Raw genomic sequence first — 288,358 nt, forward strand, 5'->3', positions numbered from 1 at the left:
AAGCAAAGAAGTAAATCTGTGACTATAGTGAATCGCCACAAATATGCAGGGGGTAGTCGCTTAATTGAAATCTTTATTTTCTGTTCATGCATTTCAATCAGTCAAGAAATACTCTGGAAATTTTTGGATTACCAACCAGGAAATGTTTTTTGATACCCAGCAGGCTCCTGATTATTTCCCCAGCTGATAGGTGATTTATTTTTTTTCAACATTTCCAAAGAACTTGTTCCCATTGTTTTCATGCAATTTTTGGCATAAATTAGTCATATGTTTGTGCTTGCAACTACCAAACCCTCAGCTCTCTCGTGTGATATCTTCCCCGACAGTGTGTTTTGTAACTCAATTGTTTGGGTTGGCACAGACGCAGGTTTGTACCAGCAGGCTAATCACTCAGCCAGACCATCAGTGGGCATATCCTGGTATTGTCTCACTGAGGCCGTCTGATGGTGTCGCGCTACACGTACGGACTGATATTCTGGCCTTCTTGACATAACCTGATGTAGGAGGAGGGATCTTAAGGCCACAATAACAGAGTGGGAAGGGCTTTCCTTCATATAAATGAAGAACTTTTGAGTTTGGCTTTTTAAGTTTTTGACCCCATTCTCAGTTGAGCCTGTTATGAGACGCGGAGCGAAACGCCGTTCCACCATGTAAAGCCTGGAAGTGCAGCATTTTTGGGCATTGTAAGAGCCTTTTTTTGCAAGATTTGTGGATTAGCCGAGTCTAGTGCCATGGAGGTACAGTACTTATGTTTTAGGAAGTCAGTTTAAGAGGATCATGGGATTGAAGAATGTTGTGTTTGTGTTTCAGGGCCAGTGTTTGAGAGGCATTTGGCTTCTGCTGCATCTGACAGGTGGGTAGGGAAAAAAAATCCCATTATTAACTCGTTGAACCATTCCAAAATAAGACTTTTAATTGTCCATTAGTATGAATGTGCGTGTGAATTTGTCAGTCCAGAGAGCACTTCATGCCCTGTGTCATGAAAGGCTCCATCTTACTTGCAAACAGAAGGCTACAAAAAGATGGCTGGATGGGTGGTAGTCCAAAAAGATCCGGGATGTGCAATTTACTACAAAATGGAGGGGGCCACAATTTTTCATCAGTGCTACTAGGGGCCCACGTAGGATCATGCGCTTCCTAATCAGATGTATGACAAAAATTCAATTTTAATTATGGACAATATACATACCAAAAAGCTGCGTATTATTGACAAATTTGACGCCCATTGAAATGCATTGGGAAAAGTGGGGACAGGGACTTTTTTTTTTTTTTTTTAAACCCCCCAAAATGTTTCACAAATCGTCCTCCAATTTGGGCTGGGCAATAAATCAAATTAATTCGATACATCATCATTTTAAAAATCGAATAATTGAAAATTTGATAAATCATGAAATTGAGTTATGCTTATGTTACAACTAATTTAGAATCAGTACACAATACTATTGTCTGAACATTTGGCACAGGAATTATTTTTGAATAAATGATTACTTTAAATCATAGGTGTCAAACTGCAGTCCTTGAGGACTGCAGTCCTGCAGGTTTTGGAGGTTTCCCACTTTCAACACAGCTGATTCATATTTAAGCTCATCAGCAAGCTGCAGGAGCCTGATAATTATCCTGATCATTGAATCAGGTGCGTTGGAGTAGAGAAACCTTGAAAACATGCAAGACCCTGGACCTCAAGGACCGGATCTCGACACATGTGCTTAAAATAAATGTTTGTTGGCTTTATTATAGATTAAAATCTTAATCGTCCTGAATGACTGAAAAAAAAAATAGATTTTATTTGTGGGCATATCGCCCAGCCCTACCTCCAATATTCATTGTCTGAACAGAAAACCACCACATAAAAATGTGGGATCTGATTTTTGGTGCTGTCCCTTGAACTATTGACCTATTCTAGGCCAAATGTTCAAGTGAAATCCTTTTCATGCTAAACAACTTTATGATTGCTACTTGTGTTTAAATAGCTTAAGGAAATTAAATGCCAGTGTGTATCCTGACTTGTCACAAAGGGAATCATGTATTTGTTACCAATTAATCATTTTACTTAATTTTGTAACTCTAAGGTGCCAGCTGAAAATACCAGAAATCACATGTTCACTATGGTCAAACTGTTGAAAACTGCTCCTTCACGCTTAAGGGCTAACGAACAAGGGATATCCTGAAAAGCTTACAAGCATGACGGGAAAAAGGTCAGAGCAAGAATCTTAATTACTTTATGACTTCTAGTTGACAATCATAGGAGAAGCTCAGAACAAGGATCTCATTATCTTACAAACTGTCAGATGGCAGTCAAATGACTCAGGACAAGGGTCTCGTTATTGTTAGCTGAGGGACGATGCTTAGGACAAGGCTCTCATTATTTTGGGTGTCTGCAAAAAGGTTAGTTTAGCAAAATTATTAGATTATATAATGTAAATGATAGGTCACCTTATTTTATGAACGAATAAGTTCTTTTGATACCAGTAAAACTTGTTACTACTTCTGGTCTCAAGAGTGGGGGGGGGGGGGAGACGTATGATCTGCGGGCTACTTAATAACAATTGGATACCAGTAGAAGTCACAAAACTAAGCTCGCACTACCCCCTAGTGGTCAAAAGCAGATACCATTAGCATTCAATAATTTGCATCTCATAATAAGTGGGTTTGGCCGAAGCTTTCCCGTGCCAATAAGATCTAAGCGTGAAGTGGGCAGACAAGTTTGATAGCCAATCGAGAAAAGAGGTTGCACCATGGGTGAAGTTTTATAAACTGTTGGATTTCCTGAGAAGATCAGATTTTTTCCATTTGCGCAAATTGAATGGTCTCATTGTGATTTTGCCAATAAAGCCGCTTTTTGTTCAGCTTGGCTTTGGATTCCCGCCTATTCTTTTTCCTGACTCGCATCTGCTTTCAACACACAACGCAAAAGGGGACCTGGTGCACCAGCCTGCCAACAGGTGCTGGAACAGGTGACGCTGCGGCCAGCCTTCCGGCTCCAGGCCTGACCCGAGAGCCGACAAAAACACTTAAAATATTGAATGAAACTATGCACAAATAGATAAATTCATGGGTGCCGAACCAGTCCAGTGTAGTAAAGGATATATAATTTATACAATGGACCGGCCCATTATTTTGGTTTCTTTGACCCAACTTTCTGTGTGTGAAGTACAAAAGCAACAACATAAAAACTCAGTTTAAATTTTCCAGAATGTTGAGGCCTCCCAAAAGGATCAAGTATTGAGCCACCACAGAGACTTCATACAGGATTTTTTTTAATTTTTTTATTTTATTTTTATTTTATTTTATTTTATTTTATTTTATTTTATTTTATTTTATTTTATTTTATTTTATTTTATTTTTGAAGTGGGTCATTTTCAAACATAGCAGGATGTTTTTGTCACATTTGTGCTTTTGTGAATGTGTGTGGGTGTGCAGCATGCGTGGCAGGTATGACGGGGCGATGCAGCCTCTTTGGTCGACACCACGTTCACACCTTTGACGGGGTTTTGTACGAGTTTGCCGGCGACTGCAGCTACCTGCTTGCTGGGGACTGCAAACGTCGCTCTTTTACGCTGCTAGGTGGGTGAGCCAAGTATGGCGAGAAGGCCACATACAACTCATACCAGTCTTTTAATCCCACAAAGTAGTAACATTATCCCCTGTAATATATGTTGATTTAGTTACATGTTAACTTGAAGAGGTAAATAGCTGCAGTGCGGTTCTACATTGCTGCAAACCACAAACACATTGACATCTCATTGACCAAAAGTAAAGAGACGTCGTTTGTGTTAGTGTGACGGAGTTTGGTGCGGCAGAATTCAAACAGTGTGATTCACCTGCAGGAGATTTTGTTGGGGGCAAAAGAACCGGAGTCACGCTATTTCTCGGGGACGTCTTTGAGCTGCATCTGTCTGTCGATGGAAGACTATCACAGGGAGAAAACAGGTAAAACTAAACATAAGAAAAAAAACAAAAAGGACGATCATTTTCAGCCAGGTCAGAGTGTCTTTTCACCCATCAAATGTGAAATTTCACAACCAAGAAAATCTTTCCTGTTGCTGAAAATGTGGCTGTGAATGAGCCCTTCTGCCCCACTTTCAGTCGCTTTCAAGCTAATTTTACTCCCTCACTGAATTTTCCCCACCCATTACATTATCAGCTAAATTGAGTGAGGATGCACAACCACTTTGATGAGATGGCTGAGGTCTTGGTATTTATGATTGGTGATGATTCAGTGCATTTCATGCACACATTATTGTATGAATGCTGTTATTGTTTTTAATTGCACTTGCTTTTTTTCCACACTATTCCATATATATTTCTATCAAGCCAAATGGCTTTAATTTTGTATGTGTGTGGTGTATCTCTGTGCAGAGGCAAATTAGACCCAATGTTTGTAATTTTGCAGACAAGTTCAAACTGTCGGATCTGCGCGCGAGGAAGGGCTGTGCCACTGTGGGTGTGAAAATAGCCAATTTCTGTCATGGCCAATCAAACAGATTCTTTTTATTTCCTTTAAATGAGATGTGATTGTCTGTTAGACATATTTCCAAGTCACTCCTTCTACTGTAGTGGCACACCCAGCTTGGAAAACACTTGTTTGCAAGTTTTGCGCTGATAAGAAAATCAGGAACCACTGTCTTTTTGCGCCAGGAGACAGATGCACTGCTTACAACGGCCTAAATTTGAATTCCACAAAGCCTCTTGTCAAATTCTTTAATCTCCTCCAAGTATACTTTTGTAGACCTTACTCTGCTTTGTGTACTAGACCAATCCTATATTAATTCATTCATTGGTTTATACTAGGGGTGTCAAAATTAGTAAATTCATTTTGAGTTAATTTAAAGTACTGTTAACGCCGTTTTTTTTTTTTTAAGTTTTTTTTTTTTTTTTTTTTTTTTTTAACCTGCTATTAATGATTGCCCCCTTACTTGGAAAGCCTGTACTGTGGGAATTCCATTCGCAACGTAGCAGTAATAAATATAATAATAATAATAATAATAATAATAATAATAATAATAATAATAATAATAATACATATATTTGTGGAGATCAAGTTGTATTTTACAATTTTAAAAAGGTTTAGAATTTAACAAGTTACTTCTTGTTAAAGATAAGATAGCTCTTAATATGAAAAGAAAAATGCACTGAGCTGTCACCAATGTCTTAAAAATGCAATTATGCCATCCAGTGGCAGAGAGTAACCTCAACACAAATCTGTATCTTGTTTTTTACAGTACAGTACATCTTTTTAATTTTAACTCAATTTATTAATTATTACGGAATTACTATCAATGACTAAAAGATGTAGCCATATTTTTATTAGTTTAACTTTTTTTCGACTTTTATGTTAAGAGTATGAAACTTGGAAAAAAAAACATTTTATTGCACATTTTATTGTATGTTGAGAAGAATTATAAAAGTTGTGATTAATTGGGAGTTTATTATTGAAGTCACATTTAATCAACTAACACCGCTAATTTATACATTCCAATACTTTTGTGTTAGAATAAAACTGCAACCAAAGAAGCTCATTTAAGACTCTTTGTGTGTCACCTTGCAGACTTTCTCTGCCGTACGCATCCCACTCCGTGTTTGCTGGCCAGGAGTTGGGCTTCTACAAGATGTGGAGCGAGGAGTTTGGCTTCACGGTGACCATTGACAACGCGGCCAACATCGCGCTGGTACTCAACAAACAACACGCCAATCGCACCTGCGGCCTCTGTGGTAACTTCAATGCAGCGGCGGCTGATGAATACACGGCTCAAGAAGGTACGTGATATTGTAGCTTGTGTGTCAGGCCATCCACGTTGTGTGTTAAGTGTTAAACCGGGTATGCACGTACCAACTTTTTTTTCTGTCAATTTCGGAAATGATTCGAGTCACCAGGGCTCAGAAACAGGAAGAGAAACTATTCCATACAGGAAAAGATAACGGTTTAAAAAAATAAAAAATAAAAATCTCAACAAAACAAAGAGCTGCGGCAGCATGTGATTAACGAGGAAGCTGTCAACGTCTTCATGTGCTGTGCGTCATTTCAGGATTCCTCACAGAGGATAGCTATGATTTTGCAAACTCATGGGCGGTGAAGGGGGCAGGTCAGGCCTGCAGACGGGTTTCTACTCCCAGTCTGTCCTGCAACAGTTCCAAAGACACATCAAAGGTCAGTCGCACACGCACACACGCAGGCACGCACAAAAGGCAGGACGGCGCTTAGGAAAATTTGAACATCCTTGACTGAGAATGAAAAATGACTCACAAAAATGACGCACAAAGAAAATCAAATTATAACTTCTTGCTATCATGAAAATTGTTACGACTGAGGTAGGCTGAAAAGCAGAAAAAAAACATATATACATATATATATATATATATATATATATATATATATATATATACATACATACATACATACATATATATATATATATATATATATATATATATATATATATATATATATATATATATATATATATATATATATATACATACATACATACATACATATATATATATATATATATATATATATATATATATATATATATATATATATATATATATACATACATACATACATACATACATACATACATACATATATATATATATATATATATATATATATATATATATATATATACATACATACATACATACATACATACATATATATATATATATATATATATATATATATATATATACATACATACATACATACATACATACATACATATATATATATATATATATATATATATATATATATATATATATATATATATATATATATATATATACATACATATATATATATATATATATATATATATATATATATATATATATATACTGTATATATATATATATATATATATATATATATATATATATATATATATATATATATATATATATATATATACATACATACATACATACATATATGTATATGAAAAATCCCTCTAGCCCACTCTGACACATTCACATTTCTTGTCTTTTCATGGAGTTCACTAACAAATGGTCACAAAAGGAGGTATATATATATATATATATATATATATATATATATATATATATATATATATATATATATATATATATATATATATATATATAAATTAGACATTTTATATCTTTTCTAAATGTACAATAATATGGCTACATCTTTTAGTCATTGATACAGTAATTTCATAATAATTCATCAAATTTAGTCAAAAAAAAAAAAGAAAAAAAGAGTGATATTGATTTGTGTTGAGGTCATTTTTCTGCCACTTGATGGCATAATTGCATTTGTAAGACGTCGGTGACAGCTAGGGGGTGTTTTTTATTTTCACATTAAGAGTTATCCAAACCTTTAACATGAAGTAACTTGTGAAATTCTGCACATTTTTAAAATTTTAAAATACAACTGGAACCCGGTCTCCACAAATATATGCATTATATTTAAATTTATTACTGCTAAATTTTGACATAGACGTGTCTTCTGCAATGAATTCACCCAGTACAGGATTTCCAAGTAAGGGGTGGTCAGAACGGGTTTTCGTTACCGTGACGACCCAGTGCGGAACTAGGGAGTTGCAACGATGCAAGCAAGCACTTGTTCTGAGGCAACCCTAAGACTGAAAATAGAAGCACGCCCCCATTAAGACTAATATTTTGACCCCTTTCCTGACAAAATAATACACTCAAGTAATTCTCAAGTATGTCCATGCATTACTTTTGCAATTCCCAGACCTTTGCAACCTTACGCAGAGGTAATGATAAGGTGTAAGCAGTTGATAATATATCTTGTTTTTCTAGATTCTGTCCAGCTGCAGCGTGTTGCAAACATCCGCCGTGTTCCTGCACTGCGCCCACTTGGTATCTCCCGAGGCCTTCCTGTCCCTGTGCCAGGAGGCGGCGTGCCACTGCGGCCAGGGCGACAGCGAAGACTGTTACTGTCCAGTCCTTCTTGAGTATGCCCGCACGTGCCATGCCCATGGGATGCTTTTACGTGGGTGGCAGCAGGAAAGTGAATGCTGTAAGTTGGCAGGATTTTGTCAAATTATGTGGAATTAAACAAGTGGCAGAAAAAAATACATTTTGCACTTTGGGAGATGTACAGAAAAAAAAAAACGACTGGTAGAAGTAGGAGTACTGGTCCAATTCCTTTACCTATCTAACTGTAAAAAAGGACAGATTGAAATAAGGTAAATACAAAAGTAAAAATGAATTTTACTAATACTGTGAACCGGGTAGCAAAAAAAGCTAAATTTGCTCATAAGAAACAGATTTGAAAAAAAAAAAAAAACAACATCTTGTGTGTTTTTTTTCCCCCTTTTCCAGACTATGCTGTTAATTATTTGAACGCTGGTGGTTTTTAGGCTGGCACAAGGCAACAAAATTGCCACAATTCATTTTTGAGGGGATAGGTTCACAGTCCTTCAGGTTGCTTCTGTTTTCAACTTCCACGTGTCACAGTTTGTTTGTTTTTTTTGTTTTTGTTTTTTTATCCTTGTCTTGTAAGACCTCAAACAGTCAGACGATCTCTCTACTTACATTTTTTTTTTTTTTTTTTTTTTACATTGCCTCATTATCTGCAGAGGTTGAAACTAAATTAGTAAGTCTTTTTTTTATATATATAAAGTAAAGAGTAGAAAGTACATAAAACATATACGCTTTTTTTCCCCCCAAATGTGTGGGGTCAAAGTTTAACTCATTGACTTCCAGTTATTTGCACTGAAGCGGCCCCCTTCGCTCTTGGCTGTTTTACTGGATTTTGACTGCTTTTGCAAGGCCCACAGAATATTGTGTTCTATTCCTGTGAAAACATGGAACCTACCAAAAGAAAGTTTAGAGTCTTTTTTTTCACTAAGTTTCATCATTATTCACAAATCTGCTTAGAACTGTGGGGAAATCAGCTTGTTTTCGTCGTGGCCCTGGTTGATCTCTTATACTCTGCTGCCTCCCGCTGGCCGTTTTAGTAATTACTACAATTTTTTTCACCGGTTATCTGTAGATGAGAGCTTACATCAAAGCCTTCTGTATGCTTTAGCATAAAAACAAACAAACAAACATAAAAACGTATAACTACGTCTTTGGGACACTGAATACATTTAAAATTAATCGTATTTATACGTTTTTGGGAGCCAATGAGTTAAAATACATACTCAAGTAACAATACTGGAAAAATTAAAAGTAATATAATAAAGCAAAGTAAAAATAATGTTTGTGCTTTTTGAATTCACACCACTAAAAACAATTATGCGTGTACATATATGTGTGTGAGAGCAGTCCCCAAATGTCCCATTGGAATGCACTACAGCGAATGCACCAAATCCTGCTCCACAACCTGCCACAGTCTCAACATCCAGGAGGTCTGCAAGGAAGAATGTGTGGATGGATGCACATGCCCTGGTAACTCCCCCAGCTACTGGTTTCCCACCTCCTCAGCATCGAGTCTTAATGTGTGTGAATGTGCATGTGGATTTCAGTGGGTAAAGTGTTGGATGGAAGCCGCTGTGTGGAGGTGTCCCAGTGTTCCTGCGTGCACATGGGCCGACACTTCCCCCCGGGCTCCACCATCTCTCAGGACTGCAACACCTGGTGAGTGGATGTACACCTATGCACAATTTGTGAACTAATAGCCACATACTTACTTATTTTTTTATTTTTTTTTCGACAGTGTGTGTCGACATGGATCATGGGAATGCACCAATGAAGGCTGCCCTGGTGAATGACATGAATCATAGTCACGTACATTGCATTTACATTTCATGGAAGTGACACTGTTCTGTTTTTATTTTTTTTATTTATTTTTTAAATATATGCATCTGAGGGATGCCCATCATTAAATAAGTGTTTACAGATGTAGCCAGAGGAGTAGTAGGAAGAAAAGTCCACCAAAGCCAACTGAACAATATGTGACCTCAGTATGTGCCATTTGAAATGTTCGTGGAAATAAGCAGTCCCCCAAAAAATCTGATCTTGGCATTACATTGGAATGTGTATTTGGACCTGCAGTGTAAATCTAATAGAGCCACAACATTAGTTACTATTGAGCAATTAAATAAGTTCTATTCATAAAGAATATATTTATTATTGTGGACTGCATCACACTGAGAATTGTTGCTCTCCGCATGGTGCTAAATATGCTAACTAAATGATTAACTCTTTTACTGCCAAACATTATCAAAGAAAAACTTTGATATGACAGAGGCTTTTTTCATTGACAAGAAGAGATACAATGCTTCCATCTGTTGGCCAGAGAGTGTTTTAGATTCCACAACCCATTGACCAGGCAGCGCTGCACTTAGACGTTGCACTGAGAAAAAAAAATAAAACAAAAAAAATTTGTTGACGTTATTTAACATTTATGGCAATATATGTCGTGATTTTACTGATCGTAATTAAACGTTTTTGGCGGTCAAAGAGTTAAAGAAAAAACATTGGTCTGAATGTCTCATTATGTAAATTTGACTAATAATTGGGTTGTCTCCTGTTGCTGCAGGTGAATGCCTGGTGGTGGGTCAATCCCATTTTAAGACCTTTGACAACAAATTCTTCACCTTCACCGGCCCGTGTCAGTACTTGCTGGCCAGAGACTGTGAAGAGCAGGACTTCTCTGTCATTATTGAAAATGTGCAGGTAACGGACACACTGAATCAGGAAATAATGTGTTGTAATGAGCCACAGAATATATCTCACCCTGTTGGTAAATCCTCCAAAAGATCCCTAAGCAGGTCTGGATAACTTTGCAAACATGATATATCATGTTATGTAAGAACTCACATAACAGCTTGGACAGGATAATAACTCAGCATTTTATTTCTGTCACTCTTTGTGTGTGTGTCTGACAGCTTATTATTGGACTGTCTTTCAGTGCGCAGATGATCAGGAGGCTGTGTGTACGCGTTCCGTGACCCTCAGTCTGTCTTCTCTGGACGACATGACAGTGAAGCTGAAGCACGGAGGGATGGTTTCTGTCAACGGCATGGACATCCAGACCCCAATGCACCATGGTACGGCATTTTGATGGGGTGCAGCTGCCTTTTGTGACTCAAAGACTGACAGGCAAGAGTGTAATATGAGCACAGACCTCTGTCAAGGCTTAAGCATTTAAATCAATGCAATGACTGTCACAAACCAATATCCATCTCATTCGGCTTGTGGGTGAGCTGGAGCCTATCCCAGCTGACTTTGGGCGAAAATTGTCACCACTAAATTAACTCTTTCATTGCCGAACGTTATCCAAAAAACAACACGCGACAGTGCCAGCTGATTTCGAGCATTTTAACTCATCTTTCAAGGTAAATATTGTGTGTGCTATGACCACATAAACATGGAAGATCGCATTCCATTCTTTCATGACGGAAAAAAAAGTATGTTTCTACTTTATTCCATTCTTCAGTAATCACTATTTGAAAATAGATACTTTGAGTTCCATCAAGCGAAAATGGAAACAATAAAGAGAAAATAAGCTTTTTGTGAAAGATACATTTTGTGAACAAGTGACTTTGACACCAATATGGGGTATATGCCATGGAAAAGGCGGGACGTGATTTTGCCGGGTTGCGAACGCGCAACCGAGGGGCACAACGTTGGAAGCACACATATTTTTGACGCAGCCCACACGTCGCAAACCAAACTGGAAACAAACTGATGCGCAAAAACAGTCCCACCTCTTCCGTGGCATATACCCCATAGTTTGTTTCTGAATTAGATTTAATGTGACAAAGGCTTTGATCATTCATGTCATCCTCGAAAACGTTCTATTGCATCATATCAGTCATGTTTCATTGTAATTTCCTACACAGGGAGCCCATTGAAAGGAGGTACAGTGCTGCCATCTGCTGGCCATAGTTAGTGGGTGGTTTTTATTTCACAACCCCAATGACAAAGCAGCGCTGCACAAGACGTTGCACTGCCCATAGAAAAAAAGAAAAAGAAAAAAAAAGAAAAGAAAAAAATGTAGTAAACGTCAGTTGACGTTTTTGGCAACATTCATTGTGATTTTAGCATACGTAATTAAACGTTTTTGGCAGTCCAAGAGTTAATGATGAAATCCTTATATTTAATTCTAAAAATGTCAAATGCCGCTGTAATAAAGCAAAATGGACATACCTTAAACATCAATGCTTCTCAATTTCCAGGTCGTTTGCATATCCAGAGATCTATCCAATCATCTGTGCACCTAAAGTATGGCGACAACCTGCGTCTTGACTGGGATGGGAGGGGCCGGGTGCTTTTAAAGGTGCATTCAGTTCCTTATGGAGCGTTTGAGTTGATTCATGTAAATGGCTGGTCGGTTTTAAAATGTTACCCACCTTTTTGCAGCTGGGCCCACGCTGGGCAGGGCGGACTTGCGGCCTGTGCGGTAACTACAACGGTAACCAAGGCGATGACTTCCTGTCCACGTCGGGGTTGGTTGAGGCGGGCCCGCTGGCGTTCGGTCGGTCCTGGAGAATCAACGGTGACTGCAAGTCCGTCCACAAAGCCGCAACAGATCCCTGTGCCGTCAACCCAAAGAGAGGTGAACACACAGACACACGTCAACACGACAGTGAAAAATCACTACTCTCAAGTTTTAGGGACAAAGACCTTTTGTATAATAAACCCTAAATGTACACGTGTTGAAAATTTTTCATAACTTCACCAAACAACCCAGGCTAAACATAGCTTCTCACAAACAAACACTCTAAAAACAGTTGGGTCAAAAATAGCCCAAATTGGATCAAAAAGGGACCGACCCAACTTTTTGGGTTATTCATCGAACTCAAAAGGTTTTGACAAATAAATAATCCATAAAGCAACACAAAATTGGGTTGCATTGTGAGTTATTAATTTAATTTGACCTATCTTTTGGGTAAAATAACTCAAAAAGTTGGGTTATTTTTTTTACCCACACTCTAAAAAGAGAATTGTTGAACCAATTTAAGATTACAAATGTAATTGTTGGCCATCTTAATAAAATTGTTTAATTGGTAACACACGATTGAATAAAGTTCATCCAAAGTGAATACATATTAAGTTTAATGAATTATGAATTCATTAAACTTAACTCATTCACTCCCAGCCATTCCACTGAATGAATTCCACTTTGGATTTTGACTGATTTTGCAAGGTCCACAAAATATTCTGTTCTATTGCTATAAAAACATGGGCCCTACCAAAAGAAAGATAAGAGTCTCTTCTTTCATCGGGAAGCAAAAGTATATTTGTATCTTTTTTTCCGTTTTGCAGCAATAAGCATTATAATATAGCTAAGTTTCATCATTATTCACAAACCTGTTGAAAACACAGTGGCAAAAAGAGCTTGTTGCAACATGGCCCTGGCTGATCTCTTATACTCTTCTGCCACCTGCTGTGGGGTTTTTGTAATAACTACCGTTGCTTAACGAGACCTCTTCATGTCAGAAGCTGGATCAATGCCTTCTGTATGCTCTAGCATTAAAAAAATACATAACAAAAAAAACTTATAATTACATTTTTGGGAGAGCAGGACAAAGTATTAAAAAACATATTTATATGTTTTTGGGTTTGGGTGAGTTCATATATTCACTTGAATTAAATTAATCAAAAATTAATCTCACTTTGGATTAACTGAATTCAATCGTGTGTTACCAATTGAAGCAATTTTAGTTGGTCAACAATTAAGTTTGTAATAATAATATAGGAAAAAATGTGGTTCAACAAATCTCTTTTTAGACTGCAATTCAATGTGTGCAATTCATTTAACCTATCAAATTGGGTCAAATGATTAACCCACAAAATTTTCCCCAAAATTGTGTTGTTTTGTGGGTTTGGTGCAATTTTTTAGGCTAAATAACTCAAAAAGTTGTTTCATTATTTTATGACCCAATGCAATTGACTTAATGAACTACTAACCCACAAATGTGGGTCAAATGAATAACCCACAAAACAACCCAACAAATTGGGTCATTTTGTGTGTTATTAATTTAATTTTGTTGTTAATTTAATTGCGATGAAATCCCTACTTTTTAGACTAAATAAATCAAAAAGTTGTTTCATTATTTTGCAACTGGGTTATTGAACTACGAACCCCAAAATTTAGGTCAAATGAATACCCCCCCGAAAAAAAAAAAAAAAGGAAAATTGGGTCATTGTGTGTGTTATTAATTTAATTTTGTTTTAAATTTAATTTAAGGTCAAATCCCTACTTTATAGACTAAATAACTCAAAAAGTTGGGTCGGTCAATTTTTGACCCAACTGTTATTAGAATGTACCAAGAGTAGTTCTCTATATATCTAATGTCCACGCTACATTGTTTTTTCGTTGTTGTTTTTTTCAGTTCGTTTTGCAGAAGAAGGCTGCTCAATGATGACATCAGACATTTTCGGACCGTGCCACTTCCTGGTCAATCCGGCTCCTTTTCAGCGGTTTTGTCGTTATGACGTGTGTTCATGTGTGGACGGCGAGGAGTGCCTCTGCTCCGCCCTGGCGTCCTACGCCGCTGCCTGCGCCTCCAAAGGGGTGCTGCTCCACTGGCGTTCTCCCTCGCTCTGCCGTAAAAACACTATTCATTTGTATTTACACTGCTCACAAAAAGTCAGTTGAAATTTCTGGATGAACCTAAAATGTACTGTAACCTTTTAAAGTGAACTTTTTTGTAAGTATCTGAAAGCTAACCAGTGATTTCAATCATCAGAGATGGAGTGCACCAGAGGCCAGGTGTACGAGGCCTGCGGGAGCATTTGCGACCGCACCTGTCGCTCCCTGTCCGGAGCCGAGGGTGGATGCGGAGGGGAGAGAGTGTGCGAGGAGGGTTGTTTTTGCCCAGCGGGGAAGTACCTGAGCGACTCTGGAGAGTGTGTGACGGCAGACAAGTGCACGTGCCTGCATGACGGACAGCTGTACCAGCCCAGTGACGTCTACGCCGAGCACAACAGCATCTGGTCCGTGAGAGTGCACTCTGGACATGTCGTTTTCGAATGCACCTCTATTCTGTCAAGGAACATAATAAACTTTAGCAAAATCTAGCCCATGACACACAGTAAAATAGTTTTATAAATGGTAACATGTAAATACTCCAGTTAATTGTGACTTGTGCTCGGGCTGTGTAATTGTTTGAAATTCAATTACAATTTCAATTATTACACTCCACAATTACAAAGTCTACATAATTGTAAAAAAAAAAAAAAAAAAAAAAAAAAAAATTATTAATACTTCTTTTGAGATGCTTGAGTTGTTTAAATTTATACATTTGCACCTTTTTTTAATTTTAAAATGTCTTGTAATAAATTTTGCTTCATCCAAAAGGAACTTGCATAATTAAAGACTTTCAAATAATTTTATTTGTCTTAATGTTTTTTACGTTTACACATTTTCTTGTTTTGTACCAATGAATAAATGATTTAAATTATTACCAAAATAACCGTGTTTAATATTTTCTTCATAATCGAGCAGCCATAACTTGTGCCACCTAGTGGAAGAGTATTAAAGCAATACTTTACATATTTAGCCATTTTTGCCAGTCAAACACTAATATTTTGGCTATAATAAATTTGATATTTTCATTATTTTACATGTACAATTAGTACCTTTAAAAACACATTTAGCAACATGGTGTCGACTGAAAATGATATCACGAGGGCTCAGGTAACCAATCACAACTCAGCTCATGAATGTCACATGACCAAACTTATAAAACAGGTGAGTTGTGATTGGTGATCTGAGCTCTTGTCATTTTCAGTCGACAGCAAGTTGCAAAATGTGGTTTTAAAGGTACTATTTGAACGTGAAAAATAATGAAAGTATCAAATTAATTATAGACAAAATATTAACTTTTTATTGCTATAATAGGCTAAATAGCCCTTTCATTGTTCTGCCTATCACTTTATGTGGCTATACATTATTTGTTATAAACAAAAATAAAAACACTTTAAATATGAAAGATATTTCTTAATTTTTTTTTTTTTTTTATTGAATAAGAGGAAAACTTTTGTCTGCTTTTATTTACAGTTACTGTGAGAATGGATCCATGCGTTGCAGCTCCGCCGAAATGAGCACTTTGCTGTCCGATCTCTTCTACGATGACGACCTGGCGCCCTCCAGAGGTGAAATCTAGAATATATTTTTATAGTGTGTTTGGTGAAACCCCCGATATAGTGACCATATTTAAAAAAAACAACAACAACAAAAAAAAAAGAATAGGTCGTTTTACCTACCTCAACACATACTACTCCAACACACTAACTTATCAAAACATGCTGCGCTAAGTATTCCTTAGGGCCTGTTGTCACTCTTGCTGACAAGAAATAGGAGACGATTATATAGCAAGGGAAGTCGTCATTGTCCCTGGCGAAGTTCTCAAAGCTCAACAACAAGCTACATGTGACACCCTTCCTCATTGCTGTTGGTACTTTCAGAGAGGCGTTCTACAACATGTCAACCTCCGCTGGTCTATGCCAAGTGTGACGCTGGGGGAAAAGGCCTGGAATGCGCCAGAAATTGCCAAAATGCGGACCTACCCTGTGTCTCACTTGCCTGCATCCCCGGCTGCCTCTGTCCACCCGGCACAGTAGGTAGAAGTGGTAGTTGGATGCATGCAATTCATATTCTTTTTATTGTACTTTATAAATTAATTTCTACAACTCAACCAGAAACGAACTGTGAAGTTTAAGTTACTGGCCCTTTTGATGAACAACTTTTTTCAGTTCCATTAGGAAAATTAAACTGAGATGCTACCTTTAATTTGCCATTATTGGATTTTACCAATTCCCTCTGGGGGAAACCATTACCAAGTTATGGCTTGTGACGAAAATAAGTTTGATGTCCCTTTGTATAGTTATGTTTTTCCTTATTTAACCCTATAAATCCCGAACCATGAAATATATGAGAGAAAATTCAGATGCTTTGTAAATAGAGTATTTATTAGTCCTTTTGAACAAACTTTTTTTTTTTTTTTTCCGGGGGGGATAATCAACTTCCGCATATGACTTTTAATTTGTGTCATATGTGATACATCCAGTCACAGTACTTTAAATTTGTACATTTACAACTGTCAAATATATAATAATAAACAGACATATATAATAAATTAGCATTTCCAAAAATCCGAAAGAACTTTTCAGACTATTCATAATAATAAAATAATAAATAAAATAAAACTTGCAAGGTCGCTGGTAAAGTCATCAGTTGGGTGATACTGCCCTCTAATGGATTATCTGTGCAATACGTCAGCGTTTTAATGGGGGAAAAAAAATATTATACTCATGAAATAAAGGGCTAAAAAAAAAATCTTGTATTTAATATGATATATTTAGCTTTACAGGGTTAACCTATTTGGCCCATATGGCTCAAGCAATTGGGGGTCAGAGACTCCGGGCAGCTGGATGGAATTATCCATCCATCCATTTTCCTTACCGCTTACTCCTTACAAGGGTTGCGGGGCTGCTGGAGCCTATCCCAGCTGGTTTCGGGCAGTAGGCAGGGTGCTGGTTGCCAGCCAATTGCAGTGCAATTGTCTGTGTTGCTTTTTGAAGTTTCAAAAGTGTTATACAAATAAAGTTATGACTTGAATTTCTGGGAGCCAAGGATATGAAACCAGACTTGCTTACTGATGTTTCAGGTACGCCATCACGGAGGCTGCATTGTGCCAGAGCAGTGCCCTTGTTACCATAACAACAAGCCTTATGCGTCGGGACAAAGCATACAAGTCGACTGCAACACCTGGTAAACAATTTTTTTTTTTTTTTTACAATCTTCTTCTTGGCGGTTGCATGACCTATTTTTTTTTATTTTGCAGCGTGTGCGAGAACAGGAAGTGGCACTGCACTGACATATTTTGTGATGGCGTGTGCCGCACGGTGGGGGAGGCCCACTACATCACCTTTGATGGACTTAAGTATTCCTTTCCTGGTCTCTGCCAGTATGTCCTGGTCCAGGTAAGACCAGTTCAAAGAAATAACCTCTACTGTATGTATGGACATCTTTGTCCATTATTTTGCTCTTTATTGCACACAGGACATGTGTAATGGAGAAGAGGGGACCTTCAGAGTGCTTGTGGAGAATGAAGCCTGTGGCATTGTGGGACATCGCTGTGCCAAGTCTGTGTCTGTCTATTATCAAGGTGGATTGATTGTAATGCAAAATGGCGAGGTACTTTGGAAATCTTTATTTTTGTTGAAATAAAAAGGTTATATTAATATTAGCTTAGATTATACATAGAACATAGAGCTTCATCAGGTATCACTTAATATTCCCTTTTAGGCGGGGCTTTGGTGCCATCTTGTGGCATCTTATGGCATTACAGAAAAAGCACACAACCCGTCAATAGTTGAGTTTTTCATGGATTTGCTGAGTGAATTGCAAGTGGATTTGTGAATCTCAAACATTAGATGTTAATTGTTATAGTTAATCCATCCATCCATTTTCTGAACCGCTTGTACCTCACAAGGGTCGCGGGGGGTGCTGGACCCTATCTACCATCCACACTCACATGTTATAGTTGAAAGTTGTTGTTGTTTTTTATCGTTAATTAAAAGTAAGCGTACCAATTATCACTGAGTCCAAAACATTAAAAAAAATAAAATAAAATAAAACACACCAGCGTCCTCATTTTTGCTATGTTTTGACTTCATTGACATGTTTTGGTCATTGTTCAGGTGAAAATGAAGGCGCCAATACCACACAGCGCGCAGGTGGAGATCATCCGATCAGGTCAATTCTACACCCTGCTGCTAGGGAAACACATTTCCCTTAGCTGGGACAAGGGAACACACCTCCTGGTCCACATATCGGCAGAATACAGGGTATATATGTACTAGTACACAGTTTTTTTCTTTGTCAATATTGACTTTTTGTTGTAATTTTCCCACATGTAGAGTCGGGTGTGTGGTCTGTGCGGTAACTTTGACGGGAACGTAAATAATGACCTAGTCAGCAGTAACAATCAGCTGGAGGTGGACTCTTTGCACTTTGGGAACTCATGGAAGGTTGCGCCCAGCTGTGCTGATGTCACACAGGTAACGTTTGTGTGTAAAATGGTTTGGAGAAGTAATTTGATGAAATCTATGGAGGGCAGTTTCAGGTTCAAGTGCAAAAAATATATATAAATTATGTTTGGGGCTACTTTTAATATTTACTCCACAAGATTATTGCGCTGCATTTTTTGTTGACAGGTGCTTGCTCCGTGCGCTGAAAACATTGTCAAACTGGTTACAGTTGAGCAGTCATGCCGGGTTCTCACTGGTCCTCTTTTTAAAGAATGCAACAGTCAGGTAAGTGCACCAAAATCTGAGATGAAAGCCAATGCAAATGTTGTAACAAAATTAATTTAGAACTGCATTTTATCACACAAACAGGTGCTAATATGCTGCCTAGCTAGCTATATAACAAAAAAAACAAAAACTACAGTAGCAAAACAAACATTTAAAATAATTAAAGCTCCAATGATACAATGATACTTTTACATGTTGAATCCTCAAAATGATGATCAAAATTTGACACCTTAATCCAACCACATTAAATACCATGGGCAAAAATCATCGCATTTTAATTTTGTCCATCATTCTTGTATATCTGCTTTTGATTGAGGCTGATTTGGGCAAATTCCCAGTCGGAGTTCCTCAAAGTGCCACGGAATTTGCCCAAAATTGCGGCTTCAAACTAAAATGGCTGACTTCCTTTTTCAATTTCAGGCAGGGATTATTGAGAGTTTTTCATACCCGCCCAATTCAATGTCCTTTGGTGAAATGGGTAAGGGAAGTTAATGTTTTTTTTTGTTTTTTGTTTTTTTTCTTTATGCAAATGTTGACGCCGCTAAAAGCATAATTAACAATAATAATAATAATAATGATAATAATAATAATAATAATAATAATAATAATAATAATAATAATAATAATAATAATAATAATAATAATAATAATAATAATAATGATAATAATAATAATAATAAATGGTGATTCCAAAAGGAGTTTTTGCACTACTTGGCATCATTTGGCAGAATTTTTTTTTTTAAATTGTAAAAAAATAATAAATAAATAAATAAATAAATAAATAAATAAATAAATAAATAAATAAATAAATAAATAAATAAGTTATTTGAAATCTGCATATACATAAGTGGTCAGTGTTGTTGCGCATCTCTTTATAGGTGGATGCAGAGCCATATGTGGAGATGTGCGTGGAGGCGGCGTGCACTTGTCCCTCAGTGGGCGACTGTGCATGTTTTTGTGATGTCATTGCAGCCTACGCACAAGCTTGTTCGCAAGCGGGTGTATCCGTCAACTGGAGATCCAATGAGCTTTGCCGTGAGTGTAAAGAATATCTCTGCCGACCTTTTTTTGAACCACAAACCGGTTTCTCATGAAATTTGTATTTTTAGATGGACATGCATTTTTAGAAAGTAGTTGTTATGTAATTAGTTAGAGCCAGTCTAGTAATTTTGTTGTGGTAGCCATTATTTAAAAAATAAATAAATAACATATTCACACAGATAGGATGTTAGAAAAGGAAGCAATCAGTGCCTTTCTTTGGCAGTTTTCTCTGTGCAGTCCTGTGGTTGACGGACCGTTGCTTCATAGGATGTGCATCCATACAAATCATTTAATGCAGCAGCCACAAATGACAGTAAAATATTTGGTCTCCATAGCGATGAGCTGTGAGGAGTTGAACCCGAAGAGTCTGGCTACAGGAGAGGAGCTATGTCACTGGAGGTACAACACTTGTGGCCCTGCCTGTCCCGTCACCTGCCAGCACCCTGATCACCTCCAATGCGCCCTCACATGTGTGGAAGGATGTCATGCTTACTGCCCACCAGGTGCCTATCATTCCCATACAGTAAATTGACCATGCTAAGGGAGACATTTTGAATTTTGACGAATTGTGACAGCACATAACTTCCACACGGTACTGCAGTGGACACATCAGCAAACACAAATTATATCTGAATACTGTAAAATTTTACATGACATATTCTCAGATATAAATAAACTTGACTTGATTTTGTCATTTCACACAATGAAAACTCATTGGCTTCTGTAGAACAGGGTTAGCAATGGATCATTTGAAAGAGTTAAAACCATTCCCCCAAACAAAATAATTTAATCTTGTGAGTGTTATAATTGTATGTTAAGTTATTTTTGGTGGAAAGAATATCTGAGAACTTTTATTGTGTCAGGCGATTAAAATTTTTAATAGTAATTAATCGCATGACTTCAATATTTAACTCACAATTAATCACAAATGTTATATATGTTATAAATGTACAACAAAATGTCCGATAAAATTTTTTTTTTTTTAAGTTTTCATACTCTTGTGAACAATAACATAATGGAAAAAAATGTTAAACTATTACTAAATATGGCTGTATCTTTTAGTCATTGACACAGTAATTTCATAATCCATAAAATTGAGTTAAAATAAAAAAGATTTACTGTATGGTATTTGTGTTGAGGTCATATTTCTGCCACTAGATGGCATAATTGCATTCATAAGATCTTGGTGACAGTTCTGTTAATTTTTTTTCATATTAATATCTACTATCTAATCTATCTAAATTAATTAATTAATATATTAATTAATTAATTAAATCTGATAGACTAGCTACTATCTAATCTTTAAGATGAAGTAACTTGTGAAATTCTTTACATTTTTAAAAATTGTAAAATACAACTTGACCCTAGTCTCCACAAATATATGCATTATTATTAAATTTATTAGTGCTAAATTTTGGCGTGGACGGGTAGAAGTAAGGTGTGGTCATTAATTGTGCACTACAAAAATTAGAGGTGTTAAGGAACTTTAAATTAACTCATAATTAACGCACTAATTTTGACGCCCCTAATTGAGACGTTTCAGAACTGTTTTAAATTGTGTCTCGTTGTTCACAATGTTCTCAGGCCAACTGTTGGATGAGGTGGCCATGAAGTGTGTTGAGCCCACTCAGTGTCAGGTATGCATCCATGAAGGTCAAAGAATTTCCCATGGCAACAAAGTCATCATCAGCCGCCATGACCCCGCCCACTGCAAAATATGGTAAGAGCTACTCGGTGCTCAAAAAAAAAAAAAAAATCCAAATAAGATGAGCGTTCCAATGTAAAGCTCAATGTAGAGCTTTGCTATTAATTCTTTTACACATCATGATTTATATTTTTGCGTTCGTTTATGATTTATCCCCAAGTCACTGCGAAAACAACACGCTAACCTGCGAGGCTTGCACCACTTTGTCCACCGCCGCCCCAACCCTCGCCTCCGTCACCTTTACAACCATCCCCATGACCACCATGATGCCCGAGGGCACGTGCGATCGCGCCATGGATCTGGTTTTCCTGCTGGACGGCTCCACCGCCTTGAGCAAAACCGAGTTTCAGACCACCAAAGAGTTCATACTGGGAGTGGTGGAGCGCTTCCGCTTGGGATCCGCTCACACTCGAGCCGCAGTGCTGCTTTACTACTCCGGAGTCAAAACGTATGATTTACAGGTAGGTAGATGATGGGATTGTATTTTCACTCATGGAGGCAGCACTTCATATACAGTACTACTCTTCATACATGTGTATGTGCTGCTTATCAGAAGCAAAAGCAACAAAACTCAATGCTGCTCTGCTTACCTTTTGATTTTGACCTGATAGTGTTTCAAACGGTGTAGCTGTGGCTTAAAAGTGTCAGATCTTCACACATCTTACATTGTGGACTATGAAACTGCATGTGGGGGCAGTATTATGTAAATTATTAGTCTCAATCCATCAAAATTCAGAACAGCTCCCTCGCAGACACCTTTTTGGGAAATCTAACAAAATATTTATCTGGTTGTTTAATTTCACATATGATAGGTGGGCAGGTACATCAGGGCTTGTTTGTAAACAAGCAATTAAAAAGTCATTTTCCATATGTCATCTTTAAAGGGGAAGTCAACCGTAAACATTTCCTGATAAGAATAAGTTATGTGTCACCTCACTACTCTAAACATGTAGCAAAATCCAGCTGTTTTTATCCATCTCAGGGGGCGGCCATTTTGCCACTTGCTGTCCCCTTAAGATGACATCACAGTCGCTCAGGGATCAGCCAATGACCAATCACAGCTCACCTGTTGTCTGAATCTGAGCTGTGATTGGTTGTTGAGCAACTGTGATGTCATGATCACTCGGCAGCAAGTGGTAAAATGGCCGTCTTCTGATATTGCTAAAAACTGCTGGATTTTGCTGCTTAACTCATATTCCAATAACACAATACTAGCCAGAATAGCATAATTAGACTAGTGGGGCTGCATAGAACACATTATTGTCAAGAATTGTTTTTTATTTTTTATTTAAATTGCTGCCAATTTGTTGCTTATATTTGACATCATTGTAAAATTACAGCTTTACCTCCTTTTAACTTCTCTCATTCCAAACTAAATCCTTAGATGATTCCAGGTGACAAATGTATGCTCCTCCCACTCTTTTATATTGCGTGCAGGTTCAGAAGTGGCTGTTTAAAAAGACCGTGCACGAGCTGCGCTACGCCGGCGGTGACGCCGCCTTCTTGGACGAAGCCATTAAATATCTCTCTTACAACATCTACGACAAGAACAAACGAGAGCACGCCGGCCGCGTCGCCGTCATCCTGACGGCCAGCACCAACCCTCGGCCCATGCGCCCATTCATCAACATGCTCCGGAGGAAGAGCATCACCACGCTGACCGTGGCCCTCGGTCCCGGTGTGAACATGGGGCAGGTTAACGACATCACAAAGGCCAACAAGGATAACAGGGCCTACGTGCTGAGTAGCACGGCCGAGCTGTCCGATCGCCTTTTAGAATTAACCGACTATCTTTGCACTTTGGGGCTAGAGCCAAAGTCCAGCACGACCACCACGACTCGTTCTCCTCGACCAGAACCAATCCCTACCAAACACCTCACCACCACTTCTACCATCCCGTCCGTCCTGTCTCCCACCACCACCACAGCGCCCTCTTCTGTGCCGCCAACCAAGGAAGTGACGTTCATCATTGAAGGCTCTGATTCAGTCGGAGAAGTCAACTTTAACAAGTCCCTCCTGTTCCTGGAGGAAGTTGTGACACAGATGTCTGAGAAGGAGGAGTACATCCGCATCACGGTGATCCAGTACTCAGTCACGGTGACCGTGGAAATCCGTCGCTGGGATCTGAGGTACCAGAGGATGCTCTTGCTGCAACGTCTCAGGCAGATTCGTTGGCAGGGTGGAAGCAAAACAAACACCGGCGCTGCCGTGGCGACTATCTTCCAGGACACTGCCACCGTCCCGCCTTCGCGCGGTCCCGCCACACCCCAGCTGGTCTTCCTGGTGACGGAGAACCCGCCCACAGACACGGTGAGGCGCCCGCCGTCCACGAGTACCCAAACGCACGTGTATCCCATCGGGGTCGGCTCCAAAGTGCGGGAGGTGGACTTGTTCCCCTTCAGCTCGCCGCAGCGTCCGATGATGGTGGAGGACTACACGCATCTCAACAAACTGGTCCATCGCGTTGTCAATATCACACGCGCCACAGTCACGCCGCGCTTCCCCACGCTGGTACCCGTCGTTCATCCAACGCTCGCCAGCCTCCCGCCTACAGGTAAAGACGTCACGCTGCCATCAGTTCACATGTACAGTGAACCCTCGTTACTGTCGAAAAATATAGTAAATAGGGACGTAACGATATCCAAACATCTAGGGGTGTGCTCATAAAATCGATACGGCAATATATCGTTGCTGGCCTCATCACAATACACGTATCGATACGCAGGCGTCAGAATCGATATTGCTCGTTGACTTTAAATAGGCAGTTAATGTTTGCCTTTGGAGCTTGCATTGTACCTAAAAAATAAAAACCAGCAGCATCTTTGAAGTTAATTGCCTTCAATTAATGCAAAAATAGCTCACCAGTGATTGGAGACCGTGTTTTGCTCAGAAAAATTAAAGCAGAGGAAGAATATCAACATTTATCTACTTATAAACTTAACATGGCACGTGTCTTAATGTACCAATTTTCATATATTTTGTTTAAAAAAACAAAATAAAATGTGTTACATGAAAAAAATGCTGTTTTTATTTTCCCAATTATTTCAAAATAAGCACATTTTAGAGCTGTAATTTTAATACTTTGATATTTTTGGTCATATCGGCTCATGCCTATTAATAAATTTTCCCGGTGTGTCTGTGAAAACTGCTCCCTGCTCTGCAGCGTGTGCACATCTAAAGCAGGCACGCTTGGTGGTAAACCAGAAGAGCTTCTAACAAAAAACATTTTTGTCATCCAGCATATAAACATATCTTTTAGGTATACATATGACTGTTATTATAAAATGCAAGTAAGTTCATGTAAAATATCGCGATACGTATCGCCTTGAAGATCATGTATTGGGATACATGTGTATCGCGATACGTATCGTATCATGACGCCTGTATCGTGATACGTATCGTATCGTGAGGTTGGCGGCAATACCCAGCCCTACAAACATCACAATGCTATAATTATCATATTATGAAGAGGTTGGCGATATAAAAAAAAAAAAAAAAAAAAAAAAAAAAAGATCTTGATAATGTGTAAAAACTCATGAAAAAAAAAATAATAAATACAAAATAATGAATAAAAAATTACAATAAATAAATAATCTCATATTAGTGGTGGGGAGCACAATATTGTGTTTTTGTGTATAATAACAGCAGTGACGGAGAAATAGGCTTGGCCATGTCATTGTCATGTGCTCCTATTGACTCAATGGCGCAAAGCATCATGGTCTACGTACTAGTTGGCATGTTGTGTTTGGCAGAAGCGGGCAAAAAAACTATGACTATGACTATGACTGATTTATGGGAGGGATAACCGCCGCAGTGGCCAAAACATTCCTAAATCAAATTAAACTGCACTAATAAACAAACCTCTCGCGGGTGCTAGAACTGCCCTTTAATATGCTGCTTTTAATATCGTGACATGACGACGGTGATATTGCGGAACTTTTAATATTGCAATATCACAATATTGTCATTTTTCGTTACATCCCTAATAATAAATATGAATACTGTGAATAACAAAAAACTGGACTAGACGCCCCTCTAAAAATGTTTATAACTGCCAATAGTTTTAACTATAAAGATACCACAAATTATTAAACTAATATGAAACTAATATACCACAAACTACTAGCAATTACAAGTAGTTGATTGCAAATGGTGATTGTTAAAATAATGTGGGTGCAATGTAAATCACCGGTATTGATGTGAATATACAATTTTCTGTCATGTTCCCACAGTGCCTTGTAAGACACCCGTGGACGTGCTTTTCCTGCTAAAGTCCGGAGAGCAGCTTGACGACATGAAGACTTTTGTGAAAGCCTTCATCAACACAGCGGATGTAGGTAGGTTGACAAAAGACTAGAAGACACATTGTTAAGAGAGTCATCCATCCATTTTCTATCGTGATTGTCCTCAATAGGGTCCCCGGAATCGTTTCCAGCCAATCACAGGGCAAATCTCGAACAATAACCTTTCACTATCAAATTCACACTTATATACAATTGAGAGTCTTGAGAGCATGAGCAATCACGTTTGTGTTTAGGAAATCACACCCTATTAAAGAAATGAAAATGTGCATTAATATTTTCCTGTTTCATTTGCTTGCAGGTCCCAATGGCACTCAGGTGAGTGTGATACAGTACGGCGACACCATCACGATGGAATTCAACTGGGGGGGTCAACAGATCAAGCCGCACCTCCTCAGCTTAGTGGACAACATTCCCAGAAGGAGAACAGGGGCCCCTGCACTCGGTTGGAGATACAAAAACATATAAAGCGCACACATCATTGACTCATTGGAGCTCACGCACGCTCTGTCTCCGTCTCAGGCTCGTTGCTGAGGTACGCCGTTCAAGGGGCCGTTAGAGGAGGGAGAGTTGGCGTGAACAAAGCTGTGGTGATGATAGTAACTGATAAGTCAACTGATCAGGTCCAAGAAGCAGCGAAGGAGGCACTGGCAGCAGGTAAGTAACACAATTGCTTTATAGAGTGGGAATTCTCAAAATCGGCTCATTGGATCTACAGGACTGTCTCAGACCATTTGAATATCATGATAAAGTCTTTTATTTTCTGTAATGCAATTAAAAAAAAAAAAAAAAGTCATACATTCTGGATTCACTTGGAAACACTAGCAGGTGTTTCAAGTTTATTAGACGATTCAATAGCCTACTAGTATACTTTTTCATGATATTCTAATATTTTGAGGTAGGATATTTGATTTTTGTTTAAGCTGTAAGCCATAACAATCAATATTAAAATAATAAAAGGCTTGCATTTCTGCAACTATAACAACTCATGTCTGATTTAAATAATGCTCTTGAACTTTGCTTTGAAACTTTTTTTTTTTTTTATCTCAGCAAATGACTTGCCTTTTTTCAGGTCAGTACCAAAATTATTCCACAAATTAACACTGCTTAGAGAAAAACACCTTTGCTTAATATTTATTCTAGTTTTCAAATAGCTCCTGAGTACTGTGGCAGAATAGTTTGTTGTATTCTTTGTACATTATTTGTCCTATTTTAAACTCAACTAAGTCGTAAAAATTCATATTATGAAGGAGTATTTGGGGGAAAAAAACTGCTCCCTAGCCCCAAAACCTTTGAGAACCCTTTCGTCAACCATCCTTACCTCTCATATACTCCATTGCTTGGCTTGTCTTGTCCCTCAGGTGTGTCGGTGTTCCCCATCGGCGTGGGTCCGGACTACAACCAGAACGAGCTGGCCACGCTGGGCCACAAACAGGACAACGTCCTGTACTTAAAGAGTATGGATCAGTTACGGATGCTGCTGACTTTGGACCGCAGTTACGCAGAAAGAATCTGCAGAGGTGCCCGTCCTCGCATACACTTGGACACAGCTGAAAATAACTCAAGTCGTGGCAGCATTGTTGTCGTTTTTATACTATCAGTGATTATGACGGTAGTTGTTGGCTGTGATTTGCTTTGGCTCTCAGCTGGTCCGCCAGGAGTGTGCGTTGATGACAGTGGCGCAGAGAGAAAAGTGAGTCACAGGCACAGCAAAAAACAGAAAAAACAAAACGGTGCATAACTGTACTATGATAAATGTGACGGGGGTTTTCCAACTTAGCCTGGAGAGTCATGGCTACTGGAGGACGGCTGCCATTCAGTGCTGTGCCATCCCAGCGGGGTCGTAACCATGCAGAACCACAAAGTCAGCTGCGATAGACTGGAGCCGCCAGCGTGCCGGAACAACATGCTGCCCGTCAAAGTCCAAGAGGCTTGCAGCTGCCATTGGGAATGCCCGTGTACGTACACCCACAGGATCATAATTGTTCTGATTTGCACCTCTATATTATGTAAACAATAAGGCTGCATTTAAATGAAATGATGTATGGATGTAATGATAACGACAATATCGTGATATCGCAATATTAAAACTGCCACAATATATCGTCGTCGTCATGTCACGATATTAAAAGCACCACATCAAAAAGTCGGGTTGATTCATTCGTGACGTTCTAGCACCCTCTGGTGGCTAGTTTTTTAGTGCAGTTTAATTTTCACAAGGCATGTTTTGGCCCTTATATGTTTAAAATCCACGCTAATGGTCTGCTTGTGAACAGAGTCAAAATGTATGGAGGAACTCAATGTGTGCTTGTATTAGCAAGTAAATTCCTCAATATTAAGTGTTTATTTAATAGAGATGGAAGGTGTTTATATGTATTGCTGTAATGTAAAAATGCACAATATTGTGTTGTTTTTTTTTAACAATATTGTGACCTTTTTTGTATCGCAAACCTCCCCACAATATCGTGACAATTATCGTATTGTGACCTTCAAATCGTGAATGTTTGTATATTGTTACATCCCTAAAGTTTAGCAGTGATTAATTTAATAATAATACATATCGTGGATATGTATTATGACATAATATTTGTGGAGATAGAGTGAAGTTGTATTTTACAATTTTAAAAATGTGCAGCATTTCATGTTCAAGTTACTTCATGTTAAAGATTAAATAGCTCTTAATATGAAAAGAAAAATGCACTGAGCTGTCACCAATGTCTTACAAATGCAATTATGCCATCTAGTGGCAGAAAAATGACCTAAAAACAAATTCATATCACACTTGTTTTTTTTAGAGTACAGTATATCTTTTTAATTGTAACTCACTTTTATGAATAATTATGAAATTACTGTATCAATGACTAAAAGATTAAGCTATATTTCTACTTAAGTCTTTTTTTCAATTTTATGATAAGAGTATGAACTTTTTTTTGTACATTTTATTGTACATTTAGAACAGATATAAAATGTACGATTAATTGTGAGTTATCTATTGAAGTCATGCGATTAATTTCGATTAAAAATTTTCATCTCCTAACACCCCTAATAACTTCATATTCCTGGCTCTCTCCCTGCTTCCTGTGTATGTGGATTCGGACAGGCATTTGCATGGGCAGCTCCACCAATCACGTGGTGCGATTTGACAGCTTGCCACTCAGGCTGAACGCAGAGGGCCTGTGCTCCTACACCCTCCTCACTGTCAGCGAGGGTTCGGAGGTCACGCTCCACAACGGCCCTTGTCAGGACTCGGCACAGTACAGCCACGTCTGCATGAAAGCCATCGAGGTGACGCACGGGCCCCGTAAACTCCTACTGAAGGATGATATGACGGTAAGTCGATTTTTCTGTATGAGGAAAAGAAGTTTGGACACACCTGGTTAAGACAGTCATTTACTTAATTTATGCAGGCCTTAATTGGACAAGAAGAGCTTTCGCTACCATGGAGGCAAGCGGGTCTGGAGCTGGTGCGATTCGGAGGAGTGATGCTTCAGCTCAAGACTGACCACGGCTACGTTTTGACGTTCACACCGCAGAGCAACGAGTTCACCATAACGTTGCTCAATGCCAGCATCAGCGGCCACACTGCTGGACTCTGCGGTAACGCCCGTATAACTCAACAGTCGAGAGTTGAAATCTCGGACACGACCTGATGTGACGTCATCCTTCGCAGGCGCCTGCGGGGAAGAATCCGTCAACGTTCTGTCCTTGCGTAACGGCAACCCAACCTCCGACCAGATGACCTTCATCTCCGACTGGACGACGGCCGGCGACGGGGGTGTGTGCGTGCCCAGAAGTAAGCTGGGGTGCGCCGCCGTGTCGACCATGGGATGTCAGGCCCTGCGCTCGCAGGCGTTTGAGGCCTGTCACGCGCACATCCCTGTCCTGATGTTCCTCAACAAATGCGAGGAGCAGGCGTGCGACGAGTCGGACGTGTGCGAGCTCGTTTCTGCATACGCGTTCCTGTGTAGGCAGAGGGGGTTGTGTGTAGACTGGAGAAGCCCCCATATATGCCGTAAGTCTGATATGGTCTTTATAATTTTGTCCTTCTAAGACTTTTGTCAACTGATTTCATCCGTTCCAACGTCAAAATATTCTGCTCATCAGAACATTTAGGCATCTATTTTTTTACATTCCCTTTCCTGCAATTTTACATTGTGCCCAAAAATAATACAATAGATCTAAATAATTAATGGTGAAACTTTCCAAATTTTACACATCCTTCCTTCTTTCTCTACACCAATTATTACTTGAACTTCAACTTCCAATCTATTTTTTTAAAGCATTCTCATTTTTTCAATACAGTATTTCTTATATTTTCCATGACAGAATTCCTAAATTAATGCAGAAATTATACAATTATATATATATATATATATATATATTAGGGGTGTGAATTGCCTCGTACCTGACGATTCGATTCGTATCACGATTCACAGGTCACGATTCGATTCGATACCGATTAATCCCGATACGAATTTATAAGTCGATTGTTGCGATTTTTTTTCATTCAAATTTAGAAAATACTAATCAGTAAGCTTGTAGAGTGTAAGATTTATATGAAAATGTATTATTTATTTATCTGAAATTTCAGTCTTATAGAGGTTGTAATTTGTTTCATGTTTGAACAGCATTGAAATAAAATATTACGGCTTAATGTTCCGTTCATATAACATTCTTCCATGCTTAAGGTGTGAATCCTAAAAAAAAAACAAAAAACAAAAAAAAAAAACGATTTTGCCGATTAGTGATTAGTGAATCGATTCGAGAATCGCGCGATGTAGTATCGCGATATATCGCCGAATCGATTTTTTTTTTTAAACGGCCCTAATATATAAATATATATATATATATATATATATATATATATATATATATATATAAAATAAAAAACTATCAGAACCACCCCAAAAACTAATTACAACTAACTAAATAAAAAAATAAAAAACTCAAAACAAAATAAAAACTAAAATGAAAAATTCCAAAACTATAATAACACTGCTGCCATATTACAAATAAATTGGTTTATATACTGTAACATTTTTCTAAATATGCAAAAGCACAAATCAATCATTTGTCCAATTTTTAGGACTAAACACAATTTCACTTCATAACAAGATGTGGCCCTTGCGTCCTTCGGATTTTCTGTATGTGGCCCTCATATGAAAAAGTTTGGACACCCCTGTCATAAAGTATCATTATAGAAGTGCTGCGATTCAGTATTTTAAAAATACCCAAATCTCACATTCCCAACATTTCACTTTATTCTTCAGCATTTCAGTTAAAGTCAGCTCGAATTCACGCACAATTTCAAGAGCAATTCTCTAGTTCCATTTCAAACTTCCACCTTAACTCCGACTCTTGCAGCCCTGCAGTGCCCCGCCACCATGGAATACCACGCGTGCCGCACGGGCTGCGTGGAGGACTGCGACAGCGCGCAGCCGATGCGGGGCGACTGGTCGGTCGCCGCGGGTAACGGGTCGTCATGCACAGACACACCCACTGAGGGCTGCTTCTGTCCGAGTGGGACGGTTCTGCATCAGGGAGCGTGCGTGTCGCCAGAGAAGTGCAAGCAGTGCGTGGACCGTCGTGGACGCGCATATCAGGTGGGCAAACTTCTGGCAAATTCTTTGGCTCTCCAAAACTGTTTTTGATTGCCCGCCAGTGTTTGTAGTTTAACACAAGCGTGCGTGTACTTGCGTGCGCAGTATCTGCAGACGTGGGTACCGGATGACAACCCGTGTTTGATTTGCTTGTGTTTGGACCGACAACACATCAACTGCACCGCTCGACCGTGCAACGATGTGAAAGGCGAGTATGCTCTATTTAACTTTCTGTTTCTTATGACAGCCACTTGCTATAATTGAATATTTGTGTTTTGTGTGTAGCACCGGTGTGCGGAGCCTGTGAGGTGCTGAAGGAGAAGACAGAATCCAAATGCTGCCCAGAGTATGAATGTGGTATGTATAAAATAATGTTAAAGGAGAAGTCAAACCCCAAAATATTTTGCTAATATGTTCTATGCAGCCCCACTAGTCTAAATATTAGGGGTGTTAAAAAAAAAAAAATCGATTCGGCGATATATCGCGATACTACATCGCGCGATTCTCGAATCGATTCAATTAAAAAAAATCGATTTTTATTTTATTTTTTTTTATTTTTTTTTAAAGAGCTCAGAATTGTTCATTCGGTAGTCTTACCGATTCAACGTCTTATCATCATTGCCTTTTTTTGTGTGTGTGTGTGTGAATCGATTTTTAAACTTCCATTTTTAATGGAAAAATATTCAACAAAACGTCTGACTTCGGGTTAGGATTCACACCTTGCGCATGGAAGAATGTTATATGAACGGAACATTAAGCCTTAATATTTTATTTTAATGCTGTTCAAACATGAAACAGATTACAACCTCTATAAGACTGAAATTTCAGATAAATAAATAATACATTTTCATATAAATCTTACACTCTACAAGCTTACTGATTAGTATTTTCTAAATTTGAATGAAAAAAAAATCGCAACAATCGACTTATAAATTCGTATCGGGATTAATCGGTATCGAATCGAATCGTGACCTGTGAATCGTGATACGAATCGAATCGTCAGGTACGAGGCAATTCACACCCCTACTAAATATGTTCTTCTGTTTAATATTGCGTTAGTGGAAAATGAATTCAGCAGCAAAATCCAGCCCTTTTTATCAATATCAGAAGGCGGCCATTTTACCACATGTTGCCAAGTGAAAATAACGTCACAGTTGCTCAACAACCAATCACAGCTCAGCTTCAGAAAACAGGTGAGCTGTGATTGGTGGTTGCCTGAGCCCTGAGCAACTGTGATGTCATCTTCAGTCGACAGCAAGTGGCAAAATGGCCGCCCCCTGAGATGGATTAAAAATGGCACACACAATATATCTATAGCATTTTAACAACAACCACTGCTGTAAAAAATAAGCAACACATATGCTGTAATTCTTGATCCTTGGGGTATTTTGATGGAAAAAAAAATCCACACATTAATAAAATATCTACAACTGGTTAAATTATGAAATGTCTCCTTTAAATAATTTTGGCTTTATACTTGAGACTTCAGTGTCCATGTAGCTCATTTTCCCCCTCTGTGACTTTTCAGTGTGTGATCTGTCGAGCTGCGACGTTCCCAAGGCGCCCCGCTGTGAGGACGGTGAGGCGCTGGTTCTGAAGAACCCCGGAGAGTGTCAAGCCATACACGAGTGCGGTAGGGCGCGATCTCATCCACCGTAACCCGAGATCACACACCTGCCATTACGTACCTGTGAACGCTTTGACTTTGACATGGCTTCATCTCTTTTCCACCACCCAGTTTGCAAGAAGGAAGACTGCGCGCTCAATCCTACCCCAGTGTGCGGCGCCCATCGCCAGCTGACGGTCAAAAAGACAAAATGCTGCGATGTGTTCGAGTGCTCGTGTAGCTGCCAGAACGTCACTCGCACTTGCCCGGCAGGCTTCATCACGGCCTCCAAGACGGACGACTGCGGCTGCACCGAGATAAGCTGCCTGCCGGACAAAGTAAATGTTTCACTGTTCTCCTTTTTTAGACACGAATTTGGAGTCATAAATTTCTTCACTGGTGTATGAACCATTATAGAAACATACATGACTTTGGTAATAATCAATGCTGTTCATTTGCGGCAGCTGTAGAAAAAACTTTACACTAGGTACTAGTCTAATAGATTTGGTGAAGGCGAAGCCAAGCCACATTAGTCTAAACAGTATTCTGATTAATATCGCGTTAAAATATGAATAACACAGCAAAATCCACCCGTTATCCATTTCAAGGGGCCGCCATTTTGTCATTTGTTGTCGACTGAAAATGACATCAGAGTAACTCGGGGCTCAGGTGCCAACCAATCACGGCTCAGCTTGGGAGCGTCACATGACCAAACTCAGAAAACAGGTGAACCATGATGACCTACACCCTGAGCACTTGTGATGTCATTTTCACTCGACAGCAAGTAACAAAATGGCCTCCCCCTGAGATGGATAAAAACTGGTGGATTTTTCTTCTTAATTCATATTCCACTCATAGTGGCCATTTTGTTATTAGTGTCGACTGAAAATGACATCACAGTTGCTCGGGGGTCAGGTGACAACCAATCACGGTTCAGCTTGGGAGCATCACATGACCAAACTCAGAAAACAGGTGAACCATGATGACCTACGCCCTGAGCACTTGTGATGTCATTTTCACTCGACAGCAAGTAACAAAATGGCCGCCCCCTGAGATGGATAAAAACTGGTGGATTTTTCTTCTTAATTCATATTCCACTAATAGTGGCCATTTTGTTGTTAGTGTCGACTGAAAATGACATCACAGTTGCTCGGGGGTCAGGTGACAACCAATCACGGTTCAGCTTGGGAGCGTCACATGACCAAACTCAGAAAACAGGTGAACCATGATGACCTACGCCCTGAGCACTTGTGATGTCATTTTCACTCGACAGCAAGTAACAAAATGGCCGCCCCCTGAGATGGATAAAAACTGGTGGATTTTTCTTCTTAATTCATATTCCACTAATAGTGGCCATTTTGTTATTAGTGTCGACTGAAAATGTGACGTCACAGTTGCTCGGGGCTCAGATAACAACCAATTACGGCTAAGCTTGGGAGCGTCACATGACCGAACTCAGAAAACAGGTGAACCATGATTGGTCATTACCTGAGCCCCGAGTGCTTGTGATGTCATTTTCACTCGACAACAAGTAACAAAATGGCCGCCCCCTGAGATGGCTAAAAATGTGTGGATTTATCTTCTTAATTCATATTCCACAAATGGAATGTTAATCAGAATGCTGTGTTTAGACTAGTAGGGGCGCATGCAACATATTGTAAACAGAAATGTTTTGGGTTGACTTCTCCATAGTCAGTCCAGGGAGTACCCCGCCTCAAATGGCTCTATACTATCAAACTATATCATGTCGTAATGTTTTTGGATTACATTTTTAAATATGCTCATTCAACAGGTGTGTGTTGTGGGGGATGTGGTCCACGCGGTGGGCAGCAAGTGGGATGAGGGATGCGAGAAGTGCAGCTGTAGCCAACTACAGGACAAGGACACGTCACTGCACATTGCGCAGTGCTCTACGCCAGTGTGCCAACGGAACTGCCCGCTGGTGAGACAAACAAAATGATGTATTTTATTGACATTCTGTCTGTTACCAAAATCAATAAACAACCATTTAGATTGATTTAGACTGTTTTCTTTGTAAATGAGCAATTGTACATATGCATCACAGGGTTCAACATATACACTATCCAGCGGAGAATGCTGCGGAAAGTGCAGAACAACTAGTTGTGTGGAGTCAGGTGGTGAAATGCGAGGGGACGCAATCATCGGAGGAACGCTTAGACAGGTTTACACCTCACACCTGCTCTTAATAATTATGATACTAATTCTGCCAAATCAAATGTATTAAATTTGTTCTTGTAGGTTGGGGAGCAGTGGCAATCTTCTCGCGACAAATGTGTCATGTTAACGTGTGTGAGGGTGAACGACGAGGTGTTCATCTCTTCTACCAATATCAGCTGCTCCGGAACGGAAACGCCGTCCTGCCCGCTGGGCTCCGAGTTACGCTGCGATACGCAGGACTGCTGCCCCCGCTGCCAATGTGGTAAACGTCACATACGATGCTACGAGCTAGGCTAATTGTGTAAAAGGCGAACACAGGAAATATTTCATGTGAAAAGCACTTCTAGGCCATATGTAAAGTGAACTCTTGCTATTGGCGGTAGTAAGGGACTAAACCTAGTTGCAAATAGTGAACATTTGTGAGTCATGAACGCTAATGCCACATTTTTAAATGGCCTGTTGTAGTCATTAATCCAGAAATCCCCCGCATATTTGTTTGCATATGCAGTTGCAGTGTGTATCCAGCAGAGGTCGTATTTATACCAGCTCATGTTGGCTTGGCCTGACACCACGGTTGATGATGGCGTATTTCTCTTTCACAGCTCCTTTAGATGTTTGTGTCCTGAACCACACGCTCATAGGAGTAAGCAATATTTTCTTTTTAATGATAACTGAGCTCAGTTTGATGTGTTACATAGCATGTATACAAATTAGAGCTGTCAAACGATTACATTTTTAATCTGATTAATCACATATTAGAATTTTGATTCATCATGATTAATAACTTTAAAAAAAATTGTTTTCAATCAACATTTTTTGCTCGCCAAATTTAAAGACCAACTGTTGTATTCATTTTTTGCCATTGAATTTTATGACGTCTTCAAAATGTTTTATCCACTGCACATGCTCATCCTCCCCAATAGTTTGACATGAGCAAATATTCTGAATGTCATACGCAAACATTTATTAAATGCTTTACTTTAATGCATGTAGATATGTTTATTGCTCAAACACAACCTGTGCTACCTTTAGCGTAACCGTCCGCTGTCAGCTAAAGGATAATCTGTTGTCAAAATTAATAGTGTGATTAATCTCCATTAATATGTGATTAGATATTGTTTTCTGATTAATTAACTTTGGCATCGCTAATACAAATATTGTGATTTCCCCCCCATGTATAGGCAGGGGAAATGTTGATGGCGGACGTGTGCACACGATGCGAGTGCATCGTGGAGGGCGGCCTCATCAAGAAACATCGGCTCTCCTGCAGGAGAACCACCTGTGCCCCTTGTCCCATGGTATTTCTTGCATCTTCTATCTTGTTTGTTAAGTGCAAGGCCTGTTCTGCTGCTATGCGTATGTGCATAAACTAACGTGAAGTGCTCACCACAGGGATACACAGAGCAGAAAGTGGAAGGTGCTTGCTGTGGTCGCTGTGTTGCCACTACATGCGTTTTAAAAATTCCGGACGGGAGACACATGATTCTGCAGGTATTTACACACATATATCACAGTTTTACATATTTTTCATACTTATTTACTTATTTACTTATTTGGAAATAGGAGTTTTCTGCCTGGACGTGACAATACAATACAATACAATACAATACAATACTATACTATACTATACTATACTATACTATACTATACTATACTATACTATACTATACTATACTATACTATACTATATCTCCAGGTGAACACCACAAAGGAAGACGGCTGCAACCAGTACGCTTGTGGCGTCAACAGCGAAGGAGACCTGGCCCTGCAGATCCGAACGACCACCTGCCCGCCTTTCAACCGCCAATCGTGCCTCCAACACGGGGTGCGGGCGCCTCATGCAACCCACCTGCAAATACACATTCACACTCAAGCTTGAGCACTGTTTTTACTGACGGAACTCTTTATTCTCAGGGGACTGTGAGCCAGATTGGAACAACATGCTGTGAGATGTGTGAGTAGTGTTGCTATTCGTTATTTCATTTGTTGTAAGTCTGTGTTTAATTGAAGGAGTGTGTACACGTGTTGGTGAGAAGGTACAGAGTCAGAATGCCGGAGGACGGCAGGAACACTCAACTATGTCAAAGTGGATGACTGCCAATCAGAGCAGGAGATTGATTTGCATTACTGTGAGGTAAGGGGGCACACATTCGCACATTAATTTGATGAGCCAGCAAAAATCCCCAGAACTAACTGTCTCGTCATCGGATCCTCTTTGTCTGTGTGTATGTGTGTGTCAGGGTAAATGTCGCAGCAAGTCCATGTACTCCCTGCAGAGGGACGCGGTGGAGCAGGAGTGTGTGTGTTGCGTCGCCATGGAGACAGAGCCCATCAGCGTTCCCGTCCTGTGTGCCAACGGAACCCGCAGCCACCACACTGTCCTGTCTGTTACCGCGTGCAACTGTCAGACCAAACATTGCACTTAGAATCCAGCAGAAGTTAGTTATTAGAATTTTGTTGACCTTTATATCCATGAAAAATTTACCCGTATTACAACTTACAATAAAACAACACAGTCAAGTGTTTTCATTCTGTTTTGTGAGTCATTCATATGTGCCCAGATGGGTAATTTGGCTTTAGTCACAGGGGTTTCTACTTGACCGATTGGTTAGTAGCTTGTTCACCTGCTGGTTGAGTAGACGCAACTGTGGCTATCGCCAAATTGTGGCAGGGATTTTAGTTTCTGGACCTTGATTACCCACCACTGTATACAAGTTGCACAAGTAAAATGTACTGTACGTTGAGAGTACAACCAGCACATTGCTGAACGAAATACTATCAGAAGCACTAATCGACATTTACATTAAATCTGTTATTGTAAATTTATTTATTTATGTTTTATTTGTTTGTTTTTCTAATCTAATCTGCCTATCCCATGCCCTTCATAATCAGTAGTGCTGCGTGATAAACTACATTATTCAACGGGACTGTTTCTGGAACCAATCAGATTTCATAAGCATTTTTCTGACATCTGATTGGTTGGACAAAAGAGCAAAACTTGTAGTTAAGAGTTAGAGACAACTTCGACGACCAAAAGACCTACACACATTAACACACTCACTAATAAGTTTTTCTGATTATGCATTTATTTTATTTTTTTAAAGATTTGTTTTTTCCACGTTGATAAATGAACTCCAGGTGTACACTTCAACAGTATGAGGTTCGTCCTCTGGGGGGCGCTTGTTCTCACTAAAACGGTTTTTTAAATTTGTAGTCGAAGAAGAAACAATATGGCCGGTAATTTACGTGAAATTTCGGTGAAATTTTCTTTGAGTGATTAAACAAATTATGCCAAAATGTTATGGTATTTATCTTTAGCGTCAGTCTTTTGCAAAGTTGACTGTTTAACTTGATAAATTAATTCATAGGCTTACAAATGTTTGCGTATACTGAACTCCCGAACAGCAATTAGCTATGCCAAACAGGCTGTCAAATGTTGTGTTTTGTTTTTGCCGTTGTTGTTTTATTTTCTCTGACATTTTTTTTTTCTTATGGTGTTTAGTTTTAAAACCAACAAGATGTCCGGTATGTCACTAGGACTCAAGTGGAATTAGCGGGCTGGCGTGCGCGCGCCGAGCTAAGCCCAGTGGGTGTCGGGAGCGCGTGTGGATTGTCCACCATCTCGGGCCCACGCCAATGTGCACCTCGCGCGTCTTATTATCATCATTTTCATTGTCATCCATCTCCACGGGGCAGCCATCTGATCCTCCACGAATACTAGTGAGTATCCAGACTTCTTTTTCGTGTGTTTGTGGAATAACACGACAAAACTGCCTGTTGAGCATGTTTAACGGTTTAGGTTTTGCGTCGTGCGCACTTTTACGCGCCGCTATCTGCTTATGTTGTGGACAAACTACTTACATTACTCGTTTTCTCACTTTTTTTTTTTTTAAATGAATTATGAACAATCATATGATTGTTGTTTTAGCGTGTGTGTCGAGGAGCGAAGCTTCATTCACCCTTATATGATCTGACCATCTGGATGCGCACAACTGACCGAAACACAGTGAAACACATTGACTGTTTCCACATTAGCTTCATAATCTAATTAAATTAAATCAATGTTTATTATCATTATCATTGCTAAAATTATGTAGACCATATTTGCACCGTGCAAGCTCGTATGCAGTGAAAGAAATCCACAAATTTCACAGCCGTTCTATCATGTTTAAATCTCTTCTTCAAACTCACCTTTATCGTACTGGTTTTTAAAATTCATTTTTATTGTGTTTCTTTTTTAATTATCTAATATCTATATAGTCACTTCATTGTTTTGCTTTTGCTCAATAGTTTTATTTTGTTCATTGACTGTTTTAAAGTGACACCTGTTTACTATAATTTGAAACAATATAAATAGACTTTATAGTGTAAAAAAAAAAAAGAAAAAAAAAAGAACAAAGTCTGGTGACCAGTCCAGAGTGTATCCTGCCTCAAGTCAGCTGGGATATGCTCCAGCACACCTGCGACCCAAGTTTAAAATTAGCAGTGTTTAATCTGTTGGATCGTCGTTCATATATTGACCCCTGAGTTACCCGGCCGGTACCCTCTGCCCCTTTGTATGAGGGTGCGTTTGTTGACCTTTCCGCATTCGTGTTGTTGAGCTGTCAGCAGAGCTTACAGGTCGGTAAGCCTGACAGACATGCGCATGTGCCCTACTGCCGGGTTCGTTCCAACGTAACAATGTCTCTATTAGTGCACAGGTTACATGGTAGAACATGTATTATAGGTTGGATGTATTACCATGGGAAACAATGGAAATAGTCTTTTCTGAGCATGTTTTAGCATAACTTCCACCTATAGTGGGTGGGTGTGGATGTGATAAATGGGGGATTCGTTCACATATAAATAGGCACCATACTTTTGGCAGCAATTGACACCATGATTTTGTTTTTTGTCATGGAACACAATATAAAAATGATTCCACTCATACTGTTTGTTTCTTAGCAGGAATTAAAGATGCTTTTGCGGGGAGGGGGTGGACAGTCACTGGAGGGGTTGAAAATGTTGCTAACTTGAAAGCACTGACTTGGCTGCACTTTTGTACAGTAGCTTCACTCTATTCACAGCCTTGTTGTTAGTGCAAAGAGTGTCAGTGTCAGAGTGTCAGTGTACTATAACGATAAAAACATATCAAACACTCTGTATTAAAGCTGTACGAAAACAAAATATGGATACAAACATCTACAGGGATTTATTAATGATAACACCTCGCTGGCAGATATAGATGAACAAATCTGCTGACCCGTGGCGCTATGTAGCACATAATGACAGCCCGACCGCCAACGTCCATTTTTGGACCTAATATACTCAGTTTACATCTCAGTAGTGTGTTTACTAACACGCGGTAAACTGGGATTAGCGCTGCTAATGTCTATACGTTCAAGGAAGTTGACTAGCTTATGTGGAGAGATGTAAATGTAAACACCAATTGAGACAGTGTCTAATTACACTTACTCCGATGTGATAATTGTTCCTTAACACAACAGTTTAATAAACATCAAACTACAGGAAAATAATCAGTGTCCAACATTAATAGTGACACAATGGCCCGGGGTCAGTAAATACCACTATGTCGGGCGACCACCAACCTTCAAACACTGGACCGACCGGGCCGTAGACCTTAAAAAATACATTTTAGCTTTTGGACAGATCGACTTTTATGACTGAAACAAGCCGGCTGAACCGGGCCACTACAACTCGGCTCATGGGGGCTTGGTAGACACAAGCCAGGAACCCATGACGTTATTGTTGCATTATATTTATTTCAACTTAAGACATGATTTTACCATTCTTACATTCATTAGCTTTAGCTCGGAACTTATACTTCTGTTCTGCCACTTTAACACCCTTTGTTCCCCATAGTGAATGTCAAGATTAAAGTGCAAAAAGGTCATAGATAAAAATAAATAAAATCCCAACGAATGAAGCCGGGCGACCAAATTACCCCAGCAGATTGTTGTAAATGACACCCGGTCACTCAGAGCTTAATCCAAGCCTACATCTTCAATTGAGGCAAAAAAAAAAAAAAAAAGTAGAGAGACAGATTTGGCTTTAATTCTTGATCCGTCACTTTAAAAAGTCACATGATACTGGAAAGTCAAATCAACCTCAGAGCTCTTTGCAACAAATACTCTAAGTGGACCTTAATAACTGATGCAGAAAGAGTGTATCGCTAGAAACCAGTTTTGCAGATCAACACAGGATTTGTTGGCCATGTCTAATCATATCAGGATGAGTTAAAAAAAATAAAAAAATAAAAAAAATTTTTTTTTAAAAAGTCCTCCAGGACCCAGGTTGAAAATTGAAATTGAACAGGTAATTGGAAGTTGACAGTAAATTATCAAGCTTTCTTACCAACATCATTTAATGCAACCGGAGCACGGCGTCAGAAATTTGATGGTCATTTTGGCTCATCACCATGAAAAGTAAAACTCAAAAAAGATTATCATCTGACACCAGTTTGGCTGACACAGAATTAGATGGACAGTGGACATTTCCATCAAAACAGGACGCAGCTTATTAGCCTTGCTTGAAATTTAACAGGAGGTCAGACATTTTGGTTGGTTTTGGTAGCAGCCATTTTGTATGAATTTCAATGCTTGTATTGAACAAACTCCTACTAGGGAATTTACCCCAAAATAGCTTGTATACTGTTGTAATTGAATACATGAAATTGCAGGGTTTTTTTTTGTTTTTGTTTTTTTAAGATTATAGAAATTTAGTCTAGGTGTACTATTTTACATTGGGTGCTGGGTTTTTTTTCTTTTTTCTTTTTTGAATTATAATGTCTTGATGGGGATGTCAAATTATGCTTAGTCATTTACATTCTGAGGAAAATACAGACTCATGAATAAAATAAAATAAAAATCTTTTACAGGGATAATAAGGTTAAATTTTGAGTGGCATCATATGAAATATGTATGTCTGTATGATTTCTAACTACATTATACTGACATGTTTTTAAAATTTTGCCGCTGTTGATAACAGTTTCGATTTTTTTTTTAACTGCTGTATTTTCTCCTGCCTTCAGAGGGATGAAACGAAAAAGGCCGCATGTCCGTCGTCAGAGCAATGAGTGAGTCGTCGTCCGTTCACTCTGCAAAGCTCGTCTCATTGGCCCGCTCGCTCTCCGGACTTGGTCTCGACGCCACTAACGGGGGCCCTCCCGCTGTCGGCCTGCCTGACAACAACGAGCCTCCTCCTCCGGTACTGTGTCGGGGTATCAGGGTGGGGAATCATTTTTGCACAAGGGCCGCATTTTATTTATTTATAAGGGACAGATGGACCAAGTCAATTGTAGATGAAATTGAAAAATGGCTTCATGCATTCTTCTTCATACAGGAGTCTGACATCGACCTCGGCCCAGGGCTCTTTTTCGCTGACGGCAAGAGGAAGGTGGATTATGTGCTGTGCTACAAATACAAAAAAAGGCGGGCATCCAAGGGACGCCTCTCCATCGCGTCCAACGGCAGCATTCCCATACCCATACCGGGAATATGGGAAATGGACCCGGACTCCGGCGAGGCGGGAGGAGGGGCTGCTTCGGGAGACACAGAAGAATCAAAACTGTCCGAAGAGGAAAAGGCCATCATGAGGGAGGAGTTTGAAACCGGGCTGCTCGATGCCGGACTTGAGATAGAACGCGATAAAGAGGTGCGTAATGTTCTTATCGGGTTTTCAACGAATTGTAATCGCTGTGTTTATTATTAATTTTTAGTTATTGTATTTTTCGGGCTATATGTCCCACTTTTTTCATAGTTTGGCTGTTCCTGCGATGTGCGACTTGTATACAGCACGTTATAATAAGAGTGCAAACTGACAGAGAAAATCCCTGTTCTCTAATCGTTTTGATGGCAGCGAATGTGTTCTGGTTGGATTCAAAACTTCTGCATGTAACCATGGAATAGCTTTTCTTATTAGTTTAAAATTGCTTACCTTAACTAGAATCCCACATCACATTGTGGCCTGAGGTAGAATCCTGGTCGGTTATTTCGCCCTTTGGTGTTGTGTTGTTGTGTGCCACATGCTAAGCATACATTAGTTGGCATGACTACTACTTCTTCTTCTCCCTCCTCCTTCTCGTCTTCCATTACTTCTTCTACTTTCTTTTTGCAGCTGGCAATTTTTTTTTTCTTTTAGTGTATTACTACCACATTAAAGATCATCTTCCTTGTTGTGGTCGAATAGAAGAAGGGACTGTCTCCCCAGCTAACATGCTATTTACAACACTAAAAGGCGCAATAACCAATCAGGATTCTAAGTTTGTCCACAATGTGATGCGGGATTTTAGTTAAAGTAAGCCATTTTAAGCTAAAAAGAAAAATGGATCTCGTTCGCTGCCACCATCATGATTAGAGAACGGGGATTTGGGGTGCGAGTCCAAACTGGCTTGACATGTCTATCATAACAGGGCAGATGAAAAAGCCTAAATACCTAAGCAATGCAGAAGAGGAAGTTGGCCTTTTGGGAAGAATATCATGGCTGTGCACCTTCAGATGAACAGGTATTTGGGAATTCGTCCAAATGAGTCCCAATCGGAAGCAGGTAAACAGACACTTAATCGCAAAGCCGTGTTGTGGGCTGTACTTGGCGTCAAACTTCATGATTATCACGTCGAGGATTTTCCATGCCTTTTCATTGCTACTTATACATTTTTTGACAGACATTTATGGGTCACTCTTAAGCGATGTGAACACAAGTCCTGTTACTGGATGGCTGCCAAACAGGTTAAGGATGACTCAGAGTCTGAAGCTGAGGCTTGCCCTGTTAGTTGTATCCTCTTGCGTGGCATTGGATTTTGACCTGCTCGTACACCATAGACATTTCTAGGATTTTTTTTTTTTTTTTTTTTTAGAAGGACAAGTGTCATAGTATTATTTAAAATGTGTTCCTCAATTTTTGAAGCGTGCATCATGGGCCAAATTTGTATTTCTTTAAAGCTGACATTGTGACGCCATTATTTATCACTTTTTTTCTTTGCTTGTATACAAATAGTTGGGTCTCTGCAGTGTTTGCCCACCGTCAAATTTAACAACCAAGTGCATCTTTTGTAAGCTGCCCATTTCTTAAAGTGTGTCAGTGAGGAAGCCGTCATAATTATAGCCAAATTGTAATACATTTACATTTACAAAAGCCATACAGTGTACTGTATTGTCGTAGCAGAAACACACACAAAGCAAAATATCGACCAAGTGACAGCTTGTAACTGCTTTGGGAAAACAATTGGATGCTGACCAGTGGAATACCCTGTGGTCATCTGTTCCTAGTTAGAGAGAGAACATAATGTCTGCACGGTATGACAACATAAGCATCCTGCTTATTTTAGACGCAGTGCTGCATGTGTGTGTTTTGTATGCACGTTGCGAGGCGCTCGAGTGTGTTATCAGCTGCTGTTTTGGTTGAGGATTAAGACCGCTGACCACCAGTGTGAAGCCAAAGGCCAGATTATAGGGCCTTATTAGAGAGTGATCCACTACTCAGAAGTGTTTGTGCTGGTGCGAGAGAGGCGTATGGCCGGCGGGGGGGTTTCGCTTTGATTGAATGAGTAGACGCGTGTCGTCACTGCCGACCATCTGTCAGTGACCCAAGTTTTTTTTTAGGAAAGTCGACTGGGTGCGGAGTTCCAAGATGATTTGTGTGCAGACGCTGCTTATATTGTAAATTTATGAAGGTTTTGATACAGCTCTTTACACATTTGGGAGAGATTTTCCGTCATCTCACAATGCAGCTGGAACAGGTGCCGCATAAATACTTGGCATCCCGGCATGAAGGTCATTGCTGTAATTAAATCATCTCTGAATCAGCGGTGCAGTTATTGTTTTTAACATCGTTATCATCACCAGATTGCCTCTCTTTTGGGTCCTTCCTTAAGTAATGCAAGAGTAAATATCATGGAAAATTGATTTACTTTGCTTGTCTACAAATTGTTGTGTTGCCTACCCACCCAAATTAAAATTAAACAAACCATTAAATATTTTGTCAGCAAAACTGTATCCGTTACAAAGCCATTCAGAATGTTACCAGATTGTGATGTCACACTGGATATAATTTACATAATCACAAGTTTCTTCGCCCTTCGCTTTAGCATTAGGCCAGGTGAAGATCCATAATTTTCAAGGGACCACCAGACTGCACGGAAACACTAGCATGTCTACTCGTACTGGCATCAGTCTGGAAAAAAAAAAGTGTGATTGAACATCCCTACTTTTTTAGACTTGGGGCTTAACAAGTAGCCATTCCCTTAGTCGTCATGGCAACAAAAGCCAAGATTTGGGTGAGATGTGTGCTTTATTTCTTGATCCTTTGGGTATTTCGATGAAATCACGTCACAGACGTACAGACACGGGACTTTTTTTAATTTGTAAAAAAGTTTAGAAAAATAAATAAATAAAAGCTACTGTATTTCTCTTTTGTAACATATGTTGTGTGTACTGTATTCTTGCTGTGTTTATTTTAGGGCCTAGATTCTGGTTCTGGTCGTGAAATAATGACATTTCCTGCAAAACAACCTGATCAGGATACAAAGTACCATTTCGAAAGGAATAGAGGAGGTGCTTCCGGCATCTTTTGTGCACATAGCTGGAGGCAGAGACAACCATAAAATAGGATCCAACAGTAGCCCCTTTCACACAGGCAATACAGCAATACAGTAAAGCCAGAGTTTATTCACCTGTGCCTTTCTGACAGAGCAGGAATGCGCCATGTCCACAAATCAGTTTTGGTTTTGGCACACATTTGTTTTGGCTTTGTGTATTCAGATAATTCGACAATTATAGGGCAAGGGGCATCAAGCTTAGAATTTTTTTTTTACCTCACATACTGGCTGTTTTTCACCTCAAATGCATTGTCGGAAGTAAGTACATTATCAGTTTGACTTGAGTACCTTACGTAGAGGACTCGGCAGTAGGGATAGACCGATTATCGGCTGGGCCGATTATCGGCGCCGATATTCAGCATTTTGAGAAATATCGGCATCGGCCATTTTGAAGAATCATATGGCCGATAATAGATCCTTATTTATTATTATTATTATTTTTTTTTTAAGTGTTAACTTCAGGGAACTAATTTAAATGTCAATTTAAAAAAAAGTTTTTATTTTCATTTTTGTCGACCCTGGGAACTCTCTGCACCTTGTGTTTTTGATTTAAATTAAAACTAAGATAAGTAAAAATGTAATACTTTGGATATTTTGGAAGACTTATTTTTTGTAGAAAATAATTGTTTGTTTTTATTTAACTTTTGAAAACATGCTACTGCGCCTGGGAGATCCCAGAACTTGTCTATTGACTAAGATTTTGAAAATAAAAAATAAAAAAAAATAAAAATATTTTACTAACCCTAAAAGTTGCTCAATAAACATGTGCTTTAAAATAAAAATAAAAATAAAAAAATAAAAAAAGATAAGAGCTGGAGTTTGTATTTTTTCCAAATTTTGATGTCCCTTTTTAGTGAAAATGAATATCGTCTCCAAATATCGGTTATCGGCATCCTTCACTACTAATAATTGGTATCGGTATTGGGCCCAAAAAAACCTTATCGGTCTATCTCTACTCGACAGTGCATTGTTGGACATTTTGCTTATGTGCCTTTTTTTTTTTTTTTTTTTTTTTTTTTTTTTTTTTTTTTTTTTTTTTTTTTTGTAATGAAGCCTTTGTGGGAACTTGTGTTCATACGCAGAGGGCAAACGGCATCAGCTTCATCCGGTTGCACATCCCATGGACAATACTCAGTCGAGAGGCTGAACTTCAGAAGATCAAAGTTGCTGTCAAAAAGGTAGCTTACTCTCACTCACACCTCTTATTCCAATTCAGGGGACGGGGAACATCTGTGCTCAAGGACCGGATTTGATTTTTTATTTTTTTTTTAAGTGGATAGATGGGTCAGGTCGTTTGTAGATGAGGTAAAAAATAATAATAATTTTAATGTGTATGTAAAATATGTAAAATACATTATTTTAATCATAATTAATTAACAATTAGGGTGGTTGAGTGGTTAGCACGTCCGCCTCCCAGTGCTGAGGACGCAAAATCGAGTCCAGGCTCCGGCCTTCCTGGGTGGAACTTGCATGTTGTACTCCCCGTGCCTGCGTGGGTCTTCTCCGGGTACTCCGGTCTCCTCCCACATTCCAAAGACATGCATGGCAGGTTAATTGGGCGCTCCAAATTGTCCCCAGGTGTGCTTGTGAGCGTGGATGCGTGTTCGTCTCTGTGTGCCCTGCGACTGGCTGGCGACCAGTTCAGTGTGTACCCCGCCTACTGCCCAGAGCCAGCTGAGATAGGCTCCAGCACCCCCGCGACCCTTGTGAGGAGTAAGCGGTTAAGGAAATGGATGGATGGATAATTAACAATTATTTAATCAAATAAAATTATTTATTTTGCCTTTTTTGTTTTGCAATAAAATGCACAATTACATAGTCTTTTAACCATAAAAATATTTTATACGATTATACATTTTTGATATTGGTATATTTATATTCAATAAATTATGTATTGAATTAATAAGTACATTGTTTATTGTATTACCAATAAATTGACAAATTATTTAATAGATCAAATAGTACAAATGTAATGAATGTGTTTTAATTAACCAATATTAGGACTAAAAATATGTAATCAATTTAGGCAACAAAATATCGCATGACTTGTGATAAGTGTACTTTTTTTTTTTTTTGTAAAACTGAGCAGAAATGTGAGCTGCGGAAAAGGGCGGGAATTGCAGGAATGTGGGACTCATTTGCGACGAAAATGAACACGCCATTCCAGCCGGACGTCCCCGATTTTGATGTCCAGCGGGACCCGCAGACAAACGTCCGTTTCAAGACACTCAAACACCCTTTTATCAGAGACAAGCTCCACCTGTAAGTACCAGCACACTCACAAATTATACGGGTATGGCACTTCTCAGAAATGTTCAAGCCCAGATACACTGACTGTGATGTAGTCATGCTAACCACTACCCCATAATGGCTATAATGATAGTCAATTATTACTCTCATCTTACTGAGACAATTGCACAACTTCAGCGTTCAATCAAGCACCGTTTTGGTTGAACTAGAACAGAAATTGTGAGAGCCCTTTTCATGAGTAAACTAAACATAGTATGTGTTTAAACCAGCAGGGTTTTTTTTTTTTTTTTTTTTTTGCTTAGTATTTGAGGCCTAGCAGTCACATATGAAGTGAACATTGTCTTCCATTTTCACATCATGTGTGTGTAATGGTCCATTTAGTGTGTTTTCCACAATAATAAAAAACCTGGCAGAGGTTTATGTCTGACTTGGATGTTCTCCTTGCAGGTATGACATCACGTCAACAGAAACTGTCTTTGATAATGCGACCCGCAGCAGAATAGTAAGTGGAGAACTTCATATTTGGGCTGGTCCAAATGGCCAATTCCAATTTAATGCTTTTATCCCATTGTTTCTACTTTCTAATTCCATGTACCAGTACAGTTCAAGTAAAGTCAATTGAAGCTTACTTATTCAGCCCTTAATCACAAAAGCGTCTCAAAGGGCTTCACACTCCCACGGTTGACAAATATGGCAGCCCTTGATTTTAACCACAAGAGGGCAAGGAAAAACTATATTTAAAAAAAAAAACAACAACAGCAGGGAAGAAAAATGAGAAAACTTAAGCAGACTGGGCTACAATTTAGCGGTGCTATACAATCTTAACTACAATAGTGCGAGAGTCTATTTAATGAGTTGAAACACTTGGAAGAAGACGCCGTGAGAAAAGTGGGGCCCGTTTGGTCAATGCAGAACTCTCCATAGCAACAACTCCGAGGTGGTGGCCTGCTTCAGATCTTCTCCCGCTCAAAGTAGACCATGTTTAATGATCTATGCGTTCACTATAGTTGAGATTTTCAATCTATGTTTCTTAATGTGTTTGTGTAGTTTCAGTAGACGCAGATGTATGAACCAAATTGGTGTATATTTTATTCACATTTGCAAGAAATCTGCTTCTGATCTTAAGATATTCAATTACATGCGTTCAACCCCCCTCCTGCTATACTTTACCACGATGCGTATCTCAAATGTTCCACTGGAGAGGAAAAAACAATTGGAATGGTGTCACATGAGCCATGGAGTGTAAATCCAGACCTTGTTTCATAACACGCTTACTGTGTTTGTGTGCAGGTTGCAGAGATTATTTCACGCACAACCTGCAGACACTCCTGCCAAACCACCGGTGAGGACCACGTTGTCCCCCGTGGCTATTATTTTAATACTTTTGATGAGTCATGATTCATGATATCCTGAATCACTTTACTGCAGGCATCATGTCCTTATTGGCTCGAGGAGTCTACATCTCTGCCTTCCCTTTGCATGATGTGAGCATCCTCATATACAGTTTATCATGCATGGAGTGTGTTTCATTGCTATAAATGGAAATATTGTACACAAGTGCTTATTTTGGGATACAGGGCACGTTTTCCAAGAGAGAAGGTAAAGATCAGAGAAATGACAGACAGGTGAGTCCCCTTTATCATGTCTGAACGGTAAACATTGCAAAGACATTTATTTGTGGCGTAATTCTTGTTTGTCCTTCAGATCCTCCATGAAGAATGGGCCAACTACGGAGTCATGCTCAAGTACCAGCCTGTGGACTTGATCAGGTTGCTCTTTAACTCTCATCCTTCTTCTTTCAAGCTTGTCCTCATTAGGGTGGCCGGTAGCGGGTCAACTGGAGGAAATTCCAACTAACTGTGGATGAGAGGCGGGCTACACCCTGCACTGGCCACCAGCCAATCACAGGGCAGAAAAAAAGCTAACATATACACTTTAAATACTTGTACTCAAAGAGCCAATTGTGACCATCTCACACAGGAAATAATAAAATACTGGGAGCCGCAATACCTACAAAGTCTTTTCCCACTTGTACTATGCATAAAAGAATACCAGAAAGAAGCAACAGTCAAGATATAACAACAAAAAACATCCTTATATATTACTTCTAATTGGACAGGAAGTACTTTGGAGAGCAGATTGGCTTGTACTTCGCCTGGCTTGGTGTCTACACTCAGCTCCTCATCCCTCCGTCCGTACTAGGCATCATTGTCTTCCTCTACGGCATCTTCACTGTGGACACCAACGTGCCAAGGTAGGCACATATATTAAATCTTAACGTGCGTTAACAAAAATGTCAGTAACTGTTTTTCAACGGCTCTGTAGTCAGGAGACGTGCGACGACAACCTGAACATCACCATGTGTCCGCTGTGTGACGGAGTGTGTGACTACTGGCAGCTCAGTACGGTGTGCTCACTCGCTAAAGCGACCTACCTGTTTGACAACGGAACCACGGTTCTCTTTGCCATTTTCATGTCTCTATGGGGTAACTATCATGTTACTTATTGTCTCATTCATTGTCGTGTAAATTTCGTTAAATAATAATAATAATAATAATATTTTCGGCAACACACATTTTTCACCGGACAAAAACTAGACTAGACAAGACTAGACTTAAACCCTCACAAACAATAACTGGGACTAAATCAGTAGAAGTCAATTATAGTTATAACATAACATTAATCCAACGGCTATAATATTCCAACAATAACGTTAATCCGAACGCTAACTCATGCTGGCTAATTTACTACAAGTTGTTTGTAGCATGGAGCCATAGTAGACACTTGTTGATATACTGTAATTGTGTATGTGAAGTTGTTTTTCATTAAAAAACATGAGATAAAATTTCATCTGAAATCGTTTTTGATCAGAACTGTTCAACATTATCTGCTGACAAAAAAAATATACAGAGGTAAAATGATTATTCTGACTAAAAGTAGACTAAACTGTTGACAGTTTTTGTTGAGTAAAACTAAAACTTAAATAAAATTATGCTTGGTTGGATATAAAAAAATTAAAATAAAAAAAAAATGCTAGATTTGTAGTTGACTAAAAGTTGACCAAAAAAAAAAAAAAAAAACAGGATGAGGTTAACTAATTATGATGAAAACTTAACAAGTGTGATTGGAACTGGACTAAAACAGACTAAATTTAAAAATGTCTGATAATAGATGAACATGAATTAATTCATTTTTTTTTAAGTATTTGTTGTTTTGATTTGAAAATGTGAATAATTGACGTGTGATGTGGAATTTACTATTTAACCTTTATTTAACCAGGTAGAGCAATTGAGAACAGTTTCTCATTTACAATGCCGAATTGATTGCAGGCAGTATGGCAAAACAAGGCAAAAATACAGTCAAACAAGTACCAAACAAAATACAACTGGTATGATTTGTGATATATATCTTATTTCATATTGAGCACAATTGTTTGTGTGTCATCTTCTAGCTGCTTGCTTCCTGGAGCACTGGAAACGGAGACAGATGTGTCTGAAACACACCTGGGATTTGACCAGCTTGGAGGATGAGGAGGTACCGTATGTATCAGGCAGCCACATGCAGCAACTTGTTTATGTATCACTATTTTGAACATGTTGCTTCTAAATCCGTCACATAGTCTAAATGTCTAATCCAAAATCAGTCGAGCTGAGAGGGTTAAACCTCCCGGCTCCCGGGTCAACTGGGGTGTGATCTCTCACACACACACACACACACACACACGCATCCACGCACACACGCAGACGTAAATATGCGCACACGTGCACTAGCATGACTCTTTCACTTCTCATTAACGGTCGTAATGAGATTGGTCCCTTCTTAAATGAGGCAAACTTGCTTGAGAGCATGACCGTAAATATGCACTTGCCTGTAACAGTTGTCATCTGTTTTGTGCGCGCTTGTGTGTCCTTTACATTTGCTGCCCAAAGGAGCGAGTCCAGGTGAGCATGTTTCTGTTGATATTTGACGTGCCAACAGGAAACGAGAGCTGGATGATAGGGAAAAAAAGTGATTTACAATTTCAATCAATTTTGACAATATTCAAAGCAAGTTTTGCTACTTCTGGTCCCCTTCCAGGATTCTTTTGATTCCAATTATTAATGGGGAAAAAAAATCTAAAGTTTTGTACTGAGCAATAACCTAAAATTATATGATGAAATCAATGAATCACTCAGACCTATAAGAAGCAAGAAATTTAATTGGTCAGGGGTTGGAGTAACACAGAAACAAGATGCAACAATGGAAGGATCGGAAACCAACAATTTTCTGGATTTCTACCTTGCTATCTACTGCACAAGCGAATAAAAACGCGTTGCGAATGACTTGGTCTACCCAGTAGGAAAATTAGATAACCACAATGGGTGTCACAGGGCATTTTATGAATTTTTGCGCTCATTTTTGCGGGCAAAGTAAAGCCATTGGACCTCATAAGGCCCACTGCACTCTTTAATCCAGCCCACTAAGCATTTAGATTATCAAGAGTTCTGTTCTGTTTGTTGGATTAATTTAGCCTTAAAAAAAAACAAAAAAAACAAAAAAAAACAATAAAGCATTTTCAGTTTTTAAAATGTATCTAACTTAATAATTGATTTAATGGCAATAATAAAGTCAAACAATTTTAATAAAGTAAATAATGCATACATTCAACTTATTTATGTATTTATTTTCATTATATAGCGTGTACCTACGTAATTGGCAAGTTAGTAAGAATAAACATCATTTCTTGAACAAACTGCCGAAAAAGTAACGTGTCCTCATGCAATGCATTTATACTGTGAGTGTATTTGTGTGTTGTAGGAAGAGCTGAGGCCCGAGTATGAAGAGGCATTACAGGAGAAGAAAGCCAAAATGAAAGCAAAGTGGAAAAAGAAGGTGCCATATCTGATTGTCGTGACTAAAGTTGGTAGTAAATGCATGTGAAATCATATCCAAACTGTGTTATGTTACAGTTAACCCAAAGTGGGGACGGAGTGGACGGAGAGAGGGACCAGATGCTTTCCTACCAGGTAGCGCTTGTTGATAAGTGGGGGGAGAGGGCGGGGTTGTTGCACTAAGGTGATTTAAACCTCGCCCGGGAGCTGACGCTTATCCTAATCTAATTTGTTCGGCAGCGCTACTCATGCGCTGAACTCCAAAATTGTTGTTATGCAAACATTTCAAATGGCCTTTGCTGAACAATTACAATTATAAAACAGCAGCATGTATGTCATTGTTTATATGTATAAAAGCGCAGAGGAAGAATCCCCAACCCTCTCCACCTTCTGTGAGTGGTTGAGTCCAAAGCTGCTTACCTGCCTGAGATTAGCCCAGATTACTGATGCAGGAGGGAGGCCATGTTTAGCTGGCAAACACACACCTGCCAGGTGGAAAACATAACACACAATGTGTGTGCACAAAATCTAGTGAGGGAATGTTGGGAACTAACAGTGGCACTCTGTTATTGCCATAACTGAGCTGTGTGTACTAAACAAGTCATTCTACAATGATAAATTTCCTGCAAATATCTTGGAGTAACATAACCTAAAGTTGTATTTTGCAACTTCATCTGTCATTTTTTCCTTCCTCTTACTGCCAAAATTCCATTTGTGGACACACACACTTGCACGTACAACATTAAACACATTGCTAGCGAGTGCTATGTTAGCTGTTGATTTTTGTGTAAACTTTGGAAAATTGCAGAAAGTTCATCTTTAAATTTGTGTTAATTGTGCTGGATGTTGAGAGCTTGTTCACAGTAAACACCAGAGTGTATAAGTAGCATGATTTTGTTAAGGTATGGCCATTATTATAGACTTCGCTGACATCTTTTTATGCACTGTCTAGGCCAGATGTGTACTTAACAACAAACGGCAGAGATGCGAGCTGATTTACAGTATAGGTTTAGAACTGTGTGGAGAAATATTGATTCTGTGGCTGCAACCTGTTTATGTCACCATGAAAACAGATCTATCAGCTGTTGGAAATAAATGAATGCAATTTCAGGGTTGTAAATATAGGTCAGTGCTTCTGATCGTGACCCTGAAGGCCATGGAACTTGATAACAAACATCTTTATTGTCATTCTTTTCACAGCTCGAGCCAGAATCCCTGGACATCGAGGATCACCTGCCAGGTTACCTCATCAACGTGTCCACACTACTGCTACTGGTACACCTGTATTATTATTCCCTGCAAAAAAAAAAAAAAAGTTTGGATACAGTTATCATGTTGAATGTCATACTGTGCATGAGTACCTGAAGTGCCTAACGAGTGGACATTGCCCAGTGACAAAATGCAAAATTTACAACATATATGGTTGGTGAAAATGTTGATTAGGAGAAAAATTTGACGTGTAACTAGCAATTTTGTCATGTAAAGAAATTCCATAAACATCCAGTGTGTTGTGTCTGTGTCCAGGTTTTTGTGACTTTCTCGGCAGTGTTTGGGGTAGCCGTGTATCGCATCTGCATGTTAAGCGTGTGGTCCATGAATCCCGACCATGATGCCAAAGCCAGCGTGAGGATGACGGTCACCACAACGGGCATCATCCTCAACATGTTGGTGGTGCTGGTGTTGGAGGAAGTCTACGGAGCCATTGCTGTGTGGCTGACTGAGCTGGGTATGCATCAACAAAAATATTTCCAAAATTCACCTCCTATCAGAATCTAACTCTAACGCTACCTCCAAAAACACTTCAATTCTGCATCATGTTTGTCTTTGAGTTTGATCATGTTTCCGTGTCCATTGTTTGAGATTAAATAGAATATAAAGAATTTAACATTTAATTCATCATGATTGCAGGCAGCTCCCTTTCGTGTTCGTGACACTAGTGAGCAGTATGATTTTGTCATGATGGCATAAAAAAAGAAGAGTTTCACAACTACTGTATGTGACTCAGTAAGATGTAGTAATTTTAGTAGTTTCCTTAAAGCGTTATAATGCTGCCATGTAGATGCTATCTGGTGTTTCCCATTATGTGTTAGAATTAAGCTAGCAGATGTAAAAGCAAAGTTATTTGGCTGTTTTAAAGACACATTTAATACACTTTTTTTGTTTGTTTAGTTTGACAGTTAATGTCAACTGGGCGCATGAAGCCCAATTTTTTATTTTTTTTACTGTGTATTCTCGGATTCTTGCTTAAAAGTAAATTCAAAACATCAAATTGTTAAAAAAAATGTCTGTCGGGTCACTCGTGTCTCAAGTCAACGCTATATTATATGTCAATTATATTATATATTATATTATATGTCCATATGTTGGCAAATACTTATAAAGTAATCTAATTGTGTGTGTTTGTCTCGTCCAATCAGAGCTCCCCAAGACACAGGAAGAGTTTGAGGAGCGGTTGATCTTCAAGTCTTTCTTTCTCAAATCCATGAACGCCTTTGCACCTATTTTCTACGTGGCCTTCTTCAAGGGCAGGTGAGCATCTATTCTTGTCCGTCACGCATTTGCGACCGTGCCTCCTTTTTTTTTTTTTTTTTTTTTTCCCCTGAACGTTTGTTGTCGTCATTCAGGTTTTCCGGTCGGCCTGGAGACTATGTTTACGTCTTCGGCGACTACCGCATGGAGGAGGTGCGGCTTCACGTCTCCTTGTGTGTATTGTGACATCGTTTGAAATGTGCTTTTTGTATCCCAACTCTAGTGTGCGCCTCCAGGCTGCCTCATTGAGCTGTGCATCCAGCTCAGCATGATCATGCTCGGAAAACAGCTCATTCAAAACAATGTGTTTGAAGTTCTCATTCCGTATGTTAACCTGCCCACAGCCTACATTCCTGACAAACATCAAAGCCTACAAGTCATAGTGAAACTTATTTTCTTTCTAGTAAGCTAAGGAAGATGTACAGAACCCTACAGGAGCAAAAAGGCAAGGACAGAGACGCTGAGGACGAGATGGACGAAGCCGACGAGAAGAGATCCAAGCAGCAGTTCCACAAAGATTTTGCCCTGGAGCCCTTTGAGGGCGTGAGCCCGGAATACATGGAGATGAGTGAGTGTCTTTTGCCCGTCCACATTCACACTCTCCGCCAGCACGCAAATTCCAAACAGGCGTTGTTCTCTCCGCAGTCATCCAGTACGGCTTTGTATCTCTGTTTGTGGCTTCCTTCCCGCTGGCGCCCGCGTTTGCTCTGCTCAACAACGTCATCGAGATCCGCCTTGACGCCGCCAAGTTTGTGACCGAGATCCGGCGGCCGGATGCCGTTAGGTGTAAAGACATAGGTACACTGAATACACAAGCACACAATGGCATGACTGCCACTCTATGGCTCTCCGGGATCTTGTAATCACTTTCTTCTCCTTTACTGTCCCTCATGCACACACAAACGCTCTTCAACTTCCCTCTCCCTTTGTTTATCCTTTTTTTCCTCCCTCGTACCTGCCACCTTCAGGAATATGGTACAACATTCTCTGTGGAATCAGCAAGTTTTCTGTCATTACCAATGTAAGTGTGTGTGCTTTGTGTCCATGCATGTAATTGTTGATTTATCAGCTGGCCTACAATCTTGATACTCCAGAAAAGCATCTCATCAATGGAGTGTTGCTATGAAACTAAAATTTATCGTTTTAAAGGCCACTGAAGTGTGCAACAAATGATTGACAACTCTCAAAGTCACACCTTCTGGTTGTATTTCCTCGGGTGTAGTGATTTACATACTCCCAGCGGGACCCCCAATATATTTGCATATTCACAGATTTAAAAAAAAAAAAAAAAACATTATTATTTTTCATTCTTGAGGGGGGATATTTCCACGTACTTTTATTGCCATTTTTTTTAAAGTTTTTTTTTGGGGGGGTGGATTCTTCCTCTCAATGCATTTCAATGGTTTTCAATTACTTTTATATGCAAATGTGTTTTATTTGGTCACTGTCATCCCCTCTCCTCTCATAGCGGGGATCAACTGTATATCAAATTAGTGGCACAAAATTGGGCCAGAGACGGCTAGTTCAGTTTTTTCTCAGGCCATTTTTATCATTTACTAGTACTGTCAACTTAGTCATAATGACTATTTTAGCAATTATGACAGAAAGGGACTTTTTTCTTTTTTTTTAAATTAATTTGTAAACTTCCCCCTTCAAACTGTAGCTACATCCATAAAATAAGGCTGCGACATATTACTTTCAGGATATGTGCCATCTTTTGGCTGACAACCTGCCCAGCTGACTCTAATAGGACACCATGAATGCTATATTAAAAAAATAATAATAATAAAAGAATAATAATGTGTGTGTGAGAGGTACCGTTGACTAATATTATTCATGTGTGGTTTGTCTCCGCAGGCGTTCGTTATCTCCTTCACGTCGGAGTTTGTGCCTCGCATGGTGTACCAATACATTTACAGCGGCAACGGCACCATGAACGGCTACACGGAGCACTCCCTGTCCTACTTCAACGTCACCAACTTCCCACCAGGCACCGCGCCCAACACAACATTATCCATGTGCAGGTGGCGAGGATTCCTTTAAACCTTCACCTTTTTGGTCTTCCCCTTTAATCCTTGAGCTCAGTGGACTGAACACCTCCCTTAAGAGTAATGTGTTCCCGATGTAGCAATATGGACTTGATGCCATGCTAAATCCCACTTTGTGTTCATTAGGTATAAGGACTACAGGGATCCACCATGGGCGCCAGATGCTTACACATTCTCTAAACAGTATTGGTCTGTTCTGGCTGCAAAACTGGTCTTTGTCATATTCTTCCAGGTAAAGGTTTTGGCGTTGTTTTTCTCAATAGCATGAAATTAAGATTGATTTCAAGGAAGGTGGGAATTTTGACCGAAGCAGGCCATTTTTAAAAGACACCTAAAGCCTGTTGTAAATTGTTCATGTCTCCTTTAATTACTCATTTTAAAAGAGTATGAGCATCTTTTAGGGGAATGCCATTTATTGCCTCAAATTTGTTTCAATTACTAGCTGGGAATAGTTTACTATTCCCGTAATAGTCAGATGACGACAGAGTTTGATTCCTTTCAGAACCTCGCCATGTTCCTCAGCATGCTGGTGGCCTGGTTGTTCCCCGATGTGCCGCGGTCACTGCGGGAGCAGCTGAAGAAGGAGAACTTGATGCTGATGGAGTTTCTACTCAATCAAGACCAGGAGGCTCACGCTAAGTCGCTCTCCACCAAACCCTCCGTCTTCCCCTTCCCCGCCAACATAGACATTGTGGTGGAGCCACCATCGGAGGAGCACCAGGTGCAGAAGGAGGTGGAAGATGTCCAGGAGGTGTTGGAGGTGGAGGTTGACGTAGCTCAAGAGGAGCCCAGTCGGACTAGTGACAGTGACTCAGATGCTGGGAAGTCGTTTGAGGGTGTAGTTGGAACGGGAGATGAGGAGCGAGGATGTGTGGAAGAAGATGAGGGGAAAGAGGAAGCAGGAGAGGACGGAATAAAAGTAAGCGAAGAAGGTGAGCAAGACAACGAAGATGAAAATGAAAAAGCAGCAAATGAGGAAGACGATTCAATTGTGGATCTGGATGCCCTCATGATCCAGTTAGGCTTCACAGGTGAGAGAAGAAGCCGTTTAAAACATGTTTCCACCAAGCTGTACAGTTCAATATGCATGGGACATTTTGGATCAGATAAATCCTGATCATGAGGATTTGTAAAGGCGTGATTGGAAATAGTGTTGCATCATAACGTAACTGGAAGACCACATGTATACTGCCAATTAACTATCCATCTTCATTAGGGTCACAGGTGAGCTGCAGTTTATTCCAGCTGACATTGGGTAAGGCATACCCTGGAGTGGCCAGTCAGTCGCAGGGTAAACATTGGCAAACACGTACTAACCCTCACACCTATAGACCATTTAGAGCAGGTGTGGTCAAACATTTGCATTAATTAACAGATCACCCAGGTCATTCGTACATGAGGTAAAAATAAATAAGTATAATTTAATTGTATTCATAATTATTACAATTATATTTAATTGAACAACTATTTTGTAAAATTATTACAAAAATGTTTAATGCATAATTACATTGAATGTTTTATTTCACTCATATTTTAATTTACAATAAATGAAGTCACCAAATCATAAAATTAAAATTTATAGCAGCAACTTTGTCAGTTAAAATTGAATTATCCTTCCAGTTCCATTATGAACCACATTAGTTTTGTTTTTGTTTTTTTGTTTTTCTCCGAGTTCAAATATAAACTTGCATACCGATTTGTACTGAACCGAGCTGTGCTTCTTGGTGGAAACAAGACTTTTAGTTTGTTGTTGTTGTTGTTGCTGTTGTGCCATTTCGCCATTTTCAACCTAGTTTCAAGTTAGAGTCTGTTTGTATTTTTATTATTTTAATTTATTAATGGCAAAATCCCAAAATACAAGTCTGCACCATTTTTATGTTGCGGCCCCAACCACATTGACATGCACTCTTTGTAACATTCCACTGTCGTTGGTACGAGACATACTAGTCCAAGATGGGTTGATATTAAGACCTGACTGATTAATTGGCCGCTGATTCTAATCGGTCGATTATTGTCTTTCAAACATTGACCAATTGGGCCAAATGACCGATTATTTTCCCCTTAAAACTTTATAATCAAAGAAAAGTGAAGTTTCCAATGCTATGAAAGTACCCTGAATGCACCATTTTGCTTGCATAGTATTAGCAAAGAGCAAGTGTTTAGCGTATATTATTCTGTTGACCCTCAACATTCTTTAAGCTGTTTAATGACACCCCATTGGAGTTAACTGTAAAACTAAACACACAACAAAAATAATTACATCCACTGTATATTTATATACAAGACATGATTCGTTTTTAAAACATCACTAGCCTAGCTCTAATGCTAATGTTAATAGAGGATCCCATTCAAATGCTAACGGGAACTTAGCATCGACTTCAGGAGGTGTAGTCCTTCAAATAACGAATATTGGTATGATTTTTTTTTTTTTTAACGATAACATAATGGCTTTTATTCCACAAAATTTGGCAACTTTTTCATTCCTAAGGGATCTACCGGTCCAGACAAATCTGAGGGGATGCTTGAGAAATGTCTCAACATGTTTGAGAACCCCTCGTGTAAGTGCCTTCTCATAAATTTTAACATTCTCATGCAGATGAAGACACCTCATCAATCAAAGATAAAGAGATTCCGCAGTCAAGCTTTGAGCAAGAACCTCCATCCAAAAGAGCTTCCTGCCAGTCACTAAGCAGCTCCATTGCAGAAATGGCCCCCTCCCACACGGACGCAAGGCTCTTTGCGCCCATCGCTCCTCCGCCCCGAGAGACGGGCGCCGGGGCCAAGGCCCGCTGCTCCACCCTGCCTTCACGCCACCGAGGGGCGGAGACGTGTTACAGCCTACCGAGGCCCAGCCACTCCAGCAGCTTCTCCAGGTTCCGCCAGCAGGCGTCTGTCATGCCACTGGTCCCCTTGGAACCTTTGTCGTCAGCCAAGACCAAGACCGAGTCACCGCGGCAGCCCCCCGGCTCCGGCGAACTCTTCTCCCTTAAAGGCCCCCCACCTCAGCAGCCTCGCTCCAGGGGCAAAGCCCGGTGCTCCACCCTGCCCTCCAGACCAAGAGCCCCTGGCTCCGAGGAGCGTCCCACCAAGCCGAGCCATTCGACCAGCTTCACAAAGCTGGCAGACCGAGTGCCCCCTTCCCCTAGTGAACTTAAACGCAACACGCCAGTATGAGAGGAGGTTGGAGGCAAAAGAAAGAGATGTGGGGGTAATGAGGGGGACAATCCAGATTGTTATCTTGTCTGTGCCTGGAGCCTCACCCACCCCCTTATTTCTAAATAATACCCTCCAGACCCTTCTTATCCTTTTCAATTGTCACGTGTTTATACAACAGAAAGACAATTCCAAGAAAGCGACCATATCATGGGAACTTTAAATCTTTTTATTTATTCTTGTTTTTACCCTACAGACGCAGCTCAAATAGCCCACCCTCCTCTGTGACACTCATTTACCCAATGTGTTTTGTCACTGAGGAGCGTGGGAAACTATAGAAGATAGATAAGTAGATGAAATGTTTATTTTTAGAGGTTTTGATATATAAAATAAGGCAAAAACATATTAAAAGAACAACACATTTTTATGTCTGGTGTTTTCCTTTTGAAATCTAATAGGTAATCATTTTAGCTTCTTAAGCGGGAGGTCAGAAAAAAAATCTTTGACAATAATATGTTCTATGCAGCCCCACTAGTCTAAATGTAGTATAATAGTTAATATTGCGTTAGTGGAATATGAGTTAAGCAGCAATATCCAGCAGTTTTTGTCAGTATCAGAAGCCAGCCATTTTGCCACTTGCTGTCGAGTGAAAATGACATCACAGTTGCTCAGGTAACAACCAATCACAGCTCAGCTTCAGAGAACAAGTGAGCTGTGCCCTGAGCAACTGTGATGTCATCTTCAGTCGACAGCAAGCGGCAAAATGGCCGCCCCTAAAATGGGTGGATTTTTCTGCTTAATTCATATTCCACAAATGTAATATTAATCAGAATGTCATGTTTAGACAAGTGAGGTCATATAATAGCATATTATGTTAATAAATGTTTAAGGTTGACTTCCTCTTTAATACCAGGGCTACTCTGTTTATAATATTTCACACATTGTATGTGTATCTTTATTATCTTGACAGTGTTTTGGCGTTGATGTGATGTGTTAACCAGGTACGTTGCCCTCATTTCTTTTCTTTGGCATTTCAGCTCGCCAATAATAGGAACCTCCCAGCACTTGGAATTGCATGTGAACTTTGATACTAACCTGGCCGTCTGTTTGCATGCACAGTGACTCCTAATGGGAAGGTTCCTGTTTCTCCTCCAAAAGCCTTGCATTGACTCCTCCTCCTCCCCTACAGAATGGGCCCTTTGTGGGGGGTTTTCCCAGCATTCCAGAAGGAATTCCTACAGGTGAGAGCGCAGAAACACAACTTTGCTTGGATGATGAATTCAAATTTTCATCTGATTCTTATTTTTTTTTTTTTTTTTTAACTAAGTAAAATCTTTGCAGCAACTCTGTAGAGTGTGATCAGTGCAGTAGGCCAAGAGGGGAGGGCACTATTATAAGTTTTCCACCCAGGTGAGCCGTCTTTCTCATTCTCTCTCTCTCTTGCCCTATCCCTCCCTCTCTCTCCCACGCACACACACGATAAACTCATGAAGGGAGTGATCGGGACATGAGTAAATATTGGTTTTGCATGAAGGTGTCTTCATAGAGGCAGGCAGTTAGAGAGGATCTGACAGCGTGTGCGCAAGCGGACTACATGACTTTGACACACTGCTTATACAGCTGCCTTGAAAAGCCGCAAGGTGAGTGGCCTAAAGTTTCTAATTTTTTTTTTTTTTGTTATACTTTGCATGCTGTTAACCACACACAGGTACACACCTTCTCCAATGTCCTTCCTTCTGTTTGAACTCGCCTAGAAAAACGTTGCCCGCAGCTAATCGAATGACTGCATGGCCTTGCTGACAAACTGACTCAACGGCTTCTCGTTTAACGACAACATGATTCCGTGTTTAAAACAGCAACATGGCGCATGCAAATACTCATTTTTTTCAACTGTCCGCATGGTGTATCGACACATATGGGCAGAGTCCACGAGAGTCAAAGGGACTTTACTTCTTTGTAATCTTTCCATCGGTGTATTGCTCTTAACCTCCTTTTGTTTATCAGTATGCCCTTCACTATCTGCTGTCTTGGAAATGCCCGCCTCCTTAAAACTGGTGCATGTTAATGTGACTGTCATGGTGAACTATTTAGCGAGAAATCATAGCGAAAAAAAAAAAAGAATGTGATTGTTTTAAGGGAGTGGGTCAGCAGTTAGGAGGTCACGTGAAATAAAATCAATACAACACAATGAAATAGTGGTAAGCATGTTTGCCCCGCAGTCGAGAGGTCCACCTCTTCAAATCCTATGTGGAGTTTGCATGTGCATTTTCTGTGAGTCGTCTCACACTAGAAAAATAAAGACATAATTTAGGTATATTGGATATGTGTGAATGGTTGTTTGTCTGACCGGCAACCTGTTCAGGATGTACACAGCTTCTCTTACCAAAAATTCCCTCCGTTTTCAATACCGCTTATCCTCACTAGGGTCGCAATTGTTACGGAGCCTATAGCAGCTGATTTCAGAATTAAATAGCACTGAATAGTTTACATCATAGGCTGGTTGCCAACCAGTCGGAGGGCACATAATGTGTCACACTTGCATTCGCACCTATGCACAATTTAGTGTTTTCAATGAGCCACAACTGTTTTTAATGTGGGATGGAATCAGAATAGCTGGAGCAAAACATGCTAGTACGGGGTGAACATGCAAACTTTGCATAGGATAGCCAGAGTCCGGATTCGCGCCCCCAACTTCAGAACAGTGAGGCAGATGTGTCACCCAGCCAAAACTGTTAAGCTTAAGCGTAGACCTTAAATCACAGACTCACTGGCTCGCCACACCATTTTTGTGGCCCACAAAAGCAAATCACATCTCTCTCTACTTAATGTTTATTGCCAAATTAAATGGAATTTTCATTTTGGAGCAGAAAAAATCTGTTAAAAAAAAATAATAAAATAAAATCCGCCAAATACCCTATTTTATTTAAAACAATATGTGTGTATATATATATATATATATATATATATATATATATATATATATATATATATATATATATATATATATATATATATATATATATATATATATATATATATATATATATATATATATATATATATATATTCAGTTTTCACTCTATCCATGACTTCAATGGCCTGCAATTCTAAACCAAATCTACTTTTGTCAATCACAATGTCAAGCAGGGACAGACTTCAGCTCACCTGCCACCCAATTGACAACAATTAGCATGCATTTAGTTAGAAATCCTTCTAAAACAGGAACTACATTGTCTCATTTACAATAATAATAATAATAATAATACTAATAATAATAATAATAATAATAATAATAAATCTTCATTCCATCCACTATCAATTTCACATGATTGGTCCCAAAATTATTTCTTCACAAATAATGCTTATTTGGTCATCTATCTATGCCAGCAACAAATGGGCTATGCACTTGAAATATTTCCAATGTAAATATGTGCCTTGGCTGAATAAAAGGTTGGTAAACAATCTTCTAAACCATGACTAAAAGGGTAAATGACTTGATGAGGTGGAGTTGTGTTATACAGTGCAATAGCGCTGTTAAACAAATTTGTGTGATTCCCCACAGCATGTTGCACACAGTCACCGAGTGGCTGTGGTGGGAGCGTTTGTGGCTGCCCGTGAACGTCTCATGGGCGGACCTGGAGGACCGCGAAGGCCGCGTCTACGCCAAAGCCTCCCAGCTGTACGGCGTGCTGCCCATCGCCCTCTTCCTCCTCTTCGTCAGGTTTCTTTTTGAGAGGTGAGCGGAGACCAACGAGTATGGAGCAAAAACCTATGTTTCTTTGGTACATCTTTGGGATACAGCTGCAAGTTTAGTCATAAACATAGTTGGTTAAAAAAAAAAAAAAAAGTAGTTATTAGGGGAGTCAAATCAGGATGTTAATTTTCAGTTCATTTAAAGTTTCTTTAATGCCACTAATTTGCTAAACACGTGATTATTGACCACCCTTTACTTGAAAAGCCTTTACTGGGTGAATTCCAGGCGCAACACAACAGACGCGACCACATCAAAATTTAGCAGTAATAATTTAATAATGCATATATTTGTGGAGACTGGGGTCAAGTTGTATTTTACAATTTTAAAAATGTGCTTCAGTTGCTTCATGTTAAAGATTAGATGGCTCTTAATATGAACAGAAACTGCACTGAGCTGTCACTGTTTTACAAATACAATTATGCTATCTAGTGGCAAAAAAATGACCTCAACACAAATCAATATCACACACTTTTTTCACAGTAAATGGTATGCTTTTAATTATAATTTTTATTTATAATTTATTTTATTTATAATTTACAATAATTTAACATGCTTTTAATTTTGACTCAATTTTATGAATCAATATGAAATTACTGTATCGGTGACTAAAAGATGCAACCACATTTCTATTAGTTTAACATTTTTTCCACTTTTATGTTAACAAGAGTATAAAAACTTGGAAAAAATATTCGATAATACATTTTATTGTACATTTAGAACAGATATAAAATTTGATATAAATCATGAGTTAACGATTGAAGTCATGCGATTAATTACAATTAAAAATTTTAATCGCCTGACGGCTGACACCCATATTAAGTTATGTAGAATACATACTGGTTTGGTCAAAAGGATGTATCCACTTTTATTTTATGACATTTGTACTTATTCTTAACAATTGAATTTATTAAACTCGGTTTAATCTTGGAAGTGCTCAAAACATCGCGACACAAAATCTTATTTGCATCTTTTTCAGTTAAAGTGTTCTCATTGTTACTGTGTCACCTTGTCATATTAATGCTAACGAACAGTATCATGAAAAAATGCTAGCGGTTAGCATCAAACAATTATATTTACAAATTATTGATCAATCCAAAGTGTTGAAAATGGCTCGCTGTCTTTGACGATGCAGTTTCCTGAAAAGTGATGATTTTAGAGGCAGAAGAATTTATGTTGTTGAAAAATAAAATTACAGCTTCTTTCTGCGGCCCTTATTGCAGTAGTCCAAGCCAATTCAGATTATTTGTGTCTGCATGTTATATGTTATACTGCCTCCCAGTGGCCAAGGTGGGCTTACCAGCATTACTATGATGCACAATGTTTAATTCTTTGGCTCTATTATTGTCTAGTATATCTGCTGAATCTTGAAAAGCATTGTTTGATAACACCACAAGTGATTGTTATCTGGGTTACAAGTGCAATTATCTATGAAGTTCAGCTACTATGGTTTTGAAGCTAAAATACTTTTTTTTTTTCTTTTTTTTTTCTTTCTGCCCTTTCATCATTGCTCTGATGGTGTGCAGGTTGGTGGCCGCGCCGCTGGCCGACGTTTGCGGTGTCAAAGACAGACTACGTCGCACCGTAGAGCAAAATGTTGTTTTGGAAAACTATTTCTGCACAAAAGCACACGTTCCATCACAGGTACGCTAATACAAGACCGTACGTGGCGAGATCCTTATTTGTAGATAACTAAATGGTTTGTTAGGGGCTTCAACATGCCCAAAAAGTCTGCAAGCGCATGTCTGATTTAAGTTCCCCATAATTGAGACTGCTAGTCGTCATATTTAGGCAAATCATTAGTCCTCAGTGTCATCAAAGTGTCCTTCAAAATGGTCTTCAATGCGGTTTCACTAAACCCTGCAAATGGCCTGATTTATGTTTGGCGAGGTCACTGATTGTGTGAGTGTGCGTGTCAGGCGGACGTGAGGGCTCTGTGTAAAAAAACAAGCTGGACCGAGCGACGAGTTCAACTGTGGTTCAGGAGGAGGCGGAACCACCAGCGTCCAGGTCTTCGCAAGAGATTCTGCGAGGCCAGGTGCGTCTTCAGTCAAAAGATGTTCAAATTCTTTTTTTTTTTCTTTTTTTTTTTTTCTTTTTTTTTTTCTTTTTTTTTTTCTTTTTTTTTTTTTTCTTTACATGTAATTTTTTCCCTGTTTCAACAGCTGGAGATGTGGATTCTATTTTTTTGCATTTGTTGGCGGCATTGTCGCCCTCCATGATGTAAGTGGTTGTTTTTCGCACCTCTTATATCTGTCATTGTCTATTATTATTATTATTATTATATACTGTCACTTTGTTATGTTGTTATTTATTTTAGAAACCCTGGTTTTACAGTCTGAAAGAAGTTTGGGCAGGATTCCCTAAACAGGTAAGACACAATTGGAATCTGATTAACTGAAAGGACATGAAATAATATAAAATCATGCCATGTCATGTGTCCAGTCGTTGCTAGAATCGCAGTACTGGTATTACTTCCTGGAAATGGGCTTCTACCTTTCGCTGCTCCTCAGCCTCACGTTCGATGTGAAGCGGAAGGCAAGTGTGTATATTTGAATGTGCTGTATATTTTTATTACACCTGTTCAGCCAAGCAGGTTGATGTTTTGCTTTATTATTCTGAGATTTGGAGTTCAAATCTTAATTCATTGCCGGTTTGCCCGTTTTTTTCCTCGCTGGCGCAGGACTTTAAAGAGCAGGTGATCCACCACATCGCTACGCTCACTCTGCTGGCGTTCTCGTGGATCTCCAACTACATCCGCGTAGGCACCATCGTGATGGCGCTCCACGACTCGTCCGACATCCTTCTCGAGGTCAGCGCGCTCGTCGTGTGCGTCAAGCTCTCCGTGTCAGATTGTGAGGAACAGAGCGAGCAGCGGATTTGTTTACGGGCGCATTACGTGGATGTGCAAAGTCATCTTTTTGCATGTGTTTTGAGAATTGAGTAAATTGTGATACAATAAATTCATTGTGCAGCAGTATATTGGAAGAAAGGTATCAATTCTCACATATAATGTGAGTTTTTTTCTTGCAGGGTGCAAAGGTACTAAACTATGCTAAGTGGCATAAGACAGCGAATGTTATGTTTGTGGTCTTCACCTTCCTTTTCATGCTGACCAGACTTGTGATTTTTCCTTTCTGGTGAGTATGTGCAATTTAATTCCATTTTATTATCATATGAATAGTAGGTATTCATGTTTTCCTTGTGGAATGAAATTCCTACTTTGCCATTAATTAACATGGATGCCAACATGGTGTAAGATACTATGTAAGAAGAAATAACAGAAAACAATAAAGATATAAATTACAGGCAGAATATTTGACTGTTGGTTGTCCTCTAGTATTTGTTTAACTTTACGACAAAGAGGAAAAACAGCAAAAATGGTATCGTATCGTGATGTTTGGATATCGTTACAACCCTAATTAATACCATAATTAAAGGTAAGGGAAATTTATTTCATTGGGGGCTGAAAAATGTATAAAGTTTATGTATGTACAGTATGTTTTATTTAGTATCTAGACAGGGGTGTCAAACATACGGCCCGTAGGCCAGAACAGGCCCGTCAGTGGGTCTAATGTGATCCGTGAAGACAGAACACAAAATTGAGTTTTTTACTCAAATGAACTGGTGTTGCTAATTTTGTCCACTGGAGGTCGCACTGACAACCACTTAGATGACAATCTGAAATTTGGGTCTGACTCAGGAATTGATGCAAATATTGTGTGCTAGTTTTTGTTAAGAAATTTCCAATTACTCTGCAATAAAATAAAAATAAATGGGAATATTTTCAGAATTTCTGTGTCATTATGTTCACCAAAAAAAGGAAATATTTTTCACCTGTTATTATTATTTAGAGCTTATGAGACCATGGACGTACTGATCTGGCCCACTTGAGATCAAATTTGAGTGAAAGTTGCCACTGAATTAAAATGAGTTTGACACCCCTGATCTAGATAGTTTATTGCAGTCCACACATGTTTACATGTCATTGTTTGATGAAACGAAAAATTTGAAGTGAAAGTCACAAATTTGCATTATTATTATAATTTCATTGCGTGTTTGCACACACTTGGCCGACTGTTATGAAGTTGTCATAATGAACGTCTATAAAAGAATGTAAGTGCAACATGAACTACAACCACTAGATTGCTCACAGGTAGTTAGAAAAAAAACTAAAGAGCTGTTTTGGAGTGGCATATCCAAATGAAGTGCGATTATCCGCAGGGTGATCCACTGCACATGGGTGTATCCGCTGGAGTGGTACCCTGCGTTCTTCGGCTACTATTTCTTCAACGTCATGCTGCTGGTGCTCCTGATGCTGCATGTCTACTGGGCCGCGCTCATATCAAAAATGCTCTTCAAGTGTCTCTTCAGCAAGGTGCATTTATTACAGCTGGGTGCTACCTTTTTTGTTTGACACCCTCACCTTATGTTGTGCTTTTTTGCGTGTGCAGCTGGAAGGGGACGACAGGAGCGATGAAGAGGAGGATGACAGCGAGGAGGAGAGAAACTCCAAGCGGAGTCACATGAACGGTGCCGGAATCCGGGGCCGGGCCAACGGTCACTGATGGGATAAGAATAGTGACTTGGACAAAATCCCAGTAGATGGGATAGAAATGCATCTGGAAAGTATTCGTTGCAATTCACTTGTTCTACATTTTTACAGCCTGATTTCCAGAAGTACGTAGAATTTTGAATGCCCTAATTTAAGATTTTCAACAACTACGTCTTCAGTGCAACCACGTCAGGAAAAAAAAAAATCCTGGTTTGTCATTTCCCATTACTTGCTGAGATTATAAGCTTTAATGAACTTACGCCCTCTAGCGGCCAGAAAGAAAAACAGGTGTTGTGTTTTGAATTTTGAGGGTAAAAAATGATTGTATTGTACTTTGGGTCAAGACCTAAAATGTGTAAAAGGGGAACTGCTGTGAATACTTCCAAGATGCACCCTGCTATGTGAGATTTTTTATTTTTTTTGTTTTTTTAAGAACTGTGAAGGATAAGCCATGACCTGATATGAAGCTACATATCAGCGAAGCTTAAATAAAACACGATTCCACTCTTTTGAATTCATTTTTATATTTATATCAAAAGCCTGAAATAGCTTCACAGCAATTCACACAAAAGTATCAGTTAGCATTACAAGCATGCAGTTAAGAGGTAAAGCTGTTTTCATTTGATGACATTCCATGGTCAAAAATGCTGGAAACTCAATTTGGGGAAACTGGGAAGATTGTGAAAGAAACTCAGATGAAAGGATTTCCCTTCCAGGATGATGACAGCTCGCAGTGGATGCCAAAGTTGATCACTTGAAATTATACACAAAAATACTGTAAATTGTACTGACTGAACAGCATGTGTTCAATCCGAGAGTCCATTTTATAATAGTCCTGTTGAGTTGAGTTGAGTTCATTATTTTATGGTCAATCTCTTATTAAAAAAAAAAAAAAGTACAATAGTAGGTAGGAGCAATTTAGTTATGTGTATGTCATTTACTACAATTTAACTTTAATGTTTACAATAATGCTATTTCACAATGTGAAAAAGTATATACAGTATGTGTGTTTAAAATACAGTAATAATAGCATGAAATTTGTATAAAATGTTTCCACAATTTAACTAACCAGAACAAGCCGTTTATGCTCAATAAAATTTTAAGTGAACCAGCACTTACATTGAGGTAATACAGCGGGGACACCTTGACGTCACATCACTAAACAACCGACACTCCGTTGACGTAATTTCTACGTCAAAGGATGACAAACTCTTTATACGCATGCGTAAAGCACATCAGGTTTACGTTCGATGTGTCTGGTTTTTGGTGCCCTCTAGCGGCGCTCGGTGTGAGCTTGAGTTGGAGCAACGTTGCCATAGAAACCGCCACGCGAGCCATTTAGCTTGAAATTGTCCCCCAAGAAAACGCCAACATGGCTAACAAAATGACCTCCACGCTCAATTTTAAAACCTACCGCACGAGCGTGAAAATTGGAAACTGGAACGAGGAACAGCACCTGGAAGAGGTTTGTTGCCAAATGACGCTATTTTGACATTTAGTTTTTGAGGTGTTTTAGCTAAGTTTAGCTACCTTCGCCGAACTCGAAAAGTACGACGGTGAGAGAGAAAGAGAGAAACTTTCCCTCTCACTTGTGTACAGTACCTATTTCCATTTGTCTAAATGTCTAGCCTAGCTCTTCATTTTCTAATCTATCCACCCTTCTTTCTTTATCAATATACTATCTATCTATCTATCTATCTATCTATCTATCTATCTATCTATCTATCTATCTATCTATCTATCTATCTATCTATCTATCTATGTGTACATCCTTCTACATTTTTCAGTAGACATATTTCATTTACTATAAATTTGATGTATTTTTAATACAGCATGTGAGGAACAAGTACCTGCGGAAAAGAGAAAATGGGGAGCTGATTGCCCAGAGAGTCGACTTACTCAAGCACAACATCCTCAGTCCGGTACCATCATGCACATAAATGACATGAGAAGTGATGATGATGATGATAATGATGATGATGATGATGATGATGTCCATGTGAGTACAGGTGGAACTGAGCACGACCACGGATGGCGCACTGCACTTTGGAGATGTTGTGATGTTGGTGAACATCGGTGAACATCGGGGGCAGTGTTTAGTGCTGGGCATCAACGCGTACATTGAGCACATGACCAAGAATCCTTCTCCTTGCATTAAAGGTCCGTGTGGAGTCAGTGCTGGGAGAAGCATTCAGCCTAGTGTGCGCACTGCATTTGTTATTACCAGGTACGCACACATGCATGCATGGATGCACACACTCTTGTTATCGTATTGGTGGAGTCTTGTCATGTTGCTTGTGTGACAACAGTGTGGATGGCACCCCCGAAGGAGCAACTCTGCATTATGAGCAAAGTTTTGCTCTGAAAACAACAAGTGACTTCACCGGTGGAGTAAGTGACCCCCCCCCCCCCCCCCCCCCCACTCAAAAGATTAAAAAATAAAAGTTAAAAAAAAAATCAGACATTGAGGGCCCCCCCCCCCCCCCCCCACTTTCATCTCTTATGCAATTTAAAAATATTAAAATATTCTACTGCAATATTTAAACTGTTTTATCTCAATTACATTTGATGTTTTTTCTTGAAAAAATGTGTTTAGAAATATATTTTTTAATTATTTAGTTCATTATTATTTTTAATGTAACTAGAAATATTTAAATTTAACATTTCTACTGCAGTACATCAGCATCCTTCCTTATTTAAATTAAATAAGAATACACAAATAATGAATGTGATAAATGAGATAAATACAATTTCTATTGCAATGCGTAAATACAGTTGTTTTTTTTATTTAAATGTCAACATATTTTAACGTAATTATACATTTAATTAAAAAAAATTGCAAATGCAAAATAAAAATATAATTTTGTTGAAAAAATATTTCATCATTTAAATTAAATAATTTAAGTTTTTATTTAGCTAAAAATCAGTAAACACAGTTACCAATATTATTTACATTTTTTCAACATTTAAATAAAAGAGATACTTCACTTATTTAATCCGTTGTAGCAATAAAAAGTTAATATTTTGTCTATAATTAATTTGATACTTTAATTATTTTTCACATACAATTAATACTTTTTAAAAAACAATTTTGCCACTTGTCAACTGAAAATGACATCACATGTGCTCAGGTAACGACCAATCACAGCTCACCTGTTTTCTCGGTTCGGTCATGTGACATTCACAAGTTGAGCTGTGATTGGTTACCTGAGCACATTGTGATGTCATTTTCAGTTGACTGCAAGTTGCAAAAAGTGTTTTTAAAGGTACTAATTGTAAATGAAAAATAATGAAAATATAAAATTTATTATAGACAAAATATTAATGGCTAAATAAGTAAAGTGTGCCTTTAATTTGAAATTCATTGATCAAAATTGCAATTTAAAAGTTAATCACACGTAATTATCCTTTTATTCTTTTTTAAATTCATTCCATTTCTAAAATGTATGTATAATTCTATTTTTGTTTAAAATGAATGTCTGCTGCAATACAGTTTTATTAAAATAGTACAATTACTAATCATTTAAAAATAAAAGTGCACATTTCAACAACCTTGAAAGCTGCCGTGAGGTTTTTGTTTTTTTTTCCTTGCTCTGCCTGTGCTGTAAATGCGAAAACAACAAATGAACTTGTTTCTATTTCAGCTGTACCTGACGAGTGACGCGCAGACGTTCCGGAAGTGCTCGCTGAGGTCTCGCCACCAGGAGGTCAACTTGGACGAGAGCGAATGCTTCCTCACCTGGTGGAAGGTGGTGCACTTTGACCCCCAGGAGAGACTCGAGAACGAGGGTCTGCCCGTACCCGTGAGTGTCTTTGTCCTCCACGGTTATATATTTCATCCACACCAGCGTTTTCAGCATTTTCCACACCATTTCATTATCTTTGGTTCCTTGTCTCACAGGCCAACGTCAACGTGGTCATCCTCCACTGCAAGACGCATCAGGCTCTGGCTGTTATGGAACGTCTTATCCTTGGGTACTGTAATCCCTTGCGTATTTACCTATTTGCACTTTTTCTATTCATTCCGTAAATTGTTTAATCAAAATGTATTTATTAGTCAGTGCCACTATTTTTAACGATTAATGACCGCCGTTAACTTGGAATACCTGTACTAGTAAGTATAAAGCTAAGTAAGCCATTCCATAATTTGTTATACATAATAACATTAAAAAATTGAATGACCTAATGTCATCTTTAAAATTAAAAAAAACGAAAGAAAAAGAATGTTTTTTATTTTTTTTTTTTTTTTTTTTTTTTTTTTTGTTTGTTTGTTTTTTTTACCCTTTAGGACTACCGTACATCTTTTTCAGATAAATCGTAAAATAGCACGACTACTAATAATGTAATCAAGATTTTTTTTTCATGTCTTTTAACTCGTTCACTCCCAGCCATTTTCACTGAAGCAACCCCCTTCGCACTCGTCTTTTTTCCTGGATTTTGACTGATTTTGCAAGGACCACAGAATATTGTGTTCTATTGCTATTAAAAAACAAAAAAAACAAAAACAAAAACATGGAACCTACCAAAAGAAATATTAGTCTCTTCTTTCATCAGGAAAAAGAAGTATATTTCTATCTGTTTCCTTTTTGCAGTAATTAGCATTAGAATATAGCTAAATTTCATCATTATTTACAAATCTGCATAGAATGTGGGGAAATTAGCTTGTTTGATCTCTTATACTCTGCTGCCACCTGCTGGCCGTTTGTGTAATTACTACTGCTTCAACTGTTCTCTGTAGTAGAGAGGCTGGGCTCTATCATTAAAAACGTATAAATACGTCTTTGGGACACGTAAAACATTTGAACTACAACGTATTTCTACGTTTTTGGGAGCAAATGAGTTAATAATCCAAGTGCAATATTTTTAGTACCTATCCAATTCCTCTGATTCCTTCTCATCCCCACGGCAGGACCACATACGGCAATGAATACGAGGTGACGGCTCACACGTTCTTGGATGTCCACAAAGCAGAAAAGTCCAACAACCACTGGATCCTGTGCACCTCCGACCCGGCCGGGGAAGGCCTCCTGCTTCTCAATCGGCTGAAATCGGAGGGCAACTGCGTATCGTTGCTGCGTGAAAACCCAGACGACCCAACGGAGTTTCTCAGATGTAGTGTGTGTAATTATAGTGAAGACAGGTAATTTGTTTTCTCTTTGACAAAACGAGAGTTCGATGTTTGGATGATCTCCCATCCCCCAACTTTGCACCGCTACAACACTTTCACCAGGAATGTATGTTTCTGTAAGAATTTGATATGTTTTGTCAAACACGGGGTGGTCATCTTATGATTTGTAAAAAAAAAAATAACAATAATAGAAAATGTGATATGGACGCCCACGGTGAGGGATTTTGAACTTAACTTTAACATATGACCTTTATATTGTATGTACACGTAGTCTCTGATGTCAACAAGTGGCAAAATGGGTGGATTTAGCTGCTAAATTCATATTCCACAATCACAGTTTTAATTGGAATGCCGTGTTTAGACTAATGGGACCCTTTCAAATGGAACCCAGGGTAATACAAATACAACACAGTGGGAATACTGCACTTTGTTTACCAAAACAGATATATTCACATAAAGTGAGGGAAAAGTCCTGTTGAAACGAACTGTAAAGCAGAAAAACTCTTTCCTGTGACAAACGGAAACTGTCTTTAGTTATAGGCTACAAGCTCTAATTCTGAGAACTGCTTCACATCTGTGTTGCATGACTGTCATTTTGAGAGGTGTTCATGTTGAGACTGGGTGTCGTCAAAAAAGGCAGAATAGTAGTTCAGAGGAGATGTAAAGTAGTAGTCATATTATACAACTAAATAATAGTTAGCATTTTTCAGTTTGTACAATAAATGTTATGCGTTATGTTGAATTTAACATACAGCTTAATTTTTTATTTTCTCACTTTTAAAAAGACTAAAACATTCTGTATTTTTTTTTTTTTTGTGTGTTTAATGTATTTAAATTTCCAATATATGTATTATGCCACAGAGGAGGCCTACATAAACAGCATTACCAATTTAATGTTGTATGATTAGCAAATTACTATGTCGATACTGTTTAACCCAAATTAAAGTGTATGTTAAAATGTAAATACTTATTGGTATACAGGAACTTTCTAATGGATAGTTTTATCCTCAAAAAAGGAAAGGACATTAAGATGGCAAAAACAGTTACTCGTGCTATTCCTGAAAGGAATTTGAAAAAAAAAAAAAAAAAAAAAAAAAAGATTTAGTGGTCAAAATTGGTTTTAAAAGAAGTTAGCTTGAAATTCACTGCTCCTTGTTAAAAAACTACCAGAGCTTTGTTGAAAATGAAAGTTATCACTTCAAGATGCTGGTTGCCCGCCATGCTTTTTCTTTAAGGTCAAACTATTTAAAATAGTTTTATTGGCAACCACGACCTGTTTTTTTTTTTTTGTTGTTTTTTTTGTAACTGTTCAAACTGAAATGTTTGTAGAAAATTATGATATTAATGATATGATAAATTATTATATTATCATAATGAGCGAGGCAAGTTTTCCAGTGTGTTGGAGACGGACAGGAGGAAAGAGGTAGCAGCAGCTCTTTGAACCTCCAAAACGTTGTGGTGAGTTATACTAAGTTCTACATACTGTTCTGTGTGTATGGTAATTTGGTTGAGGGCTGCAACTACTTGTAATGATTATTTTAGTAATCCATTAATCTGTTGATTATTTTGTTGATGACTCGGATTTAAAAAAAAAAAGTAAATCCCTCTATGGGGTATATGCCACGGAAGAGGCGGGACATGATTTTGCACATCATTTTTTTCCGGTCCGGGTTGCGAACGCGCAACCCAGGGGCACAAAGTCGGAAGCACAAGTATTTTTGACGCAGCCCACACGTCGAATATAAATTTATCAACTTGTGAATTTACAGACAATAGCAGTGTAGTTGGTTTGCAAGTTTGGCTGCGCATGTGGCTGGACTTGTGGCTGTGGCTGCCTTTTACGTTATTATCCTTCTAACTGGCATCTTGGCACGAACGTCAAAGAAACTGGAGAAAGAGTGAAGTCGCCATCGTGGGGTGCTGCAACATCAATGTCATGGTTGGTGTGTTTACAATGACAGGTATAACATTTTTATTTTATTTTATTTTTTTTTACATTTTTCACTTCAATTTCAACAGTGACTGTTCTTTCTCATCTGTGTTTACCTTCAGCAACATGGGTCAGTGGAGGTTACATCATGGGACTGCTAAGGCTGTTTACTCGCCAGCTCAAGGTCTTGTCTGGGCTTCTAGACCTCTTGCATATCTTGTGAATTTCCATTTAGGTGAGGACCTGAAACAATAGTGCTGCCGTTTGGCCGAATACGAATTTGGTAAAATTATTATTATTATTATTTTTTTTGTCACAAATCTATTGTTTAGGCCACATGTGCTGTTTTTCGCACTTGCTAATGCATGCACACATTGTAAGTTGAGTCAATTTGCGGAGGAAACCAAACGTGCTACTTTCCATTCCTCTTCATCTGGCCATTAGCATGGGTCTTAAACATAGGTGGCAAAACGTGCCTAATTAAAATTAAACTGCACGAATAAACTAACCGCCAGAGGTTGCTGGAAAACAACCTGGCCTTTTTAACAGATGGGATGTTTTTAATATCATAACATGGTTTGTGATGATATTTTTAATATACAGTAATTATTATTATTATTATTATTAGTAGTAGTAGTAGTAGTATCTTTTTAAGGAGAGCTCATTGCTCTTTTGGAGTCAACATGTCATCATCATCGCTCTCCCCTTTAAAAAAAATAAATAAATAAAAATACAGTATACAGTAATTAATTTCTAATATCGTGCCGTGACCCTAGTCACAAGTTTATGTTATTTTCAGTTCTGTTCTGCAAATGAGGATGAAAAAATTGCTTGGAAGTGCTTCTGCCTTGATGGCATGTTGGAAAAGTTCAACTATAGCCAGCAACATCCATCCATCCATCCATTTTCTTGACCGCTTATTCCTCACAAGGGTCGCGGGGGCTGCTGGCGCCTATCTCAGCTGGCTCTGGGCAGTAGGCGGGGGACACCCTGGACTGGTTGCCAACCAATCGCAGTAGCCAGCAACATGTTATATATATTTAAATATGACTTTAAAAAAAAAATATCAATAAATAGGTGATATGAACTAATAATGTGATCAAGGTATTCGTCCCCGTTGTTTTCTTTGACTCCCAAAATCACAGTTTTGCAAGAATGTTTTCTATCCCTCATTTTGGACATGGCCCAAGGGCTTTGCAAGTCCAATTTTGCCACAATCCTGTATAGCGGCCAAGCGTCTGATCATGAGGTTCAGATTTTTGGGTCATGTGACAAGTTAATACCAAATGGGGGATTCATGTAACTGGTGACGAGGTGTTCTCTGATGGGAAATGTCACATTATGACAGCATTTCACTTTTTGGTACATTTTTTTCATGTCAATAATTGCACAATATATTCCTCAAAATTCTACAGCATCCAATAATGACAATGTGAAAAGTTGCGCTGTGTTTAATGACCTTCAACACCTGTGGTATGTTTTTTTGTCTTTGAAGGACTTTTTATTTGCCAAACCAATTGAGGTCGAAATGCTACGTGACCATGTTGAACCCATTTCAGCATTACTACTGCCAGTGTGGAAGCTTTGTATTACTAGTGTTAGAATTGTTAAATTTTAATGCATGTGATTTCCAGGGGCAACAATGAGCATCATCCTTGATTGGTCATCTACGATCTCCATTCTTAGCGACTGTCTCTATCATCTACACTGTTTTAGGAGGCTGTCGCGTACACTGATATCCTCCAACTCTCCTTCATATTTATCAGCCTGATGAGCTATCAAGAAAAGTGTGCAAAGGTCATGTGAGTGCAGACGTTCCGTCTGAGAATGTCTGTCTTTGACCTAAAATTTTGACTTGGCTAACTTGTGATTGTTTTGTTTCTTTAGTGGCTGCGTATTCCATTTATGTTTCTGAGTCTTGCGGTGACTGACCTTTCACTAGCATCCCGTCTCAACCAGTCAAACGTCCACTCTTGGATAGGAGAGGTGACGTTTGAAGATGCAGGAAAATGGACAGACGAATTTTTCCATGTTGGTCAGATATTTTATTTTATCTTGTGTTTATTATACAATACATTGTCACTTTCAAATAATAATAATAATAATAATTATAATAATAATAATTATTATTATTATTATTGTAAATCATGGGGAATGCGCCAGTTGAGCCGCCAATTGTCCATCATCATACATGAGATATTTTCGAGTATAAAATATATAACTTACAACGTGGGCCATTCGCACGGGCTTCTGACGTCGACGCGATGACGTCTCAGCCGTGGCGAGTAACCGGCAGGCCCGTTTATGCGTGCGTGGGTTTGGAGTAGTGGGCAGTACCACACTATCCGGCGTCATGTTCTGAAATTTTCCACTCGCCGTGACGGCATGTGAACGCAGCACGCTAAGGGGCAGCTGGCCGAGGACGAACAATAGAGTAGGGGGAGTCGAGGTGAAAGGAATTGATAACCTGCGAGGGGGAGGAAGGCAGATGTGAAAAGAGGAGAGGAGCAAGCAGCAGCAGACCGTTCGACGTTTTGCAGAGCGGTGAGTTTGAACGCGCGGGCAGGCCCGTTTGACATGTTTCAATTAAGATTTATTATTATTATTATTATTTTATCTTCTGACGTTGACAGGTGGATGGAGCTCATCGACTCGCGGTCGGTTTAACGGGTGATTTTATTTTTTTTAAAGCTTGCGCACGCGCATTTGACTCATTTCACACACAAAAACCGCTAGCAACATGTATGATGTACCTGTAATGTAGCAGAAGTCATACGAATATGGCCAAGACGGATGGGCCTACTTATACATTTACGTTTTTGTTTATAGTTTTTTTTTTTTTTTTTTATCTAGCCATGTGAATGTATGTAGTGTGCGAGTGAGTGTAGATAAGAAGAAAGCTATTAAAGCCCCATCCCCCATGAGATTTGTACTAGCAGAATTTGTTTTCCCCCAGCTCAAAATGATGATGTAAAACTAAGTCAGAGTCTTAGTGCTAGGCACCTATGTTTAAAATGTATAGTGCCCATTCTCCTCAACCACTCCCCCCACCAAAATAAAAGAAAATGGAGAAAGAGAAAAAAAAAAATCTGGTGACCTATACTGGGCAGGCAAGGTTGCGATTTTGGCACTGTAGTAAAAATAAAGTGAGACATCTATCACAGTTTTGCAGCTCAGTGGTCAAGTGGTTAGCACTTCTGCTTCACAGCTCACGTTTAGGATTGGAGTCGCATCGCATCCAGCTTCCTCCTACATTTTAAAAACATGCATGTTTTGAAGGTTTACTGAAGACTACATTGCCCATACTGTGAATGGTCATTTCTCTGAATGCCCTGTGATTGGCTGGCCACCAGTCTCAGCTGTGACCCTTAATGAGGATAAGCACAATAGGAAAAATGGCTTTTCCCTGACAAAGTAGGTACTCTGGCTGTAGCTTGGACATTTAATGACTCCCTGAAGAACCTTAAATCCCCTGCACCAGAAGACCACCCCTATCATGTAGGCTAAACCATAAGAAACATTTATGGTTTAGCCTGTTTATGGTTTAGTCACACACTCTGTCCAAGAACGGGAAGCCTGGCGGCTTCACTTTCAGCCAGCGTTCCTCTTAACTTTGTCGAAATGACGTTACTACGACTTTACAGGAGAGGGCCAAAACATTATTACCTTAATTCCTCAGAAAATGGTAATTGGTTCATAACTTGATACAGAGCAATCATGTATGTCACTTGGTTGATTTGGAATATTTGAAATAACAATTCCCAAAAAAACGAGGCTCCCTGCCAAACTTCTTCACATCAAACAGCTCCTATAAAGGATTGTTTCTGGTTATGAAAATGTCATTGTGCTCCGGGGAGAGAAGCAAACAGTCCAGTACAGTCGAGGGATCCGACCATCTCACAGCATCCGTTTCGATTAGGGGCGAGCGCCATAGCAAAGGTGTGCAGCTTCGATCGCCTTCCTGTTTGTCAGTGATCTGCGCTTCTTTGGATAAGTAGATTTCCCTGCACGCTGCCGCTAAGTAGTTCTCTCCATAAATATGATTAGAACTTGATCTCACCTCATGTTGTGAATAGTGTAAGACGGTGAGGTTTATCCAGTCATGCAGGAGGGCGAGTGGCAAATAAATGTTTAACCATGTGAGGCTCATAAACGTCGAGTATATTGTTGGGTTATGTTTTTTTTTGTCAGTGTCAACGAATTTGCAAGCATGGCCGTGCATGTGGCTGGACTCGTGGCCGTGATTGCCTTTTACGCTGTTATCCTGCTAACTGGCATCTTGGCGGCACGCAAATCAAAGAAAGTGGAGAAGAAATGCCCTGGCAAAAAGAGCGAAGTCACCATCGTCGGGGGACGCAACATCAATGTCCTCATTGGCGTTTTTACCATGACAGGTAAGATTTTTTATTTTTTTAGTTTTTTTTTCTCAAATTGGAGCTATAATTTCGTTGTGGACTTGTGTTTCTGATCTGTATCCTTTTAGCAACATGGGTTGGAGGAGGTTACATTATGGGAACTGCTGAGGCTGTTTACTCTCCGGCTCAAGGTCTCGTCTGGGCTTTTGGCCCTCCTGCATATCTGTTGAATTTTCTGTTAGGTGAGTGTCTAATGTGGGAATCGGTCGTCGTTAAAATCACGACAGGAATGAATAATTATTTAATACCCTTCATTGTAAGGTTAATAAGTCAAACAAGATTTACATTTGTATGTGTTTTTTGTTGATTTTTGCCACCAGAACTTAAATAAGTTTAAGTTGAAGTTTAACCAGTAATACCATATTTAACATTGCTGCGATAGGCTGGCAACCAGTCCAGGGTGCAGCCCGCCTACTGCCCAAAGCCAGCTGAGATAGGCTCCAGCACCCCCCGCGACCCTTGTGAGGAATAAGCGGTCAAGACAATGGATGGATGGATGGTTAACATTGTGTCAATTGTCATATGAGTTAAGCAGCAAAATACAGCCATTTTTATCCATCTCAGGAGGCGGCCATTTTGCCACTTGCTTGCCACAGCGCAGCTTCAGAAAACAGATGAGCTCTGATTGGTTGTTGCCTGAGCCCTGAGCAATATTGGCAAAATGGCCGCCCCCATGAGATGGATAAAAATGATTGGATTTTGCTTCATAACTCATATTCCAAAAGTGTAATTAATCAGAATGTCATGTTTAGACTAGTGAGGTCACATATAACATATTATTGTCAAGAAATGTTCCACTTTAAGATGCCTTCACTAAATTACTGTTAGTTCCCGTAATTACTGATAGGTTTCCAGTTTGGAATATTTCCTCAACACGTATCAAGTGATCTTCCTTAAAGTTCCAGAAATAGATACAGTGGACTCAGAAATCTTCTTTAGATTTAGTTGGAAAGCTTTTTTTTGTTTTGACTGTCAGACTGGTTGCATTCCTGAGAATGTCCTCTTTTATCTCTCCTTTTGGATATTTCCCAAGAGCTCTGATCCACTAGTTTACTACACAGCTCTCACTTCATGCAGCAGCCTTGTCATTGCTTATTTGCCAGATGGCAAGACTCATTGTTGCATTATATGACATAGTTGACCTGCAAGTCCAGTGTCGGTTCATCGTCTTTCACGAACCATATGGTTGATCATTAGTCGGAGATTTTATCGGGTCATGCTGACATGACCTACCGGAGGATTCAAAAAGGTGGCTGATGAGATGTTCTTTGATGGCAAATTATACCTTGTAGACATCATCAGCTTATCTCTTCTGAAAAAAAACTTGGCCTACGCCCCTCCCGTCATTTGACACTCCTACTCTCTTGTCTCGCAATGGAACTATACGCTCCTCATATAGGTCAAAAGGCATCTGATGTCATCTGGAGAGACCAACGTTATTGACAGCAGTACAGTCAAAGGTCCTTTGTCATCTCTGAGACTATTTTTCTGACAAAGAAATGAACACAAATAATAGATCAAACGCACGTGATTTTCTTTTTTCTGTCTGAATGCCTGATGACCCCCGCAGATGAATTTGCTGACTTCAATTGCTCTTCCAAGTAACTCAAACCACAGTAAAAGATTAATGAGTATTCAGTCATTGTTTAAGTTTGAATATTAACCCAACGCTCCTTTAGTGGCAAAACGGTTAACGTTGGTATATTTTCTGTCTTTCAAGGTGGTTTGTTTTTTGCAAAACAAATGAGGTCCAAACGCTACGTGACCATGTTGGACCCTTTTCAGAATCACTACGGCCAGTTGTTCACAACAGCAATATTAATTCCTGCTTTACTCAGCGATATTTTGTGGGTTGCCTGCATCCTCGCTGCTCTAGGTTAGTAGTTGACTTTGAAGGCTTTTAAACGATTGATTGATTGAATGAATGAATGAATAATTCATCTTCAAATATGATCGCTGAATGTGGCTCTTGCACTAATGCTGCATTTGTTTTCCTAATGATTTAATTTTGTGTAATTTCCAGGTGGGACGATGAGTATCATCCTTGAAGTATCATCAGTTGTCTCCATCCTGATCTCTGCGGCTGTCTCTATCGTCTACACTTTTTTAGGAGGCCTGTACGCTGTTGCATACACTGATATCATCCAGCTGTCCTTCATATTTGTCAGTCTGGTGAGCTATCTTCAAGGACGGCGAGTCGCTGGGTCGCGTGATTGCGGTCGCTCTGCGAAGAATGAAAAAGCGGCCTTTGTTTTGAAAATACTGCTTTTCCATGCACTTTTCATACTCGTTATGACTAACTAGTGTTTGTTTTGTGTTTTAGTGGCTCTGTATTCCGTTTATGATTCTCAGTCCTGTGGTGACTGACATCGCACAAACAGCCCATCTCAACCAGTCAAGTGTCCACTCATGGATAGGAGAGGTGACGCTTGAGAACGCAGGAAAATGGACAGATGACTTTCTCATGTTGGTCAGACATTTCGCTTCATTATATGAGTTTTTTTTTATTATTAATATTGTTTCTGTTACAGATCATCACTGCATGCTAACTGTGTATGTCATTTTTTTATTTTTATTTTTTTGCAGGAGCACTTTAAAAAAAAAAAAAGCATTTAGTATTGTATTCACTTGTTTTTCCTGACTATTTTTTGGGAGGGAGCTTTGTTGTTTTTGTGTAATTTTTGTTTTAAATTTTCTGTTTATCTGAATATTTTTCTGTCATAAAAAAAAAAAATCATGAGGAAAAACGGAAAAACAAAATCAGAAAAACTGGGGAAAAAATTCTTCGAAAAGAAAAAAAAAATACTCCAAAAACAGAAACCGGTGCTCTGTTTTCTGGAATAATTTTATTTTATTGATTTATCTTTTTTATTTTTTTACCTCTGACGTCCAAGTGACTTGTTGCATACTCGTTAATGGCAAACACTCCCGCATACCTCCAACGTACTTTCAACTATATCACTTACTAACTCTGCTAACAGTTTCTACGGAAGCGTATAGCATGCGGCAAAGTGTCCACCATTAGTGAGCGAGTCTGCAGAAAAAATATGCAGTAAAACGGGCAAAAATCTGAAAATGTATTTAAAAAAATCACAAAAACAAAGTTCCCCCCCAAAGAATTAGTCAGAAAAAAAGCAGTTTTTCCCCCCCCAAGTGAATGCAATGCGCTTCCGTAGTTAAGGATTAAAAAAATAAATAAATAAACAGCCAAAAATAGCACGTTCAACGGAACTACTCTCGCCCGAGTACAAAACAGCCATGGATGTAAATGAGTAGATACAACACCTTCCTTTTGACTCGCGTGCCTATGCTAACATGCCCACCACCTCTGTCCATATAACCCTTTTCTCAATGAACGTTCGTGTCCCTTCATTGATCATTTTATGCAAATATTGACAAACAGCTGTTGTTTTTCATGGGAAAGTCGCCCCTATCAACATGGACGCCACATTGACATACATTTTAGCCTGCTCTAGCCTACTATAAAGACTATGATGAGAGAGCAGCGCAAGATGGTTAAATGGAGAAACTGAGCTCCGAAACAGGCACACATTATATTTAGTTGTCACGCGTATATAGTTAGTAAAAAGATGAATAACCGATACGCTTGATGAATTTGTGTATGTTGTAGGCTTTAGGAGGGCTGGCTTACCAGTCATTACACCAGAGGATCCTTGCAGCCGCCTCTTCATCCAAGGCTCAGGTTACCTGCTTTGCCGCTGCTGGCTTTTCTTTTATTATGGGAATCCCTTCAGTCATCATTGGAGCTGTGGCTGCGTCTGCAGGTAAACATGCATCCTGTAGCAATCCACCATATGCAGTATTGCAACTTAGCTAGCCAAAATGCGTGCGCGGCGTCCAACCATCACAGATACACAATATCATCTGTTTGGTTCGGAAGGGATTCATCTTCTTTTTCCACTTCCGTATGTGCAACGCAAGCTTGTGCGTCAAAGAAATGTCGTTAAAAGGAAGTTTGTCTTGGTTCCTAATGTGAAAATTAACTAGGCCTCATACATACTTTTTGTCCCCATTACCATAATTTCTTTTCCCTCTCTTGTGTCTGTATGTGCCTCTATATCTCCTCTCTAAGACTGGAACCAGACGGAATACGGTCTACCCCCACCTTATGAGCGCGGGGAGGCAGGAAATGTCCTGCCATTGGCTCTGTGCTACATCACACCCACCTGGGTGTCAGTGTTAGGCATTGGCGCTATAGCAGCAGCAGTTATGTCCTCCATGGACTCAACATTGCTGTCATCAGCATCCATGTTCACACAAAACATATACAAGACGACTTTGAGAAAGCAGGTGTGTGTGTGTGAGATGCGTGACTGGGTCAACAATGAGCGCAGCCACATGAATTTTCGTTGTTTTTTTTTTTCCCTGTTTGTTTTTCAGGCATCAGACAGAGAGCTGAAGTGGGTGATTAAGATTAGCGTACTGCTGGTGGGCCTGGCTGGAACCGGTTTGGCCTTTAACAAGAGCAGCATCCTTGCGTTGTGGCTGCTCGCGACCGACCTCCTCTACTGCGTTGTGACCCCGCAGCTGGCCTGTGTGGTGCACCTCCGCTTTGCCAATTGCTACGGCGCCATCAGCGGTTACCTAATCGCTCTGCTGCTGCGTATGCTGAGCGGAGAGCCGGCGCTCGGCATCCCGCCTGTGCTGCTCTACCCGGGATGGAGGGAGGAGGATGGGGTCGTCACGCAGTACTTCCCCTTCAGGACTCTGATTGCGTCCGTTTCCCTGGCGGTTGTCGTTCTCGTATCCTGGCTGGTCCAGCTGGGCTTCTCCCACCAGTTGATTCCTCAGTCCTGGGATGTGTTTGATTCGTTCAAAGAGAAAATGGAGGCAGAAGAAGAAGAGGAGAGACCAATGCAAACTTTCAATGATGAAAAGAATTATGTTTTTAATACAGCATTGTAGGCACTCGTTATCTGCCATAGCTTATTTTATGCATATTTATGCACATATTCTTAGATATTTTCCATCCTGTAGTTTCTTCTACAACATATTGAATATTGCCGTGAAAGGGAGCTAAATGCTTTTAGCAGGGTGTTGAGCCTGAAACAAAAGAGGCAAAATTTTAAGGCAACTACTACTGTAAAATCTCAGGATTCTGATCTTATTGTTGAAGCCCATATTTTACCTTTAGCCTTTTTCCCGTAACACACATTTCTGTAAACTTTGTAGTACAACTGGTCCATGTTATGTTATTGTATTTCTATTCTCTGACCTCTTCAGAAGCTATTGGACCTCTTTGCACTCAATAAGAACTGTTAGGGGCCGACAGTCCCTACTCAGAAACTTCTTATCAAGTGTTTACCAGTGCTCTACTGGGTTTTTCTACTATTTTTGGTGTTAAAAAATGTTTGACAGTATTAACAATTGTTTTAAAACTCTCTAAACTACACGCTGTTACACATTGTATTGCTCTTGGTTCATCTGGGCCTGGGGAAATCCACGCAACTGTAATAACTCGTTTGGGACAGCAGAGGGCGATACAAGCTATTTTGTCAGTTTACAACGGGGTATTCGGTAAAAACAACATTTGGTGTACTCCCTTGTCTGTTTGTACAACCGACCGCACAGCAAGATATGACCATTTTATAATTGAATCGACTTTTGCCATCCATACTTCAGGAGGGGGCGTTCCCATGGCGGAAGTGACGACACGTGCAAATAGTCAATATGTGGACCACGGGACATATATACCCCAGTCGGGAAGCCTGTCATTTGGTGAATGGGGCTGACTGTACATAAAGCTATAACGCTAGCTCCCGGGACCCAAATGACAGCGATGCGATTCTAGGGTCTGTTGGGGCCCCAAGCAGAAATTAACTGGGGCCTCATTCCAATCAGTGTTTGACTTCATTTTAATAAATCAACAACAATTGAACAGTAAATGTTATTATAAAAAGTTAACATTTTACGATTTTTTTGCCACTTACTGTCATCTGAAAATGGCATCACCTGTGCTAAGGAAATAGGTAACGAAGAATATGACGGTGGCCTCCAGGAGGAGGAGTGGAACCGTCACTTGCCTTCGGTGCCGGTTGGCGTGGGTTCGCTTCTCCACCCGTGAGACCATCATACATGACGTAAGCTTGTGTGTGAGATAATAAAAAAATAAAACAAAAAATCATGTGGTGAAAGACACGCATTTTGAGTGATACAACGGCGTTTCCTTGGTAACTTTTATTTTGAAAGGTATGCATCCTGTTGGTCTTCGCTTACAATTTTAGCTTGCTGTTTGAGCTGTTTGACGTCACCTTGCTCGGAGACTGGCTATAACACACATACATATGATGCTCAACCCGCTGTAAAACAACAAGACTGAAAATCTGATTCCATAAGAATACGGTCTACCCCCGCCTCATGAGCGTGGGGAGGCAGGGAATGTCCTGCCATTGGCTCTGTCCTACATCGCCCCCACCTGGATGTCAAGTGTTAGGCATTGGCGCTCGAGCATTGTGACCCCACAGCTGGCCTGCGTGGTGCACCTCCGCTCTGCCAATTGCTACGGCGCCATCAGCGGTTACGTGGTAGCTCTGCTCCTGAGAGTGCTGAGCGGAGAACCGGCGCTCGGCATCCCGCCTGCGCTGCTCTACCCGGGATGGAGGGAGGAGGATGGCGTCTTCTCGCAGTACTTCCCCTTCAGGACACTGATTGCGTTCGTTTCCCTGGTGGCTGTCGTTCTCGTGTCCGGTCTTGTCCAGCTGGGCTTCTCTCGCCGGCTCATTCCGCAGTCTTGGGATGTGTTGGATGCGTTCAAAGAGAAAATAGAGGCAGAAGAAGAGTTAGAGAGCCCAATGCAAACTTTCAGTGACGCAAAGAATTATGTTTTTAATACAGCATTATAGGCGCAAACCTTATTTCATGCATATTTATGCACATGTTCCAAAGTAATTGAATATTGTCGTGAAAAGGAGCAGAAATTTTAAGGCAACTATTACTGTAAAATCTCAGGATTACAATCTTTATGTTGAAGTCCATATTTTATCTTAAGCCTTTTTTTCCCTTAACACCCATTTCTATAAACTTTCTAGTAGAAATGAGCTATGTGTGTTCAGACTTCTGCACTCAGTATAAACTGTAAGGGGTCAAGACTGCACTATTGGTTGCACCACTGTCCTAGCTACTAAAAAAAAAAAAACATGTCAAGTCTGTTCTTATGTCCTACTGTGTTTTTTTTTAATTGAAAATGAGCTTAGTAAAATTGAGTGTACAAGCCCTTGCCTGAAGTCTCGAGCTATCATTAAAAGAAAAAAAATCCCCTCCTCTCTCTCTCTCTCTCTCTTCTACTCTCTTACATATTTTGTTTTTTGTTCCTTGTTAAATATATAGGATGGAATAAATATTTGAAGAAGTTTGTTATGCTGTGTCAAAAAGTTTGGATAAGCTAATGTAAGATGTTGTGAGAAGACAGTTTTCTTTTTGCCCTACATGCCATTAAAAAATATTGAACATAAAAGAAAAAAAACCCTGAAAACACATGTAAGAAATACCTCCTGACTAGCAGGTCTCACAGAGGTCCTCTACTCACTTCTGCAGAGGCTACAGGTCCACCCAGTCAGTCGCCTGCGGACTCCTGTACAGCCTCATTACAAGCCAAAGTAATCCTTCACATGGAATATTTATCATATTTGGGGGGCAGTTTAACCCAATATTGGGATTAATTCAGAATGTCGACTTGTTTCACATGAACACACATACACACCCACTTTTTTATTTTATTTTTTTTTTTTTTAGATGACTTAAGGTATCAACCCCCACTCACTAGAATAGATCAGTCCATGTACTGTGATGTAGCAGGATCGCATCTCTCAGAACCAAAACAAGAGTAGCCTCTACAGAGCTAACCTTACAGGAAGTAAAAAGTGATGCTAACCATGATAATTCATGCTATTTTCTATTCATTTCTCCTGCTTGCGGTCTCAATAATTTACTTTTATAAAGCGATGGGCCAATTAAACTGCGTGCATCATCTATGAAAATACCAGAACAAAGTCTAGCACGCCGCTGCGCAGATATGCACTACACCTCGCACCAAACTTGACAAAAATAGGGCCCTAGATTCTTCGAGAAAGTACAAAAACACACAAATATCAAAGAATAAGTTACACAGGAGGGAAAAAAAAGTGAATTAGTGGATATCAAACCACGAATAGGACCAGGTTCAATGTAGTCTAAATTAAAGTCAAAGTTAATGTAAAGCAGAGGTGTCAAACATACGGCCCGCGGGCCGGATCAGGCCCGCAAAGGGGTTTATTCCGACCCGCGAGGTGACTTTGTAAAGTAAAAAAATAAAATTAAATTGTAAAGTCGGACTAATTAATCAGCCATCCACAATCTAAACATAATAAATTTGTACGTTCACAAGCAGTCCTCAGATGAGCAATGCAACTTGTACGGGGGAATCGTCCTGGATGTCATTATTTCACACGCAACTTAAAGTTACGGTTTGTTTACGGTTTAATATTATTATTATTATTATTATTATTATTATTATTATTATTATTATTATTATTATTATTATTATTATTATTATTATTTTGAATCATAGACCGACATAAATGTGTTAAATATGACACCATTTACACAAATAGATATGACAAGGATCAGCGTCCGGGACGTATACCAGCAAAAGTGTTGCCGCGTTCCATTTGCATTCGTGTTATTTTTCGGAACAATATGATGACAGTTGAGCTCCGTAATTTAGGGCCGGTCCATGAAAATGGCGGCAATTGATTTTAAGTTATATACCGTTTTTTTCTCCATGCGGCCCACTTGGTAATATATTTTCCTCCATGCGGCCCCTGAGCTAACATGAGTTTGACACTCCTGATGTAAAGGATTACATTACTTTATATCAGATTTGAGGGATGAAAATCATCTTTGGTATTCAGTAGACCTAGAGAGAGTGTTTTTTTTTTTTTTTTTTTTTTTTTTTTTTTTGTGACCTTGCAATAAAATGGATGAAAATTCTCAGAAGTCATCCCAGGCCTTAATATTAATTATGATCAAATATTATTGCCCTTTTCAGTGTGCACTGTAAACTCTCATTAGAACTACTTTGTAGTCCTGCATATTTGTTATGCAACAGAAAACAGTAACGTTTAAAGCAAACTCAAAATATGTCAAGGTGTACTCATTTGCTATGTGCGTTTGATCATTTATTCTACACTAACGGATGTGTGTATTGAATTATGCTTCATAAACTTGTTTGAATTGTAGGCGTGTGCAAACTTTGTAATTTCCACCCAAATGTTATGTATACCCTTAAAAGTTGCTGGTTCAAAACAATCAGGTCGTTTTCAGCTGTCTTCCTTGCTCAATAACACGGCAACTGCGTCTTCTTTTTCCCCGACATGAATGGTCTCGCTCTAATTCACCTCTCTCTCTTTCTTACGCACTTGCGACATGTGCCGCGGCGGTACCAAAACAATTCACAAAGTATGTAGTCAAACACATTTCAGCGTTTACTGTTAATAATATATACAAAATACCACGTAATAGGCATGCATACTCCATACTTTGGTATGTTTGGATGCCTGGTGCTGTAACTACTTTTGCAACGTGAGCTATAGGTACATTTTATTTTATTGCCATTTACTATTGACGTAATTTCCACAAAATAGTAATCAAAAGGGACAAAACAGCTCAGAGTGGTTGTACTTGTGGGTGTGAGTAGAAGATCAATCTGCTTGCGACGGGGTGGGGATCAGATTGCAAAAGAAGAAGAAGAAGCAACAAGCCCTTTGAACGTCTCACGGCGCGGTGAGTCCACCAATTTCTAATTCTTTTCAATTTGAATTAACGCACGTTATTTACACTTGGATCTTATTAGCTCGAGTGATGGTGAATGTTTTTGCATGATAGCATCTTGCTAGCTTGTAAACACGTTTGTTTGTTTGTTTGTTGTTGTTGTTGTTGTTTTGTAAAACCTGCTGACAGCAATACAAGTACATTCCTGAAAGGATTACATTCTAAACATAAGTCGTAAAACTTGGGTACAAATGGGTAACATGTAGTTCACTCACCACAGTATAGGCAACAGTTTATTGCATAAGTGGATTTACTAGCCCAGTTATATTGCAGCAAAGAGTATGTAAAAAAATGTACTGCTAGAAATCCACCCTAATCAACCCTAACCCCATCCACAAATTATTGAAGTGGTTTGATTTTAGTAGAATATCTAGATTTGATGTCTTGATGCTTTTCACACCCAGCTTGTAAACCTTGTGGCTGTCGCGTCCGTCGGCAGTGATTGTTGGCAAGCATGGCAGTGCATGTGGCTGGACTTGTGGCTGTGGGGGTCTTTTATTTGGTTATCCTGTTAACTGGGATCTTGGCCTCGCGTAAGTCAAAGCAAGTGGAGAAGAAATGCGCTGGAAGAAAGAGCGAAGTCGCCTTCGTCGGGGGACGCAATATCAACATTGTGGTTGGCATGTTTACCATGACAGGTAAGGTTTTGTTACTTCTCACGTATGCCGCGTAGTGAATGTTGGGTTGTTGTTTTTTTGATTCATTTTTCATTTGCACTTCTCATTTGTTTTCTTTCAGCGACATGGGTTGGTGGAGGTTACATTTTGGGGACTGCCGAGGCTGTTTACTCTCCAACTCAAGGTCTCGTCTGGGCTTTCGGGCCTCTTGCATATTTATTGAATTTTGTCATAGGTAAGTAAAACATGATCTTTTGTGCTTTTTTTTTTTTTTTTAATGTTTAATACACCCCACGCTAGAAAATGATGGCTCAGGATAATCTTTCAGAAACGTCCAGCAAACCGTCCATTGCAGACTTGGATTTTGATGGGCGAAATCCAGCTCACATTAGGCTGATTTTAACGATGTGTGTTCCCCTCTTTAAATTAATATAGCAGAGGCAAACATAACACATTGTCAAGTCTTAAGGCAGGGGTGTCCAAACTTTTTAATTTACAAACGTCATTATTCCAGTTTATATCAAAATAAACCTACTAAAAATCCCATTTAAAATCAGCCCCAAAGGCTCATTCATTAAATTAATTACCAGACTAAAACGAGGACAATTTGCTATAATTCTAGTTAGTTTTAGTTAGTTTTGTAAACATAAAATGTAGTTTCTGTTAGTTTTAGTTTTTTCAAAAGCATTTTTGTTTTTATTTTATTTTGGTAACAATATTGTATTTTGAATTTTAGTTTTTTCATTAGTTTTAGTTAACTAAAGTAACCTTTAATGGGATCTGTTTTTCAATACCCTCCCTTCTTACTTTGACCATTTCCAAACATCTTTTTTTTGTTTATTTTATTTGAACTGAGTCAAATGCCATTTTTAGCATATGTCGCGGGCCACTGAAAAATGGACGGCGGGCCGCAAATGGCCCCCGGGCCGTAGTTTGGACACCACTATCTTAAGGTATACAAAACATGCTTGTAAAATATTGTGGCGAAACTGCCGAAATTGAGCAGTGAACTGCTGTTTTGCCAAGATTCCATTGCAAGAGAAAAGGTGAGCAATGAGGACAGCTCTTGAACTAAGGTTTCCTCATTGTTATCGGCATTTCATATTGCAACGTTACTATTTTTATTGCTTGTAGGAACAGATCGGTATCTACTGTATATCTCAAGCAAGAGCCGTAAAATAGCTCTCTGAATGAGGAGCACAATTTACAATGTTTTTTATGATAGGACCACCACTGTTTGTTGTTATTCTAAGACACTTATTGATCTGGTATGTTTTGTGTTTTACCAGCTGGATTGGTTTATGCCAAACCAATGAGGTCCAAACACTACGTGACCATGTTGGACCCATTTCAGCATCGTTATGGCCAATTGTTCACTACAGCATTATTATTTCCTGCTCTGATGGGTGATATTTTGTGGGTGGCCACCACCCTTGCCGCTCTAGGTTAGTAATTGCATTTCGATGCTTTTCAACTCCTCCTCACACAGGCAAGATGTGTCCAGGTGACAAAAGGTTCACTATCAAAGCTGCATGCTGCAATGAGTTTATAGTCTGTGTACGATGGTAGAAGTAAGAGTCCCAAAATCAAAGGGATTCCGCCACACGCTCCTTTGATTTAGTATTTGTGTGTGATTTCAATTCCAGGTGGGACGATGAGCATCATCCTTGACCTATCATCGACGATCTCAATCCCGATTTCTGCGGCTGTCTCTATCAGCTACACTGTTTTAGGAGGCCTGTACGCAGTCGCGTACACTGACATCATCCAACTCTCCTTCATATTTGTCAGTCTGGTGAGGTACCACGAAAAGTGTACATAGGTTATGTGACTGCAGTCGTTCCGTTAGGGAATGTCAAGGCAGCAGCTGTTTGGAAGGTCTGTTTTGTTTTTCTTTTTTCTGCTGTGACTAACAAGTGTTTGTCTTTTTTTAGTGGCTCTGTATTCCATTCATGTGTCTCAGTCCTGCCGTGAATGACCTCTCACAAACAACCGCTTTCAACCAGTCAAACATTGTCTCTTGGGTAGGACAGGTGAAGCTTGAGGACGCAGGAAAGTGGATGGATGACTTTTTCGTGCTGGTCAGATCCCATTTTACTTTATCAGAAGTGTTGATCTAAATGTTATGGATCAATTGTGCTTAAAGGAACACTTTACTTATTGATCCATTTTTAGCAGCAAAAAGTTGCTACTTTTTCAATAATTAATTTGGTGACGTGATTATTTTTTTTATGTACATTTAATAACTTTTAAACCGATGTTAAAATGAATCGAACGCCGGCATGTTTGTTACACGTGACTAAATAACCCGGATGTTTACATCACTAGTGTGTAAACGCTACACTATGGAAGCACTATGCAACGCAGCCGTGCATCTAGCGTCAAACCCGGAAGGATTAAACCTTATCGCTTCGATCCAACACGACAAAATAACCCTACCGAAGGAAAGTCTGCCTTGGATGTGAAAGTTGTGGCGCCAGATGGTCTTTTCGGGCACAAAATAAACTTTAACGAACGAGTGAATCAGGCGGGGGGTGGTGCGGGAGCTGCACAGGAATGGACAATCCGCTAATGAATGTGTGCTGTCTGGAAATGAAAGAACTCGAGGATCGGTTCCTTGCGGACAATCTCAACTGCCAATATCCAACAGGTAACGTGACACACAGCACGAGCAATGCAAAACGTGTGGAACTGACGAACTATTTCAGGAAAAAGAAAAAATAGTAAAATTAAATGTATCATCGTTACAGCGCCCAACCTCCCCTAGCTGTTTTTTTTCTTTTCTTTTTTTGCGTAGCGTCCCGATGATGTAAACGAAAGGTTGCAAGAAGGTTGTGTATTAACCGTGTTTATTTATAGACAGAATGAAGTAAGGAAATGCGAGACGCCGTTACCTAGGCTGGTTATCAATGGTTTGGATCCGAATGAAATGCAAATGAAAGTGGAAGGCACCACAGGAAGAACAGCGGGACAGAACACAAATGTAGTACGTCGCACATGACACATGATAATGACACTAATCCACATTCTATAAATTTTTTGGTAAAATAAGATTATGAACATGGTCAGTTTGTTTAGTATAAACAACTTACGAGCTAATAAAACATAACGTCCTCGTCCCCGTACTTGACGATGTTCACACTCAAATGAATTATGAAATAAAACAGTCAGTGCAGTATAATAACCAATGCCCCCCCACCCCCGAAACATGCCTACCTTTCGCTTTAAATTTGCTTCGCTTCTCCGAGATCTTTCAGTGGCCGTAGGTAGGGACTCGATTTGTGCCGGCTGTTGGTGACAGTGAAGGCTCCGTGTTGCTAGCAGTTGCGGAAATAGCCGCCAGAGATCCTCCATCGGCTGGATTATTTCCCACGTCTGGTTCTTTAAAGATACTCGGTACTGCGTTGGGCTTTAGTATTAGGCGTGTGGCGTACCCCATCTCAAATTGTAACATATTTTCTTAGTCCTCATGCCTGAAATGTTCGCTGCGCGCACGCCTGCTTGTCCTTCGGGAGGTTGACAGCACTTAGCAAACAAACCATTGTCTACTCAAGTCGTTTTTTATTATTATTATTATTTTATTTTATTTATTTTTTTAGGGGGGTCTCGCGGGTTTTTCCTTGCCGACGCCTTGCAAAATTTTGCAAACACAAAGGCATAAGTGACAGTTTGTGTCCTCCTCGTTGTTATGTCTGCGTGAACTACTGTTCGCCAAGCGAGTATACACACTTGCTACGTCACCACTCGGGGGCGTTCCAACACGGAAGTACTTCTATGTTGAAGAAAAGTTAAATAAATCAATATAAGGGTGTATTCTTCAGCTCTTATGCATTTTTCGTAGCTAAACTAACTATTTACTGCCGATCAAGCCATACATGTAAAATTAAAGGAGCCTTCCTTTAACTCATTCACTCCCAACCATTTTCACTTAAGTGTTTTCCTGGATTTTGACTGATTTTTCAAGGCCCGCGAAATATTATGTTATATTGCTATAAAAATATGGAACATACCAAAAGAGAGATTAAAGTCTATTCTTTTATCAGGGAAAAAAAAGTATATTCCTATCTGTTTCCGCTGCGCAACAATTAGCAATAGAACATGGCTAAGTTTCATCGTTTTTCACAATTCTGCTTTGAACTGTGGGGAAATCGGCTTGTTTTAACATGGCCTGCCACTCAACCATTTTCTGCAGTAGAGAGACTGCATCAAAGACTTCTCTATGCTCTGGCATTTAAAAAACAAAAAAACAAAAAACGTATAAGTACGTCTTTGGGACACTTAAAACATTTAAAATATGACGTATTTATACGTTTTTGGAAGCTAATGTGTTAATATGCTACATACACTGCCCCATGAGTCGTCAGCTTATCGCAGGAGAGGAGTGTTTTGAATGATCCTAGGAGATAAGTTGTGTAGGGATTTATGCAACCAATGGTAAACAGGGCCTAGGTGAGGGACCAAGCAAAACATGGCTCAAAGATATCGCAATTTACCGGTCAGTCTACATTCCCACTTTTACCTACGGTCACAAGTAGTGGTGCAACGGATCACAAAAGTCACAGTTCGGATCGGATCATGGATGTGAGTCATGGATCGTGTCGCTTTTCAGATAAGCTAAAACAAACAACGCCACCCTTGTGAGGAATAAGCGGTCAAGAAAATGGATGGATGGATGAATATTTTTTGGAACACCCTTAATGGATAAACATGTTATAGTCAGTTTTCATCCATTATATTAGAGATATAAATGTCAAACTTGATGGTCTGAGCATGCTTTTGTGTGTTGTGTTGTAGGCTGTAGGGGGACTGGCCTCTCAGGGTCTATTCCAGAGGATTCTTGCAGCATCCTCCTCGGTCCGGGCTCAGTTCACTTGTTATACTGCTGCTGGTTGTGCTTTTATTATGGGAATCCCCTCGGTGATCATTGGAGCTGCAGCTGCTACCGCAGGTATGCGCACACCTGACAACACTCCACCGTGTGAACACAAACTAACTACGTCACTGAAGCATACTTATTGTCCTATTTACCACAATTTATTTTCCTCTTTCTCTCTGTATGTGCCTCCTCCATGCTTACTTCTTGTCTCTAAGACTGGAACCAGACAGAATACGGTCTACCCCCACCTTATGAGCGTGGAGAAGCAGGAAATATCATACCATTGGCTCTGTCCTACATCACACCCACCTGGGTGTCAGTGTTAGGCATTGGCGCTCTAGCAGCAGCAGTTATGTCCTCCATGGACTCAGCGTTGCTGTCATCGGCGTCCATGTTCACACAAAATATATACAAGACGTCGTTGAGAAAGCAGGTGTGTGTGTGTACCTGAGTGCATACCTGCATGCCTCGTCCGCTATTTAGCCCTTAGCTAGTGCTAGCGCTTGTGCACTCTTTGGCTTTTTTGCCCTCTTTTTTTTTTCTCCCCGCATCATGGCACCAAAGAAGTAACCTACGTCTTCTATCAATGTTGGTCCAGCCAAAAGAAAAGCAATTACCATGGAAACAAAGCTAGACATAAAAAGATCGCAGAATGGAGACACCGACAAACATCGGCAAAGACTTGGGCTTCAATCGGATAGCATATTTTTAAACATTTTTCTTTTTAATGTATTTTTTATGTAATTATTTTGATGTAAATATTGACTTTAATGGGGAGATTCGACTTAAATCGAAATTCGGGTTACATCGCTAGCTTAGGAACGTAACGCCGACGTTGTGGTGACAGTGGGCAAGATGGTCGTCCATTGCTCTCATCCAGAGCTCTCCATGTCATGCAAGCCGGCGAGACTTCCTTGTCCTCCGACCCGTTCACTGTCGGCAGTTTGCAAGAGCGACCCAAGACGCGCTTAAGACCGCCCCCTCATTTGAATAACATTTCGACCTGACAGAACATCTGAAACGTAATAAATAAATGTGAGAGCAGAGCATTTTTATATCATGATTGATATTTAATTTTGCAATTATTTTTTTACATCCATTTTATTTTCACTTTTATTCATTTATTTATTTGCTTAGTAATTTATTAATTTTTCATTTTGGCAGTTTTGGGGATCAAGCTTTTGCTGTTGCTGGTCCCTCGCTTTGGAATGACCTGCTAAACATTAGTCAAGCTCCCTCTGTCCATTTTTCAAACTCTTTTTTTTATTTTTTTTTATTCTTTGGCTTTCAACTCAGCATGAGTCTCGGCTTTTACTTTATGTACAGCACCTTGTATGCAGCTTTGTGTCACATCCTGGTTGGTTGCTTGGTTCTGTTGTTTTGTTTTGTTTTTTCCTTGTGTTGCAGAGCCCAGCTGTGTGACGGTGGGCGGAGTCTCCTGCGTCACACCTCTTGCCCATTATCATCAGCAGAGCATTTAGACGCAGGAGAAACAGGAGAAGGGTGCTGAGATATTGTCATTGCTAGTCATCATAGACCAGGGGTTGGCCAAGTTCGGTCCTTGAGAGCCCCTATCCTGTTTTCCATGCTTCTCGCCACAAACACACCTGATTCATGATCACGATCGTTATCGGGCTTCTGCAAAGCTTGCTGATGAGCTAATCATTAGATTCAGCTGCTCTGAAGGAGGGAGATATGTTAAACAGGCTGGACAGGGGCTCTCGCGGACCGAACTTGGCCACCCCTGTCATAGACGTTGCCAACTCGTGCTCATCAGCGTTAGCTTTGTCCTTGCTAGTAGTACGGCTCGTCTTTCATTCGTTAGTAAGTACTACTGTGATTTTTTTTTGTTCTCTTTTGGTATCTCTGTAGGTATAGAGGTGTTTTGTGTTTGTCTTTTGACTTCCGTGCCCTTCTCTTTATGCTCTCTGCCCACCTCCTTAGTTAGCACTTTATTTGTTTCCACGTTAACTTTGTCACACATTGTTTTATGTTAGTAGTAGTTATTTCACACTCTCGTGTACGGAAGCGTAGAGCTGCCAATGTGGAGTAAACATTTTTGGCTGGCGAGTATGTTCGAACATACTCGCAAATACGTTCGAACATACTCGCAAATACGTTCGAACATACTCGCAAATACGTTCGAACATACTCGCAAATACGTTCGAACATACTCGCAAATATTTTCGAACATACTCGCAAATATGCTCGAACGTATTTGCGAGTATGTTCGAACATACTCGCAAATACGTTCGAACGTTCTTGTATGCTACATGCTACAAAGTTAGCATACCTTCCCATAATGCCACGGGGTATTATTTGCGCATGCGCGAGTGAAAAAATGACAAAACTAAATCATGCACGGCAGACATAATGAATCGTAAAAGTTGAATTGGTAACGTGACCCAAATGCCTAAAAAATTGGGTTTTGTTTTCACTCGCGCATGCGCAAATAGTACCCCGTGGCATTATGGGAAGGCATGCTAACTTTGTAGCACGTAGCCGACATATACGTTCGAACATATTTGCGAGTATGTTGGAACATATTCGCCATCCAAAAATGTTTACTCCACATTGGCAGCTCTACGCTTCCGTACACGTGTGCACTTTTTTTTTAAATAGCCTACATAAATAAAACCCATAAACCTGCTTCAATCACGTGTGTTTGACACAGCCCCTGACACTACTGTTACATTAAGGCTCTTAATGATTAGATAGGTGCCTTGAATTAGGTCGCTGTGACATGGCTTGGCGCCTTTCTATCTATCTGCACTAGGGGTGGGTGATATGGCCTAAAAATTATATCATGATATTTCAAAGAAATTTATGGTAATGATATTTTTGACGATATTGGTAATAATTACTGAACAATAGATTTGTGATTGACACTTCAGAATAATAGCACTTTTATTGTAGCAACAATATTTAAGCCATTTTTTTTTCCAGAATTGAAATGTAAACAAAGTGCAAATATACCAACTGTAATGGAATAAAATGGAAATAAAAACAGGCCAGATAGTGTTTACCCTGCGAATTGTAACATAACTGCTTAAAGGACATTTACTTAGCAAATACAATGAAAGCACATACCTTCATAAGTGTGTGATAAATTGCATGAGTCAAAAAAGTCCATTATTTTCTCCTGTGTAGTTGAGCCTCGTGTTGTTAAGGGGGTCGCCAATGATAGGGTGGCAGCCAGTTTGTGAATGGCTCTGATTGTTTAATTAGAGGAGCGATAAAAATGCCGCAGACAATATTTTTTGGAACATCCCTAATCTGCACTCTGGCACACATTTATCCAGCAGAAACCAGTTAAGACCATCAGGTCACACATTTTTACATTATCTAGGCTTTGACGGCCAAGCTAGTATAAGATTAGCGACCATTTTGAGTGGGGCAGGCCTTCTTCCGTGTTCAGCAGATCCACTAAATAGTTCAACTGAGAATATGCAGTCTCCTGGTTGTTATTAGTATAGCGACCATTCAAGATAAAAGAACCGGTGAAAGTTCCCATCGGAACTTTACGACTGGTGCCGAAACCCGGGACTATCTGCTGAATTGCAGAAGAAGACCTGCCCCATTCAATATGGCCGCTAATCTTATACTACCTTGGCCGTCCACCCCCAGAGGTGCCGGCCTAGCCTACCCAATGTAAAAAAAATAAAAATAATAAAAATAATGTGACCTTGTGGTCTGAACTGGTTCCTGCTGGATGAATGTGTGCCAGAGTGCAGAAAGATAGAAAGGCGCCAAGCCAGGACAGGTGACAGTGACACAACGCCCTAGCTCAAGTCACCTATCTAATCATTGAGAGCCCTAATCTAACACTACAGTTGTTTTAAAAGTGTTCGACAAATAAAGTTGTTTTTGTGTGTTCCACGAATGAGCAATGCAACACATTTCATGTTTGTTTTGTTTAGTTTTTTAACCCGTAGGCATCAGAAAAGGAACTACAGTGGGTGATCAGGATTAGTGTGCTGCTGGTGGGGTTGGCTGGAACCAGTCTGGCCTTTAACAAGAGCAGCATCATTTCTCTTATGATCCTAGCCAACGACATACTTTACTGCATTATGACCCCACAGCTGGCCTGCGTGGTGCACCTCCGCTTTGCCAATTGCTACGGTGCCATCAGTGGCTACGCGATAGGTTTGCTGCTACGCGTGCTGAGCGGAGAGCCGACGCTAGGCATCCCTCCTGTGCTGCTCTACCCGGGATGGAGGGAGGAGGATGGCGTCGTCACGCAGTACTTTCCCTTCAGGACGCTGATTGTGCTCATTTCTTTGGCCGCCATTATACTCATGTCCTGGCTGTTCCAGCTGGGCTTCTCTCACCAGCTCATACCTCAGTCCTGGGATGTGTTGAATGCATTCAAAACGAAAATGGAAGCAATAGAAGAGGAGGGGACACAAATACCAATTTCCAATGACGAAAATAACTATGTCTTTAACACAGCTTTATAGGCTCACAGTATCTGCCAAACAGTTTATTTATGTGCACCTTCCTATGTATTTTCAAAACTGTACTTTCTTCTATTACAGTGAATGGAAACCCTTGATCTTTGGCCTTAAACACAAAACACTAGAGCAGCTAATGATATCTCAGGATTCTGATCTCAATGTCAAAGCCCCGCTCAACCCACTGACTTTTCTTCTTATCACACTTTTCTGTGGGCTTTCCATTAGAACTGATCCACTTGATGTGATTGATGTCTTCTTACCAGCGGCCTACTGGATTTTTCTACTATTCTGCGGGTTGTGCTCTTTAAAACCTCTGGGTAGCTGTCTTGAAAATTGTGCTTTCCGAAAAATTAAATATTGCCGTTTTGTTGTTGGCAACGTTGCTCTATATGTCTATATGCGGCTCTCTTGATGCTGAATTTGAAAGGAATGAGGGGAGGCATTTCGACTGTCACTGTTTTTTGTCTCTTCGCTTCCAGTGTAATTTTTTTTTTATGAATTTGATCTGCTTTTGCCATAGGTAGTCTATTTGTGATTTAGGCAATACTACTTAACTGTTTTTCACTCCATGTGAATTGTGTCAAAGTGTACGTGCGTGAGATGCACCTTCCAATTAACCTCGCTTGCCAAAGACAATAATTTTAAGCAATCTGATCCCCACCCGTCGCAAGCAGGTTGGCCTAGTACTCACACCCACAAGTACAACAACCCTGAGCAGTTTTGTGCCTTATTATTACTATTTTACAGATTTTTTTTTTATCTTCTGATGTTGACAAGTGGATGGAGGTCATCAATCCACAGTTGCTTTAAATGTTTTTTTAAGCATGCGCATTGAACTAATTTCACAAATAAAAACCGTTAGCGACATGTATGTTGTAGCAGAAGTCACACGATTGGCCAAGCTGGATGGGACTACTTATTTATTTACATTTTTCGTTCTCACGCCATGTGACTGTATGTATTGTGCGAGTGAGTTTAGATAAGGAAAAAGCTATGAAGAGAGATGTAATTAGTAGTTTTAAAATTCTGATAGACAGTGTTAAAACACGGAGCGTCTCCTGTTCTTTTTGAATGGCTTAAGGATTTAGGCTTCTTGTTTTACAGCACATCAACAGTGCATTCCGCTGATGTCTCCCCACACCGGAAGGTTGGGTGCCTTAAGACATTCAATACGGAAGTGCTGTGTGCATACTGTCCATTACAGTGTATGCCAAAATGTAAATACTATCAGTGTACAGTAACTAATGGATAGTTTTACCCCCCAAAAAGGAAAGGACATTAACTCATTCACTCCCAGCCATTTTCATTGAACCTTTACTGGATTTTGACTGTTTTACTGATTTGCAAGGCCCACAGAGTATTGTGTTCTATTGCTATAAAACATGGAATCTACCAAAAGAGAAATTAGCATATTTTCTTTCATCAGGGAAAAAAGTATATTTATCCGTTTCCGTTTTGTAGCAATTGACATTAGAATATAGCTAAGTTTCATCACAAATTAGAATATAGCTACGTTTCATCACAAATTTGTTTAAAACAGTGGGGAAGAGTTTTTGGCAACATGGCTCTGTTTGATCTCTTATACTTTGCTGCCACCTGCTTGCTGTTTTTTGTAATACTATGATAGCTTCAAGCGTTTCAGTTCAGAGGCTGCATCAAAGTCTTCTATAAGCTCTAGCATAAAAAAACAAACAAACAAAAAAAAAACGTTTACATACGTCTTTGGGAGCAAACAAGTTAAGATGAGAAAATAGTTATTTGCCCTCCTATTCCTGAAAGGAAATAATTTTAGTGGTTAACATTGTTTTTGATTTTTGGTTGTTTTTAAGGGTGACTTGAAATTCCCTGCTCCTGTTAAAAAGCTACCAGAGCTTGTTGAAAATGAAAGTCATCACTTGAAGATGTCGGATGCCCTCCGTGCTTTTCTTTAAGGTCACACTAGGCTTCTTTTTTTTTTTTTTGCCAACCACGCCCTATTTTTTTTTCTTGAAGGAAAAACTGTTCAATCGAAATGTTTGTAGAAAATTACATTAACATATATTTTTAATGGGTAATTTATAATAAACATAACGAGTGAAGCCAGTTTCCCAGCGTGTTGGCGACAGACAGGAGAGGAAAGGTAGCAGCATCTCTTCAAACCTCCAAAACGTTGTGGTGAGTTACTTAGGGCATGTTTTTAGCCGAGCTGATAGCTAGTACTGCACTGCCCCAAAATGCACACAGGCTATAGTGACTTGTAAATATAATAGTTTAGTGTTCCTCGTGTATTACTTGGGGTGGGGTGGTGGGACAAAACAAAACAAAAGAAAAAACATCTTCATTTTATTAATTTTCAAAAGCATTTGAGACATCACATCCATGATAAGTTATCAATAAACCACTTTTCACAGGCCACATCAAATGGCAAATAATCTTTTAATTGACACAAAATTATGAAATCATTTATGCAAGAAAATACCACAAGGAACAGCAATAAAATAAGCATGATGCCTCAGAAGCTGAATTGTAAGCTGAATGTGATCTTCAAAGAATGTGATCTTCAAAGTTGAGGCTGATTTCATCTCTTGAGAGGTCAAACTTCCAAAACGTTTAAAGGGTTAAAATCTCGGATGATAACTCTCTCTCTCTCTCTCTCTATTTATATATATATATATATATATATATATATATATATATATATATAGATACATATAAATGAAAATCATTAATATTCATTCCAAATAACTTGTAGTGCGCATGCATGAATAATTAACACATCACCCTCTTAAAATAATGGCTTTTTTTTTCATCAAGGTCCTCTTCCCATGCAATAAATCAATCAATCAATTACAGATAATTGCTTTGCTCATCGGAATTAGGTCTTGGTCTCTCTTCAACTTCTGCCTTCATTTTCCTTTTAAATACACCCCACACATCCCAGGATTGAGGAATGAGCTGGCAAGAGAAGCCAAACTGGAACAGCCAGGACACCCCAACGACAACCGCCAGAGAAATGGACGCAATCAGTGTCCTGAAGGGGAAGTACTGCGTGATGACGCCATCTTCCTCCCTCCATCCCGGGTAGAGCAGCACAGGAGGGATGCCAAGCGCCGGCTCTCCGCTCAGCATACGCAGAAGCAGAGCTACCACGTAACCACTGATGGCGCCGTACAAATTTGCAGAACGGAGGTGCACCACGCAGACCAGCTGCGGGGTCAGAATGCAGTAGAGGAGGTCGGTCGTGAGCAACAGGAGCGCAAACATGCTGCTCTTGTTGAAGGCCAGACCGGTTCCAGACAGGCCCACCAGCAGCACACTCATCCTGATCACCCACTGCAGCTCCCTCTCTGACGCCTGCGGGTAAACAAACAATCATGAAATCGCTCTGCAGCCCTCGCCTTGCCCACATCGACACGCACCTGCTTCCTCAAAGTCGCCTTGTATATATTTTGTGTGAACATGGACGCCGATGACAGCAACGCCGAGTCCATGGAGGACATAACTGCTGCTGCTACAGAGCCAATGCCTAACACTGACACCCACGCGGGTGTGATGTAGCTCAGAGCCAATGGCAGGACATTCCTTGCCTCACCGCGCTCATAAGGTGGTGGTAGACCGTATTCCGTCTGGTTCCAGTCTTAGAGAGAAAGAAAAGGGTGGAAGAGGCACAAACAGAGGCACAGACATAAAAAAATAGGCTTTCGTACAATTCAGAATGGATTTTAAATGTCCACAAATGAATTTTAATGAAATTATTTTATTCTGTCTTGCGGGCGGCACAGTGGTCGAGTGGTTAGCACGTCCGCCTCCCAGTTCTGAGGACTCCGGTTCGAGTCCGGGCTCCGGCCTTCCTGGGTGGAGTTTGCATGTTCTCCCCGTGCCCGCGTGCGTCTTCTCCGGGTACTCCGGTCTCCTCCCACATTCCAAAGACATGCATGGCAGGTTAATTGGGCGCTCCGAATTGTCCCTAGGTGTGCATGTGAGTGTGGATGGTTGTTCGTCTCTGTGTGCCCTGCGAATGGCTGGCAACCAGTCCAGGGTGTCCCCTGCCCACTGCCCAGAGCCAGCTGAGATAGGCGCCAGCAACCCCCGCGACCCTTGTGAGGACTAAGCGGTCAAGAAAATGGATGGATGGATATTCTGTCTTGCCCTGGTTTGTTTGTGCCTTTATTGGGAGCATGTTCATGTTGTACATGATTTGGCCACTTAGGGGCAGTGTGGTTCCGCGCGTTCTGATACACTGTTCAATTGTAGCCACATTAGAGAGTAGAAGAAGAGTCACGATCGAGGTATTCCAATTAAAGTTGTTGTGAAGAGCATATATGGTGAGTAAAGTTAAGATGCTTCTCTGTATACATTCCTGAAGCGTTTTGTATGAATAGCTGTTCTTTTAGGTGATAAAAGTGTCGTGAGTAGTGCACTAATTAGCATTAGCATTAGCCTCGAGTCAGGCTGGAGTAGATGACGATTCTCTGCACATCTATAAATTGAAGCATAAATCATTGTCAATCAATTCAATTTGAATCAAAAATCGTTCTGAATGAAAATCGATTCTGAATCAAATCACAGACCCCAAAATGAGAATCAAATAAAAATATATATTTTTTTACATATTTCTTTGACACAGCTCTGTTCAGAGCTTCCCGATCCCGTCTTTCTGTGATAGTTTGGTGATGTTGTGCTTTGAATCTAACTGTGTAAGTTACATCAGAGAGTTTTTGGGATGTGAGTGCACCTGCAGAAGCTGCCGTGGCTCCAATGATCACTGAGGGGATTCCCATAATAAATGAAACACCGGCAGCCACAAAGCAGGTAAATTGAGCCTTTGAAGAGGAGGCTGCTGCAAGAATCCTCTGGTGGAAAGACTGACAAGCGAGTCCACCTAAAGCCTAGCGCATACATAAGAATCAATCATATTAGTACACAGTCAACAATAAAATAATGACCCCGTGAGGTCAGGTTAGACAATAACGAAACAAGACCCTAGCAAACGAACAGTCAATCGCGCTATTGTTGAATTTACACATTTAATTATATTATGAACAAATATGAATTACTTCTGCCAACTCCTTTTAACACTGCTGATCATTCAATAATCAGGTACTGTATACAGTTGTGATTTCTATTTATTCCTTTGGTGGGGTTATTTGTACAGCAAGTTGCTATACGTTAAATCAAATAATTGTGACCGTAATTAGCATTTTATAAAGCTATAAAACGTTTAAAGTAAACTTATCTGACCACAACTAAAAAGTCATCTATCCATTTTCCTGCATCCTCAAGCTTCACTTCTCCTATCCATGAGTTGACGCTTGACTGGTTGAAATGGTTTGTTTGTGCGATGTCAGTCACCGCAGGGCTGAGAATCATAAACGGAATACAGAGCCACTAAAACACAAAACAAACATTTGTTGTTAGTCATATACAAACAATTTAAAAACAACAAAAGACTTCCATGGCCTTTCTTCGAAATAAACTACAATTACATTTTGTGAGCTTACCAGGCTGACAAATATGAAGGAGAGTTGGATGATATCAGTGTATGCAACTGCGTAGAGCCCCCCCAAAACAGTGTAGATGATAGAGACCGTCGCAGAAATCAGGATGGAGATCGTAGATGACAGATCAAGGATGATGCTCATTGTTGCCCCTGGATATCAAATGTATATTAAATCAATGACGGCACTATACTATTAATTAGGGGTGGGAGAAAGAAATCGATATCGCAATATATTGTTGCGCTCTCTGTTGCAATAAATATTCGATACATTGACGGTAGATATCGATTTAATGTGTCCATTTGTGCAGTGTTATGTTATAAATGTTTATGCACTTTAATTTGTCTCACTTTACAATGTTTACGGTAGGGATGCACGATAATGCTATTTTCAACCGATACCGAAAAACTAATAATTTAGAAGTGGCGATGTCGATAACTGATAAGTAAGCCGATAATTGTTTGTTAAATTAACTTGAATACAAATGTGCTTTTGAGTCCTACTATAAGTCTAACAAATGCATTGGAACATTGTATAAACTTTGCACAATGTTTCAATGTATGTAAAGCACCATGAAGCTGAATTTTATTGATATGAGCCACAACCACAACAGATGGCATGTCTATAATTATTGCTGGATTTCTTTATTATCTGGTTTATCTGTATGAAATCAATTTCGCTTTCGGCCGATAATTGCCGATAATTATCGGCCACCGATATTATCGTGCATCCCTAGTTTACAGTTAAAAGGCTCAGAGGCAGTGAGGCACTATGCAGAACTTTGTAAATTGTACAAAGTTTTGGCATTGGATAAATGCATAATGAGACATTTTCCTTTTTATTGGCTTTTTCAGTCACGTATTGTGATATGTTGCTAAAATATTTTGACAATATATCAAAAATCGTAGATATCGTGATATTATCCATATCCTGAGCCAAATATCGTCACAGTATCGAATCGTGGTTTACCCGTATCGTCCCCTATTAACACGGGACTTCCACACTCAAAAACATTTAATGACTAACCTAGACCAGCAAGGATGCAGGCCACCCACAAAATATCACTGATCAAAGCCGGAAGTAATATTGCTGTCGTGAACAACTGGCCGTAGCGATGCTGAAATGGGTCCAACATGGTCACGTAGCGTTTGGACCTCATTGGTTTGGCAAAAAACAATCCCCCTGGAAAGACACAAAACATAGCAAGGTAATAAACCAAATGTTAAGATGATTTTTTTTCCATCCATGATACATCCATCCATCCTACTTATTATTCATGGCCGAGTTGCAGGTGCAGCGCTAACTTAAACTAAGTCCCATTTATGAAATTGCCACTAAATCACACTCACACAAGATACTTGATTCAGATACTTACCAGAAAGAAAATTCACAAGATATGCAAATGGGCCAAAAGCCCAGACGAGACCTTGAGCTGGAGAGTAAACAGCCTCAGCAGTCCCCAAAATGTAACCTCCACCAACCCATGTTGCTGAAAGGAAACACATGTAAAACAGAAGAAGCCTAATTAAAGAAAATGGGTGGAGGAATTTTAAGCATTACATTATATTAATAATTATTAAATCCTCACTAAGTAAATAAATAAATAAAAACTATGAGAAGAAGTGTACCTGTCATGGTAAAAACACCGATCACAATGTTGATGTTGCGGCCCCCGACAATGGCGACTTCGCTCTTTTGACCAGTGCATTTCTTTTCCACTTTCTTCGACTTACGTGATGCCAATATTCCAGTCAAAAGGATAAAAATGTAAAAGACGGTGACAGCCACAAGTCCAGCCACATCCACTGCCATGTTTGCAACCAATGACACGAACAAACATGAACAAGCTCAATGTTTACAAGCTGCATTCTTGAATTATTCATTGACTTGTCACTGGCGTCACACCAGATAATATTCTTTATTTACAAGACAGGTCAGCTTTGTTTGTATAATGACATTTACATATGTTACCCAAGGTAACACAATATGCTTTACATGATTGTTGATGATCTTCAGAATGCCAATGTTGGATATGCAGATGATACACAGCTATAATATCTATCTATCACTGCTCAATACAACATTTCTTGGCATAATAAACCATCCACCCATCCATTGCTTTATTTTTTGAAATTCAATTTAATCTTAAATTTCTACTATAAGAGAAACAAATCAGGCATTTGAGTCTTAGAGCTATGATCTATATGCCAGCAGTTACTAAAGACTTTAATGTATTTCATAATATTTTTTATGTTAAAGTTTGCTCAATGACGATGGTAATTTTTCAAAATCAATGATAAACAATTTCTCTGGCTGGAAAAGAAAAACAAACAAGAGAACAAGGATAATTTTGTCCTTGTTTTATTAGTTGCAAAATCCAATGTGACATCTTACCCAATATTGTGTGACAAATTACCCATTGGTGGGGCAACATGTCACATGTTCACTCCCTCTATTTGATGGCTTATAACTATGCACTGACACAAAGTACGAAAATGACATGGATGCAAAAAATGTACCCAAGACTTTGGTATACGTTTTGTTTATATATGATGTATTGATTCCAAGCAACATATAAAAGTATAAAAAGTGATACAACTAGCCCAGGTCTCCCTACCAATTCGCCAATGTCACTTACTACAATGAAAAAGTAATTATTTACTACATTAATTTGCCTTTCTTGGGCATCCCTTTGATTGTTGCTGACACATCTGTTCGCAAGAGGGCCAAGGAAGGACTGAGACGCTCTCATGTCCCATCCTGGAAGCATGACTTCCGGTACCCCTGTAATGACGTTGTGAGGACAGTAGAGGTCGACAGTAGACCATTAAAGTACACGTGGTAGTCTAATATCTGAACAAATTGAATTATTGTAGAGTAGACAATTAAAAGTATGAAGAACGTAAAGTCTTAAGATTCTTCACAATCACAACTATACAATAAACAACAAAACGAAGGAAAATACTATCTGAAAAATCTAAATGGAAATGCATACTAATTAACTTAACTCACACATAATTGTGGACTGCTAGGCCAAAGTATATCACAATATTAATGGAAACAATGTTACTAAGACAAACAATCTACTAGTGCGCCCTAGTCCCTCTACTCATGCCTTGAATTGTCCAGTAACCAGTGAGGATAATAGTTCTCTGGGATTTTCTGGGAATCCATCCCTGCCGGGTCCGAAATCCACTACGCATTTTCCTCCCGGCCACCTTATCCGGATCACTATTCGTGTGTGTGCGTGCGTGCGTGCGTGTGAGTGAGTGAGCGAGAAGCCGACTCTTGTTTACAGCAGAGATTCCACGGAAGAGCCACTAACACGCACACTCGCCGTGGGATTTTAGCAGCTGCAACGTGGACTTGTTTTTCCCCTCTCCCTCGACGACGAAAGAAGAAGAAGGGAAAAAAAAAAGGACGTCGGTGGCGGAAGAAGACGCGTGCGTACCCCCGCTTTCAGCCACATTCTGCTGTTGCGTGGCACATTTTCCCCGAGCCCACCCAATTGGCACGACCACGACGGGCACCAAACACCGGAGCTGCAAGCTTGGCTTCCCGGCGTTAAGACATACACCAGGCGGGCTTTTCATTCATTTTTTTTTAACCCTCAGTATCACCACGCAGCCGCCACCCTTCTGTCTCGTTTTGGGTGTTTTTTTGCTTCTCTTTTTGCTCCACGCGTCCACGCGAGGCTTTCACGCCTGCTGATGATGGAGATGGGAGGGATGAGGGTTGAATTTAAGTGCTGATATATCGTGGATTGAACCCTTTTCTGAGGCCTTGTTGTTGTTATTGGAAGGAGAAGACATGGAGACCGAAGACGGGGATTACCATCATCGTGTTGCTGCTCCCATAGCGGGCAGCGCACTTTTGAGGAAATAATACTTCTTTGTACATATAAATATTTTTTTATAAACCTGTTTTATTTTTAGGTATTTCTATTTAAAATACCATTGGACGAGGAGACAGCACAGCCATTTGGACAACAGTTGTATTTTTTCGTTGTTGTTTTTTCCCCAATCGTCCCGGAGATTTTGTATAGCCTATTCCAGCATCCCTTTGGATTTATCTTTATTATTGTGATTTTTTTTTTTTAATAATTTTTTTTTAAAGGAAATAAGGATCATGAAAGCTGAGAAACTACTAATGGGCAGCAGCACTGTCTTTTTTTGGGCTCTGTTGACGACCCTTTCCACCATATGCATATATGGCGAGAGTAAGTGTCTTTTTTTTTTTCCCCCTCAGAATTTTTTAATTAATTTTCGTGTTCTTTCCAATTTGACACGAGTAAGCACGAGCTTTTAGGGAAACACCTTTTTAATAAGAGTGAACATCTTCAGAAAATAGAATGTAAACATTTACTATTATTATTATTATTATTATTATTATTATTTTTATTATTATTGGTTCATAGTACATTATTGATAAGGTAAATGGAAAAATGTGACGTTAAATGAAGATTGGCTGGCCATATGGTGCGTTCACTTCCCCGTGCGATCGTGGCAAAATTGTGCTTCACCGTCCGCAAGGTCGCCTGCATTTCGCTAGCGGTTTGTTACTATTATCATCTTGATAATTATGTGATTGTTATTATTTGAAATAGTCACGGCAGTAGAACGGACCTTAGTTGTCCACGCTCGAGAAAAAAAAAGCCCAGGATGACTCTACAGCGTGGAGCTGAAGGTTACTACTCGCACCATGTGGCCATTTTGCTGCGTTCAGTGACACACATCTGTTCTCATCGTCACACATGATCGACTAGATGACCTTATGAACAGAATCTGCTTTTTATGAACACCAGATGACGTTTTATGTCAACAAAATGGGCATTCTTATCACCAAATTCCCCCTATAGTGAAGTGCATCATTTCCTTTTTGGGTGAAAATAAAATGACATAAATGAAATAATTGATTCAAATAATCATCCCCGCCCCCTTCCAGCCAAAGAAATATTAGGGAAAATAACACATTACTCGGTCATTGCTATTTACACTATATTCCGCAGTCTCTATGTTGCTGCATTGGCGCCTAAGTCTGATAACTTGGATGAAGACCTTGGTCACTCATGCGTCATTATGTGCCCTGTGATTGGCTGTTGACCAGTCAACGTTCCTGCCCTCCACTTAGACACGTACAGTAATCCTGGAGACCTTCATTGTCCGTCATTGTTGTCGAAAGTTGCCTGTGATTGGCTGGCGAGTAGTCCACCGTTTTGTCTGGCTTTTGTTTTCATGGCAGTATTACAACTCCACAATCTCCACTTTGCTGCAGCGGCCCTCAGACTCTACTTGACTAAAATTAGTCTCCATAACTCCAAGGGGGTAAAAAACAGCAGACCTCGCTATTCTCCTCTGTCTTCTCCAGGTCGTTTGTTTGCATTCCAAGTAGCTCAATTGTTCTTCTGGTATCTTTTAGTGGGAAAATATATTTACTTGGCGACAGAGGTTCAAATGCGGCATTTTTACTTTATTTTCCCGCTCCGCTCGTTTCTTTGAAGTGCGCATTCCGGTTAAATTGAATTAATCCTCCTTTCAACTCCGACTGCAGTCAACTTTCCTCGCCGCGGTATCCAAGAATGCGGCAAAAGGAAGCCTGTGACCGGGGCGCACCGACAAAACCTTGGAAATAGAGCATGTAAAAATCACCATGAGTTAAAACAGACGTGTTTCTGTTGATTGTGAGAGGACTGTCGAGTATGTTTATGTGTGTTTGTGTGCGCCCGTGAAGCCTTTAATTGGCTTCTGCTGTTCACACCACTACTATTAGTTGTTGTGAAATCGATGGCCGCCCATGTTTGGCCAATAGCGTGTCGGGGTCATTGGAGCACAGGCGTCCTCTTGTCGATTTCTGTGAAGCGCCCCAGTGTTCCCCCGTTCAATTATTTATGAAAGGGATATGTTGCGCCGGAAAAACTAGAATGATTGCTTAAATAATCACAAGGCGATTATAAATGTTGCTAAGCACTCCTGTTGGCCTAAATGAGGGCTCCAATGTCAGCGACTTGTCTTGTAAAGCAAAAGGCCGCAGTAGTTGACTTGAAAGGTGCAATTGCAAAAGAGTTCGAATGGGCAGTTTTAATGTCTTCGTATGTCAGATCCTGACAGGTACATCTCAGTAAATGAGGATGTGGTGGAAAATGTAATTCAGTTCAGTCGTTCAATTCAAAAAGTAGAATTTGTATGTGAGATTGAGTCACAACACACAGTGTGAAATATTTCATGATTTCATTTGTAATATATTTGTTGATTTATTGTTCACTGCTAACAAAAAAAAAATGAAATTCTCATGAAATTAGATTACTACAGAAACAAACACAAATAATTTTCAAATAAGGGGACAATTGGCCTTTTGAAATGAAAATAATGTATCTGTAAAAGTACGACTTTTACTAGTTATGATTAAAATAAATGTACTTTTACAGGATTCAGTGTTTTTTTGTTGTTGTTTTTTTTGTTTTTTAAATCAACCTATTCATCGTTATTTGCTGAAAAACTCAACTACTTCCTGTATTTCAAATCAGGTCAAATCCCTCTCTAATTTAAAGGGATACTTGACTCACTGAACACTTTTTAGCAGTGAAAAGTTAAAATTTTGTCCAGAATGGATTTGATAACTTCATTATTTTCCATGTACAATTAATACCTTTAAAAACAAATTTTTCTACTTGCTGTCGACTAATGATGACATCACCTGTGCTGAGGAAGTATGTAACGAGCAATCCTGGCTCAGTTTTCTGGCCAAACCCAGAAAACAGGTGAGCCATGATTGGCCGTTACTTCATCAGCACAGGTGATGTCATCATTAGTCGACAGCAAGTAGAAAAATTACTTTTTAAAGGTACTAATTGTAGATGGAAAATAATGAAGTTATTACATTAATTATAGAGAAAATATTAACTTTTTACTGCTGAAAATGGCTTAATGAGTCAAGTATCCCTATGAAAATCTTGTTTTGTCGCCATCTGGCACAATCTATGTGTTGAGAGGAACTTAACTCATTCACTCCCAGGCGTTTTCACTGTTTTATTGTTTTTTGACTGATTTTGCAAGGCCCACAGAATATTGTGTTCTATTGCTATAAAACATGGAACCTACCAAAAGAAAGATTAAAGTCTCTTCTTTCATCAGAAAAAAAGGTATATTTTTTATGTTTCTGTTTTGCAGCAATTAGCATTAGAATATAGCTATGTTTCATCATTAATCACAAACCTGTTGAGAACACTGGGAAAAAGAGCTTGTTGCAACATGGCCCGTGCTGCTCTCTTATACTCTGTTGCCACCTGCTGGCCGTTTTTTGTAATAACTACCATTGCTTTAAGCGACCTTTTCCAGATCTGAAGCTGCACCAAAGCCTTCTGTATGCTCTAGCATTAAAAAAAAAACAACAAAAAAAAACAAAAAAAACGTATAAATACGTTTTTGGGAGTGAATGAGTTAATATAGTCAAGAAATAGCTATGTTTTATAAATATTTTGCTCGGTCCCTTCACTATATACAAATTTATTGAAAATGCACGTCATGGCATCATCATTACCCCAGCTCAAAATGTCATTTTTAGTTTAGTTTGTGTCCTTTTCACCATCACGCTCAGCTGCTGCCTTAGCTGCACTGTTACACCACAGTTTTCACTTTGCTGCCCTTAGTCTCTTGGATAAATTTAAAATTGAGAGAACCATGTTCATCACCATTGTTGTTTGTTGTTAGCTTGTCTGATTCCGTATGATGCTTCAATACTTGTGAGGTTTTCGTAGTTTACCGTGCTATTATTCCCAAAGTGCGAAACAAGCAAATGAGGCTTGTGTATGTGCGTATGTGAGCGGGCTCGTCGGTTGACGCCAAACGCTGTCCTCCCGGGCTGCCAGCTGAGCTTTTCAACGCTTAATTAAACACTTGATTTCAAGTGGAGCGTCCTCCTCGCTCAGGTTCGGCGCGTCCTCGCCGCCGCCTGCGGCGTATTGTGCAACATGACTGCAAGCTCCTTCTCGTTATGTCACTTGAAAGCCAAGCTGATGTCCGAGATGAGAATCATTCGCATCGAAAAGTGTGTAAATTAATGAATTGAGATATGTATTTTTCTCACACTTTAAAACATAATGCCCGAAGGATCATGAATAATAGCACATATTTTATGCTCGCCTAGTTTTGAGGGGGCGGCCTGGTCTCTGACTTGAACAAAGCAAGTGCAAAATAAAGTTGTATTTATTTGACTTTTTACAAGTTCAATCATTTTTAAAGGGAACTACAGTGGTACCTCTACTTGCAAAATTAATTGGTTCTGGAAAGAAAGTTCTTAAGTAGAAAATTTTGTAAGTAGAGACGCATTTTCCATGTAAATGCCCTAATCCGTTCCAAGCCTCCCAAATTTCAGACACAAATGTTTTCTAAAGCATAAAAATGCATCAGAACATGTAACAAATACATGTTCCAATTAGATTAATGCACAATAAATGAGAGTTGTGCGTAATGTAAAAAAAACAAAGAATAGGGTAAAAATGATGGTCATTTACCTGTTCAACTGCTGTCCTCATCGTTTTTTTTTTTTTTGTTTTTGTTTTTTTGCCTGGTGTTTTGTAAAGAACTGATCCAAGGATGTTTGCTTTCAAAGAATCCTTCGAAAATGTCCAAGGCAAACATCAATTTAGTGAGCGATCGCCCAACTGGTGAAAACTTTTTCTGGGTGATTCTTTTCAACAAATTCCGAAACTTCATGGAAACTTCGGGGTACGGCGAGGCATCTTTTTCCGAAAAAAGGCTCTTCTCGTCGCAATTAAAAACTTACTGTGCCTTCACCAAAAGAGGTGAGCTGTGATTGGTCGACTCGTTACCTGAGCATCTGTGATGTCATTTTCAGTCACCGGCAAGTGGTAAAATGGCCGCCCGCTGAGATGGATCAAAACAGGTGAATTTGGCTGCTTAATTCATATTCCACAAACAAAATATTAATCATGTACTTCCATTCTGCAAATCATTGAAGTTATCCAACCGTGTATGGAGTAGTGGTTGAGTATGACGTGAAAATACTTCACATGCGTGCTGGCCTTCCCGACAGATGGAGGATCTTTGTCGTGCTTGCGAGTGTCGTGTTACTGTTTTGGGTTGAGGTATGGGCCCCACTCCACACACCCCCACCCAGTGTTTTAAGTGAGGTCCGCTGAGGGGAAGTAGCCCAACAGACCGGCGGTCAGATGACTTCCAGTATGCCGAGGATTACGGCCAGCTGATGTGGCAGGTGTTAAGGGGTGTTGATAGGACGGGACCGGTCCCCCATGACGTTCCCGCTCCGCGCCCACGTCTTGGCCTTCTCTGTATTTCGCCGCGTTCTTAAAAATAATCAAATGGTGACGTGCTACTTGTGGAAATCCGCGTGAGCAGCTTTTGTACTCTTTTCAAAACACTTCCTACATTCTTTTGTGCTTTTGTAACGCGCTGACGTCACAGCTAACGCTTTTCGGGAGGGGGGGGGGGTCAAACTAATTTTTATTGCGGGCCACATTCTGGTTTTCCCTCTTTGGTACTGAGAATTTTGCTCATAACTTATGACTTTTTTCCTTGTAACTTTACAACTTTATTCTTGTATTTTCATATTAGTCGTAGGGGTTCTGCGGGTTTTATTTCCTATTGCCAAATAGAATTAAATTAAACCTCCTGATTTCTCAGTGCAGCAATATTATTAGATGTTAATCATTGTTGTGAGATGCCCCAAAACGAACGGCTGTCCTTGAAGTCAACATGGCGCAAGAGAAGAATGCGGCTCCTAATCTCGCTGCACTTTACAGCTGCATGCCCGGCGAAGGATGCAATTATGTGTTTTCCCAGAATGCTCTGTGTCAGCGGCGTGATGATAAACAGCTAAAAAAAAAAAAAAAACATTCGCTGTCTCAGAGTCTATATTTGACTCTAGCGACGTCGCCCACTGTAAGGGATACAAATTTGGTTTAAAAATAGCCCCTTGTTTACCCAATTCAAATCAGATTAGGAGGCCATTAAGCTTGCTTTCGATTAGCGTGCAGGGTTGCGAAAGGTTTGAGCTTGTGATGGACACCGGAGTTTGGAGGAGGGGCTGTGGAGGGCGTGGGGCCATGGTTTATCGATCATAAACGCAAGCTGACAGATCCCATTGCTCCAATGAGATAGGCCTGTTTACTTAGTGGTGTGAAGAGCAAACAGAGATGGGATACATTCCAGTTTTTCAGGTTTATGTCAATGAGTGAGAGCGAGGAATGGGCACTTCATTGATTTGATTTCATTACAACTTTATCTGCTAACTTTTTTTGTGATATTGGCTACGTGAAAGGTGGAGTTACTGTTCAACTGTTCAAGCCAGGCTTTGATGGAATTTATTTCTTTTATTATAATAGTTTTGGATATATGCTTATAGTTTGTTTTTATTTTGTTTACCTTTTTTTTGTCTAAATTCAGTTTGTTTTAATTAGGTTTTAGAGTAAGTTGTTTAGTTTTTTTTGTGCTAGATTTGGTATTTTAGTTTTTAATGTATGAGTATTTGCCGAGTGCAAGACAAATATTAAAAAAGACACTATAATGTAATGAAGTAAAGCAAATTACAATTCTTAAATTATTGTTTGACCGTTCATCCTCTGCACGGACGTACATCAATACTGAAATAAATACAGTTAAAATGAACCCTGAAAGCTCATGGAAATATTAATTGACAAAGATAAAAGGGAAGGACATTTTTGCTGCGGTTATAGTTAGTTTTGGTTATATAAACGTAAGATATAGTTTGAGTAAGTTCTAATTATTTCCAAAAGCATTGTCTTTAATTTCATTGCGTTAATCAAAATGATCACAGTTTTTCATTTAGTTATTTTACTGTTTATTTTATTTTATTTTATTTTTTATTAACTGTAACTGTATTTAACAGCCCGCGACCCTTGTGAGGAATAAGCGGTCAAGAAAATGGATGGATGTATTTAACAGGTCAAGAATATGTTCTGTATTTTTTTATTTTATTTTTTTTCGTAAAATGGCTACTTGATTCATTGAGCAATATTCAGTTCATATTTTGTCTATAATAATGTGGGAGCATAATTATTTTTCGTATACAATGAATACCTTTAAAAAGTAATTTTTCTACTTGTTGTCAACTGATGATGACATCACCTGTGCTGAGGAAGTAGGTAATGACCAATCATGGCTCAGTTTACTGACCAAACCCAGAAAACAGGTGAGCCATGATTGCCCGTTACCTACTTCCTCAGCACAGGTGACGTCCTCATCAGTTGACAGCAAAAATAGAACAATTACTTTTTAAAGGTATTCATTGTATATGAAAAATAATGACGTTGGCAATTTCATTCTAGACAAAATATGAAATTTTCACTGCTGAAAATTGTTCAATGAGTCAAGTATCCCTTTAAGCTTGTTAATTAGAAGGGGAAAAGGGTGTAAAAGTTGTTTTAAATAATACCAGTTATTTGCTTTTGTACTTTAAGTGAAGGAGGGAAAAATTGATTAAACCTGTCGGCGGCCATCACAAACGCCAGTAGCTGAAATTTCAGCCTCTTCCATCCGCTTCATGAAAATGATTGGAATTCCTGGTGGTTAACCTGGCTAATGAGAGGGGGGTTTTGGTGGGGGGGCTGGCTTGTACTTCCATTCTCCTTCTCCATCCTTTCATTTTAGGATTTCATTTCAGCTCAATGGAAAACAAAAAAACAGAGCTGTAATATTACCGCTTTTTCCTAATTAACTTATCTATATTGAAACTTTTTGCTTCTCACATTACACGTTAATTCTTGGAATATTGTGGTTTCTTTTTTGTAACTATTTAAAGAAACCGTCTCATTGCTAATATGGATTAAGTTACATCAGGCAGCGCTGCTGATTTACATCCACATACTGGAAACAGTGCAACCAAAGAAAATTTACTCTTATAGTTACGTTACTTACGTATATACATTTAAGTGCTTTTAAGTGCTGGGCCAGAAGGTGTCACTAGCTCTGACGACCCAGTGCAGACCCACCCCCACCCCATCCCCCGCCCCCAATTGTAATAGTGGCCTCATCAGGAAGTAGTGGGAGAGAGTTTCTCTTTACTAACAAACAAATTAGCCTTTGTGTGTGTGTGTGAGAGTGTTCCATCCCCTTCCCCTCCCTTTCTCCCACCCGGAAAACTGTAAAAGAAACAAGAGAAGGGGAGCCTGAGGCCTCGAGTTTGATTGCAGTGAGTACACTTTACTGATTTGCTTTGTACGGTTGCGGCGTCATCACTCCAGAAGAAGTTGATCTGGAAATACAACCTCATTCAGGAACTTTTGCGTGCAGATAACGGACCTTTTGTTTACGTTGACGTTGTGTGTTTTGACTTGAAGTGAAGTCCAGTTACTCGACTGGGACACACATACACGCTGTGGCATCGTGCGGCAGTTAAGCCTCTGTAAGAACATAACAGGTTTAAGCATGCGTCGCTGGTTGTTGAGTGCCGACCTTTGACGTAAGGCAAAACAACCTGAAGAGCTAAAGGCTTTGGTCTTTGGGGGGGGGGGGAGAAAAAAGAAAAGAAAACCTTTTTAATATTGCTTAATTTTCTTTAAAAATCACCCATCAACACCATTTGGATGTACATGTACATCATAACAGGGCAGATGGAAAAAGTCTCAATGAATCAATGAACAGGAAGTCAGCCATTTTGGTTTGAAGCAGCCATTTTGGGAATTCACACAAATGAGGCTCCATCAGAAGTATGTATCCTAGACAAATGGCCGATGCGACATTCCCAAGATCTTTTGCCTTTGGCCTCTAATGTGGGAGTAGTTTAGACAATCATTTAAAGGGGGGAAGAAAACCTTTTTAATATTGCTTAATTTTCTTTAATTTTTGAATAAATACATAAAGTAAACAGATGCAAATAGCATAGCTGATATCTTGTTTTTCTTTGAGCTTTAAGAATGTAAATTTAGGTAGACTGAACAAATATATATTTTTTTTATTTCTCTACATTATGGATGTCAGTTCTTGTGGTCTGGAACGTCATCCCCGCGTTGGAAGAGGGATTACCCCACTCTCTAATGCCCTCCCATGTGGGAAAGGCGAGCCATAGTTGCCAATGCACTTTTCAACCATGAGGAATTGAATGCTAGCCATTTCTGCCTCTTCCCTGCCAAAACTTCCATTAAAAGCCAATTACGTTATGAGAAAACGGTTCAGCGTTAATTCCCGTGTTGTAATCGATAGGGCCAATGAAAGGGACAGTCACTTGACGTCCATAATGAATGCCGTCCTTTTTGTTAGCATCTTTGTGTGAGCTAGTGTTTGCGGGGCACCTCCGGGCACGGCGGTGTCAAGTGACAATAAGCGACTCGGGTCTACTTGACGTCCGAAATGATCAACTGATGCTGCCAGTGCTTCGACCTGTTTAGTATGGAAATAATCAGTTCACTTAATCATTCAGACTTCAAGCTTTTTCAATGCAGAGGACCAGAAACTTACTGTAATCTAACCCAAGGTATGCCAATGTCAAAAATACATTTTCTTTAATGAAATTCCTATATTTATATACAGTAGGCAAAAATATTGCAGTATCACGGTCTTACAATTAGAGCTCTGAAATAACCATTGATTAAACTTTGGGGTGAATAAACCCCCTTGAACACAATTATTTTATATTTTTATAATATTTTATTTGTAAACTAAGTATAGAATATTTGGTTCAGAAAAAAATATGTACTCTGTTGTTTATTTGTATATTTATTTGTAGTAAGTTGCAATATCTCATCACTGTTGAGCTATTTTTAGAACAGACTCGTGGGATGTTCATATTGTCCTTGGGGCTAACTAGTACCCGATGTCAAGATGCATCACTTACTTGACACGGTACTACTTTCCCATTTACCAAAACTATTGGCAAGAGCACAAAAACTGCAAATGGCCAAATATCGGTGCCGATATTCAAAATTGTGACGAATATCGACATTGGCCTGTTTTCAAAACCTCAGTGTCAATAATAGCTCAATTCAGGAAGCTGCTCATTTAAAATTTTCAGTTAACTTTATAAGATAAACCGTTGACTGTAGAAAACAGTAGAGTTATTTACTTGTTTAAATTTAAATTTCATTTTAAGACATGCTGATAACTCTGCCCCCTGAAATTTTTATAACAATTTTAAAGCAATGATGTCTAAAATTAAAAATAAATAAATAAAACTTCCAACTTCTTGCAAATAGGAGAAGTTGTTCAATAAATACTGTATAGGCTTCAAGACATTTCAATAAAGTTGTGATTTGGCGTTTTAACTTTTAAAACTTTTGATGCCAATATTTTCCCTGTTAATGAAAGTGAATATCGGCTCCTAATATTGGTAATCGGCCTACTCGGCTACTAACAATCGGTATCGTATCAACCTTGGAAAAAAACAGATTATTCTTTCTATGATAAATGCCCATTAATAAATTAATTTGATTTGACTTGAAAACACTTTTCAGGCACACACAAGACTAATCAGTCACAATTTGTCTTTGTTAAAAATGCAATAAAAACGGGAAAAGATGAATTCCATTTCAATAAATTTGATATGAGCGTGGGCTGGGAAAGAATTTGTCTTATACTGTCATATATTGACTCGTGTCCCTCCATTTTATCGCAGTCTGCGGTCCCAGCATCGACATCCGGAACGACATCAGCGAGTTCAAGCGGCTGGAAAACTGCACGGTGGTGGAGGGCTACCTGCAGATCCTCCTCATCAAGACCAACAACAGCAAGACCAAGAACCAGGAGGTTTTCCGCTCGCTCAGCTTCCCCAAGCTGACCGTCATCACCGACTACCTGCTGCTGTTCCGCGTGCCGGGCCTGGACAGCCTGAGCACGCTGTTCCCCAACCTGAGCGTCATCCGCGGACGCAACCTCTTCTACAACTACGCCCTGGTGATCTACGAGATGACCAGCCTGAAGGACATCGGCTTATACAACCTGAGGAACATCACGCGCGGGGCCATCCGGATCGAGAAGAACCCCGAGCTGTGCTACTTGGACTCGGTGGACTGGTCTCTCATCATGAACGCCGACTTCAACAACATCGTGAGCGGGAATAAGAAGGCCAAGGAGTGCGACAACGTCTGCCCGGGCATGATGGAGGACAGCCTGCTGTCCTTCAATAACAAACAGGAGTACCGATGCTGGACCTCAAACAGATGCCAGAAAGGTAAGCGCTACTGCTGTTTTTTTTGTTCTTTCCATCCCAGCAAACAGCAACGGACAAATCCCTCCGAGTCACCCCGTGTTTTCCCTTCATTTCCGTCCTCACCTTTCCAGTGCAAACATCTGCGCTCTGTTCATTATAGGCACTCCTCGTTCCTTCGGATCCAGCTATTTATGGAGTGCAGCGGTATAGAGCCGCAGGTATTAGAGAGGCCTCCGCTGCTCTGCCAAGAAACCAGCTAGTTTACCTGTCTGGACCTTGTCAGTTAAATATTTGCCTTAGGGACTTTTTTTCCCTTACTTTTTACGGTTTATGAAAGGGGGCATATTGAAGTATCCCAAGGAGGGTCATCCCTGTTTTAACTCGCATCCAGTGGTTAGGTCATGTGTTCAGACCAGGGTCATATGGACTCGAAGAAGAACTCCCAGAAAGTAGCAGTAGTAATTGTCATGAAGGAAAATTGTTGAAGTGTGGAGAACTTGTATGTCAAGGAGGAGCTAATGCTGCCTTCATGTGGTACCGAAATTATGGTAAATACCACATGGCGAGTAAAAAATTACACGTGAACGGCCCCTCATGTTGTATTTTTTACTGGACAACTGGGGCAATTGATTTATTTTGATACCCAAGTTTCCGAGCTGAGAGAACTTTTCAAGTTTCAACATGGCAGAGAGTGCCGAAGGATTTGTGAATGGCAAGAAATATTAACTCTTATAAGGGTGTTATTGTGCGCTAGCATGTTGTTTTAGAATCCACACAATTACAAAGCGTACACAATTCAATGTCCTGTCCTTTACAACTCATTATTTGCCGTAATTGCTCGGTTTTACGAGTAAAGAGCTGTTATGTGTATTTTTTTTTTTTAGCTACAACAAGGCAGGGTAAGTTTAGCTTGGGTTATTAGCATTTAGCAATTTAGCATTTAGCGTTATTCGTCCGTCAGTACTGACAGAAGTGGGTTTTTAGTTTAATTGTCACTACCCCGGTCAGGTAGCAACAGACCTCTCTGTTCGAAAGCCCACATTATTAATTAGTAGTTATTGGAATTTCGTTCAATGATTGAGTTTTCTGTCTATTTATGAGATTTCCTACATGGTGAGTGGTCATTGAATGCGCCTCAAGTCTCTTGCCACGAGTGTTTGAAGCTATGCTACTCTCGAGCAACTAGCGTTCATTCCCTTGTGCCATAAAACCTCACAGTTACAGATGGCATGTTTCCCTACTCGTTACTTATTGTGTGTAGAAGCTAAAAGGTGAGTTTAATCACTTAGGATGCCCGTGTCAAGTGTTTATTGTTTCGGCCTTCTAGAGCATACGTGTTTGCTCGTGTATGATGTCGCGCCAGTTTATGCTAGTTACTCGTATTGCCTAGTATGCTAAGCTAACTAGTTTAATTATGTGTTTCATGTGAATTGTTTATATTGTGTTTGGTTATTCAACTACTGAATACAACAACGGTATTATGGTGCACATTTTCTTTCTGTCCTCCATCAAAGGTTTATGGGTGATTTGAAGGACACTTGGAAAGTTAGAGAAAAAAAAAAATCACCTATCAACACCATTTGGATGTACATGTACATCACAACAGGGCAGATGGAAAAAGCCTCAATTAATCAAGTATGTATCCTAGACAAATGGCCGATGCGACATTCCCAAGATCTTTTGCCTTTGGCCTCTAATGTGGGAGGAGTTTAGACAATCATTTAAAGGATTGCTGTAGCGGAGTCCCTTTTTCTCAGCATATTGTGTTTCTCTTCCTCGACTTGCTTACTTTGGCCACCCATGAACTGTTTATAACATTGTTTTCGAGAGGTCGGGGTCAGGGATGATTATTGAACCGTACGGGGAGGGTCGCACACTTTTTTTGTTGCACTTTAAAGGGGCCAACGGTGGGTTTTTGTCAGGGGTCTGTCCGTCTAGTTTCAAAAGCCTATATATGCAAATAATCAGCGTCCATTTGGATTCATTGTAATAAGTCACCAGAATCTCACGAAAGAGTTTGGTGGACAAAGTCTTAATATCTCATATCACATAAGATGAATTACGTAGAAATTCAGAGAAATTGTTTTTTTTTTCCTTCAACTTCTGTCTACCTTCAGCCATCGTCCGCATATAATGGTGGGAAAATCTTTCCTCCATGCAGCCCTCAGAACAAATAGTGGAAATAAAGCTGGTGACCATTCTCTAGTGACTTCTCCTTTGCTTGCTGAAGGACTTGATTGTGCTTTCAGTTGATTTGTGAACGTGGATGGCTGACCCTTGTGCTTCTACTATTGATTGTTATGATCCATAAAACGTCGGCAATGGAATTAAAAGATTTACATTGTTTTGAAATAGATCTTTGAGGCTTTCCTCTATCTACAAACTGCTACCATGTTGTCCATAGCTCTGAGTTAATGTGACCTTGGAGCCCCGGCGGTTTCTTCCGCGCGGGAGATACGCCTGTGCTGTTGTATGGTGAAACCCTCTGTTGTTCTGTCACACTCGAGGATGTTTTCAAGCATTCTCAGAGGCCCGGGCCGAGGTCAGGCTAAACGCATTCATCTAGAGGGGCCTTGAAGTTTCAAGGCTGAAGATAAAGACGCGAGGGAGGGACACTAAAATAAAATAAGAAGCGGCCATAGGACAGACTGGAACTTGACCGTAGCAGCAACAGAGTAACATTGTCATGTTACAGGCCTGTATTACTTTTATTTTGCAACATATTATGTGGAGACTTTACTATATGTACTAAGCACTAGACTAGAGTGACATGCTGCTTGCCCAATATTGTGTGTTTTTTTTTTTTTTTGGGTGATTCAAAACTATTAGCAGATGTTTTCAAAATGCCTCAATGATTAACTCAACTCAAATATAGCATGCCTTACAGGTGTAAAGAGTTTTTCAAGCCTGGCTAAAGCCCGGGTTACTTTCGGTGTCCTAAACCAACATAGATAAACTTAGAAGAACTTAGAACTCTTACAACATAATTTGTAACGACTTATTCACAGGCTCACGAAAGATATCCCTGCTTGTGTCCTTTTACGCTTCATAGTTGCCAAAGCACTCCAGAGACTCAACTTATTGAGTTCCATAAAATTCCCGCTTTAAAGTGAATTCCATGTCACATGTGTAAGGTGGAAAAAACATTTGAAGATTGCTTGGAGGCAGTTGCTTTAAAGACTTCATGTAATGGCCGTCTACTTCCTGCGCACACACACACACCCACCGACATAATTGGCTTATTTTTCTCCAGTGCAGATGTTCCTTCAAGGGCATGCGGCGGTTTTCCTCGTCAATACGGCCCAGCCTCCTCTTTAATTACAATCCATGAGACGAGGGAGCCTGTTGTCTGGCTTGAGCACACCGCCGTACCCCTCCGGGCCCTCCACATCTCGTTCACGGAGTCTGCTCGCCACATGTTTGTCCACTCGTCAGACAGCATGACACTTTGCAGAACGGCGGTGGACACAATAAGGTGGGTTCGTGCTCCATCAGGGCGGCCGACCTGAGTGGGAGTGAGGCTGTGACTGACGAGTCGTGTGGAAAAAGAGGCTGGGGAGGGGATGTCAGACAAATGTCAAGTATACCAGCTCGGCAATAAGATCTCGCCAAAGTGAAGCCATCGGAGGAGTGGAAACAGCCTTGGAATACATTCTCGCTTATCATTGTGCTTGTCAGACGTTGAACAAAACAAGAGTTGTGCCTGTTAAAATAAAACTAAAGGGAAAAGGATTGTGCAGGTCAAAATAACATTAGATTAAAAACCTAAAAAGTTGCACAGGAAAAAAAAATAGAGCACCGTAGAAACTCCTGGATGAGCTCTTCCTGGGCGCCTTTCCTCACAGGGTTCTGCTGTACCCCGCCATGTTGTGGTTTGCGTGTGTTTGTGGGTACATTCATAGAGATATTTTTTTTCCTTTTTATTGTATTATGGATTATTTTATTTATTTTAATTGTTCAGCACCTTGAGTTGCATTTGAATGTATGAAAGGTGCTTTATAAATAAAGTTTGATTTGATTTGAACTCCAAAACAGCATTTCCATCGAAGTTCATTAAATGGATTTTGCTTAAATGAAGGTATTAAAGGGCATGAAAACGCATTAAATACGACGTCCAGAGGCATTAAAAAAATACAATTACTATTACATACTTTATTTTACATACAAGGTTGTGCAAAGGAGTCACTGTAACCCAATTTGGAAATCATTAATGTGATGTATTTATGGGACCTGGTGAGTAGTTGTAATTTACAATGAACAAAATGGGCTTGAGTCTATGAATTGGTTCATGTTTCAAATACAAATTGCTCTGAATCTGAAAAGAAAAGTGTACTGTTTCTGTCACCAATGTGCAACATGAAACACAAATGCCATCTAGTGGCAGAAAAATTACCTTCACACAAATCTATGACTCAATGTTGCACACTCATTTTAACTGTTTAGTATATCATTTTAACTTCAAATTATTTTAAAATTGCATTTTTAGGGGAAAATTCTACGTATGAAAATTACTTACTACTGCAAACCTACTAAAATTACACAGATAAAATAAAACTGCAACTAATCAAAATAATCAACTACATTTAGCTTTCAACTTTTTTTTTTTTTTTCAATTAAATTTGCTAGAAGGCGTTAAAAAAAAAAAAAAAACAGTCTGAGAGTAAACCATCACTCCCCTCCTCGTATCTGTGATTGTCCTTGTCAGTCTCTCCTCTGCTGCTTCCTGCTCTTTTCTCCTCCTCGCTGCTTTCCTCCACGCCGCTTATCAGGAGCTGTTAACATCTCCGCCTGTCAGATAGCGCTTGTCCGAGCCCTCCTCTCATCACTGCGGCGCCGGCCAACTGGCTTGTTTGCTCAGGCCTTGGATCCTCTGACATGACACGCTGTTTGCTTTGCGTTTGTAGTGAGGGGGGATCCCGTGACTAAAAAGTGTCTGGCCTGCTTCAAATAGCCCACTCAGGTCCACTGTTTGTCTCACACGGGCCGGTAAAGGAGCCCAAAGCCACATTTGTCGGGTAGGTCATTCACAATTAGAAATTAGACAGGCCCGCTTCTCAGGGCGGGTTTATTTCTTCAAACCCTTTTCTCCCGAGGGGTTTTCAATTAAAAGTTTATTCATAACACCATTTCTCTTCAAAACACTGGTAAATAAAGAGCCTAAGGAACATAATAGGCAAGCATGGGCCATTTGGCTAGTTATTTTGGTTGATGTTTGAAGCTCTGTAATTGGCCGATTCAATCCGCCACGCCCTACAATACATAATTGCTTGACTGATTTCGTTGTGTTGAATAATTAAGGTCAAAACAATTTGACTACATTTTCTTCAATTACTATTTGTAAAAGTAGCAATCTCAATTTTCTTCATAGGTCCTTTCATCTGTGAATGTTTTAAATTCCTGTTTAAATGTCAGCGTGGTATTGAATTAGAGTATTAATTTACAGTTCAGACTCTTAATCATATCATTAGTTAATTGGTGATTAAGGAACAACACGTCCCAAATGTTTCATTGGGATATCTGGGAAGAAATCTCCCTGGTGGTCTAGTAAGTAAAAAAAATGCGATATTTTTACACATTGAGACATTTGGTGTTTTTTTGTTGTTGTTGTTTTTTTGGCATGTGTCTATGTGTCCTTGTCTTGAACCTAACACGGCGTGTCTACGGTGTTAAAGCATTGTGCAGTCTTGTCTGCCTAAAAAGAGCGTCTGCGCTGCTGACCCAAGAGACTTTTTTTTTTTTTTTTTTTTTTTTTTGGTGGGTGTGTGTGTGTGTGTGTGTGTGTGTGTGTGTGTGTGCATTTGATCATGTTTACGTCTTCTTTGCCAGAGAGCCACTGGATATCTCCAGGCTGAGTGCTTTGACCTAAGATTATTTTATTGTACAGGTGGGAGTTTTTTATTTTTTTTTATTTTTTTATTTTTATTTATTTTATTTTTTTTTTTTTTTTTTTTTTACAGTCGGTGTGTGTAGTCTTGATTCCTGTGTTATATGAAAATCCCATATTTTACCAAAACTATGCAGATATTATTTGATAGTTTACAGAGATGAAGTTCATGATTATTATGATCTGTTTTGAGGAATCGTCATTTTGTAATGTCTTTTTTTTTTTTTTAACTGGAAAACAAACCAAGTGTAGCCAAAGAGAATACTTGTTGATAGATTTATGAGGCTTCTGCATGATTTATTCTCCCTGTAGTGAGACCGTGCTCCCTTCATGCCTGTTATAAAGATTTAGCGAATGTTGGAGGTGTTGGGAATTTTGTGTGTTGTGCTTTATTGGAATGAGAGTTTTTCAGTCGTTCAAGTACGATTCCCGCTCGCTGCGTCGCGAGGGAACACAGAGACTTGGACTTGAATTCTGGTCAGCTATTTGACATTTTGATTTGATATGCTGCTGCTGATTATTATTGCTATTATTATGATGTTTTCTTATGTCTACCAAGTTGGTAGTGTACAAGGGTTGTTGGGTTTACAATGTTACCGAAATATCAGGTTTTGAGGTCATGAATGGTGCACAATCAACTATTGTCGCATGGCCCAGTGTGAGTATAGGTCGTTGATAGACTGCGGCATGTTCTGCCTGTACAAATTACTAGGGCTGGGTATTGCCGCCAACCTCACGATACGATACGTATCACGATACAGGGGTCACGATACGATACGTATCGCGATAGATATGTATCCCACATAAGAAACATTATATATATATATTTTTTTTAAACAAAATATAGGAAAATTGGTACACTGAGACACGTGCCACGTTAAGTTTATAAATAAATAAATGTTGACATTCCTCCTCTGCTTTCATTTTTCTTAGCAAGACACAGTGTCCAATCACCGGTGAGCTATTTTTGCATTAATTGAAGGCAATTAACTTCAAAGACGCTGCTGGTTTTTATTTTTTAAGTACAATGCAAGCCACAAATGCAAACGTGAACTGCTGATTTAAAGTTAACGAGCAATATCGATTCTGACGCCTGCGTATCGATACGTGTATTGTGATGAGGCCCGCAACGATGTATTGCCGTATCGATTTTTTGATCACACCCCTACAAATTACTGTTCCATTGCCACCATAGGACCAGAATTTTGCCTTAAACTGAGGACACTGGAGCAGACTCTAATAACAGAATGTCTCTGAACAGGAATGTTACCTTGCAGAAAACATTGGGAATAAATCTGAAATTTCTGTCTTTTGAAAAGTGCAATTGAGCATCCAAGTCTGCTTGCCCACACGTCCACCGTTTGCACTGTGCTCCATTTAGTCGGCAGCGTGGGCAGCCCGCCAGCATTAACGCCAAAGATCCTCCACTCCATCCGTCATCCACGCCTGCCACCTGACAGACGTCTGACTAATCGGATCCATCATCTTCTCGGAGCGAGGCCACCTCTTGAGACGGCGGATCAAGTGCTTTTACTTTGGTACCCTACACAGCTGAGTCATGAAAGCGACTTATATAACGCTGTGATGCACGTTCTCCTCTGGTCATTCTGACCTGGCTGGGCTTGTTTGCGGACCCCCGGTACCCTCCACAAAACATTTGCTCCCATTTAAGAGAACACTTGTCTCCTGTTTGATTATGATCCACTTGGATAAAGGCTTAGGATAATCTTTTAGAGATATCCAATAATCAAGCCTTTGACACGTTGGTCGGACGGGGGTAAACATGCTCATATTTGGCCTGCTTATTGGTATGCTTGTACCCTGCCAACCTGTCTTTAGTTCTTATCCTGTTTACAATTCTGCAACCAAAAATAGAAGCTCTACTTCACATGGTGTGTTGTGATGCATTACCAGTGGTGGGCAAACTTGGCCCTCGAGGGCCGGAGTCCTGCAGGTTTTGGATATTTCCCTTCTCCAACACAGCTGGTATATGATCAGCTCATCAGCAAGCTCTGCATAAGCCTGATAACTGTTAATTTTATTGGCCATTTTTAAATTTTGTCTCAGTTTTAGTCCAGTTTCAGTTACAGTTTTTAATCACATTTAGTCAACCTCATTTTTATTTAGTCCATTTTTAGTTGACTATAAAACTAGCATTTTAGTCTTTATTTTAGTCCAGGAAAACAATTTTATTCGTCAACAAAAGCTGTCAAAAACTGTCAACGTTTTAGTCAGGACAATCATTTAACCACTGTATATATTTTTGTCAGCAGATGACGTTGAACATTTCGGATCTAAAACTATTTCACGTAAAATGTTTCTCTTTTTGATGAAAAACAAATTCACACACAATTACAGTATATCAACAAGTGGCTACTATGGCTCCATGCTACAAGCTAGTAAGTTAGCCAGCATTAGTTAGCGGTTGGTTTAACATTATTGTCGGAACGTTATAGCCGTTAATGTTACGTTATACTTTTTTTTTTTTTTTTTTTTTTTAACCTTTCATCATGAATCCACCTTCTGTCTATATGTGTTTGTACATGTTGCACTTGCTAGCTGCAGATTTGAAAGTCACTGTGTGACTTATAGCAGAGCCAATGGATTTCCCCAAAATATACCTTTCAAAAGTGAATGCTCAAGGACCCTTTAGGACCTTTAACAATGAAAACGCTGAGAAAACCGTGAGTAAAACCGGGTTTCGGCTGCTTTTGGATCATGTTTGAATTTGATAGCATGCTAGCATATCATTTTTGATGATACTGTTGTAAAGTGTGTCTAAATATGAACAGCAGGCCTTTTCATGCAGTGATGACTGCTGCTTTAGAGGTCTATAAATAAGTTCTGTTAAAGGTTCTCGGCTTGATTGCTTGTTTTTATTTTATTTTTTATTTTTTATTTTTTTAATCTCTTAACTTGAGCTTGACCGTACGCTTAAAGAGGCCACGAGTGCTCGCACACAACACGACTGACTGTATCAGAAGTTCCCAAAAGTGTTGCCTACTAGAGGCACCCAGAAGCCGTGGTGCCATCTGGTTGCGCAGCGCGGAGGCCGTGACTCATCCTTTTGCTTTCACCACTCATTCATAAATCTGCTTGAGTCGCATAACTTCCTCTGCCGGAGCTGTGGGGGGCCTTGGCGGTAGTTCTCCCCTCAGTACTGATTTAAATGGCAGGAAGCACGAGGGGTGGCGGTGGTTTGTTTGTCGGCCTCTCAGCCTCCTTGTCCACCCTGACTCCCCACCCCCATGCCTTCATATAACACAGTCATTCACACATGGCTGGGCCAACTTGGCAGTGACATAACATGCCTGTGCATGACTTAAATAAAAAATTCAAATAAAACAAAAAAAGAACATGATAATTAGTTAGCATATATTTGGATGCTACTTCATAGTTGTGATTTCCCGATTACTTTTTTTTTTTTTTTTTTTTTTTTTTTTTTTTTTTTTTTTTTTTGCTCGAGCATGAATTGATATAATCTCGGTTGATAGGAGTCCAATCCAAGGATCTGAGGCTCCAGCTCAGCCCTTACCCCAAAGCCCTTTTCACACTGCAATTGCTCAGTGTGAAAGGTCTCTATAAAGGGAGCAATGACGAGCTGCTAAGTGCAGTGTGAAAAGAGCTGAAAACAAGCACTGTAGATGATCAATGTTGTACCACAGTGGGCTAGCTAGCGATTTAGCCTTTAGCATCAGCAATCACTGGCATCGACTCCTGTTTCCCTATGGCATAGCACTACCACGTGAATTATTAATCAATGAAACACAAACATACAATGCTAAAGAATTTGAACTTTGGCCCTGCCGGATTAAGTACTACTGAAAATGGATTAGCTCGAGTTTAGTAGATGATGTTTGTTCAAGATTTAATATCTTACCAATTTCACCATAGTCAGGCCTCCATTTTCTTTACTGTTAGCACTACGACAAGATTATGTTTTGGTAAATTTTTATGATAGGTTTGCATGCTTCCAAGTCAGAAGACGATCCATAAAATAGTCCCGTGTTTAATGCTGTTCAAAATGACCTTCATATCCCCCTTCCCGTTTCTCTTTAGTCTTCACGGGAGGGATCCCTCGGGGGTCCGGTGCAGTTGTTAGCACGCTGGCTAATGTGCACAGGTGGCGGCCTCCTCAGCTCTTTTGGCACGGGCATCAGATCCTTGGCCAGTGGAAAACAAACACAACAGAGATCACCAGTTGTTCCTTTGTTGGACTTGAGGGAGTTGATGGGTGGGGGGGATTTTAGGTGGGAGGTGCCAGCTCTCAAATTTGAAACGTGTGTTTTGTGAAGTGCTGCTGATGAGGCAACCATTGTTCTTTCCCGTTTGCGCTATGAGTCAGAAAGTGATGACATTCCGCCCGTCTTCCCTTCCCGGATCCAAATAGGGGATGAGAGTTGCGGTGATGTTTGCACGGTGGGAACCTTTGCAGCTGTACTGCACCATGCCGCAGCCTGACAGCGGCTTGTTACTGTGTCAGATAAATATAGAGGTCTCTGGAGGTCCGACCATCCCCTCCTACTGGAGCTCGAGCTCCGCTTGCAGAAACGGGAAAAGGGCTGCGTCACCTGGGAGCTGCTGCCATCCGCATTCATCCTTCCTAAATTGGCTTTTCGCTCACAGGATGTTGATGATTAGCAGGCCTCCATGGTAGTGGATGGCTAACACGCAATGGTCCAAAGTTTGGCCCTGGGGCCTTTTTGTGGCCCACTAACTACATATTCTTCTCATCAAATTAAACAATGTTGGGATACATCATATTTAATTAAAAAAAAAAAAAAAGTAAAATAAATCATTGTTACGTACTACTTCAGCATGTCTCCTAAATACAAAATGGCCTCTTCTTCCTTCCATTTTTTTCTGAATTTGGTCCTCGGTGGAAAAAGTTTAAACATCCCTGGTGTAAGATGAGGTGGCGAGGGAATTTATTATTTTGTTTTCCCATTAATTTGTTTAATAATACTATTTACTGAAGCAAACATGAACTATTATTGCTATTTTGGGCCAGCTGTAATGTCATGATGCTGTGATTTTTCATCCATCAATTTTCAAACTGGTAACTGGAGGATATGGCTTTGGTTAAGAGGTAACATACACCCTGGACTGGTTGTCAGCCAAATTAGCCAATCACAGGGCACAAACAAATTATTCTCACGAAAGCCAGCTAGCTTATTGCTGAGAGAATGGGGGCTAACGGAAATTAGCATCAATGTGAAAGTGATACTTTAAAAAATGTTGGCAAATATAGAACCTTGATACAGTGGGGGGAAAACTAAACTCAATCACACCTGGAACAGGTATACTTGAGGTCACTTTTCCGGCGTGTTTGCGCTTGCCTTGGGTCGCCCACTTCCTGTCGTCTCAGCTGCCTGACTCGACGTGACTGATGTTGGACAGCCCCACACCCTGCACGCAAACACCGCTATTATCCTTCCGCCTTTTATGACCTATTAGATGGTCTGTAGGCAGCTGGATTAAGGGCTGGAATGTTGACAAATGCTCAAAGGGGTGCTTTGTTTTTTCACAGCATGAGAATTTGCATTTAGGCAAATTGCTTGGACTACCTTTCTCTCTATAGCCCAGTAGGCATAATTTGTTACAGGAAAATGAGATGTTCCTAGGAAAAGTACTACTGAGTTTTGTTAACTGTAAAAGGTGAATCGGTTCTTCCGGAAAAGGCATGCACTTGCTTGTGTAAAGAGTGTTGTTTTTGCATTCCACCTGGCTCCCTGTGTATGACATGCTATTATCTTCTTCTTTTCTTTCCTCCTCCTCATGTGTGTGGGATCATGGTGTTGGTTCTTCAGTGGCATTCAAGGTTTTCTGTTTGTCTGCAGAAATGACTTAAAGTTGATGGAATTTTGTAGACGTTAACAAAAAGGGGATTTTCTTCCTTTTCAGCTCGGTGAAACCATTTTGAAATAAAATACTGTTTGTTTTATGAAATATTGACTTTCCACAGGATGATTTATGAAATGTACATACAGTGGATTGAAGACACAAGTCATTGAGAAATGTCAACAAAAAAGACTTTTCAATAAAATTTCAGTCATTTATATAATATGAGGATACAATCTTAGCTCCGGCCACCCTGTGTTGAGTTTACATGAAGGTGCTAAACCAGTGGTGTCAAACATATGGCCCGTGGGCTGGATCCGGCCCACCTGGGACTTCGATTAGGCCTGTGAGTACAACACAACTTGCAGTTGTTACTACTTTTGTCCACTGGATGGCACACTGACAACCACTTAAATGACATTATGAAATGTAGCTATTAGTAAGGATTTGGTGCAAACATTTTACACTCATTTTTGTCCAGAAATTTCAAATTACTTTACAAAAGAACCACAGACAGATGGAGGGAAAAAATGTTTGTTTGTTTTTTGCCGACACCATTCAAAGTTGCATTTTTATTTTTTTCCAAGTCACTTCTCATGGATTGGTTTGTCAATCAGAACATGCAATTTTCCCCATATCTACAGGTATACAATTTAAGGAGCAGAATTTGTACTAGCCTCTAGATTTTCCCCTTTGGTTGTACGTATATCTGGCACGTAGAAGAAGAGCTATTCGGCATGCTGGATTCTGGGGCCGCTCCCAGGAGAGCTCGTATAATTGGCATTGCGTGCATCTGGAGTCCTCAAAGACATCATAAAAACAAGGCAGCTGCCCCCTCGGCCCGGTGAGGAGGCTCAGGAAGTGTACGGTGCGGCAGACCGGAATGCTTTTAAAGTTTTTACACCTCTTTTCTTCTCTGGCCACTGGTTTAATGACGAGAAAAAGCCCCAAGTGGTGAATGTCAATTCCCAGACATGTTGGCCTCAGTGGAGGAAGTGATTCATGGTGGGCTTTTACTTGAAGTCGAGACTTAAGAACAGTTTTTAGGTGGGTGATCTTTGTGTTTAACTTTGAAAGTGGCATCATTAATTCCTTGAGTCCTTTAATGTCACTTTGGTGGTTGTATAGATAGATGGACAGATCATTGATAGATGGTTAGCTAGGCACATACAGTAGATAGATTTCACAGGTGTGTCCACATGTAATTATCAGCTCATGTCCTGACACGTAAACACACCCCCACGCTCTCTGGAGGCACGCATGGCTATTGCCGTGGAGACAAGACACTGGCCTACTCGGAACTTCCGTTTGCCCCCGCGGGTGTCACAAAAGAGAGCAGGCACGCTGCCATGTGTTTCATTTAATGTGTTGATTTATGGAGTAAATTCGGAAATGGGGGCGTCAAGTCAGAGCAAGTCTTGATGAAACACGTCTGCCGCTTTGTTGCACGATGACACACAGTAGAACAAAAATCATGCCTTTCATGTGGTGGCTGGTTTCCTCCATTTGAGTTTTGTGCCATACATGTTCTTAAAATTAAATTATATTTACTTGTATGTATTTTTTAATAAATGTAGCTTTACTCACCTATTCAAAAATAATCTCTTTAATTTTAACACTTGAGTTTGTATAGCAATATATATCGTTGCCATAGTGGATTTCAGTTCACCGTGATATGAAATTAAGTTATTGCCCAGCCCTATTTGAGAGACCATGTAAAAAAATTTTTTTCCAATATAAATTTACCTCTCTTACATACTCTGAAAACATTTTTACCTTATTAAATCACACTTGAACCACTTAAAGTACTCCTTAGCTCCTGTTGTCACCCGTGCTGTCAAGAAATGAGAGACTTTTGTATAACAGGCACTCTCGCTCACAGTTCTTCAGAGGTCGAGTGTGTTAACTTCAAGCTGCTTGTCAGTCACAGTGGAAATTTACAGTAAAAATGGAGAACTAAAGAATATTCAAGGTTTTATATTAAAACATCAAAATGTTGAACCAAACTGCAATGAAGGTTTGCGAGCTTAATGCTAATGTAGCATGTAAAAAAATAAGTACTAATGGAAGTTAACATGCATTTTTACAGTAATGGTAATCCCCCAAATTTGGACTTTCCTGTATAGCATATTGTAAAAAATAAATAGATAATAATAATAATAATAATAATAATTGCTAAAAAAATAAATAACTAAAAAATCTGCGTGGTGGAGGTGGAGTCGGTGTTGGGCGCTTTGGGGCCTGTCGCCTGCTCCTTGCCTCCTCTTGGCAAGCGAATTCGATGGGGTGAAGAAAGATACACTGCGCGCCTCGACAATGGAGCCCTTTGTCTTTGGTCATCATCGGCGCTGTAAAGCCTGTTGGAAATAGTTTCCAGCTTATTAAAACACTTCCAGACTCCAGTGTGCTTTCCACGTAATCGCTTGGCATCCGTCGTGTGCATCAGCAGAGGGAGTTTTCCATCACTGAGGCTGGAAGGGTAGAGTGGATCGGAATGATTTGTTTTCCCTTTTTCACTTCGGGCCCTTAAGAGACAGACGAACTTTATTTATTTATTTATGTATGTATGTATTTATTTATTTATTTATTTATTCATTTTTCCTTATTTAATTGTTTTTTGAACCGTTTTCTTCCATTGATCAAATATGTGAGGTTACCAACTAACGGCTGTTGACAATCAACCGTCAGCTGCTGTAGCCAAGTGACATCAATAACAAGTCAAACTATTTTTATTATTTTATTTTATTTTTTTAATATCGACTTTAAAAAAAAAAAAAAAAAAAAAAAATAATGTCTTTAAATGGCCTTTGGTGTTTTTTTTTTTTTTACTACCAGTAAAATCATAGACTACTTATTGACATTGGCCACTTTGCATTCCATATCAAGCTCTTTAAAAACACCAAAGTCAAAATCGCGCCTCATTATTCCCTCAACTGACCGTAAAACGACGATTACATTGGCAGAGCCATTAGGTGTCTGCTGTACGATATTGACACTCTGGCGTTGAGTTTAATAAGTGGAAGTTATTATTTCTGCCGTCACCTCTGAATCGATGGCCGGAACATAATGGCTCTGCGTTATTGGACCTATTGCTTTTCATTACACATGGTGGCGGTCTTTACTGTGTGTTAACTACTCTCCTCATTTCTTGCTGCCTTTTTGCTTGAGACCTCAGGCGAAAGGATTGTAAATCTACTAATTGACTTCTTAAAGCGTCTCGCTCCACTGGATCCAGGCAGGGGGGAAAAAAAAGCCTACTGGAAGTAAACAACACATGAGGATGTTATTTAGGTGAATGGATGCTCTGTTTCCACTTTTACACTGAACAGTAGCTGCTCAACTCGCCTGTTTTCTCACTTCAAATTAGTATCTTGGAAAACTGCAAAAGACCAACCACATTAAACATCAGTCTGAATTTCTAGCAAAAAAAAAAAAAGGAGAAGAATGGGGGTTATTGTATTTTTTAATGTAGCCTTGGGTCAGAACAGAAGACGGTTTTATTTATAAGAGGCGACTGAGAGCAGCATAAGAACAGATGGCTACATTGCGGTGGCCACTAATTTTTTCATCTCTATTGTCTATAAAGTAGGGGTGTCAAAAGTAGTGCGTTAATTTTAATTAATTTAAAGTTCTTTTAACGCCACAATTTTTTTTTCAATGACCACCCCTTACTTGGAAAGCTTATACTTTGGGAATTCCAGTCGCAACGCAGCAGACACGGACGTCCACGTCAACATTTAGCAGTAATAAATTCAATAATAATGCATATTTTTATGGAGACAGGGATCAAGTTGTATTTTACAATTTTAAAAATGCAGAATCTCACGGTTTACTTTAATGTTAAAGATTAGATACCTCTTAACAAGAAAAAGACACTGAGCTGTCACAGCTTACAAATGCAATTATGCCATCTAGTGGCATAAAATATTACCTCAACACAAATCAATGTAACGCTCTTTTTTTTTTTTTTAGTACATCTTTTTAATTATAACTCAATTTTATGAATTATTATGAAATTACTTCATCAATGACTAAAAGATGCAGCCATATTTAGTATTAGTTTAAGATTTCTCGACTTTTATGTTAACAAGAGTATGAAAACTTAGAAAAATTCAATAAAAATATCCAAGAGGATACTGCGGGCAGCAATAAAACAGACCTATGCGGCAAATTAGAGACTGTGGCGCAACAGGGTACCCTAATTTTGTGAGTTGATCTGTTGGTGAGGGGATAATTTTATTCAAGAGTCGACTGACGATAGCAAGAGAACCGACCACTGTGCCAAAGTGGAGACTGCGGAGCAACAGGGTCCACTCATTTTACTTTTTTTTTTTTTTTTTTTTTTTTTTTTCCACGGGGTTAGCCAAGTTCATTGCTGCGGCTGGTCTCCCTGCTGGCGATGTTACATTCTGAAGATTCCTGTGTCTGTGAGGGAGAGGAGGATATGCAGCAGTAATGAGAAAGAAAGCGGGAAGACAATGGAGAGATTATATGCTTAGATGAGCCACTGTCTTACATACTGTCACGGTTTTGCTATTATTCACTTATTGCTGTCACGTCTGTTTGGTGAAAGTATGTGTTGTTCTGAATACGTGTGTGACATGCAGACAGTGTTTTGCGTTCAGGGCTTTGTTTAGCACAGCGTGTGTGAATGGGGGGCGAGAGGGTAAAGAACGAAAGGAAGGGGGGGGCGGGGGAGGGGGGGGGGTGTTCGAGGTTCCCTTCACCGTCTGACCCTCTCTGGGAGGATTTCTTGGAAGAAGGTCCTTTTGTTTCCCCATCACTCGCTCAAGAGCAAGTGCCATCTTTTTTTCTTCGCCTGTCTAGTCCTCAGCCTCCTCGAGGACCATATCGGAGTCTGTGAGAACTTTTGTCCCGCTTATGCAAAATAACAATGAGCAAATTGTAGGTCAGCTCCAACAATGTTTCAATAGAATTTCACAACGATGTATGTAATATCGCAGTTAAAAAATAATAATTTCTTCATCCAACTTGGCTACGACACACTGTAAAAGGCAAGGCAAGTTTATTTGTATAGTACATTTCATACACAAGGCAACTCAATGTGCTTTACACAAGGAAAGACAACACATAAGCATCAACAAACAGTAGTTTGTTAGTAACATTCAGAGAAAGAAGAATAAATAAAAGTAGGTTACAAAATTTACGAGAAAAAAAAAGCATACATTGTGATTATTAAAACATTATTCGGCAAACTTTAAAAACATTTACCGAAGTTTAAAATAATAATAAAGATAATAATTAAAAAGGAAAAAAGAAAAAACATGATTAATTAAAGCTGTTTAAAAGTCCTTAATCAAAGGTATGAGGAGAAAAAAAAGCAAAGTTTGTAGTGTGTAGTGGTTAATATGGTGGTTATCGTACATTTTCGTGACTAAAAGCGAAGAATTTATGCAATGGAGAAATGGTTTTGTGAGAGGCGTTAAAATGAGGTCACAAATCAGGTCACACTCCTCTTGCCGGTTATGTATGGCATGTCAAGGCTCTGTGTGGTGCATTAAAGTAACGTGGAATATTAAGATTGCACGAGGTGTATTAGGATTACTTGATGCATATTAAAACATCATGTGTTTTTCCCGTGTAGTCAGAACAATCAACCTCACAGTGAAATGCATGCATGATATAACAATCACACATCCCTGTCAAATCAAAATAATCACTCTCACAGCTCTTTGTGGCATAACAATCACATGCGCTTGTCGTAAAAACTCAGAGTTAAAGCTATGCATGGCATAACAATTGCACACTTATGGAGTTAAAACAATCACTCTCACTGTCAATGCTATGCGATCATTACAATGACAGGCTCATGCATTCAAAACAACCACTCTCACAGTTAAAGCCATGTGTGGTATAACAATAAAACTTCCATGTAGTCAAAACAATCATACGGTTAATCTTATGTGTAGCATAGGATCACACACTTGAGCAAAACTCTCACAAGAGGTTAAAGCTATGTGTAGTCACATTTACAGTTGTTTGGCATAACAATCACACACTCGTAGTCAAAACAATCACTCTCACAATTAAAGCTATGTGTGTCATAATGATACGCTTCTGAAGTCAAAACAATTACTTCCAAAGGCAACTATCTCCATCTATCTACTTGGTAGAAATAGCAAATCAGGGTTTACCCTTGCAAACCGTATTGCTGCAAACTGTACTGGACTGTAATTCTCAATGAGAGAAAAAAAATGCTCGTGCTTCAGTACACCATAACAGAAATTCACGGGTGAACCCTTTAAGACTAGGACCATAAACCAAGCTACTTATCATGTCAGGCATGGCTCTGTAATAACCCTTCAGTTTCTCATTTCATCTCCAATGGCATCTTCCTGTGTAGGCATGTCTACCACAGGCATTTGACTGGGAATTGACTCAAATGAATCTACAATGTCTTGAAACCTGCTGAAACGTCATTTGGACTACACTTGGCCTCGTCCTCAAGGACCCAAAATAATCAGTCTATGTATAGAAATCCACACCCCAGTTTTTTCTTGGTGCAAATGGTGATTAAGCTCATGCCAAAATCAGGGTTTGTAATTGCCTTCTTTTTCTTGTACGTGTGTGAAAAGCCACTGCCAATGTTATGCTGCCGCATGACAGGCAGCCTCCAGCCACCAATTTACCAACTCAAAGTTGGCTAAAAAGGCGAACATGTTAATAATGGTTTCTCTCTGGAGTCACGTAGTGCTTATGGCTCGACCGTTGTTGCTCTTGGTTGGATCACCTTCATACTTTCCGTACCGCAGAGATATTCGATATGCTTTTTGGATAGCCCGCCACGGTGGCATCTACTACTAAGCTTTTTGTTTCATCAGTTTGCCTGCACGGCAATAAGAATACATCACCGTCCTTCTGGTGCAAATCCAAAAATTGTAACGTGTGTCACACCAGAGCGCCAAGAGTCTTACACATAATCGTATTAACAAATCTGGAATTTGTCTTTAATGGCAGGCAGGTCAGGAGCAATTGGCTTTGTTGAATTCTGCAGATTTCTACAAATATTTAGACTGGTGAAGCCTTTCAAGTCCCTGCAGAGTTGACAGGAAACATTCTGGCGATCCTAGGATAAAGAGGGAAGGACGCCTTGGAATCATTTCCCTTGCTTAAATCTATAACTGGATTAGAGAGGTACTTTTCAGAGAAAGGTACAAGTACGAGCTTCAACCTTCTAATGCTCCTTTCCCACTACAGCGTGCCGGCATGGCTGTACTCTTTGTTAAGACTTTTCTTCTGGCAAACGTTACTATTTTTAGTGCCCAATCAGCTGGGTTGTTTTCAAGCGTGCCAATTGAAAGACTCTAGCAGATGTGTCACTGCCACCACTAAACGGGCTTATAGAAAAACTGACCAAGCCCTCTTTTTGCTTTTGTATTACAATGACACATGGTAGAACAGCAAGATTTTCACAAACACTAAATTGGTAACAACTATAGGAAAGTGATGCCTGGCTGCGCGATCCTCATTGATTTGATTGCGACATCATCTGTCAAGATCATGCTCTATTGTGGGACACCTGGGTGCATGTATCAATGCAGTCACCTGCTGAGTTTATGTATTTGTAATCATGAGCACTTCACAGTTGAACCCCGCTCCTTCTCACTGGAAAAGAAGACCCAAAGACAAAAATGTGTGCAGCCAGAGAGCAAAAAGGCCAGAGAGAAGTGTCTCTTTGGTAAACTGAGGAAGCAGGCCAGAGTCCTTTGGGCATTCTTTGACAGCTGCAGCAATCCGAGAGGGCCAGGCGAGACTTGTGGTTTCCTAACAGGGGCCCAGGAGAGAGGAGCGCAGGACAGCAGACGCGTACATGTGTCGAGACTAAGTGGGGTTAAGAACCTGTTGTTACATTACTGGCCTCAATTAGGGTTAGAGGGCAGTGGGAGCAAAGGGACGACGAACCTGTCAAGCGTAGTCCAGACTACGTGCAGACAAAGTCGTAGGCAATGACACGACCCGTGCAGTGTTCCCTCCCACGCACACAGGCAGAGCCCTGAGCTATCACAGGCAATTAATCTGGTCATTCATCTTGCAGTTCTATCTGGTTAGCACCAGTGGAAACGTAGGCTGGGGAACCAGGAAGAGCGAAGGACCAGATGATGAGGGTACTCTAATAAACTCCAATCCACTGAGTGAACCTGCTCCTTGCCAGCTCCCTAACGACACCAGTGTGGAAGAAATTCTTCGGCACACATGCACAAACACAGGAGTTGAAGGGTCTACCTAGAAAGACTACCTAGTTAGCTAGCTAGCTAGCTACCTAAAGAAATATGGAATTTTGTTTTTCAAAGCACACAGACTGGGTTGATTGTTTTCAAAATGAGGTTAATAAAAACTTGAGAATATGTAGATTGATGGACAGAGAGAACTATCATAATAATTAATGACCTGAGGTATACAATACCAAAACATTGTCTGTGAACGTGCATTTTTAGTTCGTAAAGAAATCTGATTATGTGAACGACATAGCATATGATTCACATTATTATTCTACTCGTCGTCGGACTGGTCATAATTTTTTGAAAAACTGAAACCCCTAGCTGAGCAATTCATGTTGGTTTATGAAAATACCGTATCATTGTCAATGAAGCTATCCATCAGATGTCTCTGGAACAAAGTGTGATTTTGAATCCAAGGTTTTAGTCGACCATGTGTTCTTTGCTGTTGTTGTGATTGGATTTTGGCAGTTGGTACGGCAGATGGGGAGGAGGGGCGGGAGGGAGGTCGGGGCACACTTTAGTTGTCCCTCCATCCAGTGTTTGGGTGTGCACGAGTGGCTTTTGAGTCTGTCTTCAGGCAGACAGACAGCTGGTCAAACAAGCTTAAGAAAGCAGTGGGCAGTCGGGGCTTTGACTTAAGCCCATTAGGGCCCTCTTTATTACACACTGGTCAACAAGCCCAATTTGAAAATTGTTGTCATGATTGATGTCGGTCGTAAATCTGTGCTCTTTTGATTCTTTGCTGGTCTGAAAGCGTGTTTAGACACTTGAAGGCCAAACACGACAAGTCACTCAGTGTAAAACGTGTGGGCTACCCAATGCCAGGTGTGGTGGCGTTTGTAGTGATTGAGTGTGACAGAGTGTACTGAGAGGGTGTCATGAGGGGCGGGGGCTCTGCTTGCTCTGCAGAGTGCTCGCCGTTGTGTGGATGTGTGATGTAGCACGTAGGCTTATGGAAGGCTGAACCACCGTTGGCCTTGCTTTTCCTTATGCTGGGTGCCCCAGAGAAAGTGGAACCAGGAACAGTGCTAGAGAGATGGTAATGGGCATACCCTGTCATCAGGAGAATGTTCTATTGATTCGTCTGTATTGCTTTGTTTGAAATAGTCTGAGTTTAAAGCGTCAGACACCTGTTTTGAAAAGCACTTTACCACCATTGAAAGGATAAGCGTACACAATATCTTCACACACATTATTTTTTTCAACCAAAGTAGACAGGCAGACTACACAGGCTGGCACTCTGTCAGAGAGTGCTCCAGTGTGTCTTCCCGGTAGCTCAGTTCACGATGGCTACTGTTCAAGACCTCACGTCCCTGTATTAGTGTGTCTGGCTACACGTGCCTGAGTCAATTAGATCCTGTTGGTGATTAAAGTGACTGTACTTTTTGGGAATATCCTTCCAATGTGTGGAGGAGGCCAAAGTTGAGTAGCCCAAAGACTTGTTACTCACTAAAGTCAACTGGAGATCACGATTAATTTTAAACACTGGCTCTACAATTAAAATTAACCTCTTAGCCCAAGGTTTGATGATGTGCCATTGGGATCTCTGGTGGATCAATGGGTTCTTAGCCCACTTGGGAGTGGATAGCAGGACTATCATCTCGGTAACATCACATTTCGGCCCTCTCACCAGCGCTCATTGTCATTCAAGTGCAGTGGTCAAGAAGATGAGCATAGCTAAGGTATGCAAGACAGCTTGGAAGTGGATGCAGTTGAATGTTTGAAGCCACTCATGTCAGATGAATGCCTTTCACCTAAAACACATCATAAAAGGCCCCTCCCAAACAGCATGAGGAAAGTCGGTGGAATGTTTAGGCTTGATTGCCTTTCCAGATGCACAAGTGGGACATGCCTCTATGGATTTTTGATGCATATCACACATTCCTTAAGTATGAGGCTACACTTATCAGGTAAGGCAATTAAGAACAGTTTGTCATTTACATTTCCAACCTGGAGGCAATGTATGGTTCAGTGACTTGCTCAAATACACTTCCACAGTGAACAGTCGGAACCAGGAATCATACAGTTGACCCTTTGGTCACTAGACAACCAACTGTCAATATTGTTTGACTCGGCATTCTGGGGTCATTGTCCTCACATGGTCCTTGTAGTGGACACTCTTGGTCTAGGCTGCGAGCTTCTAGTCAGGCCGCTGTCTGTTCCCTTAACATCTGGATCCAATAGTAGCGGCTGCCTTCTTTTCATATAAATAGCCAGGCAGCCGTAACCACACTATGCACTGCCGCTTGGATGCTACTTCATTTGTTCCCCAGGCCAGGCCTATTTTTTTTTTTTATAAAGATGCCAGTTTAAATACGGCTGGCCTTGTTACCAGTCACCCCTTTTGCGCATAGCCCCGTCCTCACATCCCATACACTCCACCTTCCAAGCTAGCGGTGTCGAACTGACGCACGTACGCAGACTGAACAATGCCATTCCGAACTGGGCTGTTGGAAAGTTTGAGTGGTATGGCGCCAGGTTTGAATCCAGAGAGGGTGGGATGCTGGGTGGGCTTAAGGGTGGGCAACTGCTGCTTGTGGATCAGCAACAAAATGTGCTACATGAATGACATGCTTGATTTTACTTGGCTGGCTCTTACTTTGCTTCATTTTAAATTTTTTTGCAAGTGTGTGCATCCTGGTGACAATGTGTGTATTTTAAGAGAGAATTTAGCTATTTTAGTTTGACACATCGATTTCAGGCTAATTCCAGGGCTTGTACTCGGATGAACTCCTGCTAGGAGAATATGCCCAAACAAGCCTCTATCAAAACTGGCCAGTTTCACCGATTGACAGAAAATTTAGTGGATGTGTCTATCAAAGACCACCGCCCAAAATGGAACAGGAAGTCGTCAATTTTGGTTTACAGTGCCTGTTTCGGGTAAATTCTCTAGCTCGTACTTAGCCGAACTCATGCTGGGACATTTTTACCCATTCATGATCCCTGATCAGAAACAGGTATCTGCGAAAGATCGTTTTTTGCAAAGCTTTTTCACCTTGTTATCTAATGAGGGGGAAGCATGGCGCCAGTGTTTGATGGTCATTTGTTCCAATCATACTGATTTGTATTTGTAAGGGAGTGGTTTTATTCATTTTATGAACCCAACACGTGCTACTATTGACGACGCTCATGAATGCAAACTGGAGGGGTGCATCTTTCCGATCCCCCCCCGGCATGCGTCTCTGGAGTACCGTTTGGTGTGTTTTTGTGTTAATAGGGGTGGTGGGGGCTGCTGCTTGAGTGAGTTTTAATTTGTCTGCTTACAAAGCAACGCTGCAGGCTGGTGCGCAGGGTCGGGTGGGGGACAAATGCATTAGCATCCGTGCACTCATTCACCTCAGACCAGACACACACACACATGCATAGTGACGCCTATTATTGTGCCCTGTGGTGATGTCTGAAAGGCTTTGGCTTTTGGCTGTTGTCAGATTGGTCAATTTATAGAAGTCACAGCCAGGGGTTCAGTCACTCACAGTGGAAGTTGGAAAAAGCCCAGAAAGTTGTACAACTGGGAGTTTGATGAAAACTGTGCCACAGAGTTTGTCATACTGGCAGCTCAGTAGGAATCTTTGGACTAACTCTAAATCACTGCTCCATTCACATTGGGCACAACAAGGGAACCACATTTTTTTTAAACAAATTTTATTTTAAACAAATCTAGCAGTAAATTCACTAGAGGTGTGCAAAATTTCCGATTCTTAGATTATTCACGATTCGGCCGTGGAACAATCGAGAACGATTCACAAAAGTCCAAATTCCGATTATATAAATATGCCAAGGGAACCGAAACTAAAAGTGGACCGGAGCGGAAAGTACGCGGAACTGAAACGCAGTAGCGCGCGCGGTCTTCGGGACGCTTAATGGGACGGACCGAGAGTACACATCCACAACTCACGCCTCGACATTCAAAACAACAACAAGCATGGCTGAGCTGACCAAGCCACCTCTTCGTCAGATCAGACCTGCTCCGAAAAGGCAAACAACTTCAGGCGGAAGTATCAGCTAGCTGGCTGCAGTGCGTCGGTTAGCGTTCTACAGGGCGCCGCGCAGTGATACGAACGAACGAACAGAAAAGTAGTGGCTGGCGGTAATGGCGTCTGACTTTATTCAGAAAAGAGTATTGTGGTGGAAATGTATCACGCTTTTGAAAACAAATAGTTTTTTTTAGAAGAAAAACGCTTTATTTCCGAGACCCCAGCCAGCTTGCTGGACTATTTTCCTCTCGTCCAACGTCGAACATGAACGCGTGTCACCGAACGCTGTCAGAAAGACGACAGTGCTGATCGCACACACGGGAGGTGAGGATCAAATTGAGATTCATGTTAAAAAAGCCGAACGATCCCTTTAATGTTTACACGTTCATGTTTTCACAAGTTAAAAAGCAGAAAAGCACTTGAGGTTTTTTTTTTTTTTGTACCTCTGAGAAACTTTAATGTTTACATGTTCATCTTTACACAACTTAAAAAGCAGGAAAGCACTTTTTTTTCTTTTTTTTTTTAGGCATTTGTATTGAAGTAGTAGTTCACATTGTCTTTCATTTATATCTCAGTGCACTTTTGAGTGGATAAAATAATATATTTTTGCTCAATGCTATGTTTTATTCTGTTGAAGACTGAATATACTTAAAAGCTGTTGTTACAGAATGAGGACTTGAGTATTTTATTTACTGTTTTGAACTGTTAACTTGATACTGAAATAGTAGTTTATTTAGGCCTGAGAGGACTTTTGTACTATTTTTGTAACTAATGTACGAAACATTAAAAGCACCAAAATACATTGTTTTTTTTCTGCTGCCTGGGGGGAAATCAATAATCGTTTTATAATCGAATCGTAGCCTCTGAATCGTAATCGCAATCGAATCGTGAGGTGCCCCAAGATTCCCACCTCTAAAATTCACCATTGAATAAGAGATTCTCAAACACAATATTGTGACAGTTTAAATATTTTTTTCAGTTTCACTTCTTTTTGTCAGAGACGGATTAAATGATGTTAAATTAGAATGTTTAAAATAACAAACAGTAAAATAATGTGAAAGTGTGACATAAAAATCACCCACAAATACAAAAAGCAAAAGAAAAATGATTGTGGTGTTCTTTGCAGGGCTGAAATAGATTAATGGTGCTTTTTTCAATGGGGAAAATTGATTAATTCTGTATATGAGTAAATTGCATTTAGAGCTGTAAATTCAATTTGTGCTTCTTTTGAAAGTCAAACAAGTCAAGTTCTATCAACTCCAGGGTCCCACCACTTGCATTGTCTCTGCCTCCTCCTGTTCTGCCGTCCCATCCAATTAGCACCTTGCTTTTGCCCCCCACCCCCCCCCTCAAAACCCCAAAACAATCTCTCTTCTATTTTTGGACTACAAACAGCGTGTGGAAAAACACGTTCCAGCCTCACGTCGCTTTGAACGCGTGCCTCCGCTCGGCGTGTGATGTGGTGAGAGCAAAAACATGGAGATTGCCTTCCAAAGGATGCAATTTGAGATTGTTGTCCACCCTCGTTCCCACCACCTCTCCCCTCTCGCTGGCCTCTTGAGGAGGAGCCTCCCCCCCCCCCTTACTCTGCTTGGGCCAGGAGGTTATCAGGTTTGTTTGAGGGCTGGCGCTGTTAAGGTGGAAAGGGGACCACGGTGGCATATGTGTGTGGTGGAAGCATTTGGATGGAAAAGGGACACAAACGGAGGGAATGGAAAGGAGGGAGGGAAGGGATAAAACAAACAAGTCCCTCTTGGCCCGTTGCTGCCGCTGACCCCCTCATCCATAAATTCCATGCCAGCAGCTGGAGTGGCGAGGCGGCCATTTTATGAATGAGGGTAGGTGGGGTGGGAGCAGCCTGGGTTAGGGCCCACACACACGCACAACACGCACGTAACACACACTCCATGCCCGCTCACAAGGCTTTTGTGTGTGTTTGGGTTGCGTTCAAGACTCTGTTTAAGGCCCTTCTGCGCACGCTGCAGAAGGAAACGTCTAATTTGGGCAGAGACCGCACGCTTAATGACAATCAAGTGTTCATTAGTAGCTTACTGCAGCCCTTCTATTCATATTGGTCCACACATTCTTAGATTCAGCATTATTATTACTGAGCTTTTTTCCTGTAATGACTCAGGTTTTTAAATTGGCTGCAATAATTAGGACCATCATGGTTTGGCTTTTCAAAGTAGGGTTTTAAGCTAAAGTTAGGGTTTCAGAGTAGTAATAGGGTTTCAAAGAAGGGTCACAATTTATAATAGTGACTGCAAAATTAGGGGTTAAAGAAAATACAATGGTCAAAATGTGTGACCTCAGTTTTCAAAGTAGGGTTATAAATTCGGGTTTCAAATTAAGGTTTTAAGATTAGGGTTAGCAGGGTCACAATCATGGCTATTATTTGGACCTCATGAGAATGAGCAGGTGTATTCTAATAATAAAGTGTCTGGCGAGTGCATACATATCTATATATGCAGTATGTATAATGCATGGAAGTGAATGATCCAAGTGCAGTTTGTGTAGAGCTGCCAAGTCGCATTGATCGCTGCAACCTTACCACCAGCGGTTTTGCGTCATCTGCTGTCAGACGCCAACAGAATGATGTTGTTTTTCCCGTGGCCGTCTTCAGGGAGTTTGTGGCCGGCAGGTCTTGCCGCACGCGATAAAGACCTGGACTGGAGTGTAGATCGTTCTCTCCTCTGAGGTCCAACGCAACCCAGTCTGGGACTCATTTTTTATTTAGCCATCTGTTTTCTGAGTACTTGCCCTCAACCTGGTTAAACCATCAACCGATCGCCAGCCAATCACAGGGCAGATGTTTAGACAAGCGTTCCCACTCAAATTCACACCTATGCACAATTTAGAGCAGGGTGGGCAAACATTTGTGCTCATGTGACATTGCTTTGAACTTTGAAATGTTGTGCGAATTTCCAGACGTATTTTTCCAGACAAACTGCATGAAAGCATCCATGTGTGTGAAGGATGATGGGAATGTGTTTTATTTATTTTTTTGTCCTCGCTAAATTATTAACATTCAATACGGCCATAACTGGAATACTTTTTCTTGGAAGAGACAGTCAGCTTACGTGAGCAAGGTCAGGGATAGTGCAGCCTTGACGTCGACTTCCCCCTTCCAACCTTTTACTGTACAGCATTATGTAGCAGGTGCTTTTAGGTCGCGAGTGTAAGTAACGAGAGTCGACACACAGCGACCGTGTGGACAGGACAACGCTGTCACGTGTCGCTGATGTACAAGGACGTCCTCTGGTGTTGTTTCCCAGAGGTGGAATTAAGTCACATTGTAAAATAAAGGAAGTCAAGTCGACTCTTCACTTATTATTTGGTTTCAGCAAGTCATAAGTCAAGTCCTCAATCGTCCCCACTCATTACATATATTCGTCTCTTAGCCACTTTGAACTTTGACCTTCACACATCCCAAATCTGTCTTTGTATTGTCAATTATGTTTTCTTCTCAAGTAAATTTGGGTAAAAACAGCATTTTTTTTCTCCATTGAACACATTGTTTTAAAACAAAATATAGAATAGTTGGTGCAGAAAAAATCATCTGCTATTGAAGTTTAAATAAATAGATACAAAAAATAAATGTAAAAAAAAGTGCAGTTTTTGTAGTGTCTCTATTGCTCCCTCCCTTTACTCCCTTTCCCTCCCTTTAAAAAAAAGAAAAGAAAAGAAAGAAAAAACCTTAATTGGCGGCAATTAACTTCATTTACTCAACTCTGCAAGCAACCAATAATATTGTAATATCATTACCGGTGAGATTATTATATTACGAGAATATTAGTGTTGTTTTTTTTTTTGTTTTTTTTTAAACCTTGACTTTGTAAAACCACGTAAACCAGGTGTGTGCAAACTCTTTCATTTGAGGCCCACATACAGAAAATCAGAAGGGCGCAAGGGCCACATAATGACGTCACTTCTGTGTGACATACTTTCAAACATTATTATTCAGGTTTATATCAAAATAAATCTACTAAAAATCACATTTAAAATCATCCCCAAAGGCTCATGCATTAAATTAACTACCAAAGACTAAAACGAAAGACATGTTTTCTATAATTATAGTTAGTTGTAGTTAGTTTTGGAAACATAAAATGTAGTTTCAGTTAGTTTTTGTATTTTAAAAAGCATTTTCGTTTTTATTTTATTTCGGTAACAATATTGTTTTTTAAATTTTTGTTTTAGTTTTTTTCATTAGTTTTAGTTAGCTAAAGTAACCTTTAATGGCACCTGTTTTAAGATACCCTCACTTCTTACTTTGACCATCTCCAAACATTTTTGTTTTGTTTATATTATTTGAACTGAGTCAAATCCCATTTTTAGCATATGTTGCGGGCCAGGGAAAAATGGACGGACGGCCGCAAATGGCCGTAGTTTGGACACCACTGACGTAAAACCAGTCGGCCTTTGCCTAGCATGCACTTCACCAAAAATAACTTTGAAATAAAAAATAAACTGAAGACCAGTTTCATTAATCCAAATCAAGTTCAAGAGTCTTTCATTAGGTTTACCCAGACAAGCCTCAAGTTCTGAAAGTGGTGACTTAAGTCTGACTTAAGGCAACTCCGCCACCTCTGTTGTTCACACCTCGTAAACCGGCCTCCTTCTGCCGCTTGGGCCTAGAGATGATTCAAAAGTCTTGTTTATGCCGTGTTCGACACACTTCAGGAAGTCGGTGTGAGGCTGCTCTCAAGGCGACGCTTTCATCTTGTTTTATCCCCCGAGGGCAGTCAACGTACTAATGACTGCTGTGCTTCAGGTGTGTCGGCATGGTGTTTTTTTTTGTTTTGTTTTTTTAAAGGAACACACTCTTGCAGGCTTGACTGCTGCCATGTTCCTTTTGATTCCCTCGTGTTTGTCTGGAGGAGTGCTCAAATTGCTCCAAAAACAGAACTTGAGATGGTGTTTTAATTAGATTACATGATGGAGTTCTGCTTGACCAAAGAGCATGAAGTAAAGTAAGCTATAAAGTTTGTAATGTTTTGAAAATTTTCAGCAAATTTTGTGAACATGCGCAAAACGGAAATGCGACTTATGCCCGTTTCATCCGTAATGAGGGGTACATAATTCGCCCACGGAACGTTGGGATGATGAGGGTTTCCGTGGAGGGAATGTTGACGGACTGGATGGAGGTAGTTTGTCTTGCTGGCTTCCCTCAGGCATGTAAATGAAGTGTGGCGTTACATTGAGAGCTTATGTCAATAAAGTGATCTAAAATTGCATTTATGTTCTTTTTCTTTAATTAATTATAAAAAGAATTGTGTTTCTTTATTTCCCCAAACATATCTGACTTTATCATCCGCCATTTAGTGTGACTACAAACCTGTGTTTGGGTCAAAACGTGTGACCTACAGGACTGTCTCAGAAAATCAGAATATTGTGATAAAGTCCATTATTTTCTGTAATGCACTTAAATAAGGAAAAATGCCATACATTCTGAATTCATTACAAATCACCTGAAATATTGCAAACCTTTTATTGTTTTAATATTGCTGATTATGGCATTTTCAGCCAAATATCCTATCTCAAAATATTTCAGAATATTTCCCCAGACCAAGTAAAAAAATGCAATAATCAACAATAATATTAAATTAATAATATTTAATAGCATTACAGAAAATAATGGACTTTATCACAATATTCAAATTTTCTGAGACAGTCCCGTATATCCGGTCTTGTAGTCACTTATTCGCTAAAGCTGTTTCCATAGCCAAAATGTGCATCTTCCTGTTTTCAAAATCCACCCCCACCAAGCGCAAAAATGTTTTGGGGAATTTTGGGCCTTTTTTTTTTTTTTTTTTCCCTTCTAATTTCTTGCATTTCCATTCAGTTTCTTTTTTGCAATTCTTGAAAAACTTGAATACAAATAGGTGGAAGGAAACCCACTTATTGTGTGATTCTTACTCGGTATATCAGTGATCCGCAAAATGATGATGCGAATAGAACTTGCTACGGAGCAGTCGTGACATGCTGGAGTAGTGGTGCTAATGCTAAATACTATCTTGGTTGACACTTGACAGTTCTACAAAGTTCTTCTGCTCAACGTCTGCTCCCGGTTAAATGTGAATTAGAATGCAAATGTGAACAGTAGGAAGTAATTTAACATTTAAATTCCCTTTTAATGGTGTTATCATGAATCGCTATGACAACTGTGTGATTGACATAAACATGGAAAAAAACTGAAAGCCATTTGGCAATCCGGACACGGGTCCCAAGGCTCAAAAAGGAGACTGTCCCGGTCAAAATGGAGCATCTGCTCACCCTATGTTACAAAAAAAACAAATTTGATCATAATCGGTTGTTGTGGAGGGGCCTGTTACACGATAGCATCAAACCCCTGGATAGACCGTGACCTCAACTGAGTACAGTGCAGCCCTGAAGCAGTGGGCTGCAGACAAACACACACTGTCACACACATGAAACTCCTCGGTGGGGGTCAGGGGAGAGCAATCGCGCCCTAATCAAACCTCCGCAGGAAAAAGTGCTCTGAAATGCGGCAGTGGAAAAAAGCCTGGAGTCCTCGGAGGTCCTTTGATGGCTTTCCTTTGGAGTGCTAGTTAAAGGATACGGTCCCCTGTTTCCTGTGTTTGCGCCGTCTCGCTCGGTGCGTGTGCGTGTGGTTGTGCGTGCATGTGTGTGTGATTGATGGCTGAGAAATTGAGCCGCATGCTCGCATTCCCGTTATCCGCCAGCTATCTCGCCACCGGCGGCCTGTTACTAAGTGTGTGTTGCGTGCACAATCAAGTGTTCTTGTGGAACAATTGGTGATCCAGTAGGTGTGAATCCTCACAATGTATAACTCACCCACTAGAAATATTTAACAGCAGGTTAAGATAATATTGTGCTTGAGATTTTAGTGTGACAAAGCGGCTGGGAGCCTTTTTTAAATGCAACTATGTAGTCTATGGAAGTATAAACGTAAAAAAAAAAAAATCATGGAGTCAGCTATCTTCAGAATAGTCAGAATAAGGCCTCTAAAAATTGTACATGTACATACATATATGCTAATGTGACTTGAGATTAGAAACACAAATCAGAAAGACACTAATGATAACATATACACAACTGATTTTGTCCAAACACCTGCTGTGATTTAAAGCTGTACAGACCAAGGCTCGAATTCAGCGGTTTTGTATCACACTTGCCTCAAAACGCATTAAATAGCAAGTTTGAGAGTCAGCTGTCGAGACGACCACCAAAAGAAAGTAGAACAAACCTCAAGAAGGTCCCAAAAAGCTTCGCTGGGCTAATCAGAGGTCAAGGGAAGCTCTGTGCTACTTATGCCACAGCAGCTAGCTAGCAATGAGCTACAGCTGCAACAAAACAGATTTCTGACTCCTAAGTCAGAAATCAGCTACATTTCTGACAAATAACATTCTCACGAAGGGTTGAAGAGAAATGTCAGAGAACCCATGCTAAATGCTAAGCTAAGATTGACATGGTTTAACACCGGAATTCAGTGCTTTGGTGATGGAGTACACGTTTCACAGATGTCTGTCTGGAACCACAGCAGAGAATATCGAACTTTGAACAGCAAAGTGGTAGACAAATTTATGTGTCTGGACCCTGGAGAGATAATCATACTTGAACAAAACCGTCAGAAATGAATTAACTATCGTTCCGGTGTATGCCAGAAAATTGATCCACAAAATTAGAAAGTTGCACCTCAAATGAAGTCATGGATTCGCAAAACTGTGCTGCAAAGAAAAACAAAAAACTTTTTCAAGCTTTGTACACATTGAATATGACCTAAATACGCTACATTAGAGGCGTGTCTGTCATTAAATAAACAAAATAATTGTCAACATCGGCCAGTCGGGTCATGTAGTTTTTATACTCTTTACTGTCAGTTAAGTGGTGGAAAATTTTGTCAAGGCAAACTAAATTCTATGTTATGTTAAATTTAATTATTGCAGTTATTTGTTATTGCTCTTACTTCTGTATTGTCACTGACCTTAGTCAACCATTGTGTCGTTATTTTCATGCAATTTGGGTGTCGGTGCACGCAGGTTGTTTCACATGTTGTGTCAATATAAACACAGCCAGGAGACATGTTGCTTGAAATCTGAAATGCTGCACTTGGTCCCGTCGCGCAAAACCACATTAAGTTGAGGACTGTTGCGTTTATGTTTACAGTTTTTGGTCACATAGCCTCCCTTTGTTGTTGTTTGGCAGACTTATGTTTTTTGGGTAGAGCTTCCGAGCTGTAAATACAGCCTCCAGCCCTTCATTTGTGACTGTTTGTGATGTGTAATTTGACGGCGGCGGAGACGGAGAGTAGTTAACAACGCATTTGTGAAATAACTCTAACAAATTATCGTATCCGGGCTCAGCAGGGAGAGAGTTCGCAAATATGGAATCAACTCTCACCCATGGTGCAGTGTCCTCTCTTTGCTATATGTGAGAGAAAAAGAAGTATGTCTCGGAAACAATGTAAAGCGGGATAAGAGACCCTTGGGCTGAGAGGAGGCGATCACAAGTTTGAGACTTATTGCCTCTGTCATCTTGGGAAGTTGTGTTTTAGCCCGCTGTAACTCAAAAATGACTAAAAACGACTTTGTCGTGAAACTTTGTGTGGAAAGTTCAGGCAATTGGACAAGAATGCATTCAATGATATATACAGCTTGTATATACACGAATTGTACAATTTGGAATTGGACCAAAACACGCACATAAAGTTGCTTGAAAACTCAGAATATCATCCAAGACTTTGAGTCCTGGGTTCGAATGTCAGCTCTGGCCTACCAATGTGGAGTTTGCCTGCTGTTATTTTATTTTATTTTTTTAAATTCAGTTATTTTTAATTCATTTTCGTGAGCAGGTTTGTTAGTTTTTATGCATTTTCTCCTCTTTTTTTTTGTTTTTGTTTTTTGTTTTTGTTTTGAAAATGAAAATGCTTCATTTTAGTTTTTTTTTTTTTCATTCGGCATATTGTCAAATCCAAGTTTAAAAAAAGGTGACATTCATTGTCAAATTTCCAAGCGGCTCCTCTACTTTCCTTCTTGTGTACGGCTAGATAGTAATATTAAAATAATTATGTTTAATGAACCCTAGGTGTTACTATGGCTTTTATACAATGCAGTGCTTTTTTTTTTTTTTTTTTTTAAATAAAAAAAATATGTAACAGAGGTGGTGTTTTTTGCATAGGCTGAAATAGATTGAAGACATTGAAATTTTATTGTGGAAAACTGATCAGATGTCAAGGTAACACTATATACGTGTGCCCGCTGATTTTTCTTAAGTAAAGTATGTACCTTGATGAAGGCTGAGAAACACCGACTGCTCTTGTTTTCTTGTTTGAAGACCCACGTTTTGTAGCTGAGATCCGGGAGGGGGGGAAAACGGCCCCTTGGGCTCATGTTTACGTTCTCCAAGTCTCTGCAGTGCAGTCAGCCGCCCTCCTGAGAGTTCCCCGCCACCCCGCGGAGGCGCCCTGTTGGTGCACTAACACTGCAGCAGCTCTGCCCCCGTTGAGTTCCGTAACGGCGCAAAGACAAAGGCACATTTTCAAAGTTGTCTGCGACCCGGAGCCAGGAAGAGGAAGAAGAGGAGGGGAGCTGAAATTGCCCACTGTTTTCAAACTGCGTTTTTATGTCTTTCCTGACTATGAGTGTGCCACACTGCTTCACAATGGAGGTCATTGTTTGTTTGATGGGTAGCGGGGGGGGAGAAAGCATCGGGTGTTTTGTTTCATTCCTTTCTGGAAGTCTTGTGTTTGACACGGCGGGGGCTTTTCACTTCCTGTGGTTGGAGGGCGCCTGGTGTTGGTGCCCAAATTATTCTCCTCTGGCATTTTTTAGGCCCCTTGTGCCATATTCTCAAGGCTTCATTTCAGACTTTTTGGGGTCAAACTATGGTTAAGGTCAAGGTTAGAGCCACACACTTTGTTTCAGGCCTTTTCTTTTGGTTGCAACTGACTTTTTACGATTCTTAAAGCCTCAGTGTCTAGTTTGCATCAGTGGCCTGCTATTCACTTTTCTTTATCAGGCTGATAAGTTCTAATCTGTACATCCAACAACACTGAAGCGCTACTTAGCTTTTGGCCTCAACATGATAGTGCTTCCATTTAGTCCAGCTATCACTTGGCAGATCTTTGCCCTATCTTCAAACTAGCTGCCAAGTCCTAGCTGGGAAAAAAACAGTGTGGGAGTGGTAGTATGCAAATTAGTCGACCTTTTACATATTTTAGGTGATAAGCAGCAGGAAATAGATTTACTTTATGTAATTTCAAATTTGATGTGTGGACAGGCACTTCAGAGACCCTTTACAGTGGTGCCTTAAGTTAAGACTTTAATTCATACCAGCTAAATGCTTGTAACTAAAATCACTCGTATAAATCATCATTTTCCATTGAAATGAATGGAAATACCATTAATCCGTTCCAGCCTCTTCCAAAAAAACAATGAAAGAAATGTTTGTTAACAGATTTTGTCACACTTTGCGTCAATTGTGTTGCTACCCGCCTTGGCCACCTGGAGACAGTTTAAGACAGACGGACAGATATAATGTAGATGGGTGTATGTACAGATGTCTTAACTCCTCTCAGCTTCTTGCAGAGAACAAAGAATAAATAATATGTGACTGGGAATACTGTTATATTTAATGTCTATCAGCTGTTTAAAATATTCTATACATTCGCCCCGTCGTTGGATGCCCACATTTTTATGCTTTATGATGCAAAGCCGTGAAAAATTACTGACTGAAGCAAGTTTTCGACCATTGAGTTCAGTACAGACGTCATTTTCAGTTTGCGTAGTTTTTCGAAGTTCCGAGTTATGAAGTACTTGCCGAAAATGCGGTCGTCCTTCCACGACGGGGCGAATGGAGAGACGGAATTGCCCACCTCTGCTGTTTACATCCTGGCACTTGCCACTGACCACGAGTAGAGAGCTATCTCGTGTGGTTTGTTGTGGCGCATTTTGGTTCACATCAAACAAACCAAACCAGTGAAGAACAAGGGAAACAGGCCAAGTTTATGATATTAAGTGATTCAGGACTATAGGTGCAAGAGCAAATGTCAGCTTTGACAATGGAGTACAGTATCATTAAGGGGAAAGTGTTACGCAAACACATGCACTCAGCATGGAGCTTCCTTCCCGCCGGAACGAAACAACTCTCTTTTATAGTTTGCTCTTGTTTTTCTTCTCTCCTCCTCCTTCTCCTCCTACTCGTTGAACAAGGGTGGCCATGTGAGCCGCTGAGGTCCAGAAGAGGGGGCCAGCCAAATGAAAGAGTGCTTGTGAGCCGTGAGACGGAGCCTGGAGAAAAAAAAGACAGGAACACCCAGATCAAGTGGGGGAGAAAGACAAGGAAGGAGGAAGTAATCTCTGAAAAAAAAAAAGAGGAGGTGAAAAATGGGGTTGAAGCCATGATGTCACCGGGCCCCAATTGCAAGCGCGGACCACGGAGCATTTAAGGCCATCAGCTGTCCGGCTGCATCCACATCAAGTTCCCTCTTCTGCTTCTTTCCCAGCATTTTGACCACACGTCCCAAAGACGTCAGCCTATAGCCACGTAGACTTCATTTTCTGCCTTTTGGAACGCTCCTCTGGCTTCCATCGCTGGCCGTGATAGCTGCTTCAGCTATGTAAATACCACGTGACATCATAGCCCGGGTGTGACACAATGCATGCAAGCCACTAATGAATCGAACAGAGTGGGAGAGAGAAACGCGACACTAAACAGCACTGCATGAAGCCACTAACCCTTCGAAAAAAGACACTATATGTGCCTGACGTCTTCTCTTTGCGTCTTTTTGTACCGTGTGCATCTTGTAACACATGCAATTCAGTCAAACCAAAATGAATGTTTGTGTATGGGAATCTTTAGCCGACTAATAAGCATTATATTAAACTGTTAGTTTAGTCAGTAAAGCCCTTCTAGCCAGTTTGTCAACACTTTTGTCATTACTTGGCTGTTTGCTTCTGACGCCGTCTTAGCAGAAATGGATTTACAAACTTGGAAGCTGGACCGGAAATAGGAATCCGCCTTGGTTAGCTTAGCGCTATCCAGTTAGTTGAACAACGGACACAACACAGATGGATTTAAAACTTTACTAAAAGTGAAAAAAATACCACATTGGCCAGTGTGTACGGTGAGGGATATCCTATTATTTTTATATTAAACTGTAAAGAAGAAAGAAATTTCCATAGGTTGACGGGTCGGCGTTGGTGCGTCATAGTCGTTTTCGAACATGTTTTCATACATGCTTTCAAAAAAGTGAATAAGAGGCTTGTTAAAGCACTTTGAACAACATATAGTGTAGATAAAACGCTATTGTGCACTTCATTTACCATTATGATCAAACTATGACGTATTTTTTTTGGGAAGTCCAGGCCATAGTTAGTATCTGTTTTCCTCATGGTTTATGCACTCTGCACTGTCTTTATTGAGAGTGACATTAATTTTTTGAGGTGCTACGCCTGTACTCAGACATCGCAACTTAACTGAAGGTGACGCAGCAATTGCGTTTTGCCACACTGGATCGCGCAGACTTAAAACAGCTGTTATATTTGGCACCGTCGATGCCTATTTATGAATAAGGCAAGGCTATCACGTATGTCATACACCTTTATTACATTTTACTGGAATTGCACCGTCATGTTGACTTTAACACTTTTTTTTTTTTTAAATGGAAATGATAAAACTGAACTGGCTTTCTGTTTTTATGCATGTAAAGAATGAGGGAAAGCAGTTAATTGTTCAAGACTGACATTTTACAAGCAATTGGATTATCCTTGGAATTTGTTGGACCGATCTTGAACTGTTCATTCCAGGTTCGAACGGGGCCAATGTCAACAAGACCTCCAGCCTACAAGCTTTAAACTGCCTACACTGATTGACCATTGGCAGAACAAGGCTGATGTTTTTCTCAGAGAAAGACAAACTGCCGACGGGTCTCCCCTGTGTGGAATAAAGGACTGTGTACTAAGCACGTTGGATCGATACCTTGTCTTTATCCTCTTTCCATGTGGGAGTGTGTTATTTACCAGGCAATTACACCTGAAAGGACAAGCGTAAAGTCTCAATGACGCTTTGAGTCCCACTAAAAGATGTGAATGTAAAAAGCTCGACATCTTCACATCAAGCACTTTTGCATTTGTTGCCTTTTGGATATAAGATGAAAGTAGCTCATATGAATGTACACAACTAGGTGGCAGATGTGATGAATACAGGGCTGAGGCAAGGTGCGGCTGCTCTGGAGGGTTGCTTAATCGCCACAGCCTGCCTCCATGCACCAGCAATCCACCTCCTGTCTGCTGTAAGAAGTCTTGAGTTAGGACGAACAGAGACTGCAGTGGATGCCATCGTGATGCTCTATTTGAGCCAGTGTCTTGCTTACGACTTCATCCTCGGGATTTTCCATCTATTGTGTTTGAGACCAGTCCCGGCTATCCTCGATTTATGACATTTATACTAATGTAATGTAAGCTACGTATGCTAATGCTACGGTCAGCATCGGACAGTACTCTGCATTTCTGCCGGCACATTTCCATATAGTTCATGCGGTATGCGCGACCATGCCCGATTGCATGCCGGTCGTTGTGTTTGAAGCGAATATTTGGCTCCTTCGTTCATGTTCTTTGCTAACACTCCGCCAACAGCCATTCAACTTTGAAAAAGTTCTAATAGTGATATTTCATGTTCGGCCTGAACCTAGCATAACACTAGGGGTGTTAAAAAAAAATCGATTCGGCGATATATCGCGATACTACATCGCGCGATTCTCGAATCGATTCAATAAGGGCAGAATCGATTTTTTTTTTTTTTTTTTTTTTTTTTTTTTTTTTTTTAGGATTCACACCTTGAGCATGGAAGAACGGAACATTAAGCCTTAATATTTTATTTTAATGCTGTTCAAACATGAAACAGATTACAACCTCTATAAGACTGAAATTTCAGATAAATAAATAATACATTTTCATATAAATCTTACACTCTACAAGCTTACTGATTAGTATTTTCTAAATTTGAATGAAAAAAAATCGCAACAATCGACTTATAAATTCGTATCGGGATTAATCGGTATCGAATCGAATCGTGACCTGTGAATCGTGATACGAATCGAATCGTCAGGTACTAGGCAATTCACACCCCTACATAACACAGTAGTTAAGTCAGAAGTACGATAAATATTTGTATTAAAAAAAAAACTTTCTAGATCATGAGTATAAAAAAAACAAAAAAACATTAAGTACTGTGATAACTGAGGGATGCGCAAGCTAGTTTCGAATTTATGTTGGGAATGGCACAAACTGAGGACGATTACAGGGTGTGAAGTCTGCTATAATTCTTCATCCTTGATTCATGCATGTCACAGACTGTTTTCAAGACACCTGAAAACTGTTTTTTATTTAAATTTTTAGCCTCATTAGCCGTAGTTTCGAATTACAGCTGTGTTTATTTTGAACATGTTTTAAGGTGTTTGTTCTGTCAAAGTGTTAGAGTCCACATTGGTCCGCCCAACTTGTGGTTCTTTGGGTAGCTTGCTTGTCGTGTTACAGGTGCGTCCATAGCCGGGTGGCTTGAATAAAATAGTCACATTGTACAGTTCCCTTACAGTACAACGTGAAGCCTGTAATCGCTTGAAAGCTCCATCTTTTGTAATGCTCTTCATGGCTGCATTCAGATGTATGTAATTAGAATGTGGCCTTGACACGGTCTAAGTGGTGCAGATAGCAAAGCGGCCAAATCAGTTTTGCACCCCATCCAGCTCCAGCCGGGGCTCAAGCATTTGCCAGGAAACACAGTGTGTTTAATGAAGCAAATCTGGGAAGTCGGGTATTTTTAGAAGCAAGGAAACACCTCCAAATGTGTGGAAAAGAAAACAGTTTTCCCTCAAGGTGCTTCACTCATGCCCAGGGATTTAGAGATGCAGTGTGGGCAAAAGTATTGGAACACCAGAGTTTTACAACCAGGATTCACCTTGATGAAGACAAGCGCTATAAAAAAAAGTGGATGAATAGATGTTTAAGATTTGCAGTCAAACAAAAGGTGCTATCTTGTATGTTGTGTATTTGATCCAGATGTAAATACCTGGAAATAAAAGCCGAGCTGTTGATCTCTTGCCTCATATTCATCTTTTGAGGTTCAGTCTACAGCAAAATGAATAAATTAGCTGCAGCGATCCAACACTTCTGTGGGGGAATTCATAGGAGGTCGACATAAATAACCAGATCACTAACAGATGGCATTCAGATGACGCTTGCAAAATAAAAATCACTGGATAAGAAGGAGTTGAAACCTGGATCCGCCTGTAAAAGTCATGCTGACTATTTAAAGACGCGGTGCGAATCTTCGGACTGATGGGTGTCCGATGTAGTTTGGCCGTTTGCCACGGAGGAGAGTCTCTGTTCGAGTAGCGTGGCTGCTTCGCGATCTTCGTTGAGGAAACGAGTCAGCGCTTCTGGACATTTCTGCCAAGTCAGATCTTCAGGGATTCACAAGTGCAGAAAGGGGAAAGATTTATGGGAGAAAGAAGCTTATTCTTAGGACGAAAGTTGAATACATCGCAAACCTAAAATGTAATAAAATGTATCACACTAAATGTTGTAAATGTCAGTGCGCTTATGTAGTCAACACCGTTTGCTGTTAGCAGGGTACATATTTTGAAATATAGACTTTCGACTTGCTTGTGTACTAATAGGTTTCTGTTAGTGCAGATTTGCTTTTCATAAGCGGCACGTGCTTTAAAGTATTGACGTATTGATTGAATCTATATTTTGTTTAAAAAAATTAAAACGATTGGATTCAATCAGTAAATGTTTATTTACCCAAATATTTTTTTTTTGTAATTACATTTTTGAGCTATAATTTTAAAACTGTGATACCACAATATTTTTGCTCACAGTTATCTGCTCATTCCTTGTTCAAATACATTTACAATGTATTAAAAAAAAGTGTGTTTTGATCATTTTAAACCAGTCGGGTAGGGGGTCAAATCATCTAAAAAAAAGTTTTTATAGATTTTCACCTATTACGGGTGGTTCCGGAACATATCTTGTGCGATAAACGGCGTGTTTTGAAAAAGGAACAAACTCTGTGATAAAGTGCTTTTGCTGTGCCACATTTCTAAATACTGTACCTGCATCCTGTTAGCGAAGAAAGCAGCTGACAGAGGGCCCTGGCCTGAGGGTAGAAGTTTGACGAGTGTGTGTGCGCGTGTTGTTGTGACTGAGGGGGGAAATGCCACGCATGCTTGCACACACAGCAGCATCACATACTTGGGTGAAAAACACATTGCTGCTCTTTATTGAGCAGGCGAGTGGAAGAAACCCCGTCCGCACCGAGACCAGCCGGGAACACCTCAGGAAACACATCATGATACATTACAGACGTTTTTCCCAACTTTTATTGAGCCAAGGAACATATTTGAAATATCTCAAGGCACACCAGCCAGAATGTTTTTTTTTTTTTTAAATCACCTCACCAAAAGTCCATACAGTGGTGGACTTGATGAGTTTAATTCTTTTTACTGTATGACTTTACTTGTAACTGATTTTACTCCTCGAAAAAAAAACAAAAAAACAAATGTATTATTTTATTAAGTGTTTTATGCACAAAAATATTAATATTAGCACTGTATAAATTAAATATATCTATATTTTAAAGTATGAAATAAAAAAAAGTATTTCTATATAGTTTTTTTTTTTTCCCCCAATGTATAAAAGGTGCATTGAGATGCATTTAATTCATTCGATGATCAAGCTCAAAACTGGGGCCTGACCAATATGGATTTTATTTTTAGGCCAATTTTAATATTTGGCAGAATACAGTTCTGATATCCGATTAATCAGCTGATTAGTTAAAATACATATATAGGTATATAAAATGAATAAATGAACTTATTTTTGTTGGTCCTTAAAGGCTAATAGCTAATGAATTACAGGCAGAGAATGAACTGTTTTGCAATACTTTGTTCTTTCGTATTTCTTTAACTTTACTACAGAGGGAAAACCTGGCCAATTACTTTGCCCTTTTTGGGTGTGTTTTTATTTTCGCGGGTTTTAAAAGCACGACTATTGGCTGATGAAATGGCCGGGCCCTACTCAAAACACGTGTGTGAAATCATCATTCCCCATTGAAACAAATGGAAATGCCATTTATCCGACCCCCTCAAAATGTAACTTTTTAAGTTTTTGTTTTTTAATGAGGAAACAAAAAAATCCTATAATATTTTATGTTTTAAAATCATAGGTAAATAACATAATTCAATAGAATGTAAAGATTGAAGCAATTTGGGATTCATGATTTAAGGCTGCGATCCAATTCATTGCGTGGCTCCTTTTGGTGTTCCCACCATAGCCACAGGGAGGCAGTAACATACAATGGTATAAAGACACAAACGAAGAAGAATAGTAGTACTTCTACTACAACTGTGAGCGACTCGGGGAGATTCTGTAATATTGGTCATTTTTCAACAAATAAAGAATGTATGCCTGTGAATATTTTGGACGACTGGAGTGTGGTTGGGTGATGGATGGACGCCTTACGATCTGTCACAGTACACTGCGTTATAGTGTGTCACACACACTGTTGTTGCTGTGACCAGGTGAAAAAGAGCACTTGAGATGTGCTCAGTCTATCGTGAAACACGAGCCGGGATGCACTACTCAGCCATCGGCTCTGATGTGGTTTCGATCTGGCTCGGAGAGAAGGAAGCGTCCTCTTCGCTGGCTGTCTGGTCTGATGTGGTTTTAAACAAGTGCAAAGGGGCTATCTACCGCGGGGGGCTCCCGGGGAGGATTGGATTGCCGGATAAGGATGTGGCCAGTTGAAGAAAAGGAACCTTTGTGGGGAGGAGGGGAGGGGTGCTTTTGATAGTCCTGCCGTCTGCTACTGATTCCTCCTTGTCTGCTGCCAGTAACCTGAGCCCACCAGTTCCAACGGCAGCAAAGACTTCACGTCCACCCAGGGGGTGCGTTACAAAATGAATTTTCTGCATTTTTACGGTGGAAAAACAGATTTTTTTTTTCTGATTGGATTTGTTCCTCCCAGGTTTTTCTTTACCCTCACACTGAAATCTGTGGAAAAGCCACACATAATCGCCATGGTTACACCACCCGCCGCCGCCTCTCCTCCCTCATCTCCGCTCTCTCTACCCCTACCAGAGTTGTTTACCACCTCTGCGCCAGACTCAATAACATGTCAGTCATCTGGATTAGAACCTCCCCTGCCCGCCCCTCATTGGTCCCTGCGGGGAGCTCCCGCCCTCACTCCCTGAGACAACCCAACCACCCCCCCACCCCGCGGACAGCTATTGTAAATAATGAATGATTTCCCAACTGTCTGTCACCTTCTGACACAAGCAGGACATGCTGAGCCTTTTCTCCATTTTGGGGTTGATTTTCATATGAGTACATGAGTATAATCATTTGGTAATGTAGCATGTCAGCCTACTTATTAAACTACTAGTAAGCAGTGTAGTAGCGTGACAGTGTTGGGATAAACGAGGCCATCCAGCTGTCACACAAACTGCCCGGCAGCATTATGATATCCATTGCAAAAAAGCAATGAATCAAGAGTACAGATTATACTTTAATGCTCATAATGCTAGCTCAATTGCTGTATTATGATAATTATGTTTAGATAGAACTAGGGGTGTGAATTGCCTAGTACCTGACGATTCGATTCGTATCACGATTCACAGGTCACGATTCGATTCGATACCGATTAATCCCGATACGAATGGTCACGATTCGATACCGATTAATCCCGATACGAATTTATAAGTCGATTGTTGCGATTTTTTTTCATTCAAATTTAGAAAATACTATCAGTAAATTTGTACATGTACACTGTAAGATTTGTATGAATATATTTATCTAAAACTTGAGGCTTATAACCGTGAGCCACTGTACACAAACAGTTTGCAATCTGTTTCACATTTGAACAGCATTAAAATAAAAATATTAAGGCTTAATGTGCCGTTCATATAACATTCTTTCATGCTCAAGGTGTGAATCCTAAAAAAAAAAATAAAAAAAAAAAAAAAATCGATTCTGCCAATTATTGAATCGATTCGAGAATCGCGCGATGTAGTATCGCGATATATCGCCGAATCGATTTTTTTTTAACACCCCTAGATAGAACCCTTTTACTGGATCTTATTGGAATCTGCATGAGTAGTTTATTGTTGTGAATACAGTGTGATCAGTTTGAATTGATAATTATAATACATGTCATGTATAGATAATAATTATTAGATAATTATAATTGATATATAATAGGGGTGTTAAAAAAAATAGATTCGGCAATATATCGCGATACTACATCGCGCAATTCTCGAATCGATTCAATAGGCGGCTGAATCGATTTTTTATTTTTTTTTTTAAAGAGCTCAGAATTGTTCATTCGGTAGTCTTACCGATTCAACGTCTTATCACCATTGCCATTTTTTTTTTTTTTTTTTCCCGTGTGTGAATCAATTTTTAAACTTCCATTTTTAATGGAAAAATATTCAACAAAACGTCTCACTTCGGGTTAGGATTCACACCTTGAGCATGGAAGAATGTTATATGAACGGAACATTAAGCCTTAATATTTTATTTTAATGCTGTTCAAACATGAAACAGATTACAACCTCTATAAGACTGAAATATCAGATAAATAAATAATACATTTTCATATAAATCTTACACTCTACAAGCTTACTGATTAGTATTTTCTAAATTTGAATGGAAAAAAATCTCAACAATCGACTTATAAATCCGTATCGGGATTAATCGGTATCGAATCGAATCGTGACACGAATCGAATCGTCAGGTACTAGGCAATTCACACCCCTAATATATAATAATAATTAAAAAGGTATATAATTTACAGTATACTTACTACTAGGGGTGTGAATTGCCTAGTACCTGACGATTCGATTCGTATCACGATTCACAGGTCACGATTCGATTCGATACCGATTAATCCCGATACGAATGGTCACGATTCGATACCGATTAATCCCGATACGAATTTATAAGTCGATTGTTGCGATTTTTTTTCATTCATATTTAGAAAATACTAATCAGTAAGCTTGTAGAGTGTAAGATTTATATGAAAATGTATTATTTATTTATCTGAAATTTCAGTCTTATAGAGGTTGTAATCTGTTTCATGTTTGAACAGCATTAAAATAAAAATATTAAGGCTTAATGCGCCGTTCATATAACATTCTTCCATGCTCAAGGTGTGAATCCTAAAAAAAAAAAAAAAAAAAAAAAAAAAAAAAAAAAAAATCGATTCTGCCGATTATTGAATCGATTCGAGAATCGCGCGATGTAGTATCGCGATATATCGCCGAATCGATTTTTTTTTTTTGACACCCCTACTTACTACAATGCCCTTGCATGTGGGGAAGGAGAGCCACGTTAGCTATTTCAGCTATTTAGTGTATTTCGTGAATTGAGCACAGTCACACAGAAACTGCTGTTCTCCACAGCTCACACCTAGATACTCACATGTAGACTCACTGATGTCGCATGGCCCCCACCAGGCCCGGCCTTTGAATGGCACATGCATGTGCTATATCTAATACTGACACTACAATGTGTACAGGACCTTGAAAAAAATAATCACATTATTGATGGAAACAAATGCAATCAGATAATTAAAATTCTTCAGCTCGAGTTTAACGCATGAATATTAAAATAAAAACAAAAACATGTTTTTATATGGTCTCTCTTTATTGCTGATTTTCACCTATTGCAGGTGGGTGTGGAACATATCCCAAGCGATAAACGGGTGTTCCCTGTAGGCCAACTTTGAATTGCATCCTGTCATCTTTTGGTTGTTTCCAATTGCTTGTATTGCCAGGACAAGCCACTCATTTTTCTTTGTTGTTGTCGTGGAAAATGGGATTAACATTCTCCGCAGTCCGGAACATTCTGCGAATTCTTCACATAGTCTGCCTGGTTGGGCGATAACTTTGCAACCCCCACCTACAAAACAAACAAACAAACAAGCAATCAAACAATGTTTGGCACTTCTCTTGCCCCCCTCTTCTTCCTCTTGCTCTCCTTTTTAATGACACTTGCTCAGAAGGGGAACTCTGCTCCCTGTGCATGCCGACTCTCATCTTGTTCACCGTTGATGAAAAGGACACGGTTGACGCTCGTATTGCGGTGCTGTGGTGAGCAGCGGTGGCTGGCCGGCGTCAGACTCGACCGTTTGCTGCAGGGTGGCGGGTGGGGCTTGTATAACCGCCGTACGAGAGGAATAACATCGTAAAGATTTGATGCTCGAGATTCTTGTAAAAGTTTCAGCACACACTAGGAATAAATATACAGCGTGTCATTATGTAGTACTGTATGTCCTGTAGTACTTGTGTCTTGTTTTTTTAAGGGGCGAGGCCTCATCTGTGACATCATGAGCTGGAGTCATGTTAGCCCAACTTGGCTGGTTAGTTAGTATGTGAGCAGGAATTCTGGCCTGTTTTAGCTTTTTGCGAGTGTTGCTAATCTACATTTGTGTGTTTGACTGGTTGTCCCATTCAATGAAGCAACTGTGCCTCTCCTTGCCCACATACAAAGGTATCACTTCACTAGAGTAGCAACATCACTGAAGCTAGCATGTATTTGAAATTTTGGCTAGCACTGGGGTATATGCCACACAAGAGGCGGGACGTGATTTTGCACATTACTTTGGTTCCGGTCCGGGTTGCGAACGCGCAACCGAGGGGGCACAAAGTCGGAAGCACAAATATTGACGCAGCCCACACATCGCAAACCGAACCGGAACCAAACAAAACAGTCCCGCCTCTTCCGTGGTATATACCCCATACAAAGTCAAATAGCGACCTAGCAAGAAATTAAAAAATCATAAATTGCGACACGCATAAGTCACAGCGCCAGTTTATTACTAAATAAATATTACTTAAAAATACTAATAGAAAAAAAACATATGAAGATATTACATTACCTTAATTATTCTACTTATAGCAACGTCACTGAGGCTAGCTTGTATTTGAAATTTTGGCTAGCAATACAGTCACGGCCCTAGTTAAATACATCCATCCATCCATCCATTTTCTTGACCGCTTATTCCTCACAAGGGTCGCGGGGGCTGCTGGCGCCTATCTCAGCTGGCTCTGGGCAGTAGGCGGGGGACACCCTGGACTGGTTGCCAACCAATAGCAGGGCACACAGAGACGAACAACCATCCACACTCACACGAACACCTAGGGACAATTCGGAGCACCCAATTAACCTGCCATGCATGTCTTTGGAATGTGGGAGGAGACCGGAGTACCCGGAGAAGACCCACGCGGGCACGGGGAGAACATGCAAACTCCACCCAGGAAGGTCCGAGCCTGGACTCGAACCGGAGACCTCAGAACTGGGAAGCGGACGTGCTAACCACTCGTCTACCGTGCCGCCCATAGTTAAATACATGTTACTTAAAAATACCAATATTAGAAAGAAAAAAACATACAAGGGTATTGCGTTAATGTCAACGTGACTGTAGCAACGTCACTGAAGTGTTCTTGTATTTGAAATTTTGGCTAGCAACACAGTCAACTATCAAGTCGACCAAACAAGGACTTGAAAAACTCATAAGTTTGGACACTTATAAGCCATGCTACCACTCTATTACTCAAGACATACCACTTAAAAATACTAATATTTGAAAACGAAGAAAATGTAACTATGTTTGGGGGGGTCAAATACAAGCAAAAACAAATACAAAAACACACATTATTGGACCAATGTACTTTTTGCGTATTTTCTGACTACCATCTTAAGCAGAGATGTTCAGTACTAGGGGTGTGAATTGCCTAGTACCTGACGATTCGATTCGTATCACGATTCACAGGTCACGATTCGATTCGATACCGATTAATCCCGATACGAATGGTCACGATTCGATACCGATTAATCCCGATACGAATTTATAAGTCGATTGTTGCGATTTTTTTCCATTCAAATTTAGAAAATACTATCAGTAAATTTGTACATGTACACTGTAAGATTTGTATGAATATATTTATCTAAAACTTGAGGCTTATAACCGTGAGCCACTGTACACAAACAGTTTGCAATCTGTTTCACATTTGAACAGCATTAAAATAAAAATATTAAGGCTTAATGTGCCGTTCATATAACATTCTTCCATGCTCAAGGTGTGAATCCTAAAAAAAAAAAAAAAAAAAAAAAAAAAAAAAAAAAAAAAAAAAAAAAAAAAAAAAATCGATTCTGCCAATTACTGAATCGATTCGAGAATCGCGCGATGTCGTATCGCGATATATCGCCGAATCGATTTTTTTTTAACACCCCTATTCAGTACCATTTTTTTTTTTTTTTTTTTTTTAAGACACCTCTGCCGATACCAGTATCGGTATCGGAACAACACTAACCAATACATTGTAATTGTTTTTAGACATGAAATTTAGCCCGGAAAACAATGACAGATCATTTTTAACGATCTATATATCACAATATAGCATTTTCCCTTAAAATGGTATGAAATTAATGGCAATTTTCTCATTTCTATAGTTCCTGATCGTAAAACGGCCACAAGAGGGTGGGCGATACTGGTATCACTAATCAAATAACTTTAAATGTTCCAGATTAGTGGACCACGGAATTTTGTTCAAATTACCATCCATCCAAGAATCCACCAAACTGCTGATGCTTCCCATTCAATCCTCATCTAATCGAACGTCCTCTTCCCGTCGTAGACGGGAAGGATGTCACCTTATGTGACTCAGGACATCCCTCTCCTTTGAAGTAGTGGAAAAGCCACAATGGCCTGACCGTGTCCAAGGGTGGAAATAAAGGCAGCGTTTGGCACATCCATAAATAGAGGATTGTATCCTTGACACCATGGCTTGTTTGGCGACACTGAAACTGGGTAGACTTATATGGATTTAGGGTTTGCACTCTCTGTTCCGCTTTTCTTCTGCTGTGCATGTTTGGAATTTCTATCGCTTGAGGAATCTACGGAGATGATACTGCAGTAAAAAAAAAAAAAGTGGGGGCTGCCTCCAGCAAAGGAGGCTCATTACAGCTTGCCTTGGCTGCCCTCTTTTGGTTGCATTCCAAGGAATTGAAGGCAAAAAAAAGTGACGCTGTAATCTTGGCTGCTTTGAACTCACTAGAGTCAAAATCCTGCATCAAATCAAAGCACAGCTGACAACTGCTCCAAGTGCAAAGCTACAAGTTCCTGAAGTAAAAGTTCCAGGGCAGGAGTCACAAAATATACACAGTACTACTACTAAGTCCCCTTCAATGGGCCTTCAAAGAGAACCTGCTATGTTTGCTTCTTCAGTGTATGAGAAGAGGTGACAACTCGTGGCTGTTTCGCCATGACAACACAGTGCTCACAGTGCCATGAGCATCCGACAATTCCTGGCCAAGGAGAAGCTGGAGCAACCTCCGTCGTCACCCAACCTGGCCCCGTGAGATGTTTTACTCTTTCACAAGCGCAGAGAAGGCTGCAAAAGTGCAAGGGGATTACTTTAAGGAAATTAGAAATCAGATCCAATAAGATGTTTGTAATTTTCCCGTTTTGGAATTCCTGATCTGCACTATTTGATTGCCCCTCCCTCCCCCGTTCCCGTTCTGTGAAGCCAAAGTGAATTTGACACATTTGGGAGTCGGCGGCATTGCTGTAGCGCACACATGGCGAAGCCGCACAGATGTTTTGTAAAGCTGCATGAAATATTCATCTGGCGATTAGCTCGGCAGCCGACTCTCATTTCAAAGCGAGGAAATGAGCGCGGTTCATTTCCGCCTTGCGATGTGACTAGACGCCGCACGTTTTGACCCCGAGGATTGAGAAGTAGACTTTTCACATTTTTGGGGTTTTGGGAGAGTCATGTCTCATGAAAATTATACACCATTGCTCACCCCAACACCCGCCCCCACAACTGCGGGTCGAATGCCAAGTATGAGTTTTGTTACCATGGCGACTATGAGGGGCTCTGATGTAAGGCAACAGCAACATGCATTATATTTTCACTGATAGAGGCGGCACTTAATCATCAAGCAGTGCAATTTCACATGTCAATTAGCGTCACAGCTCATGCGAACTCAAAAAATGTCACAATTTAGTGTTGTTCCAGTTTAAGAGTTCAAAAAATGCCGTATTTTAAAAGCAGTATTAAAGGGGCTCATGACACCAGTGCGTGTGGGGTGTGTGTGCGTGTGTGTGTATGTGTGTGTACTTCCCTCTACCCTTTCACCAGCAGGCAGTTGTTCAGCTTTATTGGCCCTGTGGAGAAATTTGTCTTCGAGTAATAACCCGAGACCATAAACATACATACAACAATACAAACTACTCCCAAGGGTGGGGTTACATGGGGGGTGCGGTTACATTTGCGCCAAAGACATCTCAGCGGTTGCCTTTCCCTGATGCTTGTTTTTAGCTGGCCAGTACAGGCCACTTGGCGATGGAAGGAATTTATGGATAAAAAATGTTTGTTCTCATATTTCAATACTTTTTTGGACATTTTGCTAACAGTATGAAAATTTTATGTCGTAATCACAGATTTTTTTTATTTTTTTAACCTGAATATTAATTTTTAAAAGATTACATTAAAAATACACATATATTTAAAAAATATATATTTGATTAAAAAAAACAACAACTAAAGTGTAGAAAAAAAATAGAAAACTATTTGAGAAAAAAAAATTAAGAACACCTGAGCAATTGCCAAAGTAATAATGCTTAAAAAATATTTACAAATATTCCATTAAAAATACAGAAATACTAGAAAAATACAAAAATGTTAGATGAAAAATACCAAAAGTGTAAAAGAGAAAATAAAAAAATATATATAGACAACTATTAGAAAGAAAATTTTAGATAATGATGATAAATGTAGATAATATACACGAAGTTTACACAAGCATTAGACAAAAAAATGAGATAAAACTGCCAAATATCAGAATCACATTTATTGTCTAAGTATTTAAAACACACAAGGAATTTATCTTCACAGTCACAACCCGTCCAAAAAGTGAGGGGCACAGCATGAACCTGGAAAAAAACAAAACAAAAAAACAAAACAATAACAACAACAACGAGGGGAAAAATACAAGGCTCAACCTACGCTCCTATAGAATGGAAAGCCTGGTCCTAAATATCAACGATATAAAAATACTACACAATATAATAAATAAATAAATAAATACACATAAGTTACTATATACATAGCTATATGGGAGAATATATGAGAGGAAAAAAAAAACTCGATTCATTTGAAAATTTTAGAGAAAAAAAAAAAAGAGTAAACTTATTTGACAAAAAAACAAAACTGAGATATGAAATGCAAATAAATAGTTTTACTTGATGAATATGTGAAAAACACATTTTACCATGTTTCGTAACATGTCTCACGTCTTTTTCACAAGTCGCAACCTCTTCTGCATCATCGCCATCTCGGGCTTGCGCCTTCTTTCTGTGTTTGTTGGCTATTGCGGCGCACGGCGTGTGACAGGCTGACACATTACGAGTAATTTTACATCCTATGTAAAGGCCTCGAGCCGGCGCAATAAAGTGTGCTATTGATAACCTCCCGACCACGCTCGTCACAACAAACAAATGAGAAGTTTATATTATTCATGACGCCTTGCGGCTCTGTTTGAAACACACACGGTCATAATTTTTTTTATTTTTTTTATTTTTTATTTTATTTTTTTATTTTTATTTTTTTTTAACCCCTCTGTGTCTGCAGGAGCATTGTGTTATTTACAAGTGAGGGCAACATTACTGGTATTTTTCAAAGTGGTGACACGTTTTATTTACAAGAAAAAAAGTGAATGTGGATTATGTCATCAACCTGCCAATATTTAGAAATTCCTGACTAATGAACATCCCTAGTCGTTATCCAATTTCTTCTGAGCGTCCTTAACGTCTTCCCGCCGTCCTCTCTGTTGTCTCCTCCAGTGTGTCCCAGCCACTGCAAGCACGCGTGCACCGACAAGGGCGAGTGTTGCCACAGCCAGTGCCTGGGCAGCTGCAGCCAAGTCAACAGCGACACAGCGTGCTCGGCCTGCCTACACTACTTCCACGAGGGTCGCTGCGTGCCCGACTGCCCACCCGACACGTACAAGTTTGAGGGCTGGCGCTGCATCACCATGGACCTGTGCTCCCAAGTGCACCTGCCCAGCGACGTTCACTTTGTCATCCACGAGGGCGAGTGCATGCCTGACTGCCCCTCCGGCTTCGCACGCAATGAGAGCAACCGGTAAGGACGGACGTCACGCCATCGCTTCCGCTTCAGGTGGCGCCCGTTTGGACACGCCATGAATGGTGTCCTGCTGTGTGCTCCTTGAACTCCAAAAAATAATAAATTATATTTTTCTTGTTGTGGTAGAAGGCATGATGGATTACTTAATTAGTGAGGTCATTTGTAGACAAGGTGCACAAATATTACAGATTACAAAAAAAAATGCTTTCAAATATTTATTTGAAGAGGTTGCTTATTTGAATTTCACATTTTATGATGACTCATTAAACTTTTTCATCTGTTTAGTACTTGGGTGTCAAACTCATTTTAATTTAGGGGCCCCTTTCACCCAAATTTGATCTAAAGTGGGCCAGTATGTCTGTGGACAAAAATATATATTTTTTTTTTTGCCAATTATTACAGGTTCATTATGAAAACATTCCAATTTAGTACGCTCTAAAAACAATTGAGTCAAAAGTAACCCAATTATGGATCAAAAAATGGACCAATCCATTTTATGGGTCAATTTGACCCAACTTTCTGGGTTGTTTTATACAAAATGACCCATTTTTTTGACCCAAGTAAAGGTTATGGCCAATATTTATGAGTGATGAAAAACAAAAATTAAGCAACAAATCTTTTGCATCAAATCGTGACCAACAACCACATTTCAAAATGTCATTTACTGTAAGTGGACAGAATTTGCAACAAGAATTAATATTTAGTGAAAAACCAATTTGTATTGTGTCGCCCATGGGCCAGTTTGGACCCATTGACAGGCTGTTTCTGGCCCGCCGGCTGTATGTTTGACACCCCCCTGGTCTTGTTATTCAAATTTCATTGCAAACTGGCAAAATTAGACATGTTCAAGTTTTTAGGACCTCTAGAAATGGCCGAAAGGACCCTAAAATGGCCACTTTAATCCAAAATGGCGGACATTGTGTGTCTTTTGGCGCATTTGCTCTGGATAGACATGCCTACCAAATTTCATGTTGGTGTCACTGGCTTTGGGGGCTGAATTTTCTTCAAAATTGTAGTCTTGAATATGGGAAATCCCATAAAAACACAATTTACTTGGCCTAAGAATCACAATGAAACTAGTTCAAGAGGGCCTTCGGATCACATGCTCATCCTAAGGTCCACGTCAGAGTATTAGATGTGATTAAACATATTTACCAGGGTCCTTTAGCATCGAAGCGTTTGGACCAATGTCCTCAGGGTAAAGCACAAAGATTCCTGTCATGTACAGACAATATTAACACATTGACATCTTGTCCTTGGGCACTCATTGGGCCCCGTGCCGCATTTCAGCTCTTTGTCGTCTTCTTTCCAGGATGTTGTGCAGCGCCTGTAATGGCTTATGCGATAAAATCTGCTCGACCTCCGTCATCGACTCGGTGAACGCCGCTCAGTCCCTGAAGGACTGCACCGTCATCGCCGGCAATCTGGACATCAACATCCGCCACGGAAGTGAGTGAGATGCGGTCGTCGCACGCTTGGGACGGCCGAGCAGATCTTCGCCAAGGCCTGCATGACCAACCCCAAATTGTGCAGCCTGCACTCGACGGCTGCACTTGGTGTCCTTAAGTTGAAAATAGGGCTGCAGCTATTGAATATTTTGGTATTCGGATAGCCTCTATTCTCTATTTGCTCCCAAAAACGTATAAACACGTTCTATTTTCAATGTTGTCACGGTCACAAAATACATATTTGTTTTTTATGTTTTTTTTTCTTTTTTTTGTAATGCTAGAGCATACAGAAGGTTTTGATGAAGCTTCTGACCTGAAGTGGTGGCTTAAAGAAATGGCAGTTATTACAAAAAACGGCCAGTAGGTGGCAGACTATAAGAGATCAACCAGGGCCATGTTGCAACAAGCTCTTTTCCCCTGTGCTTTCAACAGGTTTGTAAATAATGATGAAACTGAGCTATACTCTAATGCTAATTGTTGCAAAACGTAAACAGATCCAAATGTACTTTTTTTTCCACCCTGATGAAAGACGAGGCTCTCATTTTTCTTTTTGTAGGTTCCATGTTTTTATAGCAATAGAGCACACTATTCTGTGGGCCTTGCAAAATCAGTCAAAATCCAGTAAAACAGCCGGGAGCAAAGGGGGTTGCTTCAGTGAAAATGGCTGGAAGTGAATGAGTTAATGGATTATTGGGAGAAAACATAAAGAATATATTTTCTTGCTTTAAATGTAGACAACAAACCGTATTTTGTTGTCTATAAGCATTAATGAGATTTTGGCCTGAGAGACAAAGTAGCGACTTTGTTGGCTAAAACAGCACATTTGAGTTAGCTGGTTTGTTTAAAAAAAAAAAAAATATCTAGGAATTACAGCTGTGTCAGGCTGTTAGTCTCAAAGTATGTTTTACCATTGCCTTTGGAAAAGTAGTCAGACGGCTCTTGCTAACCTACACGCTTAGCGGCTAGCTGCTACCCGCTACCCGCTAACGCTAGGAACAGGCGTCACATTCTACAGTGTCAGCGTAATTAATTGGAGATGTAATGTACGCTCATTTCACTGAGATGTTATTTTTGCGTCCTTAATTACTGATTTAAACTCAAACTCCAATCGAGAAGACGAGTCAAGTCAGCCTCCACACCACCGCACACTGCCACGAAAAACAAAGGAAGACCTAATTGGGCGTCTGTGTTGAGTGTGGGCGTCATTGCAACAGAAGTCCCCCCGCTTGTTGTCCTAATATGGCTTTCATGTGCTGTATGCTGTGTGTGTCTGCGGTCCCCAGATAACATAGCGTCTGAGCTGGAGAGCTTCATGGGCCTGATCCAGACGGTGACGGGCTACGTGAGGATTCGTCACTCCCACACACTTGGATCGCTGTCCTTCCTCAAGAGTCTGCGTTACATCAACGGGGAGGAGCTCATGGACAAGTAGGACCTGTGTGCGTGCGCTAGAGTGTGTGCGCGTGCTCAAAGCAGTGAAGGGACACAAGTGAAGATGTTGCTGACAATGTTATCAAAAAAGATACATCAAGTTGTTGTCGAGTGTTAGTCTGCATAAAGTACGTAAAGAGGTCACATTTACAGCTATTTTTTTGGCAACATTAAAATGTTTATCAAAATGTTTCCATGGGTCCTGAAAATTGCAAAGGTTTGAAAAGTGCAGACATTTTAGGTAGATAGCTGTTTACTACCTAGCAACCGTTTTTTTTTTTTTTAATATACTAGAAGCCACATTGTCTGGCTGACTAGCTCATTTGATGAATGCAAAATAATAAGAGAAATTAAAATGAAAAGCACATTTACATTTGTATTTCTTGTGCTGGATTTGTTTATTTTGGATGTGTCTTATTTGTGTCGGGGTGTTAGATGCTCTGATATACTAATGTGTAATTTTTTGTTGCACATTTAAAATGTTTATATTGTTGAAGAGAAGCAATCATTTAGAAAAAACAACCAAATCCAGCACAATAAATGCAAGATATTATAGTAAAAAAAAAACAACTAAAATCTTTTGTCATTTTTACAAATGTATTTACAATCTATTTTTTAAATATTTATAAATCATTCAAATATGTATATATTTTTGCCTATAATTAAAAATAAATTATGAATAGCCATGTTAAAATTTCACATTTTTTTTTCAACTTTAAGAAAAGACTGTTTAAGACTGTTTTCTAGTCTTTCTTTATGTATGCTTTTCATTGGTCAAGGACAATATGCCATTTGAAATGACTAGATTATCAGCTAAAAAAAAAAAAATAAATAATAATAATAATAATAATAAGCTTGAACCAATTTGTCCTTGAAAAAGGTGTACAAGCCCATGTAGCAATACGTCCACACACAGATAAATGACTTGACCAGCACTGGGCTATCACAAGCTGCTTTAGATAAGAGAATAAGAGTTTTTTTTTTTTTTTTCCCTTCTGGGTCGTGTGGTCAATGGGGTCATGGGAAAGTCTGTTGCCCCCTTCGTGGTTCCTCCCGGGGTAGAGTTTCACTCCGTGGAAGGCAGTTGAGGATGGCAGGCATTCCCTTCATTCCGCGGCTCTTGTGCTGTCGTAAGTTTGACGGTCTGATGAGTGGAGTGAAGACATGACTGCATCATCTCCACCCCTATCCAATATAGTGCTAGTTTTCTTTATTAAAAACATGTAACACAAATATTTGTGGTGTTTTTGGTGGGGCTGGAATGGTTTACTGTCATTTGACGGAATTTTGGTGGGTAATTATTTTATGCACACGAAAAATAACTTGTAAATCGGGGGTATCACTGATGTTTATTTTCTTTAACTGGAATCTCACCATTTACTGCCACCAAATACATTTTTCACTGAGTAGTTCACATGGCGATTAGAGTTGGACTTAATCATAGTTGGCCAAAACATGCCTAATTAAACTTAAACTAATAAACTAGCCACTAGAGGGTGCTGAAATTGCACAAATGGAAAACAACCTGGCCTTTTTATCAGTTGTGCTGCTTTTAATATCGTAACATGATGACGGGGATATTGTGGCAATTTTAATATCACAGTATTGCCATTATCGGTACGATACGAGTAGCTGTGTGTCGTATTTAGTAGAAAGTGTGTTAGGATCGGGAGAAAAGATGACAGTCTTTCATACTGGTACAAGATGTCAGTGTCACAAAAGTAAAACATCAAAACTCATTGACATTTGGTTCTACTTACGAATAAACGGAAAACGCTAGAAGCAAATTTTCTTTTCCGATAAATTTGGTGTTATGTTGTCACAGAATAATGTTCTGTCCATCTTGAAAGATCAGCCAAAATGCCCTCAAACTGTGAAATGTAATGTTAATGGCTGGCATACGAATAAGTTAAATAGTAAATGTTGACGTTTAAAAGTGTCTTTAATGTCTGTCGCCAGGTTGTATTCCTTCTCTGCCATCAACAACCAGCACCTTCACAACCTTTGGGACTGGACTCAGCACAACCTGACCATCCGGGCCGGGCGCTTGTTCTTCCGCCTGAATCCCAAACTCTGCATGTCGGAGATCCACACCATGTGGGAGAAGACCGGCGTCGCCGACAAGCCAGAGGAGGGCGACTTCCGCAACAACGGCGAAAGGGCCAGCTGTGAGTGTTTTGGACATCCGTGCGACTGCTGTGGTGGTCAGTGAACGTCTCACCGGTCGTTCCTTTTGTGATGGTTTCAGGTGAAAGCCACATCCTCAAGATTTTGTCCAACAGCACGTCCAGCTACACCATCCGTCTGACATGGGAGCGTTACCACCCGCGGGATTACAAAGGCCTTATCAGCTTCATGGTCTACTACAAGGAGGCGTAAGTGCTTCGAAAGACGGCTCATTATCCTATATAACACACTGTCATTACGTATAAATAGCTCAACATTGAGGCTTGATGACGGGTTTTCGATACAAAAGCCTATTCTATGTTGGGACAACATTTGTTTATGCTTCCTTTGCATAACTATGCGTATTTCGCTGCCAGTTGGCAACCAGAAGAAGAAAAAACATCATCGTTTGATTTTTGTTCTAATTTCAGAATGGTTGCCATGATATTTGCACCATCAGTGTTTATTTTCTTACATCCCAGCCGTGATTACTGCTCAGAATTTAGCCAGGGCTGCCTGGAAGTTTGGAATGTTTTTTCCCCCCTTTTTTTGGCAGTGACAGCAAATACACATTTGTAAATAATGAGCTAAGAAAAGCTCTTTCAAGTCGGATGGTGTCTGCAGACATACCCTAGAATTAGTTTTATTTTGGAACGAGCAGATGTCATTCGGGGCTATGTTTTTGTGCTGGCTCGCCAGCCCTTCTCAGAACATCACCGAGTTCGACGGTCAGGACGGTTGCGGCTCCAACAGCTGGCACACGGTGGACGTGGATCTTCCTCAGGATAATAATACTGACCCCAAAGTCGCCATTCACCACCTCAAACCCTGGACCCAGTATGCCATTTTCGTCAAGGCCATTACCCTGCGGGTGGAGGACAAACACATTCCCGGTGCGAAGAGTGACATCATATACATTCGCACACGCCCGTCGCGTAAGTCGTTTTTACGAATGTGGCCTCACAAAACGTGGTAAGGAATCACGGCTCTTGACAATCCACCTTTTCCGCCGCAGTGCCGACTGTGCCCAAAGATCCCCGTGCCTACGCCAACTCCTCCACCAAGCTGCTGGTCAAATGGTCGCCGCCCCTTTTTCCCAACGGCAACTTGACCTACTACTTGGTCCGCTGGCAGCGGCAGCCAGAAGACCGCGAGCTCTACCTGCACAACTACTGCTCCAAAGGTCGGTATGATTTCCGTGTGAGACTGTCGAAAGCAGGCTACAAACTTGCCAACATTCAGGCCAAATTACAGTTGCCATCCCTCCCTCGTAAATAAAGTCACTAAAGGGACAATTCTTGAAATACATTACCGTAATTACCCAATAGTGTGTGGATCTGTATGTGGGGTGCATGCAGTGGACATATAACCAAAGACCGAAACAAATAGCATTTGCCTGTGGTCCGCCAGGTGTTTGAAAATGTCAGATTTACGCCTGCCCTAGATGCCAAGTCATGGGCGGAGAAAGGAGAAAATATTTATTAGGGATAAAGCGATTATCGATGCCGGAATTTGGCATTTTGACAAATATCAGAGTTGAAATATCGGCATTGGCCGTTTTTAACAAAACTGTTACCTCACTGAGTGGTGAGTACTTGTGAACTTAGTGAATTTTGGATTTTTGTGAAGGTTCGTAAAATGTGCCCTGCGATTGGCTGGCAACCAGTCCAGGGTGTACCCCGCCTACTGCACTAAAGCAATTAAGAGATGATAGAATGCAGTTTATATGATTAAAGCCATATATTTTTCCAACAGGCAATATTAGGTAAATTAGTCCAACTGTTCATCAATATCCTAATTGGTCAGTGACGTTTTTGGAAATTGTCAGCTCACAAAAGAGTTACTTGATTGTGTAATTTCACACTTGAACAGTGACCAGGCACTCCAGAGAACCAACTATTTGCATAAAAGGAATTAAAAGTCACATTTTTTTTTTAATAGTAGGCCCCCTTTAACATCTCTTATTGTGGCTGGCCCTACTTTTGGAATAAGTGTCACAAAAAAAAAAGCCACAAAAAGCAAAACTTGGCCTGAATATGTCCTTTGATGTCCAATGCAAACTAGTGAGGTTTTGAGACATATTTTCCCCTAATGTTCCAGTGGAATTCCAATTTGTATGGCCTTAGGGACATTTTGACTTGAGGTTCGCTGTCTCAAGATTTAGTAGCACTGTCTGTGGATTTGAAGCTCCCAAACAGACAGTCAAGATGTTCTGATCCAACCCTAACAGGAAACCGTTGGAAAAAAAAAAAAAATGTCACTCTCATCCAAACCAGATCTGAAGATCCCAATCCGGATCCCGGCGACAGGATTCACCGACATGGAGGACATCACCAAGCCGACCAAGTCGGACCTGTCGGGGCCCAAGAAGGGTCCTTGCTGCGTTTGTCCCAAGACGCCCGAGGAAAAAGACCGGGAGAAGGACGACCGCGTCTTTTTAAAGCTCTTCGAGAACTTCCTTCACAATGCCATCTTTCTGCAGAGGTACAGTTACAGTCGCCACTAATGAGACATTCGGAGCAGGTTCCAAAAGCTCGCGTTAGGTGCCTTTTTGTTGCCATGACAACGGATGGTGCAGAGGGCATTTGGACGTGGCACATTCTTTGGGGGGGCTACACAAACAAAAGCGGTGATTAAATATTCTGAAGGGTCTACTTTCTGCTTTTCAGGCCGCTTTAGTCATCTTTGTTCTCACACAACAGGCGCCGACATCTGCGTCGTGTTAACTTTGCCGGTGGCTGCGGATGTTTCACGCTGTTTCAAAGACTTGCGCTCTCAAAACTCTTCACAGACACGGGCAAACAATGCAGGTGTCTGCAAATGGCTTCAATCCATCACAGCCTCCACACACTTGTCGGTTAATCCGATGAGCACTCAGTAGGTATCTTATAAATCCATATTGCAAGCGATGCCGCCGCGCCGCCAAAGATCATTCATCCGAGCCTTTTTTTTTTTTTTTTTTTCCTCCCCCGACGCTCATGTGAAGTTGGATCGATGCGGCTTTCGAAGAAGGAATGATAAAACGTGGCTTCTTATTGTAACTGAACTCTCATCCTCCAGTCCTGGCTGGCTGTTTCGTTGCACTGTTGTGGGGGAAACACAAAGGCTGGAGGAAAAAAAAAATCCAGTCTGCATCCAGCTGCTCCTTTCAGATTTCAGTATTTCTTATGTTGATTTTTTATTTTATTTTATTTATTTTTCGTTTCGGGCTGTGAAGATGGTTGGGAGGTCACCAGTTGAGAATCATCACTTCTTTGAGTACATTGCAAACTATGATCCCATAACCATAATAATCATCATTTCTAAACTCATTTTACAACACTATTTATAAAAATAACAGGCTTACACATTGTTTATGTGCATGTACATGCACATATGGCAAAGACCCTCCAGGAATTAGACAAACAATTGGACACAGGCCGATTACCGGTTTAACGGTTTGGTTTTAAAAAGTCGCAAGGTACCAATAATTACTAATACTGACTGTCACTTAGGTTGAGGTGACTTCTGCGCAGAACTGGAGTCACCTCTTCAAATTTAATTTACTTCAATTAACTTTTTTTTTTGTTATTCTTGGTGAGCAATTACGCAAGGAGCAGGAGGAGGGAAGTTGAAGGAAACACTGCCATCACAGATGCCTTTATGCTCTGATTAATGTGCATTGTACATTAAAAAAAAAAAAAAACTTCCAGTGGTTACTAGTTAGCCCCAAGAACAACATGAGTAGTCCATTCTAAAAATAGCTCAACACTGATGGGACACTGTGACTTTCTAAGAAGAATTAATACAGAAGAATATTAACATTTATTTTCTTTATTTATTTAAAACTTTCTTCCGTATAAATATTATCCAGTTTAAAAATAAAATACCTACTCAGAACCCAGGGTAAGCTTAGCTCCTCTCCGTCATACAAATCTTTTAGTCATGGTGTGCCGTTTCAACATATTTCCTTGAGGGTTAATTATTACTTTCCTATTAGCCAGGGCCTTGGCGCCATCTTGTGGCAACTTAGAGTGTACTAGAAATGGCTGCTCTCGTATTTGCTGCTGCTCTTAGATGTCATGTAAAAGAAGTTTCATGGACCCCGATTGGTTTGTTGAACAACTCGAAAGCTGCATTTATCGAAACTGTATCGGAATTCATTTTAATCATCTACAAGCACGCATGTCTTCTTTCCGGTCAGCTTCATACGTTTGTCCGTTGGCAGAAAATCCTTACCCCCTGCGAGACATTGCCAAGTAATGTACATCTGGTTTGTTAAAGAATGAGGAATGCGCCCCATTGCAACGTCTAGAAAACACAAGAACGACAAACACAAAGTAGGAAAAACAGACAACTAAGGCCCAGCGTTAATAACGTGCTCCCTGTTCGGCGGAAGGTGTCGTCACCGCTTTCCTCTTAAGGATTCCATTACGTAAAGGTTGCTCTTTTTTTTAGCGGGCTCAGGTCACGACACTGGCTGTCGTAAGTCACTTAGCTGTAAGGTCAACGGCAGTCAGCTGACGACTCGCTCATGATAACGCGACGCTATTAAAGGGGCTCGTCGTCCCGCAGCCCGGACGAAATTACACTCACACATTTGCATACAGTATATACAGTCACCGGCGTGTTATATTTGTATTGACTTTCTCTGGATTGTGCCACACCAGTTCTAACTGCCAGGGAGGAATGTTAGCGTGCGTGTGTGAGACTGTTCTCTCCCAGGCATCAATCGTCCTCTTGTCTCTTCAAAGACGTATCATGTTGCATTTGACTAGCAGTCATATCAATAGTCCCAATCTAAAATCCCTAAAAGGGCTCGGAAGGCAGCACAGCGGACGAGGGGTTAGCACATATGTCTCGCATTTTTAAGGTGCATGGTTTGAATCTTGACTCTGGCCTTGCTTGTTTTTTAGTTGTTACGCTCTGGAGTTGGATCCCAAAAACGCAGACACAAATAAGAGTTTAACACTTTATTCGCATAACATCAAGAGGCGTGGAACTAACTTGACCAGAAACAACGAGAAGGCATCGAGGAAAAGAGGAGCAGGTGGCCAGCTGGACAGAGGAATAATCCGACAAAACACACACTTTTCAGTTAGGCTAATATCGACAGTGAATAGATCAGAGTGGTTGTGGCTAGACATGTGGGTAACAGGACTGACATGGAATTATCTGATTGGCTGTTGACCAGATAAAGAGCTTAAAAATTCTTGACATCACATAGCTCCTGACATCACATAGCTTAAGACCAGTTGAAACTATATGCCGGTTACATCAGTTCAAAACAGACACTTGACCTCACGGTCATGACCCAAACATAACCCTTGCATGACCCAAACTTAACCCTGGCATGACCCAGTCATGACACAAGTACTCCCAAAATGATTTGTGTGCAATTGTTTTCAAAAAGTTTTTCCAAATAACATATATTTTTTTTAATTTTACTACACAAACTGTTCTTACATTTATGTTTTTTAAATACTGTACACAAGAAATACAATTTAAAAAAACGAACAAACACAGTCTGAAAACATTTTAAAAACAGCTAAAAAAAAAACACAAAAAAACTCAAAACTTATACCTAGAATAAAAATCAAAAACTATTATAACCTTGGGACCAACATCATCCATCTGTTTACAATACCGTTTTCTACGGGTGGTGCCAAAGTATGATACCTGAACTTCACCCAAAATGTGTCAACTCAAAATGGCTGACTTCCTGCTCAATATTAGGCAAGACTCCTTGATACTTTCTCTACTAAGGGTTGCTAATGAGTAAGTTTTGGGAATGCACAATTTCTCACCAGGATACATACACATTAAAAACGCAGTTTCACTTCATTTGTTTATCATAACACCAGGTTAAAAATAACGTGAATTTCTTGTCCAAAACTTCTGTTATGACCACATGTCAATTTTGTTATTGCTGGGATTCGTGTAGCTTTTTCCACATGTTTTGAAATACAGTAAGTACTTTTTTCTCCTTCAACAAGTCATTTGGAGCCAACTGGCCTGCGGTGTTCACAGGTGACTGTTAGCTTGGAGCTGTGCTGCCGTCAGCACCTGTCTGACCTCCATAATGACAGCCTCAAGCTAGGGCTGGAATGCTTATAGAAAAATAATTATGACTATTTTTTATTGTTACTGAAACCTCCATTAATGAACTGTATTATTCATTGCTTTTAAAACTTTGTATTTCAACTACCTAGCCTCTCTTGACTGCTAGCATTAGCATTGGCGATATTTCTAAAACAAAGTATGTCTTGTATCTACATAAACGCCACAATATGTAGTTATTTATATTTGTGTGTTTAGTTTTACAATTATTTCCAATTGAGATGCCATTAAAAAGCTTAAAGCACACTAGGAAGTGCAGAATAACATTCGTCACATGCTTGTTGTCCTAGCAACATGGTGCGTTCAGGGTGCTCTCACAACACAGGAACTTGCAAACGCACCATTCGACACATTAATCGTTTCTCTTCTTATGATCGCGAAAAGCCAAAATCCAAATCACGATTACATTTCGATGAGTTGCCCAGCCCTACCTCCAGTTTCTGGCAGCTTGTCGCGACAGCTCCAGTCGGTCGGCTGTCGTTTCCATTCAGCCGCTTCCAATTTGTCATTATGATTCAATAGCCTTCGTGTTTTGCTCCCCCTACTCTCGTACTACCAAATAATCTGTCTGCCTCTCTGTGATCTGTCTGACCTCATCCGGCTGCATTGCTCCGCGGGGAGTAGTATGCAGCATCTGGACAAATGGCACACACGCACACACACGCACACACAAAGTCATGCAAGCATGTCCAGTGGGATGTTTAAGCTTTGTATAAAATACTCCAACCAGGCAATTATGATTAGTTATAATTTGATTTTCTGGCCTTGTCTCTTGCAGTCATTTTCTACAACAGAGTAGTAGGACCACCCTGAAAAGAGATTAGATGAGAAAATAAGATTAAAAATTAGAGATTAGAAGGGAAATCTTTGAATATAAAAAATGTCATCTATATACAATATATAATCACATTGAAGTCGTAATTTACACTGTACCTGTATGCATAAAATATATATTTTAAAGGAAAAAATTACATATTTTCAACATAGTTTTATATATTTTCAAGAATAAAGTCCCATTTTCAAACATTTGTTTGATAAAATGTTAACGTTTTTAGATAAAAGTTTTTATTTTTCAAAGTAGAACATTGTGTATTTTCATGATAAAAAGTCATATATTCTCTAAGATTAAAATCATTTATGTTTAAAATGTGAAACTTGTTCTCAAACGTGCGACTCATATTATTACGGTACTTTAAAGGGATACTTGACTCATTGAGCCATTTTTAGCGGTAAAAAGTTAATATTTTGGCTATAATTAATGTGGTAACTTCATTATTTTTCATATACAATTAATACCTTTAAAAAGTAATTTTCGACTTGCTGTCGACTGATGATGACATCACCTGTGCTGAGGAAGTAGATAACGACCAATCATGGCTCAGTTTGCTGACCAACACCAGAAAACAGGTGAGCCCTGATTGTTCTACATACTTCCTCAGCACAGGTGATGTCATCATCAATCGACAGCAAGCGGAAAAAAATAGTTTTTAAAGGTATTAATTGTACATGAAAAGTAATGAAGTTCTCAAATTCATTCTGGCCAAAATATTAACTTTTCACTGCTGAAAATTGTTCAATTAGTCAAGTATCCCTTCAATCTAGAAAATTAACTAAATTTACTTTTTATCTTGAAAAAAATGTGACTTTATCCTCATAATATTACACCATCAATCTTGAAAATATCCTACTTTTTTATTATAAAAAATACAAGATTTTATTTTTCTCTAAAATCTAAAATAAATCACCAACAAAATTTAAACTTTTGTTACATTTTGTACAGTATTCTAAAACAAATATATGGACAACTTTTTATCTTGGAAATTTTGCTCGCTCTGACCCGAAACATCCCATGTCACAATTTGTTAAATTTCACTTTTTTTGTTTTTTTTTGTTTTTGTTTTTTTCACAAATCTCTGCTATTGGTCACTCTGTGCGTGTGGGTGTTATTTTTGCACATTATTGTCCAACGTCAAGTATTGAAAACTGATATTTTTTCCAGACCCCAAGATCGTCGTCGCCGGGATCTTTTCGGTCTGGCAAACGGCACCGGGTTGCACGAGGGCAACGGCACGCTCGGTCCGAGCGCTAACAGCACTGATGGGATGCCTCCGATCATGGAGTACCCCTTCTCCGAGGACAAGAGCACCTCGGAGGGCTTGGAGATCCCCAACTTGAGACCCTTCACCGTCTACCATATCGACATCCACGCCTGCAATGAGGAGGTGGGGCACTGTAGCGTTGGCGCCTTCGTCTTTGCCAGAACCAAACCTGCAGGTAAGAATGTTTAGCAATGGAAGCGCCTTGCTCGGAAGTCTTTGTTATATTCAAGTAGATTTTTTATTTTTTTTATCCAGACAAAGCCGACGACATTCCTGGGCAAGTTTTTTATGAGAGGAGCGACAAAATGGAAGGTTACGTGCTGCTGCGTTGGCCCGAGCCCGTCATGCCCAACGGCCTCATCCTCATGTATGAGGTCAAGTACCGGTTGGGGACGGAGGTGAGTCACAAGTCACATTTAGTGAGTGGTGGGAAGTGACCAAGTACAAATACTTGGTTAGTATTTTTCTGTACTTGAGTATTTATTTTTCAGATGACTCACTCTTACTCCCAACATTTGAAGTAGGAGTGTGCCAAAAAAAATCGATTCTCATAAGAATTGCGATTCTCATTTACTATCGATTTTAACTCATTCAAATCCAAAAACGTGTAAACACGATTTTTAATACTTTGTCCTTCACTCCCAAAAATGTATTTTAACGTTTTTTTTGTTTTGTTTTTTATGCAAGAGCATACAGAAGGCTTTGATGCAACTTCTGACATGAAGCGATAGTTTAAAGCAATGGTGGCCAGCAGGTGGCAGCAGAGTATTAGAGATCAGCCAGGGCCACGTTGCAACAAGCTCTTTTTGACAGTGTTTTCACCATGAATATGAATATTGATGAAACGCAACTCTATTATCATGCTAACTGCTGCAAAACCGAAACATGAACATGACTGGCAATGAATGAGTTAAATGTCCCAAAATTGATTTTATTTAAATTATTTTATACTGTCTTGCCCTTGTTTGTGTGTGCGTTTATTGGGAGCGCTGTTCATGTTGTACACGATTTGGCCACTTAGGGGCAGTGTGGTTCCACGCCTTCTGATACACCGTTAAGTTGTAGCCACATTAGAGAGTAGAGTAGAAGAAAAAAGTCACGATCTAGCTATGCCAATAAAATTTGTTTTTTTGCTGGGTAGGAAGAGCATATGCCGGTCAGTAAATTTAACATGTTTTTCTGTAAACATTCCTGAAGCGTTTTGTATGAATAATAGCCATTCTTTTGAGTGATAAAAGTGTGAGTATAGTGAGTAGCGCGCTAATTAGCATTAGCGAGTCAGACTGGAGTAGATCATGACAACTCTTTGTACATCTATAAATTGAAGCAGAAATCATTGTCAATCAAATCATTTTGAATCAAAAATCGTTCTGAATCGAAAATCGATTCTGAATCATACCGCAGACCCAAAAATCGGAATCGAATTGAATTATGAGACAGTCAAACATCTACGTGAACTGAAGACCACGGTATGTCTCTTTTATCAGTATAACCCTCCATGTGCTTTGCTGAATTTCAGCCCGAGAAGCACGAGTGTGTATCTCGCGAGCAGTACCGCAAGCACCGAGGGGCTGGCCTCAGCAACCTGGGCTCGGGGAACTACTCGGCCTGCGTTCGAGCCACGTCCTTGGCGGGCAACGGCTCTTGGACGGAAAGCGTGTCCTTCTTCGTGCCTCCGCCCAAACGTAATATCATGCAGTCAAACGGTAATCGGGAGGGGGGCAGTCCAGCCATGCTGATCAATGCTATCGTGTCCTCACAGGAGACAACGGTGTGGCGCTGTACCTGATCATCATCATTCCCATCATTGTGACTGTCTTCATCGCTGGACTCACCACCATCCTCTTCTTTGTTAACAAAAAGAGGCAAGTAATTGTCATGAGCTGGCAACATTATGTTGTTCTAGGGGGAAAGGTTTTTTTTTATTTTTTTTATTTTTATTTTTATTTTTTTTAAACAGATCGATTGGACTGGTACGGAAGCGTAAGCTTACCAATGTAGAGTAAACCATTTCGAATGGGCTATGTCATTACTGCAAAGTAATTCGAACATATTGACAAAGTTGTTCGAACATTTTGGTAAAGTCATTCAAACGTATTGGCAAAATGTAGAAAAAATGTGTGTGTAAAACGAAAGTTACAACTGTAACTACGGTTCTATGAGTCCCGGACGACCGCCAGAAGGCGGTGCTTTAAGCACTGAATGTTCCTTTCGCGCATGCGCAGTTCGAGTAATGCATACCAAATTAGTCACCTGTGACACCTGGGTGACCCTAGAAGGGTATAAGTTCCGGTGTCACCCAAGGTTCGTTTCCTACGGAATCTTCTCGCGTGAACACGAGGATTCCGAGCGACAGGACGCCCTGGCGGTCGTCCGGGACTCATAGAACCGTAGTTACAGTTGTAACTTTCGTTCTATTTCGTCCCTCCCGACCGCCAGAAGGCGGTGCTTTAAGCACTGAATGACTAATACCGGCGTAGTCGCGAGGGATCTCAGACACAAACCTCACTGAGAAGCCCTAGCAGGACCCAAGATCACGCCAAGCGGATGGGGAGAGGCGACATCCACGCTATAAAACCTGGAGAAGGTGCAAGGCGTCGCCCATGAGGCAGCAGCACAGATATCCTCCAGGGAAACACCCCTCAGGGCGGCCCAAGACGTGGCAACGCTCCTGGTGGAGTGACAGCGCACCCCTGACTGCAGGGGGCGGCCAGACAGCAGGTAGGAATGGCGAATGGCATCCACGACCCAGTGAGACAAGCGCTGCTTGGAGAGAGCGGAGCCCTTGGTAGGACCACCATAACAAACAAAAAGCTGGGCAGACGTACAAATGTCCGCCGTAGCGTCAATGTAACACTGCAAGGCTCTCACCGGAAACAAGACGGTGCCCTCGCATTAAGAATGGTCCGTGTGACAGACTCTGTACAGCCGGTCAGCAGCGGTTGGGGCCCCTCAGTGGCCAAACACACAAGCGAAGGCGCCGAGGGTCGGGATGCCAAACCCGACCTCCCTGTTGAGACAACAGGTCCACCCTGTCGGGGAGACGCCACGGCTCGCCGGAGCACAGTTGACGGAGCAGGGGGAACCACGTCCGGGCCGGCCAGAAGGGGGCCACCAGCAAGAGCGTGTGACCCTCCTGAAGAACTCTCTGAAGCGTCAGCCATATCAGAGGGAGCGGCGGAAAGGCGTAGAGAAGGCACTCCGGCCACGGCTGCGCCAGTGCATCCAGACCCAGAGGGCTGGTGGCCTCGCTCAGGGAAAACCAAAGTGGGCAGTGGGTCGAGGCCTCGGAGGCGAAGAGATCGACCTCCGCCGTGCCGAAGCTGCTCCAAATCATGCGCACCACCTCTGGGTGGAGGCGCCACTCTCCCGGAGGAGGACCCCGACGGGAGAGAGAGTCCGCGAGCTGGTTCCGAACCCCCGGCAGATAGGTGGCCCGTAGACTGGCCAGACGGGGAGCAGCCCACCTGAGAAGGAGCTGGGAGATCTCCAATAGACGGGCGGACCTGATGCCGCCCTGATGGTTTATGTGAAACACGGTCGTGGTGTTGTCCGACCGTATGAGAACATGCCGTCCGCTCAGGTATGGCAAGAAGTGCATGAGTGCCAAGTGCACCGCCCGAAGCTCCAGCACATTGATGTGATCGGCCCTGTCGCGCACAGACCAACTTCCCTGAGCCGTCCTGTGCTGCCAGACAGCACCCCAGCCCGTGAGGCTGGCACCCGTGGTGACTGTTTCGCGGCGGGCCGGGGCCACACCCAGCGGGACGCCGCTCAATAGAAAAGCCCTCTCCCTCCAAGGTGCCAGGGCGAGGAGGCACCGACGGGACACCCTGAGCCTCCGGTGGCGGTGCCACTTGGCGTCTAAGTGGAAGCCGTTCAGCCACCTCTGTAGTGGGCGCAGTGTCAGCAGGCCCAACGGGACCACAGCCGTCATGGACGTCAGCTTGCCCAAAAGCCGCAAGTAGGCGACGTAAGGCAACAGCCTGCCCCCTCGAAAGTGCGCGAGGAGGCGAAGAACATCGTCGACTCGGTGAGGAGACGGGTGGGCTCTCATAACCGTGGTGTCCAACGTCACACCAATGAAGTCCGTCCGCTGCGAGGGGACCAGAGAGGACTTGGGCAAGTTGACCCTGATACCCAAATGGGCCACATGAGACAGGAGATCGGAGGTGTCCCGGATCACCTGAGCCCGCGACGGCGCGCAGAGGAGCCAGTCGTCGAGGTACGGCAGCACCTTCATGCCCACAGACTGCAGGGGCGCCAGAGCAGCCCTCACAAACCGAGTGAAGACCCGCGGAGCGAGGGAGAGCCCGAAAGGGAGTACACGGAACTGCCAGTGACGGCCTTTGTAGGCAAAACGGAGAAATCGACGGTGTCGAGGTGCGATGGGGACGTGGAAGTAGGCGTCCTTCAGGTCTATAGACGTGAACCACTCCCCCTGGGCGAGCGACTGCAAGACGTCGTTCGTGGTTAGCATGTGGAATGGCAATACCTTGAGATGTCTGTTGAGCCCCCTCAGGTCCAGTATCGGTCGGTACCCACCGGTCTTCTTTGGGACAAGGAAGTACGTCGAGTAGAAGCCCCCGGGCTGTGCCAGGGGGTCCACGGCCTCGATCGCGTCCTTGGCCAGGAGGGTGGACAGCTCCTGGTCCAGAGCTGAGGCTTTTGCCGGGTCGGCGATGAGAGTCATCCTGACCCGACAGGAAGCAGGAGGCCGGCGTCGGAACTGCAGCTCGTACCCGTAGGTCAAGATGGAGACCACCCATGGGTCTGAGGCACGAGCAGCCCAGTAACTGAGCTGCTGGTGGGAAAAATGTCCGACGGCCGGCCCCAAGGCCTCAGTCCCTGGCCCGAGAGGGACGGCGGGTGGGGCCTGCAGCCCGTGGTTGCCCTGAAGGCAAGCGGGCGGAGGAGTGAAAGCCCTCGGCGGGCCTCTGCGGGGGTCGCCGGGTGCCATAAGCCTCGGCAGTTCGGGGCTGTGGAAAGCGATGAAAAGCAGAGGGTGCCCCAGGCCTACCCTGTTGGGGAGGCAGGGCCCTGTTGAGGCTGGAAAGCTGCTTCCTGGTCTCATGAGCCTTAACCGTCCTTTCCAGTGCACCCACAGCGGCAGAACCAAAAAGCTCCCCCGGCTCCACAGGAACACCACGGAGGGCCCTCCTAGAGGCCTCCGACAAGGGGGACTGCGCTAGCCACACCTGGCGGCGCGCCTGCACTAGGAAGGACATGAGTCGGCCGTGTTCCCTAGTCATGAGGGCAAAAGCCTGGAGGGCTGCATCACTGAAGGACACAGCAGCCTCCACGCTGTCCGCTTGCAGGGATGTAGAGAGAGCAAGCATGAGGTGAGCCAAAGAGTTCCCAATGCGGCCAGCACGTGCACCAGCGCCATAGGCCCGTGTGAGAAGGTCGTCAGTCACACGACATTGGGGTCGAGGACATCGCACAGATGGCCGAAGGGTCTCCTCCGGGGACACAATGAGGGATGCGACAGCTGGCTCCACAGCAGGCATCCGGTCCAAGCCAACACTAGCAGCACCGTGCATAGATGCTAAATCACGGCCATCAGCCGAAGGACGGGAGAGAGCCCCAGGATCCCTCCAGCAAGCATGTAGTTCCCGCAGATAGTCCTCAGACGCGGGGACAGAAAAAGCCGAGGAAGGGCGCCTGCGCCGGAAGAAAGCGCTCTCAGACGCCGATTGAGCCTGTGGAGGCACCTCCAAATGCAGGAGGTCCAAGGCATTGCGCAGGACAGCCCGTATAGAACTATCCCCCGCCTCACCCGACGAACTCTGAGCGGACGCTGGAGAGTTTGGTCCCAAAACCACAGACCCCGGGTCACGGTCGTCGTCATTAAAAAAGGAAGCCGAAGCTGCCAAGGAAATGGCGTCCTCCTCAGGAGGAAGCACTGGCATGGGCGGGGTGGATGGTCGCGGCATGGGCAGGGCAGGTGGTCCCGGCCCCCCCGTAAGTGTGGGAGGGTGACGGTCCTGCAGAAGAGATCTCACCTTTGCCAGCTCAGCCTGAAGGTGCCCAACCTCCGAAGCAAGTCGTCGCTGCGCCGCCCTTTTCCTGGGGGGGGCATGTACAGCAGAGGACACACCGAGACGTTTCCGGCGCCTCGGTTGGGAGGACGACAGATGACCCAGTGGACTGGGGTCACTGACACCAGGACTGCAGGCCCGGCCATCCCCGGCACGGTCAGAAACAAGACACCTCGGGCAGCGATCGTCCAGGACATCGGAGGCCTCAAAGAGGATACCACAGTCCACGCAGCAATGGGAGTCCTCCATTGTGAACACAAGGAGGCCCAAACAGTGATGAGCGGAAAGCTGAGGGAAGGGGGCGCGAGCGCCACCTGCACAGCAGACCCACACCGAGCAGCCGACGCGTGGGTCGGGGCAAACAGTAAGCCGGTAAAGCAGCGATAAGCCGAGGGAAGGGGGCGCGAACGCCACCTGCACAGCAGACGCACACCCAGCAGCCGACGGAGGGCGGGGGCAGACAGCCAGTTGTCAATAGTAGTGATAAGCTGAGGGAAGGCGCGCGAACGCCACCTGCGCAGCAGACGTACACCGAGAAGCCGACGGAGGGCCGGGGCAGACAGTTAGTCGTTTATAGTAGCGATAAGCTGAGGGAAGGCGCGCGAACGCCACCTGCGCAGCAGACGCACACGGAGCGGCCGGCGGGCGGGAGGGGCAGACAGCAGTCGCGAAAGCGGCGACAAGCTGAGAGAAGATGCGCGAACGCCACCTGCACAGCTCAAGCCAGGTGCGCACCGCAGGCGGGACACGCACAAAGTAAGTAAGACAAACAGTCGAGCGAGAAGCGCGACGCCGTAAGCTGGGAGCGGGAACGCTGGCGCTGCCCTCACCAGCAAAGGCACAAAAAGAAAAGCAACAACCAAACGGCAATACCGCCGGAGAAAGCGGCGCTAATAAACCGAGAGAAGCGCTAACGCTGCCAAAGCCAGCGGAGGAAAAATTAGGGTAGACCACGAGCCGTGGTAGCCAGGGCGCTAACGCGAGGCTAGCCACACAAAAAACTCAAAACACCGCAGTAAACGCGGAAATTAGACGGCAAAGTAGACAAGCAGTCAGTAACCCTACCCCACGGGAGGTTAGAATACGCGACCACGTCGGGTCACGAACGAAGGAAAGAAAAAACACCGTCGCCGCAGCCTTTGGAGGGCGAACTACGCAGCTCCGACCGATCCGGTCACAAGGCTCCAAGCGGCGCGGTCAAGAGGATAAATACAAATCCAATTCTTATACTCTTCGAAAATGTGTCGTATGCATACGCCACGCGAGAAGATTAAGAGGAAACGAACCTTGGGTGACACCGGAACTTATACCCTTCTAGGGTCACCCAGGTGTCACAGGTGACTAATTTGGTATGCATTACTCGAACTGCGCATGCGCGAAAGGAACATTCAGTGCTTAAAGCACCGCCTTCTGGCGGTCGGGAGGGACGAAATAGAACTACTGTTTTTAGCATTTGGTTTACATTTTACCAACATGAAAAAAATTACCGTTACGTTCTAACAACTTGTTCGCACGACTTTACCAAAACATGCAAATGACTTTATCAGTACGTTTCATCTTTAACTCCAGAAAACTTGCTAAACCTGGCACCCAAACACATTTGTGGGGGAGTTGAGGAAACCCGGCATTTGAATGACTTTGCAGTACGTTCAAATGACATAGCCCAGTTCAAACTGTTCACTCCACATTGGCAGTTCCACACTTCCGAAGCATGGTCCTTTGTAAATGCTTATTGCTTTTCGAGAACGAGCGTAGTGTATGTATGGAAAATATTTTAGACCTTTTACTTATTTTTAGATGAAAAATAATTAATGCAAAAATGACTACTATTTCATTTAAAAAATATATATATATATATATATATATATATATATATATATATATATATATATATATATATATATATATATATATATATATTTTGTATTTAACTCTTTGACCGCCAAAAACGTTTAATAACGATCAGTAAAATCACATTGTATGCCGCCATTAACGTTAAATGACATCAACTAAGTTTTCTCACTCAGAAATTCAAACTAAACTTTACAAGGAGAGTTTTGAGTACCTTGAACACATGATCTTCAGCTTGGGAAACAGCAACTCTACCACCTGAGCCGTGCCACGCTTGCTATTCGCCAATGTACTGCATTGCTGGTGTGTCTAAAATAAGACAGCTAGCTGGTCTCTTGGAGCTACAAGGATTCTACCTGACACCATCGATATACTAAGACACAGCAGGGGTGGCATAGCTCAGGTGGTAGAGTGGGTTAGTTCCTCAACCCTTGAGTATTTTTTTTTTTTTTTTTTTTAATAATAGTAAAATGTACTCAGAATTCTCTTTGTAAAATTTACTTGGAATTTTTTAGTGAAAATTTTTATTTTTTTTACACTATACTCTGATGGGGTAGGCGAAAAATGTGCTTTTCCCAAGGTCTGTCTCATCATTTTACCTTTTCTATTGAAGCTCTCCAAATATGTTTGTTTTTTACAGATTTTTTTTCGATGGGTTCACATGACTGATAAGAATAAGACAAAATAAGACTTCGTTCAGACCAAGATAATCAATCAAACATTTTATTTTATTCTTCTCAGTGCGGTTCAGTACCAAATGTCCCTGTGGTCTAGCCCAGCTTCTGATTGATTGCTGAGTCAGTCCGCATTTAAACTTTGCTGTGTACTGCGTCAACAGGAATAGCGACCGACTGGGGAATGGAGTCCTTTACGCCTCAGTCAATCCGGAGTACTTCAGTGCTGCAGAAAGTAATAAGAAGCATCCCAAACACGTGAGATCTTCTTATTTCGCGTACGTGGCTCTGACCTGCTGCCGTGCTGCGACAGTGTACGTCCCGGACGAGTGGGAGGTGGCGAGGGAGAAGATCACCATGCACCGGGAGCTGGGCCAGGGCTCTTTCGGCATGGTGTACGAGGGCATCGCCAAGGGAGTGGTGAAGGACGAACCCGAAACGCGCGTCGCCATCAAGACGGTCAACGAGTCGGCCAGCATGAGGGAGCGCATCGAGTTTTTGAACGAGGCGTCCGTCATGAAGGAGTTCAACTGCCACCATGTGGTAAGCACCCTGAAAGAAAAAAAAGAAAGAAAAACAAAACAACGCAGGTGCGGATGAATCATTGTGTCGTGACTATAAATAAAGGTGACATCTAGCGCAGACTCTCAAGATGTTGCAGGAGTTCGGCGGGTCACGATCACTCCAGTTTTTACAGCCCGCGGCGAGGATCAGCCTCCTGGAGATGCAACCCTTAATCAGCGTGATCCCCGTCTCATCAGCTCCACTAAAGACGTTTTGTAATACAGTTTCCCCACGGAAAGATTCTCTTACAACTCTTCTAAAATGCTTGCGCTGTAAGAAATAAATCACAGGGAATCGGAGCACTTTTGTGCGTGGATTACCGGTTTTAAGAAGCGTGAAGGAGGCGTGTAATTAACATTCATCCTTAATTTGGCAGCAGGCATGATTGGATTGAGACAGGAAGTGAGGCTTCACTGGATTTGACCTCAAGCCAACCCTGATTTATCACCGTCTACTGTACGCTAGTACATCCTGGACTGCTTAGCCACGGAATCAAAAGTATACAGACAAACAACCATTTACATTCGCGTTCACGGTCATGTTTGGAAACATACACACACCCTATATGGAAAATCTGAGCCAAGATTTGAACAAGCAACTTTTGACTGTGAAGCAGAAGTGTGAATTACATGCAAATAAATACCAACCCATTTCGAACCTTTACACTTTAATGGTTGCAGTATCGCTTCTAGTGACTTGAATCCATAAGATTTTCAAAAAGTTCTCACTTAAACCTTTCTGTGTTTTTAATCTGGAATAGAAAGATGAAAACATTTCATCTTTAAATCCCCCGAACTTTAGCTCAGAACCGTTGACTGTGATGCAGAAACGGTAACCACTTGCCCCAACTGTGCTGCCAAGATGGACCCTAGAAGCTTACTGGTCAGTGTCTCAATCTTACAAGGCTTGGGCCAGTAAACTTGCTGTGTTTTAAGCCTGGAACAGAGTGATTAAAATATTTCACTGTAAAATTAAACTTTACCCCTTGAGCGTTTCAATCCAAAATAGACATCCATCCATCCATTTTCTTAACAGTTCGCTCTCCCTCACTTTACTTCAACGCCGACTCTCGGCCCTCTTCTTATCTTCTCTGGGATTCATTCTTCACAAAGGAGACACTATCTGCCTCCATAGACATTTGTAGGTGAATTATCGCAAACAAGAGGCAAGAAAACACACTGATAGTGTTGACATTCCCTGACAACACATCTCGGACCAGAAAACACAAAACCCTGAAGTGACTCCAACCTATATAAATTTAGGCAGTCTATGTATGTATCCTATACTCTTCTAACCAAAGCCCTTGTGATTGGTTTTGGAAACCACCCGAGCTTCCTCTACTGCAACCACTTATCCCCCTTTCCCACTATGTGTTTCCTATTTGACTCACGAGTGACCCTTTTCCATTGACAAAATTCTCAGGGTTCATTGCAACATTCAGGGAAATACAAAAATTGTATTAGCAGCATTAGCATTAGCAGCATTATATAGGCCTCATCTCTTGAAGTTGTGGCATTATCTGAATCAGAATAATCTTTATTGGCCAAATATGTCAAATAAAACAGGAATTTCTCTTCACATTTACAACCAGTCCAAGAAACATAAACAAATAAAAATAACAATGACCAACAAAAAGAGAAAGAACTGGACGTTTGGCGGGATCAGCGCCACAAGTTTTTTTTAGATTAAAAAGGAAAACATAAGCAAAGGGGAGGGAAACACAAATCAAACAAGCTCAACTGCTGCACCTTTATAAGCGGGCACAGTATGAACCTGGAAAAAAAACAGAAAATACAGCTTCATAATGAAGCCCATTACAACAGAACTTTAACACTTACACATGTTAGTATGGGAAACCGCCCAAAGTGTAATTTTATTGCTCTTTAAACCATGTGCATTAGAACCAATCGATTCTGACTGACATTATGATCTCTGTCGTGATTTGTGTAGGTGAGGCTGCTGGGCGTGGTCTCCCAAGGACAACCCACCTTGGTGATTATGGAACTGATGACGAGCGGAGATCTAAAGAGTCACCTGCGATCTCTTCGCAAAGAAGTATTTTTTTTTTTTTTATCATCTTTATGATCTGTTTTGTAGTACTGGCATGAAAATCTCACCTCACTTGCGGTTCTCTCCTGCAGAATACAAACATTCAGGTCTTGCCCCCGCTGAAGAAGATGATCCAGATGGCGGGTGAGATCGCCGACGGCATGGCGTACTTAAATGCCAATAAATTTGTCCACCGAGACCTGGCGGCCAGAAACTGCATGGTGGCGGAAGACTTTACGGTGAAGATTGGAGGTGAGTGAAGCTTCGGGGCTCTTTTTGATTTAGATGTCCGTTCAAAATAAATACGAGCACTTCACTGGGTGCCTTCAGCAGTGCTGAATGGATGAGCTTCATTCCCAACCCCTCCTTCCTTTTTCCTGCAGATTTTGGCATGACCAGAGATATTTACGAGACGGATTACTACCGAAAAGGAGGAAAGGGCCTGCTGCCCGTCCGCTGGATGTCACCCGAGTCGCTGAAAGACGGCGTGTTTACTACCATGTCTGATGTCTGGTAGGAGAAAACACCATTAAGAGAAATTTCCAAAAAGTCACTTGTTATATTTGTTAAAACTGGTTTCATGACCTAACGGTAGCAAATGATAAATATAATCCATGAGAAAAAGAAGAGAAAAAAAATCAGTCGTCTCTGGCCCCATCTTGTGCGTGTAATTTGATTTCACCACACCTAACTCTAAATGGTTACTATATAAATTCTGCCAGTTTCAACAAATATGACAATAAGCATTTTTTTGTTTTGTATTGTTTTGTTTTGTTTTTATTGTAAAACCACTCTTTAGGTCCATACAGGCTCGTCGGGGGCACATTTTTTTGTGCTCAAAGGCCATATTTATATTTTTTAAAATGGATGCGGAGGGTTATGTATTCAGTTAATATATAAATGTAAAATATGTAAAATATTAGTTAAAATAAAATAGATTATTAATTTGAAATGTTGTTGTTATTATTATTATTATTATTATTATTATTATTATTATTATTATAACTTTTTTATTATTATTATTATTATTTAATGATAGTTCATTAAGGAATTAGGGAAAATGTTAAATGTGCACACATTTTGTTTTTTAAAATAATTACCCAATTAACTTAATTGTTAATACATTCAATGAACTTGTTTCCCTTTGTTATTAAATAAAAATGGCTTAATTAATTAATGCAACAAATATTACAGTACTCTTGATAATGTAAACGCTGGGGAATTTAACCACTCTGCCCCAGTCAGTCTTTTAAATGTCATAGGTGTCATTGTGCAAAATAAAGAAATTGATTAATTAAATTGATAAAACTGTTATCTTTTGGGCATTTTGGAAACTGCAAACATATGAAAAAGTGGAACCATAACGCATAGAATGGACTTGTTTCTTTGGTAAGTTACTATTGCTAACCCTAACTTTCCATGTAGCACTACTGACTTATTCTTTTGTGGGGTTGTGTTAGATAAATTTTTACCAAGATACACACACGTGCAAAAATTGGCAAGTCTTCAATTATGTTAAGGACCCAAAAAGAAGATTGATTTAGCAGGCTCAATTTTCAGTTATTAGTGACTTGAAAGCCATTCTATTGTTTTCTCCTCTTCTTGCTATGAACAGCAACATGATTGCGGGGATCTAAAAGTGTTTGTAAACTTTTTTTGTTTCCCAACTCCAAGTGTCCCATGTGTCAGTCCTTAAGAATGGCCTTAAACGCCTCCAGATGTTTCCCCAAATGAGCGGGTTGCCGCGCCAGCGCAGACTCTCCTTCCACATGGCCAAAATGCATCTTCCCCGTTTGATGTTGCGCAGCACATGAAGTTTGGCGCGACCCAAAAAAAAATGGCCGACTATTTTCGCGCTAGTGTCTCTGTTAGCTCAAGCCCGTGTGTGCTCGGCTGTGCCTGTTGGTGAAAACAGCACTTGCGAGGGCGAGCAAATATTGCGGTCGGTGTCAGTCACAGTCAGAATTTCTTCGTTGGCGAGGAGGCTGGCGAGCCAACTGAGGTGACGTTTACTCTAAGCGCGGTGCGAACTCTTGTCCTTCGACGGAGAAGCCAATATTATTCGCAACGCTGCCAGCTGTCACTCTGACTTCATCGGAGTACATCTGTCAGTTTATAAATAGTCAATAGCTAAAAGCTGTTCAAAGCAACAGTGTCTCTGTAACATTTTTGGAGCCTGATTGTGATGTGGAAAACACAATCTACACAAGGCCTAGTGGTTAGCAGATCGGTCTCACAATTCTGGTGTTCGAACCTCAGCTCACCATTCTTGCCTAAATCATTCCAAAAAAGTCAAGTTTATTGACTAAATTTTATTGACTAATATTTTGGCTTCTTCTTATAAGTAGGATTTATTCTGACCGCAATATATCATCCATCCATCCATTTTCCTGACCGCTTATTCCTCACAAGGGTCGCGGGGGGTGCTGGCACCTATCTCAGCTGGCTCTGGGCAGTAGGCGGGGGACACCCTGGACTGGTTGCCAGCCAATCGCAGGGCACACAGAGACAAACAACCATCCACACCACAAGCACACCTCGGGACAATTCAGAGCGCTCAATTAACCTGCCATGCATGTCTTTGGAATGTGGGAGGAGACCGGAGTACCCGGAGAAGACCCACGCAGGCATGGAGAGAACATGCAAACTCCACCCAGGAAGGCCGGAGCCTGAACTCGAACCGGAGTCCTCAGAACTGGGAGGCGGACGTGCTAACTATTTGAACACCGTGCCACACAATATATCATGTATTTTCTTTTCTTTTATTTTTTTACATTAAGGGTTTATTAATGTGAAACCAATTAAAGGTAGAGGATAATTCACTATTTACACGTACAATAAGAGATTTAATGTCATGAGCAACAGCTAGGAAATTGGTATAATTGAATGCAAGAAGATTATTACTAGATGTTTGCAAGTTGTTGATGTAAATTTAAAACAATATAGGGCCCAAGATTGATTCCTGGGGCACCCCAGACTGAATTAGGGTTGTCTTAAAACGTCTTAAAAGCGTTGAATTTAAAAGTATTGGGAAAAGTCTTAAATTTTGATATGTCTTTAATATTTTTATACCTTATTTGTCACTATGGCTGTGTAATATGTATTAAAAACTTTTTAAAGCCTTAAATAGGTCTTTAACATGCTTACATTATTCTAGATTTGTTTGATGAGACATGAATTCAAATAAATAATTTACTCCTTGAGCTTTGCTCAATTGTAAAAAAAAAAATATAAAAAAATAAAAAATAGTGATGACATTCAGTTCAGTGAACCTTACTTCTTCTTGGATTTCATTGTTTGCCCATTTTCCCATGCGGCAAGCTAGATGTGCCTTAAGAAGTCTATGTCTCATTTGCTTCTCAGTCAATCAAATTCCCCCTGTGAAGATATGTTTTGTTTTGCAAACAGGTCATTTGGCGTGGTGCTGTGGGAGATCGCCACCTTAGCGGAGCAACCCTACCAGGGCATGTCCAACGAGCAGGTGCTACGCTTCGTCATGGAGGGAGGACTCCTGGACAAGCCTGACAACTGCCCTGACATGCTGTGAGTCGTTTTACCTTCCATTTTTTTTTGTTACAGAATTTCAATAAGGTCTTCCACGGGTGCATATACACCAGTTTGGAAATAGCTGTATTAATCTAAGTGTGTGTTGTATCATCCACCCTTTTGACTCCTGTTAATATTCTGCCCTATTTTAAGTTGTGGTTAGTTGTGAAGCTATCATGTGATGTGTGTGCGCCAAGCCGAGGCCTGAGGTTGGCGTCACAGCTTAAAAGCGTCCCGTTGATGACGCGACACTCACCGGCCCGAGGCCAGAGAATGGACGTCCCCAAATGCCGATGCCAATTATTCCTGTCTGTATGCCAATGTGTTTGCTCATTCATTCATTATTTGCTTGTTGCAGGAGGGGGTCTCACACTTTTTGGGTCCAGGGGAGAATATTTTCCATGGACCCCCTTTTAATCCTTACCTTAATAATAAATTGATCAAATTTTCAGAGTGAGCATGATTTTGGTTTGTCATGGTTATAAGTGATCATTTCCACTGGACTTGTTTTGGATTCAGAGCAAGTGACATTAAACAAGATTTTAGCATGTTTATTCAGTTAGCCCTTCGTTGAAGTAAATTCAATTGGTTGTTATTATTATCATTATTATTATTATTATTTGGAAAAAATACTTTTAAGTTTTCTTGTGTTAACTGTTTACATATTGTTGAAAAGTAGTGCAATAAAAATACAGACATTTCCTCTCACATGATAAATAATTGCAATTAATGATCATGATTACAATATTGATAAAAAAAATAATCCTGATTGTCATTTTGACCAATTCACCTTTATCACCACCATTTTTGACCATATAAATTAGCCTGATTTTAGCCCCCCCCCACCACCACCACCACCACAAAAAAAAAGTTTAAATGTTCATGAAACAAATGCATATTTGATTTTATTTATTTATTTATTTATTTTTTTAAAGACACAATAGTTATATTAAACTCATTGTTTGACTTAAAAATACATATATATATATATATATATATATATATATATATATATATATATATATATATATATATATATATATATATATATATATATATATATTGTTTTAAGAGGTGAATTCTAAAAATACAACTTTATTCTCATATTAGAGAACTTTTTTTTTTTTTTTTTTTTTTTTTTAATATTACATATTATTTTGCGGACCACGAAGCGATGACTCGCAGTCCCTAAAGGGCCCACGGACCCCAGTTTGAGAAACATTGCATCAGCGGTCACGGTGCATACATGCATGTGTCTGACCTCAGCAATAAGGCATTCTGCTCACCCTCGACTTTCCTTCCACCTCCCCTCGCTATGGTTGACCTCACCTTTGAAAAGAGACAGCAAGTTGTGGAAGAAGAAAGAAGAAGAAAAAAAAAAGAGGAAAGCACAGGCTAATGTTGTGCAGACACAAACTTCTGGTTTCTATGACAGCCTAACTGTGTTGTCCTGATTACAGCAGTGTGTGGATTGTGTTACAGAGGTGGTGGGAGAATGGGAGGTGGAATGCAGTGCAAAATGACAGCATTCTAAAGCAAAACAAAAAAGTATTAAAAGTGGTTTGAAAGGAGACATTTTCATCTTTGTTGCCTAGTGTCTGTGACGGGCTTTCATCAAAATATCCCAAGGATTGAGAAATACAAAACATTTTTAACCCTCTTTTTCACTGAATCTCGTAATTGTTATAAAGACGTGCTCAGAGTCATACGTAGGTTGATATGACACGCCTCTTGATGCAAAGCTAGGAGGGGCAAAGTCAGCCAATTCTATGTTTGTGGATGGCAAGGTTAGTACAGTCAATTGAAACTAACAAAAAAAAAACAAAAGCTAAAAATGAAACATTTTTCATTAACAATAAATACATTTTTTTTTTAAATTATTAGCTTATATTTAGCAAAATTAACTATAATTATAGCGGAAATTTCATTTTATCAGTTGATATTCCTGAGGTTTCAAAGTTCATTTTAAATTTATTTCGGTATTGCTTTACAATCGTAGCGTCTGGAAGTTCATATGTTTGAGAATTATGCCGGGTAGTTCACTTTATTACACAATATTGAGTGAGCTCTTTTTTTTTTTCTTTTTCTTTTTTTCTTTTAATTTTTTATTTTTAATTTTTTTTTTTAATTTATTTTATTTTTTTTAATCTTGCACTCAACAAGTACTCACAATAATTGAAAAACTAAAACTAATTTTAAAACTAATAAAACAAAACTAAAATGAAGCATTTAAAAAATAATACATAACAAACTTCCTCTATCAACTAATTAAAATTAACTAAATAAATAAAAAAAAAAAGAAAGTCAAAACAAAATAAAAACTATCATGAAAAATCCAAAACTATTATAGCACTGGTGTGGAATGCAAGAAAACCAAAAGAACAAGGATGTACTGCATACGCGAGAACTGAGAAATATATATATATATTTTTTTATAATAATTATTGTTAATTTATATATAGGATTATATAACTTTTCCCTTTTTAATAATAATAATAATAACAATAACATTTTGAAAACTCTATTAGTTGTGGTTTCCGTTCAGGCGGCAAACAAGTCAGGCTTGAATAAGTAGCTTAAGGTTGGAGCAAAGACCGGAGCGCTTCGAATGGTTCCGCCTTGTCCGGGTTCTCTCCAGGATCAGATCGCTCGGGGTTACCGACTCCAACATCCCTCGCGGGGACGTGCCAAACAGGACTCATATTGAAATAATTTACGACAAATAGTCGCGTCATTGCTCGCTGAAATGAATTTGAGCTGTGATCAACCTGACTGGAGGACGCCCAGCGTGTGAGCCCCACGTTTTATTGCTGCATACGCAAATGTATTCATAAAATGGCCACATTTTAAGTTAGTGATTTTTTTTATATTTATTTTTTTTCTGGAAATGATCACAATAAAAAGTGTTGTGGATAAAATTTAGCAATTTGTTTAAATGAAGTTAATTATTTTAGTCAAAGCTCAAATATTAGATGTGATGGATTACTTCATTAATTCATCATCAATGGAGCTTTTATTTTTTTGTACCTAAAAGTGGCCAGTGACTGTACGTCAGTAAGGTAGCAAAACGTAGTCTCTGCTGCCACCTGCAGGCGAGAAAGAGAAGCAAATATTCATTTTGTCCAATTTACTATAAGTCATTTGGTAACATCTATTGGCATTTTTAGTGCAAGTTTATTGTGTAAAGTCGAAATAATAAGTGCGCGTCCAATATCTTAATTTGTTAAATGTGCCTGTATAATAATCACAATCAAATCTTGAAAGCAAAAATAAAGTAACAACTTAGCAACTGTGACAAATGACACATATTTTATTATTTTATTCCTCACACTTTTTCGTCCTGCGTTTCCTTCCACATTTTTTGACCGATTCCCACTATTCCAAATTCTACATGTTCCAAAAAATGCATGTCAAGTGTGCTTGTAGTTTTCTCATTCCAAAAAAATCATGGTTTTCTCAAAATTTGAAATTTTTCAACCAAGAATTCATCATTCATTTTCAGGGGCACATTCAACATAATACATTTACGTTGTTCCTCGACCCTTATTTGTCCTGCTTCTCCTTCCACATTTTTTGACTGATTCTCACCATTCCAACTTCTACATGTTTCAAAGATTCATGCCAAGGGTGCAAGTATTTTTATCATTCCAAAAATTCATGATTTTCTCAAAATTTACCATTTTTCAACCAAGAATTCACCATTCATTTCCAGTGGCACATTCAACATTACACATTTACATCATTAACATTTGAAATTCAAATTCATCCATCCTTCCATCCATCAATTTTCTTAACCACTTGCTCCTCACAAGGGTCGTGGGGGTGCTGGAGCCTATCCCAGCTGGCTCTGGGCAGTAGGCGGCATACACCCTGAACTGGTTGCCAGCCAATCGCACCTAAAAATCACCCCTTACCAAAAATTCAACATTTTCACTATTAAATTACCAATGAAAAATTTGGATTTTTTTTGTTTTTCTCCGATAATTTGTACATTTTTTTTGACCGATTCCAACCGTTCCAACTTTAAACTGTTCAGCTTATCCCTACTGCAAATTTTCTTTTAAAATTTCAAAATAAAAATCAGTTGTGTTTTTTGTTGTTGTTTTCCTTAATAATTTCTACATGTTTTGAGTGATTCCAACCATTCCAACTTCAACATGTTCTGCTGGAACGGAACACCAACATATATCGAGAACCTCCTCGTATTTTTTCAAGAAGTGTTGAGAATGCAGCGTATTGACTGGAGTGGTCCTTGTTGTACGCAGCTTCGAGCTGATGCGGATGTGCTGGCAGTACAACCCCAAGATGCGTCCGTCCTTCCTGGAGATCATCAGCAGCATCAAGGACCAGCTGGAGCCACCCTTCCGGGAAGTCAGCTTCTTCTACAGCGAGGAGAACAAGCCGCCCGACACCGAGGAGCTGGACATGCCGGTGGAGAACATGGAGAACATTCCGCTGGACCCCGCCGCCACCATCCAGCCTCCGCTCGCCGCCCCGACGGCAGGGTGCGCCGCCGGCACGCCGCCGCCGCCCTCCTCGGCGCAGCAGTCGCCTCCGGCTGCCACCGGCCCTTTCCTGAAACCCGGCTCGCCCGCCGCGGGGCCTTCGGACGGCAAACTCGCGGGAGCGGCGGCGGTGGCGGCCAACGGGCCCGTGGTACTGCTCAGGCCCAATTTTGACGAGCTGCAGCCCTACGCGCACATGAACGGAGGCAGGAAAAACGAGCGGGCGCTTCCCCTGCCCCAATCGTCCGCCTGCTAATCTCAGCCCCACTCGAACCCCCATCCTCATACACAGGGTAACCCAAATCTCTCTGCGTCTCTGTGAAGTGATGACATCTTCGTAGAGAGAGAGATTCGGTGTCTTTTTTTTTTTTTTTTTTTTTTTTTTTTTTTTTTTCTTTTTTTTTTTACATCACTCCTACAAAAAGGAAATTGAAAGACTTTAAAAGACTACAGAACTTTTTTTTTAAGCATATCTGCCAGTAAAAATCAACAGAACGAGCACTTTTTCTCCTGAGAGAGGACGTTGTGGAGTGTGTATTTATATACCAATTCTCTCTATAATAACAATAGATTTTTTTTTTTGGTACCTTTTTTCACATCAATGGACTTTCGTCGGACAATTCAGACAAAAATGAGTGTGACCGGAGGAAGGTGTGTTGTCTTTAAAAGAAAATAACACTAAGTTGCCAAATTGAGGCTGTGCTTAAGAGTACAATGGAAATGTTGGATTAAATATGTCAACACATGAGGTCGACTAGAATTATAACAAGGTAAAACAAAAATTCCCAAGAAAAAAATCTTTTAATACAGAAATTTGATATTTACTGTTGGGAAGCTGAAATTCTGAGCATTCAGACAAATCTATTTTTTTTTTTTTAATAAAAATGATTAGTCAATTATTAAAATAAAAAAAAATCACTAATCAATTAGTTGCCGATTAATCGTTCCACCTTTTTTCCCCAATTTGGTGCAACATAATTTCACATAGTTTGAATCTAAAGGAGATTTTTCCCACAATTTAAAACACAAGTCTTAATGTCACATTTAATCCAAAGTTTGGCATCGGAAGATTCTAGTTTTTCCATTCCTCAAAGACTCAATTAAAAGAGCAGCTTTTAAAATGTCAAGTACAGTTAAAAAATAAAATAAAAATAGCCATCAATATTATTTGTTGTTTATACTGTAAATCTATTTGGTTGCCATTATTGTTACTATTATTATTTTTTGTATGTAATATTCTGAAGCACAGACTCATCCAAACGACCACATGAGCATCGTTTATGTCAGATGGATCGACTCATTATTTTATCACTTTTCGCGGGATGGGACAATCTCTGAATGTTCTGAACTCCTGCTTTCGAGCAGAATGACTGCCTGTCCCGGCAGAATCATCTTGTTGCCTTCTTCAGACAGCAAACTTGTTGCGGCTGACTCAAAACCGCACTTGAGCAACGGATCGACTTGGACGTCATCTCCCAGCATGCACTTGACGCAGGAAGCAGGAAGTGCATGTGATGATCTTGCAGTTGACTTTTACAACGTGCGGTCGGTCTACAGTTTGTCACCTTTTTACATTTCTAAAGTACATTTGCCTGTGTGGGTGTGTGCGTGCGTGCGTGTGTGCGTGTACATGACAAAGCTGCTATTTATTCTCTTTTCTCTGAAATTCTTCAGGTTTGCTTTTCTCTCCACTACTTTATCTTCAAAAATCTATTAGAAATATAAGGTAAAATGGAAAAAAAACAAATTAGTCATCAAATGTGTGTTTTTTTTTTTAAGACATGTCTGTATTTGTTGGATGTCTGTATTATTATTATTATTATTATTATTATTATTATTATTATTATTTGGAATGGACACCTTAGCTCCGTCATGTGAGCTTTCTCCTGCACCCTTTTTTTTGTGTGTACTTTTTGTGATTTAGCACTGCACCTCAGGGTGTGACTCAATCTCAGGTCAAATTTAAAAAAAAAAGGCTTTTCTTTTTCTCCACACATTCGCTTATTTTCTCCAAGTTCATCCTCTCCAATCATCTTTCATTCTGTCAGTGCCTTTTTTTTTTTTTTTTTTTTTTTAACCATGTTAGCCAAATGTTTGTTTTTAAATTCCAGTCAAAGCATTGTAGGGCTAACTGGGTCTTGCTTGCCTTAATCATGTTTCTCGCGCTTTTTTTTTTTTTTTTTCTTTTTTTTTTTGAGTCAGCGCAACACTCGCCCCGCTCAAGTGTTATTTCTCCTCAAACCAAATAAAGAATGGCTTCAAGAGTGAAAAAGATTTAATGATTAAAATGTCTTAAAATGGATATTATATGTCATTTTGAAGGATTTTTCCTGTTTTTATTTTATTTTTGGAAATGTTACTTTTTTCCCTTTATTTTTTATCTTCTAGATGTGTTATTTATTTTTTCATTTATTTTGTTTTTCTTCCTTCAATGATATATCAGTTTAAATCACTGTATAAATGCCCCCATGATTCAGTATAAAGATGAATTTTTTTTGGTATTTTCTTTGTTGGCAGTTTTTTCCCGCCAAGGAGGGAAAGATTATTTGACGTATTAAAATAATATAATTTGTTTAAAAGACAATTTAATGTGAGAAAACACTAGAAAGAACTGTGTGTGAGAAAGTACTGTATACTGCACATCTTAGGTTACTATACATAAAAATACCATACAATGGTAGCATATATAGTTTTTATCAACACAAATAATGTTACACCCTGTATATGAGTTAGACATCGATACCTTGCACAAGCAGTTTTTTTTTTTTTTAAGTCATTTCAATTACAATTTGTGGTAAACATTTTTAATATGAGTCAATACTTCCATAGTATCCAAAACATACCCTTTCATTCACTTTACTGTTGGAATTTCTTTTTTAATCAATTGTGATGAATGACCTACATTTCATTTGTGGCCTGCTTCGAGTCCAGGTGAGCAGGAGGTTCAAGTAGGCCACGGGGTGGCACCATTCTCCACTGCACAGTATTGTAAGCACTGATGCGTTCAGGTGTCTCTAGTGAATTCTGGATCCCAGACGTTCCAGCGAGGCAGCGCTCATGTTCACATAATTAATAATGATGATGGTGATGAATAGAAATAAGTCCACTTACAATGTATGCGAAAATAGTAACATATACTATGTGTTAGTTTTATAAATGTAAGATTTCATTTCTGTTTTTTAAAATATAATTTACATTTGTATTTTATTTCACCTTATCAAAGTGCTGGGGAGTACTCAGATGTTCGACATCCTCTAAACGCACCGCAGCATCTGCCAGGTCCTCTCCTTCAGGCAGGGCGATCCTCAAAGGCAGACACGCCCCTCCTGGTGCACTTGTCAAAGGGTTAGTGAAGGCAAGTGACGTCACACTTTGGTGCACGGACACAAGGAGAAAAGAGCTCTCGGGCACAGAATATTTTTTGGGGAGGTTTCCCAACCATTTTTGACGCCATAATGTTGCCTTCGAGAAGAACTTTTGAGGCCGACAAGCAGCAGCTGCAGCAGCTCAACGGCCGACTGGCCGAGTACCTCACCAGGACGCAGCAACTGGAGCGAGAGAACGCGCGACTCCTGGCCGAGATTAAGCAGCTCAGACAGGCCCAGGTGACGGAGCGGGAGCCGCGCTCCAAGGCCGAAGTGCGCGAGCTGAGGCGGACGATGGAGCGGGTGGCGCTGGAGAAGTCCCGCGCCGAGATGGAGCGCGAGAGGCTGGGCAGGGAGTTGGAGACGGTGCGTTCGCTGTGCAGCCAGCAGAGCGACGCGTGCCGGGACATCGGCGGGGAGCTCCACGGCCGCGAGAAGGAGCTCCGGGCGGCCCAGCAGAACAACGCGTTGCTCCAGCAGCGTTTGCTGGAGCTGCAAAGGGAGTACGCGTTCTTGGAGGAGACGCACCGGCAGCAGATGGGACAGTTCAGACGGCAAATGGACTCCCAGGTCAGTGGGAACACGTACTTGAGTACACTACTACATATACTTCGTTACTTGAGTACATTATTAGGTTGGCATCTGTCTATCTTCGTGGTACTGGACAATTCCTTAATAATAATATCCACCCACTGTCGCCCCCAAGCCACATCCGGCGTAAATAAATAAATAAATAAATAATGTGAGGGACTCGCTGTGGCGACCTCTGATGGGACAAGCTGAAAGCGATAAAACAATAAAATATAATAATATTAAAAAAAAAATAATTGCAACGAAATAAACTGGTTTCAAAAAATGTATAATCAAGTCGAATGCCACACACACACACGTTCGTACACAGGTGTACAAATCAAGGCTTGGGGGCCCGACACATCTTTTTATGTGGCCCGCAAAAGCAAATCAAGCATCTCAGCTTCCATGATGCGTGCTAAAATATGAACCAAAATTTCAAATTGTCACATGAGATAAATAATAATATTGTGATATGCAAAGTTATCCATCAAGTTATTATGTATACTGTATGTAATATGAGGATATGATTGAACATGTATGATTTCACAGTCATAACGGTCCTCCGAGAGAAACTGGAACTACAATATAGCAGCTGTCACAAAAAAATGAGTTTGACACCGCTGCTTTACTATTTGTGTGCTGATGTGTGCAAAAGGGGGCGTGGCCTAGTGAGTGACGTCTCTCAGTGCTTAGTAGATCAGTGTCAAATTAAGCTAATGCTAGCTAGCTTAACAGCATGTGATGTAGCATTTTAACCTTCTGACTAGTAACAAAAGAGATTTTCTGTGAATTTTTTTTCCCCTTGAGCCAAGTTATCAAAACTTAACAAAACAGGTATTGTCAATAATAGTTGACAGTAAAAATTCATTTTTATTTACCAGAGTCTTTTGTTTGTGTGTTTTTACATAAGTATCTGTAGTGTACACTTCTACGTTTTCCACCTGTCTTAGGTGAACCCCGTTGTGGTCATGCAGAGTTACCATGGACCTCCTGCAGCCTCCATGGAGGAGGTGCAGGAGTACGCCCGCGGGATGTCCGAGGGCTGGATGCAGACCTTCGAGATGTACCAACAGAAGGTGGAGGAGATGGAACAGGCCATCCAGGAGGACCAGGCCATGCTGAGTGACCTGCAGAGGGAGAAGATGCTGCACACCTCCGAGTTGGACAAATTACGCACGGATGCGGAGAAACAAGGGCAGCTGCAAATGCGTCTGGAGGAGCAACTCCTGCACATGCAGGAGAAATTCAGTCGGGACGAGGGCGAGTATCAGGTGAGGTCACTACATTAGGAACACATCCAGTACTCTCTCTGTCAGTGAAGGTGTCCCCCAGGGGTCAATTCTTGGCCCTATGCTTTTCTCTATTGTGTGGATCATGCAACTATTCATCTACGATATGATATCCATCCATTTTCTTTACCACTTACTCCTTTGATGGGGATGATAAAAAGTTAAATCAAATAATAAAATAAAATAAAATTTAAATAGAATTGGAGCTGTGCAAAAAAAAAAGACCACTGTACCACAGTCACTGTCTTTAAGTTGAGAAACATGAAGCTTGAAATCGTTAAGGCTTGGACATCTACAGGACATGTCGGCTTGCTAGCCACTTAAGCCAATTAGCGCTCAGACTGAAAAATCCCCATTAAGTAGGCTTTTAAAGATAAAGCTCCACAAGCAGGACAATCAAATGACAAGTAACTAAGTTAACCGTTTATAGTAAAAAAATACATTTAGATCTTTGCCATATTGTACTATATTCTGTTTGTTAATGGATGACATGTTTCTCTTTCTGGTGGCAGGGAATAACCTATAGTCACAAAAAGGCAAAGAAAAAGCAAAACAACACGTATGTCTAATCTTATCTTGTTCTCTGCAGATGATTATCGAGCAGCTGGAGCGGGAAAGGAACACCATGGCAGAGGCCATTGCGCAGAGGATGCAGGACCATCAGCATCTGCTGCGGGTCAAGATGGACCTGGGCATGGAGGTGGCAGCCTACAGGTAGGAAGCCCTCGTTATAATCTTGCCTATTTCCATGTACATTTCCTTATTTACAAAAGCGAGTGTCACCAATTAGTTTATTTCAATGACTTCAAACTGGTATTGACAACGTATATATATATATATATATATATATATATATATATATATATATATATATATATATATATATATATATATATATATATATATATCCGATGTTTGTGTTATATACTGCACTTGCATCAGCAGATATACGTAAAAAAAATTCTCCATTTAGAAGGTGCCTGATTCCGATCTGAAGATATCCGATCACATATGTTTTTTCCCTCTTTGCGCTGCCATGACGCATATTCCAATTGTGTCACATGAACCACGCAAAATAAATCCAGCCCTTGTCATTCAGATGGTGGAATAGGCCAAATGTTTTTGGAGGTGGCACTGTCACGAGTCAGAATTTGCATTGGAATTTAAAGGGAAGTATATGGACAGTCCCACATTGTAGCTGTTATTTTTAGCTCAGTCTGTTGGGAAGCACTCACTGAGAGAGCTTCTTTCTGTCGTTTGCTCATGTTTGTGACTTGAAACATGGCCCAGATTGAAGATTAAGAAGATTACAAAGTGGTATTAATTAGATTACAGCGATTGCTTAGTTAGGTTTTTTCCTTCTCTTGTTTTTTTTAAATAAGCATTACCATGTATAGCTAGGACTTTGGTTCAAAGTGTCTTCTAAGCCTGCTTAGCTTGAGAGGTTCAAGATGGAAGAGCTGGAAGATATACAACCACGGTAATTATCTTTGGTCTCATATTTTCCTACACGAGCAATTATGATCTGTTTGTCTTTAAAAATGATGTGGAATCTGTACTTTTTGTTATTCGGAATCACCTATTTTAGGGGGAGTGTTTTAAAGGGGAAGTCAACCTTAAACATTTGTTGACAATGTTATATGTGACCTAACTAGTCTAAACATGACATTCGTATTAATATTACATTTGTAGAATATGAGTTGTCCAGCTGTTTTTATCCATCTCAAGGGGAGGCCATTTTACCACTTGCTGTCGACTAAAGATGACATCACAGTTGCTCAGGGCTCAGGCAACAACTAATCACAGCTCACTTGTTTTCTTAAGCTGCGCTGTGATTGGTTGCTGCATGACACCTGAGCATCTATGTCATTTCCACGCGACAGCAAGTGGAAAAATGGCCCCCGTCTGATACTTTGTGCACATGTGCATATCCTAGTTTAAATATATGTTTTTTTTTTTAAGGGGTAACAAACCCCACCAAAAGTCACTCAGTAGTACCCAATGGAAAGTTTGAAAACAAAAAATTTCCCCCAACTGACCCAAATGCATGCCTCTCATAAAAGCATACATGAAAAAGTCTCATCGACCCATGACTGAAATTAATCAGAAAGTCCACCATTTTAGTTTGAAGTAGCCATTTTGGGAGAGTTTCAAGCCAGAACTTGCCCAAATGAACCACAGTCAGATGCAGGTATGCCAGATTGTTTTTTTGTTTGTTTTTTTCTTCTTTGCCTCTGACATCTAATTTGTGCGGATTTTGAAGATAAACCATAAAATGAGGTGTGTGGCGCGGGGGTAGTTCATTGCTGCGTGTAGATTGAACTATTCTTATGTTTGTCTAGAGCGCTCTTGGAGGGTGAGCGAGTTGGGCTTCAAGACGCTCACAGAAGAATGAACCAGAGGGAAAGGATCATAGGTAAAAGCCTTATTTATTTTTATGACATTTGAATTAAATAGAATGTAAATATCTCACTCATGACTCCTCTCAGATATCAAGACGCACGGCCAACTCTACACTCCGAGAACTTCCACCACAACCAGACAGCGTATGGACGTCAGATTCACACCGTCAACATCCATTATTAGAAGATCTCCCGTAGCTCCCTCTGGGTCTGGAAGTCCCTCCAGGGTCATTCCAATTTCACTCGCAAGCAGAGCTCAACATCAGAGTCCAGCGTCCAGAAGGGACTTGGTCTCATTTACCAAAGCTCGAGCTGCCACTTCTTCCGCTGTTCCCAAAGATAAGGAAATAATCCAGAATGAGCGACAAAGCGCAACGTCAGCAGAGAAAACCAGGAAAGTTCAACACGTCTCCAAGGTAGAGAACAAAACCGGTTCTACAAAGTCCTCTGCTGAGACCATATCAGGTCGAGTGATATCACCACCAAGGAGAAGCCTTGACACAAAACCAGAGATGGAAAGGAGCATGAAAGGAGCAGATAAACCAGTTAAAGGAAATCTTTATGAAAGTGAGTCTAAGAATGAAGACAAAACCAAATCCACTATTGAGTCAAGTGAGCGAAAAGGTTTAGACGGTTTGTCTGTTGAGGAGATCATTGAGACGGTGATCAAACCAGCTGGTCTAGAGGCCAAGGTTTGCCCTTCCGGAGAATCAAAGATTACCTATCACGTGGAGAAAACCGAACAGGGGGACGGCTCGATGAAGACTCAGATTGTGTTGCAGTCTAAGGTGGCGGAGGAGGTGGATGTTTCAGAGGAATCCGCCCTGGATCAGCTGCTGAGCCAAGGGGTGAAGAAGGTATCCTTGGAGGACATTGAGGACACAGCGACAGGAAGCATGATCAGGAACCTGCTCAGTGGCCTACAGGCAGAAGGGAGCCTGCAAAATAAGTCTGTCAATGTGGAAATTATTGAGCAGCCGGTGGAGTCTTACGAGGAAGAAGTTACTGAGGAGTCTAGATCTTGTTATGGGCCCTCTGCATATTTCCAAATTGAGGAGATGGAAGAAGACCAAGATACGCACTTTGAGAAGAGCGGTGATGACACCACGAAAAGGTCCAAAGTTGGAACAGTTCAGGCTCAGGAGGAGAGTGAGGCTTTATATTTCACCCATGACCAAGAGCCCGCTGAGTATTTTGTCTCCACACCAGACGATAATCTCTCTGAACCCGAGGAGGGTTGCGGCATTACCTCATACGGTCATTACGGCATGGTGGATGACTTGTCTGATGAGAGGTATTATCAAGATGACCGACTTCCACCAACCAGAACCATCCTTGAAGAAAACGACCAGTATAGATTTATGTCTGATCGGACTTTTCTCAAAGAGAGCATTCCCGAGTGCATCATTGAAGAGGAGATCCGCGTCTCGCCTGTAGTGCAGGAGTCGATGCTCGAGTTCCTGCGAGAGGACTCGTTGGAGCCCAAAGAGCAACTGAGGGGAGCTTTGGAGAAGTTACAAGGCTCCGTGTCAGGTCCACTGAGGGAGGAGTTGGCTTTCCTCACTAAAGTAAGCAGCGAAAGTCCACAGAACGTCGCCGTTGACATCAAGAAGGTGCAGCAGTCAAGCGGCAGCGGAACCACCACCATCGTCGCCGAGCTGAACGTCTCGCAAACGCTGGAGGACTCCGGCCTGCTGGACGAGGACGATTTATCAGAGGAGCAGATCATGGCCGCGCTGAGGTCGTCCCACTTTGGGGGCGCCTTGCAGGGAGGATCTGGGGAAGGGTACACCTTCAGGATCTCCAAGGAACAGCGTGTTGTGGTGGACGATGATTTTGACATTGCGAGGGAAGGCGAGTCTTCGTCCCTCGTCACCGAGAGACAGATCAAAGTCGGGCCATCTGAGAAGAGGTCGATTTCCATCAAGACGGAGGGACACAGCAGCCATACTGACGTTAGCTCAGATCAAGAGTGAATGAAACATCTTGGGGGGACATTTTAAAAGTCCTACTGATGGTCAAGAATATTGTAATTGAGCAATGAATGCATTGATTATCACAGTGAGGGTAGATTCACTGCATAGTGTTGGTATTGAGAGCGGACACTGCAGCTCTTGAATTGTAGTACCCTTGAGGGGGATTTGACATCTGTCCATAGCTGCCATTTTGAGGTATCTTATCAGTGGTCACAGTTGTTGGATTATCTCCTTCACATTCTATCAGTTATCGTTCCTCAAATTTCACATCAAGACCTCTATTTTAACAACATGACACGAAACGTAGATCGAAACGTCAGAGAGGAAGATCGAGTGTCACCTCTCTTCAAAGCATAATTTACATTCAAAATGGATTTAGAATAGATCCCTTAATTTTGAATGACGTGAGTGTTAAGTTTTTCACTTTTTCTGTTGTGGCCTGACTGTCCGGATTTCTATCGACACTTGATTGATCTTATTTTCTCAATATTCTGCATCTGGTATCCTAACATTAGGTTTGATTTCTAAATAGAAAGTGATGCAATTTCTTCCCTCACTGCTGATCAGTGATTGATTTGTTAATGTCTCTCAAAAGGCATTTCGGGATATATTGGAGAATATTGAATCCTAACATTGAGTTCACACTAACTGCGTAACGGATGTGGAACGGCAAGTAAAAGAAATCATTTGAGTCTGTCTGCATGTCAATTCCCACCAGGATGTGGAAAAGTTTGGAAAAGCTGCGGAAAGTTTCCACAAGGTTTTTATCTTTTCCGGATTTTCATGAAGCTGAAGAGCCGGACAGGAAGTCAGGTGTCAGCATCAAAGTAGATCCGGTATATTTCAAAATAAAACCATTTGCAAACTTTTTTTTTTTTTTTTGTGCTTAACTAACTACATAGTGTGACAAGTTGGACATTAAAAGACAAAAAAAAACGAGCTCAAAATAAATTAAATATGACAAAATACCCCTATTTAAACACAAAACATACTTACCCAGAAAGAATGTCCAGACAGACCGTGTGGCTGTTGTTTACAAGTAGCGCTCTTTAAACGGTTGTTATCGCATGAACTCAACTCTTCAGTGATCTTGTGGTCTCGCGGGTGCACATTTCTTGACACGTACGATCCGTTATGTGTGTTTAGGTATGCGTCTGCTGCATGCACCACATACTACGCACGGATCAGCGCACTAATTGACAAATTTAATTTGGCGACTTGGTGATAAAGCGCTTACAATCCATGCTTTGACTGTCACTAGTGGCTGGATGACTTCAGGGAGGCTCGTGAAAGAGGGTGTAAAGTGTGTTGTAATTCTTGTTTGGGGTTGCTTCATGAAAGCTTGTCACTAAAACTAACATCTTAAATTAAGAAAAAAAAAAAAAAGTATAATCATCTAACACTGAATGCATGTGTTATATATCACTGCACTTGTAGCTGTTACAGCATCGTTGAAATGTACAATACAGTACTAACATTTTCACAGAATTGTATTGACCTTTATGTCATTTTTTTTGCATACTAGTTTAAAGTAATGGAGTATAGTTGAGGTGATGGTAAAATCAAAAACACATAACAGCTGATGTTTTTTGTTTTTTTGGTCACTATTTCTGTCCTCACCTTTTACTGTGCAGGTTCAATATGTTGCTGGTGCCATTCACAGCATGCCCTCACTCAACTTTCACAACTTTGCGTGCCAGGTGTACCAGTTGGGAGGTCTGCGAGGTACTGTGTGCAGTATTTGCAACCCTGGTGGCTTACATTTAGAAGGATGGAATTATGTTCATCAAGAAATGCGACTCATTCTGAATGGAAAATGAAAGCCATAATAACAATGTCACAAAGAGGAAACGGTGACGGTTTCTGGATACTGTCCACTTGACACTTTGCGCTATCTGTGCTGGCTGGAAGGAGCTTTACATAAGAGAGTGTCTTCATTACAGATGACTATTTTTGTTTCGGCTTAGCAGCACTGACCGGTCACAAGGTCTTGTTGTGTTGTGTACACCTTGAAAGGTCAGGTAATGTCCAAAGATTTTAAATGTTTTGTTTTTAAGTTGTCAGACAACATATTTTAACTTAATTTCAACCAGTGCTTGAAAATAGTTTGTTGATACTATTCAGGAGCCTCTGTCAAGCAAACCGAAACTTACATGTGTTCATGTCATCCCGTAGTATCTCAACATGAACAAAATCAACATTTAAGGGCTGTTCAATGATGCCATTCTTACAAATTCAGCATGTCTCACATCGATGATAAACACGTTGCAGTTACTTTTATTGATAAAGATTTTATTTTACTTAATCCACATTTCCACTTAATAAAAACACTGTGATGTGTTTTCAGAGGTTGCTGCTTGTCTTATTTTTTATTTTATTTTTTTTTACACTTTATTTTTTTCAACATCATCTAAAGTCATGCCATTAAAAATGATTAACCAGACTAACTCAAAACACAATCACAAATTGTTGCAAAATGTAGACAAAAAATTATGTCGGTTTACACCATCACAAATGTTTGTTTTACCTCCTTACACTGCGTTCTGAACAACAACCTTGGTCTCCAGGGCACTCAAATTAAAAATAAAACAAGTTAACAGCAACAGAGTGAAATATGAGCGTTGTGAGTCATATTCAGAAGGGAATAAACAGTTACAAAGAATATGGGAATGTACTAAACGGCCCATAAATAACCACTGTAGCACTTCGGTTAACACTTGTGTGCCGCACTTTGGTCAACAAGAAGAATTCTACGGGATTATATATATATATATAAAAAGAGAAAATCAGTAGATTATTTTTTTAGTGGGAAAACGTATTGAGGCAGGAAAAGGGACGCAGCTAACTTTTCCTCCACAGTGGGCAAACATTGTGTAATCTGGATTGGCTCCATCTGGCCTCTTGGATGTTTTCACCGTTGCTAGGGTTGATGTAATGGAAGGCCCTTTTTCGGCTGCACAACACGGGAAGAGGTGGGAAATGTGTGCGTGTGTATGTAGACTACTCGTATGATCATTGTTCGTTTTTTTGCAGACTCTACAATGCAGATTTCCTTCGTAAAAGCGACTGTGAGTGCCGATAATGACACATTAGCGGGAGTGAAAGAGAGTTCAGGCGTATTTCCTGTATGTCAGTCTTTAAAAATGTCCCGTCAAGCACGGTGATGAGAGAGTACGGCCTGTCACACACGGGGCCCCTCGACTTGGATGCAATAACAAACTCCATAGCAACGGGCACATTTTACTCACTTACTCATCCAGGCGTGCCGTTACAAAGGGGGAGTTTATTTTGAAGAATTCCTCATCACTTGTAAGAAACACAAAGAACAGACATGATATAATTCTCAATGTGCAAAAGAAGATGATTGAATCCAGCTGTTTGTTTTATTGATAAAGAAGCCTAACACCTTTTGCCAAGGACATTATGGGAGGAGGACAGTAATGGCATTCCACACTAATTGGGGTCAACGTCCCTTTAATGCACAGTAGTTAGCCTTTCACTTTCTAAAAGGGTGTTGCTGTGCCATCTGTTTGGCTCCGTCCAGGTTGAGCAACCACAAAGTCACCCTGTGTGATATTTTACACCAGGGAGGGCTACGTTGCCCACTGCAAGCGTCCGAGATTAGCCTGTGACTCCGATAGCATCCTTTTAGCGCGCTTGGTAGAAATAGCTTATCTCCATATCGCCATATGAAACTGTATTTTAAATAGCGGGAAGTTGTCAGGGCAAGCAAGGCCCTTTCTGGTGCATCAAAGAATCACATAGTGTATTTTTTAACATATTCAGTGGTTTGTTTGGTTCCCATAACAACATGTTATTAAATCAAGGAAGACAGCATAGAACTCCTAATGAAGTCATTGTGGCTGTCACTCGGTCTGGCACTTATCAGTGAATATAGACTCACGATTGTGCTGCTGTAAGTGAGGATGAGGGAAGAGTTTTTGAAGATGTGAGGCCCCTCTTTGCGCCTGCGGCTGTGACTCACAGCAATGGCATGAAACAAGTGAGATCACATATCATCAACACTGTTTGAATTGGAAAAAACTCTTGTTTGTATTTATTATGCTTGTGTATGATGTGTTGCTTATTCCGGCCAGGTATTGGATACATAAAAAAATGGCCGCACAATGATTCACACATTCTTAAGGTAACATGATAGAAGTATTTATTTATTTATTTATCTTGGCACTATCGGCTTATAAACAAACATCCCCCCCCCCCCCCCCCCCTTTGCAACGATAACTAATGTATTCACATAGTCTCCTGTTTGTTTTGATACTTTTAGTCTTTCCAAAAATGTATTACTGTCGCCCCCTAGTGGTCAAGAATCTAAATTCAGCTCCTAAATGTCAGTCAGTAAGAAGCAGTTTGTTGAGTGGTTTCACTTAATGGACGTGTATGTTGCATTACCTTTTAAACTACACCGTATGACTCCAAATTAGGACGCCATTATAGTTCAAGTATTTTTGTGCAATAGGAATAGGAGGAACCGGCTTGTGTGGTTCAACGATGATGTGGGTTGTGTGCTGTAATATTGCTGAACCACCTCAAGATGTCAGTGTAGTATTAGTGTTTTGATATTGTACTAACCAGTTCGTTCCAACACTTCCATCTGCTGGGAGAAATGTAGAATTTTCCAATTTTGCTTGCATGTAATTTAGTGTCTTGATGGCCGAAAGCAGTGTTTACCGTTTGAGCCAATGCACTTATGCTTTACATTAGAAAGATGTCATAGCACATCACCAACATAAAAAAGTATACTGAAATAATTATTTAATTTCAATTTACTCAAAGATACTTATTCAGTGTGAAGTTTGGACTTATTTAATTGTTCTACCTGTCAATAATCGTGTCGTTGACGGATAATGATTTCACCAGACCCAAAACACATAAAACATTTATTATTTTTTTTATTATTTACTTTTATCTACAATTTTGCTGTTATCTAAAGAACATCTATAATTTAGGACATACTCTACAATGTACATGGAAAGCTTCATACAATGGTCGCACCAGATATTTTCAAATTAAATCAGTTATGAGGCTAACAATTATCCATCTAAACAAAACACGCTAGCTAGCCACACACAAGTAAAATTATAATGAAAATATATATTTGTTAGAAAAAAAATGAATATTACAGTAATGTTTTTTTTTTTTTTTTTTTTTTTTCAGGTCATATCTCATGATGTCCAAATATGACCACTACATACCAGTTTCTATAAGGATAGCGTTTTTTCTTTGCTTTTCTTTTTTTTCCTTTTTATTTTTTAAAACAACATTTTTTTTTATTTAAAGGTTATTTCTTTTTGGTTGCACCACATGGTAATTCATAAAATTGGCATAACGATACCAAGTGCTGATACCACTAGTAGGCTACTTTTGCTATATAAAACTTGCAAAAAAAACAAAAAACAAAAAACAATGACATAATTTTATATTATACATCATAATACTGTATAAACATTTTCCCTTAAAATTGCACGATATTAATGCCAATTTTCCATTCTTCCAATTTCTAACTTCTAGCTCCTGATCATAAAACGGCTACAAGAGGGAATTGATCACCATTGCAAGTACTGATACCTTCAAATAAGGCCTTGCATCGATACTAGTACTAGCCCATCCCTAATTCACAATCTAGTGAAAAGCAACCAGTGTCCTGCCACTAATACGAAATCCATGAATGTGATCAGCAGACTGAATCAATGCACTTGAGAAACAGCTTTAAAAAACAAAAACATGTACAGTACAAATTAGAATATCACTTGAATCAACTAACTCTAGGTTGAAGTGTATTTGTTCAGTGTCTCCAATTATGTAGCCATGAAACTGAAAAGTAAGTCATAAGTAGCTTTAATGCCGGCATGTTGTATTTAAAGCTCATAAATAGCCACATTCACACCATACTATCCTTTCACAAGCATAAATTCTTCAAGCCCCTAGGAAGAGGAAATGTACATAGCGCCAAGCATCAATGCCAAATAAACATGAAGTTGTGTCTCTGTGGCTACTTTAAGAAATTGGACTCCGGAGACAGTTTTCTAGGTAAACGTAGACTAGCAGTGTGTCTGTCGCCACTTTTCAAATCGCCCCCATCATACGCAAGCCCGCCTAAGATATAACCTCTTACGGCTCCTTGCCGTCGGTTGATTCTGGCAGGTCATGAGAGGAGCCGTTTATTTGTTTGTTTGTCCCGTGAGCTTTTGGCAGGCCGTCCAGGGCCGCGCTTGGCCCCGCTCCCCTGCCGGCCCTTCTATTTCTGCAACCCAAGTGGCTGGTAATGAAGCTGCTCGGGTTGGCATGCGCCCTGGGCAAACGCAGGCCTGATCAGACCCCTTCTTCTTCTGCCTTGGCAGCCGCACAGCTCTTTGCTCCCTCTGGCTTCCTAATTTAGTAACGGTGGGTAAAAATATGTGCTAACGAACAAGGTCTGGTATGTCAGGCTGGCGTCCAGAGACGACGGGAGGAAAATAGAGCGGCGGGTGGTGGGGGGGGCTTTCACAGCGGGCCCTCGGTGACGGGGCTTAAAGTCTCCGACCTCGCAGACGTTTGTGTGTGTTTGGTGTGCACTCGTGGACAATCAGGGGATGTGTGGGGGCGGACGCTGATGGGTTAAAGGAAAGCACTTAACATTTCTCACACTGACCAAAGTGAATTCAGAGGCTTCCAATCACTCGCCGGTTTTTCTCTAGTGAAAAACAAACACGCAGTGGGAATGGGAAGTGTTACAGTCACTATTTTTTGTTGTCTCTTAAAGATTATTCTGAGTAATAATCTTGTGGTAGGATGCGTAAAACTTTTTTTTTTTTTCATCCTTTGATCTGACAATTGGCCCGAATTTGAGCCTCCCATGGCAAAATTCCAATCTAGTGTTGCTCGATTATGAAGAAAATATTAATCACGATTATTTTGGTAATAATTGAAATCACGATTAGGACAATCATTTATTTATTTTTTTCGTAGAAAAGAACAAAATGTTTTGTTATGTACTGAGGTTGGATCCCCAAAAACACAGACACAAATAAGATATTAACTATTTATTCACATCGAGAGGCGTGGAACAAACTTGAGTAGACGAGAAACAACGGGAGTTGCACAGAGGAACAGAGGTAATAATCCGCCAAAAACACATACTTCTCAGACCGGCTTATATTCACAACGAATCGATCTGATTGGCTGTGGCTAGACATGTGGGTAACAGGACTGACATGGTATTATCTGATTGGCTGTTGACCAGATAAAGAGATTAAAGATTCCTGACTTCACATAGCTTCTTACATCACATAGCTTAAGACCAGTTGAAACTAGATGCTGGTTACATCAGTTCAAAACAGACACTTGACCTCACGGCCATGACCCAAACATAAATGTTGCATGACAGGAAACATAACCCTTACATGACCCTAGTCACGACAGTAAGCATAACCCTTGCATGACCCTAGTCATGTTTAAACATGAACATTATTAAGACATAAAATTCTTTGAAACACTATAATTATGCAAGTTTCTTTTAGATTTAAAAAAAACAATCTTAAATTATATATTTTTAATTTCTTAAAAAGGATGCAAAGTATAAATGTAAACACCTCAAAAAATAGTATTAATACTTTTTTTTTGCGATTATGCTGATTTCGTAATTGTGGAGTGTAAAAATTGAATTGACAATTGTAAGTACATGAGCAGCTAATCAATGTGGGACGAATTCTAATGCAAACAATAATGTCATGATTTTCATTTTATAATTGATTACAGTCTTTAAACATCATTTTATTACTGGATTATATTCTTTTTCGACCTAACAACTTCACGTCACAGTTTTATAATATCACATTCTCGTCTGTCACGGTTATTTGTTGCAACCACACATCAGCGTCGAGAATTTGTACAGCTGTCACCACTTCCTGTGTAAGGCACACAAACAATACCACACTATACACACACACACGCACACACACCAACACACACACACATTTTCAACAATGAACATGACCTCCATGAACGTTATAGCTTTTAATATTTGCTCTGTATTAGGGATAAAATGCTTCAGGGTTTAGTGACAAGCATGTAGCGAGTAGGACTAGCATGTCGGTTCTCCTGAAATGATTCGGATTTTTATTTTTATTTTTATTTTTTTTTTATTCATTCACTATTCATTCATTATTCTATTCACGGAACAAATTCTATGCTAGATTTTGATGCCTGGGATCCGGAATTGTTCAAAATCAAGCCATAGCAAACCCTTGTTAGTAGTACTGTTTAAAATTTTAATGTTGACCACTAAGCTAACAGCAGTTGCTGCTAACTTGAATGCACTGACCACTAAGCTAACAGCATTTGCTGTTAACTCAGCGCTGACTCAGCGGCTAGTAGAGTCTTTTTGAGAAAAATTTGTGTGCTCCAACTTCCACAGTATGTAGTGCTAATTAATGTCCTCCATAATGTTGTTTTCCCCGCTTGCCGTATCGGAACATTTTTAAGCATGTAATGCTGAAAAGGAGAGGCAAGAACAAAGCTAGCCATAAGAGCCAGGCACCCATCCTTTTTTTTTTTTTTTTTCCCACAGCCCACTGAGGCTGTCCACAACAAAGACACACCATAGTTGAAGACCGATAAGATAAGCTTCTCTTTCCATCCGGCGGCATCTTTCCATGCCAGTGCTAGTGTGAAACAATGGTGCACAGAATTGTTCTCCGCTTAGGCAGAGTCTCCCAATGGCTTAAACTTACGTTTATCCTTTCCCAAACCTTGGCCTAATTTGAGGCGTACGCGGGAAACAAATCTGCAATTGTTTCGCCCCTAATGCTGCTTCTCGCCTTTCTATTGAGTGTCAAAATCAAAGATTACCAGGCGCTTTGGAGGTGATGTTGCCGTTCTTTGTTAAGACAATGCTACGCTAAACCAATAACTGTGTTTTGTGCGCTGACAGCATGTACACTGCCTCATAATTGAAGTTTTAGCTTTGCATTGTGGCGACGGGAGCTTTATCTCATTCAGCACTTTAGCGACTAGAACACGGATCAACGACTGCTCACCACACCACGTTTACAAAATGATTTGTCTTTGTAAAAACTCAAATGCAAGCAAAAAAAATGCAGAAACATTTCCATGGATACAACTGAACGCAACGCTGGAGCCTTGAACCTCTGCCAAGGAGGGTTGTTGATACTCGAGTCCCACAAACAAACGGCAGGATTATTTTGCTGAAGACTGGTAGTGGCCTGGATCTATCGTGAAAACCGATCTGTGACATAAATCATGTTACACTTGGCGCATTTAACACCCTGAAGTTAAAAAAATGATGTCTGATAAAGATGAAGATGCATTTAGTGGCGGCAGAGAACAGAAGGCTGACAGCCAACGAAATCTGTTCTGCTTAAAGGTACAATTTGTGGTGAGTTATTTGTGGCCTGCACAAGCTTGCACCAATCTATCTTGTCTCGTAAAAAAAAACAAAAAAAAAACAAACAATCTGTGGCATGTGTGGAAATGATTCATGGAACCTGATATCGCCCGATCTTTTGACGTGCAAAGGACAAGTTGTTGGGGTTGTCATGTCATGTCTACAGAAATCGCACTGATTTAGTGACATCCAAACATAAGTTCAGTGACTGAGGAAGTCAAAAGCACTCCAATCTTTCCTCCTTTTTAGACGTAGGATCTTATTTTTGTATCTTTTGGTATTTTGGTAGAAGTTAGCATTACACACCATTTCCACCGTTATGGGATGGAATGCCGGTCTCCCGGGCAATTGAAGCGGCTCCGCTCATTCCCTTTAAAATCAGTGCAGTCGCGACGCACATTGTTGTTGACATTGTGGAAGGAGAAATTGACTTGCTAGGGTGCAAAGTACGTTTATAAACTGCCAGATCTCCCATTGCGGATGATGTAGTCGGGCCGTGCATGTGAAAGCAGGCAATTGGAGACTGCCTTGCACCCCTGATCGTGATTTAAGTCCTCCGTCGTCACTCCTAAATAGATGCAGAACTTCCTCTTTCAGATCTGCCTGCCTGCGCTCATCTGCGAACTTCCCAACACCGGGTCTAACCCACCTCCAGCACGTTTAACACGATACGCCGTGCAGGATTTACACCGTTCCGAGGGTTCTTTCTGTCACTTTTGACTGTGAATGAGAGGCAAAACGTGCGCCTGTGGTTCTTTGACCTTCTGTGGCTTCTCCGCTGATTTGGCTCAGGTCGGCTGGTGTGATGCAGGGGTATCAATAATAAAATAAAGGCGCCCACCCCCGCCCTTCACCCCCCTCTGGCGGCTATGTGGGTCAAAGGCGGGTCTCAGTGGATAGAGGAGATTGATGAGGGGTACCGGGGAGAGGTTTGGAGCGCCCACCTCACTGTGGCGCGGCACAGGCGGCCTCCCCCTGCACTTGTTCCGTGGCCCCCCGCCAGAGCCGCACCGCCCGGCGCTCTTTAAATGACCTTCAAATTAGCACTATTTCTCACTGCCTCAAACCCTTCAGAATCCCTCTTGTATGTGGCAATCTTCTCACTGTTGCCTTCTCCCTCTTTTTTTCTTTTTCTTTTGTGGCCAATCCACAATTTTTCAAACGTTGTCTTCCTGGTTTTGCGTCATGCAAATACACCCACGATATTTTCCGAGAGGAAAGGAAGCGTCACGCAATTTCGCTTATACGAAGAATGATACATGTGGACTTTTGAGGCTTGTGTGCGTTTATGGGAGTCACGGGAGGGGTCTTCCACTTCACAGTTGAACATCACTGTCAAGCCGGCCATCCATCACTGTGGCTGTGGTTTATGGACACGCTGCAGGTCACTGTGATCTCACCCCCCTTAACCCACCCACCCCATCAGGCCTGTTGCACATGAAGGAGAACGTATAATTCGAATGGGTCGCAATGACTCACACGGTTGCACTTTGTAAGATTATACTTTGCTTTTGATGGCATGACTGATCTGTAGGGTTTTCTTTCTGAATCGAGACTATAAGTACGATTTATGCGGTAAGGTGACGTCCCCTAACTCATTTCTCGTCAGGGGTAAAAGGTAGCGGGTCTAAGACAATTCTTAGAAGTCAGTTGTAAATTTACAGTAATCCTTAAAGGAGTTCCCATGTGTCTCAATAAAATGTCTGTCAAATCAGACAGATGAATATTTACTTGTTGTCACACTTGATGGGTGGACAGGACACCCTGGAGTACAAACTATTTGTATGCAAACACTTAAAAAGTCACTTTTCGATATGGAACTGTAAATTGATGAGTAGCCAACCTCTTAAAGGTGACTTCATAGTACAAACGCCACTCAGCTTCTGCAAGATTTCGATTGCACTGGATCAAACCCTTGGTCCCACAAGACAACCCATTTCCACAAAGTACTTAGTATATTATAGTACCTGATAGCGTGCTAGTCATTTGGTGTTCAAACTAGTGCTGTCACTATCGAATATTTTTTTTTCTAGAATCGATTAATCTACCGAATATTCAGTCGATTAATCATCATTTTAAGTTTGCATTAAAGTGTATTCAAAAACATTTACCCCCGATTACTGTTTATTCACCAGTGATTGGTGTTTATGTCGTACTTCATATTTGTATAGTGATTGAAAAAAAAAAGGGGGGGGGGATTGTTTTCCAAAGTAAACACAGATTTTTGCAAATGTCTAATTTCTTTCATGAAGGACTACAGATATTAATTACTGTTGATGTGCTGAAATCAGAGGATTTGGACAATTTTTAATTAAAAAAAATGGCTCTAAACTATTACTCGATTATTGAAATAGTTGTCGATTAATTTGATAATCAATTGCTTGTTGATTAGTCGATTCATTTTGACAGCTCTAGTTCAAACAAAACTTACTTGAAAAATATCCCTCAAAAGTAAGACAAAACTTGTGAGATATGGCCCAATATATCACTTTTTTTATTTGTTTGTGTGTGTGTATTGTAACATGTAATAATTTTTTCCTATTGAATCAGCTTGTGTTCAACATCAGAGGCTCCACTGTATGGAAAATATTTTGTGTTGCATGAGAATCTCAAACTCCCATCTTGAACTGACCTTGTGCAAAATACTGTATGGTAGCTTTTACCATCGTCTCTTTAAGTCTGTAAAGTTGTGATAAAAAGGTCAAATGGCAGTCATATAAGTATTCAAAGTACTCCTTCTTTCCTCCAACTTCCCGCTGCTTTCTTTTGACTGTTGGCCAAACATTTGGAGGTAATTTTCCGCCTATCACCACGGAAAAACGTAACTCGCGTATGGCGGCAGAGCTGGAGAGCAAACATCAAGGGCAATCGAGCTGGAAAGAACAAAACAAAAAGTCCTCGTGTTGGCCGCCGAGTGATAAGATGGTGTGAAAATAAGCAGCAGGACAACGGAGAGGAGGTGCATGAGTGATGGCCGGCTCGCATGGGGTCTTGTTGCTCCAGAAGGACAAACCTGGCCTGATTGATTGGCTTGTGCTTCAAAGAACCAACATTCACTTCTTTTTTTTCTTTTTTTTTTCTTGTGATGCCTGTGTGCTGCTTGCATTTGTTTGACAGTAAAGACAAATACACACATCACGTGAGGCCAAAAGTCACAGAGGCAACGTAATGAAACACAAGACAGCTATTGATGAAGTAAAGTAAGAGGGAGTTATAATGGTGTTTATGGATATACATTCAAATGTTATCAGACCACGAATTGGTGTTTTGTTTTTTAATTTTCTGCAACCATAGTGTGGTCAATCTACTCTTACTAATTCTTGTCCTCATTAGTCCTCAGCTGGCCTTTGGGGAAATTTCCGATGGCCAAGTACACCCCTGATCATAAGCACAGTAAATATTGCTGGGAAAAACAGTAAAACACTACAAAAAGAAAAATGCAACCACAAAAAATGTATGTGTAACATGAGGGTTCGTTGGTGTTAATGGAACACTCTTTATAAGATGAAAAAGCAGGATGGAGACGGATTTCTTCGCAACTCTGTTTACTCGTCACACACGGAGCTACATCGACAACACTTCCTGAGTCTGACACCCCTCAGCTGACCAACACTAACCAATCAGGAGCTAGCTAACTTTAAGTAAATGCAAGTGAATTATAGAACAGCAGATTCAACACGTCAATTTAGCTACTCGTATAAAAATAATACCAAAATATACAAATGTGTAAATAATAATTCTAGAAACATACATGCGTAAGTAAATATATATTTGAACAAATTAAATGTTACTCATTTCTGAACCTTACGTATGTTAGCACCACTGTAACCCGAGGACTCAAATTGTGTACATTGCTCTCAGAATGACAGCTCATAGCACTAAATCTCTGTAGTTTTAGTACACATTGCACAATAACGACTAGCTGTATTACAGCCAAAACTAATGTGAGTCTACTGCATTCACTGAAGTGTTTAATCTTCTCAGGCTCTCCTGGCTAGCTTGACTTCGGTCCAAGGACTGCAAGACAGCCACAGCGTTTGCTCCACAGGAGAGCTTTTCATCATCTGGATTTTGGGATTGTTTCTTCTTGACCAATGGCCAACATCGATCACGATCCAGGCCGCTTGGCGCATTAGCCACGGACGCACTTTATAAACCATCATCTGAGCGTTTGGTTTAGACAGAGCTTGAGCAGCTGCTTGGCACGTTCGAAGCTAGAAAAGACTACATGCTGCCTCCACATTGTACTTTTCCCTTTTGCTTCCTTGAACCCACTTCAAATAGAAGTCAGCATGTGTGGTGTCATGCCAGCCATGTGGATGGCATATGCTAACTTTGCAAAGGAGCCGGCTTATTGTACTCTAGGTGTGGTGACCAGTAGCTCGTAATCATGTCCCTGACAAGCAACTTTGATGTGAAATGTCAGAAAGGTAGCGCATGGGCAAAAGTGGAAACCATTCCAACTGCGGTCACATGAAAGAGTTCTTTGTGCACTACCTTACAGATGGCCGGCTTCCGTTATCCATTAAATAAGAGCCGCTCTGCCATCTTCTCCCCGGACCAGATGTGCTACATCCAATGGGAGCAAATCAGCTTGTCTTTAGTCTTTAATTGACCACCCGAGTGTTTATTTGCTTAAGACCTGTCGTTAAGGGCTTTGGAATGCCAATTTAAAAACTCAACTCCAAGGACAGATTAGCCCATTTAGCATCTCCAGACAACATTTTTCACACGAGACAAGTCTTAAGTGGTGGAGCTAAGACTTCCACGTGGGACTGAACCAAGTCCTTAGTCAAACCTTTTTTTTTTTTTTCATGGTGATCCTACGCTTAGAAGCAGCCCATGAAAATGCAACCATTGTAGGGAGGTTGCCTTGACATCTTTATCATAATTGCTCTAAATATCCCCATTAGAAGAGCTAGCCAGTTTCTTCAATAACACGAGTCATTCCTGATAGCACTGGTGCATTTAATTGCTTGCTCTTTTTTTTTTTTTTTTTTTTTGTGAAAGATTGCCTGACATCAGCGAGGCTCCCCACGGGCCGAGCCTCTTCATTCTCTGCCCAGCAAAGCATATCGTTATCGCAGCCGGCAAAAGAGACCCGGTCTCTCCGCTCTTGGATAATTAACTGTCGAGCTTAACTGCATAATGGAGAAAAAGAACCATCGGAGGTACGACGACGGACATTCGAGTGGGCCTCGGACAGCTGGGGCTATAAGACAATACCCGGGTCGTCCCGTCATGCTGTATTTCAAGTCGGGGATGGGTGATAATAGTCAAGGATCGGAAGTTGGAGCCGAGACAGAAAAGCTTGGTGATGTTACGGCGGATCGTTTTCATGTGGTAATTAGGATCCTATGCTAATTGTTGAGGAATCTTGATGAATTTCTTCAGCAGGAGAGAAAGCACCTATATCGACTGTCCCCAATGTCCTTCACTTGAAAGGTTTCAACTGTCAGTGTGTATGTACGATTATGGCGCTCCACACAGGAAATGGGTTGATAGTAAAATTGTGGCGATAATCTGAATAAAACTTGAAGGCTATTTTTTCTTAAAAAAAAATGTTTATTTGTGGCTATGAAATACTGTACTACGGCCAATGTACTGGCGCACCTTCCCTCGAAACTAGTGATGGACTGGACTGGTTTTTTTTCAAGGCCGATACCACTGCCGATTATTAGTCGTCAAGGAGGCCGATAACCAGTATTTCAAGCCGATATTAATTTGCAGTAACAGAGAAAATATTAGCATTAAAAAAAGTTTTATTTTAATTTAAAAAATATAAAGAATTGACAGCTTTGTTTAAAAAATATTCCCCTATAGTTTTAAACTGTAAATAAAGTTTTCCAAAATTTCAACATAATTTCTTAATTTAATTTTTAAAATGTTTAAAAATAAAAAAATGTAGGGAGTTCCCAGTGTCAGCATCATTTTTTATTTTATTTTTTTTTAAAGTGAAAACTGAACTAAATCCATTAATAAAAAATTCCCTGTATCTCATTGAGCGCCAAATGCATGCACATGTATGTAACTAATTTAGGTTTTTGTCAGGGTTCGTAAAAGGTTTCAAAAGATCTTTGCAGACAGTGAAAAATTGAATATGTTTGAAATATCTTTGTGACAAGTAAAAACTGACTGTGAACATCTTACAAATCCTGATAAAAACCCTAAATTTGCTACGTTCGCAGGCATTCACAGCTAGGTTAGATAGCAACTTTATCAGTCACGCCAGGGTTAAGTTTGGGTCGTGCAAGGCTCATGTTTGGGTCATGACCGTGAGGTCAAGTGTCTGTTTTGAACTGATGTAATCGGCATCTAGTTTCAACTGGTAATACGCTATGTGATGTCAGGAGCTATGTGATGTCAAGAACCTTTATTCTCTTTACTTGGTCAACAGCCAATCAAATAATTCCATGTCAGTCCTGTTCCCCACATGTCTTGACTGTCTATTTAAGCCAAACCGAGAAGTGTGTGTTTGTCGGATTATTACCTCTGTTGCTCTGTGCAGCACCACAGCCCAAGGGGGCTTGACGTCTCGTGATTCTCGATGCATTCTCGTTGTTTTTGGTCAAGTTAAGTTAGTTCCATGCCTTTTGATGTTATGCGAATAAAGTGTTAAAACTCATTTGTGTCTGCGCCATGCAATCCAACCTCAGAACGTAACACCTTCAGATTCATCAAAAGGCCACTATTAACACATTCACTGCCAGCCCAGCAAAAATGCCTTATTTGACGTCTTTTTCCGTCAATGGCAGTCAATGAGTTAAGATGAGATGTAACCAAAATTGACGGATTTTTAAGCAAAATTTGCCTTAAAAAAGAAAAAAGGAAAAAAAGGATGCTTTAATATAATCACAAAATATATTGGCACATTGTGTTTAACACATTCACTGCCAGCCCAGCAAAAATGCATTATTTGACGTCTTTTTCCGTCAATGGCAGTCAATGAGTTAAGCTTTGATGTCGAGGATGTCAAAATATTATCCCGTGGGCCGCTATTGCCCCCTAAGACCCAAGTTTGAGACCACTGCTATACACATGAATATTTTCTTTTGTTTCAATAAAATGGGAGACAAGAGCAACAACAGTAGGAGTGCAGTAAATAGTTGTCTGACATTTGCATGTCTGTTTGGGAAATGAGCCCGTGTGTAGCGTAATTAGAACATGGCAGCCATGTGTTTGTCTTTGTGTTGCTGTACGGCGGCGGTATCAAGGACAAGTGCATTAATGAGCACCTGGAGAGGAACAGCTTGCGTCTCATGGTTGGCGTGACCGCGAGCGGGGTGCATACTCCTCCGTTGACTTCCGATGACGTGACTGATGGAGGCGGGGGCGAGTGCTCTGTCAGATCTGGGGCGCTCCCGGGAGCCGCAGTTTGTCTCCGCTGACAATATTTGGGCCTCCGTGACACCCGTCAGCTGGAGAGTTGAGTCTGCAACTCATCCAAATACATGAGAATTCAAAATTTGGACTGGTTACTGATTTTAATCACTCATGTAGTAGCCGTCATGACTGCTAGCAGCACCTTGGACTGGTCGGCAACTCATTTTTCTGAAGCTACGTCATGATTGGTCACTTCCTGAGCACCGAGCAAATGTGATGTAATTTTTTTGTCCGACAGCAAGTGACAAAATGGCCGCCCCCAGAGATCGATAAAAATGGGTGAATTTTGCTGCTCAATTCAAATTCCGTAAACACAATATTAGCCAGAATGCCGTGTTTAGACTAGTGGGGGGTGCATAGGACATATTGGACTAAATAAATAAAAAATAATAATAAATAAATAAATTGAGTTGACTTCCTGTTTAAAATGTCATTTTTTGGGGGGTTATATTTCACGTTTCTTCTAAAATCATCAAGATTTTATCATTATTCCATTACAGCGCAAAATTTATGAAAATGCATTACCGAATAAAAAACAGCTGTATTGTAGACACTTATCCTGTCATCTATGTCGACCAAAATCATCATTTTTTGGGGGGGGCATTAAGCCAGCCAGGCTATCCAAGTCACCGTGGCACATGTGTCTGACTCAGGATGAAAGGAAGTGAAAACAATATTAAGTGTCAAAATGCTCTTTTGTGAATGGTATGAGAACAAAGAGACAGTCATATCCTCAGTTACATATGGTTAGCACCGGATGCACGTGAGACACGAGATATAACAAAGCAGCTGGATGTCAGGGTCTGGCATTACTTGAAAGTGCACTGACATACTAGGGCCATCCCGTAGTAAATAAAGTAAGAACGGGGAGTCTTCCATATCCATGTATCAAACACTTTTCTACTTCATATGCTGTGATACTTATAATTATAGCCTATTATCTTTTATGGCCTTACATTGTTCTACCCTCGTTGTGTGCTGCTAATAGAATTATGTTCTTATAAGCTACAATGCACATGGGATAAGTGGCTTGTCTCGCTTCATCAGTAAGCATCCAGAACCGCACGTGAACAATGGGGGAAAGGGGGGTTGGGGGGTTTGAAGTTTTACCCAATTGATGCCCCAGCTCAGGCTTGTCGGTGGAGGACTGTGGGGGTCTGTTCCTATTATGCCCACCGTTGATAGCATGTTGCCCGTGCCCGAAACAAACAACGGAGAGAAGCCACAGAACAAGTGTGGAAAAAAAAAAGCATCACAGAAAAATGCTTTGGTGATGTCCATGTGTCACAATCTTGATGCAATTATTCTAACTAAATACAGAGATTATTTAAATAGTGAAAACAATGAAATAAAAATCAAAAAATAAATAAATACTCACCAGGCTTAACTAAGCTTTTGCTTCTTCCTGTGCCATTTCTGTCACCGCTCAGTATATGCTGATTGTTATAGTGTGTGCATTGTGGAATATATTATTGGTTGGTGACTGAATAATATATACAACTACAACATATCGTATTTACTTTAATCTAATTTAAGTCTATCTGTTCCAATGCTGATGTTCACCTACAAATTAGGTGCTTTATTAGCACTGTATGTATTTCCTCTTCTAAGTTGTGTTTCTGGTCAAGAAGTAAATACAATTCTGCAAAAATAAAGGACATTTCAGTTTGTTTGTTTTGTTTTTGGAATGTGTGTGTATCTATGAAACAATGTTGTTTACTCCACCATGCACAAAAGAAGATTCCTTTGGTTGATGTTTTGTTTTTTTGTTTTTTTTGTTTTTTTGTAGATGGTTAGGATTACTACACCACTGATTACCATGAAACTTTGTGGATAGGTGTTACAGTTTATCCACTCCCCGTGCGCCTGAATGCAAATGATACAGTCTCATTTGCACTCTACCACACTTTCCATATCAACCGCGACTTCGCATAACATTGTAGAGCTGTTTGGAGGGAAGAGGAATTCATTATCACGGCAAAGGTGTATTTGTATTTGTTTGTTTTTCACATTTTTGCAATTCTACTAAATAGTGTCGATACAGTCCTATATAGACACAATAAAGTCAACTGATTGCAACAGCACCGCACATCTATTCTGAACTTTTGTGACAAATTGTTTTCTTACTGGATACGCAGTCACACTTCTATATAAAAAAAAAAAATCTGTTTCAAACTATTCTAACTATTCTAAGGGACCACAATCTTTCTGGATGTCTGCCTTACTAGGTGAGCTTGTCAACAAAAAACCCCTTCAATGTGACTGGGTTGAACGAAAACACTACACTCAAGAAATGGTGATAGTGATATTTAGTAGACGTGGCTTTGAACAAAAAGTGGATCACAACACATGCAAAAAACGAGTCGCATACAGAAAGAATTTATAGTTCACCACACGCAACATTCTCACGGTAATTTTTTTTAAAAGTTTAAACGCTGATGAGGTTTCCATGTTAGAGTCTGCTGCTGCTGCCACTGGTTTTATTGGTACAGTGTCCCTTGACAACAGCTCTGAGCACATGATATTTATTACAGTAGAGCAGCGACTTTTCAACTGTTGGGAAAAAAACACAAAGCTTGGGAGTTTGTAGTTACATACCACATGAAGATGAAGCAGCAATGAAAGACTGAAGGCGGTCATACTGTACCTAATACTGTGTAAATGTTATGTGCTGAGGTCGGATCTCAAAGCGCATACTCAAATAAGATTTTAACTCTTTATTCACATTGAGAGGCGTGGAATAAATGTGACTAGACGAGAAACAACGAGAGTTGCACAGAGGAACAGAGGTAATAATCCGACAAAACACACACTTCTCAGTTAGCTTATATAGACAGATAGATCTGATTGGTTGTGGCTAGACATGTGGGTAACACAGGACTGACATGGAATTATCTGATTGGCTGTTGACTAGATAAAGAGATTAAAGATTCTTGACATCACATAGCGTATTACCAGTTGAAACTAGATGCCGATTACATCAGTTCAAAACAGACACTTGACCTCACGGTCATGACCCAAACATCACCCTTGCATGACCCTAGTCATGACAGTAAACATAATCCTTACATGACTCTAGTCACAGTAAGCATAACCCTTGCAAGACCCAAACATAACCCTGTCATGCCCTTGCATGACCCAAACATAACTCTGGCATGACCCAGTCATGACAGTAAATGTATTGTAAGTAAATGTAAATTGACAGTAAATGTATTATTAGTTCGCAATTACTTTTAGTGCATTTGCTCCACTGCTCTATAGCTCAAAGATGGGCAAAGATGCCTCTTTTCAACTTATGTCATTGATCAAATCTTCGTCAGTCCCAATACCTGCGAATGACAGGCAGCCATTCTCGGATGTACCCCGCTAAAAGTGCTCACCCAGGATGTAAATGGGGACAAGCACTATAGACAATGGATGAATGGAAGTCCAGATATGTCCGTTATCAATAGTTGCACTTTGTAGTTGTTCAATCGAAAATCCCAGCTCGAGCCCCACGGGGACCTCACCGCTTGTGCTACAGCTGCCCATGTTTACCATCCTCCACCTCGGGCTCTTTCCACTGAGACAAAGATGTCAGCTAGGGTGCGACTCTGCAAATCCCACCTGAATGTGGCATTCGAAATAAACAACCTGGGGGCTCGGCTGCTGCTGCCCTTTCGTTCTTGCTTTTCTTTTTTCTTTTTTTTTCTTTTTTGCTCCCAGTGCGCCACTTCTCGGCCCTTTAGTGTCGCTTGCAGCCACCTTTCATTTGTCACTTGAACTACCCCACATAAGTTGTTGGTCCTCTTAAGTAGCTCCGTTTAGCGTGTGACTTGGCTCTTTCTCACACTCATTCTTCATCAAGTCAATTGCACATAAGGGGAGGGAGATGGAGTTATTTGGGGAATTATCTGCCTCATTTGTGCTGCGGCGCATTCCCAGCCACGCTGCCAAATGGCCACGTTTCCACAGAGCCCGCTCGCTTTAACTGATGCGTCGTGGCGAGGACCTGCAGAGGGACTTAGCGCACAGCAGTGGCGGGTATTTTGCTCCCCGTCTGGAGTTTTGGGGCTTACTTTTCCAGCACTCCCTTCGCCCTCCCACCTGCTCTCCTGGCTGTTCCTTCGCCGGGCCCCCGTTCTTAGACAGACGAGGCTAATTGAAAGGGACAGCCGCTCTCCCGATGATCGGCTTTGACAGCAGTGTCTTGCCAGAGGTGGGTGCGCTGCCGCGTGCTGGGAGTTTTCACAGCAAAATAACAGCACCGTGGTGGAAAAACGCAGAGTGTGCCACGATTTCCCGGGTGACTTGCCAGAGGAGCCAGATGAATATTTTGCGGACAGACAAAAAGAGGGGAAAGCCCACTTTTCTGGTGTGGATTTCGTTGAGTGATAAAAGCACATCTCTTTTTTTTTGTGTGTGTGTGTCTGCAACAAGGAAAGATCACGCTGGATCACAGATGCACATTCTGCCATTTGTGTTGCTTTCCAGCATCGCACAATATGAAGAATTGTTCTCGCAAATTTTAATATTCAGTGGTTAGCAACTCGCCCACGCTTATCATCACCGACTGCAAAGTTACAGATAGGAGGTATAAACATGCCGTGTTCCGTCTCAGACAACAATCACACCATTGAGGACAATAGGAATAATATGCAGCAGACTTCCAAGTCTGCTTTATTTTTGTTAAGCCAAAAGAATTGAGAACAACTGTTTCCTTGGTAACTCGAACTTGCCAGTACTACTTCCACACCATTAGGGGGCAGCATACTAACCTTGCTGAAAGTTGCTGTTTTTTTTTTTTTTTTTTTCATGCACTTGTAATTTATTAGTGGGCGGCACGGTGGATGACTGGTTAGCACAATTGTGTTAGCTTGTCGCGTTTTAAATACCCATTATTGAAAGTATTTGAAACAATTTAGAAGCTAATGTGTTGGCTTTTTAATTACGCATTTTGAAAGTATTTGAGACAATTTAGAAGCTATGCTGTTAGCCTGTCGCTTTTGAAGTACACATTATTGACAGTGTTTGAGACGATCAAGAAGCTGTTGTGTTAGCTTGTTGCTTTTGAAGTACACATTGAAAATATTTGAAAGTTCACTCTCAGATATGTGAATGAAAATGGCATGAGTCACTTTCTGCTGGTTCATTTCATCATTATGTCCTATTTTTTTTTTTTCAAAAGGTTTGGCACTTTAATTAAAAAAAAAAAATCTGATTAATTGATGAATGAATTGACAGATTACTCGATAACTGAAATAATCATTAGTTCCAGCCCCAGTTCATAGCACCTTGATTTTAGCTCACAGTTCAACACGTGAAACAGAGCAAACTGCTTGCATTAAATGCTCCAACAAATGAAAGCAAAATCCCCCCCCCAAAAGAAATTGATGACATAACAGCCTACAACATTCATATTTTTAATGACCATTTCTACTGTTTTTACACTACATATGCTATGTATTGTAAAATATACTTTATTGAAATGATTTTTAGAATTTCAAAACAATATGACGCCATGAAATAAGTCTCAGAAGGCCCCAACTCTGACTGACCTGCGGCTTGGCTGCTATCAGCAGTGGCAGAATGCGGTGACTTGATAGAGCAGGACAGGCTGGGAGCCAGAAGCGGGCCCATCGTGGACAGCTGGGATTACTTCTGACAATAATTTATGGTCCCCTCTGATTGAAAGCATGAGATGAAGACAGAGGGCCAGGGTCCAGGCACCGCCCGAAGACACAAAGCAAGGCCCCAGCTGTTGTCAGGTCCACCTCTGGAGGCCTCCTACCCATCCAGAAAAAACGAAGATCTCCTTTTAGCACCTCTCATCTACATAGTTTGTTCTCACCAGTCTCGAATCTATTCCTCTCTCAACCGAAATGCCAATCTCAGAATAATTAAATTATTTACTCTTGCGTACGCAGACACACAGACACAATGCTGATGAGGTGTGCCTATAGAGAGCTCTCTGAGCCCCGAGATTACCACGCTAATCTCAACAACAACACCGCGCGGCCGCTTTGAACAACTATCGGCACCATTGTTTATGTTGTCATCCCTGCTGGATTGCACAGTGTGGATGCGAATTCGTTGCCCACAATATGGATGGATTCCTTTTCAGAAAGGACATAGGATTGTGGTCATTGTTGCTTGCTTGAGTTGAATCAGCCCATCTACCACTGTATTTTTTATTTTTTATTTTTTTTTACTTTAATTTAAGTACTCTACAGAGTCTGAGTACTTTTGCCACTGCTGCTCATGTAGATGTGACATTGAATTTTTTTTTAAATAGATGAAAAAAGATTAAACTTCTGTGATATATCTTTAATGAAATAATCATTTCAAACTGATTCTACAGTAGCATGCAATTAGAGCTATTCAAATGGTATGCAACGTATGTCTTTCGATTCCTACCACCTGAGGCAATATGCGGTAATAAGACATTTCTGTAATACGCCTGAGCCAGCAGCAGCTGCGGCTTCAGGCGTGTGACGTTTGCCTGCCCAATTATCCTGTGTGATGCCCCGCCGATGACGTTTCTTCACTCTTGTCATTCAAAACTGATAAAATGAACCAGGGATGTCCCGATCACACTTTTTTGGACCCGAGTCCGAGTCACCTCATTTTGAGATGGGCCGATTCTGAGTCCCGATCCGATACCTCGGCATTTTATTAACAGATTTTTTTCCCTCATAAATAGATAAATAAATAAATAAATAAATAAATAAATAAATACAATATAAACAAATAAATTAAATATTTTTATTTAATTTTATTTATTTATTTATTTATTTATTTATTTATTTATTTATTTAATCTTTTTTTTCTTTTTCTTTTTCTTTTTCTTTTCTTTTTTTTTTTTTTTTTCTTTTACAAAACTACCCCGACATCTTATACATGGTGAGTGGACAGTGGTTAAATTAAGTAAACAATTGAAACCCTTTAAACCCTTTTTTTTTTTGGCACATCTATAAGTTACTCAAAAGGCTATTGTAACCAGTATATAGTATTATTATAAATTTTTCACAAGAGCTTTATTTTTGAAAACCTACTGTAGCTGTTATAAAGCATGCTAATTAACACAAATTGATGGCCTAACCTAATATTATACTTTAGGAAGAAAAAATACAGTAGATATGTTTAAACCAACTTCACAACAAACAAAAACACTGCGTTTGAAGAGCAAGCAAGCAAAATGTATTTCATCTTACCATATCATGACTTTGGGTCTTGACTCGCTAAGCTCGGCTAGGCTATGCTAGGCTAGGCTAGGTCAGTTTAACTATATTTAGTGTGGACCAATAGAGACACTTTTGAAGTGTTAAAATTAAGTCTGTATATGTTGAATTAACATTGCCAAATTTGCTGTGTAGATATAATTCAAAAATCAATAGAGAGTGTCATTTGACAATAAATACATCTCTGAGTTTGAAGATCTTGTGATAAAAGCTACCGCTCTGATGGACGCGATGGACCGTGTCTTTTAATAGACTGCATGTTTTCATTCATTGTGTAGTTGTTATTGTCCTCTGAGAGCGACAACGAGGCAGCTAGCAGTGCTTTGCAGCATCAAAACATGCCACACAAAACAATGTGTGCCTTCTACTTGGCAACAAACAATGACTGTGACCGTTCTCTGGAGAGTGGGAGGCCACCACAGCCTTGCTGAACACAGGAAGTCCCAACAGAAAGGGCTTGAAAACCACCTCAAGGACCTTCTCGGTAGCCACAGTGCAGATGTTTGTACAATAACATATCAGAAATGTTGAATAGTTTTACTATGTATTTTCAATATCACGTACTTGTGTGACGGCCGTGTCCGTGAATAGAAACCGCAATCCACAGTAATAATAATAATAATAATAATAATAATAATAATAATAATAATACAATCCGGCAACTCAAACAAGATGCTGAAAAGAATATTCAAAACTATGAATATTTTAGAAAATACATGTACTGATTTATACATGGCATTTTCTTAATAATGTTAAATAGAAATCAAATAAAAGAACTCTTTATGTCATCATTATAGCATAACGCATTTCATTGTCTCACTCGCACATGCGACTGAAATCTGGCTTACAATTATGGATACTGGGCGTTCATCATTGTTTATCTAACTAAAGGTCAAACTTTGCACCTCCCGTGCTTGAGGACTCTCTTAATCTCCCATGATTACCCTGTGTCACGAGGTTGTGGTTATTAATCCCTCCTCCTATAGAGGCTGACAATAATTCTTGCACTCTGTCCTGGAGACAACTCAGCCATTCATCACTCTGTCACCCCTCACGAGGGACCCGCTGGTGTCCATTTATCTGCCTGAGAAACATCTGACTCGGGACTGTATGCAACAAGAAACAAAACAAAGCTGTAAGTGATTGTTAGTACGTTTACACCACTGGTGTAAAGCGAATGGTGTTCGGCGAACAAGGCAAAGCTAATCTCACTCGTAAAATAAAATGGAATTAATTTAATTAGTATTAATTAACCAATCATTACAAATAATTAAAAAACAATACATTCAATATGTTTTTTTTTATTATTTTGTGCTTCATTGAGAATTAAACAATTAGCTAATTATTTAAGCCGACAGTTAAAAAAAAAAAAAAATGTAATTCTGATGTCTTATAGGATATTTAGGATGTATCCGGGTCACAGCACCAACTGAAAACTTCTGAGGGAACTTTCAGTGGTCATTTTATCTTTACTGCTTATAATATTATAACATAATATTATATATTATATATTTATATCTGCGATTGGCTGGCAACCAGTTCAGGGTGTACCCTGCCTACTGCCCGAGGCCAGCTGGGATAGGCTCCAGCACCCCCGAGACCCTTGTGAGGAACAAGCGGTTATAAAAATGGATGGATGGATGGATGGATGGATGGATGGATGGATGGATATTTATATATGGAATATGTTTTTTGCTTTTTGATCATGTTGATTCATCCATCCATTTTCTTGACCGCTTATTCCTCATAAGGGTCGCGGGGGGTGCTGGAGCCTATCTCAGCTGGCTCTGGGCAGTAGGCGGGGTACACCCCGGACTGGTTGCCAGCCAATTGCACTTGACGGATTTTTTTTTAAATTTGCCAATGAACGGAATAATTTTGATTTTTTTTTATTTGCCAATGAACCAAATAATTTTTTTTTCATTCATTTTGATTCATCCATCCATCCATCCATTTTCTTGACCGCTTATTCCTCACAAGGGTCGCGGGGGCTGCTGGCGCCTATCTCAGCTGGCTCTGGGCAGTAGGCGGGGGACACCCTGGACTGGTTGCCAACCAATCGCAGGGCACACAGAGACGAACAACCATCCACACTCACACGCACACCTAGGGACAATTCGGAGCGCCCAATTAACCTGCCATGCATGTCTTTGGAATGTGGGAGGAGACCGGAGTACCCGGTGAAGACCCACGCGGGCACGGGGAGAACATGCAAACTCCACCCAGGAAGGTCCGAGCCTGGACTCGAACCGGAGACCTCAGAACTGGGAAGCGGACGTGCTAACCACTCGACTACCGTGCCGCCCCTCATTTTGATTCATTCATATTATAATAAAATTAAAATGTAACTATCAGAAGACTGCGTATTCTCAGTTGGACTGTCGAATGGATGGCAGAAAGCTCGAGATATGGCTGTGGCGCCCTTTTCTGCCAGATGCGGAAGAAGGTCTAATCTGTCCAAAATGGTTCCTACTCTTTATACCGTCTTGGCTGCCCGCGCATCCTAGCCTACTCGTGTGACAATGTGTGACTCGATAACTGATTTCAACTGGTAAGTGTACATGAGTGCAGATAGATAGGAAGATGTATACGAGGCAAATTTTTCCAAGGTTTGGTCGAATTCCGATTTCATGGGACATTTATTTTTCAGTTTCTCCGTGTAATGACAGATTATCTAGGCCTGCTCAATGTTGTTTTATCATTTTTCATCTTCGCTCTCTTCCACCTGCATGTGTGCATAGCGCTGATCTAAAAAGACACTGTTGTGACGAATATTTGTATATTTTAGAAGCAGTCGCCAGTTTCGCTGAGTATTCTCCAGAGGGCCCTTCTCTCCAGAGTTCCCCCACAACCCAGCGGAGTCATTAGTCTGCTCGCCGTGTTGAACTCTTTAATCATCTGTGTGTGTTACATAAAAAAAAGCGGACTATTCCTCTGCGACGCACACCCACGACGGCATCTCCGGCTTGCTCGGGTCTCACTTTGATGTGTGTTGTGTTGCGTCTGCACTTCGCTACTGCTTTCGTTTTCTCCAAGGTGAGATAAAATGTTAGTCGTAGACTGGTTGCCGTGTGACCGCAAGGGCTGGAATAGCTTTACAAACATCGTTGTTGCGCGCTTGTTTTTGTGCCAAAAGGCTGTGCACACATTTCGGTGAATCAGAACTAGATGAAAATATTGGATTTTGATTGCTGAATAAACAGTTTTGAGATCATAGTTTGTTGTTTATTTAGGGTTTAGGCTACTGATATAGACAATTATGAACATCATGCCTTATATGCTAAATGCGCCACAAGCAGCATGGTGGTGAAGTGCTGCATTCACGAGTGAAAATACAGCCATCTCTTTTATTGTAAATTTTTTTTTTTAGTACACAAAAGTACTAATTCCTATTTGCTGGGGAAAAACATGATAAACAATTGGTTTCTGTAACCTAACTCACAACCAAGAGCACCTTTAACATGCTACATGAATGTTCCATAGGGCTAGCTAGCGTCCATACCTTCTTATCAAATTTCACGTCAGTGAGACACGTTGGCGAGGAGTTGCTCAGCGGTGGCAAACCGAACAATAGAACTATGCGGCAGTCAGTTGGGCTGATCTGTCAGCCTGGTCAAGCTGTACAAACTGCGCCGGGCCTCGGATCTCCTCCTTCTTACACATACAATATAGGGTAGGAGGTCAAGAGCATGAGGAAATGGAGGGAAATTCCCAGCATGCTATGATCAAACTCCGGTCAGAAAACACTCACAATACATTTCTCTCCCTATCGCCCACTGGTCCTTAATGGTGGACTTGAAACACGTCTGGCTGATGGCTTCAATGTGTTGAAAGTCATATGGCGAATTTGGCTCATGGGTCAGACATGAAGTAAGTCAACCTAGCTCAATAGATCCAGATTTAAGGAACTAATTCATAGAGTTACTGAGTATGACCAATTGTATTAAAACGGAGATGCCCTTGAACAGATGACCTTCCCTGTTGCGATGGGCAAGGTACTGGGATGATGGAATGGGACGTCCTTAAGTTTCAGTCCAGCAGATCTTGGCTAAATGGAGTCAGGTGACTCACGCCAATTCATTCCAAGAGAGTTTCAAATCTAGATTTAAGGAACTAAACACATTTTTGTGACAAATGAAATACGTTGGATAGGTGGTAGACCCCAAAAATGAAAGTACATCAATCCATATACCCCATATACAGTATTGAGGCAAATTTGGGGCTTTTCAGACAATCACAGGGCATATATAAACAAAAATTCAAACCTCTGGACAATGGAGAGTCTTCATGCATATTGTTTCGGAACTGTGGGAGGAAGCTGATGTAACCTCAGAGAGCCCATGAGAGCACAGAGATAACATGCTAATGTCACATAGGTGAGCCATAGCCACGATTCGAACCCGGGACTTTCTCCATGGAGCGAGATATATACGATCCATGACATAAACCTGCCCTGTGTTCAATTTAAATGTGTCTATATATTAGAGCTGTCTAAATTAATCAATTCATTGACAAGTAATCAATTATCAAAATAATTGACAACTATTTTATTAATAACTGAGTGATCGTTTTCATCGAGTCATTTTGTTGTTGTTGTTGTTGTTGTTGTTGTTTAAAATTATCCAAATCCAAATCCATATCAACAGTGATTGTTATTACTTTGAATACAATGACTGAACCGGTAACATAGTACAACATCAATCCGCCTTTTTTATATGAATACGAAGTAGGAAATAAACACCAATCACTGGTTAATAAATAGCAATCAGGGAAAAAATTATTTTGTAATACGCTTTAATGAAAAATGTAAATGAATCCAATTAGTTGAATAAGTGATAGACTGCAATTGGCTGGCAACCAGTTCGGGGTGTTCCCCGCCTACTGCCTGAAGCAAGCTGGGATAGGCTCCAGCACCCCTGCGGTTAAGAAAATGAATGGATAATCGATAGATTAATCGATTCTAAAAATATTGGATAGTGACAGATACTATATATTTACATTTGCAGGGCCAACCATGACATCCTATAGAGTTGATCCTTTCTATACAGAGCATAAAAAAAAATCAGGAAATCACTTTTCAGCCATTCTGCTCTGATTTATACTGCGCTGTCATATTATCTCCATTTGGCTTCACATGTACAATCCTTTCATGTTGTCTGAGGGTGGGGTGGGGGTTGCAACGAGGTGTTCAGTCAGGCCACATGGAGTTCCTGCAGGGAGCTGTTCTCAGAGGGGCAACTAAGGAGGGCATGCAGTGAACGCCAGATTTTGTTCAGGCTTTTAATAAGCCACAGTGTGATGTACAGTACTGCAAACCTGTGTGCGCAAACACTTGAAGCACTCGGATGTGTGATCGGCCAATGTGTGTACGGAACAGGGGAGGGCCTAACAACTCTGTTATTCCACACACCCGAGCTTATTTGGCCTCTCTGATATCCCCAATTTGTCAGCCGAATTTGATATAGTGCCACAAATATTTGCCCAGGCACGCATTAGTGCTGTTTGCCCAGCGTGTGGGGACAAACAAACCGCAATGGTGTGCGCCGAATGTGATCAATGTTAAACAGTGAGTGCAATTATACACATCGTGTAACCGACCCTGTGCACTGAAGGCATGCCTTTGTGGATGTGGGTTCCATTTTTTGTTTTTGACAGGCCGTTATTCCCACTTCCTGACCACGTAGAGCTATTTTGGAGTGTTTATGATATGCGGACGTTCCGTGGTGATGATTATGCCGCACTTCTGTGGGAGGAAAATGTTGATTTCTGTTTGAAATCAAAAGCAGAGGATAAAATACATTGATTTTAACGGCTTGTCACAGATACTGTAGATAAAGCACACAGTGTAGTACGACTATAGATCACAGAGTTCTATGTCGCGGACCCATAGACTTGATGACGTCATCTTACCTCCTAGGCAATAACACAATCTAGTAGTCTTGTGAAATAAGAATTCTAAATTGTGCTGTCAGTATCAAATATTTTTAGAATTGACTAATCTATAGATTATTCACTCAATGAATCAACTAATGACATTCATTTTAATTTTGCATTAAAGTGTAGTACAAAAGCATTTCCCCCCAAATTACTGTTCATTAACCAGTGATTGGTGTTTATTTCTTACTTTATATCCATATAGTGATTAAAAACTGGTTCTCTTGATTCTGATGAGACCTGCGTAAAAGCAAGACAAGACAGTACGGCTGGTGAAATCCGCCAAGACTCGGGTCACAAAGCTCAAAACTGTCCCGCTTTATTGAGATGTCTGGTTAGTGGTTACCCTAATCTACAGTAAACAAAATGGTACATTCAATTCAATATATATATTTTTTATTTCATTCTTAAAAAAAAAAAGAAAGAAAGAAAGAAAGAAATGAAAAGCTGACAGAAAGAAGTAAAACTTGTGGTATCGGCCCCTGATCATAAAATAAAATAAAATAAAAATGAATAAATAATAATAATAATAATAATAATAATAATAATAATAATAATAATAATAATAATAATAATAATAATAAATACAAAATAAATGACATTAAGCAGTCAAGATGTTGTTTTGGTAACAAACAAAATGATGCAAGAGGATTGCCTTGTGCTATATTTCAGTATTGAGTTTTTAAAAATGTGAATGGATTGATATGATTTAGTTATATGATCCACAAACTGACACCTTGAGTTGAAAGACATAGTTCTTTTTTGTTTTGTTCTGTATTTAGGTTTGGAAAAAATATCTGTTCCTCTTAATGTGTACTCACTTTCCTTTTTTTCTTTTTTTTAAATTTGATGTTAATTAGCAAAATTTTATGATGGGCTTTATACATTATTTTAAGGCGGTTGAACTCCATCAATTTATTAAATTTTAAAGTTTTTAGGAACATGGAAAGGTCTTGAGAAAAATTGATAGCGAGTCAGTACATGTCTTGTTTTTGTGGGAAGTACTGTATATGAAAAGATATGATTGTTGCTCGATCGGGGTCCTTCATAGTTTGCCTCTATGTGAGTTTAGTAAAAGACAAAACGCCGTTGACTCATCGGTGAGATTGATGATCGAGTTGCCCGTTGCACTCAGCACCCCGGGAGCAGCTACAGATCAGTCTTCCCGCGAGACAAATCTGACACTCACCGAGCCCGCCGCCCCACCTGCACACAGCCCCCGCACGCCAGCCATCAAAACCCCTCACAGCCCAAGCGCACCCAGCACGCCATTGCCGCCATAAATCACCCTCAACAAAGCGGGTTTAATCTGTGACGCGCAGGCCTGACATGCAAATGTATTACCTGTTGTCGGTAAAAGTGCGATTGCCCCCTCGGAGTGGATCCTCTGTTTACCTTTGTGGAACCAGTAGGATACTGTCGAGACAAAGTCGGCCACAAAGGAAGCTGACGGCGGCAATTCGGGAGACAAAGCCTCTCTTTTCCCAACACAGCCGCTGTCCTTTCATGCCGGATGACATGCTTGTGCGACTTTGCCAGAAAAAGATTTAGGGATTTTTCTCAAGCACATTTGTAAAACACGAATAGCAAATGATCTCCTGTGAATTGGAGTGTGGATAGCGACGCTGTATGCTTGGAGAGAGTCACAATGCGTACTTAGAATGCTTTAAGTCCACGGTTTTTCAGGAAGAAGAATATGTGTGCGAAGTTCTGCTCCGTGTCAAAAGACAGCTTTTAAAAGTGCCTGACTAAACATTTGTAAAGTTCAGGGTGTGTGATATTGCCAGATTTGGGATATGATGCCTGTACAGTAACGTTGCATACTAAATCTGAATGCATGTGTGTTTGTGACCCCAGCATTTCCATCTTTGGATTATTAATAGGCTAAAACCCAGGACATAAAAAAAAACCCCAAACAAAAACATTGCAATGGTGCTCTATGGTCGCACTCATATCTCAAATCATATTTCCACATTGAAATGACACAAAATGCCATGAATCCGTTCCAGACCCTCTCATAAACCAACCACAATTTTTGTTGTGTAAGGAAAACATCTCTCTTTAGTTAGGGATGGATAACAATATCCAAACATCACAATACAATACTATCACGATATGAAGGTCGTGAACGATAATTATCACGAAATTGTGGGGAGGTTCGCGATACAAAAAAGGTCATAATATGGTAAAAAAATAAAATAAATACTCATACTAAAAAAACAAACAAACAAAAACCAATATTGTGCTTTTGCACATTACAGCAATGAATATAAACAACCTACAATCTCTACTAACACTTAATATTAAGGCCCTTACTCCTAAGTGACGAGCGGTTTTTGTTGCAAATGAACTTTTGAGTTGAATAAATGCAAAATTAACTACACAATTTTTTTCCGATTGTCTTTTAGATTTCAGAATGAACTGCTGCTTTTAGTGACAGAAAATATTTCTGAGCACTTTTGCAGTTGTCACAATGCCACTGTTCAACCTGAACAACATCAGATTTAGGTTGATGAAGTGTGCCCATACCGCCCACCAATGAAAAGGTTAGAAGGTTAAAGGTTAAAAAAAAAAAAAAAAAAAAGATCACAGACTCTCAGATGGATGCGCAGGCTGATACAGCACAGACGTACTGAATAAACTAAACTGGGCTGCTCATGCTGTAGCGAAAAAGTGAAGCTGGTGGCGGCCATCTTGCGTTGCCACACTTACAGTAAGTTGACTTTTCTGCAGCATACTTTTTTCCTCTGCAGCGAAAATATCACTGTGTGACGTACAGTGCTACTCATATTGGTCTGCATAATCAGAACCAGTTTTCAGAACCATCAACAATGAAATGAAAGCAAACCACACAAGAAAAAAACAATTCTTGTGAAATGTAAATGGTCTAAGAAGTTGCGCGGGGTCGTGTTTATGGTTGGTCTAATAAGTCGTGCACACTCTCTTGGTGGGGGTGGGAGGTGGGGTCACTACCAGAAATCCTGCCTTTCCATGAGAGCCCAAAAACGTCATGTTTGTTCATCCATTAATATTGCATCCCCAAAGAGATTAAGCAATTTTCTACACTTTGGTTGGTAATTTGTAAATAAATAAATAAATAAATAAATAAATAAATAAATAACACCCACACATGTGGAATGGCCAGTATAGATTTTTGAAAAAAATATTAATTGCACCAAATTATAACTCATGAGGTATCAACCCGACACTAGAACCCATATTTAATTTAAAAAAAAAACAAAAAAACAAAAAAAAAAACCATATTTAAATGGAATATTATATTACATTTAAACAGGTTGTGCACCGTGAGTCATTCATTGTGCTGCTTTTACTGGTGTTACTGCCTTGACCACCGAGGGGAAGTAGTTATGCAGACAAACAAATAAGAGTCACTATTACTTTTTGTGACTCGGTAAGCTGTTAATTATTGTAAATGTATTTCGCAGTGGTGGCAAAATATATGCCTGTCGTGAGTACAGTGATATTATATGTCTGCTGTGAGGATAGATGCTATCCATTAGCCAGTCAATAATGTTTTCCCATATGGCCGCTATGTTATGTGCAATCTGTGACGTGACTGAACAGGTCAGCTGCGTGATGACGGGTAGTTTGGTGTGAGGCCTGGCTTTTAACATTCCCTCTGCATTTAAAAAATGTTTTATGATGGAAATTTTCAAAATCTAATCAGACTGGAGGTTTGTTTTGCATCTTAGCTTGCATTAGTTTCAAACTGCTTTTTCATCATCCCGAGAGGCATTTTACGACCATTTGCACCTAATGAAGTCGCCAGCAAGTTTGTATTGAGTCTGATAGCCTGTTTAAAATTTCAAGTACTGCGGAACACTTAAAATGTTGTGAGTGAAGAGCGGTACATAATTGGCTTTCTCGCAGTATAGTCTGACAAAATACATTATACAGCACAGTATTAGCTTGATGTGGAGAAACGGATAAAATGTCACGGAAAGGCAGAAACGAGGTCCGCCCACATGTTCCTTCGGGGGAATTTTCTCTTGAATGTGCTTGGCCCTCGTGTGTTTTTTTGTTTTTTTTTAAACACAGAGGATTAAGAGACATGCTACCTGCTGCCTGTTGAACTTCATCATCAGACCATGATGCAATCATTTAGTCAGATATATAGAAAAATTAGGCAATGGCGATGTGCGATTGCCTGAAACGACATCTTTCTCAATAAATATTGCTTGTCCTTTTTTATTAAACGGAACCATGGGATTTTGCGCCCTCGGGTCTTTTTGCAGTCACTTTACACGAAGACGGAATTTGCTAATATCACCGAGCAGCTTGTCATTTTAGGTGATGAATTAAAAACAAGTTGAAATTAGGGGTAACATGAATAATGGCGAGCGCAGCTTCATTCCTGACCTTGTTCAATTTTTAACGAGTTCGGTACAATGGAGATCCATTATTATAAATGGAGATACAGGCTCGTGTGAGCACTGCAGATAATTAAAGATAGTCTCCTTATTATCCAGATCTTCTGCGGGGAAAGTAAGACCCGTGTTTGGGATACGGCAGCTTACTGTTGATAAGCATCCAAGCAGTGCGACAAACACTCGTGAGACTTGTGTTTTCCCAGGAGAGTTCATCACAAAAAGACCTTTTCAATTCTGACGTTCTCTGCCTCGGGAGGAAGTCAAACTTGTCTGCCAAGTGAGAGACAAACAAGATTCTTGTCAGTTAGCTACACTTTATAACAACGACTCTAGAACTACATTACACAGATCAGTCTCGACTCTTAGGGGGACATATTATGGGATGGTGACTTTTAAGTAGCTTGAAAACAAATAGTTGCACTTCTGGAGGGCCTGTTTATCAAACTAGTGAGAAATTAGACAAGTTAAACTTTTGAGAGTTGCCTATTTTCCTTTTTTTTTTTTTTTTTTTTTTTCCTGGCCTCAACATGTGTATTGCTTCACCTCGTAGGAGAGGAGGGTAAGAAAAATCATTGGTCATTTACATGAGACATGGCTGCCCCTCAAAAAGGCTAAGCTATTGCTGTCACCAGCAGAGCCACTGTCAGTTCAATTGAGTTAGAATCATGCCCAAACACAAAAAAAATGTGATCTATGCACACAAAACGTGTGATCTATGCACACAAAACGTGATCTACACACACAAAGACGCATATCTTTAATTAAAAAAAAATAAAAAATCTTTCAAGTGCAAAAAAAATGTCTTGGTTACGTAAAAAGCAATTCTACAACTACGGATAAAATGACTGGAAACGTGTATTGCAATACATTACGTAATCGCAGCAGCATGGTAACGACAAGGCGTCCATATGTCATGTGACCAGCAGTTGACCCATCACAATGTAGTCGTTCTTAAACGAGTTGGCCAAACTCTCTCTCTATACGGTGCTGATTCAACAGCGCCCCCTGCTGTAAAGTTTACTGGCTTTACGCGTGTAGATCTTGGGTTTAAAACTCGGCAGAATATCGCTGCCAAAAGTCACGTGACCTTTATCAGTAGTTGTAGAATTGCTTTTTACGTACACAAAACATTTGTTTGCACTTGAAAGATTTCTTTTTTTTTTCCCTTTTTTTTTTTTAAATGGAAGATATGCTTCTTTGTGTGCGTAGATCACGTTTTGTGTACGTAGATCACGATCAGGTTTTGTGTACGCAAATCAAGTTTTGTGTACATAGATCAGGTTCAGTGTACTTAAATCACGTTTTGTGTACGTAGATCACGTTTTTTGTGTCTACGGGGTTTTGGCATGATTCTAACTCCATAGTTTATGGTTTGTAATAGAACAACATAGCCTACTGCTATGGGCTACATTCAAACAGATATTTGGAAACACCGGCATGAATATCCCAAACTTCCAAGACAGATTTTCGATCTAAAAATAACTCAATACAATAAAATAATTGACAGGTGGAATCATGGTGGATTTTTTGGTGTTTTTAGCCAAATGCCCATCCTTAGTTGCCACCAGTGTACTGCTTGTCATTCAGATGTCATTCTGTCATTGCCTAGCAGTTGTGTGTTATTCTGGGCTGTCAGCGGGCCGTCTGTTACGTTTTAATTACAACGGCAATTGAGAGAGGAGATGCCGACTGTGAGACGTGGCTTATTTCTGGAGTCTGATCTCAGCTGTATCACGGGGAAACATTTTCACATTTCTTTGGAATACTTTTTGTGTCATCGATATGAATGAAGTCACTGTGACTAGGCAGTTTTTGCGACTGGAATTGATGAATCAGTTGCATTGTTTCAGACTTGACCTTAAAACCTGACAATATCAAGGGCTCATAAATGTTTTTCATGCAAAAAGTTACTGGAATTATTACTACTTTAGCACAGGTTAGTAGCTGCACAGCATTCCAACATTGTGTTACGTCCCACTGTGGGAATGGAACCCAGTCGTGTATCAAAAAAGGACATCAAGAGGACAGAATCACTCTATAAATCTCTTCCTGATCTCTCGCCTTCAAAGAGTGAGTGATTTAACTTTATTATGGCACCATCGATTGACCACCAACACATTCAGTTGTGGAAAATTTAAAGCATAAGTTGCTTAACCGTTCAACACAAAAAACAAGTCTCACTTCTGCTATCAAGAGGAGCATGGTGTCAAACTTTAATCATTTCGAGGATTCACCATTAAAATCTTCCCACTTTTTGAAAGTTAATGTTCACTTAAGACATATTTAATGATGGCAACAGATCAAGCCTGAAACAAATGAATTCACGTTGCATTATTTCCATTGGGAGATGTTTTGAAATTACTTTTAAGTCGAGCAGTGCCATGGATTGCATTATGTTCCGCTTTACACGCGCATGCATTTCATTAAACCAATTAGTGATTAATTCCAGCCCTGTGTAATGAAAGGTAAATGTTGTTATGTTGACAGTCATAAATGAGAAAAAGGTTGGCGAGGGGCATCGAGGACCTTCTCGGAATGGCATAGATAACGAAGTGTTATTTCAAAGCATGGCTTTTAGGGGGGGGGGAAAAAGTGGTGTGACTCATTGATTTTTCTCATGTACAAAATAAACATCTCTGTCTTTCTCTGTAGTGCTGTTGCGGATCAAACAAGACTTTTGCAGCCTAATCAAGCTCTCTGCAAGAGACGTGTGTTTAGGGCTCTTTTTTAATTGGGGGAAGAAAGAGTGTCTGGGTCTATTTGTGGTGTGGCGCAGTGTTGGAAATGCCAGCTGTCATGTCACGACTGTGCTGGAACAAACAGTTATTTGGCAAGCTCAACACCACTTGTTGGAATGTCGTTTTGTACATGTAATTGTAATTTGTGCTAAGTGTAAGGGTTCGTTTACTTGCGTTTGTTAATTTTTAGATCTAAAAGATTTGGAATTGTGAACCTTTTTTTTTTCCTTGGTTGGTTATGATGACGCTTGGAGACAGAGCTCGGAGTTGCGATAAGCGAGTGTCGTTATATACACTAAAAAATAAAAATAAAATAAATAAATAATAAAATAAAATATTTAGATATATATATAGTGGCGTTTTTTTTTTTTTTTTTTTTTTTAATATCTGTAATTGCTTTTTGGGGGAACATTTTTATGCATCAAAACTACTAGTGGTATTGTTACTTGGTATTGGTATCAGTGACTAATCAAGATTTGAGTACTTGTACTGGTATGAGTCTGAAAAAGTGATATCATCCGTAGTTGTGAGCCACATCTAGATTGAAGTTATGTCAGGAAAAAGGATTCACAAAGTTACGTTGATTAACTTCTAGAAAAACTTTCATTTTAAGTATGGCTTTTGTTACCATGACAACCAGTGATCAGGTTGAGTGGTTTCTGCTGAGACAATTGTTTACTAATCTGGAAGGTAAAAATAAAAGCAAGCATCTGCGCTCACACTGCAGTTCTGCCCAACTATTTGATTTGAATAATGATTTGATAATGTTTCTGTATGTTACGAACATCACTTGGAAATGGCAGACCTTCGCCCAGCCAAGCTGGTCAGTCCTGGTCGGAGAACCTCTTTGTGGAGGTGGTATTATGTAACCCTACTGTTACATCACAAGCTGGAAAAATCCAGAAGGCCTTTCTCACTGACACATTTTAAGAAATAACTCACAAAATATGTTCTTAATATAATTTCACACTTAATGGGTGAGCAGACACTACAAGTATACAAACAATTTTAAAAAGTCAGTTTTCCACCATATCTCTCTTTGTATTTCAAGCAATCATCTTTGGAGGTTCAACCACATCTATATTTGAGCCCCTGAAAACCTGCTTTGCGCTCTCACCGCACCTCAGTGAGGACAACACCTGCTTGACTCATGATTGACACTTGTGACTCGTCCACAGATGGACGCATGCCCGGCAAATCCATGTCCACATCGGGGTTCGAGCCAAGGACCCTCTATCCCCCCCCACCACCACAACCTGCCTCTGTGCAGACGGATACAAAAGGAGGAACGGTGTTGGACGTCGATCCTCTTAGGGCTTGCAGCGAAGGATTGAAAGCCAGCCGGTCTGGCTTTGGGTTGGATCGATGGGCCGAGTGAAACTGAGGCTGCAGAAAGACGAAGAGTTGTAGACGAAAAGGAAAGGGATGAAGACAGTCAAGAGGGAGGCCAAGTGGCGACTGGAACAGCAGGTTCTGTGAAGGCATTTGTGGGGTAACAAGAAACAGACGAGGTGTCGATCGACCAGGGATTGGATGCCAACTGAGGGTAACGTTTAGGTGTATTTTCTGTCGTGTTTATTGGGATTATTGGGATGTGCCTGTTGCCCAAATTGTAAACTGTGATATTTAGTTGGCTCCTGTATGTCATGAGAATATAACCATTACTAAAAGACTCATGAATAATAGTGACACAATACGTCTACCATGCTGAAAATATACATTGAAGTCGAATATTTTTTGTTTTGAAGCAAATGATTTGGGTGAATTTCTGGGGTCATACTTTAGTACTTCGATTTGGAACTTCCCCCAAATGACTCTCAAATCAATATTTTTTTGGGCCTCAATGATGTTTGAAAACTCCTGTGTTCTGAATATGCCACGCCCTTCCAAACTCACTTTGTAGTCCTTTCTGGAGAGAAAAACAAAATGCCCCAAACACCAATTTTGCTTTCCAACATGACAGTGTCTATCATAATAGGACATAAAAATCCTCAAGGGTTCATCAACCAGGAAGTTGTCCGGTTTTGGTTTGAAGCAATCATTTTGGGTGAATTCCAGGGCCTTTTTACCCATGAGTTTCAATTGGATCTAGCTATCCTACACAGATGGGCTACCTTAAATCGGCAAGAGTTTTTTGCCCACATCATCAAAGTGTGCGTCAAAGTTTGATGATGAAAAACGACTTTTTTTTTTTTTTTTTTAAATAACCCTTTTCTATCTTGGTCTACAAACTCAACTCCATCCATTCATTTTCTTGACCGCTTATTCCTCACAAGGGTCGCAGGGGTGCTGGAGCCTATCTCAGCTGGCTGTGCGCAGTAGGCGGGGTACACCCTGGACGGGTTGCCAGCCAATCAAAGTGTATTGAGCTGAAACCACCTCAGTTTGCTGTCGCGTTTATTGTAACGTGAGAATACACACCTAGAAACTTCAATAAATAAATATGCTAACATTAGCATGTTACCCCTACAGCCCTGTTGCTGTGCCTTACATGTACTGTATTATAATCTACAGTCTTGACTTTTTTTTTTGTGGCGATGTGTTTTCAATTAGAGTCCTCTTGAGTATAATTTGTCCCGTACCAAAGGGTAAATGCAGGAATATATAGAAACTTTGCTTACAATGCTAAATGAAGACCATATTTTATAAACCGATGTTGTTGTATCAAATGGAGTCTATGAAACCTACGTTTTCTCCATATGGTATTCACCGATTTATTTGGTTATCCCATTTTCCGCATTTCCGTTCTGGGTTATGTTGGCCAGAAAGCAATTTACTGCATTTCTTCTTTACAAAATGATATTGTACCGGTGGACTGCAGTTTAACCTACCAACCTACTGCATCTCACATTTGGGACCTGACCACTGTGGTCAGTACCTTGATGGAACGGTTCCAACAAGTTGCATGATATACATTTTGGTGCCCTTAGCAGCTTGTGACCATGGAAATACCATTCATATGCAGAAAATGTAATCAAACCGAAATGCTCGGATGTGTTTGACATGGTTAGTTACACTTTACTCTGATGTCAAATGCTTTTATTGAGAGTTAAAATGTAGAAATATTTGTCTTTAATGTATAAAAACATGCTGCAAGTATACTGTGGTGTACCATTGGTATGTCAATATTGTCAGCCTAGAAATATGATTTTGATTTTAAGAGTCGATAAGACACTTCCAAACGGAGCCCGGTGTAGTTTTTGGAGCATTTTAATTGACACAAGCAACATGATACTGTGTATGTGCTGTCCTACTAATACCTGACACATGGAATTTCTGCTTGCCATAATATTGTCCTTGTACAGCTTGAGTTTGCACAGCAAAGCAAAAGCGGATGAAGAAAAACTGCAGGAAGAGCCAGTCTGCCTCGCCCCGCGCTGACCATAAAGCACACTCTCGTTTAACCTGGACGGCAGCGTGGCCAAAAGCCAAGAGCAGAACAATGCAGACACGGCCAGTTAGTCTGGAACACTTCTACGCTGCTTGTTTCCAACTCTTTTTACCCTGACGCTCCGCTAGTGTTATCCGATGCTGGCCACTCCGTCCATGTGTGAAGTAGAACACACTTTTTTTTATTTTATTTTTTTTTTTATGCCAAACTGAATGGTAATTTATCTAAACTATCATGCTGATTTTAAGGTGTACTGCACTCTTGATTAAACTCTAGACTTTGCCAAGGTAATAATGATTGTGTTTACACAGGCATCCTGACAAGTACATTGAGGGGCTTTTTGTCTGTATCGTATGATATTGAAGTAGCGCTTGAATTAATCAAGAATGTGTCAATCACGTCCCATGACCGTCGTGATTCAGTCTCATGATGTTAAGATGAGTCTTAACAGTGTTATGCTGAGCAATAAGGGAGGGGCTCATGCTAAGCACATTACTGCTACATTGTTTTATTGTATGACGTCTGTTGGCTGACCGTAGTTGGCAAAAGTACTCACGCACATACATCATACATGTAATTTGTGTGCAAAAAAAGAGGTTGTGGTAAAAGTGGAAGAACTGGTTCAGTTCTTAATGAAAATAAATAAAAGTGTAGATTGTGAAATGTAGTGAAGTAGGATATAACAATGGCAGTTATATATAATATCTGTTTTTGTAGTTTTAACAATCAAATTTGGTTTCCTTCTGACTTCCTCCCTGCCTCCTTTCCACTCTTCCTTCATGCCTTCAGACTTGCATCCGTCTTTACATTCCTCTTCATATGTCGCCTTTGTCCATCTGTCTGTTCTTGCTTCCTTCCTTTCATAACATCCTTGTTTTATAACATCCTTGCTTCATCTTTCCTTCTTGTTATACATCTATACATACTTCTTTCCTACCTTCATCCTTCCATCTTTCTTTCCATCCCTTCTTGTTTTTCTTTAATCATTTGTGTCCTTCTTTCCTTCCTTCCTTGCTTCCTTCCTTCCTGTTTATTTGCATTCCATCCTCCTTTCCTTCATCTACATTGATTCCTTAGTTCATCCTTTCATTTTCCCTTCCCTTCATCAAATCAAATCAAATCAAATTTTATTGATATAATTCATCCTTGTATCCATCTTTACTTCCATCCTTACTTCCTTCAATATATACTTGCAAGTCAATCTTCCTTCTTCTCTTCCTTGCATAGTTCCTTGTTTCGTGACTTCCATGTTCCATCATTCCTTCGTCCTTCCTTACTTTCATATCCTTATTTCCTTTCCATTTGCCATTTCTTCCTTTCAAGGGTTCACATTTCCTTCCTTCCTTACATCATTGTTCATTCTATCCATCCAAGCCGCTCCCTCCCTTGATCCATTTGATCATTATCTCCTTCCTTAATTAAGTTCATTTAAAAAGTGTATACCCACTTTTGGATCACTTTTTACATTGCAGTTGCATTGAGATTTTCATTCAATGTCATTATCTGTTTCTGCATTTTATTATTAATGGTCCTCCCCCACAGTAACACCCTGTTTGTTTTGTTTTTGCTCACGAATTGGGGGGGGGGGGGGGAAGTAAGTTAAAGTGCAGATAGGCTTGCATTCGTCACTGTCACGTCTGAGGTGTATGGTCAGTGACCATTGGTCACGTCTAAACTAATAGCACCTGCTCTCCTCCCCAAAAAACAGGACCAACAAACTGCTGTCATGTTCCAAAGGCACTGCCACGCCTCCCGTCTGGGTCTTTACACGTGACATGTTCCTGCCTACCTTTTTCTCCGATTGGCCGTTTCCATGAGGCGCTGCGTGCTTCGATTGGGCGACACGACAAGTCACCGCTGCTTTCTTAACTTTTTAACGTTTGTTTTTTTTCTTTGTCCATCTGTTCATTTTTGTCCACATTGCGTCTCCTCCTTATAATCTATGTTAGGAGAATTTAGTTTAAAACCAGTCGTCAACTTTTGTAATACAAACGCTCACCATGCCTTGTTGTGCGCGTGCGCCAAAGAGAGTGAGTGAGTTGAGTGGGCGTGGGCGAGGAGCGATGACGTCTTACAAGGGGGCGGAGCCTCGCTGTCAAGAGGCAGACTGGCTTTTTCTGAGTTTGTCAGCTTCCCCCCCCCCCCTTCTTCTCAACACCCCCGAAAATAGCAGCTCGGCGTGTTCAATGTGAAACGAAATTACGTTTTGTCAAGCGGAGCGCCCGATACAGTGTCTCCAACACGACCCGGGACGAAAAAGGTGAGTGAACGCAAATAGAAACATTTGTTGGGGAAAGGCGGTCGTGGCAGACGAGAGCGAGTTAAGCGCCAGAGGGAGGCGTGCAGTTCAGTTCAGTTTAGTACAGTACAGTGGATCGTCGAGATTGGAACACGTAAAAAAAAAGGAAAGAAAAAAAGTAACAGTTCTTTTTCTTGGACTACGACTTTCAACTAGCGACTATTTTACTGCTTCTCCCGGTTCACTTGCGCGGATAGGACGTCATGATTCTACCTGTCATTTGCTCCTGAAACAGTTGTTTGTGTGCGTGATGACGAGAGAAAACTAGACAGTTCTCTGCTCTTAACCCGATTAAAATCGACATTTTGGTTCATTTGGCGAAAGTTTGTCTGCTCTTTGATGATATTGTCTCATCACGGTGCCAATCACCATGGCATCACCTGCTTTTTTTCCCCATGCACACTTGGTGGTTTGCACTCTTGATGTTTAGGCAAGAAAAAACAAACAGTATTCAAATCACAATTATCTTTCTTAAACGAGTAAAACTAGTATTTTACGACAGTGATGATTTATTTTTTCGCCCCCAGCTTTTGACTTTACTGCACAGCATGTCTATGAACAGTGCTGATCACGTTCTTTGTGCATGCAAGTACACAGCACAGATGGTGATTTGCACTCTTGCTTTAGTTTTTTCTCTTGGTAGACAAGAAAAGTTCGTCTTCTCTTAACCAAGTAAAAGTATTAATTTTCTTACAATTTGCTTGATATTATTTAAGTTTTAACACTTTTTAGCAGTATGGTGTGATGCTGCCTGACAATTTGCTCCAAAATTAGTTGGCATATGCATCATGACCAGAGAAAAGTTAGCAGTTCCCACTTATTTATCTGATACAAATAGATGGGCCATGAATAAATGTCTTCGTAACCATGGCAGCACCTGCCTTTTGCATAGTAGCTTGCACCTTTGCAGTTGTTCATGTTGTGTAGATATGAGAAAACCTGATGGCATTCATTATTTCTCGTCGACATTTAGCAACTTGGCGGCTTTTTTGATGGCACGTGTAATATTAGCAGTGCCAATCAACATGTCAGCACCTGATTTTTGACATCACGGTTGGTGGTTTGAGCTCCTTGTTGTTTGTTGGTCTTGTTGTTTAGTCACGATAAGACATTTGCTGCCAACTGTAAGCACGTTAAGAAAATGCTGGGAGCTTAAAGTTATTATTAATTTGCTGTGAAAAGTGAGTATGATCTCTCTGCTTTAAAATGGAACTTGGGCTTGAGTGTGTACTGTAAGAAGTTATACGATGCAGTGTTTTGACAAATAATTCATTTTTTGAGGTTTTGTTGGTTTGTAGCATTGTTTTTTCATAACATTGGAAGTTATGGAAACTGAAGTAATCTGATTCTGTTCTTGACTGTTCAGTACAGGCGCTGTAGCTTTGGAACTTTGTAGCTTTGTTAGCTTTGTTTTCATGGAACATATATGTTCAAAGTCATAAATCAAGCATATCTGAATATGTAACAGTTATGGGCAGAGTGGTGAGTGGGGGTTAGCTCATCTACTTTACAGTCAAGAGGTTTTGGATTTGAATCTCAGCTCGTCTTCCTGTGTGGAGTTTTTCTCCCTGTGCTTTTGTTGCTTTTCTCCAGGTATTACGGCTTCCTCACATTTGATAAATAAACTTGTTTGGTTCATGGAAGATGTACATTTCAAATTTTACATTCCAATTTTATTTAGTCGGGACAGTGCATGTTTATCACCACACGTTTATCTGTCCCGAGGCAGATAACAGAAACAACACGTCGGAGAGAAAAAAAACAAAACAAAACACAATATACATAATAATAATAATAATAATATAAAATAAATAGGGGTGTGAATTGCCTAGTACCTGACGATTCGATTCGTATCACGATTCACAGGTCACGATTCGATTCGATGCCGATTAATCCCGATACGAATTTATAAGTCGATTGTTGCGATTTTTTTTCATTCAAATTTAGAAAATACTAATCAGTAAACTTGTAGAGTGTAAGATTTATATGAAAATGTATTATTTATTTATCTGAAATTTCAGTCTTATACAGGTTGTAATCTGTTTCATGTTTGAACAGCATTAAAATAAAATATTAAGGCTTAATGTTCCATTCATATAACATTCTTCCATGCTTAAGGTGTGAATCCTAACCCGAAGTAAGACGTTTTGTTGAATATTTTTCCATTAAAAATGGAAGTTTAAAAATCGATTCAGCCGCCTATTGAATCGATTCGAGAATTGCGCGATGTAGTATCGCGATATATTGCCGAATAGATTTTTTTTAACACCCCTAAAAATAAATAAATATGGATTTACTTTTCTTAATGAACTCATAAGAAGGAAGGAAATTAACTAGTTAAATCAACAAAATACATTACACCAATAACTGTGAGAGTCAACTGTGCTTCTCGATTACATCCCTTAGGCTGGATTTACGTTGTGTGATACAAGTAGCACAATTCAGATTTTATTTCGCCCACAAGTGGTACTAGTGTCATAGCAGCGTGAATGGAAGTCCCCCAAAGAATTGTTCCAAATGTGGATAGTGGATACACATATTTTGTATTCGGAATGCAGTGTAAAATGGACAGATTGGATATATAACCCATTAATAACAGTTAAATATGATCTAAAAATCCTACACAGGTGGATGGTTGTTCGTTTCTGTGTGCCCTGGAATTGGCTGGCAACCAGTTCAGTGTGTACCCCACCTACTGCCCAAAACCAGCTGAAATAGGCTCCAGCACCCCCCGCAACTCTTGTGAGGAATAAGCGGTCAAAGGAAATGGATGGATGGATGGAATCCTACACTGGGGTGGTGTCCATCATTAAATAAGCAAAATAAATCCCGGCAGTGACCCGTGGAGTTGTTTAGAGGTTAGGTTACCCTCATTTAAATCAAGCCAAGTCAAAGTCAAGTCATCCCAGGCCAACTAAAGCCTATTTAGATTTCAATCATAGCTCAAGTCTGACTTTTATTTTTTATTTTTTTTACTAATAGCACAGTGTACCCTAAACTACAATTTATGGGGCACAAGTAGGAAACTTAGCAGCACACACTATCCATCGATTTGCAGCGTAAATACTTTATTCATATTTCCATTCATTTTCATGTTATTACTGATACATGACTAGAGGTGTGGGGCAGAAGTTTGTCAATAACAAAAAAAAAATAAAAATAATCAAGAATAACCTTTTAAAAACATCAGCAAATGTAGGCTACTGGTCACAAATGCATTGAGTAGATGAAACATTTACTTGCACAGTTTCAAATTTTAGTTGTTCAAGTATGCATGTGGTTTGTTACATGTGTTGATCAGGGTAAACACATTTGGATATGATTCATTTAGGATTTTGTTTTTAATAGCTCCAAACTCACCTATTTATCTTTGTGCTCAGGTGCGCCATCTGGTGGTATCTTTGTGTATGTTGAAGTTATTTGAGGAGTTTAATTAGTTTGTTTTAGTTGTTCTTTACTATTGTGGGAATCTATGTGCAAGTACCAAACTTTTAACGAGGGGTGCCACTTGCGGGTATACGCTATTTGTGACAGGGCACCCCAGTATAGGGTCTTGGACTCCATCCATCCATCCATTTTCTTAACCGCTTGCTCCTTACAAGGGTTGCGGGGGGTGTAAAACCAGCCATAGTAATTTCTAACACCTTAAAGTGTATATTCCTCCCTATACTCCTATTATTATTATCCCTCTTTGGATAAGTGTTGGAAAACAAAACAAAACAAAAACAAACCCACATTCATTATTATCATTTGAACTGAGCTCTCATGAGGCACGCTAATGTCTTGGTCAAACTCCAAGCTCAGCTCAACTGTATTTAATACCCAGCGCAAGTTGAGCGTCGTTATCAGAGTTGTCTGATATTTGTCTTTGGTCATGATGGCCGTTACAGCACATCTGCGACCTGTTGTCTGCTGCTCTATTTTGATGGAGAAGCAGTAAAAGAGCCGCCAATCTGCAGTCATTAAGACTCACGTGCCGCCCGGGGCCTCAACGTTAATGTTGCTTATGAGCGGCGTCACGTGAGCTTTTGTGCGTAATATGCGGACAAGTATCATTTGAGCAATTTATGGGCTGCGTTAGTTCGTCTGATTGAGCCTTCGTCAGTGTCTGGTTTGAACTTGGGATAAGCTGTTGGTCTAAGCTCAGTTACCTGCTATGTTTGTGTCTTTTCCGTGATGCAAATAGATTTTTTTTTTTATTGGTTTTAAAGATTATGAATTTCACATAGGTCAGTTTCTAGTAATGTGCATTTAGTACTTGTCAGCGTCTTTACCCGAGTTCCTAATTGATAGGGAGATACAGGATGTGCGAGGAACAGGGCAGCTGCAACATCCTCTCACCACACTCACAGGCCCCACTTTAATCTCCGCGCTTCAGCGTTCTCATTCCACCGCAAATGTGGAGTGCGTGGGCGCGTCGGATCTGCAATTAACGCCGGTTGTCAGAAAGAGAAAACGGGCGTTGAACACAGAGCGAAAAAAGACCTTCTCCTCTGCTTTTCTGCTGCCAGGATGTTCTCTGTGAGGAGCACGAGGAACGCTGGAAGCCAGAGCACACTGGCGGAAGATCGGAAGAGATAACTTTTTATTGTAGTCATTGTGGTCCAACAGCATTTTGTTATCACAAGTCTCCCAATAGTGACCAGAATTATAAAACAAAACATAGTCAGAAATGTAAAGGCCCTCATAAAGTTATGTTTGTTTGCTGTTATTCTTAGGTCAAATAAATTGCCCTACTCTCTAAATTTTGCGTGGGCAATAACGTTTCAGGATTAGTAATTTTTCCTTTGCTCTTTTAAATGATTGTTGCAAAAGGAAAAAATGCATTTTTATGCTTTTTTTATTTTACTTTACGCTTGTAAATTGTACTGTTGAGTTAAGAACGTTTTTATGATGGTGGTGTTTTACACTGGAATTGATTATTTTTATTCCATCTTGCCTTTGGGGTAAAACTTTGTTTGAAATACCAGCAAAACAACCGGCCTTAGCGGTTTCACTTTTTTCTTGTGTGTGTGCGTGTAAAAGTGATTAACTTTTATTACTTCTTTTTTTTCCCCCAAATCAAAATCACTTTTGCTACTGGGAGAAGTAATATCAAGCTAGCTTAGTGAGTGCTTGTAAAGCATTTGGTAACATGAGTCATTGTTTATTGGCGCACTGTCATCAATATGGAGATTCCAGCGTTCTACTGTGAGACCTGGAGGTCACATGCAGAATCTAGAGCCTGGCAGACAGCGTCTTACAACGCGGTTTACTGGACGCCATCGCTCCCCAAAAATCAAAACAAAACAAAAAAAGCTAGCAGCCGGTTCGTATGGAATTACACCCGTACTACATGACAAACAATCACAATAATTTATATGAACATATTTATAATTTACAATTTTGGTTGATGCTAAATGGGTCACCATGTGTGCAGTGTGTCATGCTAGCATCATAGGCTTTGGCATCTCGCAAACGTCTTTAATTTCTGGCCCCAGTTTGTCTAGTGCAGGGGTCTCCCAAGTTCGGTCCCCGAGAGCCCCTGTCCAGCCTGTTTTCCATGTTTCTCTCCACTAACACACCTGATTCATGATCAGGAACGTCATCAGGCTTCTGCAAAGCTTACTGATTAGCTGATCGTTAGATTCAGCTGTGCTGAAGGCCGGAGACATGGAAAACAGGCTGATAGGGGCTCTCGAGGACCAAACTTGGAGACCCCGGTCTAGTGCGTGCGTGTGTTTTTGCAGATTTTATTAAATGCATAACTAACAAGTGTTATAAATAATATAAAAAGCACAATAAAATAAAACATATGGTGCAGCATACTTTATATTATACATGGTATAATGAAATTTAATTAGCAATGAAAATAAAAAATTTTTTAAATTACACTTGGCTGTTGGCTTTACCATTAAGAATATTTTTGTACATTATGTAATTTAGAGGGCGGCACGGTGGGTGACATGACATATGAATAAAAATCTAAATATATCTGTATGTACAGTTGACCCCCACTATTCGTGCAGGATAGTTAAAATCCGTGTATAATTGATGTTCTTATAAATTCATTGGCTGGGATATCAAACCATAAAATCAAAAAAAAAAAAAATCGGTGGATATGTGACTTCACGGGTACTCAATCAACCATGACTATGCAAGGTTTGACTGTAAAGAAAAAAAAAACTGATTGTAAGAGAAACCTTTGTAACAGTATTGTGTTCACGTTCTACATCTACTTTTGTTTCATGCTTGATTATTAAACCGTACTCATAATTCAACTTTACAACCAAACCTTTTGTCGCTCTCCCAAGACAAGCAGACCACACCACAAGAGTGACGTCAGTTGTTCAAAAATTCAATTCCAAAAGGATAGAAAGCCAAGAAAACAGATCTCACAAGCAGCAACTTTTCCAATAAAGGCTTGAGGTGAGCTCCGAGGGTGAATGTATTACTCAGCGAGGCCCTATTTGTATAACAAGACTGCAAGCGATGACCTTTCAACTGTTCTGCCCTTGACTGAGACCTCTGGTGGTAAGCCAGTGGGTTTGGCTCACTCAGCACATGAGCTGCTGAGCAGGGCCGAGCAGCTTAAGGGCCAGGGGTTGTCGTTTTTTTTTTCTGTCTCCAGCAACCGATCCTGACAGGAGGTCTGGACTAGGCCGCACTTCGAAGTTTGCTTGGAAGATCCTGGAGCGGAGCCACTCTCTAAATCTGCTCTTAATCTGCTTTTCACCGCCACAGTCCCGCGTCTCTGTCAACATGCATTGTGCTCGTGGACCCAAAGTAACACATTAGAAAGCGTGCCCCAGAATTGTTGTGCAACACAGTGCGCATGCAAACAAATCGGTAAAACCCCTACTGACCAAATCGAATTGTTAATAGATTAAAGCGCAGACCTCCGAATTCTAAGCACCTAGCTGTAAGGTATACGGTAGTTTTTCCATCTATCTATCATGAATGACTATTACTTTCGGTTGATAAACATTAAACATAAGCTTGATCAGCCCAGTAAATTAAGACATTACAATTGATCACCGATTTTGCATAAAATGCCAAATATTGTCTGATCCCGATCCAATCGATCAAACCCTGTTGTCTCTCGATATGTGGCCTGTGAATGAAAGCCGACCAGTCAAGTCCAGTGCAAAGTCCAGCTTACCTCCGACCAATGATGACCCTCCCTTCCATAGCAGTCACGGTACGGTACGTAAGAGAAATAACGGAACAAAACGTGACGTAAGAGGCCGTAACAAAACTTGAAGGTGGTCCTTTGTGGGACGGGAAGCATCCTGTCTGTATATCCTCGGGATATGACTGAAAGTTTCAAGTTTCGTCTTGTTCTGACATGTGTGAGGCACATTTGACCGCATTTTGCTTCTGTTCATATGTTATGTGTATATATGTAACCTTTTCATTGCATTCAATCACTTTATGTGTGACAGTTCACAGGCCTGGTGTGGTAGGCCATGTTGCGTTGTACTACAGCCAGACACGACACGCAGAGTCTGGTGTATATATTTATAAAGTGGGGTCATGCAGGGGAGCTGCAATTGTGGCAACAAACATGCTCCAAAGCTGCTTGGTGTTTCTTTTGTTCGTGTTTTATCTGTAGAAAGCCTTGACAGAAGTTGAAAAACGTGTCAGACCTTGATCAAAACGTTAGAAACATGAGGGACATTCAGTAATCCAGAGGTTTGACCTCATCAAATATCACGTTCAACTTTTACCTACTTGTCTTCTCAATAGCGAGTCCCTCCTTGGTTGCTCTCTGCCGTGTTCATAGTTACCATCTCTGTTTTGACTTGTGGTGGAAACTGTGTAAGGTGATGACTTTGCAAAGTCATTTAGCACCTTTGTGAGATGTCACCTCCACTTACTTGGGGTCTGCAGGTGGAACCGCACAATCACACTTCGCATCATTGCAAGAGTATGCTGGTTCACAAGCACGGCCAACCAGCCCAAATGTGTTTGCGGTTTGTTTCGTCGTCGTTGTCTACAACAGAAGGCTTCAGATCAGTCATAAATATTGGAGACTGGTAATATTATTTAGTATATTAAAATCTTATATAAAGTGTTATGTCATTGAAATTGACTCTTGGAACAAGAGTTAAAAGAGACATCTATTTGCTGAGTTGCATTTTAACAGAATTTTAATGAGGCTCGGGGAAAAACTATAAATCAAAGGAATATATTACAATCTAATTTACTAGATCAAAAGATCTGCATGCTTACTAATATACCCCACTGTATTAAATTCCTGATGCCCGACTATGTGGATCTTAAAAAGCATCTCACGCTGGAGATTTGAATTCCTGCTTTGTATTCTGTTGGTAAACTGAAGATGTTGTACTCGCAGATAAACAATCGGATTATGAGTGTAGAAAAGTTTCGACAAGGTTTCCCGAGTTCTGACTGGTGGAGTTGTTTACAGTTGCTGGCCGAGCGATAACCCAAGTGATTTGAAACGTCACGTCACTCATTGGTGCCTTTACAACCACTTAGTTAACTCGTGTAAGTAGGGAGCTTGGTGATGATGTGCTACCGCTGTGAGTGAAATTGGCCTGTGCTTAAGTTGCTGAATAAGTATATGTCCCCCTAGTTATGTATGGTATGCATTTTTTTATTTTTATTTTTATTTTTCCCCATCATTTAGAACACTTCCCTGGTTAGTAACATGACAGTGACAGACTGACATCCTTTTGTCATGAAGGTCTCGATACGATAATTATCACGATATTGTGGGGAGGTTGGCGATACAAAAAAGTCACAATATTGTAAAAATAAAAATAAAAAAATATCTCATGCTAAAACAAAAACACACAATACTGTGCTTTTGTTCATAACAGCAATGCATATAAACAATGTGCAATCTCTAAAAACACTTAATATTGAGCCACTGACTTGCACACATTGAGTTCCTCAACATATTAACTCGATTCACAAGCATATTGCGTGCCCCTTCATCTGACCATTAGGGTGGATTTTAAACGTATAAGGGCCAAAACATGCCTCGTGTAAATTAAACTGCACTAAAAAACTAGCCACCAGAGGGTGCTAGAACTGCACAAATGGAAATCAATCTGAATTTTTGAACAGATGTGCTGCTTTTAATGTCGTGACATGACGACGTCGATATATTGTGGCAGTTTTAATATCGCGATATCACGATATTGCCACTATCTGTACATCCCTACTGTTCAGTGTCATGCAAAAAAAGCACAGCTCACCATTTGCCCTCTATTCTAAGGCCAATGCCAATCGTTCGTTAACTTGGGATGGAACTAGCAATATAATGAATAAAAAGCCAATTTTTGCAGCAATTAGCATTAGAAGAGAGCTAAGTTTCATCAGTTTTCACAAATCTATTTAAAATTGTAAGTAATTGAGCTTTTTTTCTACATGGCCCTGGTTGATCTCCTTTGCTCTGCTGCCACCTGCTGGCCGTTTGTGTAATAACTACAATTTCTGCAACCGTTCTTTGCAGTTGAGAGATTGCATCAAAGCCTTATCTATGCTCTAGCATTAAAAACAAAACAAAAACAACGTATAAATATGTCTTTGGGACACTTAAAACATTAAAAAAAAAACGTATTTACACATTATTGGGAGCAAATGAGTTAATGACCATTTTATGTTCTTCAATTTTCCTACCCATTTCCAATACCTGGTATCTCCCATCCCTACAAGTTCCTATCATTTGTACCCTTTAAAAGTCCTATTTCAGTCACACTAAACCAATATTTCACAATTTTCAAGCAGTAGACAAACAAACCAATTGTTCCTACGCTAGTTCAATCCAGTAGCTGTGGCAAGAGTTGGAGCCCCGCAGGAAAGGCCCCGGCATGCGATATCCTTGTTTTTTCTGTCTGTCTGAGGAGCCTTGTGAACCAAGACAGCTGGAGGCGGCGGGTGGTAAGCTGAGTGCTGGCCTTATTCAGCAGAACACATCAACCATTACGACAGCAAAGGGAAGTGACGCCCCCGCAATCACACACACACTCCACTTGAACGGCTGGGATCTGACTAAGTTGAGGACTCTTCCGTAGCAAGTTCTTACCAACAGGACCTCCAAATCCAACTCTTGATTTAGAGAGAGAAATCTGGGCTCTGATTTGTTGTAGCTCTGCTCTGTGCATCTCACAGATCTAGGGGGAGCGTGATTGTGTTGTGAGGTGTCGAGTCTGCCCGCTGATTGCGCCTCTGCTTGCCTGTCGAGGTGAAAATGGTGTCAGTGAGCCATCGGTAGCCTGTGATCACGTCAGATGGTGTTCTTTTGGTTCTCATGTCCCAACCTCTACGTCATTTGAAAGCTAAGCTTGGCCAGAATAGATGGCGATAGGTCACACAGAACGTGAATACCAAGAATAGAGTTTTTTTTTTTTTTTTTTTTTTTTTTTTTTTTTAAATTTTTTTTTATTTTTTTTAAAGAGGATTTCAAGAAGTCATTTGCTCATGGGCTGGAGACCAGAGGTTACCAGGAAACAGCTTGATGGGAAAGATTCCTGGTGAGGCAAGCAGCAGGGCCTGTGGGGGTATCTCTCTCTTTCTCTCTGGCTCCTTCTGCCTCCGTCTCACTCCATTTCTCTTTATCATGGTGTTTGGACACAGTGTTCATGTGACAGTGAGATAGCATCATCTGATTCGGGTGTCGGGTGAGGAAGAAACTGCAAGAAAAACTCTGCGGCTGTCGCAGCAGACAAACCCCCCCCTCGCCATTCTGTTCGCTAGATTTGAGTCAGCGCCGCGTTAAACTGGTAATTACTCGGAAGCGTCGTTCCTATATAAAAATGAAACTATTTGGTGTGATGTAAGCAGGATAACAATAGACAGACTGTTGTGTGAAAAATTCCATATTTTGGATTTTCGGATCACAGTCTCAGACCTTTTCTTTCTTTCTTTTTTTTTTTTTTTGCCTGAGGGCAACATTTGCTTCATGTTCATCATGTTCATGTTAAAAAAAATAAAGTAAAAATTGAGTATTATGTAAAGTTGTTATAAAATTATTTCTCATTGTATTTTATTTATAAATCATTTAATTATTCAATAATTAATGACCAACTATATTAAAATCAAACTGTTAAATTATGTTTATTGTGCTAATATTTAATTATAAGTCGTTTCTATATCTTTTTTTTTTCTTAAAAAAATGTATTTATCCGTTTTATAACATTTTTTGACAATAAACAGGATGGATAATTGTGTGCAACTTTAGAAGTACAAAAAAAAAAATGTACTCAAAAGAAGAAGAGCTAAAAAAAAAAAAAAAAACTATGACCAACAAAAGTAGTTCTGTTTAACAATATTTATTTTCACATTTTAAAATTTAACAGTGGTCCATTTGACCTGTAGTGACCCTGTGTGAACACTGCCTTTTACATACTAACAAAGTCAGCTATGTGCTGTATCTATATACTATAAAATGAAAACTCACTGCCAGTTGAGCAGGTCCAGTTCAGTGTCGATGTGACTCATAGGCCATCCTGGTTGGCCAGATTGCATAAAGCTTTTATGCAACGCCATGTAGAAAGAGGCATCAAGTGGAGGATAAAAATGGGAAGAGAAAATCAAATATTTATGACTAGCTTTTTATTTTTTCCTTTACAACGAGGCAAAAAAAAAAAAAAAAGCACTTAAAACAGTATAGGGAACCTCTTGGAACGTATAGTACCAACTGTTGTTTTTCTTTCCCTGGCACGTAGTCTTCATTGGGTTCAAACAGCCTGCTGGTTATCAAACAATGTGGAACTAGTGAATATCTGGAATCTGAGTCTAATCTTGATCCTCCAGTGTTTTCCAACCACGCTGTGAGATCGGCGTAAACGCTGTGCAGCTGCTGAGACGCATTATGCATGACATCCCCTAATATCCTTACGTTGTGGATTCCCCCCGGAGGAAGATCTTAGTTCATCATCGCTGTTTACCATTTCGGAGTTGCAGTGTGCGCGCAACATCAAAAGGCTGCCGCCGCACTTAACACAGCTCGCAGGCTTCCTGGGAGGGTCGGGCACCGTCGCTCCCTATTGCGTTGGCATTATCATTGTTCCCCAATGAGAAGTCCATCTGATGATAGACAGCCATGCAAATCAATGCGCCAACCAGCAGTACTGAATGCAATTCATTGGAACCATGTGCGACGTACGTATTACTACAAGGTGATAATCGGGAACAAACCTATTTGTATTTGTTCCGTTTTAATGTCTACATCGTAACTTGAATTTGAATTTGTTGGTAATTTTAAGACAAACAAACTAACTAAAAGACTCTTGGCAGGCAGACAGTGTTGGGAAATAATGGCTTTCAAATATTTTGTTACTGTACTTTAGTAAGTTATGTGTACATTGAGTACTGTATTTTTTTGACAGTGGCACATTTTTTTTTTCCCCCCACTTTTTTTGTCAGGTTTCCTGCGACTTAGATTTTAAAGGTTTGTGTCAAGGAGATGTTTGTAAATATGCCAATTTATGCTATTTCAGCTACGGCTAGCATGCTAACTATTTGACGGGATGCCTACCTTTGTCTGTCAGGCCTAAAATAGCGGTGACAAAGTGACGATGGAAGCGTGGGTAAAACAAAACAACGGACCACCAGTTATAGGTTAGTTCGGCTTGAAAAAAAAAATGGTGAACTGACGATGACAGATGGGGATATGGGCTCCGACGAGTGACGGACCAGCAAAAGTATGTAAAATACCAACCTCTGGGGGAAAAAAAGGTTGCTTCAGGGCGATTGTTTGATTATTGATTGATTCTATTGTTGTTTTGATGACATGATTATCATTTCTGTTGTAGTTTTTTGCTTAAATGTACAGTTAAATGTTTAGCAGTTTTTGTTCCAGAATGCTCAAACTCTCAAAATCCGATGCCACTGACATGGCAGGCAATCAGGTGTCCTAGTTGAGGTATTTACAGCAACCGAATGGCACATGTTTTGTTTTTGCCACCAAGCGTTAAAAAGGTGACATCTATTTTAGGTGCGGGTGTGGTGATTAATTGCAGTGCACTTCCGTCATGTTTGATCATTTCTCTTTGAATGGATGCACGGCTCCAACTCGGGAGAAGTTCAAATCACTGTGATCGTGCGACAGACGGCGCATGTGGTCATCGGGATAGACCGAAGAGTTTTGTGTTGATCTGTGACTTAAAGAGATTCGAGATGATCCAGCGTTTGTTTTGAAGAAAACCAGACGCTTGGCTTTGTGCGGTGCTGAAAAAGAGGCAGAAAGTGGGGCAACTGGGGAACTCTACAAGCTGTGCTGTGTGTCTGACTTCTCATTTGCATTCATTTTTAATGAGCCATAAATCATCACCCTACCCTCGCATCAAAGAAGTTGTCATTCGGTAGTTGTGTAAAAGTTTCCATCCAGGGATTTACCTCGAGAATGAGAGGAGCTTCTTCCACATGAAATGGATACCACCGTTAGGAGAGGGTCATCTCTTTATCCTTGAGAAACTGAAAACGCATTCATTCGCTGGGGTCACAAGAACCTGACTGACGCAAATGGATCATTGGGAATAGAAGTGTCCCAGCAGTAATTATATTACAACGCTGCCACACACACTACCTCTGAGGTAGGATGGCATGGGTGCGGGATGCTGCTTTTAGTCTCGTTTCCCCTCTACCATCTTTCCTCACGTTAACACAGTCAAGTCGTCTTTTCTGCATCCAACTCTGTGAATCTCACTATCTCAAAACATCTGCTATCTCAACACAGGAAGTGTATCAGAAACGTTTTTGTCAAACATAATTGTTCTTCAATATAAAACATTACATTACTATTGATAAAGGCCCAACCAATTACAGATATTAGCGGTTTTCAGATCAGATTTATTCATTTATTTATTTATTTATTTTACACATTAACACTTTACAACATAGACATTCAAACATCCAGCCCACAAAATGGGCAATATTTTTCATTTTATTTATCTTTCTGCAGTAATGTTAAACAAATACAATGGGAGAAAGTATTGCCAATATGTTCTGCCTGTAGTAGATATCTTTTTTTGCAAGTGTTAAAGGATCAAAAAACAAGATTACCGTTTGACATATATATTTTTTAATTAATTGGCCCATTAATCCACGGTGGCTGACTGGTTAGCACGTCCGCCTCTCAGTTCTGAGGACTCGGGTTCCAGTCCAGGCTCCGGCCTTCCTGGGTGGAGTTTGCATGTTCTCCCCGTGCTTGCGTGGGTCTTCTTCGGGTACTCCGGTCTCCTCCCACATTCCAAAGACATGCATGGCAGGTTGTTTGGGCGCTGCGAATTGTCCCTAGGTGTGCTTGTGAGTATGGATGGTTGTTCGTCTCCGTGTGCCCTGCGATTGGCTGGCAACCAGTCCAGGATGTACCCTGCCTACTGCCCGAAGCCAGCTGGGATAGGCTCCAGCATCCCCCGCGACCCTTGTGAGGAATAAGCGGTCAAGAAAATGGATGGATGGATGGCCCATTAATTGGTTATGGGAATTTATTTCTGTCAAATATTCAGAATTGGCATCGGCTTCATAGCTCCATACAGTTCCCGCCCTACCAATACTACTACTACTACTACTACTAATAATAATAATACGTAGTACCTTGTTTTTCGAGTTATGAACCGTCTCGTTTTTTTTTTCCCCTATGTCATGAGCCAATTTTTTATTTTTTTTTTCATGAGCAAGCTTCAGATGTGCCGCCGCCCAAGTGAAGTGGAAAAAAGAATGGGGCAATTATGATGCCGACTCACTTTCAACCCTTTATTGAACTAAATGAATCCAACACACAAAGACAAAATGAGAACAGCCACAACTCAGAACCTGCTGCTTCCACGCAAACTAACCGGTCAATTTTGGCCAACCCGACTTCAGATAATGTCACTCACGAGACGACACACCTTATCAGCACACACTCAACAACTGCAGTTGTGACTTCAACTTATCCCAGGTGAGAGCCGTGACATTTGCAATGCTGCCGTTTAATAAGTTGTATATTTTATCACTATCACTTTCACTATCACTTATCCCGCCACTTCCCTCCATGGTCTCTTTGTATCCCTTTACCTTTCCTGCTAGTGTGCATCTTTCTTTTTTTTTCCTCTCCAATACACTGCTCCGTGATAGTCAGTTAAAAAAGAGACATGAAATTAATGTAGTGTCGTCTTCTCGTGAAACCCCAGGGCACTCGGTCAAAGTCACCTTGTATAGTCCTCTCTTCCCCTGACAGTTGGGCGAGAGTGAGATGGAGGTGTCTGTGCGCTCGCGCTGTCAGCGTACCATGTCCTATTTGGTTGTTAGTCGTTGTCATCGTTTTTAGATTTTTTCTTTTTTTTTTCTTTTGTGTGTGTGTAAATGATGCAGAGATCTGCTCGGTTTTCAGACAGTGGTGTCATTTGGCCAATCGGTGAAACATTTTCCCTCTCGTCCTATGGGGGTTCAGTTCCTTTTGATGTCATTTCGTAGGTGATAAGTAGCTTCCAGTCTCGCCATTCCCCCAGCTCGCGCAAGGTGCGAGCAGCATGAAGGATTGTTTGAACTTGCATTGATTCAGTGAGGGATTACAGCTGGGTCATTGGAGAGTTGGGCCGAGCTGCCGTCGTCATGGTGGCAGATTAACCACTCGCTGTCTGCTCGGCTGCCGTTGGTGCGTGCGCGCTAGTTAGTTTTAGGTCACATTCTCCTTTTCAACTATAAATTTTTATATGCCATTTGATTGATTTTTCTTTTAGGCTCAGTCTGTCTTGTCGCGTGGGGAGGATACATATTACTTTATCGAGTACGGCGAGGAAGATATGCCATGACCTTCTGTATCTCTTTCAAGTTTCCAGTCTTGTAAGAGTCTGTTTTAGCTACTTTTTAAAAACGTATTTAAATTTGGATACACACCTTGAACTCCCATGCATACGTTCCAGACTCACCAGTGATATACTGAAGCATCTAATCACATTTAAAGTTATTCAAATCCACTCTTTAACTTTTGAACAAACACAAAAAAATTGCAAGCATAAAACATATAGAAACTATTCTAAGTAAGGAAGTGTCTCTGTACACATGTCTTTAAGAGGCGGGGCTTCTTTGTATGGCATGTGTTGTCAGCAAGGCTGTGTGTGAGTGCCTGTGCCTGGGGAGGAACTGCTGCAATCAGCCTGTTTTGAGGGGGTGGTCCTATCTCATGCAAATGAACCAATGCTAATCACACCACCTTCGACTGTGTGGTGTGCTAATGCAAGAAGAGCTTTTGATCAAGTGAAAAAGTACACACAAAAACTATTTTACATATTAAAGTTATTCTGGGGAATAAAAGTGTTGTAAAGAAATTACAACATTTTATTTTATTGCCGTATCTCCCAGCCCTACTCTCCTCTATATTTTTCTGTCAACGCTTACCCTTTCACTCATTTTCGGTCTTTGCGGTATCATAATGGCGTTTATTAATTACATCTCATTAGTTGCTGTGGAAACTGGGGGGCAAGTGACATAGATATATCATGCACTCATTGAAGAAAGAAAGAAGGCAGGGAACGAGACAATCACGTCTGAAAAGAAGCACGGGGAGGGGTTGTTTGTTGTTAAGGGATCAGCCCCTCCACCAGATTATCATCAGGCGACATTAACACTAGTGATGCTGCAGGGGCCACAATCCTGCCTTTTCGCCACTGGAGAGGGAGATAAGCTCACAAAAAGAGGGGGGGTAGGTGGAGAGTAAATTGGGATGGGGATGAGGGGGGCGTGAAAGGGCTGGCTCGCCTCCGCTCCCCTCAGGCCAACAGCCCCATTTACAGGTACAACAACTCCTGATGAAAGCCACGAACAAGGTAGTGGGGGAGGGGGGGTGCTGCTTGTTTCCTACCACATGGGTGTCAAGGCTCCATTGAAACAAATTGGTAAAAGCGTCCATTTAGGTGTGTTTGTTTTGAGGCTACCCTTCCACTGGTGACACAGCACGGTGGCCTACTGCAGTAGTCGTTCGTACGTCTGGCTCACAGTATTCAGAACTGATGGGATTTGTCCGGGTACTCGGCATGCTTTTGGGGTCATTGAAGATTCTAAATTGCCTATAGGTGTGGGTGGGATTATGGGATAGGCTTCTGCTTACCCGCAAACCTAATGAGTATAAGAGGTACATAAAATGGTTGGATGGATAGTTGTCATCCAGCGTAATGCTAATACAGATTCATGATTCATTCTTATGGAACCAACCAGATGTACTTTGGAAAGTAAGAAAGAGGGACAGGTCTCCACCGGCCAATTGTAAACTTCTGCACATCATCGAACCTGTTTAATCAACCTCCCAGTACACATAATAGGCCTGCAAAGTGTAGTCAACAGAGATGAGCCCCTCTGTGGTTGTTTAGTCTCGCGCTAATCATCACAATGGTGCTCAGATGGGAAGGGTGTCCCCGAGGTGGTCCCTCCCTTTCCTCCTCTCCAGCTTTCGCCTTTGACTGCGGAGAACATGCAGACGTGCAGAAGAATAACAGGAAGTGGACGGGCAGGAAGTGGAGTCTTGTCTACTCGAGGCCTGTGATTGGATTGTGAGGATAAGCAGTAGGAATCCCTGCTGTAACGTGAGCCAGGCTCTCTGGCTACACTTCTTATGATTTCCTCTCCCAAGAATGGCTTCAGACTTTGCCCCCACCAACACCTCCATACACATTTTTGAGATGCATCTGTTGCTATATCTCTACAAACAATACTCTTTGGAATCCAAAATATCTAACCTGAACTGTGCCACTTTATGGTACAGGAGAACTTTAGGATATCTTATATAGCTTAGATAATTGTGAAGCCTGAAACATGTTTGGTGATGAATACATCACTACTAGTTAGCATATTGATCTCTGAAATTGTTTTCAGCCACTGCACAGCCTTGCCATATTTGTACTATCCAAAGAGAACCAGTGAAATTGAGGTATTTTGTTTATCTTTCTTTGCTTAAAATCAATAATCCAATCATTATCACTAGTGGCTGATCAAGGAAATCTGACCAAATGCCAAATGCAAGAATAGCGATACCTGCAAATCGAGTATGCAAGCATGTGCACATCATTATCCCGGCTGTCACAGCAGGACAGCTCAAGACTGGAGGCATAATGGACGCTGCCATGACATTTCTCTTACACAGATGTGAAATGACAAGCTGAGAGGGAATTCAGACAGCAGGTGTGCAGCTCTCTCAATTTACTGCATACGCTGAACAAACCTTAGCCCGAAACTAAGCTAAAGATGGCTTTTGGGCACAGAACCAGAACCTGAAACTTCTGTTTAATCTATAATATAATTAGCACAAACAAGTGCTAATTGTCAATTGTTTAATACATTGATTAACTGATAATGAATTTTGCTGATTCACTTGCTCTAATACATACATAAGAATTGTTTATTTAGTATGATTATGTATACTAAATGTGCTGTAGTAGTAGTAGTAGTCGTAGTAGTATCACTGCTACTACTACTACTAGTGAAACACTTTGGGGTAGATTCACTATGAATGCGCTGCTTGTTTCACAACTATTAATTGCTTCTAATTGGCACAGTTGTTAACCCTTCTTCATTTGCACCCGTAAGGGGGAAATGCAGTATTTAGACATGTTTTAACTGCTCGCAAAAAGTGATTGATGTGCCTCCAGGACAGGGGCTATAATTCTTCTTTTAGGGGAAACGGTTAGGACAGACATGGATTTTCCCAAGGGAACAGTGGCTACGTTACACACTGATGTGGGAATAAATATTTATATACATATACTCCCACCATTTTCACCCTCGTGATCTCCCTTGCAGTCCAGGAGACTTGTACCGATGTCAGCCTGGGACTGGGTGCTGTCTTAATCATCTTAAGAGCATAGTTGGCATCGTGGTCAGCTTGGGAAGGTCAATACGATGTCACCACTCGGCTTGCAAACGGAGCATAAACACTTTCTGTGTATTTGGTTGAAACGTTAAATAATTGCATTTTTACGTACAACACAAAAAACATCAAACCAGGACAGAAAATCTGACTGTAATAGGGGTGTAATGATATACAAATGTCATGATATAACTGTAACGATAGAATTGTCACGATACGAACCTTGCGATATGATACTTATCACGATATTGTGGCGAGGATGGCGATAATGGGGGGTGGGGGAAGGCACAATATAACAACAGTGACAAAGAAATAAGCTTGGGCCAGCTATTTTATTTTTTATTTTATTGTCTTCCAAAGTATCATGGTCTATCTATTAGGGGTGTGAATTGCCTACTACCTGACGATTCGATTCGTATCACGATTCACAGGTCACGATTCGATTCGATACCGATTAATCCCGATACGAATTTATAAGTCGATTGTTGCGATTTTTTTTCATTCAAATTTAGAAAATACTAATCAGTAAGCTTGTAGAGTGTAAGATTTATATGAAAATGTATTATTTATTTATCTGAAATTTCAGTCTTATAGAGGTTGTAATCTGTTTCATGTTTGAACAGCATTAAAATAAAATATTAAGGCTTAATGTTCCATTCATATAACATTCTTCCATGCTCAAGTTGTGAATCCTAAAAAAAAAAAAAAAAAAAAAAAAATCGATTCTGCCGATTATTGAATCGATTCGAGAATCGCGCGATGTAGTATCGCGATATATCGCCGAATCGATTTTTTTTTAACACCCCTACTATCTATGTAGTTCAAAATACTGTTTGGCTGAAACGGACGAAAAGTAATGTTTTTTGATGGAGATGTCTACAAATATTTGCTGGTATGGCTGATTAATGAGAGCGATAACTGCCGCTGTATGTTTGGTTCAACCATAGTTTTGTCCTTGAGAGCAATAATTTGACGAGGTTTTCTCGTTGGACATTTTTTTGTTTTTTTTTGTTTTGTGGGTGTGGTTTCTGTAGAACGAAAAATATAAATTAAATCACCTTGAGCAATTGCGTGTAAATGTCTCATCTGTACAATGCTAATTAGCCGATATATAGTTGAAATACGACGAGGTAGCATTAACCTCAATGTACATTAACAACCAACAATCACTAATAACATGTAATGTATGGGCACTTACCTTTCTAAAGTACGCACTCACTGAACCGAGTCAATTTATGGTGGAACTCAAATGTGTTACGTTCCCCTTCATATGGCCATTAATGTGAGTCTTAAACGTAGGTGGCCAAAACATGCCTATTTAAAATTACATTGCACTAATAAACTAACCACCAGTGGGCGCTGAAATTGCAGCCATGGAATAAAACAATATCATGATATTGCCATCGTTATCTACTCTTAACACTGAAAAGTATCTTTTGTGTGGTAGTTGATAACACAAGCCATTAATTAGCTAGCTAGCAACTGCCTCTTAAATCATGAATCCAAACAAAATATAGATGGATGTCATATGATTATAATGTGATAATTGACATCCTTTTTCATCTCACCTTTTTGTTGATTTATGTTGTTGCAATTTATTTATTTTATTTTTTTTTAAACTGTGATGTAATAGTTTGTTAATGTATCCCCGCTGTCACAGGCTGTCTTTCATTGACTTCAGCTGTGGCTCACATGAGGAGATAAGGCCCCGGACATGTGGGTTTCATACTCGGAATGACATTGAGAACAGAAGACACTTGTGCTTTGAAGTGCCTGAGGAGACATTACCGAGTGTCATGTTAACTCTGTTCGCTCTCTCTCTCTCTCTCTTGCTCACTCGCTTATGGCCGTCTCTTTCTTTTTTTTTTTTTTTTGTAGATTTTGCCGGGTGACTGCTGAAGAGCATATGGTGCGTGGAGACCAGTAAAAGTGCGCATACCAGAAGAAGGACTCGCACAATGTGCTAGGAGAGAGGTGGACGCGAAGCGTGTGTGCGCGTGTGTGCGTGTATGTGTGTGTGCATGCGTGTTGTCGATTGTCCAATATTGTCCGTGAAGTGTCAGAGAGACGGGAAAAAGGACAAGGAGCCATGGGGCGGAAGAAGATACAGATCACCAGGATAATGGATGAGAGGAACAGACAGGTACATGTTCAAAAAGTAAATTTGACGTTACTGTGGGGCAACACTGTGGTCTAGTGGTTATCACGTCTGCCTCGCAGCTCTGAGGTTCGGGGTTTGAATATCCGCTGAGGCCTTCCTGTCTCGCCTAAAGACGTCTGGGATACGCTAAACTCACTGAGGACAAGTGCTATAGAAAATGGATCGATGGCCATTACATTGCAGTGTTAAGATTGCCTTGGAGGTGTTTCAATAGCAAACGCCACCAGGGCCCTCTTGACTGTGATGTGGACGTGCTAACTACAGACCCATTAGCTGCTCAACAACAACAGTGCATCTTTAATGCTTACTCTTGATCAAAATCCCAACAATGTGCATATTTGGACACTGTTCTGTCCAGTTCTGATCCAGATTAGATAATTTTAATTTCCATTGGTTATATGGTGATCATTTTCATTTGGGTCGCTGGTGAAGCGGATTTTGGGGAAAAATAGAAAGTAAATCGTAGGGCCCGATTTCAATTGAACATTAAAAAAAATATATCTAATTTAACAGATTACAAAACTCATATTGCCGTCAACTGTCACAAGATAATGATGATAATTTCTAGATTCAAGCAGATACAATGAAATTATTTCAGTTGTCTAAGCCTCGACAGAGGTCTGCAGGGAGTGCTCTTAATGTACTTGGTACGATGCTGATGTAATTTCCAAATTGTCTATGTCATCAAAATGCCTTTTCCAACCTACCTACTGTACATCCCAGCCTTCCCTCCTTCCTTACTTCCATCCAGAGTCCAGCAGCTGTCTTTGTTTGCATTGATGGAAAGAGACATTCCTCCCTCAAGTCTCATCCAACTCAACGAAGACCGTGACATTTCTTTGTCATATTTACAGACGCGTGTCCCCTGCCACCCTGCAATTTCGGCCAGAAAAATTGATGAGGCAGCAGGAGTGCTTGGCGGCAGTGGTAGTAGTCAGCCTACCCCACTCCCGGGGCCTTGGTAGTTGGAATGGCTCCCCCTTCTCTGCAATGTGTTTGGTAGCAATTAAGAGCGGCCACGGTACCGCAACACCCTCTCATTTAGCAGGGCGGGTCAGTGGGGCGCATAGCATCCATCTGGGCTACTCTGGTCTGGCCTAGCCACAGAGCTGGATGGAATTCATGGCGTCTGCTCCTGCAAAAGAAATATCAAACAGATAAACTGTACACTCTTCAGAAAACTCTGAGGTGAACAAGGAACTTGGAGTGTGTAACAGTATACATTGGTGAACGATGTACTCCACTCTGGACTGTTCCCAAGTCACTATAGTTAAAGAAAATGTCTTTAGTAAAATATTTCATCATCCAAGCCTCCCACTGAACTGCGCAAAAAATGACTGATATGAACATTCCGTATGAGTCAAACTCAGACAGGGTTCACTGTGACAACGTTTTTTTGTTGTTGTTCTGCTCTATAAATGTAGCAAGACGGCAATGCCGCTATACAGGATGTTGCCGTTTGTGGTTCAAGTTGAGATTTGTAATTTTCATTTGACAGGCTCAGTTTTATTGATCTGAATACATGACGTGGGGGTGTGAAAGCTGCAGGTTCGATTGGTACTGCACGAAGTATCCTTGAACATGATACCCAAGATATCTGTTCCCTTCCATGGCGGCTTACACCATCAAATATTTCCATTGATGCGTGATGCTCCAGCACGCAAAAAAAGTCCCAATCATCAAGCCAGCTTGTCACACTGATTGCCATTGAATGCGAGATAACGACTGTCCAGGAGCATCGGCAATGCTTGATTCTTCTCATTCATGGAGTTCATGAACAGGAATTTTAAACGGGCATATGGAAGAGATTCTAATAGAGGCAGATCTACTGTCAACTTGTTCCATTTTTTTTTTTTTTTTTGTCACGAATCAAAATTTGGGATGGTCATAATTTCACAAATGGACTTTACGTTTTTATTTTTTATTTTTATTTATATATTTTTTTTTTTATTTAAGAAACTGGTCTTCAGGTTGGACCTGTTTTTGGTCTCAAAGTTTGGGAAAGGTTGCTCTAGAGTTTGTGTATTTAATCCAGGTGCATTTCATTTAGCAAGTCTTGTAAAATGTCAGCCTCAGTATGTAACTATAATTCTCATCAAGGGATCTGTAATTTGCAAATTAGCATTACATGGCCTCTATCTCAGTTCAAGGTCAGTTCAGGATACCATTTCAAGGTGATTCCTACCCAGGACAAGACCTTTGCACTCTTATTTGTACACATTGGAGATCCTGGGGGCACTTTGCCTTCTCCAGTAGAGATGATCCAGACCGACAGCCACAGTGGACTGTGCACTACAGCAGCCAGAGGGCCAAGATCACTCTGCTAGCTGGCGTTAGACCTCCCCTTTGTCTCTTCTCTTCTCTTCTCTTCTCTTCTCTTCTCTTCTCTTCTCTTCTCTTCTCTTCTCTTCTCTTCTCTTCTCTTCTCTTCTCTTCTCTTCTCTTCTCTTCTCTTCTCTTCTCTTCTCTTCTCTTCTCTTCTCTTCTCTTCTCTTCTCTTCTCTTCTCTTCTCTTCTCTTCTCTTCTCTTCTCTTCTCTTCCTCTCTCGCTGTCTCTCAATCCTCATGTCTGTCAACAAATCATGAGGTTCTAATAAGGCTTCCAGCTTCTAACCCCTCCGAAGGTGTTAGCAACTCTGGCATCTTCCGCCATGTCCCAGTCACACAGCTGCAATCACAGCCCCAGATGTCTTGTTTGTCTTGTTTGGAGCTTCTGCCTGAGGAATGACATTGATAGACCCTTTGACTGGCATATCAACTCTGTGTGAGATTACGTGTGTGCGCATGCACATGTGTATATGGTGGCTTGTATGTAGTGCGCATAGTGATGGGAATGTGAATAAAACATTGATTGACAGGTTTAAATATGAAGCATAAAAATACCTGTAAACTCACCATTGCTGTTGAAAATGTTTTAGGAGTACCAAATATAACCTCACAAACGTCACTCTTTAAGAAAAACAGACCCTAGATTCCAATTTTACTGATCAACATGAAATTGTATGGACATGTCTATTACAACAGGACACATGCGAAAGGGGTGAGACTCACTGGAAGCCCCAATTGGACGCATGTTGGCCGTATGCGCTTGGGAAAGTATGGCGTCAAAGTTTGACACTGTTGTCCAAAGTCCCACATTTAGGTTTGAAGCAGCTCGTCTGGGGGAATTTCAGGGCTCTTAAGTTGACAAACTTCTAGGGAATTCAAAATAATGAGCCCCTATCGAAAGCAGGTAACCGAGACAGATGGGCGATGCTAAGTTGCCAAGCTTTTTTTTTTTAAATTTTTTAATTTTTATTTTTTTATTTTTTTTTGCTGCCTATGCCTTCCAATGTAGGTCAAACGGTGTCAAACAGGTGTCAAAAGTCTGCCATTTTGGACAAATTCCAAAGCTCCTGCTGCCAGAGCGAAGGTGTTTTTGGATGTAGTTCACAGCTCTTGTTGTTCTTTAAACTGCAAACTAATTGAGAGTGAAGCAATAATGCCTCTGCTAGTTGCAACCTGGCCGTCAATGCGGAGATCCATCCACCCTTCCACTGACTGCATCCATCCACATATTAAAGAGACTAATGGACCTTGGCAGATCATATAATGTTGCTATCGTAAGCATTATACACCCACGCTGTGACATTAACTTTGTGGGTGTGTTTGACTTGTGCTTCGCATTTACCCCTAGGATCTTTGTGTGTTTTTTACCCCACTGATGCCATCATAAAGGTTTTGTTTGTGATTCTAATTACATGTATACATAGAAACATATTTAAACATTTGAGTTTGTCATGTGGTAAGCAACCACACACCACCTTCAAAAATAAACTTACTCTATTCTTACTCAAATAGTGAAATTCCCTGAGTCATTGTAAATGTTAGTAATAGTTAAAACCATGAACATACCACAAATTATGATTCCAAATTAATATAATTTCAAAGACATCTTACAAAATTATCCAGAACAATAAATGGTGTACAGATAACCCAAACTGCGCATGTGTTGCCTTGGCAAAAATAACAATTTTCAATCAAACAACCTGTCCACACATACAACACTTTAGATCTCTTCCACAACATTCTTAGAAAATGTCCCATCACTGGTCAGCTATTTTTAGAAAAGGCTTGCAGTCCACTGAGGTGGTCCTTGAGGTCCACCTGGTGCCTGTGAGCACCACATTTGTGACCTCTACTCTAGATTCTAAATACATAAGGAACTGCAGAAGTCCTTCTCTTATGATGCTGTTAGATTATTGTGGCATTAATGTTTTTGTGGCAAGGAGCAAGTGCAGGGACTGGCTGAGCAGCCGTGCACTCAGCACTCTGCCACCCATCCAGGTGGAACAAAGTCTCTACGCCTTGGCGTTTCAATCCGCTTGCTTCCTGCAGAAAAACAAAACAAAAACGGATCCGCTCCTCTCCGTGACTTAAAGCCCTGCATTCATCTGCTAAAGAGCGGACAATTTGTTAATCGTTTTTCCCTGCACATGAAGGCCCCCACCCTCCTCTGTGCGCACGTTCCGCTAGGTTGAGCAAGTAAACAGACACGCAGACGGGCAGATGAGAGCGAGCTGAGCGCTCAGTGGAACTGGTTAGGAGTGCAAGGTGTTTTCCTGATATTGTTCTCTGTGTATGTCTACTTGTCTGCCTCGATAATCCGCTCTGAGGCCATCATCGGAGTGGCATTCACACAGACCGAATAGTGGAAACATTACGGAAAGAAAGTAGTCAAGAAAAAAACACATTGGTCACAAAATAGAAGTTGTATAAATGGACTTAACAATCAGAAAAATGTGTGCGCCACAGAAACAGAAAACCGCAAAGCAACAGAACACAGTCACTTTGCTTGGGGAGAGGGCGTTTTGGCGGGGAGGTTACATTACCAGCTGGAGTGATGTATGACCTGATGTCCTATCTGAGGACTCAAGTTACAAAGCTTGTGCTGCGCTACACAGATATCTTTCCGTATATGGAGTCAGCGGCAACAGTAATGTATGGACGCCTCTGACTCAGCTCGCTGACTTGCGCGTCTTGCACTGACCTCTTAACGAGAGATGTTGGACCAATGCCATCATTTGTAGTGGACGATATAGCTTGTTGCCTGTCAAATTGCTCATCAAAACTGTTATGTTGTTAAGATGCCTGTTGGCATGTTTTTTTTTTTTTTAAATATCCATCCATTTTCTTGACCGCTTACTTCTCACAAGGGTCGCGGGGGGTGCTGGAGCCTATCTCAGCTGGCTTTGGGCAGTAGGCGGGGTACACTCTGAACTGGTTGCCAGCCAATCGCAGGGCACACAGAGACAAACAACCACTCACAAGCACATCAAGGTCAATTCAGAGCGCCCAATTAACCTGCTATGCGTGTCTTTGGAATGTGGGAGGAGACCGGAGAAGACCCATGCAGTCATGGCGAGAACATGCAAACTCAACCCAGGAAGGCCGGAGCCTGGACCCAAACCCGAGTCCTCAGTACTGGGAGGCGGGCGTGCTAACCTGCCGCCCCATTTTGAAATAATTGTATAGAAATTAGAGCTGGCAAACGATTACATTTTTTAATCAGATTAATCAAATCTTAGAATTTGGATTAATCACGATTAATCGCTTAATTAAAAAAGGCTTTTTTTTTATTTTTTATTTTTTTTTAATCATTTTTTGCCCGCCAAATTTGACGAGCACCTGTCGTGTTAATTCTTATGTTGTGTTAATTCTCTGCCACATAAAAAAAAACAAAAAAAACAAACTAAAAACATGCAGACTGCTTTACGGCATGCGTCCTTTTCCCAGTCGTGCCAGATGGAAGTTGAGTCAAACGTCTATGCGCGATTACTGTTATCACGGAGAAGCACCCCAAGAAACGAAGATTTTTGTCAGAGGCGACAATAATAATTATTAAAAGCCTACCCGGATAAAAACACTGTACAAGATTTCACTCACTGGCAAGGTCAAAGACGAGAGGGGATTTCCAAACGATGCTGCTTTTGTGGGGATGCGGCTCTTTTTAGGCGGTAGCTTTCCACATTCAACCAAATTTTGGAATAATTTTGTAACAAAATGTGGAAAACCATCACTGTACGACCAATAATGTGTCAGTCCAATTTAAGCCTCTCAACTTTAACATTTGAGTTATGTGTTTTAGTAAATTCCCGTGTAACCAACTGGTGTTATTTCCATTTCTCTATCAGGTTACCTTCACAAAGAGGAAGTTCGGCCTGATGAAGAAGGCCTACGAGCTGAGCGTGCTGTGCGACTGCGAGATAGCCCTCATCATTTTCAACAGCTCCAACAAGCTGTTCCAGTATGCCAGCACAGACATGGACAAAGTGCTGCTCAAGTACACCGAGTACAACGAGCCCCATGAGAGCAGAACCAACTCCGACATTGTGGAGGTGAGCGTTTTTTTTTTTTTTGTGTGTCGACTGACCTCATGCAAAAACCCCCAAAAACAAAACAAAAAAAACAGCAACGCATCTCCACTCGCTCCCATCACTTCTTTTGTTCGTGTTGCTGTCACTTAGTGGTAAATTGCATTTAACATAGATTATATTTATTCTGCATAGAAGGCCTTGGAATGTCCCCTCATTAACACCCATTACACAGATAATAGTGCTTCGCTAATGCTTTAGACATGAAGCATATGTAAAAGTTTCCTTCCTCAATAGGTCACATGAGTTGTGCAATCCCTGATAAGTTCATGTCCAGTAAATGGTGGAGGAAACCTATCTGACCACTATAAGGAACCTGTTTCCCCAAAGATACAGTCCCCGTTATCACTGACATTTCTTCAACCTGGGTTTTAGTTGCTATAAAGTGCAGTAGAAAATCAGCTTTTGGCATCACTTGTGTGCCCCACAAATGGCATGCTGCTGTTTTATGCCAGCTTAAAGAAAGGTTTTCCAAGAGATAAACTGTGAGCTAAATGACAGTAATGGAGGTGAGATCTTACCCCGGGTTTTCACCGGTTGCGGTTGCGGTGCGGTCCGGCGACGCAAGCAATTAGATTCCATTCATTCGAATGGTGCAGTTTACACCGCTTGCGGGTGCGTTGCGTGTCGACTGCGGAAGGCCTGCGGCGTGCCGCAAGCCTTCCGCAAGGATAGACCTATTTTCTATTTTTGCCGGACGCCGCAGCGGTAGGCCTCCGGCAAATGGCAAGCTAGCACAAAACACATCGAGCGGGACAGGAAGACCGAGGCAGTTTCAAAATAAATTTCCGGTTATCTTTCAGAATAAAACACTCGCCAGCTCCCATTTCGCAAGTTTTTCAGCAAAACGTGACGTGGGCGTCGCCGGGCCATGTGCTCATTCACGGTTTAGACACCAGCGAACATGGACGAGGAGAGGTTTATATTGGAGGTGGAAAACCACAAAATAATATATGACACGGCACATCCTTTTTATAAGGACTGTAATGTATTGTGAGTTTGATGTTCGTGATTGCTTGTTGTGCCCGTCTCGCTTGCCGTACTGAGCGGCAGCCGGACGGGGAAGACAGAAATAAAGAGTGGACCCGCACTGACCCGACTCTCGTTATTAATATACTTTACAAGGACAACCAAAAAAAGGATGCTGCATGGAATCTCATAGCAGAAGAAGAAGAAAAGGTTAAATCAAAAGAAGTCCACCTCTCTTTCTGCTTCTCTGTTGAGCACAGACATTCTGTATGTTTGTCGTTGTGAAATGCCACATGATCGCGCGCGCGCGCGCGGTCCCGCGAGACACGTTGGGAAGTGGGCGGCGACGGAGCTGCCGGACCGCAGCTGTGCGGAGCTGGTGTGGATTGACAAAAAAAATTGACCCGTCCGGAGCACGCAGTCAAGACGCACCGCACCGCAACCGCACCGCAACCGCATCCGGTGAAAACCCGGGGTGAGTAGTCAGGAACGCGACTTCCAAAAAAAGATTTATTGTACAAAACTGCAATTATAGAAGAAATACAGAAGATCGGTGTGAAACCTGAGAATAAATAAAAGGTGCAAAACACTGCTTTCCCGTTTCCCTGCAATTTCTTAAATGACACAAAATATTAAAAAAAATGCAACAATCGAAGGACTAAAATTTCAAACTATGCTGATACACCAACGCGTTCATTGCACCTCCTTCGTAACCTCGAAACATAGTCTGTCAGTACTGTCATGAACTTAAGACCCATTGTTTGTATTCTGACTCGTTTTTTTTTTGTTTTTTTGTTTTTTTGAGTGGGTGAGGGGGGGCAAAATGTTTTCTTGAACTGAAAGCAAACTTGTTTCATCAAAGCAAAATAAATCAGAACCTACTATGTGCTAGCAGAGTACCAAATTATTAATTTATTACAGTACTATTTTTTTTATGAAAGTCTGTTCTCTTCCATAAAAATGAAACAATCAAATGAAAAGTGAACAGAGTATGCCTTCCTGTGCCACGTGACAACATATTTTTACGTCACTTTACAAACATGTTCATAGTCCACCATTCATAACCTCAAAATTTCATGTCGATTTATTGATCAAAATAGACACCCAGACATCGCATTGCACTGTTTTTTTCCCCTCCTAGTAAAAAATGTATTACTGTAATAATTCTCTTTAGCCAGTTAGTAGATATCAGGGTTCTAAGGGAGGAAATCTGTCACCTATTGCACCTTATGAAGGCTTTTACTCTGTGAAATTAGAGACATTACGTGTAGCACAGAAGAGTCAGCTGTTGCCCATTATCTTTTATTCATGCCGCTGCTGCCGCTGCTTGTGAATTACCTGCTTGGCAGAGCTGGAGCAGAGTGCTCTCTGGCAGGCCAGTAGACTCGTGCAGTCACTTTTATCGGTGGTCCTGTAGCCAAAAAAAAAAAAGAGGGCTCACCTGCATAAAAAATACATGGACACATCCCTTTCTTACGTAACGGTGACCACAAATTTCCTCTCCTTTGCTTGTGATGGTTTGATCAGTCCCACCACACATTTTGTTTTGCATAATTGTGGTCAGCTGATGTTTGTGTCAACATCACGATGTTAGGTAAATTTATTCGTGTGGCATCATTATACACAAGGCAAATCCATAGTGCTTCACATAGGCAACACTTACAGTTGTGTTTTGATTTAGAAAAAACAAACAAAAACAGAACGCACAAAAACGTTTTTAGGCTAGATTTAAATGTACCAAAATTGAGTAGAGCTCTGTTTAGAATTTTGGTCTGAAAATTGAGGAGCATAGAAACTGAAAGCTGCTTCACTTTGTTTTATTCTGGCTCGGGAAACACCCAATAAGTTTGCACTCAATTACCTGAGGGATCTGGAATATATTTAGCTCCAAGACTGTCGACCAACTCTAAGATCTTAAAACCTATTTTTGTGACTTACAGGGCCCGGTTGTTCAATTCTCGGTTATTTTAACCACTGTTTAACCCCTAACCGCCGGTTAATTACTTAATCCACTGTTAACTAACTGGGCCCGGTTGTTCAAAACTCAGTTATATCTTTAACCACTGGTTAAGTAGATTTAACTGACCGTTAACTTTAACGGCACTCTTATCTTGTTGTTCAAAACTCTGTTAACTTTAACCGACTGTTAACTTTCTGTTAAAGTTAACACACCTAAGGACCACCTCTATCTTTTTAACAGTGTGGTTAATTCTGCATTCGTATCCAATGATGCCCATTGAGGGCAAGAAAAAGTGTCTATCGAGGTCTTGACTTTGATATTGGCGATTATTCTGATGAAAAGTTACTCGCACGCTATACCGATTAGCAGTAATACAATGCAAAGTCTCAGGCTGAGTCAAAAGAGAAATAATACAATTTTTTTTTAAAGATTAGTTGTAAAAATGGACAGAGAGGGCTTGCCCAACAATTAGTGGGAGGTGATTACCTGTGATGTTTCTGTTTTGCATTGATTGAATAACATTTTCTTCGTCAGCAGAAAGCTTCCTGCTTCTTTTCTTTTCGGCAAGTGCCAGGGGTCGTTTGGATAGTATCCATTCCACTTACTTTTGCCGACCCGGAAGTAAACAAAAAGAGGAATTGTGGTATCTATCGGCGCTAACCAGAAACGTAAATGGCACGGTTAACATTGACGGTGCCGTTAACAAACCATTAAGAATTTAACCGGCGGTTAGGGGTTAAACAGTCGTTAAAATAACTGAGAATTGAACAACCGGGCCCAGATATAATTTTTGTTCGGACCTCTAAAAGTCACAACGGTCC

The 288,358-nt window shown here is 40.4% G+C and overlaps 10 protein-coding genes across 26 annotated transcripts in view; 9 read left to right on the forward strand and 1 right to left on the reverse strand.

Moving 5' to 3' along the window:
- The first annotated feature begins 432 nt into the window (after nt 1–432).
- Nucleotides 433–38,472, forward strand: vwf (von Willebrand factor). Of its 2 annotated transcripts, XM_077517054.1 has the most exons (53): nt 433–737; nt 811–853; nt 3,421–3,564; nt 3,828–3,930; nt 5,549–5,757; nt 6,027–6,148; nt 7,795–8,014; nt 9,268–9,390; nt 9,468–9,579; nt 9,659–9,705; nt 10,484–10,620; nt 10,856–10,994; nt 12,126–12,226; nt 12,310–12,505; nt 14,286–14,501; nt 14,643–14,889; nt 15,956–16,050; nt 16,363–16,514; nt 17,565–17,668; nt 17,742–17,880; nt 17,960–18,094; nt 18,601–18,747; nt 18,820–18,960; nt 19,117–19,215; nt 20,094–20,250; nt 20,592–20,759; nt 21,841–21,976; nt 22,122–22,422; nt 23,399–24,515; nt 26,194–26,298; nt 26,564–26,707; nt 26,785–26,919; nt 27,624–27,782; nt 27,909–27,955; nt 28,043–28,220; nt 29,363–29,592; nt 29,670–29,859; nt 29,933–30,274; nt 31,627–31,865; nt 31,968–32,070; nt 32,148–32,219; nt 33,391–33,495; nt 33,601–33,806; nt 35,261–35,410; nt 35,534–35,650; nt 35,728–35,908; nt 36,249–36,289; nt 36,828–36,944; nt 37,039–37,137; nt 37,343–37,471; nt 37,561–37,600; nt 37,683–37,780; nt 37,887–38,472. In XM_077517054.1, exons 1-53 carry the CDS (start codon nt 732–734, stop codon nt 38,070–38,072), a joined length of 8,469 nt encoding a protein of 2,822 aa, XP_077373180.1. In that variant the 5' UTR covers nt 433–731; the 3' UTR covers nt 38,073–38,472. The 2 variants fall into 2 exon arrangements, with proteins under 2 accessions (XP_077373180.1, XP_077373181.1); XM_077517055.1 differs by lacking the exons at nt 433–737; nt 811–853 and adding an exon at nt 2,801–2,942.
- Nucleotides 38,473–38,914: 442 nt separating this feature from the next.
- Nucleotides 38,915–61,518, forward strand: ano2a (anoctamin 2a). 2 transcript variants are annotated; one of them, XM_077517056.1, is made up of 28 exons: nt 38,915–39,366; nt 42,677–42,852; nt 42,988–43,299; nt 47,323–47,418; nt 48,330–48,502; nt 48,938–48,992; nt 49,781–49,832; nt 49,919–49,974; nt 50,068–50,115; nt 50,195–50,259; nt 50,610–50,744; nt 50,816–50,976; nt 51,942–52,024; nt 52,420–52,431; nt 53,288–53,362; nt 53,440–53,496; nt 54,562–54,636; nt 54,886–55,087; nt 55,779–55,890; nt 55,986–56,043; nt 56,114–56,214; nt 56,295–56,458; nt 56,536–56,688; nt 56,859–56,911; nt 57,748–57,914; nt 58,065–58,170; nt 58,441–58,969; nt 60,535–61,518. In XM_077517056.1, exons 2-28 carry the CDS (start codon nt 42,700–42,702, stop codon nt 61,110–61,112), a joined length of 3,831 nt encoding a protein of 1,276 aa, XP_077373182.1. In that variant the 5' UTR covers nt 38,915–39,366; nt 42,677–42,699; the 3' UTR covers nt 61,113–61,518. The 2 variants fall into 2 exon arrangements, with proteins under 2 accessions (XP_077373182.1, XP_077373183.1); XM_077517057.1 differs by lacking the exon at nt 52,420–52,431.
- Nucleotides 61,519–61,825: 307 nt separating this feature from the next.
- cers3b (ceramide synthase 3b) lies at nt 61,826–69,911 on the forward strand. Of its 6 annotated transcripts, none has more exons than XM_077517062.1 (13): nt 61,826–62,332; nt 62,419–62,501; nt 62,626–62,731; nt 64,654–64,827; nt 66,369–66,486; nt 66,762–66,880; nt 67,008–67,065; nt 67,163–67,213; nt 67,288–67,380; nt 67,526–67,654; nt 67,876–67,982; nt 69,067–69,220; nt 69,297–69,911. In XM_077517062.1, exons 4-13 carry the CDS (start codon nt 64,655–64,657, stop codon nt 69,408–69,410), a joined length of 1,116 nt encoding a protein of 371 aa, XP_077373188.1. In that variant the 5' UTR covers nt 61,826–62,332; nt 62,419–62,501; nt 62,626–62,731; nt 64,654; the 3' UTR covers nt 69,411–69,911. The 6 variants fall into 6 exon arrangements, with proteins under 6 accessions (XP_077373188.1, XP_077373189.1, XP_077373185.1 ...); XM_077517063.1 differs by having other exon boundaries at nt 61,826–62,092; nt 62,281–62,332; nt 62,419–62,731; XM_077517059.1 differs by having other exon boundaries at nt 61,826–62,501.
- A 750-nt stretch (nt 69,912–70,661) lies between these two features.
- cfap161 (cilia and flagella associated protein 161) lies at nt 70,662–75,272 on the forward strand. Of its 2 annotated transcripts, XM_077517072.1 has the most exons (8): nt 70,662–70,862; nt 71,230–71,319; nt 71,407–71,473; nt 71,558–71,624; nt 71,707–71,788; nt 73,042–73,200; nt 73,299–73,372; nt 74,307–75,272. In XM_077517072.1, the coding sequence occupies exons 1-8, from the start codon at nt 70,770–70,772 to the stop codon at nt 74,539–74,541; spliced, it is 867 nt and encodes a 288-aa protein (XP_077373198.1). In that variant the 5' UTR covers nt 70,662–70,769; the 3' UTR covers nt 74,542–75,272. The 2 variants fall into 2 exon arrangements, with proteins under 2 accessions (XP_077373198.1, XP_077373197.1); XM_077517071.1 differs by having other exon boundaries at nt 71,407–71,624.
- A 3,395-nt stretch (nt 75,273–78,667) lies between these two features.
- On the forward strand, nt 78,668–86,769 carry LOC144016219 (high affinity choline transporter 1-like). 2 transcript variants are annotated; one of them, XM_077517068.1, is made up of 9 exons: nt 78,668–78,999; nt 80,647–80,849; nt 80,939–81,052; nt 82,591–82,746; nt 82,981–83,042; nt 83,194–83,340; nt 84,502–84,655; nt 84,964–85,181; nt 85,272–86,769. In XM_077517068.1, the coding sequence occupies exons 2-9, from the start codon at nt 80,666–80,668 to the stop codon at nt 85,794–85,796; spliced, it is 1,560 nt and encodes a 519-aa protein (XP_077373194.1). In that variant the 5' UTR covers nt 78,668–78,999; nt 80,647–80,665; the 3' UTR covers nt 85,797–86,769. The 2 variants fall into 2 exon arrangements, with proteins under 2 accessions (XP_077373194.1, XP_077373193.1); XM_077517067.1 differs by having other exon boundaries at nt 78,688–78,999; nt 82,894–83,042.
- A 3,832-nt stretch (nt 86,770–90,601) lies between these two features.
- On the forward strand, nt 90,602–207,354 carry LOC144016218 (insulin-like growth factor 1 receptor). 2 transcript variants are annotated; one of them, XM_077517065.1, is made up of 27 exons: nt 90,602–90,650; nt 91,103–91,336; nt 91,437–91,550; nt 92,605–92,760; nt 92,962–93,110; nt 93,250–93,396; nt 96,110–96,263; nt 120,730–121,284; nt 172,095–172,395; nt 173,711–173,847; nt 175,130–175,274; nt 177,237–177,445; nt 177,526–177,652; nt 178,143–178,378; nt 178,459–178,626; nt 179,720–179,927; nt 185,542–185,816; nt 185,897–186,039; nt 187,161–187,326; nt 187,404–187,506; nt 194,372–194,442; nt 194,521–194,750; nt 196,722–196,826; nt 196,913–197,072; nt 197,204–197,333; nt 200,229–200,363; nt 204,632–207,354. In XM_077517065.1, exons 2-27 carry the CDS (start codon nt 91,153–91,155, stop codon nt 205,125–205,127), a joined length of 5,004 nt encoding a protein of 1,667 aa, XP_077373191.1. In that variant the 5' UTR covers nt 90,602–90,650; nt 91,103–91,152; the 3' UTR covers nt 205,128–207,354. The 2 variants fall into 2 exon arrangements, with proteins under 2 accessions (XP_077373191.1, XP_077373192.1); XM_077517066.1 differs by lacking the exons at nt 90,602–90,650; nt 91,103–91,336; nt 91,437–91,550; ... (2 more) ...; nt 93,250–93,396; nt 96,110–96,263 and adding an exon at nt 109,322–110,344.
- On the forward strand, nt 97,750–101,031 carry LOC144016222 (high affinity choline transporter 1-like). Its single transcript, XM_077517073.1, has 2 exons — nt 97,750–98,015; nt 100,127–101,031. The coding sequence occupies exons 1-2, from the start codon at nt 97,887–97,889 to the stop codon at nt 100,649–100,651; spliced, it is 654 nt and encodes a 217-aa protein (XP_077373199.1). The 5' UTR covers nt 97,750–97,886; the 3' UTR covers nt 100,652–101,031.
- On the reverse strand, nt 102,954–107,968 carry LOC144016220 (high-affinity choline transporter 1-like). The gene is made up of 8 exons (XM_077517069.1): nt 107,754–107,968; nt 107,501–107,614; nt 107,152–107,307; nt 106,129–106,277; nt 105,869–106,015; nt 105,363–105,516; nt 104,047–104,264; nt 102,954–103,981 (listed from the first exon to the last, which is right to left on the reverse strand). Exons 1-8 carry the CDS (start codon nt 107,935–107,937, stop codon nt 103,475–103,477), a joined length of 1,629 nt encoding a protein of 542 aa, XP_077373195.1. The 5' UTR covers nt 107,938–107,968; the 3' UTR covers nt 102,954–103,474.
- Nucleotides 207,355–208,184: 830 nt separating the features above from the next.
- synm (synemin, intermediate filament protein) lies at nt 208,185–216,825 on the forward strand. Of its 2 annotated transcripts, none has more exons than XM_077517074.1 (5): nt 208,185–208,806; nt 209,760–210,080; nt 210,688–210,812; nt 212,441–212,514; nt 212,588–216,825. In XM_077517074.1, the coding sequence occupies exons 1-5, from the start codon at nt 208,327–208,329 to the stop codon at nt 214,474–214,476; spliced, it is 2,889 nt and encodes a 962-aa protein (XP_077373200.1). In that variant the 5' UTR covers nt 208,185–208,326; the 3' UTR covers nt 214,477–216,825. The 2 variants fall into 2 exon arrangements, with proteins under 2 accessions (XP_077373200.1, XP_077373201.1); XM_077517075.1 differs by lacking the exon at nt 208,185–208,806 and adding an exon at nt 209,526–209,643.
- Nucleotides 216,826–257,061: 40,236 nt separating this feature from the next.
- Nucleotides 257,062–288,358, forward strand: part of mef2aa (myocyte enhancer factor 2aa) — a 66,044-nt gene continuing 34,747 nt past the window's right edge. For all 6 annotated transcript variants that reach the window (XM_077517081.1, XM_077517082.1, XM_077517084.1 and 3 more), the window contains exons 1-3: nt 257,062–257,196; nt 277,913–278,177; nt 284,369–284,572. In XM_077517081.1, the coding sequence (XP_077373207.1) occupies nt 278,124–278,177; nt 284,369–284,572 (258 nt within the window). In that variant the 5' untranslated portion in view covers nt 257,062–257,196; nt 277,913–278,123. The remainder of the gene's footprint in view (nt 257,197–277,912; nt 278,178–284,368; nt 284,573–288,358) is intronic.

The sequence above is a fragment of the Festucalex cinctus genome, chromosome 3 (assembly GCF_051991245.1).
Source record: "Festucalex cinctus isolate MCC-2025b chromosome 3, RoL_Fcin_1.0, whole genome shotgun sequence".
Classification (NCBI taxonomy): domain Eukaryota; kingdom Metazoa; phylum Chordata; class Actinopteri; order Syngnathiformes; family Syngnathidae; genus Festucalex; species Festucalex cinctus.

Excerpts from the sequence above, each read along its gene's own strand:
- ano2a (XM_077517056.1), top strand. The coding sequence starts at position 42,700 with ATGTCCGTCGTCAGAGCAATGAGTGAGTCGTCGTCCGTTCACTCTGCA. Across the intron at positions 55,891-55,985 it reads GTGGCCTTCTTCAAGGGCAG|GTTTTCCGGTCGGCCTGGAG; the intron begins GTGAGCATCTAT and ends GTCGTCATTCAG. Across the intron at positions 56,912-57,747 it reads AGTTTTCTGTCATTACCAAT|GCGTTCGTTATCTCCTTCAC; the intron begins GTAAGTGTGTGT and ends TTGTCTCCGCAG.
- LOC144016219 (XM_077517067.1), top strand. The coding sequence starts at position 80,666 with ATGGCCGTGCATGTGGCTGGACTCGTGGCCGTGATTGCCTTTTACGCT. Across the intron at positions 81,053-82,590 it reads TCTGTTGAATTTTCTGTTAG|GTGGTTTGTTTTTTGCAAAA; the intron begins GTGAGTGTCTAA and ends CTGTCTTTCAAG. Across the intron at positions 83,341-84,501 it reads CAGATGACTTTCTCATGTTG|GCTTTAGGAGGGCTGGCTTA; the intron begins GTCAGACATTTC and ends TGTATGTTGTAG.
- LOC144016222 (XM_077517073.1), top strand. The coding sequence starts at position 97,887 with ATGTTAAACAGGCTGGACAGGGGCTCTCGCGGACCGAACTTGGCCACC. Across the intron at positions 98,016-100,126 it reads GGCTCGTCTTTCATTCGTTA|GCATCAGAAAAGGAACTACA; the intron begins GTAAGTACTACT and ends TTTAACCCGTAG.
- synm (XM_077517074.1), top strand. The coding sequence starts at position 208,327 with ATGTTGCCTTCGAGAAGAACTTTTGAGGCCGACAAGCAGCAGCTGCAG. Across the intron at positions 210,813-212,440 it reads ATGGAGGTGGCAGCCTACAG|AGCGCTCTTGGAGGGTGAGC; the intron begins GTAGGAAGCCCT and ends ATGTTTGTCTAG. Across the intron at positions 212,515-212,587 it reads CCAGAGGGAAAGGATCATAG|ATATCAAGACGCACGGCCAA; the intron begins GTAAAAGCCTTA and ends GACTCCTCTCAG.
- cers3b (XM_077517058.1), top strand. The coding sequence starts at position 64,565 with ATGACTAAAAGGGTAAATGACTTGATGAGGTGGAGTTGTGTTATACAG. Across the intron at positions 67,655-67,875 it reads CGTCCGACATCCTTCTCGAG|GGTGCAAAGGTACTAAACTA; the intron begins GTCAGCGCGCTC and ends TTTTTCTTGCAG. Across the intron at positions 67,983-69,066 it reads CTTGTGATTTTTCCTTTCTG|GGTGATCCACTGCACATGGG; the intron begins GTGAGTATGTGC and ends GATTATCCGCAG.
- LOC144016218 (XM_077517065.1), top strand. The coding sequence starts at position 91,153 with ATGGCAGTGCATGTGGCTGGACTTGTGGCTGTGGGGGTCTTTTATTTG. Across the intron at positions 91,337-91,436 it reads TGGCATGTTTACCATGACAG|CGACATGGGTTGGTGGAGGT; the intron begins GTAAGGTTTTGT and ends GTTTTCTTTCAG. Across the intron at positions 96,264-120,729 it reads AGCTGCAGCTGCTACCGCAG|TCTGCGGTCCCAGCATCGAC; the intron begins GTATGCGCACAC and ends ATTTTATCGCAG.
- LOC144016220 (XM_077517069.1), bottom strand. The coding sequence starts at position 107,937 with ATGGCAGTGGATGTGGCTGGACTTGTGGCTGTCACCGTCTTTTACATT. Across the intron at positions 106,278-107,151 it reads CTGCATCCTTGCTGGTCTAG|GGGCAACAATGAGCATCATC; the intron begins GTTAGTCATTAA and ends TTTGATATCCAG. Across the intron at positions 105,517-105,868 it reads TAGATGACTTTTTAGTTGTG|GCTTTAGGTGGACTCGCTTG; the intron begins GTCAGATAAGTT and ends TGTATGCGCTAG.
- cfap161 (XM_077517071.1), top strand. The coding sequence starts at position 70,770 with ATGGCTAACAAAATGACCTCCACGCTCAATTTTAAAACCTACCGCACG. Across the intron at positions 71,789-73,041 it reads CAAGTGACTTCACCGGTGGA|CTGTACCTGACGAGTGACGC; the intron begins GTAAGTGACCCC and ends TTTCTATTTCAG. Across the intron at positions 73,201-73,298 it reads ACGAGGGTCTGCCCGTACCC|GCCAACGTCAACGTGGTCAT; the intron begins GTGAGTGTCTTT and ends CTTGTCTCACAG.
- vwf (XM_077517054.1), top strand. Across the intron at positions 9,391-9,467 it reads GGATGGATGCACATGCCCTG|TGGGTAAAGTGTTGGATGGA; the intron begins GTAACTCCCCCA and ends TGTGGATTTCAG. Across the intron at positions 17,881-17,959 it reads GCCAGTATGTCCTGGTCCAG|GACATGTGTAATGGAGAAGA; the intron begins GTAAGACCAGTT and ends TATTGCACACAG.